We start from the raw sequence: 261370 nt of genomic DNA on the forward strand, positions 1-261370 counted from the left end.
ATTTGGACATGTTGATATGAAGTAGATTACATTTCATGTAAATCGAGACATGTTTAAGTACTAAGTTGGCTTTTTTGTATGTTGCTTCTCTAGATGGTCCTGATATGAAGATATTAGTGTCATCAGCATAAAGTACAAATTTCACCTCACTGTCTGAAAAGCAGTTTACTATATCGTTCATATACAATAGGAAGAGTAACGGCCCTAGAATTGACCCTTGTGGTACTCCAAATTTCACGTCCATTGTTTCTGATGGTACATCGTTATACATAACATACTGCTTTCTGTTAGTCAAATAGCTTTTTAGTAAGGTAAGTGCTGTGCCCCTAATACCGTAGGAATTTAATTTGCATAAAAGAATATCGTGATCAAGGGTGTCGAAGGCTTTGCTCAAGTCAATGAATATCCCTAGGACATGTTTATTGCTTGCCAGAGACTTAGTAACGGAGTCTATAGATTTGTGTAGAGCATGGGTGGTAGAATGGCCTTTTCTAAATCCAAACTGTGAGTCTGTTAGTACACCTTTAGATGTGAAGAAATTATAGAGGCGTTTATAAATGACCTTCTCGAAGATCTTTCCAAATAAAGGTAATATTGATACAGGCCGATAATTTTCAATGCATTCCTTATTGTCTTTCTTGTAAATAGGAATAACTTTACCAGTTTTAAAAATACTTGGGAATGTACCACTTTGTATACATGTGTTGTAAAGCCTAGCCAAGGTACCAGCAATGAGCTTGGCCGGTTTTTTTACAACAACAATAGGTATGTCACTCGCCTTACCATTTTGAAAATCTCTGATCACCTCTATAATTTCTTCTTCATTAGTTTCTTCCAGGTATATGGAGTCAGATACCGAATTAGACATAAACTGAGCAAATGATTCTACTGGTTCCAGAGAAATACTATTGTTTGACAGTACATTTTTATTGAGATTACTTGCAAGAGATGTAAAATATTCACAGAATTTGTTAGCAATTATTCGTCTGCAAGTAACTCTCTGGCCATCTATAACAAAATCGTCCTTACATCTAGACAAATTTTTGCCACGGAGTTCATTTATAATTTCCCAAGTCTTTTTTGAGTTCATGCTGTACTTTTCGAATTTTTGAGTATAGCACATAGCCTTTGCCATCTTTATTGAGCTCTTGAGAAACTTGTCGAATTCCTTGTAGTAGATGTGCTTGTTTGGATCCCCATCAGGTAGTTTTAATGTACAAGTCTTCTTCCATTCGAAATACAACCTAGCTTTCTTGTCGATGGAGTTAATGAGGCCCTGGGTGATCCAAGGGTTGGTTATGCTGTTACGTTTAGTGGTTCTAGGAGTTAGAAGTTTGCAAGACAAATCTATCTTTTCTTGAAATAACTGCACGAAAGAGTCAAATGTGTTACAGCTGTGGTGGAACCTATCTATATCGTTTTCTATTTCAAGACAGAGCTTCTCTAAGTTAGCATTACTATAGTCGTAGTGTATAGTAATTTTGTCTGATGAATCAGGTGTTGGCACAGAGTCAGGGGAAAGTTCAATAAGAGTGAATATAGGGTGATGGTGGGAGATCTTGTCAGATATCACACCAGAAATAAGGGATTGATCTACGACATTGGTATGGATATTGTCAATACAGGTCCTGGAACAGCCAGGCATTTGGTGAGTTGGTACTAGCCGGTTAGTAGCCACTTGGTGGTTACTAGCCGGTTAGTAGCCGGTTAGTAGCCGGCTAGTGACCGCTTTCTAAGTGCCGGCTAGTAGCCGGTTTGGAACCGGCTACTAGTAGGTCTGCTTTAGAGCTCGGCTAATAGCCGGCTAGTGACCGCTTAGTAGCCGGTTAGTAGCCACTTTGTGGTCACTAGCCGGCTAGTAGCCGGTTAGTAGCCGGCTAGTGACCACTTTTCAAGTGCCGGTTAGTAGCCGGTTGGTAATGTGAAGTTGAGGAGCTGTTATTACAAAAGTGGCTAGTAGCCGGCTAGTAGCCGGTGTTCATATGGTACTGTGCAGGGACGTTGCATAGACGTTGCATAGACGTTGCATAGACTGACCATGCAGGGAGTGTGCATAGAGTGTTCATTGTGCAGGGACGTTGCATAGACGTTGCATAGACGGTTCTTTTGTTGTTGCATGGACGTTGCATAGACGTTGCATAGACTGTCCGGAGCTAAACGACCAAGTTGCCATCTTTAAATAATCACCATAAATTAACCACACGTAAAGTTACAGGCCAATCAATGATATATCCACCATTATTAGCCCGGATTTAAATGCGTGTATCTCTGCTCATAGACATAGTAGACATTTTGTTCTTTTTGTAAAAGTTGAACTATCGCAAATCTGTAGCTGAAAAAAGTTTAATCAAAATATTGAGTATATCCACCAAATGAGAGCTTCTAGAAGTTGAAATTTTTCCCGTGACAGATTCGTTAACATAGTTTTTGAAAGTGTCCTTTTATTAACTTTTGTTTTATTATTGAGTTTTTGAAGGGTTGTTTTTATATAGGGTCATTGTGACGTTATGTGTATATTGTAGTTATGTCCATTTGAAGGTTAAGACTGGAAAAAAACTGAAGATTTTTCTGGCGTATCTTAAAGCACCTATATTCTCAATTTATCTTTTCTACTTTGAGAGGGTGCCACAAGGGGGGGTGTTGTGGGGGAGGGGGCGCCAATATGCAACGTTATGCCACTCATGTTACAGCATAATTCTTTGTACAGTAAAACCACTCTATACTGGGTCTCAGCGAAATAAGTGTATAGAAGAAAAAAAAACGTGGTATAGAGGTTCACCGGTATCTACATCCCCTAAAATTACCTGTCAAGCATCTCATTTATTCCATTAGGAGCCTTATATGCACGTATTTTGTCATCTAGTGATGGAATACAGCTCGATATGTACTCAAATCACCACCAAATGCGATATAGGCTATCATAATTTACATTTTTTGCACAAAACAAGCTCATTAAGTTTGGGGAAGAACCTCTGTTACAAAATGTCACTTAATTATTTTCAAGCATACATTTAATCTGATATTTTACTGTGCCTTACTGTTGTTTAGGTTGCTTATATTTACTTAATTTTAGACTAAATTTCATCGATAAGATCACATAGATATTCCCAAAACAATCGAATGAAAAAAGTAGATGAAAGATATTTTAATATTGTATTTGAATTACTTTACTGTGTGTGGTACCTTTAATTCTACATGTGACGTATACCTGGGTATGAAGTATTAGTACACAATAGTTTTTATTGATCTTTCACAGATCCAAATTTCAAAAATAGAGACTATTGTATCGTTTATTTTTCTTCTTGTTTGAATATTATCCTGATTATTATCCTAAATATTATCCTGATTCTAGAGTAGAATTGGTCCAAGAATAAAAATAGCCTGATTTGAATGCATACATTTTATGCTGAAAACACCAAAATCATAGACAATTCGATATCTACTTTTTTGTTACTTTTGAACCTTGAGTAAATGTTGTATTTGTTTGTTTGCAAATTCTCTCCTTTGTCAATATGTGCCACCCCTTCCCTGATATTAGAACTTTATAATTTTAATGTTTAATTCGTCATGCTTAATGCTTATCAGTGTTATTTATTTGATAATGTTACTACAATTGAGGACACAGAATGTTCTAAAGTCAGTACCGTAATATGAAAATTATGAAATTTGACACTAAATTTTTGATGAAAAAAATAATTTTAATGATGTTATAGTTATTGAATTTAACTTTAAATCAAAAAATCCAGCAAATAATAGTTTTTTTCAGCAGGCCTAAGAATTCAGTCATGTGAGTTCAGAGTAAAAATTAACATTCTGACACTTTTCAAGCTGGAGATGGAGGAGCATTGCATAAGTTTATTGTCTATAAAAGATAAACAAAATTGTCAAGATGTTGGTCACGGTATTTAAAAGGTGACTCTATGTGATATGTATTTGGATTAAAAATGATTGAATAAATAATAAATATCTAAAATAAAGATTTCTAATCTCAACGAAACAAAACGACTTCCGACTTCCAAAAAGTCGTCAAATGTAGTTCTTGCTACTGTAAAGCATCTGCTAAGCTAGTCTTTAATTCTATTCACAGACATCACAATTATGTAAAATTATTATTGACTACTAGTTATAACAACAACCAGCCATGTTAATTCTAATCATCAAGTAAATTAATTTTCTTTCCTCATGATTTCATATATAATTACAATTTGAAGGATGGATGTTGATCAAGCTACCGTAGTCATTGTTAACAAAGAGTGATATTTTAAAAATGGAATCATGTATCACTTTCGCCTTGTCTGCTATCGCCTTGTTTGCTCAGAGAGTTTCCTCGGATGACTGTGATCCTGGTTAAATCATTTCTCGCCAAGATTACTGTATGCTGATTGTACAAAGTAGATTTATTGTTAACCACTGTATTGTTACTTTTACCTGTCATGTTTTCCCGGAATTTCTTTATGAAAAATAGTTTTAAGCCAGTGCTTCTAACTACTGTTATGGCTGGATTTAGCACTGATAAAACAAGCGAGCAGAATAGTCCATTTGCGTAGAAAAAGTAGTAGGAATGGTAGGGAAAATTGCTCAGGGTTGCAATTGAGTAGATGAACTGGATTATTACTAAGATAACAGCTGCTTGAATTCCACCGGAAAGCATAAGAATTGTTACATAACCCTTGTTTTGTCTCTTTTTGTCCTTGTTTTGATGTTTCACAACTTTCATCAGCTCCATTGACCTGTACACCTCTTTCCCTGTAATCACCGCACAGATGCAGCCTGCTACAGCTATCGACATCAGAACTCCCCCAAATGCCAGCTCTGGCCAGTTGTCAATTATGCCAGTTCCTTTTTTGAATACAACGAGTTTTAGGCGATTGGTGCTGTACAGGAACCGATCCCACGTGGAGTTGTAGTAGAAATTAGCGCCACATATTACCAAAGACAGGACTGTCAGTATAACCATTGGGTAAACAATCGCATGTCTCTTTCGCATTACATGCAAGGGATATTTGATAGCGTATACCCTAGTTCCAGTCATGACAGTTGTAATTCCTACGCTCAAGAAGAGGATAACAGCAAAAAATAATGAGTAAAGTCTTTGTCCTAATGATGCCGGAACTTGGGTATGTATGAGCGCAGGACTGAGAAGTCCCCAGATAAGATAGGGACATAGACAGGTTGTTGTAAGAAAGTCCGAGACGTTGAGAATCCTGAAGAGAATGGAAGGGATTGAGATTGGGAGCGAACTGTGGAACCAGAAGAGAGCTGGGTTGAGAACTCCAGAGATAACGAAAGCTGCTATCACCAGGAAGGCGTAGAGACTGTTCACCCAGAAATCGAAGCGGGGGTCGCACATGCATTCTTCGTTTGTTATGTTGCAAAATTGACCCGTGGCAGCTGCATATGTGTAGTTGCAACCGAATATCATCACTGAGATACCTATAGGATATGTTGATTAATCGTTGGATATCTAATGACGATACCACAAACATATATTTGTTTCACTACATATTTGAAAATTATTTCATTCAAACTTCGAGAAATGAACAAACTTCAAGTTTCATGGAGCTGCAATTTTGGAATGTTATATCAATCCTCAGTGCTCTTATTAATAAACTTCAAGTTTCATGGAGCTGCAATTTTGGAATGTTATATCAATCCTCAGAGCTTAATTAATAAAATTGTTAATATCTCCGACTGATAAATACGTTCAAGGACATGATAAAGGAACTCATTTTAATATCGTTAATTGAACGGTTAATTGATGTGGATTTGTGCCAATCTATAAATTAACCATACACTCAAATGACTTCATTCATGAGCATGTATTTATTTAAATGAATTTCATTCAAACGAGTTAAAATTGATATGATATAACAATTTGTCGTAAGGAATAGGACTAACAGCAACTGTTTCCCTTTTTCCAAAACATTTGATTACAATTAAGAATAATTAAAATGCATTGTTTGCGTTGAACGACCTCATTCTTAACTTTAAAACGTCTAAAAAGCCACAAAAGGGTTTTATATAATAATAAACTTATCATCCAACTGCACAGACAGGAGCTATGTCATCCAACGGAGGAAAGATCGGTGACTTCCCGACAGATGCTATGACCCTGAACAGGTAACTAATGGTTGGGCAACTCATGTGGCAGGTGGCTTACTGAATCAAAAGTAGTAACTAATGATGTAGAAACAGCAAAGTGGCACTGAAATTGAAATTTGGAAATTTGGGTCATGATTAGTACAGACCACACCTAAACAACAGAAAGCCACTGATATTTAAATTTAGAAAATTAGGTCATGATTACAGACCACATCTGAACAAGAGAGAGACACTGATATTGAAATTTGGAAAAGTAGATCATGATTATTGATTACAAGCGCATCTGGTCCGAATGAAGCCATCATTAATTGCGTTATAGAGCCGGTGTTCATTAGGTTAATTGCCTAAATCTGTACCACATGCTCAACAATTGCCAACAGTTTATCTTACAAGCCGGAAGTTTTTGATCATATCTTATTAAATTAGATATAGAAATAGATATATTATATATAATACGTGTGTACGTCTTAAATTTAAGCAAAACAGTCACACAAGTAACTAATCAAAAACATCTGATGTTGTATGAGGGCCAAGAGCATTACTCAGTCATATTATTAATTACTAGTCATTATAAAGTCATTACAACCAGGATGCTAAAAATCTTGAGAAGACTTGACAGTCAGGTGCAAAATTGTTGCTGTTTACACCATAGCTGCAATATAAAAGAAAAGCTTTTCACTAGAATAACATCAAACATTATTTGGTATCAAGTTGACCGAAATAAACTATTACAACTTCAAATTGTGTAATCCAACAAAACCTGAAAATCAGGTACGATGACAACTACGCATTAAATAATAAAGATATTAATCGCTCATCTGAAGTGTACAAGTCTATTATAGTGTATAGAAAGATGGTGGGTAATGTGCCACGTTGGCAAAGTTCTGTCATTTATGAAGGGGAACGTTCAACATATAATTAGAAGTACCTGAAAATTGCTCCTAGACTCCGAGCTGGAAGTTATGTACAGTATGATGTCATGCTGCTCGCTTCTAAATTCGCCCACGTGACCTACAATCGCCCACGTGACCTACAAATGCTCATTATACTATAGACAGTCAGTGAGTCTGGAATAACAACCTCCTCTCTTATCAATTAGAAAGCTTTTCTGTAGAAAGAGTCAGCCAGGCTGGCAGAATATTTGGGCAGGGTAAAGGAAAGAAAACACAGCTTTCAATGCTCCGCTCATAATTACGACAAAGATATTATCTAAATTAACTAATTAATACTAAACAAAATGTTGCTAATGTAAGCGCGGCTCCAATATAAAGGTCTCTATTTTCTCTCCTTAAAAAAACAAAAGGTTAATACAAATAAACATGTAAATTATTTACCACTGCAACGGGCCTCGCAAAGGCGAAAGCACAATCAATACTTCAAAACTTCCTATACTTCAGTAGCATACTAATACGCCGTGTTTTGGTCTAGCCAATTTTACTAATGTTTTACATTTTCTCACTCCAGCTGCAGTCGCCGTCTGGTAGTGTTGAGTTTCATTGATATTTCCTTAACCTCCATAAATCATGTTCTTCCCTCATCGTAGATGTTTTGTAAATGTAATTATAACACATAGAAGTAAAATTCATTTGAATTTTAAAAGAAAACACGGCACCACTTGGTACCACTCGGCACCACTCGGCACTACACGGCACTACACGGCACTACACGGCACTACACGGCACTACACGGCACTACACGGCACCAATAAACTCCCTCTCCCCAGGTTTGTGATGGAGGAGCAGATGAAGCACCCGGGCGCATCAGGATCCCTCTCCCTGCTCCTGAGCGCACTCTGCACTGCTTGCAAGGCTACTGAGGCTGCGGTGCGTAAAGCTGGTAAGTGACAAGGTCTGACTAGGTGCTAGCTGGACGCCACGTACTGCAGTATAACCAGATGGAGTCATCAAGCTACAACAATAACAACACGTACTGCAATAACGCATCTCTTATTCGATTACGTGACGCGTTACGTGCCATCTAGCCGGGGTTTTAGCTATCTTTGTAGACGAAGTTTTTATCAAAATTAATTAATTAATTAAAAGTTCGAGGTGTTAGTTACGAGGACTCATACAATGGAGAGATAGGTGTCAAAGAATAACAAGAAAGAAAAATAGAAACTATGAAAACATTTCATACGCTAAAAGTAAAAATGTTGGAAAACTTAGCGAAGAAAATTACATTAGCCAGTAATGACCTTTAGCGTCAGCTGTCAGAGTGGTTATTGTGGTGAGCGGTTCGTTCAACAAGAAACAATTCTGTCAAAAAAATTGCATTTGACTAACAATAATTAGAAAATAATTTAGCGTATGTTTCGGAATTCGGGGTCCCGAAAAAGAAAATGTTCTCTGATTGCACAGTTACATATTTTAAAGTAAAACTGAACATTCTATATTGTAACATTGTAACAAATTTCAACTGGCAGGCTGGTAGGCAGCAGTTCACTTGTTCCCGCAATACCCAACAAACTGGGAGTGAGGTATATATTCACTGTTTATGGATTCTAAGTACATACTTCATCAACTTTCCCTTGTCAGTAAACTGACACGTGTCTCACCCTACTCTGAGAGGTATGTGGGACCGGAACTGGCACGAGGCGCTATCAACACTGGAACTGGCATGAGGCGCTATCAACACTGGAACTGGCATGAGGCGCTATCAACACTGGAACTGGCATGAGGCGCTATCAACACTGGACGGCACTGTTTACCATAATTGATTTTAATTTCCCCCGCGACATGTCCGTTCAACGTCGTCGAACGATTGCATTGGCTACTTTCCAGTCGGCAGATATTTAGTAAAAAGTTGAAGGGAAACCTGGACTCAAGTCTACCTACTCCTTAGTCTTTACACAGCAGTCAGCAACTGCTCTAAATTACTGTTTATACTTCCGAATTGCAACTTTATCTCGGATAATCCCAAATGACTGAGACTAGACGTGGTAGGGTTGTCAGGACTCTCCGACGGGAGAGGCTTGGGGTGCAAATACTGGGTTACTGAGCTAATCTATTTAAGGCACTAAAACTTGAAGGGTGGGTGGCTGTCGACCGTTCGATTGTTCTCCTAATTCATTGCAGTATTTAAAATAACCGAATTGGCCATTATATCAGGCAACGAATTTTATTGCCCAGTGACAGATTTGAATTGCCCGATAAGTAACTTGACAGTAAGAAGCCATTCTATTTGAGAAATTAATTATATTATTTTACTCGAAATCAATATTTCGAAGGACGTCTCTCCTTATTTGAATTATGTCTTGCCGCAAATAGTTCTGACGACAAGCTCAACAACTCTTAGAAATTCCAGGGGCATCATCACCCATTTATAAGTTTATTCCAATAATTCGGCAAATTATCACTTATCATCCCAAACGAATCTAGTGAAAATAACTATGAAAATTGAAACATTTATCAAGGGCAAAACGAAATGTAATGAAAACTTTGAATATTCAAAACAATGAATACCACACAATTTTAGAACGCTATGAAATTCAAAAGATAATATTCAAAAATGTTCAAAACCACATGCAATATACGTAAAACGTAATGAGTAAGTATCTAGAACAACTGAAAACCAAGGGCCCGTTCAGTGTTCACATATTATGACATCAGCTATATTGAACAATAAACTTTGCTGTTTGTCTACGTAGGAAGTCTTAACAGTTAGTATAAAAGAAAGATGAATAGAAGGTGCCACTGGTGAATAGAAGGTGCCACTGGTGAATAGAAGGTGCCACTGGAAGTTAAACAAAAGGCACAATGAGTACAAGTGCCGCTGTAAAAGTGCACTATAAACTATAAGAGTATAAGTGCAGTTCAAAAGTCACGTGTTAGTAAAGTTTTAGGAGTATTAATTTCCTTTAGGGATAGGTGCAGGTGCTATTACAAAAGAATATTAGAAGTTATGAGCTACACTAATTCGTACGGAAAGGCTGTGAACAATACAATGACATTTTGGAAGGACTAGTGGAGCTAAATGATGAATAACCTTCGCACTGATTATTATATATTTCTGGCCTATCTGAAAGAACTTTAGATAAGTTTAGTGTTCATACAAGCACGTAGATAATAGATATTATATACTAGGCTTAAAGTAGAGGTGTGACTAAAGTGCTATGAGAACAAGGCACGTTTTAAGTCTAGGGAGCTCTGAAAAACAGATTGTGAGCTTAGTCAAGCCGAAAGGGCCACGATTCAACATTATTTAGAAATATTATACTAATGGACGATTGAGGATTAATTTTATGGAACCTTGACCTCGCTTATGAATTTCTTGATTTATGAAACAACTTAAGATAACTTTTGGTTAAATAACTTGGATATATTGTCGTTAGCATGGAGGCGTGCGATATCGTCACCTACCTATATATAAATAAAAAAGGCATGTTACACAGCGTGAACTTTTAACACGTCTATCAAAGAAATCTTTGATGAGTTGAAGCCGATTTGCATTTTGCAAAGGAACATTTTATCAATTATAGATTAAAGGAAAGGTTGACAAATGAAAATTTTACAGCGTAAGAAATGTTTTAACAGAATTGATAGGATATTTATCTTGTTAAGTTAGCCAATAGCCAGGCTTGCTAGGGGAATTCTATTTTAAGATTACGTATTATATAAAGAATTAGCTAGAGCAGTATTATATAAAGCTGAAAGATTAGCTAGCGCAGCGTCATCAAGGGGAAACTATTATATGATATGAGGAATATTCTGTAGAGATTCAGCTAATTATTTAACATTTAGTCTACCAAATCTGAAGTTTTGTGCCGACTAAAATTATAGTTCAGCCTGTAGAAACTTATTGATTCGAGAAATGAGTAACAAGTCTGAGTAATAAGTCTGACTCTGGTATGTAGCCAAACGCAAATAGAGGTTCCTTAATCCTTACCGGAGCCATTCCCTGATACTCTGATACTATTAGCTTGTGACATGCCGTCTCATTATAAAGAGTATTATATATAACTATACTAGAAATCCCGTTATTGCAGGGAGGAAGGTAATAGTATTCTTTGGTAGTCAGTTTTTATCGCAAAAAATATTCGTCACAACCGAAGATACAGCCGATCGAAATGTTGCTCGCACTGAACACAACATAATTACCACAAAACCGATCAAAATGTCGCTCGCAAATCTTTGCACGTGCACGTGCGCTTTTGAACGCCGTTACAATGGTAACTATGCAACTTCCTATTTCTCATCTAATTTGCACGTGGGTGGTCGTACATACAGACAGACAGACAGAAATAATGTCTATTATAATATAGACAAGAAACCCAATGCGAGTGAATGGCCGTTTGTTTCTGGCGCTTCTCTGTCATGGGCTACAACCCACCTTAGGATAAGCAGATGATCTTGAAAGCGCGCTTATAGCAAACAGTATAATTTAATCGAAATGCACACCAAGGGTAAATAATTTGCTGAATAGTTGAGCATGCAAAAAACAGTTTCTTAGAACAATTCTCTACCGTTTAAAAGTAATTTTGAATTAAGACCACAGCATAAGCCCAATGCTTTGAGCAGAAGTTTTTTTGAGGCTGTTATTATACAATATTCTGTATTTTTAAATAGTAATTACCGAGACTTTTACGACTAATGAAATATAATATATATATTATTATATATATCCATAGACACAGTGTTTCGTCCTATTAGGACTCATCAGTATGGCTCAAATCACCAGGGTTGGTTTTTTTGCTGATGGCGGGTATCGATCCGGCAACCTTACGATTACTGGCTCGAAACCACGCCACTGAGCTACCAAGCCCCTAATGATGAGGGAATTACATAGGTACCAGAGTGCTCTACAAACTCATTACGAGTTAGGAGCTTTGCATTTAAGCTGAGCGGTAGATCTATTCATTCCCTAGAGTGCTCAAGCTTAGTAAACTAGGCGAGCATATTTATCCATAGACACAGTGTTTCGTCCTATTAGGACTCATCAGTATGGCTCAAATCACCAGGGTTGGTTTTGCTGATGGCGGGTATCGATCCGGCAACCTTACGATTACTGGCTCGAAACCACGCCACTGAGCTACCAAGCCCCTAATGATGAGGGAATTACATAGGTACCAGAGTGCTCTACAAACTCATTACGAGTTAGGAGCTTTGCATTTAAGCTGAGCGGTAGATCTATTCATTCCCTAGAGTGCTCAAGCTTAGTAAACTAGGCGAGCATATTTATCCATAGACACAGTGTTTCGTCCTATTAGGACTCATCAGTATGGCTCAAATCACCAGGGTTGGTTTTTTTGCTGATGGCGGGTATCGATCCGGCAACCTTACGATTACTGGCTCGAAACCACGCCACTGAGCTACCAAGCCCCTAATGATGAGGGAATTATTATTATATATATATATTATATTATATATAACTTATTATATATAACTTTCCCGCATTTAAGTCATTATATTTCTGAATTTGCTGCATTGTAGAACAATTTGCCGTTTTAACAGAGATTTAGGAGTTCAAGGTCGTTGGTTTTTATCGAAAAAATGGTCAAACAAGTTTGAAAATATGCAGCCGTAGGTGTTCAATAAATTTGGGACGATGCTTCATATCAGGGGCTACATCACGTCTTCAACCCAGGGGGGGCAAGGGGGCGAAGCCCCCTGCGGGGTCCAGGGGCGGAGCCTCTGGTGGGGGGGTAGGGGGCGAAGCCCCCCCCCCCCCAATAGCAGGGGTCTAGGGGCGCAGCCCCCAGTGGGGTCAAGGGGCGGAGCCCCTTGTCGGGGTGATAGTGAGGCGAAGCCCCCCGGAAAATTTTTAAGGAAATTAGACAATTATGACGCATTTTCCAGTACTTGAGGGACACGAATTTACGTTAGCAGCAACTAAAAGAAAAAGCAAATTAATGTAAGTAGTCCGAATTTAAGCTTGACAGTAAATAGGTATGTTGAAGAATAAATTTTCATGTTTTTGTAAACTTGTCCCCCAAATCCCAGGGGGGGCAGCTGCCCCCCCCCCCCGGTGATGTAGCCCATGCATATTACTAACTAATAGTATTCTTTGGTAGTCAGTTTTTATAGCATCAACAAATATCCGTCACAACCGAAGATTCAGCCGATGAAAAGGGAATTAAAATGTAGCTTGCACTGAACACAACGTAATTACCACAAAACCGATCAAAATGCCCCTCTCAAATTTTTGCACGTGAACGTGCGTGTAACAACCATAGTTACCATGGTTACTATGCAACTTCATATTTCTCATATGATTTGCAGATCACGATATGAGTAAGACTGCTTTGGGCCACTGAGAATATTGTTTCAATGAGCTACGAAAACATATTGAACGTTCAAAAATATCTTACTATAATATTTAGTTTTTAAACGGAATGATAAAGTAGTAATGCAGATCTATATATAGACCTATATATAGAGGTCTGGGGTTCATCAAGGCTGCGGACCCTTAAAAGTAGTGGGATGTACAAATGAAGTGCCATTCTACCCGATGGTGTGTAGTAACTTCATTACAATATACGATGAGAAGTCCCAGAAATGTAAATGATACCTCATGCCCTGAGCATTAATAAAATAATAAAATACCTGAATTCCTTAATAAAATCCCAAAAAGTGCCAGAAATTCGATTTTTATCTCATTATAAACCACTGCTTTCCTGTTTTACCCTTTGAAAGAGGGATGTCGAGAATGTTGATGTTTCCAAGTAAATTCAGACTTATAAAAATAAGCTCTGTATCCACTGTATGTCACTGAGTGTCATGGAGAACTATTGCTATTCGCACTCTAATAAACTAGAACGACAACAAAGTCATAACTATCTTGTGTCAAAATTTAAAGAACACCTGCTTTAAAATCTAACGAGCTTTCCGCTTTACCGTTAGTTGCACTGATGAACTTGGGATTAGGCAAATTTTAATGAAAACTAGCTACAAATTGTTATCATTACAACCGCATATTAAAAACTAGAATTGGGATAACCGATAAGTTCCCCGACGTTAACGATGGATTACAAAATGGAATTCCACGAATGCAAAACTATCCGTGTCAGTTCATTTCTATAAAACGTTTCAATTTCCAAAATAAAGGTCCTCAAAATGATCGGCGATCCTGATTCCACGAATTCAGACATAGCCGACGAGACTAGTGAATGTCGCAAGGAACCCCCTTAAGTTTACATTGACGGGACATTCTTACAATTCCTACCCGAAATTAGACTGATAAACGATAAAAGCCACGGCTATAATGTCATCGGAAATTCATGGCAAGCATTGATCGGCAGCAATTAGTGGACAATTAATCAAAATGTGGACTTGGTACGGACTGTCCTTACGATATTTTGTATAGCGATCGGAAGAAAATTGTCTGACTTAGAGGAGATAAAGTGACCTATGATCTGTTAACCATGACATCAAACATTTTCCCTGGTAATTAAGTAGCACGGCTACTAACTTTATCCCTATTTGTCAGCTCGAGTCTCTTTCTCAAAGGCTTTTATTTCTTTTAATGAAATTTTGAGTGATTACCAGTGAGGTGATCAAATATGGTTGGTAGTATAATCGAGTTTTATGTTCGAGATCACAATCGTAATTCAACTTAAATGTTAAGATGAAGATTGTTATTGTGGTGGACAGTGGTTACCTTGGTAACGAATCAAAATATTTTGTGCCGTAACAATAAACAAATATGCAAAAAATTTGTTCCATTCTAAACAAGAGGTAAAATTTTTCATTCAACAAATAGACAACATTCAGAAACCAGGTAAACGATTCGAATCCTTAAAGAGCACACAAAATTGCCAAATTCTACAAAGAAATGTTGTTTCAGAAGGTAATGATGGTTGCTTCTGATGTCCCCATGACAACGTTAACATGCAAGGTCGCAGTTACCAAATACCACATACCAAAGCAATTCTAACTGACAATACAGATCTCTTACAAATCTACATAACTGCATTTCTACAGAGCTTATAATATTAATTATCATAATATGTAAAATAGGTATTATCAACAGTGGCTTTGATCACCACCGATAAGATGTATACAGGTGTGGTGGTAGGTGATTACGGTGAGCCTAATTTTAACAGGTGCTTGGGACGAGGAAAACGAGCCCGTATTAATTATAAGACCATCAGGGTTATACTTTATAGATAGTTGTGATCAGAATTTTGAGCGATAATAAAAAGTTATCTCATTGTTCAATTATTTACTAATTATTTACTAATTATTTACTAACGCAACTAATGATTTCAAAACTAACAAGTTTGATCGAAATAACATATTACGATGATGGCATTTCCTTGTACAGTGCAATTCTTAAACTTTAATAACACCTTTGATGAGCTTGGGAGAGCCATTACATACTAACAGAAAATCAGGCTGAAAACTACTGAGAGTAAGATAATTGAAGTGTGTGATCATTACATTAATTACACTACTAACTAGCATAATTACACTACTAACTAGCATAGTTACACCACTAACTAACATAATTACACTACTAACTTATAAGTTACATACTGTTAGCTACACCTGAGGCGTAATATTAATTATTACATAAAGAAGTTATCTAATAGTACAAGACAAGGTCTAGAGTCCAGACGCTAACACAATAGTGCTAGAGGAGACAACGTTCTAGGGGAGACAAAGAGTAATATGAGATGCTAATTATTCTCCTCGTAAATTTATCCAGACCTTCAAAATTACATATAATAACATTCAAAACTAGTTTCTTATATGAGCTACAAAGTGCGCAATTACCAGAGGAAACAAAACTTAATAACTTAACCCGGGATGCTAAACGTTAAATAATTAAAGAGCTCTCCCCGTCAATTATCACTGATGAGGTGGTAAGGTTATTGTTCGGAGGCTTCAAGGGCGTCGTGTGTTGGAAACACAATTGACTATGGAAATATTTCTGATTTTTCATCATATTTGTCTAAGATTCCTGACGCAAATCTCGTCGTAGCTACTTAGAATGCGGCAAATTCTTTTTGGACGGATAATTGTTTCCCATAAAGGATTTATCAAGCAAAGTTTAATCAAGTGTTAATAGTCAATGAAAGCGGAGGACGTCCGTTCGTGCAAATTATATAATTAATATTATGCCAGTAAAGTTAAATAACAGAAACAAACAATTACAGTCGTAAGAAATTACTGCTGAACCATCACGTACCGACCCCAAACTGAAACAATCGAAACACAGTACCATCACAAACCCTGACACGGCGCATTTAAGAACTATCAGCGATAATATATACATAAAAGCATGATTAGGATTAACAAAGAAGTGGACGCTTGCTCGCTGTGCCTGTTGACGTGATCATCGACGCGTTGTCCGCTGCGAGCAAAGTTCCGTTGCCAGTATTATTAAAATAATCAGGTAACATATCGACACTGCCAATAACTAAGCTGACATGGATATATATATATTAGGATATCTAACTTTGCTAGGGTCATTAGAGTCATGGAGAGGGAGAGAGGGAATTCCGCTAGCCAATTGAATAATGATCATTATTATATATCATTGGTTATTTAGTTCACTTGTATGGTTGCATCTTTGGAGGTTTTTAAGGAAATATTCCTAACATTTTGCTTTGCGCACGTACTGGTAAGCTAATAGTTATGGCTGAAAGAGTTATCGATGAAGGGTAATTATTTAGACACAACTGCAACCTGCGTTGTGAATTTATGCCGTTTCAAAATCACACTTAATAAGTTAAATTTTCGTGTTTGGGCCGTACCATACCCCTATAATGTGTTGGTGCCAGCGAGTCCCTCCTCGAACAGACTTGGAGGATAGAGGTGCTTAGTATGTCGCTAAGTGCGGGGTGTCGTTAAGCATCTAAACCTTAGAAACCTAGAACATCGTAGAAATGTCTCAACAAGGTTTCAAGAGTCGGATTCATTAGTTGTAGTGAAGCAAAAAGCATAATATTAATGGTAACTTGTTCTAATGCCGAAATCTTTGACGCAGCATATTTTGGTGTCAAGTAGGTTTACACTTTACAATATTAAAAGCGTAGTTAAAAGTGTAGTTAAAAGTTATAGAATTCTTACTTAATAGGGTCAAGAGAAAATACTGGATACCACATTATAACGAAAATGTTTCAAAGTTCTTTATTTTAGCGATGTTTGAAAGATGTAATTTGTTGAGGATATGATGTGTGTGGCCTGGCGATTGAATATTATAGTTGGTTGTCTCATTTAACTGTTTAAGAGACCGTTCAGTTTTGGATGACTCTTTCAACTAAATTTTGAAAGTTTTAACGTTTAAGATTTGTTGTATCGGGTAATGGAACAATAAAAGGGTTACGATTATCATTCGTTTAGGAGAAAACATGACGTAGAAAATTTCCAAGATAGCAATAATTTGAAATTGAAACACGCAAATTTGAGCAGTTCTAAACAAATAAATTGTAATTAAACTTTGTAGACGTTTATTTTCTCTGATCGACTATCAATTGATTAGTGAAACAGTTATCTCATGTTAAACTTCAGTAAAGTTTAAACCTTAGATAACTGTTTCACTTGGTAGTCGATCAAGGACCCCATGTAAATTTCAAAACGTCCCACCGATTTCTTAACAGATTATCGAAGGTATATTATATATAAGGGCGGGATATGGGCTACTGAGCTACTCCCAAAAATATTTTCGTCCAAATCGGGCAATAATCAATATAGATTATAGACATGCCAAAAAACGGGCATTTTGTGATTTAGCAAAAAATTACTTATTTTTTTGCAAAATAATTTTTCAAGGTAGACACTTCTGCAAGTGGTTGTGACTTGTTCTATAATTTTCTATGGACAAAACGCAGTCATTGCATAACGAATACGGTCATAGCTAGGATTACTAGGTGTTAACTTGATGATTTTCATGAAAGTAACGAAAAACAAAATTTTAAGAAAAGTTTCATGAAAGTAACGGACCAACTTTAATCAATACTTATATTATTGAATAAAGGTATGCCGGATCGTATTAGATGACTTAAAGGTTAATAATGTTTACAACGTATATTAATCAGAATTACAACTATAGTAGTAATATTCGTATACATTATTGGGCTGAAAAAAAAAACAATAAATAAGTCTAGCATTTCCTCAGAAGAAATCAGACACAATATAGAAAAATAACAAGAAAGCAATTTAAACCGACAATTTCAGCAACACAGAACAAATAAGCTGAACTATCAAGTCAGGTTCATCACGTTGCAAAAACATTGGAGGGTTTACTAAATTCGACAACTAGTCAGTACGTAATCTGAATCAACGCCTAATTCTAATATAATATAAAATAAGTTAGTGGCATGAAATCGAGATTAACGTGTCTGCGTTGTCTGTCCGCTCTGTCTAAGTCCAGCTGGCAGGTGTGGCAGAAATGGGGGCGATTGATTAACTGATTAAAATTCATTTGTTATGGCACAACACATATTCATTACTAAGTCTTGACTTAGTATACTGATTAGTCATAAATAATACTGATTAACATAACTAACCACCACTAGCCAACGTGATGCATATTAAGTTTACATTTATCGAAAAATAGTTTGGCGGATCAGCCAACAGGACGCAAAACTTAATAATGTTTACAGTACGATCTCATCGGAATATTAGAAATAGTAACAGTAATATTTATATACTTTGCTCGGTTTTGCAATTGCAGGCTTCAACACCTGATAGACGAGGAATCTAGCTTGTTAATATAAACATGATGATATAACACTTAACTAACAGTGTGTCTTCATGGATAAGTAATGGCATCGGGCACAATGATTACGCATTTATTTTGTCTACCATTAATTTAGAGACCTCTCCGTCAAACCCAAAATAGTCATTTAATGACTATCATTACAATAATAGATGGCAAAAATATAAGGCATATGTCAAGGGCAATAATATGCTGCTTGCTCCTTTCTCAAACCGTTTTAACTTGTAAGTTGCAACATTCCAACCGCTAAACGGCTCGAAAATCACTCACACTGTTCCTGGACAACTACTAAATAGCTACTTAACCGTCCTTGACAAGGCTCCAGCAACCTAGTGACTAGACCCTAATCACTGTAATAATTGCAGGAATAGCACAGCTATACGGGATCGCTGGTGACTCCAACTCGTCCGGGGACGAACAAAAGAAGCTTGATGTCCTGGCCAACGAACTGTTTATCAACCTTCTCAAAAGCTCCTACCAGGTAAATATACATTGTGATGATATTATGTAGTTAAGCAACGGGCTGAGGACAAAAAACTTTAAAACAACAATCTATTGGAGCTACTGTACAGGTGAAGATGTGGGAGTCGGTGGAATGTAGATTGTATGGTAGGTAGCCCCTCAACAACACCTTTCTAGGGACCTTGAGGGAAGCAAGTATGTTGTTATGGAGCCTGTTTACCGGGGTAACGAGAAAAGTGAGTGCAAGAATGTGAAGGGGATGTGATACCGTTATTAGCGGTAATTACCAGACCACATATCAGTGTCATCACCTCGTTAAACCAGACGACCATGTTCCGGACACTGTTCAGGACACTGTTCCGAACACTGTTCAGGGTTCTCTCCAGGGCTACTGAAGTTCTGCAAATCATTGTAAGTGATTCGCTGAGAGCTGGCTCGTCCGGACAAGGTTTCTCAAATCCCTACAGTCACAAAGGAATAATAAAAGAGCTCTGATTAAATTTAGAACACGTACAGGTTCACAGTGGTCATCAGGAAAAAATGAAGGGCTTCAGCTTCAGGTGTTACGAAATTACAGAACGTATGAAGTGGAGATGTAACTAATAAATATTGGGAGGCGTAACAAAGGAGAAGTTGTGCCACATGAAATCTACCGGGTACGTCACGTGACATGCACACGTGACCTGACTTGCAGTTACCATGGCAATCCTGTGATGCGAGTGTGATGTGACGCGTCGTAATGTCTGTCTAGATAATATGGTGAACAATAAGCACCGACCACCGACCACACAGAACTCGAAGATAACGTTCTGTCCTCGTATCACTCTCGACCACTCTCCGCGAGAGTAATTTGAATATAATTACTGGTGGACAGCAATTCTGGCACCGCACCTAATCTCAATATTCATGGTAATGGAGGCCGGCTGTGACGCTCCTTCAAACAGAGCAATATATAACTATTATATACATAACTATTATATATATTTGAAGTTTATAATTTCAAATAATTATGAGTCTATTGTCGTCTGTAATGATGGTGCTATCCTTTATGTTGCCTGAATTTGATGAATATAATAATATTGGGTCTGAGATTATTAAATTTGTATCACCACCGCGATTGGAATTTCTGTTGTGAACTCCTCAGAATCCATGAAGGTATCTGAAATATCAGAGATAAAACAACAAATATGTTTGCAACGTTATGAAGTTCCAGCAAGTCAAGTTTTCTCGTAAAATTAGTGTTTAAAACTGGGTGTTCATAAGAAGCACACAAAATTCCAGGAAACATAATTCCAACCCGGCCCCATAGAATTTTAGTAGTTCAATTGGAACCCATAGGTTGCTTTCTCCTTTAATGAGGCAGACTTTCTAATTCTTATGGCAGGTTCAAAAGTGATTGTAACATCAGCAAGGAATCTGTGGCGCCATACCTGAATAATTTTTCAAATTATTCCCATTTTGAATGTCATAAAGCTGTTAATTTATCAGTCTCGGCACATAACTGCATTGTCGTGTGAATAAAACAAAAATATCTCAACGGACAGGTCACTGATACCTGCGAATAAAAACTCATGAAAAATGGTAAGGTATCCCCGGCAAATGAGCAAATTCGAGTTGTTGGTCTCATTTGAGGGGGGACTCCCGGAGGTATCAAGTTGTAACTATATTTATCAAATTTAGAAGGATTCCTGACAACGGGCTGCATAATTCCGGATAATTCACGAACTAACAACATGTCGAAACTTTACTGCTTCAGCCCGAATGACTAATGATGAAAGTACGGAAAATGAACCCATCACGATCCTTGAGATTCATGAAGAAGCTCCTCTAGAATTCTTTTCCAACCATCACTGAAGAACTGGAATCACAAATCTGAAAAAGATTTTACACATTTACCAAACGAGCTAAGGTGCAAAGGCCATAGTAGACCAAACGGAACAAATTATATTAGTAAGCTACATAACAGATTCCTTCAACCAATTAATATCAAGCCGTATTAAAAGCTAGTTGTCATTTTGCATTCCAACATGAATATGATTGATTTCTATGGATTTTTTATTGTAAAATACCAACAATAGCAATAGCATAATTAGATTATTTTAAAGCATGGGAAGAGTTTCTTGTTTATGGTCTCAGCTTGGTATCGAAACGGCAGATTTTCGAGATATTTTCGTGCATGTTACAATGCCTTAATATGCCGAAAAAGAGGGCTTAGATTTAAGAGAAAGCGCTCATTGCTTGTACCTATTTCATAAGTGTACTCAGTACTGTTGGTAGTTAACAAGATTGGATAATCTCGGATCTTCTCATGTAGAAATATTAACGAATAATCTCAGACAGGTTATCCAAGTTAGATATTTGCAAGTTTGAAGTCTATCAGATAGTGATAGAATTTGTAGGGCTGCCCGTTGCTGTCACTGTTCACCAACACTCAGCCACGGTTACGTCTCTCCACAATTAACAGCTACTTATTAAAAATCATGACATGTCCACACATTCATCCCATTCCCAGCTCTGTGAAAATGGCTGATATCACCATTCACCACGGTCGAAACCGTCTTGGATGCTGATTTACTTATCATATATTATTAAGAAGCTGGACAATTCTGACTGAACTGAAAATTATAACCGACATTTACTGAGTATAAAGTTTATCTCTGTCTAGCCATCGACACTGACAGAAAAAAACGACAAGGGCAGTAGAAGATACGTATCCAAAAGCACTGTTAGAACGAAAGTGCTGAAGAGGAGGTTGGTACCTGGTTATTATAAGGAAAGTTAGTGCAAGCTTCAGGGCCGATCTTCTGAACGAGTTCCGACAAGTTAAGCCTTGGAAGAGTACCAGTAAGATGCCGGTTGGGTGCTATTTGGCCTCTTTCCTGCGGCCTTACTGTTTTAAGTTCTTGGAATCTTGAGATCTAGTTGTTACTCAGAATTAGGAATACCCTCAGAAGATGCCGTTGTTCTAACAAAAATCATAATTGTATAATTAGCACGTCGGGAATTGTTTTGAAATTCCGGTTCAACAAATAAGAATACCTAGCCGCTCAAAGGTAACAATAATTATAGGTTATAATGTCCTGACAGATTCGACACAATTTCCTCTCATCTCTTCTCAAGAATATCGGGTTGCTCGGACGTCACTGTGACGTCACTGCTCTGACGTCACTGCTCTGACGTCACTGACAGTGACCCGGTCTCTTTGTTCCATGTTCTACTATCAGCATTCAGCAATTTCTGTTCCCCACGCCGCTCCGCCGCTACTTGAAACTGCTTATTCGGCTTTACTTTTAGTACTCAAGAGGAGTCTCCTGATCATACAGAGACCTTAAATAGTGTCAGCGAACGTAACTTCGACTCCAGGGTTTATTAGGTGTATTCAAGGAAAGTGTGTGCACCTCAGAGCTGCGATGTGCTGTATGATTAGGAGGATTAGAACTGTGCAGAAGGGCACTGGTTAACTTCAAATGAAATTATTAACGATAGGCGTATTTCTGCAAATCATCCAGATGGCAACGTTTTCTAGCTGCAACCGAGCGTTTACAACTGAAGTTTGCTCGATTAAGTTAATGAAAATACGAATTGAAATTAGTTAACTGGAAGGACGTTCTATTCCTAAGAATCAAAACAGACGTTATATTTTAGGAATCCTACAACCTTGCTCGATAAGCATGTCCATTGTCCATTGTCCACTGGTAAATTTACGAAAAGTTTCCAACAAGGAGAGGAGCTTCTCTCTAAAAACTTACGCCGAAATGTTCCTAATTTTTCTTTTAAATTTGGGCGTCGATAACAATTAATATAATAATTTCGACTAATAGTGAAATTTATTCGGCTAGACTAATATCCCATTGGAGCTGTCACATTGGAAATTGATGGAGTCATGGTCGCGTCATCGGTCACGTTTTGAAATATTCTCAGGGAATATCGCATAATTACACGTGAAATTATTACGACTACGAGGAAAATTATCATAATTAATGAGAGGAATTATGGAAATCATGAGAGATTCAAATGGCCGTGGCACTTGGCACGATCCAAACAACCCAGCATTGTCACATGTTAAATCACGTACACTATAACTGCTGATCGGCTTGAGCGTAGAGACGAGTTCACGGTAAAACCACAAAAGAAATAGTAACTTATTGTTACTATTAACAAGTAAGTGTAACCAAACTCAATAATAGAATTAGAATATACCTAATATAATTAGATACAATTTACGCAATTTAAAGACAATTGAGCCCTACTAAATAATTCAATGAACCAGCCCTGATTTGTAGATTAATAAGCCATAGTTTCATAATGTTAGTACTACTTAGGGTACTGCTTAGTAAGTTAAAGTAGCAAACCCAACTGCAGCCCAAACGATAGACATGATAAAAGAATATTATTATAATTTTAATGTATATATTATGTCAATTTTAATGTTACATCGATTATCGAACATAATCTGTGAGTTCTATGCTGTAATAATTATAAATGTCCAATATCCTAGCTCGCAAGAAATAACAAAGCAGGCCGAATAAAATAACATTTGCAATTTGCATACACATTTAGCTAAAAATGCACAAAATTTAAGTCAGATTGTTATTGTAATCAGCACACGCCACAACATGATGGTGCCCCTGCTGCTAAGTCTCCATTCAATCGAGATAAGAACCAGCCAAAGAACCGGTTAGATCTAATACTTCAAACCACAATTCAGGTTCTTTTATTATTAAAGTTATTATACGCTTTGCTAGATACGTCCCAGACGACAAGATCCATTGTCCATCACCTATTAAAACATAAAGTGCTGCATTGTTAATCTTATTAATTAACAAACTAAATATCCATTTAAATTAATTGCAGCCAGTGTAGGGCGCCGAGCTGGGCGCCGAGCTGCCATTATGATCAAGTAATCAACCATGCACGATATAGCCAAGACGACCTGATCCATTGTGAAATGTGCATATTTACCCATTAAAACATTTACCATCACCCATTTGCGTCTTAATGGGTATTAAGACGCAAATTTTAACTTAACAAAAATTAACATCAAACTAAGTGTCCACCCACTCTAAGGAAGAACCGTCTAGTTCTTGAGCAGGATGTATATATATAGATCCTGCTTGAGAACTAGACGGTTCTTATATAATATATAATATATAATATATCACAATGCTTAAAACTTAGTGAGAGTTTAGCAGTAATAACAACCTTTGACGACAAGAACTCCATTGTATTTGTAATTACTTTCACCCATTAAGATACCAAACGCTGCCTTAAATACGGTGCAGTATGACTGAACCCTATCAAACACAAAGTTCCAAGACCCCGAAAAAAGGAGTAAAAGAATCGGAGACCGAAACAGAAGCACAACTCAACTACCTGTCGACTAGAAGAGTGCCCAGCATAATAGCGAATTGTTACTTGTAACTCCTCTCGGCGACCTTCAGATTTCGACGAATGATTAGTCGAATAAAAGTCCTCCGTTTTATATCTTGGTACTCGTTAAGAACATGGAACGCAATTATACTTTTAAAAGTTTTGTTCTAATTACTGTAGAAAGTACCAGGTGCGCAGACGCAGTTACTGGAGACACGGTCGTAGTATTTTTATCTTTAGACAACTTTTCAGCAGACTTTAAATATGAACCGGTAGTTCCAGGAACGGAAATAGACCTGAGACTGGCACGTGTTGGAATATTGAAACCTTAGTTTTGTAACAGTAATTGTGATGCTAAACACTTTCCCAGTAGTTACCGTTAAACTGTCAACGATTCTCAGCATATTTTATCACAATTTATCGGAAATCAGGCCACAACTGGAGCATAATTATGATTTGATCTAGACACTAAATGATATTTAACTGCAGTGACTGTTGCTGTTTCGCATGAGTGGTTAAGAGACAACCATGTTATCTTGATTATCACGTGACCAAGAGACAACCATGTTATCTTGGTTATCACGTGACCAAGAGACAACCATGTTATCTTGGTTATCACGTGACCAAGAGACAACCATGTTATCTTGGTTATCACGTGACCAAGAGACAACCATGTTATCTTGGTTATCACGTGACCAAGAGACAACCATGTTATCTTGGTTATCACGTGACCAAGAGACAACCATGTTATCACGGTCATCACGGGAAAACGTGACGAAGGTTTAGTTCGTGGTGAAAAAAGCAGTGGTACTTATCGACCATTAATCTTTGTGTCTGAACTAATAATCTTAATAGTCGATTTAGTTTTCCAATGAGTGGTGGTGGTAAGCTCCAACGTGAACCGGTATAATAACTCTTCTCTCACATAATCAATAGATAACACAAGGTAGTCTTTGAATGTTTAGAAGTGGTATCCGAAATTATGGAAGTGCTAAAACTGAAAGATTGGGATTTTTCGCAGACTTGAAATTACCTAACTACCTACCTACCTATGGCACCTATGCATAATATGTTGAGATTCCACCCTACAGAGAGGAGATCTCTCTGTCATTCCTCCAGCAAAGCAGCGAGTTTGAGGGCTGATGAGTGTAGCCCCTGATGGGCGGTGTATCGGGAAGAGATAGCATGAACCGGGTAAGCTGAGATTTAAAATGCTCCCGGTCGCCGATTCAATTCAGATAGTAAAGCCTATGATTGAAATAAAATTAAAAATGACTTCCATATCAAGTAAAATTAATCATGAAATGGGTATAACTTCTCAAAATCTATTCGCAAGTTAAGAGAAAGATTCTAAAGTCGAGTTGGATAAAAGGAGCGTCACGACTCACGGTCAAAGACTTAATTTCATAGAAGAAAAAACGGCGCGTTCTACTGCAGGTGCGAGGGGCAAATTATAGCGAGTATAACATTCATAAAGTAAAATATATGATATTCCATGATGGGCCGTCTAATCAGGCCAGCATACGTCAGAAGACCAGACAAATTCAGTTAGCTTTCTTTTGAAAATAGAAATTTTCTCAGTCTGTCTAACATAGGCTGGCAATGCATTCCACAGAAGCATTGTTCTATAAAAGAAGCTGTTTCTGAAACTACCTTATAGGACCTTATTTGGACGGACATTACTTGAACGCTGGAGGCCCTAGCGTTCATCTTAATGTCCGTTCAAATAAAGTCCGTTCAATTAATGTCCGTCCAAGTTAAAGTCCGTTGAAATTTTTCCAAAAATTTTTCCATTTCGAACTTTTTGTCCAGAATATGACAACTTTGAGAACTTTATTGTGCCGTAAGTTAACGACGGAAAGATTCTCCTTGGTCTGCCGGAGGCACAGAAAACTCTACTAGTATATGATGTTTTCAAGGGTCACTTGGCGGAAAAAAGTCAACGAAATTATGGCACTCAACAACATAGTTCATGAGCTAGTCCCCGCCAACATGACAAACTTGTTCCAGCCTCTAGATATTACGGTAAATCGTGTTGCCAAGGACATTGTCCGACGTTGTTATAGTTCATATTACTGAGGGGAGGTAATGAAATTGAAACAGTGCTAGGAAAGCTCCACGTGATGTTAAGGTTAACCTAAAGTTGTCTAAGATAAAACCACTGCACGCCGAATGGCTTGTAAAAGTTAACAATGAAATGCAGGACCGGGTAGTTTGATAAAAAAAGGTTTCCACAAAGCTAGAAATCACTGATGCTTGTTTAAGCATGGACTATTTCATGCACGAAAACCCATTTAATGAAGATGATATGTGATATTAGACACTGATCATTGCATGTACACATATTTTAACATTTTTACTGCTTAATGACTGCTTTTCTTACTTACTGTATAAAAAATGGATTAAAAAATCATTTGCTGAAATTAAAAAAACGTCAAGAAATTGAAAAAAATTCGGATTTTTGATGGTTTTGAATGCCTTCGAGCGTTCATATTAATGTCCGTTCACAATTATGTCCGTTCATGTAATGTCCGTCCAAATAAGGTCCGATAAGGTATCGCAGTTGTTATATAACCATGACAACGTCATGATATAACCATGACAACATGATATAACCATGACAACATGATATAACCATGACAACATGATATAACCATGACAACATGATATAACCATGACAACATGATATAACCATGAGAATAATTAGCATGGTTACACGTTACTTAGTAGTAAATGGTTTTACAGTTACATTATTAACAGATTAGAGATTCAGTAACAGCTGGTTTAGGTTAGCACGTGCTATTCAATTAAATCTCGAAATCATTGAAAAAAATCATCTCAAACGCATTTAAAACATTCACTGGCCTACTGGAATAATTAGTAGCAATGACTAATCACTCTTTAATGAGCCCAGATGCGTAGTAAATTGGAAAATTACTCATCTAGAAAATTGAACTTTGAGTAATATTAGTGAACTTTTGAAACTGAAACAGTTAAAATGGAAAGCATTTACAGTTAGTTGCCTAGGGAACTTGTTCATTTTACAATCAGGTAAATTGTAGTGACTTTTCGTTGCCTTGATGTGGAAGCAGGCAAAATGTATTATATGGTATTACTATTATAACAGGACTAAGAAAATCAAAGCGTAACATAAACCAAAATGCCGATAATAACCTTGTCTCTACATCTTAGATTATATGCACACACTTATGCATCACTCAATAAACGTCGCATATCTCATCAATTACACTGCCAACATAGGACATTCTTTTTTATCGCCGCGATTTCAAATCAAGTTACAAATTCTACAAATTTTGAAGTGCTCAGTCTTGTTTTACTTTTCTTATCTTTACCTATTAACCATTGGAAAATAAAACTTTAAGTTATAAACCTTCATTGCATACTTTACCGGTAGAGTCTAAATTGAATAGTTTGAGATTTCCTTTACATTTTATATTTATGCATGTGCCCCACGGGGATGAATTTCTTATTACCATTGATATTATATATATTTTTTTTAGTAAACATTGGCTGGTACCACGGGCCAGTCCCCCAAAAAAAAAAAAAAAAATTAATATAGTAATACCATATTATATATACAATGATACACCAAAGGCAGTTCAGAATTACAAGGTGTCGCAGAAGATTTTAACAGGCGATTCCAAAGTATCATCCTGCAAACATTCACAATGCAAAAGTTCAAGTTGACACGGTTCAAGTTAGTTAAAATTAAAAATGGGTCACAAAATCATACATCAAAGCGTGAGAGAGAACCTTTTCTGAAAAAATCTACATACAGAATACTTGGTGCATACTTGTACTGCTGTTATTAATTTATATAAGTGTGTCGCCTCTATGTCAGTGATGTAAGACGGGGTGTGTTTAAACACAAGTGTCCGCCATGGACAAATATAGTGGAAAAATACACTGGAGAAAAGTTTTTAACTTTTATTTACCAGTACGTTAAGGTTTACTAATCATATCGTAACCTATTTTTTAAAGAATAATCATACAAACGATAATTTGTATCCTTACTTTAGGTTACTTTAGGTATTCAGCAGTAGGTAATACCAAATAATAATATCAAATGTTTGAAATTCAAATATTTTGCTAGGATCTAGAGACTGAAGACTCCAAAGATTGCCGAAAAGAAATGTACATTTTCAAAAGTAAATAACAGCAAACATAAGGCTAAATACCGCGAAAGTGCGAAGAAAAGACGCCAACAACTAATATTGTATATTGTAGTTGGACGATGGACACGAAGGGAATCAACAATATGAGGCATAAAATCTTCTTAAACTTCATCTTGGGAAGCTAAATTGTATTGTATAGTGTTGAAAATATAGAATTATTATAATAATATGGTATAATCCTCATTCAGCAGGGTGTAATATCTGTTTGGAGAACAGTTAAACATGCTTACAGTTGTACAAGTGGAACTTCTGCCATTTTCATGTCTCAATTTAGCTGATATTTCACTTATAATTATCACAACACCACTGAGTATTGTGCTCATTGTCATGACAATATACGACAATACACGACAATGTATGACACTATACGACAAGATTGACAATATGTGACAAACCTTGGGAACATGGGCACTCTCGGTCCCTGCCGACCAAGCTCTTGACCTCCGAGACGAGTGCCACATGATCTAGATGTGAATAACAAGAATAATCTATTTTATACTGCCACTTCCAGTCTCTAATAGAAAAAGAGAACGATTCTCCGAAAAACCCTTTATTAGCCCAGACATGTAGTTATGTAGAATCTGAGCCTGGAAATGCTGGCGAGACTGGCGTTCCCAGCGACCATAAAACGCAATAAGGCCGCCACCGGTCCTCCCATCTTTTTTATATCATCGTATTAATGAAGTGAAAAATAGTATTTATATCCAGCCCATCTTTTATATTATCGTCTTGAAAAATAGTGTTTATATCGAGATTCGAGCCCATATATCAGTAATCTACACCATTGTGAGCACAAATTGCAGACCTGACAAACCGGCTCTTTCATACATAATCATGAAAAGAATTTGTCAAAAATGAATAATTACTAAACTGTGTTGTTGCAGACAGCACAGGAATCCTAACAATGACACATTATTATCACTTATAAACTAATAATCAAACATTAAAAGAAATAGAAGGCTTAAAGTGGATGGATTTATTAAAATACGATTATAACCTTATTAAAGCAAAGTAAAAGCGAATTCCTCACATTCCTCCACTGGTTTAGGTGATATTAGACTACTGTACAACTAAAACTCATCCTATTTATTAGGATCAATAATATATAATATATATATAATTAATTATAAATATATAATTATTTTATATATATACATATAATTATATACATATAATTAATTATAAATCCAGAGTGAAGTAGGGACAGATGTCTGCAGCTCATTAGTACCTTGTCTAATTAAGTTTAAGTCTGCCTCTAATCTGATCTGCCTCTAATCTGATCTGCCTATAATCTGATCTGCCTCTAATCTGATCTGCCTCTAATCTGATCTGCCTATAATCTGATCTGCCTATAATCTGATCTGCCTCTAATCTGATCTGCCTCTAATCTGATCTGCCTCTAATCTGATCTGCCTCTAATCTGATCTGCCTCTAATCTGATCTGCCTCTAATCTGATCTGCCTCTAATCTGATCTGCCTCTAATCTGATCTGCCTCTAATCTGATCTGCCTCTAATCTGATCTGCCTCTAATCTGATCTGCCTCTATTCTGATCTGCCTCTAATCTGATCTGCCTATAATCTGATCTGCCTATAATCTGATCTGCCTCTAATCTGATCTGCCTCTAATCTGATCTGCCTCTAATCTGATCTGCCTCTAATCTGATCTGCCTCTAATCTGATCTGCCTCTAATCTGATCTGCCTCTAATCTGATCTGCCTCTAATCTGATCTGCCTCTAATCTGATCTGCCTCTAATCTGATCTGCCTCCAATCTGATCTGCCTCTAATCTGATCTGCCTCTAATCTGATCTGCCTCTAATCTGATCTGCCTCTAATCTGATCTGCCTCTAATCTGATCTGCCTCTAATCTGATCTGCCTCTAATCTGATCTGCCTCTAATCTGATCTGCCTCTAATCTGATCTGCCTCCAATGTGATCTGCCTCTAATCTGATCTGCCTCTAATCTGATCTGCCTCTAATCTGATCTGCCTCTAATCTGATCTGCCTCTAATCTGAGTTGCCTCTAATCTGATCTGCCTCTAATCTGATCTGCCTCTAATCTGATCTGCCTCTAATCTGATCTGCCTCTAATCTGATCTGCCTCTAATCCATCAGCCTCTAATCTGATCTGCCTATAATCTGATCTGCCTCTAATCCATCAGCGGACCGGCAACTAATTATTTATTAACCTGAAGTAACCTAAAGTAACATAAAGTAAGTAACCTGCCCAGTGCCCATCATATTTTCAGAACTACATACTAACAATATAACTAACAATTGCGCAAACTTACAACTGTTTTTTTTGTACTGAAGTACTAACGATATGCCACCTGGCTGTTAGTTTTCTTCTCGTTGACAAATTAGTATTGTTCCAAATTTCAAGGCACTGAAAGTATTGAAGTACACGTGTAACAGGTAACTGTTAACTAAGTCTATAAAAATAGCAGAATGCCGCTGTCATGTTCAGCTGATGAAGGGGGTATCAGCTGTTGGTTCAGTAGTTCTTCAATGTGATTTAGTGATTAGTCTGGCCGTAGGTTTTATGACATGACGTCAATTGCGTGATCACGTAATTTATTTATAGATTTAAAGACCATGGTAATCACACGGAATCTTAAGTTTGATGATATGACGTTATGTCTAATGAATATTAAAACCAGGGTAATCACTAATCACATGGAATCTTAAGTTTGGTGATGAAGATTAAATGAAGATTAAAACTAGGGTGATCGCATTGAACAACAACTGAAATATGTATGGAGAATTGAGATATATTTCTGAATTTATTTGGGGAATAAGTTTCCGTAAAATTTGTACCATGTGCAATAAGTAATGTAGACATTAGACATGCAATAGGGTTTTATTATAGCACAATTAAACTAATATAATCGTAGAGAATGCGGTTGTTTACAACTAAAACGGTTGTTTACACCTAAAACCAATTTTTACACCTAAAACCAATTTTTTAAAAACCGTACGTTTGAAAATGATTTGCAGACAACAGAAGTTCAGATCATTCGAACACCTGTTCCCTGTTTATTTGGGACGACACGTGACACACGACACACAACACACGACACACGACACACGACACACGACCCACGACACACGACACACGACACACGATACAGTACTAAAATAGCAGTGTAAGACCAGATCACGAGTTAGTGGCAGGCCTGTTTGCTTTGTCACAAATTACAATCTGTAATTTGGAACTGTTGGAATGTTGACATATCTTCTGACTATCCGGTTGAGTTGTTCTTATCTCTTAACTCAGAAAATATAAACAAACAGCACGTGATGGAAGTTAAGTTATGTTGGTATATATACCAACATAACTTAATATGTCTACGTTAGTCTGTTCATACTCGTTCTTCCGGCAGTGATTATAGGTTTTGAATTCAAACCAAATATCCGAACGCATACTATGTGGTTTTACTTACCAGAGCCTGCGGTAAATCGCGTATCGAATACTTGCAATCTCTGGTCATCCTGGCCACCGACTGTCTAACTTCACTGGTTGCTAGGCAGGTGCAAACAATAACAATGGCTGAGATGATTGCACTAATTGTGTTTCTCATAACAACACTCTCAAGGGGGAAGAGAACACAAGCAAAACAATCTAAAGGAGAGAAACACTGTTTAAAGAGGCGTACTAGTTCAAGAAATTAATTAAATATGAGAAATTGGAGGGTATAATGCAGAAGACCAATATAACAATAAAACAAGTATATTGATAATTGTGATTGAGTATGGTATACTTAATAGTACGGTATTTATATAATACCAGGCCAGGGGGAGCGAGGGGAGGGGCAAAAGTATACAGTATACAGACATATTCCTCGAATGAGTGATAAATGATAACAGCAACAAAGAATTACTTCAATCGGGCACTCTGTGTCTAAGAAACAAGCCCCAACGTTATGTATGTTACGTTACGTATGTATACTGACTTTTGGTTATAAAGTTAGCTACCTCGCAGTAAGACGTGAACTGTAACTTTACGTTAGTGATCCGCACCACCCTATACCCATTACCCAGTTACCAGTATGCTAAGTGTTGCTAAGTGTTGCTAAGTGTTGCTAAGTGTTGCTAAGTGTTGCTTAGTGTTGCTAAGTGTTGCTAAGTGTTGCTTAGTGTTGCTAAGTGTTGCTAAGTGTTGCTTAGTGTTGCTAAGTGTTGCTAAGTGTTGCTAAGTGTTGCTAAGTGTTGCTAAGTGTTGCTAAGTGTTGCTAAGTGTTGCTAAGTGTTACTAAGTGTTACTAAGTGTTGCTAAGTGTTGCTAAGTGTTGCTAAGTGTTGCTATCCGCACCACCCCATACCCATTACCCAGTTACCAGTATGCTAAGTGTTGCTAAGTGTTGCTAAGTGTTGCTAAGTGTTGCTAAGTGTTGCTAAGTGTTGCTAAGTGTTGCTATCCGCACCACCCCATACCCATTACCCAGTACCCAGATGAAGAAAAGATGAAGAACACATTTGACTATATTATTATAGTATTTGAAACATGTTGCGTTCTAGACAGTATAGTAGTAGTATAGTAGACAGTAGTAGACTGTATACTAGCAATGTGTTGTTTCTATACTGGTTATTCAGACAGATTCGAGATCACTTCCTCACCAAATCCACCACGAACAGGGACAAAAAGATTTCGCGATTATTTTGACAAAAATCGCGATACCGCGATTTTTAACAGACTATACATTAAACTATACATAAAATTTGTCGCAAATATTGGGAAAAATCGCGATTCCGTACATGCCGCGATTTCCTTTTGTCCCTGATCACGAAGATCCGTGGCTTAGTGGCGCAGTTCGTTAGTCGACCTCCCTTACTCGTCGCGTGATATGCTGCTCAATCGATGGCCTTAGTTATCGATCCTTCGGGTTCCTGTAAGTGCTGGTGCCGGCCATGGTTGTCCGAAGTAAAAGAAAAAGGGTGGTTTTCATAGATGACACTGCTGCCTTGCAGCTAAACAACGTAAAGTAAAGTAAAGTAAAGATCCCAGGAGAACGCGACGGTAAAGTGACCCCCCTCTTATGTAAGGATTCTACTGGACCACACCTCCTCGAGTGGGAGGAGGTGTGGTGGTCAAACACCCAACACTGTTTACACGTGTCCTGCTCGGAATAAAACTAAACCCTGGATCAATAAATTGACAACAACGTAAATCAACGAAAAAGAACACGAACGAACTTTTAAATCAGACTATTAACGTTTTGTTTGTGATTTGTTAATGTGCAGATGTGCTGATCATCTCGCTAAAACACTTTTAAACTAAGATCACCTTGCCATTAATGTGACCAGGATTGGAGCCGTGTAACGTGAGCGAATATTTCAATCACATACCGTGGTTTTTTATATAGTTTAACAAGAATTAGCACCGCTTGCACCACCATATTCATATGCTTGACTAATCATGATTCCAGCGGTAACATAATTAAACGCCAGAATAAAACGGAGAGTGCTTGCTAATCTTAGTTTTGTTTTCCACTTTCAAATACTTTGATAATATTTAACCAATCATGATTTGTCGCAGGTGACTATTCATGTTGTGTTTTGAACTCCTCAAAACACTTCAAAATGCTACTAAACACGTGATCAAATTTAAAGGTTTTTAACTCCTAATGACCCATTCGAGTTGCTCTAACTGATAATGAGAAACTAACGAGCTGATTAGTAACTAATTAGTAACTGATAATGAGAAACTAACGAGCTGATTCTAAGATATGATGGTTGGAGGGACTTGGCCCAAACTGTCGTATGTCAAATGCTGAGTTCGTACACCGTTCATTCTATGATGTCAAAAAGCGACCTAGAAACATTGATGAATGGAAAAAATGAGAGAAGAATAACATCTAACTAGTGACACACAAGCACGAGACTAATGTCAAATCAGCATTGGAGAGTAAAATACAGTATAATGCCGTTTAATGAGACACTCGTGGCTTATTAGAATAGTGAACACAGCCATTACTATTTACTTTTCATTACTAGACTACAGTTTAATGCCCAATTATCATTAGTCTGTGAGTTTAATGAGTACCAAAGCCATGAAGGGGTTGTGGTTTAGTAAAAATCATTGTTTCTGCTATTTCTTCCGGAAATGTGGATGCCTATCTTAATTAAGTGTGGATAATCCCTAGTGTAACACAAAACTTCCTTAAAATCACAAAATACTGATTTCATAACAAATAATTATGCGACCGTTCCAGAATCTACCAGAAATCCACATTTAACGGAGTTACACAAAGTTGGGATTGATTTTCAGGCTCTAGAAGATTCTCCCATCTTGAATACAGAACAGTATTATTGCAGAATGTCCCTAGAATGTGCTAGATGTTGTGTAGAGTTCATATCATTACATATTACAAATGTAATACTGTCCACTTGTGTGTAAGTGGGACACTCATTTGAACATGCTGGACATTACTAAGTCAGCTTGTTTATTAATTACAATATTGTTTGATTGTGCCGTAAAAATATATAATTGTTTTATTAAACAATTGTTTTATTATTAAATAATTGTTTTATTAAAACAATTGTTTTGTTAAAATAATTGTTTTATTAATATCAATACTGAGTACAGCCAGGCAATAGAGAAGGCCAACTGGTTGAGGTAGAGTAGCTATAAATGATGAAGATTCAGTCCCCCTGATATTTATTGACATTCAGTGTGTTAACATTGATTTAATTATTGACCCTGAAGCAGAGGGAAGGTTCTAATCTCTTAGTCTCCAGGAGATTTTCAGGCTTTTCAATAAATGATTTTGGAAACGTTAGGGGTTATGAACAACATGTGTGATGTGTATTATTATACAATATACATTCTACATGCGTCCATTAATTGTTTATTATGTTATTTATTGCTCAGTTGCCGGTTGCGCACTTGGGTTGAATAATCTAGAGGAAATTATTGATTATTAATTAAACTTGAGAATTTATCTCTGACATTTAAGTTTTAGCTGCAGATGACTTGTATTGTTTTTGGCAACTAAGATCGCTGATAATTCTATGTTTCAGACATGTGCTATGGTGTCCGAAGAGAACGAGGATATGATAGAGGTACATTTACGTTTTGGTATCACCATTTTATATCAACAAATATTTAACCGCGGTCATACCACGCACAATTGATTTTAACTTTTTGTAACTTGTTTAAACTACAATCCATTACTATACACCATTACATTACACTAATCCATTACACTAATATATCCTATTATTTCTACACCCATTAAGAGAACAGGTTGCCAATTTAGCACTAAATCAATTAGGAACAACAACAACTGATGCATTTACTGGGTAACTGACAACTGTAACCAAATGTATATTGTTCATGCAATATGCATAACATTTAATCGTGAACAAATATTGTTCGGGCAACATTTTTCTTGAATAACATCTTTTAAAATTCTAAACGATTTAAGGTACAACTGCAACGGTCATATAAGTAGAGAAGCGTAAAATTAAATAGTAGGTTCAAAACCATAAATTGACAAAATATACTGGTCGCGAAATTGTGACCAATGACCCGCCAATGATCCTAATTTATAGACGTAATTGAAGAGTCACATTTCAAGTCCTTAGTCGTCGCTTCCTGTAATTTGGGAAGTTAGGGCACTGAAAATGCATGAAATCATATAATTCTCGACTTCATTGTTGCATAAATACATTAACTGATACTGTGGCACCATTATGCAGATAATAGTCCAAGTAGTAGCCTGAAACTGAGGCGTTTCATTATTTAAATTATTGCATTATTGAGTAACACCACTTTCCTTATGAGTAGTTACAATCAGGCATCAGTTACGTCGAGAACATGAATATATAGAATCTCAATTTTGTGCGTTTCCATAGCTTCCGTGGCGCAATCGGTTAGCGCGTTCGACTGTTAATCGAAAGGTTGCTGGTTCAAGTCCAGCCGGGAGCGCGAACTTTTGTGAACTTCAGAGATTTTGATAAATTTGGCAAACATTACCGGCCAATGACGTAGATCTGCGTTTGTATTTTTCACAAAACTCGCTACTGGGTATCAATATGTTAGTGTGTAAAAATGTTTGAAATCTGCTTTTTAGAAACCTTTCAGGCTTTACATTACAAGAGAAAGAACGGTATGCCTACACAAGTTACTTATATTCCTCAAAAATGATTTAGTTAAAAGGGTTATTGATTGAAGCACATCGTGCTCTAAAAATTGTACTGATCGTGATAACACTTTTCCTACGTTGACTTTGCAATCTGCAGCTGAAGGGGCTTTGTTATGATAACGATAAATTCTTCGTGATGAGCCGATTATATTACATCCGTCATCCTGAACCAACCTATTGAGAAGTTTAGGTTTAGAATTAGCATCTTCACGGCCATCAGAGTTGGGGATTTTTCTGGAAGGGTGTGACATTTTTAAAAGATAGGCAGAGTCCTCCGAGTATTGACTACTTTGGGGAGAATATTCCATAGTCTTCCAGCTCTCGCTGCGAATGAGTTGTCGAAAGCAGAGTGTGCGATAGAATATGGTAGATATGTGTAGGATTTCATGGTCAATAATTTAATCTTAGACTCTGTGGACTTTTAACTAAACAAAGACCCGTACAAATTCGATAACCATCGGAGAATTCAGGACATTTACGTTGCCTGATCATCAGCCCACTTACTTTACGGAACGCGCGTCGCCAAATCTAATTTATGTACACGCATTGACGCTACACGCGTTTATATTTTACGCGCAGTATAGATTTAACATTTATTTGGGTGATGACGACGACGATTAGAACGACGACATCACTGATCTACTGATGACCCCACTCCCATTATTTTACAATAATGGTTAGTGTAACCGTGGTGATGACCAGATTCCCTACGACTTTATTTCGAGTTACCAACATCAGCAATGATAAGTGCCACTTCATTTTTTTGAATAATTTAAAAAACGCGGCATATTTGTCTCTGCTTCAATACAGTTAACAGTTGTCAGTGAGGCCAGGAAGTTCAACACTCACTCATCCTCTGGACACACCACTGTCCCAAAACCGAATACTCTGGTTTATACTGGTTTAAGTTCAGGCAAATGAGAGCACGTTTCCTTGATTTTTGTAGTGGATTTGTAGTGCTCTCAACCCACTCAACCCACTCCCAGTGACCACGCCCATCCCAAAATTACTGAAATCCAGGTAAAATCCAGACTGAGAATCTTTACCCCTGTAGTGTTTATATGTTCCGGGGTAGGTGGCACATGTTTTAGTGTAAAAATAGGTAATACCTGTCCAAAACCATCATAAAAATCAAGTTTCGACCTCTCAACCCACTCAGGCCACTCCCAGGGGCCATGCCCATCCCAACATTACTGAAATCCAGGTAAAATCCAGACTGAGAATCTTTACCCCCGTAGTGCATTTATGTTCCGGGGTAGGTGGAACATGTTTTTGTGGTTAAATAGTTAGTACCTGTCCCAAACCATCAGAAAAACCGAGTTTTGACCTCTTGACCCACTCAGGCCACTCCCAGGGGCCACGCCCATCCAAAAATTACTCAAATATGGGTCAAATCCAGGTAAAATCCTGTAACTTTGCAGATGGCATGCTGTAACTACTCTTTCGAGGATTCCGTCGCCAATGTTAGAAAATTCGAATATTTGAGACCACGCCCATTTAATATTAAATCACCTATAATGTTCTTTCCGGACATGCTAGACGCCCATGTATTTCAGATTACTGTAGATAATTAATTGAGGCCAATTTGAAATGACGAAGTTATCAAGCATTTTGTGTATCTCGTTAACAAAATTGATTGGGTTCCCTTGCAATTTAACGGGGTCACCTAATCACCTGAACAGGTAATCCAATCACCTGATCACATGTAATGAATAAACTCGCTATGCCTCGTATCTCGGTCATCTGAGAAGCTACAACTCTCATTTTTTCAGAACAAACGTAATTCGAATGGCTAAATACAATTCTATAAGATTTGGCTCGATCTGATTATCAAAACTATCAAATAAATGCGATAATGAACCTTCATTCGAACAAAATGAACATGAATATTCTTTGATTTAACATATTCCTCGAATGAGTGGTGATAGTAATTCATAGCAAAAAGAATACCTGGGAACACAAATCGCATACGGGGGTAAACAGGGGTGTAGGAATGATTTCCTCCATGGGGGAGGGGGGGGGGGCAGCCACAGCCTGAGATTTTTTCGACTCATTATGATCAAGGTAGCATGAAACATGAACAAAAGTAGTTTCCAGAAAAACTTTGAAATATTTTGACTTAGAAAATTTTCGGTCCGAGTCATTCTCGATACGTACCGCTGAAGGCAGAGCTCCCGTTTCCGAGCTCGTATTGCGAAGCGGAGGCCTGCCTTCAGAGATCGCATTACAAAGGGGAACCCTCGAGCCCAAAATCGTATATCAAAGGGGTCTGGTCAGGGGAATGATCAGGGTAGCATGAAACATGAAGCTAATTAAAGTTGCGCATTGTTCCTGGGCGTGGCCTTAGTGGGTGGAGAGGTCGAAACTTGATTTTATGATGGTTTGGGACAGGTACTAACTATTTAACCACCAAAACATGTTCCACCTACCCCGGAATATAAATGTACTACGGGGGTAAAGATTTTCGGTCTCGATTTTACCTGGATTTCAATAATTTTGGGATGAGCGTGGCCCCTGGGAGTGGCCCGAGTGGGTCAAGAGGTCGAACTCGGTTTTTCTGATGGTTTGGGACAAGTACTACCCATTGTGACACTAAACCATGTGCCACCTACCCCGGAACATAAAAGCACTACAGGGATAAAGATTCTCAGTCTAGATTTTACCTGGATTTGGCCCAGATTTGAGTAATTTTGGGATGGGCGTGGCCCCTGGGAGTGGCCTGAGTGGGTCAAGAGGTCGAAACTCGGTTTTTCTGATGGTTTGGGACAGATACTAACTATTTAACCACAAAAACATGTTCCACCTACCCCGGAACATAAATGCACTACGGGGGTAAAGATTTTCGGTCTTAATTTTACCTGGATTTCAGTAAGTTTGGGATGGGCGTGGCCCCTGGGAGTGGCCTGAGTGGGTTGAGAGGTCGAAACTTAATTTTTATGATGGTTTGGGACAGGTACTACCTATTTAAACACTAAAACAAGTGCCACCTATCCCGGAACACAAAAGCACTACAGGGGTAAAGATTCTCGATCTGGATTTTACCTGGATTTCAGTAATTTTGGGATTGGCATGGCCTCTGGGAGTGGCTTGAGTGGTTCAAGAGCTTACAACTTGGTCTTTGTGATGCTTTGGGATATGTACTACCTATTTAACCACCAAAACAAGTTTCAAATACTCAGCAACACAAATCCCCTTCAGGGCCCGGGGGTAAAGATTCTCATTCTGGATTTTTAGGGATTTGTCACAGATTTCAAGCTATTTGGGATGGGCGGCCTGAGTGGGGTTGGATGTGTTACTTAGATTTTCATATCTTAGTGTCTATAAAAGTATAATTCTGAGCAGTTTATTGAGACTTCTGACTTCTACCGTCGTAGATTCTACAATGATAAATATTGTAACGTACGTTTTCAGGGAATTCAGGGAAACGTCTTCTAAGGCAAATAGGAGACGCTGTGACCATATAGAGTTATAGACACCCTTGCGTCTTGACTCAAGGCAGGTGGCAGCCAGCTCAACTGTCTGGTCGTAACTCGTAAAGACATTTGAATACAGAGATGACAGTTGTCGCCATTGACATTTGTCTTTAAAAATTGCAAATTTTCATTACAGCGAAAATGATGGTACGATTTTGCATATTCGCCATTCAATCGAGAAATTAAGATAATGAAATGGAATTAAGACAGTAAAAGTTAAAACCCACAACCCATTTTATATTTCTTATGATCAGACAATTATGTGAGAGAGTCTTCTTTGACGGTACAATCTCAGAGAGCAACTTTTATATTAACGTGTTTAACATCTCACAAGAAGAGACACAATAATATGAAGTATGAGCCTAGAAAATCTTTCAATACAAGTCAGTCTTCTCATCAAAGGGATTCAGGGACTTTGAGTTAGTCCTAAGTTTGTAATCCGCCTATTTCTAGGCGCCAGGTGGTAACAATGTTGACTCTCTTGAGCTTGGGAAACTCCCACACTATAGCATTATTTCAATACTTTAACGGACTAACGGTGACAGATTAATGACAAATGATTTTGCTTTTGTTTATGAGTGGTAGTTTTAATTATGACAAATAACAGAGTTTAACGAAGATGATCAATCTTAAACATTTTTGAAATAACTGAATTCAGACCCGAAAATCTAAAAGTTCTTACTTCAACATGTAGTTATGACCAAAATGATTCTCCAACAACCATTCTAAAATGAACTTTGTTACTCTAATCCCCTCCCTCACAGGTGCCCATGTCAAAACACGGCCGATATATCGTGTGTTTTGATCCTCTGGACGGCAGTTCCAACATCGACTGCTTGGTTTCAATTGGCTCCATATTCGGGATCTACAAGAGAGATAAGGAAGGTCCTGTTTCGAAGGAAGATTGCTTGCTGCCTGGTGAGTACTAAATTATAGTTTAATTGGGGGGGGGGGGGGGGGGGGGAGGGGGCCTATGATCCCGATCAATCCGTGCGTATTCTTATTCGTATAACTTATCATGGTTGATAGTCTAGTACTTATACTAGGTGAGTGGTTGATAGTCTAGTACTTATACTAGGTGAGTGGTTGATAGTCTAGTACTTATACTAGGTGAGTGGTTGATAGTCTAGTACTTATACTAGGTGAGTGGTTGATAGTCTAGTACTTATACTAGGTGCGTGGTTGATAGTCTAGTACTTATACTAGGTGAGTGGTTGATAGTCTAGTACTTATACTAGGTGAGTGGTTGATAGTCTAGTACTTATACTAGGTGAGTGGTTGATAGTCTAGTACTTATACTAGGTGAGTGGTTGATAGTCTAGTACTAATACTAGGTGAGTGGTTGATAGTCTAGTACTTATACTAGGTGAGTGGTTGATAGTCTAGTACTTATACTAGGTGAGTGGTTGATAGTCTAGTACTTATACGAGGTGAGTGGTTGATAGTCTAGTACTAATACTAGGTGAGTGGTTGATAGTCTAGTACTTATACTAGGTGAGTGGTTGATAGTCTAGTACTTATACTAGGTGAGTGGTTGATAGTCTAGTACTTATACTAGGTGAGTGGTTGATAGTCTAGTACTTATACTAGGTGAGTGGTTGATAGTCTAGTACTTATACTAGGTGAGTGGTTGATAGTCTAGTACTTTAGGTGAGTGGTTGATAGTCTAGTACTTATACTAGGTGAGTGGTTGATAGTCTAGTACTTATACTAGGTGAGTGGTTGATAGTCTAGTACTTATACTAGGTGAGTGGTTGATAGTCTAGTACTTATACTAGGTGAGTGGTTGATAGTCTAGTACTTATACTAGGTGAGTGGTTGATAGTCTAGTACTTATACTAGGTGAGTGGTTGATAGTCTAGTACTTATACTAGGTGAGTGGTTGATAGTCTAGTACTTTAGGTGAGTGGTTGATAGTCTAGTACTTATACTAGGTGAGTGGTTGATAGTCTAGTACTTATACTAGGTGAGTGGTTGATAGTCTAGTACTTATACTAGGTGAGTGGTTGATAGTCTAGTACTTATACTAGGTGAGTGGTTGATAGTCTAGTACTTATACTAGGTGAGTGGTTGATAGTCTAGTACTTATACTAGGTGAGTGGTTGATAGTCTAGTACTTATACTAGGTGAGTGGTTGATAGTCTAGTACTTATACTAGGTGAGTGGTTGATAGTCTAGTACTTATACTAGGTGAGTGGTTGATAGTCTAGTACTTTAGGTGAGTGGTTGATAGTCTAGTACTAATACTAGGTGAGTGGTTGATAGTCTAGTACTTATACTAGGTGAGTGGTTGATAGTCTAGTACTTTAGGTGAGTGGTTGATAGTCTAGTACTTATACTAGGTGAGTGGTTGATAGTCTAGTACTTATACTAGGTGAGTGGTTGATAGTCTAGTACTTATACTAGGTGAGTGGTTGATAGTCTAGTACTTATACTAGGTGAGTGGTTGATAGTCTAGTACTTATACTAGGTGAGTGGTTGATAGTCTAGTACTTATACTAGGTGAGTGGTTGATAGTCTAGTACTTATACTAGGTGAGTGGTTGATAGTCTAGTACTTATACTAGGTGAGTGGTTGATAGTCTAGTACTTATACTAGGTGAGTGTTAACTCGGCTTGATATAAAGCCCGAGTTAGCACTGTAGTACTCATTCAAGCCAAGTAGAATCTATTTGTAGCACCTGTCGATACGTACTTGAGTATCGAATATTTGGATTAACTGGGGTCTAGACGGTAGACAGGTTATGTTAAAATCAGAGTATTTACGGATAGCACCTGCGTCACGACTTCGGCATATAAATGGCTTGTTGAAAAGCTGCAGACAGAATGACAGATGCAAATTGAGGAAAATTTAACTTTTGTTAAGACTTTTGGGTTATTTTTACTTGTTTAGATTTAGAAAGAAGACACTTCATATAAAAATAAAGGTATTTAGATATTTGTCATGTGAATGAACAATAAATTGTAGCTATTAATGTTAATGCCGCCATATACGGGCAAAATTACAATAACTTTTACACACACATCATGCTGCAATTTAAATAATCTCAAAACTTTATAGGAATGAGCATGTTGAATTTCATTAAAATAGAACCATCAACAATACAATAAATACAATAAATAATTTGTGCACAAATAAATAAGCCCAACCGAATTGACTTGTGCTTTCTGTACTAACCATCCCATGCCAATCTATGGCTGAAGTTCATTATTACCTATCTCAAACAAAAATGTCTATACCGTCTAAATGTCTTTTCATCTCGCTACGGAGTAACATCAAAATACCTAGTAGTCAGTCTGGAGGAGTCTGATCACGTGATTGATTACGTGTCCGATCACGTGTCTCGAATTCTGAGATCCTATCTGGATCTGGTCTTCCTATCTTCTTCGTCAACCTTCAGTCTGCAGTAATCCAGGGTGATTTCGTAGGTGATTTCGAGCTGTTGGCGATTATCGTAACCATGTTATTCTGGTTGAATATGCTGGTGTCTGGAAACTACTTGAGGTTGGAGGTTCTTAGCCTGTTGGCCAGGCTTGGTGGAAGAAGAAAGCGCCCGCTGCTCTTGCATGTTGTGCTGAAAATATTGTTGTCAGAAAACAGTAACCATAACCTTTGATTCTAGTTATTAAGAAACTGTTTCATTTGCTAGATTCAAAAATCTCAAAAATTCGGGGTTTATTGGGGAAAACAATCAGAAATCGGGGAAAAACTTACTTTTTGGCTGCTGTTTGTTGTGTCGCCTGGCATGTCTACCTCTGCCAGTGCCGCGACTCCGGTGTCCGGCAGCCTTGTGTCCGGATCTGTGTCCGGAGTGAACTGAGGATTCTCCTGACACATCATTTTCTTGTTCTGATTCTGAAATTTACTTCTGTTAGACAATCTCGCTGGTCACCGCATAAAACGATCGAGAATATAGCTCAGACACTCATCACGAATGACATGGTAATTGAATGACACCGAGGAAAAGCAACACCAGAATCAAGTACCTAACTCTCATCAGATAATTTAATATTCTGTAATTTACAATACTTAAAAAACACGTAAAAACACGTACCAGGCAGCGATCTAGAAGAAAGAGGGGTTTCCAACAGGTCAAATTCTTCAAGTTCAAATCTTCTGCTTTCACTTTCAATCATGTCCTGGTTTCCGGATAGTTGTGGTGAATTGTTTCTTCTCTGCATTGCCATGTTCCTGTAGTGCTCTCTCCTCTTTTGTGGTGCTCCTGAAAGGATGGTTCGGTTAAAAACGGAAATTGATTACTAATAAGCTGTTCAAGTGACTTCAGAATTTATGATTTGGAGTCAAATCATACCGAAATGGTAATATTTAAACCGGTTATGTAAATTTCTTACCTTGTGTCGACAGGATGAGGGCGAGGGTTGAAACCAAAAGTAAGATAACTGCGGTGTAAGACATGTCTTCGGATTGTTCTTGCTATCAGAGATAAAGGTTTAGAATTGGGTAAAGCTGGAACAACTAATTGAATCAAGATTGAAAATATAGATTTTAAAATCCTGTAGATTAGATAGCAGGCACGCTCTCTCAGTACTGAGATAGCCATGCAGTGTAAGAAAAAATTCATTAATGATCACTGGTCGATAGTCATTGGCTGATTTAAAAAAATATGGTGTGGCAAATTGAAATTTTTTAAAATCGAAAATCTGGGCATGAAAATTGAAGCCAGCTGCAGCTGCTGTAAAACCAAAGCGTTGATCATGTCAATATAACAGGGCTTATAAATAAGACCGGTTATTAAGCCTAGTTGCATGACGTGAAATTAAAGCGATACTAAAATCAGACGACATCCTGAATAAACGTTGGTCATGCCACCTGCTGTTAAAAGTTCATTACGAGAGAGTGCACATAAGCTGATTAGGGCCGGATATAGGGATTACCGATTGTTAATTTCATACAATTAATAGTTGATCGTGGGGGAGGAGTCGGGCAGGGCCCTGGAAAGATCATGTGCGGAGCTATCGCGTTTGATAAGGTCAGTGTGTCTTGTTTTTGGTGGTGATCTGGGTTCGTTAGTTGGGCTCGGTTTTCTGAACTTCTGTGCTAGACTACAAACTCCGCACCAAATTTGATTTATTGCAAGGTTAAGCTAAGGATTAACCCTGTTGCAAAGTGGCGAGATTAAATTAAACAGTTAAAAAGACAAATCAATGCCACAAGTTGTTTAATTATCCGTCACTCATGAGCTGAATTGTGAATTTGGAGACAAATCCAACTCATGCTTAATCGAAGCGCCCACTGAAAAGTTCTACCCCCACAAACCCCAACCCCCGCAGAGTATCAGTATCCCAACCAAATGTAAACTGCAACTGAATAATGGTGGACAAGATACTGGGTATTTATATTATATCAGGTTAATCCCCCGCTGTGACGTGTCATGATGACGGATAGTCCGGCCCCGGAATAGCAACACCTTTGATCTGGACCAGATCTCTAAATTAGAGCCGGTAGACGGTAACCTGTTGCCTTTCTGCAGTGAATGGTTCTACTTGGGGACGCTAATTTTAGGGCGGCAATTGGTGATCCAATGACGCAAACACTGTCTGTAGTGGTCCGTCAAGCATGAACATTATTTCATATCAGACTGCAGAAGTAGACGTAGCATTCTATATTTAGGATGCTGCCGATGATTTAAATTTAACAGTTCAATCATTAGACTAGTAACAAGCTCATACGTTAATGCGAATAACGTAATTATTTGAACTTATCCGCATTAATGTCATCTAATTATGATGGTAACAACGCATTAATAAGTTAATAAACTATGATGATTTATGACGGGGGAACCGAGGAACACCTCAATGATTGAGAGAACCGCTTTATTAAAGGAACGTAATGTCTGTTCACTGCTAAATGCTAATCAAACCGTACCTGGGTCGGAAATAACAAAGTCAGAGTCAAATCATCTCCTTTTTTTACCGGGCTCCGCACCGATAATATTGAGGAAAAAACACTAATTATCGCGAATTGTCCGCAGTGACAAATTGAAGATGTCTTTTCGGGGGCTTTGTTAGCTAAAATTGGCTGTTGTCTAGGTAAAAACCGCACTCACGGCACTGAGCGTGATTGAGAGTTGGCTAAGTTGGGGTCATGGGTCACCAGGGGATGTAGGGTTTGTTTAAGATTCGGCGGAGAGAGACTAGAGGCTGGCACCGACCTGTAATCAATGGGCTATTGAACAAATTCTATCCTTGAGTATGAACTAACGATGTGTCGGTCACCGGTAAGTTTTGCTGCAATTAAATGCTCAGCTCTGCAGAACACTTTAAGTCAAAACTTTTAAACAACAAGAGTTGACTTAGCCGTTAATCTGATGATCTTGTCACCAGTAAAACGAATCAAGACTTTGATAAAGTTGAAGTGCGACATTTTGAGAGTGTATATCTCAAAATTCATGACAAGACCTGTATCGTCCGAGCGCACTGTTGATGTTTGCACGGCCGACTAAAGTTACCAGGCAATGAGTTGCTTACAAACAAAGAACTCGGGCCTTTTAAAACTTTCACAACTTCGCGTGTCATTTATTGTAAAATAAGTTCCAGAACTCTTCCACCGGCCAGTCAGTTAGATAATTGTAGCCATGATCACTTTTTTCAGCCAATACAGTGCTCGAGAAAATTTGAGGACACATTTTCTCTTTGTGCATTGGCTATTCACAAAGAAAATAAATTGATTACTTAATCTGGTGGTGCATAATAAGTGCTTACCGTTGATTTCTTTGGAAGGGCGGCATTAAATCATCCTTTCTTAAAAGTTTCTGGACTAATCATGCAGTATTTCTAGAATAAGAACGGATTCTAGAAGAGAGTTAGAAGACAAGGTGGCCCAGGTCACTCCTCGAAGAGACCATGCAATCAAGGAGAAAAAAGAAGTCAAAAACTATTGATGCCAAAGACACCTATGAGTCTTGACAGTGAGTGAGTTATACATAGACCCGTTATTTATAGATAGACAGATAGACCCGTCTGAGGTCATGTAGTTGGCCCATTTGGTGATTCCTGTGACAACTGACGTCTGACAAATATAGAAAACTCTTAAACAAACTAACAATAGAACTTTAAAAACACGGTGATAATTTGTCTTTTTAATCTTCTGGCCAACAACTTTGATAAAGCAGCTATTAGAGGTGTGAAATAGTTTCATTTTAATCTAGAAAGGTGCTAAATATCAAGGCTTGGCGTAAAATCATAGGGTTATGGTTATTTTAAGAACCACTCTCTCAATCGCCTGAGTCACGCTTCGGCAAGGAAGACTAAAAATAATCGTGATGCCGGCTGATAATGGAGATTGTGTACTGCCACAGGGACCGGTTGGCCCCAACATATTAAGTTTTAACCTCTGATATTAAACTTTTTTTACCGCAATTAGTTAGACATAGTCGATTTTACCTCAGACAAACCGGGACTTGGGGCCCACGTGCTCTTATACGCATCACACTACAACTGCCGAAATGGTGCTGAATTTTTAAATCACTGTCAGTCATCTCGGTAATGTCTAGGCATTTTAACACATGCTTGAAATAGTTCTGACCGCAAAGTTAAAACACCCCTTCATCTCTATTTGTCCCAGGTTCTGACCTTCTTTCGAAATGGAAGCAGACGGGTATTCCGAAAAGGGCCACAAAAGTATAAAGCTTCAGTGTCACTAAAAGAGTTAGGATAGTCATGAAGCATAAGAAAGAGAGATAAAACTGAGGAGTCTTAAACAATGGCAAGGCAGAATCTTCAAGCTCAACTCATCAAGTCTTTGTTGCTTACGGATGAATACTCTCCGATATCTTCTAGAAGGGCACAATAGTTTCCTAGCCAAACAAAAGCAGATGCGAATGTATTTCCTATCTTGCATTTAATAATTAATACCACTTGTTGAATACGATATCTTCAAATTCCTCGAGTTGGCTTTTCTTCACCGCCTATTATCAAAGCGACTATTACTTAATATTATACTAAGGACAGATGAGAAAATTGAGATCAACTGCGATCATTTTTAATGCCCACATTTTGAACAAAAACATTGTGACTACAGACTAATGTATGAAATTTTAAAGAAATGATATGATATTGGACTAGGAGCACAAATATCTCATAAAATTTAAGCCTCCGTTATGGACGACTTTTAAAAAAATTTAGTACCGACAAGGGACAATCATTACCACTGTTATCATCCTCGAGACGACGTCTTAAAACTAAGTACCAACAATTATTCCTACTGATATCATCGACAAATATGAAACAAAAAATCGCAAACTATTGCAAATATTACAATGATATCGGAAAATAATATCGAAACATACGCCCGGAAAGTAGAAACATTTCGATCTAGTCTTGAAAATCGTCACGTTAACAATTAAAGGACAATCATTGTCAGGGAGGCCGAGGGGGTGGAGGCTGGCTGCCCCGATCTAATTCAAGACTCGGAGGCTGACAACAATTGCTTCTTGGTAATCAGCAAAAAATTAGAGACCATTGAACAAAAAAGAACAGAACACACCTGTCAGATAGATTCAGTCCTCAGATGATAGAACGACTCATATAAATAATAATAAATCAATCGATATCAAGGTTACAGTCATTGAAATGTGATCAATTCGGCAATAAGAGAGAAAGATTTTGACAAAAACTTTGTAATGCAGTCTAAAATTGGAACATCCGCGCCGTTATTATTTGGGGCCCATTTCCCTCTTTCTTTGATATAACCGATTGATATAGGGATTCTAAAGAAACATCCAAGCATTCTGAATTCTTTGACTGTCTCAATGATATGGAATATCTAAATTTTGACTGAGTTGTGAACAAAATCAGACTGTAAGTTTACTTGATAAGTCACTGTAATCGCAGTAAAATATTACAAATATTCTATCTGAATGCAAACGATCGTGGATTTAAAGCGGAAGGATTTATGCCAGTGGGAAATAAAAGGGGATATCACGTACCAGATTTTATAGAAGGTTAATAATGGGTATTTAATAAATCATTTAGTGGTTTGGTAACCGTTAATTGCGAACAAACACAGATAGTATCCAAAACTATCGAATTTATCAAGGAATGTATAATAAAATGCCAATATGATCATTCCTAGAACTTATTAATAACGGGCAATTTTAACACTCAAACATAGATAATTTAAACGGATGGTGGTAATCGACTTGATACGCTCGGCCACTACAAACTGTAGGATTAGATGATTCCAACTGCACGCGGTACCCTGGCCAAGAGAAAGATGATCACCTTTAAACTGGAGGAAATTATCAGTATCTCGGTACAATTGTTCCGTTACCGTCCGAAAGTTATTTTTTCTGTCGATACGGATACTTCCTCGAAGATATCCGGGCCAGATCACAGTTCACACATGCAATGATATGATAGTCACTACAAATATAATTTAGAAGTGTTGTCACCAGGATAAAAGTATCAGTTTAATACGTTTTTAAAACCCTGTGGTTAACGTTTCTTTGCCAAGGAAGATTCGAACCTAGACGTCATTACCAATTGAATCAGTCGGGTTCTGCCAAGTTCTGAGTACAGCCTAATTATGTTCACATAAGATAACTGTATCAAGCGCTTGTTTGTACGGGAAAGAAGTTTGGATATATCATATATTATGCTATATTAAGGTGTCATAATAGGCAATAGCTATCTTTGGATTTAAAAGTAGAAAATCGAGTGAAAATAATTAAAAGACGGTTTAGTCAAATAATTCTGATTTGAAAATGATATTTGTATCGATGATACCATTACCACATAAAAACGAACGGCCTGCAGAACTTTTGGGTTCCTCACTGCTAATTCAAGGAATGCACGGCAATACTTAGACAATATTTAGTAAACTCAACACAAGTTGAGACCTAATGACGGTATTAATAGTGGCTATAGTGGACTAATACTAATAGCAATTTCCAGTTCATACCCTCGGCCTTGAGATTGGTCGATATAAGTTCACTCTGCAATCTACATACAGGAAATTAGAAACGAATAGTGCAACTTCCACCCGAATGGTGGCTGGATATAGCATATTAAACAGTGCTGAGTAGACAGTTGTAACTGCCTAATGGCTGCTCAGCACTCCATGCTGTAAAGGAAATATGTTCACCAATTATTCTGACAGGGGAAGAATAATTGAAGTGGGCGATAGCACCGCTGAAATTGGCTGTCTGTTTTTAATTATCCACATTAACAGTCGAGCAGACTGCGGCTTAAAAGAAGACTGCGGCCCGTACTGAGATAGTCTCGCAACATGTTTGTGGTTAGCCCTAGACCAGGTTGCAAGCACTAGTGGCCAGGTCCTCAGGGCCTGGATTTATCGCTGAGCTTACTGAAATCATTGGTTTCTAAATTTTCTGAAGTGGCCGAGTTTGTTAAAAACATGGAATGTTGAATTTTATAAATTCTTGAGTTGGCAGAACCACGTTACCATCTCACCTTATAAAGTCATCAAAAGTAAAGATTATTTTCTGATTTAAGAAATGAAAATTGGAATGTATTACAAAAATAACTAAGTGAAAGTGAAATCATCTTGTCTATTCAAGATTCTACGCTAATATTTAACAATAAAGTCATCAAAAGTACAAATTATTTTCCGATTTGGTGGCTTAAGGAACAAAATTTACCATTAAAATTTCCAAGAGAAAATAAAATCACCTTATCTATTTAAAATTCTACAGAATGGCCATTTTTCTGCAGAATTAGCATAGGATTTTTTTGTGTCGTAATTTGTCGATGAAATATTTCATAAAAACGATGATAATTTAATCATAATAATTTAATAAAAATAATATGCAATATTGGCCTGTCTAACATGGCTCCACCTATAACTTATGAATATATTATAGTACCAAGCACCTAATAGTTATTGCCGGATTAAAATGCTTGGATACAAAAATTCAGAATAAAGACACTGAGTACGCCAGCTCTAAATTAATCCAATGGGAGGCAACATCTGGTAGGTCTAAGACCAGAGCTTATCAGGAAAACTAACCAGTCGCGACAACGTACGAATCTGAGCTCCCAATGAAAGTGGCGGGGTTATAAACCAACACTGTCGACTGACCTCCCCATATAAGGACGAAATATGGGGGGGACCCCGGCCAACCAACGCCCGGCGTTCAACTTGCGCCCATGTCCGGCATTTTGCAACATCTCACTGTCACAATGAGGACGCGGCCGTGCGTCAGTCCTTGACAGCCCTTAATTGTACTAATAGTAAACTCTCATTAGGGTACAGTATAGTGCAGGCGTATTTGATGATAGTGCCACCTGTAATGTAGTGATACTCGACCGTAACCTGACGCTAAGCTGTCCTTGTGGGGTGGTGGAAGCTGGGCAGTAAATCTAACGGTAACAGGGCTGCTGATGATGGGGGTATTGTGCAGACTGCAGATTACGCATGGCTGGGTAGTTGTTGAGATGGGAAACCTCCGTGGACCGTAATCGATAGACCGTTTATAATTGGTCTTTTGTCAGTGTCACTTGACATGACGTTACCATGTGCACTGAAAGACTAAACATGGTTTTTTGACTAAGATAGAGTGCAAGGGAAGTTGAACTTCAACTTCTGTGAAAATGAGGCCGTTGGAAAACATATCTAAGAGTCGACGTTTAGGAAAGGAAAAGTTGGTATTATTCACCACAGGATGCTTATTGGTCTTATACAAAGGCCTTAAATAAAGGACAAAGTTCGTAAAAAAAGTGTCAAGTCTCATCCAGCTGACGCAGCACCAAGACGTAATCTACGTACTCCACGTAATCTAGAGTTACATGAATGAATTTGAAAGATTCATGGAAAGATTTGTGGTATTGTAATTATAGTTTAACACTTTAGTGACGTCAATTTGTTTTGCTACATGAAAGCAATCCGTGAATTTCATTGGTTGCTGCTGCAAGCTGCAAGCGAATTTCTTAATCGTTTTTAGTTGTCAAAACATATTTACGTAACCACAATTAGTAGCCGAGTCTATAGTCTTTTGTTCTGGTCTATGTCAGATGGAAAACAGTGCTTATTGGACACTGGACAGCAGCAACGGAAGTGAAGATCGGCTCTTCCATCAGTACAGCTTGGTAATTTCCAGGTCATGAGCACAAACTGATAATAAGACCATATTTGTAGCCATTTTGATGGTAAGATTAAAATTACGTAAGTTATCCGGCAAAAAGTACGTAATGTCAAACGTGCGGAACTCTTTAAATGACTTAGGTTAAAATTTGGAGATGACGGACCTTTTAGAACTGAGAATCTGAGATCCCGCTCCAATATATCACCCACCATACCACCCACCCACCATGCCACTCACCCACATTCTCCACTCTCCAGACGTTACAGGGACAAAAGAAATTGCGATTATTTTGGCCAAAAATCGCGATACCGCGACAAGCCAAACAGACGACATATAAAATTTGTTGCAAAGAATGGGAAAATCGCGATCCCGCAAATGCCGTGATTTCCATTTGTCCCTGAGACGTTATGGACCTGGCTCAATTCGAAGGGGGTTACCCATTACTCTGTAGCCTTTTATTCTCATCTCTAAATTTTACATCTATGATGTAAAACAGTTGAAAAGTAAGCAGTAACACTGTACCTGGGTTGTTGTGTCAGAGTGGTTTGCCAACTTGCCATTTCATTAATTCAGCATCCGTTACCCTGGCAACTTGGTAATCTGTCGACGGAGACTCAACACACGGCTGACGTACGTTTGACACCCATTAAAAAGTGACTTAAGGCACGGTTGACGCATGGTTAAAGCACTAAAAGTACCACTATAACAATAAGTTGTTTTCAAGAAAATAGTTAAAGCAATTTTGAAAATTTCCCTGACAAGATGACAAACGTATGTGAGGGCGTTTACAGACAAACGCCGGTGTAAGATATGTTGTTAATAGGCACATACCACGAACTGTCCGTCCTATTAACGTAAAGTAACGGGTAGGTGAGAGGTGGTGCAATCTTTGACGGGGCATTGTTTGTGTTTATCATACTTGAAACACAAGGAAATATCTTTTTGATGTTGGTGTTGATTATGTGGTTGTTATTGAGAAATACACTCATATCAGCCGTCGTATAAGCTGGACCAATGGAGCTGCTCTAGTAAAGTAATTAAATTATTGAAATCTCTATTCAGTATTCACTACTAATATTTGAAGTGTGAATGTCACTTGCTTACCGTGCATCTTGAGTAGTATTTCGTCCGGGAACGAAATTAGAATGATACCTAGGTTCCAAAACTTAAAATAGAATTGTGAATACCTTTAAAAATGTCTCCACTGTCCAGTATTAACAGTTTCTCAATGGAATGTTGATTATGAATCTGTACTAGCTGGGAACAATAATGGTTAAGGAATATCTGTGCAACCTACCAGTTACCATACAAGATGTTAGATTTTAATATAATCGCGATTAATAGCTCATATCAGTTCAATCTTTTAAAAAGTTCTAAAAATATCCTGTTTATTTTTTCCTGATTTGTATCACGCCGCTGCTGAACATTTAACATGAATACAAAACACCTTATCCTAGCGGAATTTTCTTATTAGATTTTCTTGTGAAAATCTAGATTGTATGAATAGCTTTCTCAACTATTTCGGTTTTAAATGATATGAAATCTTGAATTGGACGGGAGTTCCACAATAGGTGACTTATTTTCCGATCTTTTAAAAACTCTCAAGCGAAGACAAATCCTTGTCCTTAAATAACGCCCTTTCTATTTTACCCCACCCTTCAGCTAATGACCCCATTTCTGGTCCACCCTTCTTTTAATGAAAATGGCCATCCATAACGGTCAGTATCCTCTGAAATCTCAGTTTCCTCTGAAATCAATTAAAATCTAGAACTTTTCATGCTAGCGGAGAACAATATTGCCATGGTAACGTGCGTGTACGTGTTACGGGTGACTTTTATCAAAAGGTCTTTAAATCTGTTCAGGAAAACATCAGTGCGTGAACGATAAATCACCGTGAGGGCTGAGGGGCCATGTTTTTCAAAGTTTCAGTTTATCTATTTATTACGTTTATTCACCAATTGGTATAACATTATCAAATAAACGTCTCCCCCAGGCAACAAGCTGGTAGCAGCGGGGTACTGTGTGTTTGGAACAGCGTGTATGATGGTCCTCTCAACTGGTCACGGTGTTAACGGCTTCACTCTGGATCCTTCTATTGGAGAGTTTATTCTTACTGCTTCCAACATGAGAATCCCGACTAAGGTATTTATTGAGTCTCCAGTACTGCTTACTGCTTCCAACATGAGAATCCCGACTAAGGTATTTATTGAGTCTCCAGTGGAATGATATCATATGGGATGATATAGCAAACTTTTGGATTTTGTTGATATTTTATCCTCCACTTTTAACTGTATAGCAGTGTTGAGATATCCTTTGCAATCCATCATAATTATGATAATGCTTTCACAATTCACATGTTTAAAAAACATCCCAACTCGTAGTAACATCAACAGAAACTGAATTTTATGGGGAAAAAATATCGAATTTTTAGAATTCCAGCGGATATTATTTGCTGGAATTGCACCAAGTTTCTTTCTTAAAACTGAAAAGTAGACTACTGTAACTTAAATTTAATCATGAGGCCGAGTTTTGAAAATTGACATATTGCCGATCATAGTCCGAAAGTTTCTACCCTCCATCTGTCATTTATTAGGAATGTAATTTATTAGTCCTGTCAGACAGTAAAATTTACAGTAATAATAATTTCAGTCATAATAATTTGCAGTATAATATAAAACTGTAATTGAAAGTAAAACTACAATTTTGCAGTAAATGAGTTCGACTTTTTCAACAACAAAAAACTTGTTAAACCGTTATATTATATCCCTCACGAAGGTTTCCAGATAAACTGACATATTTTGCATTTTATCCAAATTTTATGAAGTAATGTTGAAATTTGGACATGCTTTACGCATTTCTCATACCTTGCATTGTTTCTGAATATTTCAAAATAATTAAACTATCGGCAAAGTGTAAATTTGTAAACGTCAATAAAGTAATTTCATATCGGTAAAACCATCGAAACAAGAGAAGTTGCTAATTTCCAATACTCCACATTTTTCTACTTAATTGTAAAACATTTTTGCCGCGCAAACAGTAAAAATTGTTGTTAGAAGAATTCTCATTATTTTCAGAATGTTTAAGCAGTAAGTATGCTTGCACATAAGTCAGAAGCAGTTACTTGAAAACTACCAATAAACCTTTCATAATATCCAGAAATCTGTTTCTCGGAAACCATGAATTTCTTGGAAATCAGTCACGGATCAGATACACTTTAGTTCATAACTTCAATTACTGATACTCAAGTTACTTGTTTATTTGGGGATGACTTACAATATTTGTATCTAAGTGCGAAAGAATGGTTCATGGCACAGAGTGTTCCAGTCTAGACACCTTTAATTCATTAATCAAATATTTTCACACGAGAAACTGAAATATAAGTTATCATTGGTATGCATTACTTCAGATTAGTTTCCCGTTTCACCCGAGAATTTCGTCGACACTTTCTCCATAAGTTCCCAAGATAATTCATACTGGCCGAGTTAACTGATTTCATTTGCTCGACTGACGTCACGTGTTATGACGTCACGTGTTATGACGTCACGTGTTATGACGTCACGTGTTATGACGTCACGTGTTATGACGTCACTTGTTATGACGTCACGTGTTATGACGTCACGTGTTATGACGTCACGTGTTATGTAACTGACAAGTTCGTCAGTTTAACGTTACTTCGGTTTTATAAAGTCCTGGGGCGGATGTACCAAAATTGGTGGCTACATCATAGAAGAGGCCTTTAGATGAAATCAACTTCTTGATAATATGTATAATATACATATATTAAAGTCACTATTGTGATGGTACATTAGAACTGGACAGAAACCTGCTTTCGTTTTCTCATTGGGATGATGGGATTTCGATTGCACCTGGCATAAAAGTGAGCCATGAAATCTATATAAAGCCAAAACTATATGGTCAGTTTTAATAATTTAAAAAGTTTTCAGAACAAATTTCATCCTCCGAAAGAATTTCTGAATCAATAAATTGTGGGCTTATCTTCTCCGTCCCTTCTCTCCAATTCTAGATTGTCCGAATTAAATTTTTGTACCCTTATGCCTCCATTTGAGTCTCGTGTTAACTATATAAATAGGTTTATAACACGAAGATGAGAAATTCTGCAAATTTTATTTTATAGCGACTTGTAACTCGATCAGTGACTCTTACAATTTCCTGCCTGGTTTGTTCTCCCCTAGATTAAAATCCAAACTCTATGCCCGATTCAGTTGTAATCAAATCGATTAAAACTAACATCATGTACCTTATCTGCTTCACAAAACTGATTTCATGGGCGGCACTCAGCCTGTCATTCCGCCATATCTTCAATCAGTGTTTATGAACACTGAAGCCTGAGATCCCCAGGTATAAAACTGATGCAACATTATGAAATTCAATCAAGTTGATGAGCAGACGATCAACTTCAATTAGAAGCATCTTGATCGATGATCATTGATGTCTGTAAAACATAAACAGTGATAAAAGTAATCTAAAATATTGGCTATTACGCAACTTGAAAGTTGGAACGCGCACAATCGTACTCTCAAACCCTCGCTGTGTCTCAGAGAAATGATTAAACCCTCGATTATTTTCTGCTTTATGTTATTAGAATTGAGATATATCAAGTTTTATTCATAAGCCTTTCGTAAATTCCGGAAAGTATAGCTTACAATAGATAGTACAACTATTATTACAAAAGTAATTTATCATATATCCCCTTGGTAGCTCAGTTGGCAGAGCGGAGGACTGTAACGGTTTCAACCCTAGTAATCCTTAGGTCACCAGTTCAAATCTGGTTCGAGGGAACTTTTATTTTTGCCTTAAAGGATATTTAAGATCATAAGCATAAGATGTTAAGGCTGATTTGTATTACAGTTGGCATAAAAACATGTTTACGTCCGCAAAATTTAGTCCACTATTTAGTCCAAATTTTTGGCGTAAAACTTATTGACGCGAAAATTTTCGTTAAAATATTATGAGTCTAATTTCAATGTCTTTATCTCCGTGTTAGTATAGTGGTGAGTATACCCGCCTGTCACGCGGGTGACCAGGGTTCGATTCCCTGACATGGAGTTCTTTTGCATATTTTTTTCTGCATGATCATCATTCCGTTGATTACAAATGAATTACTTAGGTCAACTTTCGTTGTGAACATCTCCGTGTTAGTATAGTGGTGAGTATACCCGCCTGTCACGCGGGTGACCAGGGTTCGATTCCCTGACATGGAGTTCTTTTACATTCTTTTTTTCGCACAATAATCATCTGTTGAGACTGCGCCTAGATTACCAATGAATTGTATGAGTCAACTTTCGATTTGATCATCTCCGTGTTAGTATAGTGGTGAGTATACCCGCCTGTCACGCGGGTGACCAGGGTTCGATTCCCTGACATGGAGTTCTTTTGCATAATTTTTTTTTCTGCATGATCATCATTCCGTTGATTACGAGTGACGAATTAATTAATTAGGTCAACTTTCAATTCGGACATCTCCGTGTTAGTATAGTGGTGAGTATACCCGCCTGTCACGCGGGTGACCAGGGTTCGATTCCCTGACATGGAGTTCTTTTACATTCTTTTTTTTCCGCACAATAATCATCCGTTGAGACTTTGCCTAGATTACAAATCGATTACATGAGTCAACTTTCAAAATGGACATCTCCGTGTTAGTATAGTGGTGAGTATACCCGCCTGTCACGCGGGTGACCAGGGTTCGATTCCCTGACATGGAGTTATTTTACATTTTATTTTACAGGGCAAGATCTACTCCACCAACGAAGGAAACGCTCAATACCTGGACAGCAAACTACAGAAGTACCTGAATGACTGCAAGTTCCCAAAAGACGGTGGTAAACCGAAAGCTGCTCGGTACGTCGGGTCGATGGTTGCGGATGTGCATCGCACTATTTGCTACGGGGGGGTTTTCATGTACCCGGCCAACTCAACCGCTGCCAACGGTAAACTGAGACTACTGTACGAGTGCAATCCCATGTCTTACATTGTAGAACAGGTACGACTAATGCAGTTACTATTTCCTTTAGTTTTTATCCTGTTTTTTACAGATTTAGTATTAAATTCCATTTTTAAACAGAAACATAAGTTGTAAGCATACACAATTTCACGATTGCTTTTCAGGCTGGCGGGAAGTCCGTTACTGGGAGAGGTGACGAGAGGGTACTGGACTTGATACCCACGGGACTTCACCAGCGGTGTCCTATTTATCTAGGATCCTCCGATGACATTGATGTTATTTTGTCTTACCTCAATGAGTAAAATAATGAACTCGGTATTCTTTTAGTGTGAATTATTAAGTGTGACTTTTTCGAATCCTTGCACCATCATGTAATCCTGAAAATCATTCGGTTTGTAATTTTAATGCATTTATTAATTTAATGCTGATTATTTTTAAAGGTCTAACGAAATTTCATGTATAGATTTAGTTCTTAGACGTGTTGGTGAATTTTAGTTTTACTTGTTCAGACTTGACTTTGGAAAGTTACATGGTAAATACTAAGTGGACTGATTGTAGATACTAGATTCTAGATTGTGGTGGTGTAGCAACTAGCGCCATCAGGCACGTACAGATCCTCATATCATCAAAACGAAAACATTTAGATGTTGTGATGTCGTGCGCGAAATCGTGCTTTCCATGGAAAAGACTGCAATTTTCTGGGGAATTAAGCCGCGCACGCAAGGTTACACTCAAGTTCATAGGTGAGGCAGAAGCTGCACGGAAAATTCAAACGCTCGAATAGTCGAATTAAGTATATAGAAATAGTACTCTGCATACAATTCAAATTCTAATAAAATATGTAATAAATATTTACAAAGACAGATTAAATAAACCGCCAAAAATTGTTAAGTAACGCGCATTTAGCCCCAATCTTACCTGCTTTAAAACGCGGTCCGACATTCATATTAATTCGCCGGAGGGCTTCAATTCTCAAATATAAATATTGCATCTCATGCGACAATTACAAGATTAAAAACCTCTGTCCAAACATTAAGCAACAAAATCATATTAAAACTTATCTAAAGTTAAAAACAAATCTGTGTTCAAATCTTAACAATATTGACGAAAGTAGAGTTAGTAATCTGTTCGGAGCCTTTCACGTATAACTTGAAATAAGTCCCCGAACCTTTCGCTAACTTTCCCGGATTAATCACAACAGTATCTTGTACATTCTTCACAAAATACCTTAAATCTGAGGGTATCAACAGAATATTGGGTTTTGACTCGAAGAAAGCATGTTTGATGAAATGTGGGTAATCAATGTTTACATCTTCAGATGAAGGGTGCAGAGGGTAGAAGGTTTGTTGATGTAGCAAGTGTCCAGCTAGTCGACCCATTCTATCAGATCCGGGAGGGTGTGAGATCTGGGGATAGGAAATATTGTTAGACAGATGCTTGAAATAAGAAATTACGGACTTTGTTGTAACATTTCTTGGAAACGCTATCTTAATCTTTAATTGAGACTGAGATTTCGCCTCATGAATTAAAGAACACATTTGGACAGTTTCCAATGGACACATCATATACAATATACATTATTACACAAACCCCAATAAAATTTTAATTGACCAATAAAATTTTAATTGAATAGTTTTAATAGATAACATCACAATTATAATCTGCGTGCCCCTCGGGGATGAATATTTTAACTTATTTCAATTATATGTATATTACTTTTGAGTAAACATTGGCTGGTACTACGGACCAGTCCCCCAATCAATCAATCATTATGATGTATAATGTATATATAATACATTATAAAATATAAATCAAACAATTTCTAAACACCTCCTCGGAACTCAGATGAAACAAAACATCAGTGCTAGTCATAGCTAGAGAGACGCCGTTAACCTCCAGTACACAGGGGTCAGCAGCGAAGGTGACAGTGGGTGAGGTTATTTTCATGTCTGGTGGAGGTTGAGGGTAGACAAAGTTACAGGCTGCATCACGTTGTGAGGGTACTATTACCAACTGAGGGAAAAGAGGGGTTCGGGAGTTTATTAAACCAGATAATTAATCGATTAAATGCAATCCCCACTTATTGGAAGTATGGTAAAGGCAGTGAAGAGCCGATGTAAAACTATAATTGCGATAAAATGATCATATGTGATGTAAAAATTGTACACGTCGTTTCACTTCATTGTTAATAAATATCCATTACAAGTATTTACATTGATAATTTCCATAAGAAGTGCCGCATCAGTATTGTCGAACAAGTAATCTAACGATATTGCTAAGCAAATACTAGCAATACTATGCACTTGAACATTTATCTGAATTTACCTAGCATACACTACGTAAATTATGCACCACACACTTTTCACTTGAAATAATGTACGATATAATAAGCCACAACAACACTAAACAACTTATTGTTTTAAACACGATGTTGTATCTCAATCATTCTTACATGAGTAGAATCAGGTATGTTCTGCTGAATGTGTCTAATCTGACTCTCGAACAGCTCCTCCAACGTCATCTCCCCCACATCACACTTCTCTACTTGGGGGTGTTTGACGTCCACAAAGGGGCCCAGCAGTATCAACACGTCCGGGAGTTCTTCTTTTACTTTCTGGAATGTTGCGGCGTTGAGGAGATATATCACGTACCAAATATAGTGTAACGCAAAAGAATGTAGTATACAATGTTGGTCATGTAAGGTAATATTGAGCACCCAAACATTCCAAGATACATCATCCAGCTTGTTTCCCATACCGGTCACTTTAGAGTTTAGTATAAGATTAAAAACCTAATATTGATATATTAATGAAATTCCAATCAATCAGCCGAGGGAATATTGGAAAGAAGAACATTTGGAATCACTTAAACTGTATATAATATGTTGAACTAACAGTACAGTGATTGTGGCATTTGTCCAATTGTTAAGATTATTTAGTGATTGTGGCATTTGTCCAATTGTCAAGCTGCTAAGATCTCACAAACGAGCACCACCAAAGTTTACAAGCTGTCTTGTTATAAGGTAGATTAGGTGTAACCCAGACAGCGAGACTTGCACTTGTAAAGTGGTATACAGATACATCTAGTGCATTTTGCACCTTACAGTGACTTCTACCATTACGGGAAGTACAAGAGATGAAGTGTGCACGTGGGCACTAGCTCCCACATCATAGCACACCACGTGCACAACACGTGCACAACACGTGCATTAATTCTATTGTATTGTCAATGAAAAGGTTATCGCCCGTTGTCTGATATGGGCGATCAATTTGGGTTGGATAAGGCACTTAGGAGCACGTTCTGTGCTGCATGATCACTTTCTTTGAAATTCAGCTCTATTATATCATAATTGGTGGTACTGTGGCGCACTGGCGCAGTGGTGGTAATGTTGTGGTAATGTTGTGGTACTGTGGTGGTACTGAGCTGTGGTGGTGCCAACTACTGTGTTAGCCTATTTCGTTAGCCTAGTTACATTTAATGTCAGCATATTTCACGATACTACAGATACAGCTCAACGGGACATATATACAAAAAGCTTTTATGTCCTGGCCATGCTGTTTTGAAGCGATATCTGCTGACCCGGGTGATTGGTGAAATGTACAACTTTAGAAGTAGGCTAAAATTTTAATTTTTTGTTTTACCTTGTTTGGTCTGTAACTTCGTCATTTATTGTTCAATTATATAATCCTTTCAATGGCGTCTTGTACGGATTGTTAGTAATATTCAGTAAAAAAATCAGCCAAAAAACGTTCAAAATGACTGAAAGATCGGTATAACAGTGACAGACTGAAGTTTTCAAAACTTTCGAAATAGGAATATTTATTTTTTCGAAAGTGAGTACCATCAAAAATAATTTTTAATGTATCAAATCTTATTGTTTTTATGTATACTTTCTTAATATGAAGTTAACAGCATGGCCAGGACATTTAAAAGCTTTTTGTATATGTCCCCTTAATGTTCAGAACAAATATTTCCGATATTTGAAGTGGGGTTTCCTAGAACAATTCAATTACGATTATCTAGAATATCTAGCACAGCGAATACACAAAAAGATAAGCTCATAATTTTATTACATAATATCATAGGTGGTATTGTATAGAGTCGACTACATTAGGGTTGGGTCAAATGGACAGCTAAATTACACAAGGTTCCAAAAATGTAAAATTTAATGGTAATACATTGATGTAAAATTTATTTGAATTTTTAAATCTAAATTCAAAATCTAATTATTCGACTTCTACTGAATGTTACCGTAAGGAGATCTGCTAGGGGTTCATAAGAGAGACTGTCTTGAGAACTGTAGGGACCACAGGCTCCGAATATAGTTACAGGCTTGTCTGAAGTTATCACTTTCTTTTTTAGTGGCACAGGATCCAGAATCTTAGTTGGGATGAACTTGCGTCCTAAAATGGAATAATTCAATGACAGTTCAATATTACAAAATACATATCAAAGCAGCAACTTCCAATTAGGTTTATAATTGATTATCATCTTTTGGACTTTGGCCAGGAATGAATTTCCAGCGAACGTAATTCAACACAAACTGTGTTAAATTTGATTTATAATTATATGTATCTTGCTTGCTACTGACAATCTGTATACAGTATAGTAAAGGTATAATAAATATATACTGACAATCTGTATAGTAAAGGTATCTAGTAAAGGTATTCCTTTTAAATAGATTCCTTTATTAGATAATATTCAGCTAATAAAGTGGTTCACTTACCAGATGGGTTAGTACCCTCAAGAGCCACTATCTGCCCAGGAAAGAGCGCGTATTTGTCCAAAGCTCGCAGATCAACCGAGACTCTCTTTCCATAACTCACATCAAGGGATCCCTCCAGGACAACCGAGGATGCGTTCATTTTACCTGGTGAAATGAAATAAGGTAATGTCCCGCTCATATACGCGTGAAGAATATTGAAAATATAAGTTGCCAATGTGAGAACGGCTAGATGGATGGAACAGTTACTACAGTTACTACAGTTACTACAGTTACTACAGTTACTACAGTTACTACAGTTACTACAGTTACTACAGTTACTACAGTTACTACAGTTACTACCGCTTCGCAAGAAGGCAAGAAGTCAGGGAACACCAGTGAGCTATATTATATACAATATTATCTATATAACCTTCTAAACATAGGGTCGGGGGTCGTGTCGAAACTTGAATACGCATTAAGAGGGACATTTCCAAAGACATCGTCCAAATATAGTCAAATGAACAGTTCATTTTGTGCGTGGGTATTATTAAATCAAACTGGGGTCATTTATTTCATCATTTAAAGTATTGGTTCCCGAATGCTCCACATCGCGTCGAACAGAACCACATTGGAGGTTTCATGTTTTTTGGATAGAGGATAAGATACATACTAGAAATGATACTTTTTTCAATTTATCGGAAAACTTTGATAATATTTCATAACATGAGATATCGATATTCGATATCGCTGCCTATAGATTATATTTTTTGTGTAATTGAATTGTACGTGTGATTTCCGATCCCGAACGATAAAAACTGTTAAATCCAGCCTCAACCTTCTGAGCCATTGTCCAGAAAACCAATTAATTCTATTCAGTATTCCGGCATATCATAGCTTAGTTCACCTAGGACCCCCTAGCCTGCCGCTTAAAGTAATGATCAATGCGTTTTATAACTTACGATTGAAGAAACTTTGCGGAGCAAGATATACAAAATGTTAAAGGATTACACCGTTAAAAAAGAAAGAAAAAGATTAAAATATCACACTATATTACACTACACTACACTATATTACACTATATTACACTATAATATTACACTATAATATTACACTATATTACACTATATACCACACTAACCAGTTGAATCACAGCAGACCCTGCCCACCACTCTACACTATACTACACTATATTACACTACAATATTACACTATATTACACTATACTACACTATATTACACTAGTATATACCACACTAACCAGTTGAATCACAGCAGACCCTTCCCACCACTCTACACTATACTACACTATACTACACTATATTAAACTATATTACACTATATATTACACTAACCAGTTGAATCACAGCAGACCCTGCCCACCACTCTACACTATACTACACTATATTACACTACAATATTACACTATATTACACTATACTACACTATATTACACTATATATTACACTAACCAGTTGAATCACAGCAGACCCTGCCCACCACTCTACACTATACTACACTATATTACACTACAATATTACACTATATTACACTATACTACACTATATTACACTAGTATATACCACACTAACCAGTTGAATCACAGCAGACCCTGCCCACCACTCGACACTCCCCTTGAGAAGGTTTAGCCAGGTTCTCAAACTGAACCCCGTGGTGTGTCGCCAACATCTCACCCATAATATCCAGATGCTCGTCCAGTGACTCTGCTTTGGCTGATAGCTGAGGGAGGATTATGTGGTTTAGACAGGGCTGAGACAGGGTGGTGACCGTCACAAATCTGACAAATCATGTAAGCATTTAACGTAAGTGGCGGTTTAAAAGGAAAACGGAAGTTGGCGACGAATATTGAAGAAGCATTTAAATGTTGGACATATTAGAAGCCTATTCCATCCATGATATTTAGATGTTAAGGTCGATTGTAGACAGACACATTTAAATATGTATGTCAGACGATCATATTGCTATAACATGCTTTAATTTCATGCAGAGTGAAGACACTTTACTACCCACGAGACGAATCAAGGAACTCCTCAAAATAATACACGAGCTTTTAAAACAGCTTAACGCGAGCTTGACAGCTTCACACGAGCTTTGACACCAGGTCACTGGTTTTTAACGAAACATAGCTCTAAATATATTACCTTCTGGAACATATACTGGTATGGTTTGGTAAGAGCAGAGGAGGGGAGGGTGATCTTAACACCACCACCCTGTCCGGACCAATCCGTTACCGGATCTAATCCTCCTTCGTTAAACGTGTTCACTATATCTCCTGTAATGTATGTGTTAAATATTATGTTCACGATAATATCTCGTTTAATATTGTGCGTGTTTAAACGTGTTTCCAATGTCTTGTGTTATGTTGTAGTATGTTGTTGGTGATAAGATTGTGATACAACAGGGAGGAGAGTTGAATATGCGAGTTGAATATTAAGATTGGATTGAAAATAAGGGAGAAAATAAAGCCAACATGACAGCAATCTGCTGAATAAAGAGAGATGTAAGTTGGGTAATGAGAAAGAGTTGGTTTTAGTGACTGGTCACATTGAACACTTTTATTGTTTATTTTTTGATTGATTTCTTGCTCCTCTTTTAAAATCGTGAATTAAAGAAAGCCAAGATCGCCTGGCGTTTTATTTACGCCTTTTAAGATCTCAAGACTTCGAAAAGTTGGTAAAAAGGGTCCTTTCTTGTCCGCTTAATGATGTGTTCTATAACTCTCACAAAATAATAGGAAAACCCGCTTGGACGCTCTATACGGAAACACAATTAATCTGTTTTCTCTGTAATTAAGGAGTGGAGCACTAACGTTTTGTCCACCCTGACAAAGGGTGACCTCCAAAACAAAAGGAAAGAAAATGTATTTAAACCAGACGCAGCTGGAAGCTCTACACTTTTTACGCTGGGAACCGACAGACTCAGCATCATATCTTCACCGAGCTCCAGAGATGAAACCACTCAAGTGTTGTTTGTTGCTGGGAATGATTTCTGGTATTGTCAGCCAGTCATTCTTTGCGTTCCGACAACCGAAGAGCAAGAATCCAGCTGTTGTATCCGTGGAACAGACCAAGCGAGCCAAAGAAGGAAAATTCAACAGGCTGGCATACGGACAAGGAGAGGAACCTATTCCAGCTAAACATCAGCCGGAGGAGATAAAGAGGGACTCAGACTCTGAAGCCATACTCGACATAACAGACTTGCTGGACGACGTGCTGAAGGGATTTGCGGAGTCTCCAGAGACCTGGAACAAAGAGGAGCTGATGGGAGATCTCAGAGGACAGGTTAAGAGCAGAGGCACGAGGAACAAGGAGAGGTCTTACAATGTTTAGGGTGTGTGAGTGTGAGTCCAAAGTTTACATGGATCATGAATGTGAACACATCAGTCGCAAAAAATGGTTGTGATTAGGCCGGAAGGTTTTAACGGTTGAAAATTTATCTGTAGCATATTATTCGTATGTGCACTCATCTGGTCGAAAGACTGGTCGAAAGCCGGGTCAAGTCCAAGCCTAGAAAACTGAATTAGTTTTAGATCACCACACGCAACCCGTCCTGAAACATGGTGCACGCCTAAACTCTATGCTTTATACTTGAAAAATAAACCCAATCCAGTTTTCAAGCCTTTGAGGCTTGAAGCCTCGGCTTAACTTTCATCCAGTCGTTCGACCGATGAGCACATATTATATTATCTGGGTAATCAAAGGTGATTTCAATTTTTTATGGACATGCTCTATATGTTGAGACCTTTCGTTTGCAATTGATGTGTACGCAAACCTAGCATGATGGTTATTGGATAGGTGTGACAAAGAGACGAGAATGATTGGATTATATTGGATAGATGATAGCTATAACATTTGATTTCAATTGCAAGGGGCTTTGAGTTGTTAATTTTATTCTGATTATTCTAGACTGTCAAGTCATATTTCGACAAATCATTGGCAGCTGGAATACAAACTGCATTTCAAAATATAGTGTTTCATTTTTACTCCTCAATCTGACATCTGTGGTACCAAATGATCGGGTTCAACAAAATGGTCGGAAACCAAAACACTAGCTCAGCTACACGTGTAACTAATTAACTAAATGTGTATAAAATGTAACGCTAAACAGCGACCAACCTGAGCCCTTTCTTTGGCTGTATGTCTGAGAAGGTGAGGCGTTGATGGGAGAAAGAGAACAAGGTAGGGAACTGTTAGTTCTCGATTGCGTACGTGGGGCACGGGTAGGAGTTTTACTGACTTTCGGTACACGGAATGAACCAGGATTTTCTAGCGGCCTTTTCTGGGAATTAATGGTAATATTAAAAATGCAAATCCCTGTAGTGGAACTCTAGATAATAGTAAATATCTTACTGCTGATAAGATTTCATTTAGTGAATAACAACTTACTTATTTCAACGGTGTCTTCGCGACATTAGCAAACAGAAAATTGATTACACAGAAAATATTTTCCGAATAACTCGTATTATCACCGTACCTGTGACTGTGAGGTCCTGACGGGCGAAGATTCAGGAATGTAAGCGTCCAGGATATCATCAAACAGATCTCCGATATGGGTCGTTGCGTTCAGTTTAATGCTCTTCCTTTCTTTCTTTACAGCAGGAGACTGGTTCATTTTCGTCATCTTGAACATCTCAAACTTGCTTATTCCTTCCATGTCCAAATCTAAATTACTAGAAAGGTAGAGGTTGGAGATTTCTACAATTGATACAAATACAATAATATTGCACCCTCTTTCCGCTGCTTAAAAGAACTGGATGATGAAATTCAGGGGTTCAACTAAATTAGTCAAAAATAAGAACTAACTAAAAACTAGTCAATTTATCAAGCTATTACACTGACCAATTGTTGATGGAGAATGCCATCCACTCGTCTGCGAAATCTGACGGATTGATGGCTAAAGTGGAGCACATCCCTGTCAACTTTGTCATGACGTCATCTTCCGGCGTTTCTAGTCCAAAATTCTCTAATTCATTTTTTATTTGATCTCCAAGTTTCGACATCCTGATTACAAAAACGAAATCATTGGTTAGTAATGCTGTATGAAATTGTTAACATTATGAGCCCTTTTAAATGCCATAAAAATTGCACTGACATCATGAAATGAATATAAGATTTAAGTATATTGCGTTTTGTGAATAAAACAGGCTTTGAAAACAAAATAATTCGTAGTACTTCTTGATTAAGAAAACCAAACAACCTAACGTAGAATTAATAGAAATTAAAATTAAAATTGTACGGTGAAATAAAAAGTAATAAGTTAACTAAAAACATTGTCCAAATAATCCCCCTGTTACTCAGAAAGGCTTGAGGGTTATGATTTCATCCCCGTGTTTTGACAAAAGATGTTGACTAAGTTCCCTTTTGTTGAGTGTGGTAGTTTCACAAAATGAGCATACAAGATTTAACGTTTTGGTCGGCAAAACAAAGTAGTTTTTCGGTTGGATTATATCATCTTCTTCTTTTGGTTTGGATTCTTTTGGTTTGGATTCTTCTGGTTGTGATTCTTCTGGCTGTGATTCTTCTGGTTTTAATTCTTCTGGTTTGGGTTCTTCTGGCTCAGGTTCTGCCGGTGATTTTGGCTTCTCTGGTTTTGACTTACTACTTTTGCTTTCTTCTGGTGATGGTTTAACAACTTCTTCTACTTTTGAATTTTGCCTGGACCTTTTATTAGAATTAGAAGCTCTACCTTGACTAATATTTGAACCCCGTCTTCTCTTAGAAATAGGCTTGGTGTACCCAACATCGGTTTTCTCTACATCCGTATGCTTTGTTTCCATATGTCGATGATAATTGTGGACAGTGGCAAATGACTGATAACAAATACCACAGGCGTGCGGTCGGATTAGAAAATGTTTCCGGATGTGCTCTTTAAGACCGGCTTCATCCGAAGTGACATACTTGCAAGTCTGACAATTCCGTAGCTCAGCTTCAGTGAGATTGTGAGTGTTCTGGTAGTGTTCCACCGCAGTGCTCCTCTTCTTGTACTTCATACTGCAGATATAGCAGGTGTATGTTGCGTTAGTTCTGTCGTGGAATTTCATGTGGTTACGGTAAACATCAGGGTTAGCAGCTGGGAAGCCACAGAATTCACAGTAAGACGGTGTTCCTTCCTGTGCAGATTCAGGTACGTTGAGAGTAGAATCAGGCGAGTGATTCTTATCATCCTTCGGCTCGATAACTTCCTCTGTTTCTAGATTTGAATCTGCTTGACTTGCACTTGAACGAAGAACTAGTCCTACTGTTTCGAATAAATTTCTCGTTTGATGGCCGTCAGGTTGTTTACCCTCAGTCACTTCCATTTTTATTTGCGTTTCTTTGAATTCTTCCTTTATAGATATAATCTGCTTGATGTCTTCGGCTGGGCTATCAGTAATATCTAATTCTTTTGGCTCGCTATTTTCAGTTATATCTTTGTTTTCATCGTTCTTAGCCATTACGGTATTAATCATAATGTCTGAAGGTTGAGCGGCCGAGGCCTCACAATCGTTTACTATATCAGTTGAGTCCTTGATATCCTCATTGGCTTTTTTGTCGACATCATTGCATTTGACGGCTTCCTCATCTTCAATTAGATTTTCCAACAGTTTACTACACTCATCCTCTTTGACATTGGCATCTGTTGTTTCTTTGTTATTCTGAGGACTCAAACTGTTGGTTGCAGTATTGTTGTCACAGGTCTTCACAGTTTCAGTCTTATCTTCTTGATTATCAGACATTAGCTAAGGGTACACTTGATTCAATAGAGGCTTTTCTAGCGGCCAAGAACTAAAGTTTATTAAACAGGGTGAAAGTTTCAAATATCTAAACTCAACCTTCAAAATTGTATTTAAGCAATGGATAGTCGATATTGAGCAAAATGAATTATCTTGAGATGACAATCAGAATGTGATGAGTATGATACGGGCGAGTAACAACATTTTGGAGAATGTTTTGTCATTCGATCATGGTCATATTTAGAAGAAGCAACTTTTCTGATTCAAATAAAAGACGTTTAATAATTTATTCAAATAATGCCAAAAAAATCTGATCTGGAAAAAAAAATCAATCATCCTCAAACAATATATAAATCAACTCAACAATTTACTATTTAGCACTCCAACCAATAATAAATCAATAAATGTTTAGATATTATAAAATGTATTATAACTCTGACAGAAAAAAAATCTTTAAACTCACTGCTATATAAACGGATATTTAATATTGATTAATTAAATCAATGATTTAACGACCAATCGTAATCCTGCCAAACTATTTTGAACTGTTTAGTATCAATAAGTTCCTGTAATACTCTACCCTCATCAGTATTATTTACAAAACCGCAAACCCACTTCAACATGTCGGCATCTGATTTACCAAAGTCGGCCTTGTACCACTTCAATATCGGTGACAAAGAAACTTGGTGAGTGTCACTGTTCACTGAAAAGCCCCCCGAAGAAAGGAAACTCTTTGTAGCTTTGTTCAGTTGATTATCTAGCTTGTCAGGGGAGTAGAATCGTATCGGAGGGCATCCTTTACTAGCACAGTTCAACGCAAAATGTACCCTGGGTTCAGGACTTTCCAGAGCCACTGACAATCGTGGGTCTCCAACAGGAAATGGTTTGCTTAAATCTGCCATTCCTTTGCGATTTGCACGTAACACTCCATTTTCAATCTCATTTAGTGAGTAGTTGTGCCCGGCTATAACATAACTAACGTTTTTAAAGAACTTGTATCTTACATAATGGTTTGAAGGGGCACCTCTACTGACAATACCGTGAACCACCAATGCGTTATAAATGTTGATGAACATGGCAATCAGTGCCTGTTTAGAAATCCCTGCAAGACTCACCCGCTGCAGAGACTGGGCAGTCATCACGTACTTAGCAAACTCAACATCTGTTTTTATCCCCTCGTAGTCCACTTTGTATCCTTCTTCTGAAATGTGCCGCCCTGACAGTGACGTCATTATCCTCCGGAGATTCTCACTGATTTGAACTGCTGACTGATCACCGCAGCTTTGTGTGATCCCAGCATTCAGGGCCGACGGGAAATCAGCACCAACAACCTTAAAAAGCTGAGAACTGTCTGCAAACGGGTGCTGTGGATCAGTTACATGGACTACAAGTCCCTCTTTTACCATGTCACCTGCTGTGTTTAGAGCGTCCTGATAGGACAACATCTCTTGGCTTGTCAGCCAAGCAATAAGGTCCTTACCATGGAATGAGCAGTGGTAAACAGTAAACATCTTTCTGTGAGACGAAAGAACGCCCTGGTCGGCCAATTTTACTAGCAAACTCTCCAGTTTTATTCTGTTCCAACCAACAATTTCACCATCACAATTAGGGCTGTGTTCTGCTGGTTTGGGGGCAGTGTCTGGGACGGGTGTATTCTTCACTTGATCAATGATTGAGTCCAGCTGACCACTGGTTTCTAAGTCGATCAAATCATAATAACCACCGATGTGATGATCGTTGAAAAATATCTGAGGGACTGTGTCTCTATCAGTTAAATTCTCCATCTCAATACGACGGTCAGGGTGATTGACCAGGTCCACTTCAACATAGGGCAGCAGTAGGGACTCCAGCTTTGTTTTTATATTCATACATTCTTTACAGCCAGACTCCGAGTAGATTAGTATCTGACCTTTTAGCTCCATGTCGCTGAAAATATGTGAAGTAATCAACTTATTTAGATATTCCACCTTGGATATTTAATCAACGGTATTTTTATCTCGAGAATTTGTAAACTTGTAATGCAGTAGAACCCTGAGATATCGTCCATGTATAGTAGTGAGAACTGAGATATAATATACAGTGTACAATATTATTCAGGGAATTATCATTTTGGGTTCGATAGAACGACACTTGAACCTTAAATCAGTTTATGCAATTTGGATGAGACAGAATAATGTTGGATATCGAAACACCAGGCTTGTTATCAGGATTCTACTGATTTAATAAACTGACAAAGTTCATCTTCATGTCATGTGGAACTGTCGTGGATATTTTCAATTTCAACAGACAACCGAGCCATATTTGGGATGGTTTGAAGTGTTTGCTTCCTTCACAATTTCTTAGATGTTAAATTTGGAAAAAGAGAAAACAAAATAAGACACGCATCATTCTTTTTTACAACAAAATGTCAGTATTCTGTATTATATGAATAACAACTCTATAGATTAGATAACTGTATTATATCTGATGCAAAAAATATGCAATCTATTTCACCTGTATTAGGCTTTAATGAATTTCGCACATTTAGGAAAATCCCAGACATGTCCAAAAATTGGTATATTGACTCAAAATCATAAGAGTTAAGCTAAAAAATCAGTTCGAAACTTAAATTTGGTCAGCATAAGTAACTATTGCATCGCCAAATATTTACAGTCACGGGTTTTGTTAATTAAAACGTTGCAATCAGAACTGAAAAATAATCAGTACACTAATTATCCCACGGGTCCCGGGAAAATAATTGAGACTGTGCATCCACATTCTATGTTTGATATCTAATTACCATATTACTAGTGAAGGGTGGGCAATGACTGTCTTATGTTTTGTTAATCGATAGTTTGCATGAACAATGTGAACACTAATTTCGAGCACACGGTTTGTGTTTGAAATTTAATTAAAGACAAATTTTATTGAACAGAATTATAAAATTTTGCAACACGGTTTGTGTTTAGACTTTAATTAAAGACAAATTTTATGTCTCAACAATTTTAAAGAGCAGATGTAAATTCTCAGCCCTTCATAGTCGTAACAACTGACCCGTACGCGTAGGCCGTATCATCATCGCTTCCGAAACAAAATTAGTTTCATCAACACCCCGAACAAAATATAAGGAAAATTTACCTTCATCTGAGTCAATTCCGAATGCATGATAGTAGCATAATATGATAAACCATCGATCTACATTTAACGAATTATGCTAAACCATAAGAGTTGTCAATACACGAACCCTATCCAGTACTCAGCTTCAGTCACATCAAAATATCCACTCAAGAGAAAACCAAATTTCTCATCGAACATCCATGGGTCAGTTGATAATATATGTGGAGTATATCATATCATAACTAATCGAAAACACGTTGAGATCCGCTCAAGTGTTAGTTTATCCAACTTTCTTCTCTGACCCAACACATCAAATAACGGCAGATTTGTTTTATTTTGAAATTTAAGATTTAACATTCTCTACATGAAGTTAATAACAGTATAATATAGAATAACCCAAGGTTAACGTAAGGAAATTAAAGATTGATCGATCCACTTTCTGGGCGATGATATAATTATTGCATTATAGCAAACTTGACTGAATTGTGTCCGTTAAAATCTATGAAACTTAACAAAATAATTTTCCCGACAGGCTTTAAATTCAAACTGAATCCATTTAACGGAAAATTGAACAAGTTTCGCAAGAGTTGTTACGATAGATCGTATAAATGTTTCTGTATCAGGTACACATACACGTCACATAATATCAGAATGACAGCTTAACATTTTAATACGTTTTTATAACTTGAGTTTATAAACTGCAACATTCTTTCGATTTCAGAACAGATTTTGAAGATACAACTTAAAGCAATATCACTCGTAAAGTAGAGGAACCGACCAGGGATCCGGTTCAGCAATCAGCGAGAGCTTATTTTCTTGTTAAATAGTCCTGCTCGGTATTTTGCCCGACAGTACGGCCACCGGGTTGCTCTCTCCAGTTCGTCTGGTAAGTATGTTAATGCTGAAGGCAATCCAGTCGGTTCCTAATTACTAATTACTAATTAGTAATTAGTCGGTTCCTAATCACTACTTGAAACGCCAATACAACAATCGTTAGAGAATTTAATTTAATTCGACCCTAAACCGGTTCTATTTGTCAACACAGCTAATGCTATAGCTAGCGATGACAAAATTGACATATAACATGAACAATAAAAAGCCTTGTTCATCTTAGAACGTTAACGTTATGCAGTTTGATATATTTGTGTCCTATGATCAGATTGCAATTATCCAATTGTATTTTGAAACCAACTAAGTTCACATTGATGTATTGTACACAGTGACTACATAATCAGAATATAGACTACCTTATTGCATTAAATAGGAAAACTTTAATAGATGAAAAAGATTTAAAGATCAGAGAGATTTGATATAATATAATAAAAGGTTTTTCAGTTCGAAGACCCGCGATTTCAATTTAAATTGAATTCTGTAAGTCATTTTCATAGTTTTTTTCCCGTCCCAGCAATTGTTTGACGGTAAAAAAAACATTGATAACAATATACTGCATATAAGTTAACCTCAACACAGAGATATTAGTAGGCATAAAATGGTGAAAACTGAAAATTAAATAACTAGCAAACATCAATAAATTTAGTTTGGATTGGTTCGTTCAATATCGTTGTATCATTGGAAACGCCAAGATTTCCCCTTTGCTTTGAAGCTAAAGGAAAATCTTGCAAGATAAACATGCGTGCTATTAACGTAATCTTTACTATCAGTAACAAAAAATATTAAATTTTATTTAAAACCGCAAACACCAATCTTAAAATTGTGACCGTAACTTTGTGACCTGACGATTGGCTAAGAAAGAAGGCAGTCAATAAAACTTATTCATCATACAAAAGGAGAGCTTTCCATGATCTTTTATTGCTGACAAAACTTGAATTATATGTGTGACAGAAAGTGTTAAAATCATCCAGTCGGTCATCAATCGAATATTTGGTGTTTTAGGTTATTATTTGTAAGCCCAATTCAAAGCAATATAATATCATAATCGGTTTTATTAATATATAATACGCGAGATTCTTACAATCATTATTATCCTTCCATAGAAGTGTCAATGGCATATTGGTCATTAGATCAACTTATTAACTTAATGGCTAGGCAACTTTACCCAGATTTATTATAGAACATACTATTACATCTTATTTTTAGCCTCGAAACTCATGAACATGGTTCATGGTTTTAAAACAGGTGAAACACAGGGTAAAACCACCTTAGCTAGCCACAAAAACACTCCTTCCTAACACATTCTTACCGCAACTCGGCTACTAAAGCCCTAACAGTCGCATTACTCGCAAAAAAACAGGTATATAACATATTAATATTAACATTTAACACGATACTTTCCAGTTCAGTATGATTACATAATATGTTTTTGTTGCTGGTTATATAATAATATTATGTAAGTTACGTAGATTAGTTACGTGAGGTATAAATTCAACTAATAAAACATCATAATAGGAAACTTAAAACGGTCTACATAAAACTTCACCACTACAGCTGCTATGATCATTAAGGCATACAAATATATCAATATTACGGTCTTCGATCTTCATTTGATTGCCACGAATATCCTGGCCATTGTGTGTGCTCTACACTTTTGACTGGGTACTCCTGCATATAACCAGTCTTTCTTTGTTGGCATGTTTTCACGGTAATGGCAGATTGTGCCCATAGACATTTAGTTTAATGGATTCTGAACTTTTCGATTAATTTGACCTTTCAAGGCATGCAAAATTATCTCTTAATCCGAGCAACCAGCAACCATGCACCAGTTAGTGTTTATGCTGCCTTATGGCTCGCCTGTTCATGTTCCAAGAACACAGATCTTGCATTCAATAATTCCGAAGATCTGTTCTCACAGCCTCGGAAAGAGATGATATATCATGTCTATGAGCACGATATCTGCCATGAGATTTTAGTTTCCATTAAACATGCCATTGTTCATTCTCTGTTGTCGCGCAATCTGTGCGATAAGTCCTCCTAAACATTCGATCATAGTAGCGTTATTAACCACCACGTTGTTGTTTCCCGATGCAGCTGCTGCTCCAAGACTTGCTGCGGCAGCTCCGAGGAGTTCCAATGGGTTATTTGCACTTGCAGCTGCAGTTGCGGCTGCAGTTGCAGCTGCCGGGTTAGGTAGAGCTCCGTTGACTTGAACCTGTAAATTGTTATTGGGTTATTATGGTCAGTTCAAATATGAAATCGACTTTTCAAAACAAATCTTCAGCTGATAGCGCTTCTTGATTAATTTCATAATAAACATTATGAAATTAATCATTATTATACTACAAGGAGGGAAGAACAAACTAATAACATGGCCATGGGTCACCAGCAGCATAGCATCATACCATACCTGAGGTGCCTTTGCTTTCTCCGCGGCTGCAACTGCAGCTGCAGTGTGTTGGTGTAACTGCTGGACATGCTGGCTTGGTCCTGCACTGTTCCCCACTGTGGTAGCAACAGGTCCGAACATTCCCTGCATCAAACCATTCTCCCAGCCCGCTGCTCTAGCAGCCCAGGCGGGTGCTGCCCCAGTAAACCCAAGATAAGGGTTCGGGTTAGCTTGGGTTGTAAAGGCACAGTTAGCTGTGGCAGCCACACTTGCTGCTGCGCTAGTGATGTAAGGGTTGTGGATGGTTGCGAACTTCTTGTAGGATACGTCATTCTGTAAGCGAGCATCCTTGTCTTCTTCAACCAACCTGATTTTAGGTAAACTCTTGGTGAGGTATTTATTTTGATCATTTTTCAGTGCTTCTAGTACCCTGCTCGCTACAACTCGCTACTGTTACAACATCTATTTATACATGTATCAGGAAATGCTCAAACATAATTTTCCTGATTTCATGAAAATAGACATGGAAGGCTTATAATAAAATCAAATGTTTGTATGACTGCAAGAAACATCAATCCAATTAAACAGTACGATCATCAAAGCAACCTTATGCTAGAAGATAATAATGAAGAAAGTGTCCTTAAGGATAAATCAAGCCGTGGTTAAAAGATCTTAATGCAGCATGACGATCTGTTGTGTAATACTTACACCAAGATTTGGCGCAGTGCCTCCTGTACGTCTTCGTCCTTTCCCGACAATGTAATGAGACGTTCGTTGCCCACAATTTGTTTTAGTGGCGTTGTGGTGATCTTGGTGTCAGTGCTTTCGCGGACCCGTTTAATTACCTATAAAACATATTGTGCTGTACAGCGAAAGAAGACACTCTCGTATGATGAGTTTGCATGACTGATGAAATATTCTATGGCAAGATAGATATTTCTTCTCGTAGAAAATAACATATTAATAAATGAAGTTTTTTTGTTTTTTTTTGGAAAAAAATTAGGATGTTGAATGGACCTCAACTTTCAATGAAACATTCCTTGAATTAAGATCAGACTTTTTCAATGAATTGATTTGTTATTTCCACAACCTCTCCGTTTATAATTTGCCAACTAAGCTAATCGTCCATGTATGAAAGTTTTAAATTCAGCAGCACATTAATACAGCCAAACAAATCTTCTACCAGGTTTAGTTTGAATTTTGTGCACTTAATCAAATTTTCACTCAGATATATTTGACTGAAACCCCATCTAAACGGAAGTTAACATCCAACTCAGCTCTCACCTCTCCCTTGTTACCAATAATCTTGCTACAAGTAGAATTAGCAACAACTAGTTTCATTTGGTTTAGTCTCCATTTCGGAGGTAGATTGTGCATGTTGACATCTTGCGAGGCCCCCACAATCTTTGATTGGACCTCCCCCAGAACAGTATGCACCTGAAAATTAATCTAGTCAGCCAAGGAAATATCAAGTTCAACATAAAGAAGGGGAATGGGGTATCTGATTACTACAATTTAATGAAGGTTGTGATATACTGCCGGTAAAACCACAAATGTGGCCTGAAATAAGCACCATATCTCTTATTCTGAAATAAGCACCATATCTCTTATTCTGAAATAAGCACCATATATCTATTATTCTGAAATAAGCACCATATCTCTTATTCTGAAATAAGCACCATATCTCTTATTCTGAAATGAGCACCATATCTCTTATTCTGAAATAAGCACCATATCTCTTATTCTGAAATAAGCACCATATCTCTTATTCTGAAATGAGCACCATATCTCTTATTCTGAAATAAGCACCATATCTCTTATTCTGAAATGAGCACCATATCTCTTATTCTGAAATAAGCACCATATCTCTTATTCTGAAATAAGCACCATATCTCTTATTCACCATATCACTTATTCTCACCTGTTCCAGAGATCCGCCGATAAACAAAACGCGTTCATCTGTATTAGGGAAGTACTCGTCATTTTTGCTCATAAAAAGTTTAGGTGCAACTTCTTTGAGCTTCCTCATCTTGTCGCCTCCTTTACCAAGGAGTTTTCCGGCGATCTGAAAGAAGATTAATTATTTATTAAGATGCCAGGCCATGACAAAATAAAGTTCGTTGGTGATTCTGGGGAAAAGTAGACATGTCGTCGTCTAAATGTTGGTTTGAACATATTTCTAACTTTCTAGAGCTTTCTTAATTAATCTTAGCATAGGGGTAGATTTTATGAGTAATCCAAGTTAAGTTGCTAGTACAATAATTATAGAGCCGTAGAATATTTAAAAAATTAAAGACAGTGAGCTGCATCACAGTTCAAATCCGGTTTGTCGGTAAAAATTCTTAGTCGCGCAATTTTCTATCGGGTAAAAACTGGTTTCACTTGCAATGTAGAAGATTCTGGAAACAAATAATTGTTACGATAAGGTAATCACGTGATAGTTACAGTCTTCAGATACGTTTCGCCCGGCTTCTATTGTTGAATTAATAACATCAATTTAATTGTTCCTGACCTTGCAAGCATCACTTAAAATTCCAGTCATTTAAATTTCTACAGATCATGGCAAATTAACGACGCCAATCTAGACAGTGAAGGACAAATGAATGTTCCATTGCGGGACTAATTTGTCAGACAATGTACGGGTTATTGATAAGAGTATTCAGTGCAACACTGTCATATTGCTTGTCACACTCTTACAGTCCTCTTATAGTCTATTACTGCTATTTGTATTACAGCGCGAGAATTATGTTAAATCCAGCAGCCCACTTGGATGTGTTATTCTAAAAATGCTCCATGAATTGCACGACTTGTTTTACTCAATCAACAAGTTCAAAACAAAATCTGTCTTAAACGCTCTTCAGTAGCTCAAACTGCGAGTCACACCCTTTTTTTTCAAACTGCTTAAATTCCTTAAAAACGTGAAACATGTTCCAAACTGCTTTAAATTTCTTAAAAAGGTCAAACATTTCTAAATTCCTGCTCAGACAAAGCGTACACGTACTTGATGAGGAACAAGGCACTTCACAGAGACAGCATGATAAGAATTCCGTTTAGGAGGGGGTAGCTCCTCTTCGCTCACTGAACCCTCTCTCTTTCTCCTGTTTAGTGGAATGCTATGCTGGGAGCTGGGTGAATCTGGTGAGCCGGTCCCATTCTCTGACATCATGCTTTAAGGGGTATGTTCAGTTAGATGTTAAGACAAAATTTGTTAAAGCGATTAATGAACAAGAAATGAGTTCTGACATTTTATGTACAGAATTTTAATTATTACACCAGCTGATCTACCAACTAAAGTGCATCTTAACATTGCGTTAATTTTGAGACAATCTATATGTTTTTGTCTTCAGTCTCAGTCGCTATAACATGACGAGTGGCACGAGGGAAGTCAATTTTGTTAACGTTTGACTTATATCGTGAAATTTAGTGGAATGTTCAGGAATGTTTAGAGGAACAGCAGGAACCACGTGATGCCCATATAAGGAGCTTAACACGAGGAGGAGTGTGCATGAGACTTGTATATCCAGTGTGTAAGACGAAACGCTCACTAAACATGCAAGTTCACCGACCAGATAGATAATATGATTGTTGACTATCTTGGAGAACGGAACAAAACCAAATTAATTGGTAAATTGGAACACAAAGAATGTCGCCCTATAAAACATGTAAAAATAGGCAAAGAACAGCTGCTTTTATAAATTGCTCGGATTTCGGAAACACCTTGTGGCTAATATAAGTTGCATAAATTGCTTTGTATCCGCCCCAGTTTGTTCACTCGAAATAAATTGGATTAATTACGGTAATTGTTCGGGAGGGCACGGCACGTACCATCTAGGTCACCAACTAACACCTCATACAATAAATTACCAAACAGAGAAGCCTTTTAAAGAACCGATTATATCACAAAAAGGAGCTCTGTTATCGTCTTAACTTGATAAAGACCGAGCCAGGGAGCTTGAAAAGGTGAAACACAAGGTAAGTGCAAGCGCAACAAACAACGGGTTGTGTGACAGTTCTAGCACATAACACTGCGTATGTGCACATACCATTGTACGTATGTGGTCAGACATGGTGCATTAATTTCTTACAACAAATCAGGAACAATATTAATGGATTTAAAACTAGCCCGTAGCTCTACAAAAGTTTGTTAATCCACAAGGAACATATTAAAAGTAACATTATACTACTATACTACAAATAAATTGCAGCAACAGAGAAAGGTTGGGGTGGTGAGGTGGTAAAATTAAATAAACAGGATAGTAGCTGCTCAAGATACAAGCGGTACATCTTACCGGTAACACACACACACACACACACACACACGCAACCGGCAATACAACGGAACAACCATCAAGTTATACATACATATACACACCGCCTGTATCGACTACCCACCAGGATGTGTATTTCATATCTATTTTGGTAATGGTCTAGCGACGGTTTTAATTAAGGATATTACATTATCCTCCTGCTCTCCCGGTACATACTATAACCCGGTACATAATATAACCCGGTACATAATATAACCCGGTACATACCCGGTGGTGACAAGAGCCTGGGAGAGCGCTCTGAGGAATAAGGAATGTTCCGAGATGTTGAAAAGGAAACAAGCCGGATAACAAACATAAACCGGGAATGCGGGGAAGTGGAATTGAATCTGATTACCCTGAAACCCAATCGTATCTCGTTATTCGATTAAACATATCTGGGTCAAGGCCTGAAATGTAACACTACACGTGGTAGGTGCTATAGGAAGTGCTATAGGAAGTGCTATAGGAAGGTGCCAGGCTGAGCTGTAAATGTACATATTATAAAGGTCTAGTAACTACCAAGTGGTACTGACAACTGGAGGAACTAGCTGTAAAACACCAGTAAAGGGGCCAGTAAAAGGGCCAGTAAAGAGAGGGGCCCGGATACTATTAACACAAGTTAACAATGCAACTAGAACTCTCTCTCTACACTGGAACGAAAGCAAGGGAACCTCTCTGTTTTCACATGTGATTCCACATTCCAATCAGGTATGATACACTTAGGAATGTGAGAAAACAAACAAAACAAATGATGATCTGTGAAGAATTTCACGAGCCAGAATGTGCCCTAAGCGTGTATCCGAGTGCGCTACCCTGGCACCCAATACAGTTCAAAAGATTGATCCATTGTATACTTGTATAGTGGGACCGTTGCAAACAATAGGGAAACACCAGATATCGTATAAAATTGATTGCATGGTATGAGGTACTGGGTATTTGTTAAAATCAATACCATATTACATGCAGCATGAAGAGTAGTTCTCTAATAGGGCATAATTAATGAAGAATTATCATAAAATACCCAGACATATATATGTCTGGGTATTTTATGATAATTAATATGCATATTAATAACTACCAATATTATACAGACACATCAACATTAAACAACCAATCGGGGTAGTTTTTGTGTTCACATCAAAGCAGTTACATCCTTGTTCAATTCTAATCATGCAGCTCACTTCATGCCTGCTCTATAATAGTGCATACTGTAAACATAGCACTATTAACTATTATTTTAATAGGGGGACTATGTATTTTTAAAGCGTTTAATGGTCATATTACTGGAATTCAAAAAGCACGGCCGCTCTTGAGAGGGCTGCAGAAACATAAAGCAGCCTGCTTATCAAGGTTTTCTTTATCAGTTTCAACATACATGTATAGACGCTTTCTTAAATTAGTTGTGGAACTGTTGTAACTTGCTGTAATTTGGATCTGATTCTAGTTTGTATGCTAATCAGCGGATCTTTAAAGCCGGAATCGCAAGATCCCTGTATACAAGTTCACAACTGAAACTAGAAACAAAGGAACAACCTCATGCCTAAACTGAGATACCTGCATACCTACAGGCTACATCAGTAGGAACAGTTTGTCACGGTATCACACTTAACATCTCTACATCTTCACCCGAAATAATGTATACTTTTGTCGCCACGTGCGTGACTACATTAGCGGAGTGTAACAGCAAATTAGGGTGATATTCTGCCTCGATGAACCGGAAGTTATCGCCGCATTATATTTATGGGGCAGGGCATAAATGTCATATAGTCATATGTGTAACTCTGAAATTCGGCAGAAAAAAAAACACGTACTAACCCGTACTAATTAATTAGTGCGTGTTTGGATGCGATTTTTACGTAATAAACGGAATTGCATGAATGTAATCTGACAAACTAAATACATCAGTTGGACGGATCAATATGTGGCAGAATGTAATGTTCCAGCAAGCTCATTTAATCGGTGGAGGGGGTCAACTCTTTCCATTTATATTTTAGAAATTTTTGTGAGACCAACTTGGCGCTTTGGCGATTATCTTAAGAATTTTGCTGGTGGAAATTTGAGTTTGCGGGACAAATCTCTTGAACATTTATTTCTCTCTTCCTAACCCACATCATATCTTCTAACTCACTGTACAAACAATAAGATCATCAAATAAAGCCTCAGTTTGAGATTCTATTCATAGAGACTGGCAGCTGAGCAGATATCATGTTCCCACCTAATTACCGAGTTTAACACAATAACACAATATCACACGATACATCTAGCACAGGTACCAGTATTATATACACCTAGCACCGGTACCAGTATTATATACATCTAGCACTGGTACCAGTATTATATACATCTAGCACAGGTACACATCTAGCACAGGTACCAGTATTATATACAGCTACACACCTGACACCTAACCATATCAGACAGGAGTCAAGCACATGCAAACATATTAGAATTAGAGTTCGGAGATATAGCAATTTCAACAAAAAACTGTCTATAATTTGCACGAGTGCCGATTTAACCGTGCTCAGTGGCTTGGTCACAACCATGACCATCAACATGTACTAGAAACAAAGTGGTCACACACAGACCACAGCGCTACATAGACAGAACAACTTACAGAGCACTATCTAATACACTAATGTCTAATACACGTTGGTGGTTTCCGTCACGAATACTCTTTCTTACAGAAACCACCAACTTGTACCTTTATTTGTCACCAATCCTTATTTGAAAACTAAGTGAATCTAATACTACTGTTTGGGTTATAAAGAAATGTTTTGTCTAACGTATTTATCGTTGAAATATTTGGTGCACCGATATATCACGTTGCAATGGTATGACCTATAGAATTAATACAGACCTTCAACTATTTGAAGAATTACCATTACTGTCTTAGTGCTCCGGCGACCGGCACGAACTTAAAATGATTACAAAAAGTTTAAAGAGTCTGTATTAATAATGGACATTATTTAAAGGCCTGCACTTAAATTAGTGCCTACATTTTATTCAATATATCCACCAATCACAAGAAAGGACCACGATCAACACGAGAGAACAACACAACAGTAACTAAAAAAAACACAACGAACTAATTTCTGTGAAGTGTTGCAATTAGTGAAGCTCTCTCCAGTAACTTCAACGCAGCGAAGAGAGCGAGTGAAACAGTAAAGCACACTGATTGAGTACATGTTAAATAAATCGAGCAAATCTACAGGAAATGTACATTGTACATGTAGATATATATATACTGCTCAGCATTATAACGTCCAACAAGCCGGTTGTTGATAAAAAGTACAAATATAGTCTTCTTTTATAGAAAATGTTGCCTTGCTTCAAAGGATGCTTGACGAAAGTTAAGTAGAACAAAGCTGGATTTAAAATATCGCATCCTTACAGTTTCCTTGATAAAGGCAAAAAGTGCATGACAGCGTGATTTGACGATCTATATAAATTTACTTTTTAAATGTTCTCTCTTTTATCTTTGTCTGCCCACTCCTAGAAAGTGCAACCAGTGGCATTGTCTTATTATTTAAACTCTTATCTCGAGTAAAAATATGTTTATAAAACGAAAATACGTGCCAAACCAACTGTTAGTCGATTAATAATAATAATGAAGTTTGTCAGTGCGCTTCTTACCTTGTATCCAGCAGATAATTACACGTATTTTACGACCATCCAGATTCGAACTACCGTTTTCTAATAAATAAAAAACATCCCTATATAACACCGACCAAATTATATAACCACAAATTACAAATTACATGAAACGAGTTTCAAAGAGAAGACGAGAGAGTTTATATGAGTTTATATGCTAAACATTCTAGATGCGTTATGATTATTATTTTTATCATCAAACTTCAAACTGAGCCCACTTTTCTAAGCTCTGGCTATGAGCTCGGGATGGATTGCTTCTTTGGGGACGTCTTTGTGTACTGTACCGCTGTTGGGGATATCCCCCAGTTCTTTGATACCATCCTTGTCAATTATCTGAAATGATTGGTAAATGTTACATGTTATTACTATTAGAGTTATGTATTGACAACAAAGTGCTATCGGCAGATTTTATGTGAAATTAGGTTGCCTAGGAATCTGTCGGAAGGACGCCTAATACACAGTTTACGCACAAACATCACTCAGCACATGGCTGTCGCACGGGTATCAAGCACACATACCATAACATCCAGTGTTATGTTATGTTATGTTGAAATTGTGTTATGTTATGTTGGTAATTGCCTGTAAAAGCCGTACACTGACGTAACACAAAGTTAAGTGATTATCAATAGCTTTAAGTCCCGAAAATTGGACCCCCAGGTGATGTCAAAATCAGAAAATAAATAAATATCGCTGTCTCTCGACACCACTTTAGAGTTTAGAGACCTAGAGGGTCGCACACTTAAGATTAATAAATACGAATATTATACACCATGGTATACACCATAGTATACACCATAGTATACACCATGGTATCATTATCAATACCATTATATTACCATTACCAATTCTAAAAGTAAAGATAAAAACACGTACAACTATACACACTGTAGAAACATCGTTTCTAGTTACATGTAACTAGAAACGATGTTTCTACAAGTGTGAGCCCCTCCGAGCAGTGTATGTACTAAATTCTAGAACTAGTTCTAAAGTTTTAATGGACTTACATCATGTTTTGACACGTGACAAAGATTAGCCAATGAGCATTGCATGGCCAACTGCCAAGTCAGAGGCCATTTTAAAATGACAACGCTCTAAAAAGCAACAAATTCAAAAAATATTTAGCATTTGAATTATTGCTAAAAATACTCGAGCAAATGCACTTTGCGGTGAAATTGTGGGATTTAGCTTGTACACAGGAAATTAAAAACCACAATTCGAATAAAGCTAGAGGTTTAACATTTCAATATTCGATACACTCTAAGAAATCTGGGAGCATCATGCCAAGGTCCATAGAGCAATTATACTTATATTAGTATTGATTATATTATATCTATCTGACTTCATGTACATTGTATGTATTGTATATTGTACATTGTACATTGTACATTGTATACTCTCAGAAGTTAGTGATCCATGTACCTCCTGTCATCTGTAACCCAAGACCCCCTTTAGAAGTGTCCATCTACCCATAATCTACATAGTTTATTTTAGGATTTGTGCCAAATACAGTGCTGGTATCAACAAAGCACCAAACAGGACTATGTACACAACTACTCAACAGTTTGAACAAAATTCTGATTTATAAGAGAATAAAACAGCTAACAATTTACAGAAATAAAGCAACAAAATTATCAAAATAACAATGTGTTCTGACAACATCACGTACCTTGACAGAGAAAGCATTGAGATTAACAATAAATCGAGACTGGACTTCTCGAATACAGGTTTTGAGGAGATCAACAGCTTGATCTTTAGTCATGTCCTCTCTGTAATATCGATCCAGTGTGGACAGGATAAAGAAGGAACCGTAACCGTGTGCAGCAAACTTCTCCTGGTTAATTACTGATTAGCGCTTTGTTTGGAGCTGTCGTGGTTAAAAGTTACATTCGTGGTATAGTAACACGTAGTGGCTTTGTGTTTCAGATACAATGGTCTGAAGTTGCATTCCTTTCATTCCTTTCTCATAAATTATTGAATAGGTGCCAGAAAATTTACATTTTAGGAAAGTCAATTGTTCATGACTGACAATAGATGGTGAAAGTTTTGGCTCAATTGTACCGCTAAGCCGAGAAGGTTTCCGACTTTTAATTATAAATTCCAAAACTCAATGGTTTACCAACTTTCATTTTGGGGGCAAGAATAGCTGAATGAATCAGGAACCTCGAGTTTAATTATGATGAACAAAGACATCAGATAAATATAATGGTTCGGTAATACTCAAACCACAATATATCATTATAATTATTCCCTCCTCCAAAACCAATTATTTATAATAAACCGTTCTTTCAAACCTTTGTCATAGCTGCGAGGTAGTCCATGAAGTAAAGACTAGGAGTTCCATCGTCCTCTACACCAGCTAAAAGCAGGTTAACCATATACGGTCCACGACTACGCAGAGCCTGGGCCATCACCTGCACACATTCTCGTCATGTTTGTGTCAATAAATTAAAATATATAACAGAGAACTGATTATTTCCCAGTCACGGCAACTTCAGCACAGGTTAAGTATGTACTTGCAAGAAAAAAGACATGAGATAACAGCTGAATAATGTGTGATACCAGAGAAGTGTTGAGATAATATTTAATTTAAGGTTTAATAAATAATATATATAGATGTATAAGGGCACTGATGATTGGTATTGTTTTATACATATCATGAAACGGATCGTTTGGACGTTTGCCCGCCAATTTGATTTGTTTTAATTGTTCGAATTATAATGCTCCTGCTTAAAGTTGCAATCGAGCACTCTCTTTGGGAAACCAAACAACAACTATTTATTAGATGTATAATATCTAAATGTGGAGTAATAGATAGTCACGCTAAACTGAGAGTCTAGACCGAGGAGTAAAGTATGCAGCCAGTTCAAGTGTAATGTAACATGTTCGTGACAATTTGCCACACCATCTCAGTTACTGCGTGTTAATGACAATTATGTGGCAATGTAGATGAAGTATTTGGTGTTAGATGCGGTGTAGGCCCCTGTACCGGTGGTAAACAATGCTGGTGGGAAAAGAGAGGATATAATGGATGTACATTTGTACAAATTGGAATTGATCTACCATGTATCTAGCATGCTACTCTATGTAATCTAGATACACTTCTATTTCCATCAGTCCACGTTTAACTGAATAGGTCGTTTCCGAGAAATGTAACCATACGCGTGGTGCAAAACTTCCAGCGACCAGATTACATAGAGTTTAGTTTCTGTATAGTGTACAAGTGTGTGATAGTTTATTATTAATTTGTAAGGTAGTACCTTTCTGGAGAAGTTGGCAGCAGCATTGGGAGTGAGTTTGTAACCATGTACCATCTCGTAAAGTTTCAGATTCTTCTGGATGTACTCGGCATAGTTGGTCATGTCCCCTGCATCACCGCTAACAGCCATAATCTGAGATTAGAAACATTAAAATCTGTCTTCTGATGCAGTACTTGATTGGAAGGAAGAAATATGTAAAATTATGTCATACAATTATTAAAGCGAAATTGTTTGATAAGAATCAAATTGAGATATCAAAAACTGGTCGGCAATAAACTATCTGATCCCTTTGTAAATTTTTGTTTAAAAATATTGGCTAACTACTGGACATTTTTACTAATTTCAATGTTATTTAAAGCTTACCATTTTGTCCCCCAATTCAAACTGCTTCTGGGCATCATGTTTAATAGCAATAATACTGTGAGCAGATAAATTGTCTGAAGCTACCACCACAAAGTCTTTGCCTGTGATTCCTATTAAGCACTCCATAGCTGAATAAAGTAATATTGTTAAGATTCAAATAATCTAATAGAAATCTTATTGTGACAAAATGTTTTCTATCATTGCAACAGCAAAAACCCAAAGGTGAAGACTTGGAATTGCTGACAAGGAGGTCTTGAAAAGTGAGGTAAACTATGCTTTGGTTTTCATCTGTAAAATAAGCAAAATCCACACAACAGATTCAAGATGGAGAACATATAATATTATTAATATAAAGGTTGAATGACAAAACCACAATTGTAAAAAAACCGAATGATTTACAACTTGTTTCATTCAAATCTTACCCTCTACCCTCAGTTCCTCAATTTGATCAGCTGTCAAGGTACCATCTATCGGTTGAGCCTTCTGAGGAATATTTGCAGACAACAAGGACAGATCCTCAAGCAAGCACTTGCTCCCTGCTTTCAGTATTTTAGTTTCAGGACAGTATTATCAATTCGAGTCTAGCATGGGAAAATCTATGGTGACAAAGATTCCTGGGACATCTGAACTGGTTAATAGCAGAAGACTTCTCTTTTCATAAAGTTTATGGTTCATCAGTCTGTGAGTTTCACAAGGATTCTGTCTATCAGCTCAAGCAGGAAAGGTAAATCACTTTGGATTATTCTTCTAGTGGTATATGTTGGTCCAATCGAAAAACAGTACACCTAGTACATCAACCCTGTCAGAATTCACTGTCAATTTGAACCCCAGCAGTACTGCTCCTGAAAGATCTGAGGTACATTTTATTAACATCAAAAGAGCTGATCCAGTGATACCACAATCCAAAAAAAGATGACAAACGTTTCTCTGTACTCACGCTTTCCTTTCAGATAACCACTAACCAGTAGATTTGTTGAGCAATGTCCCACCCAATGAAACTAATAAATCAATGAAACTAATAAATCAATGTTTTAGCTCATTTTACAAAGTCAAATATTTAAAACAATTAAAATTGTATAGTGCTCAATTTGTAAATGACTAGTTGATCTTTGCTATTGGAAGTTTGTCAAGGACTGGCAGCTAGCGGGGGCAAGGAATGCACGGGCTTAGGGGCTTTTGTGCACACCAGAACACTAGCTCGGTAGATAGACCCAAACCTATGATTGATTTATTCCTTTTTGCCTTTCGTACTAATTGTAACTGTTGCCTTTCAGCTTTAACCCCTGCACCAACTACTTCAACCAATACCAATTCAAGGAACTCATTACCTTATTTTAACTAATTTACTCCCTTTTTTTTTTATCTCACACTTATTTTACTTCGGAGTATTCCAACAGCCACATTGTTACACAAGTGTAACTAGCCAATTACAGGAAGCCGAAGGATTTAATTGGGCCAGTGACGGTTAAGGTAGTGTGTACCATACTTTCTTCGCCCGAGACTTCGCTGCAATGGACAGCTTCTCATTTAACCCTCACACACGATTTCTCGAATATTCGGCTGAGTAGACCGGGGGGCTGCATAGACCACTCAGGATCTTTAGCTGAATGTCGACGACACTCACCCCACGACTAGGCAGGCAGTGGGTTTCGAACTCGCAATCTCACGATTACAAATCCGATGATTAACCAACTACGCTACCTGGCCGTTCATTGAACGACCATGAAAAGTGTGTCAAACAGTATATGGGCGATTTCACGTAAAGTAAATTACACTTTGCACAAAAATTTGGCCTTATTCTGACTCTCAAGCATTACACAAACATAACAGAATCATGATAAATTGCATGAAACATCTCCTATGTACTCCACACACAGCTATATTAAGATTTTTTCTCCAACTGCTATGGCTTTTGAGTGAGGCACGTTTGAAAATGTAAAGTAAATTACAGGGCACAAATTGACATTCCTGACCAACGTGTATTGAAATCTCATTTCGTGCCCAGGTGTGAGAGTAAACATTTAAATATTTTTCATGCACACTGGCAAATGTCTTGCCTGTACTGGAAAGGGTTTGTTTTGGTAAATGGTTAATAGCTGTGTTCTGTAGAAGCCTTTGTTCCTTGTAAAGTAAGTTACTCTTTTGTGTCAAGTAGTTTACACTGTTACACAATCCTTTGATTTTAACTGTTTAAAGCTGCCCCTTTGTCTTTAATTCGTTTGCTAAGTGTATGAACTATGTAATATATGATTAATAATGATATATCAGTTTATCATTAGCCAATTAAGGGGGCCGGGGGGCCTTCATCAAAATTTTCTCGAAATTGACTTTATAGTTGTTTCTAATAGAGGGGAGTGATATCTATCAGATGCTTTTGGTCCCATGGAAAAATATTGTTCCTAGACGAAATTATTATCGGTCAAATGTCAGCGCTTATGCGTTATTGTATTGCGCGAGCGATTTTCAATTTTTGAAAATCTTGGACCTCAAAAAATCGTCAAAAAACGAGGTCCAAGATTTTCAAAATCGAATAAAATATGTTTAAAGGCCTATCTCAAAATTCTGTCTGGCTCATCTCTTTTAAATTATATCTAGAACATATCCTGAAAGTTTCAGGGTGATTGCTAAAAACATGTAGGAGAAAATAGATTTTTAGACTCGATTTTCAGGACAGGGGTTGAAAATCGCTCGCGCAATACAATTACACATAAGTGCTGACCTTTGACCGACAATAATTTCGGCTAGGAATAATATTTTTCCATGGGACCAAAAGCATCTGATAGATATCACTCCCTTCTATCAGAAACAACTAAAAAGTCAATTTCGAGGGAATTTTGATGAAGACCCCCCGGCCCCCTTAATTGGTTGATTGATCCACTGATTGGGTCCACAGTTAGCCCAGTTATACAGAGTAGGTAGGTGGGCGTAAATGTACGAATGTTTCCCAGCTCAAAAATTTGTGTTCAAGCAGGCCACTGGATTTTCTGTAAAGTAAAGTATTATTTTCGAAAAGTCAATTTTTAACCATTTTTAACCATTTTTATAGATTTCTTTAATGAAATTCCGACCAGAACCAATCTATTATCACTTTTAAATAACTTTTATTCTGTTTGACAATCGTTACTTGTTGTGTTTTACTACTATTACTGAATAAAAAGCATATGTGTAAATTACTTGACACGTAAATTACTTGACATGTAACTTACTTGACGCTGGTATTGACATGATCTGATATCTATGGATCTAAATAAACAAGTACATTATGTCTTGACATCAGAGTTAGCTTGTTTTAGCAAGATTTCAGCAAGAAATAACATGAAATGTGGCCAGCAGAAAACTTTTTTGTTTTTTATGTATAGTAATTTACACTAAAAACAGGAGAAAGTAGAATAGCATTGCTCCGAATCTGCTTAAATTTTGAGTCCCAAATTTTGCATACAGCTTCAGTGAAGTGGTATGCACCTTTACAGATCAAGAATTAATGAATATTACAACAATCTCTTTTTAGTAAACAGCTTTTATTATAGAGTAGTTTTAGCCTGTAAAACATGACAATTTATGGGTATTTTGAAAACGCGATAACACAAAAACGAAGTGAGATATTTATAAGCGGTTTTTTGTGTCTAACAGTTTATAATCTTCTCTTTCAGACTCCAATCAAAGCTAGTGCCATAACTGAAATTTATTTTTTTCCCTCCTTGTTCATGTTTCATGAAATTGCCCATATATACATTCAATTAAATCAAGTGATGCAATTGGCAGAGCACAATCAAATTTTAAGTGTTGCAATTGGCAGAGCACAATTCATTGCTACCAATAATTTTTTCAAAAACATTTCAACAAAACACATGATCTACTCCATTATAGGGGCAGGAATGAGGTTGTATGAAACTTCTGATAGCTGAATCTCACGTTTGGTGTCCACCTTCTTTCCTCGGTACCCTCGTAGAGCAATAAGAGTTGTTCTCAACATTGCAAATCTTATCCTTTTAATCTTATGTTATGACATTGGTATATATTTAGTGAGAATATTTGTTGTGTGTGTGTGCATTAAATATTAGGAAATTACACAACATCATTGTTAAAAGGATATGGATCTTGCAGGAGAGCAAACTTTAGTACAAAAGAAACATTACTCAAATATTTATCGTAAAAGTTACATTGAAGTGTACTGAAAGATGTATTGAATTATGAATTCTCTTTACTTGCAGTTCAGAAGTAAATTCTTAGCTCCTGTGCAGCTGAAATGTACGAGAGTTCACGGCCACCAGAATATAGCCTTTATAGATTATAGAAGTTATTACCCGATTGTTGATAAAGTCATATCCTTACATTAGACACTTTTCGCGAAGGGTCAAGGACTCATTTGCTTTCTAACCAACCGTTCCGAATTGTCAATAAAACAGTTTCGTCTTGCCTCCATCAACTTCATCGAGCCTCCGTCAACTTCATCGTTCCTCCATCTGTAAATATCCACAACCAAACAAATGCACCATATTGACTGCTGTGCAAACCTTATATCGTCTTACCCAGCAAAACTGATTAATTACACATGTATTACACAATCATTTTTACGCAATTATAATAACAAATCTTTTGATTTTATTTGCAATTTGCATTTCGAAGCGAATTTAACTTTGCTTATTTTCATTATAACTCCACTATATTACAAGTTTGTCACTTTGATACGAGGCAAGCATGATGATCACGCGGCACTTCGAAGTTTCAATGGCCAATAAGTGTAGGTCATTTATTTAAAACATGTGTAATTTTTTTTTAATTCAAACAATATACGGACACGTTCATTTGAGTTTGAGGATATTGGTAAACAAAAATAATAGCGTTTTTGACGATAGTGGCTTAATTTTGACATCTATTAACCTAGCACGTTCAGAAGTTCTGAACATTAGCCACGTAGCCCATCCTCCCATATGCACCGCTCAGAAAGAAAATCTATTGTTGTTAGGCACTATAATGTTTCAAATGTCACATTTTGTGTGACTTAGTTAACTGCAGTTGTCTAATTATCATTCCTTGGTCTGAAATATAGTAAATTAGGTCAATCTAACAATTATGATACAACATTGGTTAATGGGCACGGATCGAACGGTTACAAGGCAATATTTGGGTAACTTTGTCACACTCATGATACCATACCTCTATTCTACTGTGAGGTGTCCTAAAAACCCTTTCAACTCATTATTTGATGGTTGCTCTACCAATCATAGCCCTAAAATATGTTGTTTTGAATATATAGCTAATACAGGCACTCGGTTATTGGGAAATGAGGTTAATTCTGTCACAATATATGGAATTTAAAATTTTGGGCGAATTATTTATATCTGATTTTGGTTTGAAAGGCGGGAAAATTTTATATGATGACAATGTAGTTGATGCAAGTTAAGATCAGTTGATGTTAACATTGTCACAAAAAATTATACGAAATCGTAAATAGATTAAAAACAATGATTATAGAATGAAATAGTCTCTTATAATAACTCTTATAATAACCCTTATAATAACTGATGTGGCAAAGTAAACATGTCTTGCCCCTATTTTGAAGATCTATATTCTATACCTCTATTAGAATATTGTCCAGAACATCAGAGCTTAAGTTTAACAATTTTAGGTTAAATTTGTCAAAGTCACTAAAAATGTGACAAAATTAACTTTTCATGCCCCAACAATTTCAAGATAGTGTGTAAAAATTAGCATAGGCTGCTTTATTACCTATATAAATCAATCCAAACTACAAAAAAATATATGTTAATGTGATGTCGATTACCTAACTCTTACAATAACTGATGTGACAAAGTAAACATGTCTTGCCCCTATTTTGAAGATCTTTAACTCTATTAGAATTCAACATTCTTTCATAAACGATTGGAAGAATATTGTCCAGAACATAAGAACTCAATTTAAAAAATGTAGATTAATTTGTCGAAGACATTGAAAATGTTCAACAAAATTAACTTTCCCTGCCCCAACAGTATCAAGATAGTGTGTTAAAATTGGCATAGGATTTATTACAGGTATATTAAAGTATTAATCGATCCAAACTACGAAAAATATTTTTTAATCTGATGACGATTACCTAACTCTTATAATAACTGATGTGACAAAGTAAACATGTCTTGCCCCTATTTTGAAGAACTATACCTCTATTAGAATACTATGTAACTTTATCATCAACAAAATTTCGATAAACTAGTTATTTTGCCAGCAAGGAGCTAACAGAGTTACAATAATTTTTTGTGACGAAATTACCCTATTTTTGACCATGTAGCGGTAGTTTAATTGTGACACTGTTAACATATTACCACCTGATAATGATTTATGTGACTGGTGCATGGTACTAGCAGTGTTGTTTGATCCATAGTACGTATAATATAAGGGGTTTAAGCTGGTATATCATTATTTGTTCAATTTCACACATGTTCAGAAATCATCAAGATTATGTGACAAAGTAAGCTTGGTTGTGCCTTCTGTGTTTTAATTCCTTACGACTATATGATATAATAACAATTCCCAGCACTTCCAGGCCATCAAATAAACTGACACTACTCAGCATTGCTTATCAGGGTGCCCTAAACATTCATCACATATTTTCTTTAATGTGTGACAGAGTAAACCTGAATGCACCATCTAACGAAAAAAGTCGTAAAATATGTAGGTAATGGTCATATGTACCCATCCAATCAACTGGACACTCAAAAATTTGGTCAAAAACGGCAGCAAGGGGTCCATATTTACTCCGTCACATGTTTATAGTGTGACAATGTAACCATTTCCGTGCCGGCCGTATTTAAGCGATATCTTATCACCTGATTAAGATATCGTTATGTGAAAAAGTTAGCCTGGAGGATGAGACGATTATCCTAACCATCAAGGGTTTAAGTAATTTCATAGTGTGACAAAGTCAACTACACTGTGCCTTTTAATAGGGTCACTTATATTTACCAATTTCCTCAAACTCAAATGAACGTGTCCATACACAAAATTGTCACAATGACCCTTTATAAAAACAACCCTTCAAAAAATCAATGTATTCCCTATCTCAAATATTGGGAGAAGCATTTAAAAATCACCCTTGGCCTTGTGGCTCCAAATTCAAATCTAAACTATTTATATCAACAAAGTTCTTTCTCGCACCTCTGTCTCCCCGTAGAGAAATAATTGTATTATAATAATATTAGTTGCTAGTATCGTTGCTTAAACTTTGGCAGTTTTGTACTTTTAAGTTAATTAAAACATTGTGCTTACAGCTAGGAAAGAAAAATTTTTAGGAAAGAAAAATTTTTATTAACCACAAATAATCAATACATAATGTTATATTCATAAATAAATTCAAATTTCAATTTCAAACACATATACAGTACGCCGCGCACACAGCCACAATTTAAAATTGTTCAGAAATTCGTAGGTCAGCTGTAGGCGCCGCGCACAGGATCTATTTAATTGTTAACTTACAATTACATGTCACATTTCTTAATTACTAGAGCCAAAATTTCAGAAGCAAAATAATTTAAAAGATATTTCTGTCGTTCACGCAGTACAGGCCGTGAGCACTGCGATCTAATTAATATAATAATGGAGAGATTCCAAACAACCGCGCGCTCGTTATTTATTGTGATTAAATAGAGTGCGCGCCACTGTGAACAGCAGTACCGCTCAAGCATGAATTAGTACTGAGCGGTACGCAGTTCTGCGTGAGGCGTAGACATTTGTAGCACACGTTTCATTCAACTAATCCATTAATCCATGTGACATGTACAATGTAATTATATTAAAGCAAAAATAATATTAATTTTAGTAATAATTGACGTAAACATATGTGTTTAAATAACATCTATAATCTAGCGAGTTACTAATACCGTTCGCGTTTGTTTGTATTCTTGATTATATATCTTTACACTAGCCTATATTATGATGGAGATATACATTATATAATTGCTCCAATATTCAACACTGCTAAACAACAAATACCTACTCGCCCATCGATGAAGCAGTCGCCAAAACAAAGCTCAAAGTTAAAATATCTTCGTACTTCGTTTTGGAAACTGTAGAATTCCAATAAATAATTAGTGTTTCAATCGTGTATTCGATGGGCAAGCACTCGCCACTTGAGGCCGAGACAAACGGCACCAGCTCCGCCCCGCAACCGTGATGTTATGTTATGTTGTTTAGTAATTGTACTATTTTAATTTGTTGACGATGCTGACTTTTCCAGATTTAAATGTTGTATAGCAATTCAACGATCCCGTTTTACTTCGAAGCAATTTGCACAACGCATAATAATTATGTGCACGGCGTGCGAAGCGACGACGTCCTCCAAAAACAAACAAATAATAAAAGCCAAAAACGAACTTTTTTTAATCTAGACACTTATTTTACTTCGGTGTATTCCAACAGCCACAATGTTACACAAGTGCAACCAGCCAATTACAGGAAGCCGAAGGATCTTTTTGGCCAGTGACGGTTAAGGTAGTGTGTACCATACTTTCTTCGTCCGAGACTTTGCTGCAATGTGCAGCTCCTCATTTAACCCTCACACCCGATTTCTCGAGTATTCGGCTGAGTAGACCGGGGGGCTGCATAGACCACTCATGATCCTTAGCTGAACGTCGACGACGCTCACCCCACGACCAGGCAGTCAGTGGGTTTCGAACTCGCAACCTAACGATTGTAAGACAGGCGTTCTAACCAACTGCGCTACCTGGCCGTTAAATCAATCAAATCGATAATTATTGAATTTGGGGAGGTAAGAATTTGATTGATTTAATCAATTAAAAGACAAAATAATTTATAATTGTACCCAGAGCCCTTGCAATTGCAATGGCGCGCGCCTGCCTCCCAGCGTTAATAGGAATGGTGGGCGCTTAATCCCTTTTTGTGATACAAGCGCGCCTTGCTCTATCCAGAGCCCTTGCGCTTGCAGTAGCGCGCGCCCGCCTCACGAAACAAGCGCGCCCGAAGTGGCTCAAAAGCACATGGTTAGGTGAACGCGCGCCCGCAGTGGCGCGAAAGCGCATGGTTAAATGAACACTATACAAGTAACCAAATTTATAATCAAAATAATAGTGTAAAATCTTATCAATTTTTTAATTATTTTTTAAAAGTATATTTTTTTTTCCTTTTAGTTACGTGACATGCTTATAATTATTTTATATAAGTTGACTTAAATTATCAATTCATCTCAGCTCGGCGCGGCACAGTAGCTTGCTCTAACCAGAGCCCTCTCGCTTGCAGTAGCGCGCGACTTGCTCTAACCAGAGCCCTTTCGCTTGCCCTCTCGCTTGCCCTCTCGCTTGCAGTAGCGCGCGACCGCCGGAGCGTCACGCAGTACGCGTAGACACATGGCTACGCCTCACGCAGAACTACGTACCGCTTAGTACTTCATGCTTGAGCGGTACTGCTGTTCACAGAGGCGCGCATTCAATTTAATCACAAATAACGAGCGCGCGGTTTTTGGAATTTCTCCATTATTATTATTCGATCTATTAATTAGATCGCAGTGCTCATATCACGGCCTGTACTGCGTGAACGACAGAAATATGTTTTAAATTATTTTCATGCTTCTGAAATTTTGGCTCTAGTAATTAAGAAATGCGACATGTAATTGTAAGATAACAATTAAATAGATCCTGTGCACGGCGCCTACAGCTGACCTACGAATTTCTGAACTATTGAAAATTGTGGCTGTGTGCGCGGCGTACTGTATATGTGTTTGAAATTGAAATTTGAATTTATTTATGAATATAACATTAACATTTGAACATTTAAAATATAATTTGAAAGATTACAGTAACGTTATTCAAATCTCAAACAGAAACAGTATATAACAAAGTTTTGTGTTTTGATCATATGATCGTGGATGTATAGTGATTGATTGCATAATTTTGAATTTGATTGATGGTGATTGTGAGTGAAAAGATGTTTGGAGTTCCAGCCAGTAACTCTGTCAAATGAACAGCCCATTGAAGAGCGAATGAGCGCAATTTCGCAGGAACAGCAGAGAGGGTGGCACAAAACGGCACACACGGAAAGGACGAAACAAAAAAGAAAAAACGCCGTGCGCGGTAAGCTTGCCTATGTCTGAGAGCTGGTGTTACCTGGCAAGAGGCCTCGAAGGAGGTGCCGTGGTGGAGTGTGAGGGGAAGTTCGAGAGCACGGCAGCTCTAACTGATGATGATGATTGAAGATTGAAGAAGGAGGTCGAGCGGGAAGCTCAGAAAAAGCTAAACAGGAAGGATCCAGCTGAGGTCTGACTCATGTCAGGAAGTGACGAAAAACTCACAGACAAAATCATCAGTGGCTGTCTACCCCGTACGTAGGCAGTGTGCAAGATTTCAGGCATCAGGATACACTGGAGCAGTGCAGAGCTGATTACGACCAGGGTCCTCACGGATACCCTGTCTTGGAGGTCGAGCCAATGCCCTGCGTTCGGTAATTGTGTCTACTGTGAAGTAAAGAAGCGTAAGGAAGAGCTTTACAAACACCAACGTGAAACTATTATGAATGAGGTATCCCCATCAACACAAAGGCAATTAGAACTCCTTAGTGAAAAAGGAGCATCCATTTGGTTATCCACACTCCCTCTAAAAGCATGTGGGTACGTCCTTAACAAACAAGAATTCTTTGATGCCCTCTCACTCAGATATAATCTTACACTGTCTACAGCTAACAGCAGTTCCCTATGTGTATGTGGAAATCAAAATCATATCAACCATACTCTAACCTGCAAAATCGGAGGCTACGTTTCACTCAGACACAATTCACTAAGAGATACAATAGCTGAACTCCTAACCACTGTTTGCAAAGACGTTGAAACAGAACCCCAGCTTCTCTCCGTTCCTCACACACTTGAACTATCTAATGGAACAAATAGACAGGATGGTGCAAGACTGGACATCAGTGCGAGATCGTTTTGGTCGCCGCTGGACAGGGCATTCACAGATGTAAGGGTACTTCACCCTCAAGCCCAGTCCAACAGTGACAAGAGCATCTCACAGATGTACCAATCTCACGAGAAAAGCAAAAAACGTGAGTACAATGACAGAGTCCTCAATGTTGAAAAGGCTACCTTCACGCCACTGGTGTTCAGTACTACAGGAGGAATGGCAACTGAGGCTTCACAGTTTCTAAAACATCTCGCTGAAAAGATCAGCCTAAAGAAAGGCCAACGGTATTGTGATGTGATGTCATTTGTCAGACGCAGACTGCGTTTTGATCTACTCAGAACCTGTATAATCTCTATCAGGGGGTACAGAGGTACCAGAACCCTTCCACCCACGGCAATAAGTGATTTGGACCTTAACCTGATCAACACTCTTAAACCCTTAAAGGTCATGGAGTGCTCTAGTTGGATGGGGGTCTAAACTACTTTTTGTTGTGATGTGATTTAGTGGTTTTTATATATATTATTACAAAGGGTTTTATTTTTATTTTTACCTCAGTTTCTAAATTTGTACCATTTTTACAGAATTTTATATAGGGTCATTGCTATATTATGTGTATATTGTTTGAATATTTTATTGTGTCTACTGATATAGCCTTCATACTTTCCCTACTAACAATCACTGTAACCCTATCACTCGGAAGGCCCCACGGCTCCTACATGGACGCACGGCCGGGAGCCCATGTAGGGATAAAAGTGACCGCAAGAAATTCATCACATCCGTCACAGATCCAAAGCTGGAAAAGAAAAAAAGGCGGAAAGAGAAAGGGGAAAAAAAGAAAGGAAGAAAGGAAGGACTGAAAGAGGAAGCTAGTTATCTACATTTAGACTTTCTTTGAAGTTGAGGGTTAGTCTGTAGATTTTATTAATGGTGCTGGTCGAGAGTTTGATCAAACTTACGTCCTCATCGCTGAGTTTGTCCATGCGATCGGGTTGCGAGATAAACGTGGAGGCAAGATTGAAGCTACCATTTCCGTCAATGCTGACTAGATTTCCACTGAGGCTTTGAAATCTGTCCCTTGGTACTTTCCCTAGGGGGCAGGAATGGAGCATATGATTCTCGTCTTCGATGATTAGCTGGTTGATGTTCAGCTCGCAATAGTTACAGGTCCTTTCATCAAGTGGAGTTTTGTCGTACCTCCCCCTTTCAATTCTAAGGTGATGAGAACTGGACCGAATCTGTGTGGTTGCCCTTCTGTCCTGGAAAGACCTAGCGTGGTTTAGATATGGCTCCCATCCAAATTCTTTTTTGACTTCACTGTAGAATGATAGCTTTCTAGAATCTTTCACAAGAGAACCCCAGGAATCACGGAATAGTTTTCGGAGGTTCTCTGTCATCAATTCAGGGCTGCAGGAGTCCGCGAGGAAGGTTGCGTTGAGCAACGATGATGAATTCCTGTCAGGAAGGTCGATGTTGTTAAATGACTCACAGTGGGCTACCATGCTAGCATAGGCCTAAAATCGACTTTCTTAAATTTCTTTGAAAATAAGCTTTCCTTATTGTAAAACGCTAGCCCGATTTCATGCAAGAAACCGTAATTAAAAACTTTGCAAGATGCCAAAATGGCGTCGCGTGAAAAAATAGCATTTTTCACTGTCAAGAAATTTTGCCTTTTTTAGCCAAAAATTGCCTAATATTTATTATTTCGGGCTAAAATGCCTGATCAAGGCAGTTTTTAATAATTGAAATATAGTATAGTACTTAAGAATACTCAGCCATCTAAAAAAAACTGTGTGACTTTAACATTTTCACCTGATTTTTGACCGCGCCTTTTTTATGGCGTGTATTTTAGGCAATTTTTGGGGTATTTAACGACAGAAATCGTTGTTGGTTTGCAATAGTTCGGTATAATGCATGGTATCATCAGAAAGCTTAGGCAATTCCCTATCAGATGCAATAAGAATCACTTTGGGAACTTTTGGGCAACTCTGTTTACAAAATTAAGAAACTCAAAAATTGGGTAAAATTTGCTGCATTTTTAGATAATTTATGAGCTCAATTTTGCTATTAAATTGACATATTTTAGTTATTCTCGATCTCCATGTTTGTGGCATTTTTTGCATCCTAGACCAGATGCATATGGATGAAAAATCAAAATATCACAATTATTATAGTTAAAATTGATAAAAATCCAAAAAATCGTGATTTTAAACGAAATTTTTGAAAATAACAGGAACAATTTTGGTGTTTCAGAAAATTTTGGTCATATAAATGGGCACAACTTTTGTTCTGATCAATATTTTTTCATAATTCAAAAAGATTCGAGTTCCTAAGATAGCTGTCATTCGTTTACAGTTCATAAAAGAGCTTTAAAATTGATTAAACCTGTAAAAAAACAACTTTTCCTGGGATCAGCCTCCTATTTTTGGACTACAAGATTGCTCAAAATCGGCCCAAAAATTTTTTCTGAGACATTTTCGGCCCTGTAAATGATTGGAATCGTATTTTTGTACCCAAATTACCTTAGAAACAAAGTTAGGGGCATGTGTGGTGGTCTAAAATACCCTATGCTAGCATGACCCCCACTCACAGCCCACTGTGTGACTTGATAACTGATTCGATGCCTACAAACCATGACAATTTGAGGTTAATCTGCTCAGTCATTGCAGCTTTGACCAGTTGTGTTGGGGGAAGGCTCATAACTCTTTTGAAGTATTTAGTACTCAGTTTCAACATCTCAATTATAATTGGGTATGAGCCAGTTTCTCCCCAGGCTGTAGCATTGACTGCCCTTCTGTTAATACCAAGAAGGTATTTGAGGTGACGTAGGTGCACTTGCTCCAGTTTCTGTTTTGCGATGTGGGAGACTGCATGATCAAGGTTGTGAAACTTGCTGAAGCAAGAGAGGACCTTACTGACGGTGGGTAGAACTGGGGCCCAAACTTGACAACCGTATAGTAGAATAGGCTTGACAAGGGTGTCAAATAGTTTGTTAAGGCATGATGCGTCAATGTATCTCCGGTCTATGGTGCTTCTCAAGCTAAAGTAAGCTCCAAGTCCCTTACGGTAGAGAGAGTCAGTTGCCTGCCGAAATTTCCCTGTGCTGCTTATAATGATTCCAAGATAGCAGTAGCTGGAGACCATCTCTATATCTCTGTCATGAATAGAAGGACGCCAGTTTGGAATGTCAGGTCCTTTACCGTTGAAGACCATGAATTTGGTTTTGGAGATGTTGATTTCCAGACCCCATTCGATACAGTAGTCACCAATGATCGAAAGCAACTTTTGGAGTGATTCAGGATCTAGGGCGAGGATTACTAGATCATCAGCCCACGCTAGGTGAGTCACTGAGATACCAGCGAGAGTTGGGCAGTTCACAACGGCTTCATTGAGGAGGTCAGAAAGCTTTTTAAAGTAGACTTTGAAAAACTCGGGGCTGAGTGGATGTCCTTGTTCAGTCCCTTTGAGGATCTTGAATGCTTCACTGATTTTACCATTCATCTTGATATGACCCTCTGATTTACTGTACATGTCTTTGATGATGTCGTAGTAGCCGCCATTGACGCCAATGGCGGCTGGTAAATAAAAATTTTTCTTTCCTAAAAAAAATTTTTCTTTCCTAACACAGTAGCGCATCTCGCCAATCTAGAGATCGCTGTGAGAAGCCTCATTGAGTGCGCGGCGCGGCACAGTAACGCATCGCGCTACAAGAAACCATATAATTACAAACTTTGAAAAAATTCAACTAAATACCTTTGATATTAATTTGTAATTATTCTGATCAAATTTTTGTTTGTCAAAATATAATTGGATCCTGTTCATATTACGAGCGTGTTAAATCACTCTACAGTCGATCTTCGAGATTGTTCTAAAAGGGCCCCCGACAGTTAAAACCAACTTGAATCGATGTATTTTCGGACACTGATTCCGAATCACCTCTCATGACATAGGGTTAAAATGCTCCCATGGCGAGATATTGGCGAAAAACTGTCTCGATCACGTGATATGACCGTATAAGGAAGTTAGTATAATTTCTCGTTAGGGTTAGGGTTTCAGCGTTGACATACGTTGCATGCCACTTTTCGCGCGCAAAGCGCGCGCCGCCGAAGGATACGAAACATGTATCAATTTCAGCGTATGCCTTTGTTAAGGATTGGGTTTGGGTTAGGGTTGGGATCAGATTAGAGGGTCAGGGTTTTGAATAGTCGTTCAGGGCCAGCTAGAGAACAGGTTGAAGAAGTCACGTGACAGTAGAGTGTAGAGTGATTAATTATCATCATTTATATTATGATAAGTATACTCCCAACCCGCCGCTTTGGTGTTTGGCGGGTAGTTGATTCACCTTTCACAAGTAAAAGCCACTTTGGTTTTCTTCCTGTGAGGTGTCTCAGTTACATGATAAGTATCATACAAACTTAATTTGAAACTGAAATTATTTGCAAAGTATCATTCAGCAGATTTTGCTATTTTCAAAACATAAAGTAGTGCTGACTCTGCCAAGAAAAAAAATGAACTTCGTGTTTTAATGGAAGTAAGGAGCATCGTTCTTTGAGAAGCAGAATTATTGTTATTTTTTTCGATCAGAGTAAAAACGAAAATTAATTTTGTGTCATCTGGTGAACTTTTGTAACATCTGACCAACTTTCAGTGAAGATCGATTATGGTGCTAGTCAACAAGATTGAAAAAAAAAATCTTGTGTTGCCACTGTGTTTTGTAATTTGAAAGAAATCTCTCAAATTATTATTGGTGGTTTTTCACTTTGTCTTGTTAGAAAGCTCAGTCATCAGAGTCCAGGGCTTGGAGAGTAGGAGGACTTGTAGGTGGCACTAGAAATTATGGAATTAGAACCCTAACCATAACCCCACGAATGTAATTTCTTGCCACTTCGTCAAAATTCAGTGTTTTATATTATTTTAAAAACATGCCATTAAATTGCCATTTCAGTATTTAGCGTTCCTTAGATTTTTCTGGGATTCCTCTGCGCTTCTTGGTGCACAACATAATTCATGCCACTGAGGAATCCAAGCCACGCCATCCAGGAATCCAGGAGAAATCTGTAATGATTTAACGCTCAATCTTACCAAGAGGAATGTGCTAAGGACTGCACATATATACAGAGTTCAACATTTGGTAATATGTTACAGGCTGATAGCTGGTTGGTTAAGGTTTGGACCTATTGCCCGGATGATGTGACCGGATTCCTCGCTACTGGAGACTCACACCCTAGATTGACAGTTTGATAAGCTTCAACAAACTTAGTTAAAGTAACACTGAAAAGTGAGCTACTCAAGATACAGTCCAGGTACGAAGAGGCAGTCAACCAACGCGCAGCTTTATTTTTATGATATGATATGTTTTGATTGTTATTAATAAATACCAAAATTTAAATTTGTTTTCCTAAAAATTTGTTTTCCTAGATTCCAGACTTAAGAATTAGTTGCACGTCGCGTCTGTGTCACTTCTCCTTGGTTGATTCAGTCGAATGATCAGGAAACTGTGATTGATGTAACATAAGTAGCTGTGCATTGCAGCAAAGCCTTTTTTTTTCAACAAAATTTAAGAATGCGTTTTGGTTGAAGCTGAGAACAACCTAAACAAAAAAATGCTTTATGATTCAAATAAAAATTGGATAGCAAATTACCAAGTTATGGATAATTTTATGCCCAAAGTTGGCCCTTTTTATCCATTTTTGCATTGTGATGACTTCATTGCCCCTTTATTTATTAAAGAAGTACCCTAAGTAAAAATTCAACATCTTCCATATTTCCAATACTAAACCATGAAACCTTTAGGATATTCAATATGATGGAGTGAACCGTGAAGGGAATACAAGGGAAGTTCTCTCCCGAACGTTGGGATGGCCTGAGGTGCTTATCTCCTTTTCAGTAACCCTAAGCCACTCTGTGCCGAGACACTATACTAGCTGTAGGGGGGTTAGTCCTACAAGCCAGATGGTGTTTATCACCAGCCGAAGCTGTACCAAATCACAGCTTGACCTGGCCGACTTGCATCCAGATTTGAACCCAGGCCTTCTGCTTGGGAGGCGATCGTATTACCACTACACCACCCGGCCGACACTACACTACCCGGCTGACAAATCAGGATTAGCTGTAATAATATGTTGGTTATCAAATCAGAAATGTCTTTATTAGTCATGAAAGTATTATTACATAATTCAAAATCCTGTACTTGCTTCCCATACAATACTGACATAATACTATGTGAGCCCTCCCTTCGCAATATTATTATAACTTTAATAATTAAAGAGTGATCCAAGCGAAATAACCATTTCATTCAATAGGACATGTAAGATGTGGTGTTGAATCACTGGTGATGATTTGGTGCTTCGTGTTCTCCCTTCTCCAACCTGCTTCATCCAATATTCCTGAAGGGTATCGTGGCTCAAACAGTACGTTTTTTAGTTCAAATAAAACTCTTTCAAAACGTTTTTTCAGGAATTCATTTTTTATTGACTGTAAATCAAGTGTTGAAGGTTTCTTCTTTCCCGATATTGAACGTTAAGCATTGTATGTATTTATCATATCAAATTTTGACTAGTGATATATACAAATAACTCTGTTCAAAATTGCTTAATCTACTTACAGTATTAGAAAATTGTGATGCCTAACTTTTTCTGTTTAGGCCAAAAAATTACAACTTTACTTAGTAGTTACTAACCTTACTAGAGTAGCAGAGAGGAGTTGAGTGTGCACTTCAATGTACACAATTTTTGACCACGCAGGGTCTTTCATTAGGTCATTCCAAACCAAAATCATCTAGGTACCCATTTTGTATCGGTAGTCCCAGTCCTACAGGGCGAAATTTCTAAATTGCCCTCAGGCGCAAATTTGAGATTTTTGTATCTCGGCTTCTAAAAGACTTAGAGACTTGAATATTGGCTTAAAATAACCGCAATACCCTTATTTATATACAAGTTATGAAGCAATATAAGGTTTCAAGTGCCTAGTTTTAAAGATATTCACGAAAAACTGTTTTGTGGCTCATCGCAGCTGGAATTACCGGATTATTTTTACATCTGGAGCTAGAAAGGTCGTAGAAACTTCTCCGATATTGGAAAGTAATTCGCAATGAGCACATTTATATAAGACTTATGAATCATTGTATGCTCTAAAATGCTTATTTGTAGAGATATTAGCAAAAATCGGTAATTTTGGCTTCACCAATACAAATTTGGTAATTCGTTTTGTCTTTTGTTGCAAATTTTCACGTTGCAATTTTCAAGATGCGGTTTGTGGCTATCGATGGGGCTTTATATATGCTATTGTATGGTTTTGATACAATCCTTCAGCACCTAGGACATAGGCAATAGGGGTCTCAAACCCTGAAATGTCAGGAACTGGGCAGTGGCCGAGATAAATATTTGATAATTACTTGGACTCTTGACTCACATTCATCTTTTCAACGGTTAGTTAGACATCTTAAACCAGTATTGAACGTTGAGTGAAACTTCTGATCCATTTGTAGCTCAGGTGATGTGCCCCAGAACAACACACCTGAGTGACAGTGGGCCTTATCGATCATGAGCCGCAAATCACAGTGACTTTGGGCCTCAGAGACAAGGGCATTCGTACTCTTGGCTTAAATTGGCTCTTCGTTAGTATCATCAATCAGGTTTCTAACCTCTAAATCATCTGCCTGTTCATTGTCCATCCGTCTCTTTGAGATTCATTATTACTTCAAGTTTAGTCATTTCGTTTCTGTTCAACTGTAGGCGTAATGAGGGACTTCAGTCCAGCAATAAAGTCAATTCTCTAGATTTAGCAATATTTGGTTGGTTCGCTACTTTAAGGTAATTATGTTCAGCAAGCAAGGTTGTAAGTTTTCAGCCCTACTGCCCCGAAATATTGCCCCCCCCCACCCCCCCCCCCCCCCCAGATCACTAGTAATGCTGGAGCACTAGGTAATGCACATGGGTAATGCTGATTTTTGCTGAACATAGCTCATTTAAAGTTCCTTTATCAGCAGTCTTCCCTATCATACTGGCATATAAACAGATTCACCTCCTTTATCTCTAGATATAATCTTGAACCTGGGCTCTACAGTTATCGAATGTCCACCAACCTCTTTCCCCAATTATTGTCAGCCCAGGACCTCTCTATCACCTGCAACTTTGGGTCTTAGAACTTCGGGCCCAAAGATACCTGTCCCTCAGTGACTCTGTGCCCCACATAATTCTAATTTATGACTCAATGTAAATTGTAAATGCTGAGATGGACATAAGATAACCCGTATCTATCGCTAAATTATTTACTATTATTATTGTATTGCTGTGTAAATTTAATTCTAATTCTAATTATAATTCTGTAGAGCCCAGGTTCAAGATTATATTTAGAGATTAAAGGAGGTGAATCTGTTTATATGCCAGTATGATATGGAAGACTGCTGAAAAAGGAACTTAAAAATGAGATATGCTAAGCAAAAAATCAGCATTACCATGTGCATTACTAGTGCAGAGTGCTCAGCATTACTAGTGTCTGGGGGGGGGGGGGGGGGGGGGGGGGGGGGGGGGGGGGAGGGGAATTAAATTAGAATTAGAATTAAATTTACACAGCAATACAATAAAATAGTAAATAATTAGCGATATGATACGGGTTATCTATACCATCTCAGCATTTACAATTTACATTGAGTCATAAATTAGAATTATTGGGGCACAGAGTCACTGAGGGACAGGTGTCTTTGGGCCCGAAGTTTCTAAGACCCAAAGTTGCAGGTGAATAGAGGTCCTGGGGCTGACAATTTTTGGGGGGTTTTGAGGGTGGTGGAATTCGATTACCTGTAAGTGCCACTCAAGGTGCATGATTATTTTAGACGATTATGGAGGTGAATCTGTTTATATTCCAGTATGATAGTGTAGATGCTGATATAGGAACTTTATAATGAGCTATGTTAAGATTATAATATCAGCATTACCATGTGTATTTTCCTGTGCTCCTGCTTTACTAGTGATCTGGGGGGGGGGGGTGGGGGGGGGGGGGGAGGGGGTGGGGGGGGGGCTATATTTTCGGCGGGCGGCAGTAGGGCTGAAAATTTACACCTTGTGCGTTATGCTGACATAATTACCTTTAAACGTAAGCGAAACCAACCAAATATTGCTAAATCTAGAGATATTGACTTTATTGCTGGACTGAAGGTCCCTCATTTCGCCTACAGTTGACAGAAACGAAATGGGACTAAATTACGTAATATGGAATATCTAAGAGACGGATGGACAATGAAAAGGCAATGATTTGAGGTTAGAAACCTGATTGATGATACTAACGAAGAGCCAATTTAAGCCAAGAGTACGAATGCCCTTGTCTCTGAGGCCCCAAAGTCACTGTGATTTGCGGCTCATGATCGATAAGGCCCACTGTCACTCAGGTGTGTTGTTCTGGGCACATCACCTGAGCTACAAATGGATCAGAAGTTTCACTCAACGTTCAATACTGGTTTAAGATGTCTAACTAACCGTTGAAAAGATGAATGTGAGTCAAGAGTCCAAGTAATTATCAATATTTATCTCGGCCACTGCCCAGTTCCTGACATTTCAGGGTTTGAGACCCCTATTGCCTATGTCCTAGGTGCTGAAGGATTGTATCAAAACCATACAATAGCATATATAAAGCCCCATCGATAGCCACAAACCGCATCTTGAAATTGCAACGTGAAAATTTGCAACAAAAAGACAAAACGAATTACCAAATTTGTATTGGTGAAGCCAAAATTACCGATTTTTGCTAATATCTCTACAAATAAGCATTTTAGAGCATACAATGATTCATAAGTCTTATATAAATGTGCTCATTGCGAATACTTTCCAATATCGGCGAAGTTTCTACGACCTTTCTAGCTCCAGATGTAAAATAATCCGGTAATTCCAGCTGCGATGAGCCAAAAAACAGTTTTTCGCGAATATCTTTAAAACTAGGCACTTGAGACCTTATATTGCTTCATAACTTGTATATAAATAAGGGTATTGCGGTTATTTTAAGCCAATATTCAAGTCTCTAAGTCTTTTAGAAGCCGAGATACAAAAATCCCAAATTTGCGCCTGAGGGCAATTTAGAAATTTCGCCCTGTAGGACTGGGACTACCCGATACAAAATGGGTACCTAGATGATTTTGGTTTGGAATGACCTAATGAAAGACCCTGCGTGGTCAAAAATTGTGTACATTGAAGTGCACACTCAACTCCTCTCTGCTACTAGAGTACCTGCCTCAATTTCAGCAACCAATCCGGCCTGTTACTTTGTCAGTCCTGTGAAGCAAGTTGTAGCCGAAGGTAGCTATGTCGCCCTCAACATAGCCGTTGGTAAGTACTTGCCATGTACATTTTGCTTGTAATTGTCCGTCAGATGGTGGAAATTCTTACATGTATTAAAACTTAGTGTAATCTACAAGGCGTTATTCTAGCAGTGAAAAATATTATGTACGAATATGACCGAGTCACATACAGTGGTCAAATGTGATATTATATTGTGATTATATTCTATGTGAATATAATAAACCTTGACAAAAGATGTACTCAAGATTAACGTTTTAATCAGCTCATCTTTTCTAGGTGGAGATCCGCACCCTGGATCTGACTCCATAGAATGGACTAAAATGAGTGGCGGCGCTTTACCTGCTCCAAGCAATGGCAAACTAAATGTGATCTTCAAAGGTATATTTTTCGAAGAAACTGTGTACATAACACCTTTTTTTGTTGGCACATGACTTTAACGTGATTTTTATTTTTAAAGGGTATAATTAACGGTCATTATAAACTAATTAGTGGTAGACAGTTCAAAGGCCCAAAGAAATTTCCTAGTTTGTCTACCCTACTGATTTACCGTGAAAACCACTAAATGTTTTATTTATGTACAAATTATTAAAATCTAACCCAGAACTTATCATATAGAGGGGGGGGGGGGGGGGGGGGGGTGACATGTCTCCAATGTCTCCCGCACCTTATCTTTTCGAAAAAGACAAAGACATTGGAGACATTGGAGACATTGGAGACATTGGAGACACAGCTTTTGGAGACATTGGAGACATTGGGGACATTGGGGACATTTGGGACATTGAAGACATTGGGGACATTAGGGACATAAAATGGATATTAGGGGCATTGGAGACATTGGAGACACAGCTTTTGGAGACTCCTCCTCCTCCTCCTCCTCCTCCTCCTCCTCCTCCTCCTCCTCCTCCCTCCTCCTCCTCCTCCTCCTCCTCCTCCTCCTCCTCAGTCCTCCTCAGTCGTTCTCCTCCTCCTCCTGAGTCCTCCTCCTGGAACCTTGGTCCTCCTCCTGGGTCCTCCTCCTGGGTCTTCCTCCGGACCTCCTGGGTCCTCCTCCTCCTGGGTCCTCCTCCTCCTCTTCATCCTCCTCCTTTTCCTCCTCAATCATCAAACCTCCTCAATCCTCCTCCTCATCCTTCTCGTCAGTCCTCCTCCTCCTCAGTCCTCCCCAAGTCCCCCTCCTCCTCAGTCCTCCCCCAGTCCCCCTCCTCCTATTCAGTCCTCCTCCTCCTCCTCCTCAGTTCTCCTCAGTCCTCCTCCTTCTCAGTCCTCCTCCTGAGTCCTCTTCCTGAGTCCTCCTCCTGAATCCTCCTCCTCTTCCTGAGTCCTCCTCCTAGGTCCTCCTCCTCCTCCTCCTCCTCCTCCTCAGTCCTTCTCCTCCTCCTCCTCCTCCTCCCTCTCAGTCATCCTCCTCAGCCATCCTCCTCAGCCATCCTCCTCAGCCATCCTCCTCAGCCATCCTCCTCAGCCATCCTCCTCAGCCATCCTCCTCAGCCATCCTCCTCAGCCATCCTCCTCAGCCATCCTCCTCAGCCATCATCCTCAGTACTCCTCAGTCCTCCTCCTCAGTCCTCATCCTCCTCCTCAGTCCTCCTCCTCATCCTTCTCCTTAGTCCTTCTCCTCCTCAGTCCTCCCCAGTCCCCCTCCTCCTCCTATTCACTCCTCCTCCTCCTCCTGAGTTTTCCTGAGTCCTCCTGAGTCCTCCTCCTCCTCCTGAGTCCTCCTCCTGGGTCCTCCTCCTCCTAGGTCCTCCTCCTTCTCCTCCTCAGTCCTTCTCCTCCTTCTCCTCAGTCCTCCTCCTTTTCCTCCTCAATCATCAAACCTCCTCAATCCTCCTCCTCATCCTTCTCGTCAGTCCTCCTCCTCCTCAGTCCTCCCCAAGTCCCCCTCCTCCTCAGTCCTCCCCCAGTCCCCCTCCTCCTATTCAGTCCTCCTCCTCCTCCTCCTCAGTTCTCCTCAGTCCTCCTCCTTCTCAGTCCTCCTCCTGAGTCCTCTTCCTGAGTCCTCCTCCTGAATCCTCCTCCTCTTCCTGAGTCCTCCTCCTAGGTCCTCCTCCTTCTCCTCCTCCTCCTCCTCTTCCTCCTCCTCCTTCCTCTCAGTCATCCTCCTCAGCCATCCTTCTCAGCCATCCTCCTCAGCCATCCTCCTCAGCCATCCTCCTCAGCCATCCTCCTCAGCCATCCTCCTCAGCCATCCTCCTCAGCCATCCTCCTCAGCCATCATCCTCAGTACTCCTCAGTCCTCCTCCTCAGTCCTCATCCTCCTCCTCAGTCCTCCTCCTCATCCTTCTCCTTAGTCCTTCTCCTCCTCAGTCCTCCCCAGTCCCCCTCCTCCTCCTATTCACTCCTCCTCCTCCTCCTGAGTTTTCCTGAGTCCTCCTGAGTCCTCCTCCTCCTCCTGAGTCCTCCTCCTGGGTCCTCCTCCTCCTAGGTCCTCCTCCTTCTCCTCCTCAGTCCTTCTCCTCCTTCTCCTCAGTCCTCCTCCTCCTCCCTGTCAGTCATCCTCCTCAGCCATCCTCCTCAGTCCTCCTCCTCCTCCTGGCTCCTCAGTCCTCATCCTCAGGCCTCCTCTTCAGTCCTCCTCCTCCTGGGTCCTCTTCATCCTCCTCCTCTTCCTCCTCAGTCCTCAGTCCGCCTCCTCATCCTTCTCGTCAGTCCTCCTCCTCATCAGTCCTCCCCAGTCCCCCTCCTCCTCCTCCTCCTATTCAGTCTTCCTCCTCCTCCTATTCAGTCCTCCTCCTTCTCATTCCTCCTCAGTCCTCCTCAGTCGTTCTACTCCTCCTCCTGAGTCCTCCTCCTGGGACCTTGGTCCTCCTCCTGGGTCCTCCTCCGGACCTCCTGGGTCCTCCTCCTCCTGGGTCCTCCTCCTCCTCTTCATCCTCCTCCTCTTCCTCCTCAATCATCAGTCCTCCTCAATCCTCCTCCTCATCCTTCTCATCAGTCCTCCTCCTCCTCAGTCCTCCCCAAGTCCCCCTCCTCCTCAGTCCTCCCCAGTCCCCCTCCTCCTATTCAGTCCTCCTCCTCCTCCTCAGTTCTCCTCAGTCCTCCTCCTTCTCAGTCCTCCTCCTGAGTCCTCTTCCTGATTCCTCCTCCTTCTCCTCCTCCATTTCCTGAGTCCTCCTCCTCCTAGGTCCTCCTCCTTCTCCTCCTCCTCCTCCTCAGTCCTTCTCCTCCTCCTCCTCCTCCTCCCTCTCAGTCATCCTCCTCAGTCATCCTCCTCAGCCATCCTCCTCAGCCATCCTCCTCAGCCATCCTCCTCAGCCATCCTCCTCAGCCATCCTCCTCAGCCATCATCCTCAGTACTCCTCAGTCCTCCTCCTCAGTCCTCATCCTCCTCTTCAGTCCTCCTCCTCATCCTTCTCCTTAGTCCTTCTCCTCCTCAGTCCTCCCCAGTCCCACTCCTCCTCCTATTCACTCCTCCTCCTCAGTTTTCCTGAGTCCTCCTCCTCCTCCTGGGTCCTCCTCCTCCTAGGTCCTCCTCCTTCTCCTCCTCAGTCCTTCTCCTCCTTCTCCTCAGTCCTCCTCCTCCTCCCTGTCAGTCATCCTCCTCAGCCATCCTCCTCAGTCCTCCTCCTCCTCCTGGCTCCTCAGTCCTCATCCTCAGGCCTCCTCTTCAGTCCTCCTCCTCCTGGGTCCTCTTCATCCTCCTCCTCTTCCTCCTCAGTCCTCAGTCCGCCTCCTCATCCTTCTCGTCAGTCCTCCTCCTCCTCAGTCCTCCCAAGTCCCCCTCCTCCTCCTCCTATTCAGTCTTCCTCCTCCTCCTATTCAGTCCTCCTCCTTCTCATTCCTCCTAAGTCCTCCTCCTGAGTCCTCCTCCTCTTCCTCCTGAGTCCTCCTCCTGGTTCATCCTCCTCCTAGTTCCTCCACCTTCTCCTTCTCCTCCTCAGTCCTTCTCATCCTGCTCCTCCTCCTCAGTCATCCTCTTCAGTACTCCTCCTTCTCAGTCTTCCTCAGTCCTCTTCCTGAGTTCTCCTCCTCCTCCTGAGTCCTCCTTCTGGGTCCTCCTCCTCCTAGGTCCTCCTCCTTCTCCTCCTCAGTCCTACTCCTCCTCCTCAGTCCTCTTCCTCCTCCTCCTTCCTCTCAGTCATCCTCCTCAGCCATTCTCCTCAGCCATCCTCCTCAGTCCTCATCCTCCTCCTCAGTCCTCCTCCTCCTGGGTCTTCCTCCTCTTCATCCTCCTCAGTCCTCAGTCCTCCTCCTCAACCTTCTCGTCAGTCTTCTTCATCCTCAGTCCTCCCCAGTCCCCCCTCCTCCTCCTCCTCCTATTCAGTCCTCCTCCTCCTCAGTTCTCCTCAGTCCTCTTCCTTTTCAGTCCTCCTGAGTCTTCCTCCTGAGTCCTCATCCTCCTAGGTCCTCCTCCTTCTCCTTCTCCTCAGTCCTTCTCCTCCCTCTCAGTCATCCTCCTCAGTCATCCTATTCAGCCACCCTCTTCAGTACTCCTCAGTCCTCCTCCTTCTCTGTCCTCCTCCTTCTCTGTCCTCCTCAGTCCTCTTCCTGAGTCCTCCTCCTAGGTCTTCCTCCTCATCATCCTCCTCAGTTCTCAGTCCTCCTCCTCAGTCCTCCTCCTCATCCTTCTCGTCAGTCTTCTTCATCCTCAGTCCTCCCCCAGTCCCCCTCCTCCTCCTCCTATTCAGTCCTCTTCCTCCTCAGTTCTCCTCAGTCCTCTTCCTTTTCAGTCCTCCTGAGTCCTCCTCCTCCTCTTCCTCCTGAGTCCTCCTCCTGGGTCCTCATCCTCCTAGGTCTTCCTCCTTCTCCTTCTCCTCAGTCCTTCTTCTCCTCCTCCTCCCTATCAGTCATCCTCCTCAGTCATCCTCCTCAGCCATCCTCCTCAGTACTCCTCAGTTTTCCTCCTTCTCTGTCCTCCTCAGTCCTCTTCCTGAGTCCTCCTCCTCCTCCTGAGTCCTCCTCCTGGGTCCTCCTCCTCTTGGGTCCTCCTCCTCCTAGGTCCTCCTCTCAGTCATCCTCCTCAGCCATCCTCCTCAGCCATCCTCCACAGCCATCCTCCTCAGCCATCCTCCTCAGTACTCCTCAGTCCTCCTCCTTCTCAGTCCTCCTGAGTCCTCTTCCTGAGTCCTCCTCCTGAGTCCTCATCCTCCTCCTTCTCCTCCTGAGTACTCCTCCTGGGTCATCCTCCTCCTAGATCCTCCTCCTTCTCCAATCATACATCTACGTCTCCAGTGTCTCCAATGTCTCCAATGTCTCCAAAAGCTTTGTCTCCAATGTCTCCAATGTCCCCAATGTCTCCAATGTCTCCAATGTCTCCAAAAGCTGTGTCTCCAATGTCTCCAATGTCTCCAGGACATGTCTCTGCACCCTATCTTTTCAAAAAAGACAAAAGACATTGGAGACATTGGCGACATGTCACCCCCCCCCCCTATAGATGTCAAAATTTGTAAATGTAACATGTCTCATACACATCGTATTGAAATAATAAGCATGATTTTATAATTAGCTAATTTTATAACTAATTAAATAAGGCTCATACAATTTATCAAATATATTACAGGCATAAAGGAAGTTAACGAAGGGACCTACCGAGTTTTCGTCTCAACATCAGCCGGGATAAAAATAATCGACACTGTGATAGACATCAGACCACGTTAGTCACAAATTTATCAATTTAATTTATCAAAAATACCACTTTCTCCGTATACATATAATATTCGTACTTACAAGTTACAATCTTCAGTTGCTGGAAATATCTTCACCTCTCAACATGTTTAATGTTTACACTATTTTCACCGTGTATAATATTCATCACGTATGATTGAATTTGTCACCACTTGATCCCATGATGTTTCTCAAAGTTGCGCGTGATTTAAAAGATACACTTTATATCTAGACGAGTATCAGAAGTAGTTTCCTCCTTTCACCGCCTCCCTTCTTTCACCGCCTCCCTTATCTACATTTAATAAACTGCTTCTTTTCAACACCAATCTAGAAAGGGTAGAAATTAAAGAAGGGAATGTTCATTTAAAATAGTTTAAAACTTTAAAATAGTCCATTATTATGAATTCTAGGAAGACCCTGATCTCGAGAAGCCATCAAACTAAGGCCTGGCTGAGACCGACATCCTGGAATTAATCTACTCTGAGGACTATTTATATTCTGGCTACGATAATCTGAACTATAACGAATTTCAGGGCATTTTCTGATCCACAGTTATGATTTGCTTTGTATATGCTCATTAAACTGTAGCTTTGAAATGTCTGCTTTAAAAAATCAAACGCTTCTCCAATTTGTTTACAGTACATAACAGACGACAGCGATTATCACGGTTTTGAAAAATCGAATAAATCATTGCGCCCGTCTGTATGAATTGACGGGAAACCAAACACTGAAATACACAGCGAACCGTGCCCGCAATGGACCCATAAAATCGTACATTAATGTGGTGTGAAATTGTTGAAGTTTCTCCAGACAGTGCAGCTCTGTGTCTTACATTGTCACACAGTATCACACCGTCACACTGTCACGGCATCACACTGTGTCACATTGTGTCACACATAATCACACTGTGTCACACTTTGTCACAGTGTCACACCGTGTTTATAGTCAGAACTTACCACATCATTGTTCCTAATAACATGAACCTTTTAGCCTTATCTTTCCTTTCCTTATCTTTATTAGCCCCTCCCAAAAGCTATCCTCTCTATAACTGTTCTATCACTCGTTATCAGTTACACCGAGTTTTGTAATGTTTCTTTTAGTTAAATATCTAATGGCGACAGTTGCCTAAATAACATGGTTAATGCCACAATAACCTGGTTACAGTGACAGTTACCAGGTTACAGTGACAGTTACCTGGTTACAGTTACCTGGTGACAGTTACCTGGTTACGGAGACCTTATTTTAGTGACAGTGTTCCAACTCAGGCTTCATATTTCATAACAGGATATACCTTGTCTTTTAATAAAGTTTAAACGACCTGAGCTGAGTATATAATATATAATACTGTATTGTAAGTAAACCAGTATATTGAATTACTAATACTGGCTCGTGTAGGTTACAATATGTCTTGTAAGAAGCCCAGTGCTAGTCACAGCTTGAAGCGTATCATCACTCTCAAAGCTCAATTATCAAATTACACCCACTAATTACATCATTAATTTCTCTTTTGAGACACCGAATTTGAGCTCCAGATATACTTTAGATCAAGATACAGTATTTGTACGTCTGATCTAGTTCAGTGTATTAACCACTTCACCTGTGTAGTGTGTACACTTCACACTATCATGATCACGTGATACATTTGAGGAGACTTTCCTAACACGACCTCTCTCTCTCTCTCTCTCTCTCTCTCTCTCTCTCTCTCTCTCTCTCTCTCTCTCTCTCTCTCTCTCTCTCTCTCTCTCTCTCTCTCTCTCTCTCTCTCTCTCTCTCTCTCTCTCTCTCTCTCTCTCTCTCTCTCTCTCTCTCTCTCTCTCTCTCTCTCTCTCTCTCTCTCTCTCTCTCTCTCTCTCTCTCTCTCTCTCTCTCTCTCTCTCTCTCTCTCTCTCTCTCTCTCTCTCTCTCTCTCTCTCTCTCTCTCTCTCTCTCTCTCTCTCTCTCTCTCTCTCTCTCTCTCTCTCTCTCTCTCTCTCTCTCTCTCTCTCTCTCTCTCTCTCTCTCTCTCTCTCTCTCTCTCTCTCTCTCTCTCTCTCTCTCTCTCTCTCTCTCTCTCTCTCTCTCTCTCTCTCTCTCTCTCTCTCTCTCTCTCTCTCTCTCTCTCTCTCTCTCTCTCTCTGTCTCAGCTCAGTGAACTACTGTCTGTCTACACTGTAGACCTGGCAATAAATGTTACACAGACATTATAAGTTAGAGTGGATAATGTGAGCTGTCTGCGCTGGTTTTATTGTTATATTATGTAGTATAGATAATGTAATGTAAAATGGCAGTAATACCTTCCCTTTATAAACTAACTTATATACTATAATAATTATATATTATAATATTCCCGAGTAAGGTATATATACCTTACTCGGGAATATTATAGCGGGTTAATTTATGACTGGGAAAATTAATGACCGGGAAAAATATGGCGGAATTTTCCAAAACCCACCAAGCATCAAAATGTATTACTATCAGTTTACCTTACTCGGGAACATTATAGCGGGTTAATTTATGACTGGGAAAATTAATGACCGGGAAAAATATTGCGGAATTTTCCAAAACCCACCATTTTATCCCAGTCATAATATTCCCGAGTAAGGTAGTTAGAATTTAGATAATATAATGCACTGTAAACTTACAACTAATGTTATATAATGTGGTAATTTGGTATTGGGGTATTGGTTATGGGAGTTACATAGTTATACTATGTTATGTAGTATTCGCAACGGAGAAATGGTTGCTGTAAGTATTTCTGTAATACCTGAATTCAAGTTATATTAACTTTTAGAATGTGTGTGTGTGTGATTGCTAGTTGAATTTGAACAACTATCAAAGCCGGATATTACAAAAGAAGAACAAAAGAGAGAATTATTTATGAAGGAGAACTATTGGATTGTAGGTATGGCACGCCTTTTCCCGTTAGGGAACTGGTCGAATTAGATTTAGGAAACAGAATATTATATATTACTGTATTGAATAAAAAGGAATAAAAGAGACATTCATTGTTGTTGAATGAACAAGTGAGAGAAAGGAGTAAAATCTATCGCAATGAATATTGAATAGTATTGGAATGTTGAATAGTATTGGAATCTTCATGGCTATTTTACCAACTGAAATATTCGGGATTAAGCTGAAAGTAACAAAGTTTTGAGTGACATTAAGTTGAATAAATGTCCTGTCTAGTGAGTTATGTAACACAAGGAGACCGGAAATGTCAGCAAATGTCACACCTAGGACAGATGATAGAAACCGTCACTAAGCTCACATTTACTTTGTTATTCAGAAATATGAGGAATTTCATCTTACTCACAACTAAGTTAATATCAAATTTAAGGTGATTTTCAGAGGCCTGTAAAGTTTCATCGGTGTATTTGACACTCGTCAATATTATACAACTATTTCCGTGGCATTGGTGCGGACAGTAATATTTTCTGTGAAGAAGTTATAAAATTTGAAATGTTGCCACCTAACAGTGTACTTGGTAGAACCTTGGGGGCGAGAATATAACGTCTAGTCACTGGCTACTGGCTACTGAGTAGTTTACCCAAATAACAAATGAGGAAAGGCCACGGTTATGAGTCCCAAATTGTAAGAATGACCGGCAGTAAAGTAATATACAAAATGTACACCACTTATTTACCAACCACGTGACATATATGTAAAATCCTGACAAATCTTTAGTTTGGGATTTATAAATACCGCCAAATCTTTCGTCTGTGAAGATTGTGACTACAACCATTTGGCCACTCACGGCTGAACTCTCAAATTACCTACTGAGTTTCTGTAATTAAATAACGCATGAAACTACGATAGAATGATCGAGAATTCCTCCTCCAGTTGATTATTCTTCCAGGCGGATTATTGTTGTGGTACACAGGTGGTCCCTAATCGGCACAGAGTCAAATAAACAATGAACATGTTACTCGTCTGAGTGAAATGAACATGTTACTCGTCTGAGTGAAATGAACATGTTACTATTATAATACTGGTTATTGGTTAAGACTTGTTACTATTGTGCTTGTGAGGAACTCTTACTGTAATTACACTCGCACAGCCGAGTATATAAACACGTCACGTGTGTGACGTCACACTCCCTCACGTGACGTCACACTCCCTCACGTGACGTCACACTCCCTCACGTGACGTCACACTCCCTCACGTGACGTCACACTCCCTCACGTGACGTCACACTCCCTCACGTGACGTCACACTCCCTCACGATCGAGTGTAATATACTTGTCTCGCTATAAGGAAGGTTAATCGAACAAACCACAAGAACATACTGGTAGTAGGAGGAGAAACATGTCAATTATACTGTCACGTGACTTAATACAGCTTGTTGATCAGGAGTTGGCTATTATTGTGATTTAAATTTACATGACAAAGTAAATTATAATAATTATGATTTACACCAGTCACAGAGTCACATACAATAAATCATAATATACAGTGCCTCCCTGCAAATAATTAGCATTATAACTACTATTATAATTGATATTATTATAGTTAAGCATGAGCTGCTTACAGCGAAGTAGCTGTAATTCTGATTGTGAGCAGCAGCGGAGTGGGTGCCCTATCATTTGTGGATAAAACTGGTCTCTTGGGAATATAACAAATAGTTTTGTTGACAGGAGTAATGCAGCTTGACGTAACTCAGTATGTGTTAATAAATCAGCGTTATTATAAGCTCTAACATTACGACTGTAGATGTAGTATGTTAGTGTCACGTGGTGTCGTTGTCACGTGGGCGGTGGGAGGGAGGATGGAAGTGTTATACTCACGTCTAGTCTTTCAACGCTATTATCAGGCAATAAAAATTATTAGAGAAGTTCCCAAAGTTGAAGAAGTTAGACTCCAAAAAACTTGTTTTGACTAACTTACCAACAGAAATAATAAGAAACAGAAATAATAAGAAAATAAAAACGTCTTGTGAAGGTTTAGACTAATGGATTAGACTAAAAACAGAGTGTTCCCAGCCACCTCTCTATGATGTAATGTTTGTGTCTAGACCCAATTTCAAGACTTTTAAAAGTTCCTTTTGAAGAGTTACATATATGAGAATTGAGATCCCGATTACGTTCTGCAATCAAAAAGTCACCAATCTCGCACAAAGTCACCAATTTAAGAGATTTTCTCTCGAAAAGTTCATCCATAATTTAAGCGACGCAGAAACTCTGCAACTTACCCTGCCCATTTACTGTCAAATCATTATCTCTCAGTGCAACATCTCCTGACAGCTCTAAGATCTGGTTCTCTTCCTAAAAGTTCATTTTAAATCATTTAATCATATTTATCAGAGGACCCGCCCGATTTTAAATGAGTACCCCTGACGACATGGTTCTTGGTATTTATTTACATTTAGGAAGACAATGAGCATTTAATAATTCTCAAGTATCGCTGCCAATTATCGCTCCCCGAACTCATTATATACTCATATTTGTTTCAGTCTTACCATAAAATATAGATCACACCTCTAAAGATAGCTCTGCATGATTAAAGAGTTAAGATGATATATTTATATTATCCAGTATACCTGAGCTCTGTACACAAACCTGTTTAACCAGTGACCTCACCATACCATATCAGATCCTACAGGAAATTTTTGAAATCGCTCTGACTCACACAAATTAAACTGTAATATTAGGCAAGTGACATCACAGGAGGATGATGGTAATTTGATAAGCTGGGATATATGTAGTGTGACAGAGAGGCCACCTTTCTTTACACCCGAGGCAGAGCCTGTAGGACCTACACCCGGGGTAGAGCCTGTAGGACCTACATTGCGAGACTTGTGTAGGATCTGTTTAGGTCGTAGGACTGAAAATGAGGTGCTAAGTAACTTTTTACTGTATGTAGGTTGTAAAAGGGGGGTGGGGGGAGGGGGGGGGGGGGGGGGGGGGGGCAGGGGAGGAGGCCGGTTGGGGGGGGGGGGGAGGGGAGGATTATGAGTATAATATACTGAACTCCCCGTAGTCCGGTACAGAAGGTGTAATCTGCCCCCACATTAAGGTACAATATCCGGGTAACACAACTACTAGAACAGCTGGAAGTGTTACTGATAGAGGTGCTAACTAGAGGGTAGGAGGGGGAGGAGGAGGAGGAGGAGGAGGAGGAGGAGGAGGTCTCCATTACTTGGCACACTACTCACCCCCAACCAGGGAATCACCTTCAGTACACATTTCTAGAGTGTAGGAATAATATTATTATTATTACGTATTGTCTCGTTATCACTGAGTGTAGTGCCTCTGTACCTCTACAAGTCTACACACTATAATTACCTTTATCATCTCCACACATCACGTATATTTGATACCTAAAATCTGTGGTATTATTACAGCGGTGTTGCTATGTAATTTCCGGGATGTACCAATTATAATTGATCCGGTAATAACGCCCAAATTCTTTGGGGTCAGGAGCTGTATAATGTAAAAATTAGTTTTCTGATATATCTCTTTTCCAACAGAACTACTTATAATTGTTAAGACCTAGTGTAATGTAAGGTACTTATTATTGTACTGAGCAGAAAATCTGGACCCAGATTTTCTGAAAATATTTTTAACGTGACCCGGTTTATGACCCGACAGTAATTTGACCGGTAATATGGATTTTCCGTGTAAATTGGAGCCAATAAAGCTTGTAGGCTAAGATCACAGAAAACTGGCTCCAGTTTTTGTAGTGTGTATTATATCAGTAGTGGAGTTATCATGTCAGTAATATAATTAACATTAGCCCCTTTACTTTTATACATCAATATGGCAGATGAGTGTTATTAGCTATAGCTATGTGTATTCTCAAGTCTCAACAAGGCACACGAAAGAGGGTGTCATGGTATATGTCTTGCTCGAATAGATCTTATCTTAGGTTATTAAACGATACGTTTACTGATCCTAACATTTATAAGTTAATAAATAATCAATATTTTCTGGAATCTACTGAATGAAAATAACCTCTTCGTGGTCCGTTTAAGATGCTGAGTTTTACTATTAAATGTTTAAAAGTCTAAACACAAACGTTTATGCGTAAAGAAGTTACATGTATAATCAAATCTGCCAACGCTGCAGCGTGTAGAGTTTAATTTTATAGAATGGATGGTTCGGGAAGAAATGCTTTTCTAGGGGGTTCTTTGTCAATTTAACCTCGGGAGTCGGGAACCTTCGACATGGTGGATAACATATGCGACGGTGAACTTAGTTTAACATGACTGAGATCGGATTGTTTGTTAATTACTACTAGGGTTACTTAGGAGATTTCTTTGTTGAATATGTAGAACATTTCATAAATTTGGAAGATTACACTCAGCTCAGGCTTCTGTACGCTCCTTCGAGAAAGAGAAAGAGAAAGAGAGAAAGAGGTTGTAAGGTGTACGCTGTACACAGTCTATAAGTGTAGTGTTGTTTGTGCGTATTTTTCAAATACTTAGGGCGAAAATGTGACAAAAATGTTGACGACTCAATGCAACCCTTTTAGGAGTGGCGGTGAAGACCAATAATCACAATTTTGATGATTTATCACCGGTAACTTTACTAAAAAAACCGGATTGGCGCATTAAATCAGAGTTTAATTAACATTATCACATTGTCCACTTAATATTCTAGCACGTTATTTTGTTTATAAACCTTTCCATGTTGATAAACTGTAACCATGCGTATGAATTATGAAACCGCACGATAAAAAACATATCGTCGATCGTTATTTTTGTCAACAAGAAATGCGGCCGCTTTTCTTTTGTGGATGGCCGCTCAATTTCCCGATCCGGGATGAAGTATTTTATCATATTCCATACCACCTGGGGACCCCAGTCTTTGCGGTTTATAAGCATGCAGATATGGCGGAGAGACAGGCCGAGCGCCGCCCAGTTGATATAATTCTATATTGAATTTGAAAATCGTGTATATTTCTATTTTCTATGTAACCATATGTTTATTGTTTATGCAACCTGACACGGATCTTTGCAAAATAGTAATACTAACTCAAAATAATAATACAATGCTATCAATTTGTCCCTAGCGGGATGCGTACATGGTGAAATTAACAATGTACTTGAACATTTCAGCACCGCGCGCCAACAATTGTTTAATTCAGATGATCGCGCAAAATAACTTTGCGCAGGCAGACACGTGGGCGATAACTAGACTGCCGACATGGGGGCGAGGGCACGTAACGTACGCACGCACGCACGCACGCACGGTCGCAAGCTACCATATACAAAAAAAACCTCGATCGCTAACCCTTGTCCTTGACTCTTTTGTGCCTTCGGCACTTTGAGTCATGGATCGGGAAAAAATTCCCAACTTATTAAACGTCAACCTCAAGAATTAAACCGCACGATAACTTGTAGCAGAGTGTTTTAAAACCCATATCATGAGCAGCAGCACACCCCCCTTATTTAGGATATATCATTTCAACATCTTTTAAACAACCACACTACCTGTATTGTACTCAATATTTGTGTTCTCAGCGTGTTTAGAAAACTTAAAAAAGAGCTCTGAAATTTAATAATTCCTTGCAAGTTGAACCGTGCCGTTTGTAGACGTGGGGATTGTTTAAAACTTCGGTGTGAGCTCAAGTCTTAGACGAGATGAGGTCATGTGTGCAAGCGGAAGTTGAGTTTCATGTAAAGAGGAGTTGTTCAAGTATTAAAAACGCGTGATTTTTAGTCAAGTATGTTAAATATTTACGGAAATATAATGTCGTAATGTGTAATAGTCCGAGACGAAAGGGAAACACGTTAGCTTTTTGTGTTAAAAGCGATTTCTCGACGGTTATCACCTCTCTAGATGATGCTTAAAACATTTTGACTCTATTGCATTCTTGTACTAAATGCAATGATCTACTTTATTGGGCATCTCTCTATGGGCCTGGCCAGCAGCATATTTGTGTCTTACGAGAGGGCAATTTTTCAAAATTACAGTTTCTTTATTAAAGGTCAAAGTAAATGTCAAAGGGTCAGCTGCTAACAGCAAATTGTTCGCAATTGCCGACTCATACACACATATACTCAAAAACGTTCAGTTTAGGAGTGATTAGTAAATATGTTTTTAACTACTGCATGATTTGTGAAAACTCCAACAATTTTTCATTGGCACCAATTTAGCCAAAATGTAATGAACAAAATTCAACTTTTAAATTATTCATTCCATGAAACTATGACAATATGTACTAAGAATACCGGACCTAAAATAATTCGGCACTGGATCCGGGCCAGATTGTTGCTTGACCGCTGTTGCTTTCAGACAATCTTGACCAGATTGTTGCTTGACCCCACGTTATAATTATAATTGACTTCGCTGCCTCGACCAATATTGGTCTGTAATCCCTGAATTGAGATCTGTTGGCCGGAGTTAAATTTAGCTCATAAACCATTATATTAACCATTATATTAGTAATACCGCAAAAAGAATATGGGGTCATTCTGAACCACTGCGGTATTATAGGAAATTAGCTTTTGGTGTATGGGAAATTACATTTTGGTGTATGGGAATAGTCTCTCTACGACGTTTCTGGGCTGAAAGTGAAATACAAAAATTCGAGTGACTGCGAAACCCTGTGACCGAAAACACCCGTATGGCATTTAGTCCAAAAATGCAATAGAGTCAAAATGTTTTAAATATTATAATCATATAGAGAGGTGATAACCGTCGAGAAATCGCTTTTAACACGAAAAGCTAACGAGATGGCCCTTTAGAACGGTTGGTATCCGACTTTAAGACGTCATCTTTCCGAAAGTATTTGAGACAAATTAGCAAAAATTAGAAAAATTAGCAAGCTGGACCATCTCTTCTTGATTGTTGTAAGATAACAATCATGAAATCACAGTTCACATCATGCCATGTCAAGTATTGTATTGAGGTTTTGACTCTCCGTCCACAAGAAGCTTCACAATAATAGGGATTTCTTGTCAGAGACTAGTAACTGGCTCTCTGGCGCCCTGGCCTTGGTGTACATTTATTAATTCTCATATTATTCAACTTATTAATTTCAGATTAATTTCAACTTACGCTGCTAGGGGTAGTTAAAATTGGGGCCGCGGTTTCTTATCAATACAGCTCTAATGTTTCTCGGTTTCTCTCGATATTTCTCGTCCCCATACGGTCATCTTATGTTTTAAAATGTACAGCGTTCATTTTCTTATCTCCTTTCACACTTGAGTAATCCAAATCAATTAAGATAAAAATTAAATACCTAATTTTAAGTAGGCATGATTTCAACAACCATCATACTCCCAATCCTCCATTTTAACAAGAATTTCGCCGCGGTAACACCACGCACGATCAAATTTCCCTACTGCCTACAATGTAATTGTTATACTTTATTGTTATCCCAGAGTTGTGTTTTGCGCACGTGATAATCGTGTATATTATATTAGGCGTGCAGAACTTGAAAAATTCTGCGCGCATCTGAGGTGTCGCCGTCGATCTGTATGTGGTTTGGTTGTAGATCATTTCATATTTTGCGCAATTTTGTTACGTGTTAACGATGCGTATCATCAATCATGTCACGTCATATTATTGCATCGTATGCCAACTTTAATGACTGTTATAAAATAGTCTGTATCATCTTAATTATTATCTAACATAAACTAATACATTTTGATGCTTACTCGAATACTCGACACATCTACAGCACCATCGATTATCGAGCCTTTGATTTGATATAGGATTCTTTAAAAGCATACCACAATCTTGATCTTAGTTGCTTCTTGAATATAAATGTAAAGTAACATCTTTTCTCAACTATATGTTTTCGCTTTTTACCATTAAGTGTCAATCAACTGTTAAATAATCAGCCACGAGTTTATTAGCTGATATCATAATTTAATTTGTTTTGACTTGCTGAATATTATCACTCGGTAATATATTAAGCTTGTTTCACCAAAATAACACTTATGTTGATGATTGATCCGCTCAGATGACTAATATGCTATATTAATGAATTAGAGTGAATTGTAACCCGATGGAAACCTGTGTAACAGTCGTCAAGCACCAAAATTTTGTTGCTATGGCTGTAATTAATTAACACATAACTGGCGTCGCGCGCGCAAAATAGACTCCTTTTATACACATAATTATAGGGGAGTGGTCTATATTGCGAAGGAGCAGACTTTTGTCATCATCGTAGGACCGTCGGGCCACCTCATATATCCAAACCCGATTACTTATTCCCTACGATCTTTTTGCCTTCGGCAAGAGCAGGGAAAAAAATTACAATTTGATAAATTCTCATTTTACAATCTACAGTCTCACTGACGGTGAATATAATATAAACTAACATACCACCACAATACCACACTCACACGCCATTATATCCACAATATTTGTTTGTTTGTTTGTTTATAGAACCCGTCCCAATCTCGTATCGGAAACTGACGAAACTCAATTTTGAGTGTGATACGGGTGATGAATACGGGTGGTACCTGCAAGTGTATCCACAATATAGGACCCTATTGACTGATTAACAGTAAAGCATATATTTTAGATAGGCTCTCTTTCACACGTAGACGTTTGAATTGCATACCCTACAAAATTCTGTCTAAACAAGGATTAATCATAAAAATATGGTCAGATTGAGAGCTTGTATGTGATGACTACAATTAGGAGCTTGTATGTGGTGACTCTAATTAGGAGCTTGTATGCGACGACTCTAATTAGGAGTTTGTATGCGATGACTCTAATTAGGAGCTTGTATGCGATGACTCTAATTAGGAGCTTGTATGTGATAACTCTAATTAGGAGCTTGTATGTGATAACTCTAATTAGGAGCTTGTATGTGATGACTACAATTAGGAGCTTGTATGTGATGACTCTAATTAGGAGCTTGTATGTGATGACTCTAATTAGGAGCTTGTATGTGATGACTCTAATTAGGAGTTTGTATGCGATGACTCTAATTAGGAGTTTGTATGCGATGACTCTAATTAGGAGCTTGTATGCGATGACTCTAATTAGGAGCTTGTATGTGATAACTCTAATTAGGAGCTTGTATGTGATAACTCTAATTAGGAGCTGATTGTAAACCGAGACGGTGCCTGGGTGGTTCTAATGACCACTTTTAATCTTAACAAATATATTATAAAAATAGTAATAATCCCTCACAAGCTTGTATGTGATGACTCTAATTAGGAGTTTGTATGTGATGACTCTAATTAGGAGCTTGTATGTGACGACTCTAATTAGGAGCTTGTATGTGACGACTCTAATTAGGAGCTTGTATGTGATAACTCTAATTAGGAGCTTGTATGTGATAACTCTAATTAGGAGCTTGTATGTGATGACTCTAATTAGGAGCTTGTATGTGATGACTCTAATTAGGAGCTTGTATGTGATGACTCTAATTAGGAGCTTGTATGTGATAACTCTAATTAGGAGCTTGTATGTGATAACTCTAATTAGGAGCTTGTATGTGATAACTCTAATTAGGAGCTTGTATGTGATGACTCTAATTAGGAGCTTGTATGTGATGACTCTAATTAGGAGCTTGTATGTGACGACTCTAATTAGGAGCTTGTATGTGATAACTCTAATTAGGAGCTTGTATGTGATGACTCTAATTAGGTGCTTGAATGTGATGACTCTAATTAGGTGCTCTAATTAATACATATTTCAGGTCGAATGTCGGTGGATGTGATCCCCAAAAGCAGTAACCCTCTACAAGGGACCACTAAAGAGATCCAATGCAGTGCGGGCATGATAGACTCTAAATACTCGTGGCTCCGAAACGGCCAGGAAATAGGAGATATCAATGATAGGTAAGAAATTGTACATTTTACATTGAAACTCGATTAGAAGTCAGTCTTGTAAACTGATGTATGATTTGAACGTGGAGATGATTTGGGGCCCTTGAAAAAATTCTCTTTAAAAAACATGGCACCGTAAAATCTGTTTTAAAAACAGATCTGCCATTTACATTTTATGCTATTTTTAGAAAGCTAAAAGCGTGCTTTCTTGCTTTTATCGTACCGAATCTAGAAGATGGAACTGAAGCCAAACGTCCATTATATGACTTCGTGTATAATTAGAGCTATTACAGCAGATAAAATTGATCCCAGAAATGTAGTGAAGCACTGTATAATATATCTAATATTATTCCGGTATATATCCGGATTAATAGTATAGATCTGGGAAGGTATCTCGATCTGGGAAGGTATCTCGATATTAACAAGCATTATACTTGAAGTCAAATTAAAATATTAAGTCAAATTAAAACCCGGTTTAAATTGTATCATTTAACGAAGTTCCATATTATTATAAAGGGTTCTAGGGAGAGTTGCTAGCCTGGTGAGTTTACGGGTGACTGCTTCTTTGGTAGTGTGTGAACAATCTTTATTTTGAGAAATGTCTTGGAAGATTTTTAAAATAAAACTTGTATTTTTGATTTAAGAGTATGCCATGCTTGATCTTTGCATTATTGTTTTTGATTTTTGTCCAGATTTGCGAAGAATGGCGTGAACATCTTGTTTTTAAAGCTAAAGCTATTGTTTTATATTCTTAAAAAATTCTTACTTAGATGAATATTATATATTTATTATGTAGATCGTATATTCTTGATAGACAATCAGAAACGCAGAATATAAAAGATTTCATATCTTCTACTCCCAAATACAAGGGTTCTTTTCATCTGCATTATTTCCAAATTAAAAAAGGTTTCAAATCTAATTCAGTTAGCTTTGCAACCTGGACCCAGTCGCAGTTGACAAGCAGTAAGCACAGCTGTACATGCTGATGGTGACCTCAGTGTAATTTGTTTTCAAATTTTGACATGTATACTCCAAAATACATGATAATTCTTCACTTTGACATGTTCCTGTGTAATCATGTGTTTACTGTTTGTACACACGGATAGGTAAAATTCAGTTCAAATTATGCTATTTTTCATAAATAAGTAAGTGATGAGTGAATAAGTAGATTATAAAAATTATTATTATTAATTATTATTATTAATATATTATTATATAAACCCTTTAACTTTATAAATTCTAAAATCTATGAGATATGAATCATGCCATCAAAGGCAGCTGCAAATGAGAAAATAATACACCTGGCTATCCTATCTTCCAATCAAAGTAACCCATCGTGTAAAGTTCAGTGTATCTTACACATTATTTCATGGAAACCTGTACAAGATGTGTCAGAGTAGTGTATTTATAAAAACAGTTAATGACAGCTCTCTCTCTCTCTCTCTCTCTCTCTCTCTCTCTCTCTCTCTCTCTCTCTCTCTCTCTCTCTCTCTCTCTCTCTCTCTCTCTCTCTCTCTCTCTCTCTCTCTCTCTCTCTCTCTCTCTCTCTCTCTCTCTCTCTCTCTCTCTCTCTCTCTCTCTCTCTCTCTCTCTCTCTCTCTCCTCTCTCTCTCTCTCTCTCTCTCTCTCTCTCTCTCTCTCTCTCTCTCTCTCTCTCTCTCTCTCTCTCTCTCTCTCTCTCTCTCTCTCTCTCTCTCTCTCTCTCTCTCTCTCTCTCTCCTCTCTCTCTCTCTCTCTCTCTCTCTCTCTCTCTCTCTCTCTCTCTCTCTCTCTCTCTCTCTCTCTCTCTCTCTCTCTCTCTCTCTCTCTCTCTCTCTCTCTCTCTCTCTCTCTCTCTCTCTCTCTCTCTCTCTCTCTCTCTCTCTCTCTCTCTCTCTCTCTCTCTCTCTCTCTCTCTCTCTCTCTCTCTCTCTCTCTCTCTCTCTCTCTCTCTCTCTCTCTCTCTCTCTCTCTCTCTCTCTCTCTCTCTCTCTCTCTCTCTCTCTCTCTCTCTCTCTCTCTCTCTCTCTCTCTCTCTCTCTCTCTCTCTCTCTCTCTCTCTCTCTCTCTCTCTCTCTAGGCCGTTTTGAGAAGGAAACTGTATAACAGTGCTAATAACTGTCATTAAAATACATTTCAACAGTTTTCAACATTTTCAACGGTGTTTAGTCGAATGGTGGGCGGGTTGCACTTTCTCACGAGAATAAATCTAGTTTTTAAAAAACACACACACGCTTTTTTCGCACCGCTTAGTAACTGTATTATGATATATTTATCTGTTAAATCATCGTTTAAGAAATAAGGGGTGTTACTTTTCCACTTTATAAAGTTATAATAGCAACGAGGAGGACTGTCTGTTTGTGATAATATGTATTAACTGTTTGTGATAATAATATTAACGCAGAGTTTAAAAAACTGTGCGAAAAACGGCCTTCGAAGCAACAACCCTTGATGTGTTACTCCTTGCTCCTTACGATGTCTAATACTGACAATGCTGTCCACATTATTATTTGACGGCGGAGTAGAACCATAAATATCTAAATATGTAGGGTTCTGCTCAAATTGTCTCTTATTTTAATTTACAATACGGCAAACCCGGTATCATATTATCTAATACTAGCAATTAATGTACTGTAATTACTCCCGATTGTAAGAACAAGTTTCGGATTGTTCGTTTATTATGTAAGTGTTGGTACATATTGGTTGGTGACATAGTTAACGTAGAACAATATGCCTAACAATATGTCTAACAATATGTCTTTACAGTATGTTATGTCGAGACAAAGAACTATTTACTTTCTAACAATAACAAATAGTACAGAGCTCTGAGCTCTGCTTGTCTTTGGTACATGTTACTAAACAAGTTTTCCACCGTCATGGCCATGTTTTGTGCTGGCCATGTTTTGTTCTTTCTAACCATCTTATTGTTTTCAGGTATTCGATGTTTACGCAAGCAGATAAAAGCACGCTTACAATTCAAAATATTGCTATGAGAGATGAAGGTATGCGAAAAATTCAGCAAAGAATGTAAAATATATAAAGTTTTGGTATCAAATTTAAGGAATAAGGATTTTGAGAGGGCTGAAGATCGCTGATCATTATAGGGTGATTAGTATCGGAGCACTCGATAAAATGCTCGCAGTACTCTCAGTTATTTGAAATATTTTAAACTGTTTCCGTATTATAATTTAGCTATTTAATTGGTGGCTTGATTGATGCAAATGGCCGAGAAAAGTAGTATCTGGTGAACGATTAGCCACTAGTGATCTGTCCTGTGTAATCGAGGCTGAGTTTGATGAGGTTTCGACTTACAATCCGAAAACAAGTCTCAAAACTTTCTTCAAAAAAAGTAAATGGCTTCTTTTCTTACATCGCACCAAGAAACAATACTCCGTGGCTGTCTCTAAAAAATCCAAATTCTTGACATGCTATACATACCACAGGAACGTACGAGTGTAGAGCATGGAACACGAACTCTGCTGGAAACAACACCGCGACAGTCATCGTACAGGACGCCGGTGTGTACAAATCTTCATTACACACCTTCTCACACATATTACATCATGTTACCATGTTAGAGCTACTGCAGTTCCCGTTAAAATGCCATTCTCGGCCACCAATCATTCTTTGCTTTGTAATATGTATGGGATATATTTTGGCGCCTGAGCATATCCCGCGGGAAAACTTTGCGATATAAGCGTTTTATGAGGAGTTCTCACAATCACTCCGTTATAGAAAAGAAGAGTTTCCACGGTCTTTATCGGAACTTGTTTTCATTGCAAATGAGGCGAGAGAGATAAAGCTCAGTGCTCAGACTTCTGGCGGCCGTTATCGGATTTTTAATATTTATTCAAGAATATAATGACATGTGCTATATGAGCGTACTGCTTGGTTACGCAGGAGGAAATGTAGATTGTTGGTGTTGTTGCGACTTCCCGCTGAATATATGCATGTAATCTTGTATTGAAGCTGCTCCATTGACTTTGTTTGTGTGCAAAGTTTGCCCCTGAAGTTTTAATGAAACAATGAGGTTTTTAACGTAGCGCGCGGTGACAATATTAGAATTTAAGTGACTCACACGTTTCGCGCGCACAGTTCACGCGCGTCCCTCTAACGTTAAATGTGCAAATGATCGACATCAATTGGGTAAGGTCACTACTTTGTTTTGCCTTAAAGGATTGTGTCATCACCATAAAAAGAATAAAAGACAATGACTCAATGTAGTTTAATGTTACTTGGAATATCGCCATATCGGAACAATAATTATACGAGCCTGCATGGCATGACAAATCCCATAACAAAGGGGAACAAAGACCCACACAAACCCCCCCCCCCACAACCCCCCCCCCCCCCAATTAAACCCCCCCACAAAACCCCCACAAACCCCCCCCCCCCACAAACACAGCTAATTTAACTATTTTTGCTGTTTCAGGAAACATTCCACTGGTGGACATCTCCCCCGTTAACTCGACCCTGTTTATGCAGGACTCCTTTGATGTTAAGTTCCGATGTTCCGTCCCTGATGATCCTCGGGCTCAGTTTCTGTTCTGGACCAAAGATGGCAAACAGATATACAGCGATCGTGGTGAGGAGATCTTAACAGAGCCTTTAATTTACATCAGTTATTGCACTTAACACCAGAATAATATTTAATCGCGTAACGTCCTTGAAATTATAACTATTACATGCGAAATAGCACCAATGTGCTACAAATTACAGATCAGGATATTAATGACTATTTCAGCTCGGACAAGGCTTTCGAAAGCACCATTTTAAGACTGACTAGACAGGCTCTTTATGTGGGAATATTTTTCTTTGAGCATCTAATAATGGGCGTAATCCATCAGATTCACGCCGCGAGTATGAACCGTCACGATCCAAGCTCAACATCTACAACATAAGAGTAGAAGATACGGGCAAGTACACATGTGTAGCCACGCTGCACAATGGTATCAGGGTCGAGGGATCTACATTCCTCACTGTGAAACGTGAGTTTAAATGAAGTTGCTAGTTTTACCTGTCTAAAGTTGTGCCGATATATAAAGTGAGAAGCACTTTATTTTATTTCATCTAATATTTTCTGCTGGCAATATATTTACGTAATATTATATTAATGGTATATTTCACAGCGGCAATAACAGTTGTCTGTACTGAAGCCCAGTTTCTGGACGTGGGGAGCGACACAACGATATCATGTAGTATTAGCGGGGACACCGCACCCTCCGTCTTCATGTACTGGTTAAAGGGTTCCTCTCCTATTGCTTCCTCTGGCAAGTACAGGTTAGTGTTTGCGTGTTGAGATAAGATAAGTAGATTTGGGAATTATTGTATTATTATTATTAGTTAACGGAGGCAATGAAATAAACATTTTTTGGAATCTTGAACTATTGTCGAAAAATAACGATACACGAACATATAAAGACAGAATTTCTACAGTTTTGTCCAGTTATAGTTAAATATAACTATAATTGGACAAAACTGTAGAAATATATATATCATAGTCATATATTAGTGCATATCTCCTTGAATCAGATCTGGTGATAAATATTATATTGTAAATTAAACATAGTTTTAGATGTAATAAAATATCGTAAGCAGAGATGTTGAACAAAGAGTAAACGATTCAACGGAAAGTGGACTTAAAAGCTAGTCCATTTGATTTCATGGAAGCAGAGTTAGTGAATATCTCCTTGAATCTGATCTTCAGGAAGAAGTTCCATGATGTGAGGTGTTGGAGGTCGGATGTACTCTCCGGTCTTAGATTCGTTTGACCTGAACCACCTTCGGATGGGGCTGGGATAGTTCCAGAACTTGTCCATGAACTCTGCCAGCTTTGCGTGTTTCTCAAGAGCGTTGGGGCAGAATACGTTGATGTCGTAGAGGCAAGCGTAGAGAAGGTAGTCAGCATGGACGGGTAGAGAGTTGCCCATGATGAAGGGTCCGGTGAGGATCTCTTCGATGGCCTTAGCTTTGGGTTCAAATTTGGCAAGGAATCTGGATCTGGCGTATTCAACATCGAAGTCGTTACACTCGGTGCTGTTGGGGGCAAAGCATATCTTGTTGATGAGGTAGACCATGGTGTTCATGATGGAGAAAAGGATCTTCTCGATCTCTTCACACTTGTTGAACTGTTCAGGTTCGTCGGGGATGAGGAACCATTCAGCTCCAATAGCTCGGACTACAGCGATGGTTTCAGTCATCTTGTTGTCGAGATCCATCCAGTTCTTGGAGGAATCGTCCTTGGCTTTGAGCCATTCTGGGCAGTGGTCCATGTAGTTGGCGAGTTTGGTATCACAAGCGATCTTCTGGTGTTCTTCTCCGATCTGCATACGGGAGGTGAGCATCATCTTGACAACTTTGGACTTGATGGGGACAAGAGGACCGGTGTTCACCTTTTCTGGGTTCGTGAGAGTCATGATTTGGACTAAAAGATTTGATTTGTTAGAAAATTTTGGATTAGAAATCGTATCTGAAAATCAATACTAAAAGAAATCATTTAAATTCATCGTCAATTTAATCATTATTGAATCATAACTTTAAATCCATTTCGAAGACAGTAACACAAAATGGTTTATCAAAGGTATGATCATAAATATTATTTAGTAAAATTTGAAAGGTGGACATGGTTAGAGATAATATCATATCGTAAACATAGATCTGTTGAATATTGAAAGCAAACGATTCGGCAGAAATTGGACGTCTCTTTAAAAGTTAGTCTCTTTGATTTCATGGAAGCAGAGTTAGTGAATATCTCCTTGAATCTGATCTTCAGGAAGGAGTTCCATGATGTGAGGTGTTGGAGGTCGGATGTACTCTCCGGTCTTAGATTCGTTTGACCTGAACCACCTTCGGATGGGGCTGGGATAGTTCCAGAACTTGTCCATGAACTCTGCCAGCTTTGCGTGTTTCTCAAGAGCGTTGGGGCAGAATACGTTGATGTCGTAGAGGCAAGCGTAGAGAAGGTAGTCAGCATGGACGGGTAGAGAGTTGCCCATGATGAAGGGTCCGGTGAGGATCTCTTCGATGGCCTTAGCTTTGGGTTCAAATTTGGCAAGGAATCTGGATCTGGCGTATTCAACATCGAAGTCGTTACACTCGGTGCTGTTGGGGGCAAAGCATATCTTGTTGATGAGGTAGACCATGGTGTTCATGATGGAGAAAAGGATCTTCTCGATCTCTTCACACTTGTTGAACTGTTCAGGTTCGTCGGGGATGAGGAACCATTCAGCTCCAATAGCTCGGACTACAGCGATGGTTTCAGTCATCTTGTTGTCGAGATCCATCCAGTTCTTGGAGGAATCGTCCTTGGCTTTGAGCCATTCTGGGCAGTGGTCCATGTAGTTGGCGAGTTTGGTATCACAAGCGATCTTCTGGTGTTCTTCTCCGATCTGCATACGGGAGGTGAGCATCATCTTGACAACTTTGGACTTGATGGGGACAAGAGGACCGGTGTTCACCTTTTCTGGGTTCGTGAGAGTCATGATTTGGACTTGGATAGCTAAAATATTCGATTTGTTAGAAAATGTTGGATTAGAAATCGTATTTGAAAATCAGCCGAAAATAAATAAATTTTAATCATTATCAATTTTAATGATTATTGAATCATAACTTATACTCCATGTCAAAAACAGTAACACAAAATGGTTTGTTAAAGGTATGGTCATAAATATTATACTGTAAATTTGAAAAGTAAACATAGTTCTAGATGTAATCTAATATCGTAATTATAGATGCTGAACGGGGCGGAAAATGGAGTTGAAAGAGTCTCTTTGATTTCATGGAAGCAGAGTTAGTGAATATCTCCTTGAATCTGATCTTCAGGAAGGAGTTCCATGATGTGAGGTGTTGGAGGTCGGATGTACTCTCCGGTCTTAGATTCGTTTGACCTAAACCACCTTCGGATGGGGCTGGGATAGTTCCAGAACTTGTCCATGAACTCTGCCAGCTTTGCGTGTTTCTCAAGAGCGTTGGGGCAGAATACGTTGATGTCGTAGAGGCAAGCGTAGAGAAGGTAGTCAGCATGGACGGGTAGAGAGTTGCCCATGATGAAGGGTCCGGTGAGGATCTCTTCGATGGCCTTAGCTTTGGGTTCAAATTTGGCAAGGAATCTGGATCTGGCGTATTCAACATCGAAGTCGTTACACTCGGTGCTGTTGGGGGCAAAGCATATCTTGTTGATGAGGTAGACCATGGTGTTCATGATGGAGAAAAGGATCTTCTCGATCTCTTCGCACTTCTTGAACTGTTCAGGTTCGTCGGGGATGAGGAACCATTCAGCTCCAATAGCTCGGACTACAGCGATGGTTTCAGTCATCTTGTTGTCGAGATCCATCCAGTTCTTGGAGGAATCGTCCTTGGCTTTGAGCCATTCTGGGCAGTGGTCCATGTAGTTGGCGAGTTTGGTATCACAAGCGATCTTCTGGTGTTCTTCTCCGATCTGCATACGGGAGGTGAGCATCATCTTGACAACTTTGGACTTGATGGGGACAAGAGCACCGGTGTTCACCTTTTCTGGGTTCGTGAGAGTCATGATTTGGACTTGGATAGCTAAAATATTCGATTTGTTAGAAAATGTTGGATTAGAAATCGTATTTGAAAATCAGCCGAAAATAAATAAATTTTAATCATTATCAATTTTAATGATTATTGAATCATAACTTATACTCCATGTCAAAAACAGTAACACAAAATGGTTTCTTAAAGGTATGGTCATGAATATTATACTGTAAGTTTGAAAAGTAAACATAGTTCTAGATGTAATCTAATATCGTAATTATAGATGCTGAACGGGGCGGAAAATGGAGTTGAAAGAGTCTCTTTGATTTCATGGAAGCAGAGTTAGTGAATATCTCCTTGAATCTGATCTTCAGGAAGGAGTTCCATGATGTGAGGTGTTGGAGGTCGGATGTACTCTCCGGTCTTAGATTCGTTTGACCTAAACCACCTTCGGATGGGGCTGGGATAGTTCCAGAACTTGTCCATGAACTCTGCCAGCTTTGCGTGTTTCTCAAGAGCGTTGGGGCAGAATACGTTGATGTCGTAGAGGCAAGCGTAGAGAAGGTAGTCAGCATGGACGGGTAGAGAGTTGCCCATGATGAAGGGTCCGGTGAGGATCTCTTCGATGGCCTTAGCTTTGGGTTCAAATTTGGCAAGGAATCTGGATCTGGCGTATTCAACATCGAAGTCGTTACACTCGGTGCTGTTGGGGGCAAAGCATATCTTGTTGATGAGGTAGACCATGGTGTTCATGATGGAGAAAAGGATCTTCTCGATCTCTTCGCACTTCTTGAATTGTTCAGGTTCGTCGGGGATGAGGAACCATTCAGCTCCAATAGCTCGGACTACAGCGATGGTTTCAGTCATCTTGTTGTCGAGATCCATCCAGTTCTTGGAGGAATCGTCCTTGGCTTTGAGCCATTCTGGGCAGTGGTCCATGTAGTTGGCGAGTTTGGTATCACAAGCGATCTTCTGGTGTTCTTCTCCGATCTGCATACGGGAGGTGAGCATCATCTTGACAACTTTGGACTTGATGGGGACAAGAGGACCGGTTTCCACCTTTTCTGGGTTCGTGAGAGTCATGATTTGGACTTGGATAGCTAAAATATTCGATTTGTTAGAAAATGTTGGATTAGAAATCGTATCTGAAAATCAATACTAAAAGAAATCATTTAAATTCATCGTCAATTTAATCATTATTGAATCATAACTTTAAATCCATTTCGAAGACAGTAACACAAAATGGTTTATCAAAGGTATGATCATAAATATTATTTAGTAAAATTTGAAAGGTGGACATGGTTAGAGATAATATCATATCGTAAACATAGATCTGTTGAATATTGAAAGCAAACGATTCGGCAGAAATTGGACGTCTCTTTAAAAGTTAGTCTCTTTGATTTCATGGAAGCAGAGTTAGTGAATATCTCCTTGAATCTGATCTTCAGGAAGGAGTTCCATGATGTGAGGTGTTGGAGGTCGGATGTACTCTCCGGTCTTAGATTCGTTTGACCTGAACCACCTTCGGATGGGGCTGGGATAGTTCCAGAACTTGTCCATGAACTCTGCCAGCTTTGCGTGTTTCTCAAGAGCGTTGGGGCAGAATACGTTGATGTCGTAGAGGCAAGCGTAGAGAAGGTAGTCAGCATGGACGGGTAGAGAGTTGCCCATGATGAAGGGTCCGGTGAGGATCTCTTCGATGGCCTTAGCTTTGGGTTCAAATTTGGCAAGGAATCTGGATCTGGCGTATTCAACATCGAAGTCGTTACACTCGGTGCTGTTGGGGGCAAAGCATATCTTGTTGATGAGGTAGACCATGGTGTTCATGATGGAGAAAAGGATCTTCTCGATCTCTTCGCACTTCTTGAACTGTTCAGGTTCGTCGGGGATGAGGAACCATTCAGCTCCAATAGCTCGGACTACAGCGATGGTTTCAGTCATCTTGTTGTCGAGATCCATCCAGTTCTTGGAGGAATCGTCCTTGGCTTTGAGCCATTCTGGGCAGTGGTCCATGTAGTTGGCGAGTTTGGTATCACAAGCGATCTTCTGGTGTTCTTCTCCGATCTGCATACGGGAGGTGAGCATCATCTTGACAACTTTGGACTTGATGGGGACAAGAGCACCGGTGTTCACCTTTTCTGGGTTCGTGAGAGTCATGATTGCGAATTTGATACCTACAAATTATTAATTAGAAACCAATCGAATTGTTAAAGTAGAGTCGAATTAATACCACCCGATTATTTTACACGAAAGTAGAATATATCAAAATGAAACTATACTGTACAAATAACTGTAGGCAACATGGAAGCCAGAAAGGTTAAATGAAAGTTGAGCACATTTGAAATGGTAACTCAATAGAATGATCCTCTTTAGTTGATCACTGGCTTTTATAGTAAAATTCTTGAGTAGTTCAATTAATTGTAATTGATCAAAGTATTTGATAACATTAGCAATATTTCACTATCGAGATACTTTTAATGAGATTGTTATTATTAACATCGAACTGTCAATTAATTTGCCTCTAGTCATTCTTAGGGATAGTTCTCAAATATCAGCTTATCACATAATTTGAATAATCCAATATAATATTGTCTCGAGTGGTCTTATGTAATATTTAATGATTAGGGGAGCAAAAAAGTTAATTTAATCAAAAATTTGTATTACTAATTAATCGAAAAGAAATTAACCTCATTGTAACTGTTATCCGAGTTTTTGATAATCAACGAAGCTAAAATTAATTTATCAGTCATTCGGAAATCCAGAAATATCTAGAAATGTCTAGAAACATCTAGAAACATCTAGAAACATCTAGAAATATCTAGAAACATCTAGAAACATCTAGAAACATCTAGAAATATCTAACCGAAGTACACGTACCCTTGACACTCCATCAAACATAACAATTTTCTTTCCCAGAATATCCGATGATAAGTCAAGTCTACGTATCAGCAACATTCAGGAGGAAGATGGGGGGATGTACACAGTTGTCATTCAAACCAGCTTAGGTAATAGCAACCCACAATTTGTAAATGTTTTACTTTTTCTGTTAACGTATGTTTACACGTGACCTCAGTGAATAATTTCATCTAAAAAAATGATAAAATTGTTAAGATCATTTCGTCAATTGAAAAACTAATAATCCGAATCACTAATCCAGGTACCAAACACGAGAGTTCAAGTATAACAGTTATAATGGACCCTGTTATCCTGGAGTCTCCCGCCTCCCTTACTGTAGCTACTGGGTCTGATGTGTCATTGACCTGTGTATACAGCGGCACTCCCAAACCTTACTTCTTCTGGAACAAGGATGATGAGGTGTGTATTTTAATTTTAATCGATTCTTAAAATTGTAATCGATTTTTTAGTGATTAGATTGATTTACTACTTAATCCACCTAGGTGACAACTTCGTTCAATTTTTATACATTACCAGAATCCCAAAATATTTCAAAAGTTTTGAAATATGTTGTGCAATTCTTGACTGTCCCTAAATCTGGTACCTTCCCCAGGCTGTGGAGGTAGAATCAGACGAGCGTATAACCACAGCTGAAGAGTACGTGGACAAAAACGTGAGAAGAGATATACTTTCTATAAAGCGTGTAAATAAGGTGGACGCTGGAGCGTACTATGGGTTTGCTCTGAACATGGGTAACGCTGATGCTACAGGGACTGGAGTACAGTCCGGACAAGCTGATCTCCGAGTTATAGGTAGGAACTCCAATACTTGGTTATATCATGAATTAGATATTATATAACTATAATATTTGGTTATTAACAAGAATATTAAATATTATCATGTTCAGATATTTATCAATTTTTGTTCAATTTTTCTGGTTTTTTTTTCTGGATTCTTCTTCCATGGTTGTCATTTCTCTTGAACTATAACCATTTTTATTTCGCATTCGACCCGAATGTAAAACCGATAAAACCTGAATTGTATGTTTGGTTTCTTGTTCTAGCCTAACTCCATCTCCCTCAGATCCTCCCATAATAAACGTGCCACCTAGAAACATCTCCCTGACCCAGGGTAAAAGCACCAGTATCAAGTGCGGTTACACCGGGGACCAGCCCCTAACTATAGAGTGGTTATATGAGGGCAGGGCACTTACTAACAGCGCTGATAACAGGTACACGGCTAGTTTTAATTATTAAAAGTTGTTTTGAAAAATTGTAATATTTCGTGTTTCAATGGGTGCTCAGTTTAGAGTACCACTGCAATAGTAATTTGTGTGATTAAAGTTTAGGAATAGGTTTGAAAACTTCAAAGAATCCGCGTAGGTTGGGTATTTAATTGGTTTAGTTGTAATCATACCGGAATATGATATATAATTCCCTTAAGAAGGCTTGAGTCTGAATTGATTCTATTATTAACCAATTTAGTTCCCATTAACAAATTATAGTTATGAGAATGTTCTGACGTGTTTGATAATATAACAAGGTCTCTTCTATAATTAATACTTTCAGAAAAACTATTATATTATATCGTAGACACATGTCACAAATCCCAAACATTCTTCCTAAACTCTTATTTCCCAGGATTGAACTGGACAGCGCTGCGGGCACGATTAAGTTCGCCACGATCAGGAGCTCAGATACAGGACAGTATGTGTGTAGAGTCCAGAACGAAGTTGGGGTCGTGACTGCCACAGCTAAACTTACTGTTCAGGGTATGGTTATATGTAGCCGCTAGTTAGAAAATTCACTGAGTACCTGCGAGATGATATGATATTGGAAATCAATAGGAAAGTTTTTTTATCGAATTTGATAAAGCTGCTTTTACGATTAACCTTTTTTTTAATTTGTTGTTTTTTATTTTTTTGTTTTTTTTAAATTTGTGTTTTTTAATTAATCCCTCCTAATCATCCGACAATGAATCAGTTAGTAACCTTGGAACCCCGCAGTGCCACCAGAGATAACACAAGGACCGGAGGCAGTTAACGTGTCACGTGGTAGCGCTGTGAGACTGACCTGTGTAGCGAGGATTGGTTACCCTGCCCCAACTATGAGTTGGAGGAAAAACGGGAACCTTATTGCCAGAGTTCCCATGCAAACGACCAGGTAGTGAACTTATTTCATCCTACACATTATCCTACGTCTTACCCTACATTTAATCCTACATTCCATCATACATTATATCCAAGAGTGTCTCCTACATCGTATCCTATCCAAGACAGGTGTCGGATTCAGGAAGCAGCCTGTTGATATCCGAGCAGGTCACCCCACCCTCACTATCATCTCCTCGCAACTGATACACATCTTATACCACATCATCATAAGTAAGGAACATGTAACTAACCACCACACTTAGAGTTTAACTAATTTATACCATTTATGATTCACAAATCTTTCGTAATTTTATTTTTACCTCCTCCTATTCTCATACGTTTCCTTAAATACCCTTATATCAATAGCACCTCAAATTAATTACTAGACCTCCGATGGCACATACTTTAAACGTTGTAATCATTTAACATTCGAGTGTAACATTCGAGTGTAACATTCAAGTGTAACATTCGAGTGTAACATTCGAGTGTAACATTCGAGTGTCACATTCGAGTGTCACATTCGAGTGTCACATAAACCACCTCCTCCCAGAGCACTTGAGCCAGTACACAATCGGTGAGTGATAGTGTGTGGGCCCTGGGTATGCTCTTTACTGCCCATCACATGATTTAAATTAACACGCATTCCAATGTGCACTCCCTGTACATTGATCTCTACAGATTTCAACCTATTTTTCTTCAAGCCTGAGAGGGTGTAGCAACGACCATTTTTTGTCTACTAAAATGTTGGTCAAACTGGAAATATATCAAAAATGGTACATATAAATTGGCCGAAAATGGTCGCTGCTACCCCACAACCCTGCCTTTTGTGCTGGGCTGTAGAGTTTGACGTTAAATAATTCATCTCAAAACGTATATATCTTGTCTTGGGGTGGTATGACCTTACTAAGATAATATAATCAACGAAAAGTTGTGTTGTTGATTAAATTCCTCCTTATATATTATAGTCCCTCTTAAAATGTACCACTACCTACCCGCAAATTACCTCTACCTTGTTTGAGATTTGTTTGGTTTTACGGCACGGTTATGGCATGGTGTTGTGGTGCATGCTGATCCACATTCCACTGTCTCATTCACGTGACAACCACTCATCTGCAAGCTCAATGGCTCATCACATGTCTTTTAAACAACCACGCATCCCCGCACCAATCAGCATCTCTTGGGAAAGTACCTCGTTAATGTGAACACACTCCTTATATGGGCATCACGTGACTCACATGATGCCCAAATAAGGAGAATAACGCTTCTCTGAACCACATATGTTGCAGTGATATACTGGAGATTGAGAATATCAACACAACTGATTTGTACACCTGCATAGCAAGTAACCAGGCCGGCCAGGATACTGCTGAGGCAAGAGTCGCTGTCAAAAGTAAGTTACAATTTCATGTCTCTCAATATTTGATATTTAATTTGAAATCTTTTAATCATCATGTCTATGTTACGTAATGTTTGAGTGCAAATCTTGATTATGTTATCGCATATTCTGTCAAAGTGCTTGTAAGGTTAGAACTATCTCGTACCGGCGTACTTCTTTGCTCAGAGGTTGTCATGATGTGAACAGATTACTGTAATGAGTGTAATCGGTAGAGTGAGTCATTCTCACTCATTCTGTCATGATCTAACTATTGGCCCATTACCAACGCCCTACCTCATGCGCGCTTTTATAAATTGCATGATAGTCAATATAGTGTGAACTCATTTTTCCAGTGCCCTCCGTTACCCTTGGAGGACTAAATAGATTGCACAAATGTGTTACATCATATAATACCAGATCAGGGTCACGGGATTTTGAACTAATTTATCCATGACTTCAAGTTACTTAATAGGGTTCCCTCTTCAGATCAATTAATTTCCCTTATTAGTTCGAGAACGGGGGAGGAAACGACTATTTCCCCCCGCGAACACCTGTCCAGCACTAAAACTTGCAATTACAGCTGTACCTGAGAAGCCAGGCCTGCCAATAGCTGTGGAGAAGGATAAGACAAGTATAAAACTGCAGTGGGAGCCGGGTCATGACGGATACACCCCTATTAGACAGTACACTGTTATGTACAGGTAATGTGAAGAAGAGGATGATATTATGCCTTTTGTACAGTTTTCACATTTTAAATTTCATTGATGAGTGCCAACAGATAGCGGACGTTTAAAGACACTTGTTTTTTTTTTCCAACCAAATTTAACACAAATTTAACACAAATTTAACACAAATTTAACACAAATTTAACACAAATTTAACACAAATTTAACACAAATTTAACACAAATTTAACACAAATTTAACACAAATTTAACACTAAATCCAACTTGTCCAGGCTAGAAGGAGAGGACTGGAAGACTTACCCCACCACTGCCATAACCAACGAGCTCCGTGTAACGAACCTCCAACCCTTCAAAAGTTACACCTTCAAGGTGTTCTCAGCTAACGAGATAGGGAGCAGTGCTGCTAGTATTGAGGCGAGGATATCCACTGAACAGGGCAGACCTTCTGCACCTCTCAACTTACAGGTGAACACCATGTTACTTAGTCTTGCTTACCCTGTAAACAGTCGTTTACTGCAACTGTGAAGCATTTTGCAGTTGCAACTACTCGTCTTCAATGAACATTGACCTATAATAATATCTTCTTGCTTCTCAAAAATCTTCTCAATAATCTTCTCAAAAATGAACTCTCCTACCCCAGGTCCGGGCACTGAGTTCAACAAGTGCCGAAGTATCGTGGGAGCAACCCCTAGACACCCAGGGCAGCTTGTTCGGTTACTACCTGGATTATCAGATCAGAAACTCTCCTTCCAGCGAGGTGAGATTACATTATTAGGACTATTATTAACTTTTGTAAACTGTTCACAGGCCACCATACTCTTAGACTCATGTCTCCAGGTTTAATTTAGGCTTCATTATAAAATCGTGTGTGACATTGTGTTATATATATTAAGTGATTTTCCCATAATTTCTCTGTTAGTGTTATTAACCAGTAATCTGATTTCTAGATGTAAGGAGCATGTTTTGTAACCGCCCTAGTCGACTGGTGTGGTCCCAACCAGGTGTCCTAAAACCACACCAATATGTTAAATTGTAACCACAATTTGTTGCATTCTGAGAAGAAACCGCGGAGATTTGTCGGGCTCCTCTGCTTAAGTTACCCTCCATGTATAGTATGTTACATGCTGGCCAACAAGTTGGATTTGTCATCATTAGCGTCAGTCAGTCTGTCTTCTCAGAAAGCTTAAAGTCCCGAGGCCTGGGTCTTTCACTTATTCTCCTGTATAAACTAAAATGACTAAAAAATGGCTGAGGTTAGATGTGGTTAGGAACGGAGACACCAGTGATAATTTAGGTTAGGAATAATACTGGGATTATGTCGGGCAAGGTTAACTTAACTCAACTTAACTCAACAGATGTTGGGAAAATCTTTTTCAAGGGTACAGTTTACCGCATTAAGGTATTTTTAAAAATCATTTTTGTCGGTAAGATCCTGTTTTATAATAATAATAAAGGTTAATTTAAATCTGTTCAATGTTCATTACCAATGTTTACCACTGGCGACCAGATCTTAACAGCTTAGTATGATTGAAGAGAAGTAACCACATTGTACTGAAACCTAACTCTAACATTAACATTACTATATCCTGACTCTTTTTTCCCCTTTTTTCTTATCCTGTCTCTTCTATCCTAACTCTTACTGTAGCCTCACTGCAACTCAAACCTCAGTGGGAGAAAGTGAGCACTGCATCCCGCACGTACACCTTGTCTGGTCTAGCCAAGTACACAGAGTACACTGTCAGGGTACAAGCTAGGAACACACAGGGGGCTGGTGATAGCTCTCAGATGGTCTTCTTCAAGACTCTAGAAGATAGTGAGTAACGAGTTCAGATAATCATATTTTATGAGATTAAACCACACAACTTTTCGATTTTGACACATTTTGATACAATAATATAAATATTCGACTACATTTTTCTACAATAATACGAATATTGGACACACTTTGAATATTTATTTATTTACCAATGAGTCATTAATTTAATCTATCAGTTTACCAACTACTCTCCCCCAGGCCCGGGTCCCCCTCTATCTCTCAGTGTAGGAGCGGTCAGCAGCAGCTCCCTCCGAGTTAACTGGGTACAACCCACCTTCCCTAACGGTATCATACAGCGCTACAAAGTTTACTACCAGTGTACTTCCGGAGACTGCCCTCTTAGTCACAGAACGGTAATAACTGACATAGTGCATCTTTTCTTATTAATTTATTAGTATAATTAAACCGTTGTTCTTCTTCTGCCTAAATGATTCACTTTAACACACTTTGATCCGGGATTCAATTCCACATTGATGAATCATGCTGATAAGCTGAGTATTGCTCCCCTCTAAAAGTCCCCTCTAAAACTCCCCTCTAAAAGTCCCCTCTAAAAGTCCCCTCTAAAACTCCCCTCTAAAAGTCCCCTCTAAAAGTCCCCTCTAAAACTCCCCTCCAAAACTCCCCTCTAAAGCTCCCCTCTAAAACTCCCCTCTAAAACTCCCCTCTAAAACTCCCCTCTAAAACTCCCCTCTAAAGCTCCCCTCTAAAACTCCCCTCTAAAACTCCCCTCTAAAACTCCCCTCTAAAACTCCCCTCTAAAAGTCCCCTCTAAAAGTCCCCTCCAAAACTCCCCTCTAAAACTCCCCTCTAAAACTCCCCTCTAAAACTCCCCTCTAAAAGTCCCCTCTAAAACTCCCTTCTAAAACTCCCCTCTAAAACTCCCCTCTAAAACTCCCCTCTAAAACTCCCCTCTAAAACTCCCCTCTAAAACTCCCCTCCAAAGCTCCCCTCTAAAACTCCCTTCTAAAACTCCCCTCTAAAGCTCCCCTCTAAAACTCCCCTCTAAAACTCCCCTCTAAAACTCCCCTCCAAAGCTCCCCTCTAAAACTCCCCTCTAAAACTCCCCTCTAAAACTCCCCTCTAAAACTCCCCTCTAAAACTCCCCTCTAAAACTCCCCTCTAAAACTCCCTTCTAAAACTCCCCTCTAAAACTCCCCTCCAGAACTCCCCTCCAGAACTCCCCTCTAAAACTCCCCTCTAAAACTCCCCTCTAAAACTCCCCTCTAAAACTCCCCTCCAAAGCTCCCCTCTAAAACTCCCTTCTAAAACTCCCCTCTAAAACTCCCCTCTAAAACTCCCCTCCAGAACTCCCCTCTAAAACTCCCCTCTAAAACTCCCCTCTAAAACTCCCCTCTAAAACTCCCCTCTAAAACTCCCCTCCAGAACTCCCCTCTAAAACTCCCCTCTAAAACTCCCCTCTAAAACTCCCTTCTAAAACTCCCCTCTAAAACTCCCCTCTAAAACTCCCCTCCAGAACTCCCCTCTAAAACTCCCCTCTAAAACTCCCCTCTAAAACTCCCCTCTAAAACTCCCCTCTAAAACTCCCCTCTAAAACTCCCCTCTAAAACTCCCCTCTAAAACTCCCCTCTAAAACTCCCCTCTAAAACTCCCCTCTAAAACTCCCCTCTAAAACTCCCCTCTAAAAGTCCCCTCTAAAACTCCCCTCCAAAACTCCCCTCTAAAGCTCCCCTCTAAAACTCCCCTCTAAAACTCCCCTCTAAAACTCCCCTCTAAAACTCCCCTCCAAAGCTCCCCTCTAAAACTCCCTTCTAAAACTCCCCTCTAAAACTCCCCTCTAAAACTCCCCTCCAGAACTCCCCTCTAAAACTCCCCTCTAAAACTCCCCTCTCTCAGGTTGAGACGCGGAGTGAGAACCCGACATACCTGCTGACAGATCTGTACAAGTACACAGAGTACAAACTGTACGTGACGGCTATCACCGGTGCTGGAGAGGGTCTCTCGTCTACTAACGCTGTCGGGACGTCGCTTGAAGACCGTGAGTTGGAATAAAGATATTTAATAGTTTGGTTTTTCAACTTAATTACAACAATAAAAACACTCATACTCACCAGATTCACCACTATTAATTGCATGAAATAATAGGGGGGGGGGGGGGGGGGGGGGGGGGCCAACCATATTAAAGTATATTAAAGTATTTCCCCGGGTCAAAATCGGAAAAAATCCTACATTTTAATATACTTTAATATACCTACAATTAGAAGATTTATATTCTTCGTTAAGATTTACATGATGAACTATATTTTTCACTCAGATTCGCAAGATAAGCCTGTTTTAGGACTAGTACATGAATTTCCATCCAGATTGGTCAAAAATTGGCTGAGATATGAGCTTTAAAAAGTATGCCCATATTTGGGCATACGCTTTTGCCCAAATTCGCTTTTGACCAAATTCGATAAAATTTCAATATTTTTTAATGAGACTAACTCTATGTGAAAGATATAACTCAGTGTTTGTTGAATATAGTGGATACTAAGTAAAAAGACCTCCATGAACAAAATTGGGAAAATTGCACATAATATCTCGGTTCGGAATACTAGCCAAAATGACTTCATTAAAATTGAAATAACTCCATCAGTTTTCAATATTTTTTTAAGACCTTTTTGGAATAGATTAAGAATTTCATTTCAAGCTTATTTTGGGCAACAATTTTTGAAGTAGGCCTCCAAGGAGATAGGGATATTAAAGTATATTGTAGGTATATTAAAGTATATTAAAGTATATCCCCGGGTCAAAATCGGGAAAAATCCTACATTTTAATATACTTTAATATGGTTGGCCCCCCCCCCCCCCCCCCCCCCATAATAAATCATTTAAAAATCACCACATTCCCTAATGACCCATCTCTGTGCCCTCAGGACCGGAAGCGCCCCCACAACTAGTGCACGGAACAGCAGTGAGCAGTACTAGCATCACCATCACGTGGGCACCACCTGACAGGAGGGCTCAGTGTGGTGTTATCACCAAGTACCGGATACTTTACAAGACTCTCTACGCCTCACCCGAGTCACCTATCGTGAGTCTTAACTTCAAAACAAGTTGAAACGTGTTTTAAAAAAATTACGTGTTAATTTTTAATATTTGGATTTACCCAAGTTTAAAATGTTGATCTAGTTGAACATAATGTAATGATGATATGTTAATTATGTAATTATGAAATTATCATAATTGATAATTATAATAGGTTTGTATTGAGCTTTATAACAAGGTTACTGACTATGAAAATGTTTTGTCGAATAGTAAAATGTGGAACTAACATTACTTGTATATTTATTATACTGATCAAGATGACTAAATAGTAAATATAATGAACAGTTTTCTCGTAAACATTACATTCATTCGCAAGATACGCCTCGAGTTCATAAGTTTTTGAGCCAACTACATTTACAGATCACACATCAGGGTGTTCCAGATATTGTGGTAATAATAATGAGATTCGCCAGGAGCCCATTTTACCGGCATGTCTCATGCCCTTTCTTCTAGCTCAAACATGGTCGCTAATTAGACCTCTTTTAGAGTACTCAGTACTCGCAAACATTGCATGTCATCCCATGTTATTCGTGGGGCGTGGTCCTGCAAAAATACGCAAGGGATTGAGTCTCTAAGTTTAACATAACTTAATCATGAACCGCAAAAAACTATAGAAAATATGTATTGACGTAAAACCAGAGTTACCTTGAAACCTCGCATGTTAGTCTACCTATCATTGCTTGTTGTTGCATGTTTACCTGCCAACAGGTAAAGTACCCACGTTGGCACGTTGGCATTATGCCACGTTGGCATTATGCCACGTTGACATTATGCCACGTTGGCATTATGCCACGTTGGAATTATGCCACGTTAGCATTATGCCACGTAGGCATTATGCCACGTTAGCATTATGCCACGTTGGCATTATGAGACTCACAAAATATTTTTCTTTTTTCTTCTTACTGTCTCCGTGGCGAAACTGGTGGCGATGATTTCCAGCATTTTTTGGGTACTGTCGTCTCGAATATGTTCTTATTTGAAATTTACTGTAATTTCAGAAAATTGATTGTAGTAGGGTGAGTCAGTGTGAATACAGAGTTGGCTGATTAAGCTGCTTGTATTTATCAACAAACCACAAATTCCTTATTATTACTCACGGAAGTGTAAATTTATATTAAACCGCCGGCCATTTCAGAGTGGCTCGCTGACAAGTGATTCGGTCGACAATCATCATATTTTATAGTTCTAAAATGAAAACAATTTCAAATTCACTCCACAGTAAGCTAACTAATTAGCCAGTAACAAGTTAATTACTGGCTAATTAGTTAATTAATCACCTCTCCTTGATCAGGAGGTCTCTACAATATCGGAGTACACTCTAACTAACCTCACCAAGTACACCATTTACTCGATACAGATAGAGGCAGGAACTATCAAGGTGAGTGAACTACTGGTAAACTACTGGTAAACTACTGGTAAACTACCGGTAAACTACTGGTAAAATACTGGTAAACTACTGGTAAACTACTGGTAAACTACTGGTAAAGTACTGGTAAACTACTGGTAAACTACCGGTAAACTACTGGTAAACTACTGGTAAACTACCGGTAAACTACTGGTAAACTACGGTAAACTACGGTAAACTACTGGTAAACTACTGGTAAACTACCGGTAAACTACTGGTTAGTGGTTACTAATGGTTACGGGGGGGGGGGGGGGGGGGGGGGGGGGGGGGGGGGGGGGGGGGGGGGGGGGGGTCATGACCAATGGTGAAATTTTACAATTTGGATACTCAATTCACCATGAATATCATTCATCATTTTCCCCCATTTTTCATCATTAAATTTCACTATTAAATGTCTGTCTAGATAAAAAGAAAGTTAGAGTCAGCCCTTGTAACAAATATTGTTAATGCAGTCATTATTTTTCTTACGTGTTGCAATCCGGGAGGGGCTTTTGTGTTATACTATGATAAAATTCTGTTTAAATTGACATGGCTGGAATGTTGGTATAATTTCCACTTGAGTAGCCGAATCTTTTACTTCCTGGGCTCCGATTTCTGAGTTCTGACACTGCAATTATTAATAGCTTCATACCTACTCACGGCACATATTTTCAATGATTTTATCATGACTAAAGTTACAAAATATTCTGAAGATATTGGGAAATGAAGTTACACTTACATCTGATAAAGAAAGCATTATACAATATAATTTTCAACCTTTTGTTACCGTGTGGGAGCGATTTATGCTGCTAAAAAACACTCAACCCATTTAATTACAATATTGTCACACTGGAATCACGTATCAAGTCAATAAAGTCAATCTAACGGGAATTGGGGTTACTAATGCAATGTTTAATTATGGTTACAAAAGGTTACTAATGGTTACTACTGGTCGTTAAACCTAAACTCAGTTTTGCTCTAAAGTTGCTAATGTTATGTACAACAAAGATGGTTCTTGTAAGTGCAAGTAAACTCATACATCTCCTAAACTTGTTTTTAGCAACAAAAAACAGTACAGACTGTTTTCTAACATCTTATCCATCAGGGTTACGGTCCTCCCAGTGAACCAGTCCAAGTTAGGACCGGCGAGGATATACCTGAGGGTAGGCCTGTAGACCTTGAGGTTTGTGTTTTAACTGCAATTCATGACTATCATAATGTGTAGCAAAATTTGTTCCGTTTTATGCTCGTGTGTGTAGACTGTAGATAGGTAGGGGTGACATGGATTAATCGGTTTGTTAACATTCAAAGTATCTTTAATCTTGTACAGTTTTTAAAACTTCTTTATTTACCAAATCAAATTTCATCGACTTACTTTACTCTCCCTGTGCAGACGAACGCTTTCAGTTCAACAGAGATAAACGTAGCTTGGCGAGCCCCACCCAGTTCCTCCGTACACGGCAGGATAACCGGATACAGAGTAGAGTATGGTCTTACCGGCAAGAGAAAGAAAGCCGTTACAACCGGGCCAGAAACTTTGGTTAGTTAGAATTTAGGGTATATTAGGACGCAATGAAACCGGGCCAGAAACTTTGGTTAGTTAGAATTTAGGGTGTATTAGGACGCAATGAAACTACCGGACCACGATGTATGGGGACTTGCCACCCCATGGCAACATTGAAATATATCGACTCTGTTACATCGTTTTCTCAAATTATTTGTTATATAGTAGTGTTGAAAGTATTAAAACTTTTTACAACTGTCTTATAACTATCTCATATTAACGAGCCAGTTACTGTTCAAGATAAAACTAAAATTGGTAATCTTGTTTTGCTCTTATGAGTGGGTCAATCATTTATTTTTAATTGTAGTTGACGAAATGAGAGTCTCCACTCAGTGTGTTAAAACATAATTCTTTGTCGACGTTTCGGCTACATGCCTTTGTCATAAACAGGACGTACTGAAAACTTACATAGCTCAATAAATGTAATAGATTTGTAGTGTTGTAATTAGTTTAAAAACTCATTTCGTCAACTACAATTAAAAATAAATAAAACTAAAATACTGGTATTTGAAATAGACTCAGCCTTAGGTAGTTCTTAGAAATGTTTCTTACAACTAAGCTTGTATAACAATTTCCCGGGTTACATGTTGATTATTGACAAACCAATAGTTTGAACCCAATGATCGCAGCACAAGAGATTAGAAGACTTGGATAAGGGTAAGAACTACCACATCTGTGTAAAAGTAGGTAACTCTAAAGGGTGGGGTCCTTGTTCTGATCAGGAGAGGTACACTTCACCTGACCTACCTAGTGCTCCATTTATCTTCGACTTGGAACCTGGCCAGGTATTGTGACTTTTGTTTTTTATTCTGTATTGTTTTATTATGTTATTGTTCATCTTTAGAAAATTACTACTTTTAAAGCGAAAGCATTTGACCTTTTTTATATACAAATCTTGGGAACTTAGAATTTGAAAACTACTGAGTATGTATAGATATTCAATCATAATGCCACTGCACCTTGCTTCATTCTGTGACATAATAATAACTTTGCAGAGGAACATTGAAGTGCAAAACCATATTATTATTGAAATGCAATACCTTATATTTTGACATTATAATAACTTTGCAGAGGAACATTGAAGTGCAAAACCATATTATTATTGAAATGCAATACCTTATGTTTTGACATTATGATAACTTTGCAGAGGAACATTGAAGTGCAAAACCATATTATTATTGAAATGTAATATCTTATGTTTTGACATTATAATAACTTTGCAGAGGAACATTGAAGTGCAAAACCATATCATTATTGAAATGCAATACCTTATGTTTTGACATTATAATAACTTTGCAGAGGAACATTGAAGTGCAAAACCATATTAGTATTGAAATGTAATACCTTATGTTTTGACATTATAATAACTTTGCAGAGGAACATTGAAGTGCAAAACCATATCATTATTGAAATGCAATACCTTATGTTTTGACATTATGATAACTTTGCAGAGATATATAGAAGTGCAAAACCATATCATTATTGAAATGCAATACCTTATGTTTTGACATTATAATAACTTTGCAGAGGAACATTGAAGTGCAAAACCATATTAGTATTGAAATGTAATACCTTATGTTTTGACATTATAATAACTTTGCAGAGGAACATTGAAGTGCAAAACCATATTAGTATTGAAATGTAATACCTTATGTTTTGACATTATAATAACTTTGCAGAGGAACATTGAAGTGCAAAACCATATTAGTATTGAAATGTAATACCTTATGTTTTGACATTATAATAACTTTGCAGAGGAACATTGAAGTGCAAAACCATATTAGTATTGAAATGTAATACCTTATGTTTTGACATTGTAATAACTTTGCAGAGGAACATTGAAGTGCAAAACCTTATTAGTATTGAAATGTAATACCTTATGTTTTGACATTATAATAACTTTGCAGAGGAATATCGAAGTGAGATGGCGCGAGCCTGAGCGACCTAACGGGGAAATAATAGGATACAAGATAGTCCACACTCCCCCTGGTGCTAACTTTACTGTCGGAGCTGACACTTTGTCCTATAACATACGGGGACTTGGTGAGTTTTATTTCAAAATTCAATTTTACAAATAAAAATTTCATATTTTTTTCACTGTATTAATTGGCCATGGAACTAGAGGGTAATCTGTGTTTACTCTGTCATTTTTCCGTTAAGTTCACTGATTTATCTCATCATCTGAAAATCTGAAAAGTGATCCATCCTACAAAACTTAAACTAATAAACGTTAATACCCCCAGAGCCCTGGACCCAATACCACGTGAAAGTGTCCGCCCAAACCTCTGCCGGATTTGGGAACTACTCCGAACTTCAGAACCCAGTCCGAACTTTGGAGGGTAAACCGGAGAGTTCTATCACAGACTTATCAGGGAGACCTCTGAACACTACCACTATCGAGCTTACTTGGAGGAATCCTCTCAGACCAAACGGGCAAATTACAAGTTAGTGAGACGTGTAAAAATAATAATGTATATATATATTATTTTATAGAACAAATGAAACAAAGTTCAAATGGCTTCAAGTTTCATACTACTAGCAGGAACCCGTGAAATATAACCCTAAACGGTGTTAAGACTCAAGATACTGAAATAATTATTACCTATTTAATTGGCGTTTTTGACACCACTTGGGGGTCCAAATTTTCGGCTCTAAAACCATTATTCCTCGGCCAATTTTTTATTTTTTCATGCTGATTTGGAGGATATTAAAGCATTTGACCCAGCCAAAAAAGTTTCAGTTGTATATCTTTTACGGTTTTTGCAGAAAGTTGCGTTAAAGTCGATGCCGTGGTGTCAGTAAAATGGCACAGATATATATATATATATATCGTCTCGCTTTATATATAGTAAGATAGCAATTAAACTAAAGCAATCGTCAGGAACTTAGATTAGATTAGCACCATATTATATATTATTTTATATGTGTTCTGTGTTGTTCTTGATTAGAAGTCCTTTAGATCCTAATCATAACTAAATATGAAAAAGTTCCAGACTCATGATCATAGGAATTGTTTCTGTAAAACAATTTTGCCAGATTAGTAACAATCTATTCTATAAAGTTTCCCACTCTCAGAGTACGCGTTCTCCTTCATCCCACACGACGGCGGTGAGATATACGATACACACATGGTTAACGCTGACGGTGCTCGAGTCAGTAAGGACCTCTTTAAGACCCAGTATCCGGGCCTGAAGGAGAACACACTGTACCAGGTTAAGGGTATGGCTTTTAACAGAGTCGGGGAGAGTGGCTGGTGTGAAGCCGTTTCTGTGAGAACTACTATTGGAGGTGAGTTTCTCTTTCAGTTTCACTTTCACTTTCACTTTCACTTTAACAGTTTCACTTTCGCAGTTTTACTTGAATTTTACAGACCGCGGTAAAGAGTTTCTGGAGCTTATATTTTTTGTTCTATGACAAGGTCCCAATGTCTTAAACTAGTGTATTCGCCTGCAATAATGTGATATGCAGCGGGTAATTTTACCCTTGTAATTTCTGGATTTTAAAGCACTTTCACACGTGTATTTAATATAGCATATTACGATATAACTCTGCAATTAGAATTAGCATTAGAATTTTAAACAAGTTGACACACAATACTTGACAGACCGACGGACCGACTTAGAATATCTGATCATATAATGTATTTACTTACCGTAAGTTTAACTGACACCTACTGACAGACCGACTGACACATATCTTTCCCCTTACCAACCAGCCTTCTCATCAGCACCATACGACGTGGTCGTCATGGCAACCAGCGAGTCAACTCTCTACATTTCTTGGGAAAGTCCTCAAGGTTTGTCATTTATATGTTCAATATGTCTGATACAAATTACTTAGAAATTCTGGTTTCTGTATGACTATGTGGCCCAGATAGTAAGGGGAAAAGTGGTCGATTTAAGGGTTCCGTTGGATTTGAATGTTCACAAGGATTTCTCAACGGAATATGGTAGTTAGGACCCCTACGAACATAATTAGACTTGTTGCCAATTTTGTATCTCAACAGAAACACCACTTTTACCACTTTTTACCACCTTTGTACCACTTTTCTGGTTTGCCAAATATCTTTAGTTGTGAACGTCGTAGAAGGCTGAAAATTAACCTAGAATGTTTATCTTATCAAGGAGTAAAACTTTTGTATCAAAAATTTTTACATTGGACAATCAGTTAATTGGATAATTACCAATTAGTTAATCACCAAAAAAAGTGAAAATTTTTTATTGGCTCAAAATGATTGAAATCGTTTGAAACACGGAGAAATGTAGTTTTTAGAAAAACTTCAAAAATTTTTCACTTAAAATTTTTTTTCGAGACTTCAAAAAAAAAGTTTGAAAATTTGAAAATATTTTTTTCCGCCAAAAGTGATCGAATTGCATGAAACGTGGATAAAAATGCCTTGCAGAAAAATTTCGAAGATTTTTAGATTGAGGAATACTAAAATCATCAATATTTGAAGTTGGAGTTCAGTAAATCTCGACATATTTTAGTAATTAGGAATAGCTTAGCGGAAAGGGCTAGTAAGAGATATTTACCCTCTGTAGCACACATTTTGCTATTGCACACATTTTCCGACACTTGTAAAAATTTTCGAGCATTTTCGACACTTGTAAAAATTTCACGGATTTCCGACACTTGTAAAAATTTCGAGGATTTTCGACACTTGTAAAAATTTCACGGATTTTCGATACTTGTAAAAATTTCGAGCATTTTCGACACTTGTAAAAATTTCGAGGATTTTCCGACACTTGTAAAAATTTCGAGGATTTTCGACACTTGTAAAAATTTCACGGATTTTCGACACTTGTAAAAATTTCACGGATTTTCGATACTTGTAAAAATTTCGAGCATTTTCGACACTTGTAAAAATTTCGAGGATTTTCCGACACTTGTAAAAATTTCGAGGATTTTCGACACTTGTAAAAATTTCACGGGTTTTCGATACTTGTAAAAATTTGTTATTAAAAGGATCAACATCATTATATATCTCATTTCTCTTTTTGTTAGTTTTACAATGTCAGATATTCTTATTGAAGATGAATATCACAGAGGTTTTGTTATTGGGATCATGAGATTACTTGCTGTACATAGTTATTCGGTTACCAGAGCTTTCAGATTAGAGAGTCATGTGACTATTGTTGGTGATCAGGGTCAACTGCATTATCAAGTACATTAATTGTTAGTATTGTAGGTAAATTCCATTACTTGCTAGTATTCAAGATAGAGACAAGCATTAAGTCAAGCTACGAGAGCCGTCCAGTGGACTATTGAGTCCTTAATGTACTTGACAATGCAGCGGCTTGCCTGCATCGCTCAAGGGACAAACAACATGCAATGACGTTTGTTTTCATGGTAACGGTCTGACTATATCAAGCCGGAGAACGCTGCGGGAAATCAGATTGAATCAGTTCGTTTCGCAGAAGTTTGTAATCAATCAGTTCTTGATTGATAAATCTACTCAACTCGTTCCTCCACAGGTTCTATTTTATCTTAAAAAGATGCACAGTTCGTTCTTTAGTCTTGTGATACATAGTTCGCTCTTCAGTTTGCTAATTTGATTCTAATTCAAGTTGCATGCTAACTTATCATAAATAGCAGGGGCTCGTATTATACAATAATATTTAAACGTAAATTCTAGCTTAACAGAACAACAACAGATCGTTATTCTAGATGTTCTTATTTTTCTCTATTTAAAATTAACAAATTTCAGTTGTGCTACAGTGACACGGACAGTTTTCTATACCACATACAAGAAGGCGATTTGACTGAAAAATTTTCGAGAATATACTCAACTTTCATGGACTTCTCAAACTACCCTGTGAATCATTGTCTCTATTCCATTCAGAATAAACTCACCCCGGGCAGGTATTATCAGTCACTAAATCAAATTAAAAATCAATGTATGATAAATTAGGGATGAAGGCAATCGAATTTAACACTTTCACATTTTCAGATTCAAGGACGAAATGGCAGGTGTCGAAATCCATCAGTTTGCCGGGTGTAGAGCCAAATGCTACTCTATGTTACAGATGAAGAACAGAAAATGGGAGCCGCGGGAGTGAAGAGAAATATGTAAAAGAGACTGAAGCATGTCGATTTTGTAACATGAGTCCATGTACTTGAAATAAAAATAATACATTTATAAAGTATATTTAATAAAGATATAAAAATAAAGAATCTGAAAGATATTCGAAAGCTCTGCTAAATCACTGGTAGTCTGACTATCACGCTGTGCAGTATGAGTCGAATTATATTTTAATAAAGATATAAAATAAAGAATCTGAAAGATATTCGAAAGCTCTGCTAAATCACTGGTAGTCTGACTATCACGCTGTGCAGTATGAGTCGAATTATATTTTAATAAAGATATAAAAATAAAGAATCTGAAAGATATTCGAAAGCTCTGCTAAATCACTGGTAGTCTGACTATCACGCTGTGCAGTATGAGTCGAATTATATTTTAATAAAGATATAAAAATAAAGAATCTGAAAGATATTCGAAAGCTCTGCTAAATCACTGGTAGCTTGACTATCACGCTGTGCGGTATGAGTCGAATTATATTTAATACAGATATAAAAATAAGAATCTGAAAGTTATGAGAAAGCTCTGCTAAATCACTGGTAGCTTGACTATCACGCTGTGCGGTATGAGTCGAATTATATTTAATACAGAATAAAAAATAAGAATTTGAAAGTTATGAGAAAGCTCTGCTAAATCACTGGTAGCTTGCCTATCACGCTGTGCGGTATGAGTCGAATTATATTTTAATAAAGATATAAAAATAAAGAATCTGAAAGATATTCGAAAGCTCTGCTAAATCACTGGTAGTCTGACTATCACGCTGTGCGGTATGAGTCGAATTATATTTTAATAAAGATATAAAAATAAAGAATCTGAAAGTTATGAGAAAGCTCTGCTAAATCACTAGTAGCTTGACTATCACGCTGTGCGGTATGAGTCGAATTATATTTAATACAGATATAAAAATAAGAATTTGAAAGTTATGAGAAAGCTCTGCTAAATCACTGGTAGCTTGACTATCACGCTGTGCGGTAATGAGTCGAATTATATTTAATACAGATATAAAATAAGAATTTGAAAGTTATGAGAAAGCTCTGCTAAATCACTGGTAGCTTGCCTATCACGCTGTGCGTTATGAGTCGAATTATCTTTTAATAAGATATAAAATAAAGAATCTGAAGATATTCGAAAGCTCTGCTAAATCACTGGTAGTCTGACTATCACGCTGTGCGGTATGAGTCGAATTATATTTTAATAAAGATATAAAACATAAAAGAATCTGAAGTTATGAGAAAGCTCTGCTAAATCACTGGTAGCTTGACTATCACGCTGTGCGGTATGAGTCGAATACTATTTAATATAGAATAAAAATAAGAATTTGAAAGTTATGAGAAAGCTCTGCTAAATCACTGGTAGTCTGACTATCACGCTGTGCAGTATGAGTCGAATTATATTTTAATAAAGATATAAAAATAAGAATCTGAAAGATATTCGAAGCTCTGCTAAATCACTGGTAGTCTGACTATCACACTGTGCAGTATGAGTCGAATTATATTTTAATAAAGATATAAAAATAAGAATCTGAAAGATATTCGAAAGCTCTGCTAAATCACTGGTAGCTTGCCTATCACGCTGTGCGGTATGCGTCGAATTATATTTTAATACAGATATAAAAATAAGAATCTGAAAGTTATGAGAAAGCTCTGCTAAATCACTGATAGTTTGACTATCACACTGTGCAATATGAGTCGAATTATATTTTAATAAAGATATAAAAATAAAGAATCTGAAAGTTATGAGAAAGCTCTGCTAAATCACTGGTAGCTTGCCTATCACGCTGTGCAGTATGAGTCGAATTATATTTAATAAAGATATAAAAATAAGAATCTGAAAGTTATGAGAAAGCTCTGCCTAAATCACTGATAGTTTGACTATCACACTGTGCAATATGAGTCGAATTATATTTTAATAAAGATATAAAAATAAAGAATCTGAAAGATATTCGAAAGCTCTGCTAAATCACTGGTAGTCTGACTATCACGCTGTGCAGTATGAGTCGAATTATATTTTAATAAAAGATATAAAAATAAAGAATCTGAAAGATATTCGAAAGCTCTGCTAAATCACTGGTAGTCTGACTATCACGCTGTGCCAGTATGAGTCGAATTATATTTTAATAAAGATATAAAAATAAAGAATCTGAAAGATATTCGAAAGCTCTGCTAAAACACCTGGTAGCCTGACTATCACGCTGTGCAGTATGAGTTGAATTATATTTTAATAAAGATATGAAAAATAAGAATCTGAAAGATATTCGAAAGCTCTGCTAAATCACTGGTAGCCTGACTATCACACTGTGCAGCATGAGTCAAATTATATTTAATACAGAATGATACGAAGCTATGAAGAGCAAACAGTCAATCATCATCTTATTGCAATTTACAAGCAGACGGTCCCATCCGCTCTATCGTGTTTGTGTTTCCAATGCCCCCAATGGATGTGGACCGGATTTGTAGTTTAAGGCTACAAATCTGACTATCTCATGATACGGCTGGGCATTGTTTGTGTGAGATAATGGTAAGATCGCTTGTAAGCAAAGGGTTCAGCAAGGCGGGGATTCCCGCTAAATATAACCAAAATAAGAGAGTATTCTCTCTAATCCAAAAATTGAAAAAATGACTGTTTTGCAATTCATACTGCTTCAATGTTATTATCATCACTGATAATTATAATAATGAAACCCACTAGTACTGAAAGATAAAGGATTAAATTAGGTGGGAATTCCCACTATTTAATGTAATAGGAGAGCACTCTCTTCGTTTACTTTTTTTCTCTAGTTATACTACTGTTTGAATTTACTTGTTATTCTATTTTAATTTTAAATATTATCTTATTACACATTTTGCTACTATCTTTTCTTGCTATCTATTTTTAAATGGTTAACCATACTTTTTTCTTTTTTTATTCTTGGGGAAAATTTGCCCTTCCTCAGCTGGTCGTTACTTTATTTTTCTAATATTCTTATCATTTTAAACTTTGATCAGCTGCAGGGGGTGAATTTGCGTCAATGGTTCTGTAATATGAACCAGTTTTCACAGAAAAAAGAACCGCCCGTAGGTGGTGAATAGCCACATCCTTCACGAGGTGACCCCGTTCTCTGCATTTTATTTTACTCTACTTTTTGACTTATATTTTTATTTTCCAATGCAGAGGTTACTAAATACGGCGGATCGGTTATAAAATACTTAGTACTATATAAAGGCTTAAAAACAGACCTCTTATCTCCAAAACTATTAGCATGAGCGAACTGACTTTTAATGTAACACGAGCCTTGAATGACTCTGTCATTGAATTTAAGGTTAGAGCCCCTGAAACACAGTTCAACGGAACCCCCCGAAGAAGGGTTGGAGGTGCTCTTGGGGGGTGTTGACACGATAATAGAGCACTCCATACAACGACGGAACTGTTTCAAGTTCCATGTCACTTTGGACGGAGTATTTCAGGTATTTGATTTGCTACTAACAATCTGTTAAAATAGTGATAAGGAAACTTTCAAATCAAAAAGAAGTGGTTTAACAAGAAAAAATATAGATAAATAGAAGTTAATATATTTCATTTACAGAAACATAAAAACGGTGAAGAGCAGACATTTGGTTTCAAGACACGAACAACTGTGTGCCTGAGATCATCAAATAAGGATGAGATGATCAATGAAGTTCGAAATAAACTCTTGAACTCATACGAGTCTTTTCAAGGAATGGGTGGTAAAGTTTTCTAATTTTTATCTCATTAACCTCCAACTACCTTGACCCTAATTAAACCAAGTTGAGTTACGTTAAAATTGCAGATACAAAGATTACTACAATTAATCTCAACAGGTAGCGGTTGGATATGGAGACGATGGCCAATGGTTACAGTGCTGGTCATAAAGTACAACCCTGTATCAGGATGATTGATTGAGTGATTGATTAAAGGTCTATATAGGGATCACTCTAATGTTGAAAATTGTTGTTTTATATCTTACTAATTTCAATTTAAACTTTAAAAATTTTTCCCAATATTTTAAAACCCCAAAATCAATAACAAGGGTGTTTTTAAAAAAAATTTTTTTTTAAAAAAAAAACCCCCGGGGTGGGTTTTTTTGGGGTTTGGGAATTAGGGGACGTGTTTAAAAATGTAATTAACCATGTTATTTTAAATTTTAAAAATAACTTTTTTAAAATTCTCTTAAATTCTAGAAGGGCGATTTCCCTTGCCAATTTCCCAAATTTTAAAAAAAGAGAAAAAATGTTCTGTTGAACAAAGGGGAATAAAATAAAAAATTTCCCTTTTATGGTATTGTGGTGCTTTAAAAAAGACCTGATAAAAACCCAAACCCGGCCCCTTTTTCTAAAGCGTTATGTCAGAAAGGGATACCCCGGGGTATATATAATTTTAAAACGTTATAACATATGAAAACCACCCCTGCCCGAAATTTATTTAGGGGAATTTTCCTGGGCCCTTAGTGAAAAATGAAAATAATACTTGTACCCAGGAAATTTAAAGCCCAAAAAGGGTTTTGGGGGACATCCCCCTGTTTGGGGAAAAAAACCCTGAAGTCCCTTTACCATTAAAAAAGCAATTTTTCCAAATTACACTTTCAAAATTTTTTTTTAAATTTATCTTTTTTTCTTATATCAATTTACGTTTTTTCAGGTAAAATCCTTTAAATGTTTTGGGTTTACAGTGGGGTTGACCCAAAAAAACAACTTTTTCCCCTTTTACACGAGGGAATTTTAAAGTTTAAGGGGGTAGACATTGACCCATTTGACAGAAAGAAAAAAAACACATTATTTTCTTTATAAACTATCAACATTTTTGAGTTTAGTCACGAAATACGGGGGAAAAGAATGTTGACTTGTGAAAGATTTTTAGAAGGTTCACACCCAAACTTTTTTTTGAAAAGCATGAACTTTTCTTTTAAAGACGGGGGAAAGAAACCCTTGTCTTCATGCTGAGACCCTGTTTTGAAATTAAAAAAACTTTCAATAAAAAATTTTCCCGTCCGTGGCCCATGTATGCCGATTTTGGGCCCTTTATCAGACAGCATAAAACGAGAGCCCCGGGTTTTCAAAAAGTCAAACATCGTGAACAGAAACAACAGGGTTCCCCAAAACATGTTTGTGTCCCCTCATGATTTCTTTGTAGACCATTGAAAGTTATATGGGAGGTAAAGGGACGCAGCCGCAAAGTTTGTAGACTTTTTTGATAAATGAGTGTTACGACTTTGAGGATAAAAACTCAACGGGGTAAAAACGATGGAGTTCCCCAGACGAAAAACTGGTGAAATTTAAAAAAGCAACCAACTGCTAAAAACTGTAAAAAAAGGGTTTAAAATTTGGAGCGATTTAAACAACCCTTTGTTTTTCGCGATCATTTGTCAATTTCGGGGTTGAAAAGTTAACTTTTTCCTATTGATTAATACAAACGAAAAACAATTGAAATATAAATCAAAAATTTGATTATCACAAATTAAATCTTTTTCAGGTCTTTTTTGGTGCCGTCATTTTTCAAGTTTTTTGAAGGCTTTTTCAACAAAAGAGGTTTTTTTGTCAACTTTCAAAAGGGGAAAGGGGGTTACGACAATCTTTTTTCTTTTAAAAACAGCTTTAGCTAAAGCCCAAGAAAAACAGGTACCATAGAGGTTATTCCCAAATACTGCTGGGGGGAAAATATCCCCAGATTAAGCCCCAAAAGATTAAAGGCCCAAAGATTAAAATGAGCCCCCTCTTTTTGGGGGGGGCAGTCTAGAAAAATTCTGAAAAAGTTTGGAAACAGAGGGGTTTGGGGGGTTTAATCTAATGCAACGAATTCCCCGTTGATCAATTTCGATGTGGGTTGAAAAAAGTTAATTCCCCCTACTTTTAAATGGGGGGGTTTTGGGACAGATTCGGGACCCAAATTTCCTGGTAAACCGGTTTTTTTCAACAAATCCCCGATGTAAGATTTGTTGACGAAGATTATGACACCTTTTAAAAATTTTGAAAATTCTTCAATATAACACATTGGGGGAACTTCCGATTTGTATTGAGGTGAAACTTTAAATTAAAATTTTTAAATTGCTCAAATTTTAAAAGGGCCTTCATCTTTTGCGATTTTTACTCAAGAAATCGCAGGGGGTTTTGATATGTAACCTTAAATTCCCCCCCCTTCTAGAATTTTGAAAAGCTTCGAGTTGAATGATATTTTTCCTTTCCCTAATCAAAATTTCATGCTTCGGGAGTGGATTTTTTTGATACTAGTGTGTCTTTGGGGACTACAGCGGTTGGGTCTTGAAATGTTTGTTAGACCGCGTTTTTAAAAAGTTCACCCAAGCTACTCTTTTTTGAGCTATGTTGATCTACGAATGTTGAGTTAGAATTTTTTGGAAAAGATTGAAACATGTTGAATTCTTTAAAAAATTTTTAAATTTTCCAAATGTAGGGGGTAGATTATTTTTCATTTTTTTTTCATTAATAAAAATACGAAACCTTTTGAACCCCACTTGAATTTGATTAAGGATTTTTCAGGAAGGAGGAGGTTTGCAGAACGTTTTAAAAAACGTCTGCCCAGTACCACAGGGGTCTACAAAGTTATAACGTTTCAAATGCCTCAGTCACCCGTTTTTCTACACAGATTTTTTAAAAACCCTTGGGTGGGGGGTTTTTTTTTTTTTTAAAAAAAATTAACTGGAATTTTGGAAACTAAATTTAAGTGTAAACCCATTTTAAATTTTTACATTTTTTTAAACCCCTTTATCTGGTTTTTGTTCCCAATGGATTGAAAAAGGAAAGGGGTGAAAAGGGATGGTTGGGGTTTAAGGTCGGGCACCATCTTTAAACCCTTACACCATGCTTTCAATTTTTTTTTTCCCTCTGCAGGTATTGCATCCCAATGAAGCTCCCCCAACAAAGTTTTAAATGGTTGACTGAGAAAGAGAAAATCCTCTTGGTTGCCAAAAAAAGGACTTTAAAGGGTGTTTACGGGGAAATAAATTTTGGGGTTTAAAGCAAAGAGTTTACTTCTTTTTTCCCAAGATTTATAGTGTAAGTTTCTGACTTTTTTAAAATTTATTCAAAATTTTTTACAGGTTGACTTAGAATACCCTGATACTTCTTCGGTCCCCCGAGATTACCCCTTGGCTCGGAGGGGTTACCCTATAAAAAGGAAAAGGCTGAGTGAGGGAAAAGGCAGTTTTTTGTGATTTCAAAATATCATAAAAAACCCCGCCCGACTCACGCAAACTGTCTTAAAAAAACGATTATGTAACCCCTGTCAAGAATTGTGTTTTACACACAGCAAAAACTTGTTCTCAAAAAGTTTACATGGGTTGTGACTTTTACCCAATCTTCTTGGTTGGTAAAATATAAAAAAAAAAAATATATGAAGAGGATTGAACCCCAAAAACCCAATTTTGGGGAAGGTTTTTTAAAAATTTTGTTTTAAACAGGTGTTTATTGACAGAATAAAACGGTTTATTTTTACAAATTTTTCGGGAAAAAAACGCGAATTTTTAAAAAAATTTTTTTTGGCAAATCGTTTAATTTCAGTGCCCTTTAAAAAAGCCCTGTGAGAACTTTTAGAAAATATCGAAAGTTTGATTTGGGCAACAACTAAAAAAGAAGGGTAAAACCCCTCTCTAAAGATTTTGAACTAAAGGGTCTGCTGTCTTTTGTATCCAAAAATTCGTCATTTTTGAGTAAAAACAACCTTGAGAAAACCTTTTAAAAAACCTCTTTATGAAGGCCCAGGGTGGGGGATGTTAAAAACCCATTTTTTTTTAAAACGGGGGTCGCTCTTAAATTTTTACTTTAATTTACTCATTTTTTAAAAAAAACAAATTTATAGACAAATATTTGAAAACTTGCTCAATTTTCCCAGGTGATTTTGGAACTTCCCAAAAAACCCCACATTTTCCCCAATTTCCCATTATAAAGTTAGGGCCCCTCTGTTCCCGGGAAAAAATTGAGGGTTAGTTTACAAAAATTCTAATTTAAAAGAACAACAACAGCCTTTTTTTTTGGTGTTTTATTTTTCTTAATTAAAATTAAAAAAATTTCAGTTGTGCTACATTTGACACGGCAGTTTTCTATATCATATACAAAAAGGCGATTTGACTGAAAATTGTCGAGAATATTTTAAAAACTTTAGGGACTTCTCAAACTACCTGTGAATATTTCTTATTCCATTCGAAAAAACCCTCCCCCCGGGCAGGTATTATCAACCCTTTAATTTCAAAAAAAAATCAATGTATGAAAAATTAGGGTTGAAGGTGCCGTTTTTAAAACTCTTTCACATTTTCAGTTTAAAAGGACGAATGGAGGTTTTGCAAAAAACCATCATTTTGCTGGGGTAGAGCCAAATGTATTATAGTTCCAAAAGAAAAAACAGAAAATGGGGTGCGGGAGTGAAGAAAAAATATGAAAAGGGGACTGAAGCATGTCGTTTTGTAAAAAAACAATCGCAATTCCATTTTTAAGAAACTTATCAGAACCCCTTATTATCAAAAAATATGGGAAATTTTTATGAGACAATCAGAGAGAATGCTCAAGTTTTGTAGATTTTAAAGGGGAGGGTTGTTTTAGGAAATTTAAATTTGACAAAATTTCCCCATATGGGTAAAATTTGGATATGTTGATTGACTTTTTATTTGTTTGTATTTTTTTTTATTTTTAAAGGTTATACAAAATAAAAGTTTTTTTCCCGGGGGGTTTTAAAAAATTTTTTAAAAAAAAAAAAAAAATTTAAAATAAATTTTAAAAAAAAAAAAAACAATTTCAATAAATTAAAATACCCAACAAAATCAAAAAAACCCCCAAAAAAAAATTTAAAGTTTTCAAAAAAATTTTTTTTATAGAAACTTTCCCCTTTGGGCAAAATATCGGGCCATTGTGTGACAAAAACAGTTTGCTTCTGGAAACCCCCCGGCCCCGGATCTGAAACCCTTAACCCCCCTTTCCCATTTTTAACTAAGTTTTTGGTAGATTTTTTTGAAAAAATTTTTGGTTAGCGTTGAAGGTTTACACATGTTATTTTAAATTTCTCCAAATATTTCTTTCCATTTTTTGTGGGGGGAAAACAGTATGATAGGGCCCAGGTTGTTGGGTTTTGGGGGCCCATACCGTAGGGTTTCCCTTTTATAACCCCATTTAGATCTCGTTTTTTTTCATAGGGGGTTTTACAAGGAAAGTGGTTGAATTCTTTGTTGATAAACATACAGCGGGATTTCTTTGCGAAAAACCGCTGGTAAAGTTTTTTTTCCCTTTTTTTTCTGTAGTGATGAAGCATTCATGATTTGAAACTTTCCCTGTAATTCGCAAAAAAAAGAAATAAATTTGAGAAATTTCACCTCCCCTTTTAGTTTGCTTTCTTTATTTTAAACCCTTTAGCCTGGGAAATGCAATGTCGTTTAAACTGTTGATGTTTTCCCCCAAAGTACAATGTTTGAGGGGGAGCTTTTTAAAGGAAAATTTTTTTAAGATTACAGTAAAGGCAGCATTTTTTTAGGGTTTGGAAAATATGAGGAAGCTTGGCGAAAAAAAATTTTTTAAAAATTGGCAAGGAACCTAAAACTTTGCCTCTGGCTTTTTTTAAAATGGTTTGAATCTATCCAATAGTGATAGGATGGTGTTGGTGGAGAATTTCATTTTTTTTTTTCCATCTTGGGCAACAGGACAATCTGCTAATGTCCATGAAACGTTTTCTTATCCATTTTCGGTGAGGAAGCCCAAACCCAGTCAACATTATCGTTTAAATTTTCATTTTAAAAAGAAATTTAAAAAAATGTTTTAATGGAAAGACCCCCCTCTTTATAGAGGTTTAAAATTTTCAAAAAAATTTTTTTTCGCTTGGGGTTAAAAATTTCGGTCAAAATACTTGTAACCAGAAATAAAATCTGCCAAGATTCTCAGGGATGAGGTTTTTAACCAAATTTCACATTAAAGTATGGTATTTTCATCGTGAAGGCATTTCTTGGTCTTGGTTTAAATTTTACAAAACCCGGGAAAAAAAACCCCTTTTTAATTTGGGAAAATTTCTATCTTAGATAGTAGCTTTTTTTTTTTAAAAATATCTCTAGAGGAAAATTTTGGTGCAATTTTTTTTTTTTCGTTCTACACTCTTGTTTAGGACATCAACAGTTAAGAACGCTCATATTCTCATTAAGTCTTAACTTCCCTCAATTTTAGAAAAAAAGTTAGACTTTAGTGTAATAGGGTTAGGAAAATTTTGAAAATTTCACTCCATTTGAAGGTTGAAGGATTTTTTTCCAAGATTTTATGCCTCCTCTTTTTGATTCAAGGGAAAAACTTTAGAGCATATCAAAAAAAATTACCCAAAAGGGTTTTTATTTTTTTATTGTTTCAATTTGGGCAGAACCCAAATTTTTAGGACATTCTTTAATCTCATTAAAAATAGGTGACAGGAAAAAAAACAGGCTGTTGTAGTTCATTTTTGGAAATGTCTAAAATGATTTTTTTAAATTATTTGACTTTCCATAAATTTTAAAACCAAAACCGGAAAATTTTGGGAAAGTTTATTGTTTTTTTGCCGCCCCCAAAAACAGTAAGTTTTTCCCCCGGTTCAAAAATAGATTTACGTTTTTTTGGGGACCCAAAAAAATGAGACTTTGATTTTCACCCTTTAAAGTAAAAATTTAAACTTGTGGGTTTAAGTTTTAAAAAAAAGGGAAAATTTAAACAAAAAATAAGGGTTGAGATGAAATGGGAAAACTACTTGGGATTCCCCTTTTTCCGGGGTTTTTAAATTTTAGTTTGGACACATGTTTATTTAGCCTAATTAGAAGCATTGTAAACTGTTAAGGTATCTCTGGCTAACTTGATGGGTCCTTTTATAATTGTGAGGGGGTTAATAAAAAACCCCCCTTATTTTTAAGAAAATTTTTTTTATTTGATGGTTTAGGGGGGTTTTTTAGTGGTCCCCCCAAACGGCGTTGTTCATTTGTTACCCGTCTCGCGTGGTTGACAAATTTGGGAGAATCCCCAAAAGACAAATAAGTAGTAGATTTGCAGTTTTCGGTAAATTTTTTTGGGGAAAATTTTTTTTAATTAATTCCAAAAAAATTTTTTGGGGGGTTATTGATTAATTTTGAATTTGGGAAAAAATTTCCCCCCATTGTTGTTTCCCAAATTTAAAAACGCTTTTGTGGGGGACTACTAAATTTTTCTTTATCTTTACAAACTTGAAGTTGTTCTGAGAGGGAAATTTTTTTTTTTTTTGCTTTTCGTTCGAAATTTTCCCCCTTGGGCCTTTTTATGGCATCATTCAAATTTTGTAGTAGCTTGAATTTCGACTCTGATCTTACCAACTCTTTCTCGTATTCAGCCTTTTATTTTTATTACCAAAGTCACGGGAATTTATTTTCTATAAATTTTCTTTTAGAGGGAAACTTTTTCTTTTTCGTGTTCTTTTTTAAATCTGTGATCTTTTTTGACTATGTTTTCAAATTGGGGTTTTTTTGAAACTAAAAATCTTCATTTCAATTTCTTGTTTGTCAAAAACTATCAAAATTTTTCAACCACTGTTGACCATCATTTAGATTGTTTCCCTCATTGCATAGTGTCAAATACCTGAAGTCCCTTTTTCTCCCTTTTCCATCATCATCAAAACTATCGACAATTTTCAGTTAAGTGCTTGTCCCTGTATGTTTGTGGAGTAGGATAAGTTTTTATTTCCTTTTGTCTTAGGTTTCTCTTTAGGATGATTTGTTTAGTTACTGGTGGAAATCCCGTTTTTTTGCATTGGGTGAGAGGGGTTATAATCTAGTCGTTTATTCGAAAATTTATGAACCCTGTGAGTGGTTAACCAACATGAGTTTCGGTTTTTGGATGGCAAGGCTTTTGTGTTTATACAATGTGCGTTTGTTGGGTTAAAATTTCCCCCATTTTTCCATTGTAAACCCCATTTTAAAATTACGTGAACTCGGGTATTTTTTAAAACAAAAAAAAATATAAAGTAAAACAGAAAAATGGGAAATTTTAAAGACTTTTTTTGAAGACCCCACCCTTTCCCGGGTCCTTTATGGAAAGAAAAGTTTTACAAAAAGCTTAGGGAAAAAAAGGGGCATTTGTAAGTCCCAGAAATGTGACAAAAATTTTTAAAAGCAAAAGACAGTACACACTACCCAAAACCCCCTAAGAAACCTGGTTTATATGCGAATTTGGGGCCAAGGGAAATTGGGTTTCTTGTATCAGTTTTGATTTAGTTGGGCCCCTCGGTTTCTCAACACCAAAAGTTTGGTTTAAAAGGATTGTTACTATAATCGATTTTTTAGCCCAAAAAAACAGGGCTCTTTAAAAGGAAAAAAAAGACAGCAAAATTTTGTTGTAGCTGTTATGGAACCGTTCTTAGTCAGAAAAACCCCCACAAAAATGCAAATTTGATCAAGGAACAGGAAAATTTTACAAAAAAAATTTTTGGTTTTTTAAAAGATTTACGTTTTAAAAAATCCGTGTTTATTTGTGATTTAAAAAAGGGGCTATTTTGAGCGGTTCAATAGAAAATTTAAAAAAAGCGAATGTTTAAGTATTTTAGTTTTAAGGGTACTCAGTTGGAACGATGTTTTACAAGATCTATTTAAAGGATACAATTTAGAGTAAAATTTGATCCATAAAGCACATCCCATGAAGTTTAAAATTGCAAAAGAAGCATTAGTTCGAAAAATATTATTCCCTAAAGTGATAAAGAAAAGTAAGTTTATGAAAAAGCACTTCAAAGTGGGGGATCCGGTAAGGATAACAAGGCAAAAAAGAACATTTCAGAAAGGTTATGAACAATTATGGAGTCACGAAGTGTTTAACAATAAGTCAAATCAAAGACACCTTATCCTATCACATATGAGTTGAAGGACTATAAAAGGTAAAGAGATTAAGGGTTCATTTTACACTAGTGAAATACAATTGGTGGATAAATCTAACAGCATTTATCAAATTGAAAAAGTTTTAGATAAGCGTACAGGACGAGGTCAGACCGAATATCTTGTCAAGTGGCAAGGTTATCCAGACGATGCCAAACACTGGGGTACCTCAATTCGATCTCTTCAGTTTGTGATGCCGATTAAGTTTCTAGCCTCCCACAACTGTATAATATTTGGACAACAAGAGCTGGAAAGACTCATTTCATATTGGAAGTTATCAGACAAATACTAGTACACCCCTGGCCTAAACGGATCTTTTCACATGTACAAATAGAGCAGAGTTTTATGAAAACTTGGAATGATGAAGAAAATGTGCGAAACATTTATCAAAGGACTTAATTTGATAAAAAGATACTTCTGAAACCTAGTATGTTGGTTGTTGATGATTTAATTCTTAGTGATAACAAGGAAATGGCAGAATGTTTCATTTTAGGGTCCATCACAAATCAATATTTACATTCTATATAACACAAAACCTATTCCCAAAATGTCCCTTGTTTAGACTCATGAGTTCTAACAGTCACTATTTTGTTCTCTTTCATAGTCAACGTCCATTTTAGACAAATTAACACATTGGCAAGACAAATGTTTTGTGGTGATGATTTGAAGCGTGTCACTAACGCCTTTAAAAGAACATCAAAACAGGAGAGAGGGTTCATTCTACTTAGTCTTGCACCCAAGTCTACCACAGGAGCTAACCTGTTATAACAGATTTTTGGGAATGGTTACCAAGCATTTATCTCTAAAGCAGGCAGATATGTTGAATAAACATCGATACATACTGGAGAAGTTAGCTGCTAGTAATATGAAAACCGTAAAATCATCTTGAAAAATTCACCTCCAGAACTTTTCAAAGTTCTTGGAATCGTGTTCAATCTTTTAGCAAATAAAAAACTGGATCTAGATAACAAAAACATCAAACTTTGAAAGAAGCATAGACGTTGAATTCGATCGACAAGTGGTTTAAAAGGAGCGGGTATGAAACAGAAACTAGTTGCACAACGTGGCGGAGCATTAGCTACTATATTAAGCACAGTTTTACCAATACTTGGAGGAATACTACAATCAATTTTCTAACATGTCTCGATATATTATATCACCATCTCACTGTAAAGATATGCATATGCTTTTACCATCAGAGGGGATCTCGGAACAATCAAAACTATTGAACTACCAAAAGGGAATCTTCCCGGATTTTAACTATAATGAGCTATTAATTAAACTTTCAAAAGCAGATGTACAACGATCCAAAGAGGACTGATTTTGATAGATATAAACCGATTTAATATCAAATATGATGATTTTGTCAATGATTGTTGTACTGGTGATTTAAAACACATTACGAACCCTATTTTCTGTCATCTTAGAGATTTTGGAATAACATTTTAACTATAAAAGGAGGAGTTTCAATTGCTTTTAGCAAAATGGATAACATTCACAATATCATTGTTGTTGGTGGTTATGAAGGCAATCAAATCGAAATTTGTAACTCGGGTTAACCCCGTTAAAATAAAAAAGAAGGCGAAATTGCAGTTACATCGATTTTTCATGGTCAAGTGTTCAATATTAGTGATGATAACAACAAGATTCACTTTTACAATACAGTTAACGTGACGAAATGTTTACACCCATGGAAGTGCACACACTGATAACATATGGTGGAACTTGATATTGAATTGAAGACAGTTACAATACCACCAGGGTTTTTCCATTCAATTCATGCTATATGTCTTGCAATAGAAGAAGAGATATCTAGTGTAATAAAACCAAAGAAATACAAACCTTTCACTGTATCACTTGATAAGCAAAGACAAATTGTCCCGGGTTTGGTTTTGGTAATCTTATTATAAAAGAAAAAGAAAAAAAATTCCCCCTTTGGGGGGTTGTAGGTTTTTGAAACTTTTTTTGTATAGCACTTTCACTCTTCAGAAAACCTCCGTTTTTTAAAGGGGAATTTACTCCCGCATTTATCAACATTTAAAAAAATTTTCGAAAATTTACATTAATGGAAAAAAAATCTGAATTTTTTTGTGATTCCCAAAAAAAACAAATTCCCGGATGGGAATTTTTTTTTCAAAACTTATCCATTTTTTTGTTTGTTTTAAAAGAAAGGAATTTTCAAAATCTTTTCGAGTAAGAGATATTAAAGGGAAATTCTTGAATTTCAATCCCAGTTTTTAAGACAATTCTACCCCTGAGGGGTTTCGTCCTTCTACATATATAAAGGGAAAAAATTGAGAGAAGGAAAATTAAATGGAGGAATTTAATCTTGCTATCTGAAAAAGTGACCATACCTGGGTGTGTTTGTCCCGCAAGGTGGGTTTCCGATTTGGACGATAAATTTACGGTTTAGGGGGGAAAGGGGTTTGGGAAAATTTTCGGGGTTTTTAAAAATTTTTTTAAAAAACCCCCCCCTCGTGGAAGGCTATAAAAAACGTAGCTAAAAACAGCCCAAAAACCCAAATTTCAAACGTTTGGGTAAAGAAAATAAAAATTTAAATTTTTGGGGGGTTTGGGGCAAAACAGGGGAGCCAAAAAAATTTTTTAAAAGTTTAGCTAAAACTTTTGGGGCAAAAAAAGGGGGAAAAAAAGTTTTAAAAAGTTTAGCTAAAAATCAAGTGACCCCATTAAAAAATCACTCCAAAAAAGTAAAAAAAATGGCGAAATTTGTAAACTCTAGTGACAATGTTCATTTCTCTCCTTCTAAGGTGGGCACATACACAAGTTTCGATTCCCAAAAGAAAAATTACGGTTTGAAGTGTGGCCCGTAACCAAAAATTTTTTCAACCCGGGGGCCCATAAATTTCAACATTTCCACCCAAAACCAAAAAAGGGTTTTAAGGATTTAAATAGTTACCAAGGTGGGAAAGCTTAAAATTTTTCAAAAAGGTCGAGATAAAAGCACACGAGCAAAAAAATGTTTCTGTAGTTAAAAAATATTGAAAAAAAGTCTATGGGGGTGAAGTTTCGGGTAAAGGAATCGATTGAGGGTTTGTCAAAGTATGCGGAAAGTTTTGCTTACCAGAGTTTTTTTGAATCAGACCTAAGCCCTTTTTTGGGGGGTCCCAAAAAAATGATGGGTATTTGTTTACAACGAAGGGGTTCCTGATGGATGGGAAAGGGGTAACAAAAAACTGAGGGAAAAACTAAAAAACTTTTTTGGGGGTGGGGTTTAAATTTATTGAAAAAATAACTTTATGGGTTTATCTTGAATTTTGTTGGGTTTGAGTCTCTTAAAGGGGGGGATTGCTGCCCAAAAAGGGGTTATGCGTTTGATAGGAAAAACCCAAAGGATTTCGATTATAGGGGCGAAAAAGTTAGAGGTTTTTAAGAAAGGAAATTCGATTAGATGGTGTGTTTGAAATAGAAATATCAGAAAATTTCCCCCCTGTCACAAGTGGGGTTTTTTTTGGGGTTTAACTCAAACAAAATCCCGTGCCCGTAAAAGAAGTACTCTTTTTAATAGAGGAAAAAAAATGTTACTCTAAACACCAAATTTCATGTTTCCCTTGTTAAACAACAAAAAGTTTCCCCCAAAAATGAATTTGAGAATTTTGGGCTAACTCAAAATACTTTACGATTTTTTTGCTTTTGTGCCCAAACAGATAATGGTTTTTGTTTGGTTATTGAAGATTGTTTTTTTTAACATTTCCCTTTCTATGGTAAGGGATGAAATTTTTGAAATGATGAGGAGGGGGACTTTTAAAAAAAATCCTATTCAAAATTTATTTCTAGACTGAAATTTATAGTAAGGGCCGGTAAAGCAAACATCGGGATAGTTAGGGAAAAAATGATTTTTTGCAAACTTATTCTTCCTCCTTTTTGCATTTTTTATGTTGCAAGGAGTCGTGACTTTTATGGACTTTGCCCCCAAATTTCCTTTTTTTTTTGATACCTTACAAAAATTTCCCAAATTTTCCCTGATGGTGTTCCCGTTTTTTGCTGAACCTTTAGAAGTTGGTAGTATCAGAAAAAAAATTTGGGGAGAAAAACTTCCAATTCAAAAAAATTTTTGGTTTAGTATTTTACGACAAAATTTTCCGATTTGGGGGAAAAAATACCCAAGGTCAGGGTTTTTAAAAGGAACAAAATTTCATTTTTAAAAATTTATGACTGCAATAAACTTCGGTGCTGATAGATTTAGTTTTAAAAGGGTCGTCATCTGAATCTTCAAGAGGGGGGCAAATACCCGCATTGAAATTTGGGTTCGGAAAAAGAGACCTTTTCCCGAAAATCTCATTCTAATTTTTTATGCTGTCTTTGAAGGGCCCAAAAACAAATAGAAATTCCCATCGTATTTTTACGATCATTGAATAAGGGTTGAACCTTTACCCCAAGAACTTTGATTTTTCTTTTTTAAAAAAGCGTTTTCTAGCAAAAAATTTTATTGGTTTCTTCCCCCTTTTTGTTTTCCCTACAACTTCCAAACCCTATTATGTTTCTTTCCAAAACTGAGGAGCATGTGAAAATGGGAACATTGGGGGTGCTTGGGCTGCAAAAGATGAAAAACAATATGTTCTTTGTTCATTTGGACGTCGCCCGACCACAAAAATTACCTAATATTATAAGGATATTGTAAAAAAATTTAAATTTTTTAGATTTTTCAAACCCATAGGTTCAAGGGGGGAATAGAAAGCATTGGTTATTTTTTCATTTTTTTTTATTAGGGGTTTTAAAAATTTTTGGGGTTTGGTTTTTAAAGATTTTTTTAAAAGGATACTACAAAATTTTGAAAAAAAAAGATTCTGTAGGGTTTTAATTTTGGTTTTTTTTCAATCAAATTTTAATAAATTTGTTTTAAATTTTTACAAATGAAAAAAGTTTATAAAGACATAAAAAAAACCAATAAAAAATTTCCCAATAATTGATAAAAAAATACCCTCGAGAAAATTTCCCTTTGGAGCAATCCCTCCGAAGACCCAGTATTTTTTGTCCAAATTTTTAAATTTTCAAGTTTTGGTAAAAAAAAGTTATTTGGGGGAAAAAAACCCGGGGCAAAAAGGTTTGTTTTACTTCACTGAAAAAACTTGTTTGAACCGCCTGTTTGAAAACTTCTTTTTTGTTTTAGAAACGTTTTGCATTTTGGGTTTTATCCTTTCTTGTGTTTTCCTAGGTATCATCGACTCCTCGGATCCCAATTTTCCAATTTTTTTTGAGTATCAAAAACCCCCCCAGTGAGTTAAGGGATATTGGACCCAAAAATCAACGTGGATGAAACCATGTTAACCCCGGGATAGGGGTACCCCTCCTTTGTTTGGGAAAATTCCCTTTACTTCTTCTCCCCCCTTTGAAGGGGAATCGCGGGACTGGTTTTAGTTCTTCCCGGTTTCTTTAAATGTTCGGTATCCCAAAAAATTGAACCTTAATCAATCTTGTCTTGAAGGGGATATTCTTGGTCGTTTAAGGAGTGTATCCCTTTTTTATTTGGATTAATTTTCCAAAAACAATCCCTAAATTGTTGAAAAGGCCCCTGGGTTTTAAACGTAAACCCAAATTCGTACAAAAAAAAGAGCTTCTACATTTTCCCAAATCGATTTTTAAAAGGGAGTCACTGGGCCTTGAATTCATGAAACTTAAAACCCCTTGCCCTAACAGGGACTGTTTTCATTTGCCTTTTGGGGTAACATCTGTAAGTTAAAATCTTTGTATTGCTTGCAAAAACCCATATTTTATGGATAATTTTGTAATTTTTTTAACCCCTTATTGAGCGATTCCCCAAAAAATTTAAAAATAGGGGAAATACTCTTTTTCGGGAAAAGGGGAAATGTCAAACATAGTTATAAAAATTTGGTTCTTTGATAGTATGAAAAACTCAGAGTGAGCTCCCTTAGAAATTCTGTGGTGAGTTGGGCAAAGAACTCTTGGAATATTTTTGTGCTGGTTGCTCTTTAATCGGTAAGGTTGGAAAACTTGGGTTTTTTATAAACATGCCTCCCCTTTAATCAAAAAAAACTCTGGATACTCTGAAAAGTGCCCCCCATCTCCAAACCCCGTTTAGTTTAACGGGTGGTTTTTTGAGGGTTGTTCCTGGGTGATACGGGGGGGGTTGGTTTTTAAAGCTTGGTGGGGGGGATGGTAAGGGAAATATTTTTTTTTGGGGTTTTTTGTGTGGGTTTTGAATTTGTCTGTTTTTGAAGAAATATTAAAATTTCCCCGATAAATTTAAATTTTGAAAATTTGCCGAACAATTTACTCTTTGGGTTTTGAGTATTTATAAGAGAAAAATGACATTAACCAAGGGCCTATAACCCATACTTCCAGGAAAGTTTACGAGATTTAACTCCCTTTAAAACCCTTTGGGGGCAAAGGGCCGTCTTCCCAGGATCGGTGAGTAAATCCAAGTTGAAAACTGAGCCGAGTCATGATTGCATCTGTATGGGTACAAAGGATGACATATCAAAACCTGTTGATCGAACAAAGGAATTATATAGTTTTGATGAGTTGCACTTGAAATATCTTATCGATCAAATTGGAGAGATTAAAATTGTTGTTGATTCTGTTGACCTAAGAGACATTGGAAACTCAGAAATTCTGATGGTGAGTTGACATAGAACTCTTGGAAATATTGTGAGCTGGTCTGCATCTTCAATCAGTCAAGGTTGGAACTCTAAGTTCTTATATATCATGCCTCCCTTCCAATCAAAAACTTTCTATTCATCCATCTGTATTGGCCCAACACCTCGATCGTTTCTGCAACAGCATTAGAACATTGTGGTGCATGTAGGTGTTGGCTTTTAGTGTTATGATTGTACTTTGTAACACAGTATGGGTAGATGGGTTCATTTCCAAATATTTCCGTTTGCTTAAATCGGACAGACTTCTTAGTTTTTTTAGTTGATGTCTTTTTCAGTATTGATGTTCCTGGATACCATGTCTGTGGAAGTTCTATATCAAGCAAAAAGTATTCACTCCTATTATCAGCACATTTATGAAGGGTGGGTGCTTCTTTTCCTTGCATGTGTAAGAACAATCGCTTTTCAAACTTTTTGCGACGACGTTCACAAATTGTTAGAACCTCATAACCATAACAGAGTTTTTGCTCTTTCAGCTTTGTGCGCAGATCTTCAATTGATAAATCACGGATCTCTTGCATATTAGCTCATATCATTCACCTCTATAATATGGTTGCTTGCTGTTAACCACCCTACTACAACATAATTTTTACCTACTTTTAAATTGGGTACTCGATTAAAAACAAGAGTGTTTTCAAAAATCCTTGCTCTTAAAATTCTATTCTCTTTAAGATAGAGTAACTCTAATCTGAAAGCTCTGGTAACCGAATAACTATGTACAGCAAGTAATCTCATGATCCCAATAACAAAACCTCTGTGATATTCATCTTCAATAAGAATATCTGACATTGTAAAACTAACAAAAAGAGAAATGAGATATATAATGATGTTGATCCTTTTAATAACAAATTTTTACAAGTGATGAAATTGCTCGAAATTTTTACAAGTGTCGAAAATCCGTGAAATTTTTACAAGTGTTGAAAATGCTCGAAATTTTTACAAGTATCGAAAACCCGTGAAATTTTTACAAGTGTCGAAAATCCTCGAAATTTTTACAAGTGTCGGAAAATCCTCGAAATTTTTACAAGTGTCGAAAATGCTCGAAATTTTTACAAGTATCGAAAATCCGTGAAATTTTTACAAGTGTCGAAAATCCGTGAAATTTTTACAAGTGTCGGAAAATGTGTGCAATAGCAAAATGTGTGCTACAGAGGGTAACTATCTCTTACTAGGGCTGGACCTGAAAAAGGTTAACCACACAATATTAGAGTTTCGTAACTAATTACAATACAGCTTTATCAAATTCCACATAAAGAAACAGCACAAAAGGACCATTTAAGATCGAACCGATTTTACCTGCTGTACTATCATTTTATTGATTTCAATGATCAAAACCTCTGTCAATCTTGCCAATCTATACCGGGTATCTGAATGTACCGGACCTCTTATTTACCTCTATATAATTAGACCCAGTTGTGCAAGAAATGCGATTTCTCACAGGGGTTTCTTTAAACTGTGCACTTTTTGTCACTCTCGCAACTCGCAAGAGGCCTGGTATTATAGGGGGGGGGGGGGGGTATAGGAAGCGAGTGTAAATATACCTTCCATCATCCATTGCATTGTGGCTTTTTTGTATTGTGAATGCGCATGCCGCTTCGTTTGCTATGCCATATACCTCGAATAACCCCCATATGTCATTGCCAGGGTCGGGATAGAGCTGGAGATAGCATTGAAAAGTTGCTAGAAATAGCTAGATTTAGAGTAAACTGGTGGTAGCTGGGTGGTGCTAGCATGGATGTAGCAGAACGTAGCTACACGGGGTTTCATTGGAGTTGGTTATTTTAATGGCCAAAGAGTGCCGGAACTAAAGTTACTTAAGATTGCAGTTTAGGGGCAGTGTAAACCACGGTGTAGTCAGGGACACAGAGCTACAGTGCAGGAGTACTGCAATAGAACAGTGCAAGTGATACAGTCTGCAACAGTAAAACGCCGACGAAGCTAGACTTAGAGTGAACTGATGGAAGCTGGGTGGTGCTAAAATGGAGGTAGCAGAACGTACTACATGATGAAAACAGGAAAACTAAGGCTGGTTGAGACCTAAAAAGATGTGAATCTGTCCTGATAGATCCAGTGAAGAGCGAGTAGCGAAGAGTTTGATCACTTACCTAAAGCTCTAAACAAGAAGAGGGCTAAAGAGACTCACTTTGATCAATAAATCCGGTACGGCAAGGTCTATAGCCTTGATAAGAAGATACCATGAAGTAATTCATGCAGAAAAGTCGATTTATATAAAGGGTTTCGTTGGATCTAAAAAGGGTGGGTCAGTCTCTCTGTTTTCATAAGATTCTGATGAAATGCTGTTAAGCTCAGGACGGTGATCTTAATAGGTCGGATAGCTGTATCTGGTTGCTTCCAGCCCACCCTTGTCGCTTGAAAATAAGTTCTCACCCCACCTCTTCCAAAAATACAGTTACCAGAGCAGGAAACTCTTCTTCCTCCTCTTCTTTCAACACAAACACAATCAGGTTCCAGCTACTCTCCTCCTCTGCAGCCACAATCTTATCTCCTTCTTCGGAGTTTTACTGTTGCAGACTGTATCACTTTCACTGTTATTTTACAGTACTCCTGCACTGTAGCTCTGTGTCCCTGACTACACCGTGGTTTACACTGCCCCTAAACTGCAATCTTAAGTAACTTTAGTTCCGGCACTCTTTGGCCATTAAAATAACCAACTCCAATGAAACCCCGTGTAGCTACGTTCTGCTACATCCATGCTAGCACCACCCAGCTACCACCAGTTTACTCTAAATCTAGCTATTTCTAGCAACTTTTCAATGCTATCTCCAGCTCTATCCCGACCCTGGCAATGACATATGGGGTTATTCCCCCCCCCCCCCCCCCCCCCCCCCCCTTATAATACCAGGCCTCTTGCGAGTTGCGAGAGTGACAAAAAGTGCACAGTTTAAAGAAACCCCTGTGAGAAATCGCATTTCTTGCACAACTGGGTCTAATTATAGAGGTAAATAAGAGGTCCGGTACATTCAGATACCCGGTATAGATTGGCAAGATTGACAGAGGTTTTGATCATTGAAATCAATAAAATGATAGTACAGCAGGTAAAATCGGTTCGATCTTAAATGGTCCTTTTGTGATGTTTCTTTATGTGGAATTTGATAAAGCTGTATTGTAATTAGTTATGAAACTCTAATATTGTGTGGTTAACCTTTTTCAGGTCCAGCCCTTTCCGCTAAGCTATTCCTAATTACTAAAATATGTCGAGATTTACTGAACTCCAACTTCAAATATTGATGATTTTAGTATTCCCCAATCTAAAAATCTTCGAATTTTTTCTGCAAAGCATTTTTATCCACGTTTCATGCAATTCGATCACTTTTGGCGGAAAAAAAATATTTTCAAATTTTCAAACTTTTTTTTTGAAGTCTCGAAAAAAAATTTTAAGTGAAAAATTTTTGAAGTTTTTCTAAAAACTACATTTCTCCGTGTTTCAAACGATTTCAATCATTTTGAGCCAATAAAAAATTTTCACTTTTTTTGGTGATTAACTAATTGGTAATTATCCAATTAGCTGATTGTCCAATGTAAAAATTTTTGATACAAAAGTTTTACTCCTTGATAAGATAAACATTCTAGGTTAATTTTCAGCCTTCTATGATGTTCACAACTAAAGATATTTGGCAAACCAGAAAGGTGGTACAAAGGTGGTAAAAAGTGGTAAAAGTGGTGTTTCTGTTGAGATACAAAATTGGCAACAAGTCTAATTATGTTCGTAGGGGTCCTAACTACCATATTCCGTTGAGAAATCCTTGTGAACATTCGAATCCAACGGAATGCCACTTTTCCCCTTACTAAGAATCCAAAACTTGATTATTTTGGTTTACACTGTCAATATTAAACATTTTTAGAAGTTCTTACGCTCACGCCTTCATTATTATAATAGACACCAACCACGATTGGTTAAAGTAAAAACCTTTAAGATCATGCATAACTTAAGAACGCAATACTAATTTTAAACATTCCAGGAATAGAAGTCGAGAAAGATTACGTTTACGTACTAGAGACGACAGGGTCTCTGAAAGGAAGGGACGAGTTGGTTAACGAACACGAGATAACAGACAAATCCACCTTCGGAGTGGTGGAAGGAGCTGTCGCTGGCACTCAGTACTCTGTCAGGGTACGAGGAATTCAAAGCGTTTCCAATAATCTTCCGTTTTTTTTCTTTTGTTCTTATCGGTTTTCTTCTAATAAGTATTTCTTGTTGTACCTGTGTCATGGTTCTCAGTACTCATATCGATCGTTGGAAGATGATTTATAGGTCTTCTCGGTAAATTCGTTGAAGAAGTATGTTTGTATCACAGTGTTTTGTTCAGGTGCGAGTCAGGCTAACTGTAAGTTGTAAAACCTGCTAGGCTAAACAACACCATGTTTTACAGGTGTTGTATCACCTGCTGAACAACACCTTGTTTGTAACACCTGCTAACCAACACCATGTTTGTAACACCTGCTAAACAACACCATGTTTGTAACACCTGCTAAACAACACCATGTTTGTAACACCTGCTAAACAACACCATGTTTGTAACACCTGCTAAACAACGCAATGTTTAGCAGCACCTAAACAACACCATGTTTGCAACGCCTGCTAAACAATACCATGTTTGTAACACCTGCTAAACAACGCAATGTTTAGCAGCACCTAAACAACACCATGTTTGTAACACCTGCTAAACAACACCATGTTTGTAACACCTGCTAAACAACGCAATGTTTAGCAGCACCTAAACAACACCATGTTTGTAACACCTGCTAAACAATACCATGTTTGTAACACCTGCTAAACAATACCATGTTTGTAACACCTGCTAAACAATACCATGATTGTAACACCTGCTAAACAACACCATGTTTGTAACACCTGCTAAACAACACCATGTTTGTAACACCTGCTAAACAACACCATGTTTGTAACACCTGCTAAACAACACCATGTTTGTAACACCTGCTAAACAACACCATGTTTGTAACACCTGCTAAACAACACCATGTTTGTAACACCTGCTAAACAATACCATGTTTGTAACACCTGCTAAACAATACCATGTTTGTAACACCTGCTAAACAACACCATGTTTGTAACACCTGCTAAACAATACCATGTTTGTAACACCCGCTAAACAATACCATGTTTGTAACACCTGCTAAACAACACCATGTCTGTAACACCTGCTAAACAACACCCCGTGTGTTCAGGTACGAGCCAGGCTAACAGGAGGAGAAGGACCCTGGTCAGACCCTGCCACACTAACCCTCTCTGACACTATAGAGCCTCTTATTGACACCTCCTCTGTAGCTCCTAACACTTCAGTTCCTGGAGCTCTCCTTCTCAATCTAGCTGAGATCATACCTGAGGTGTTCCAACGTCCTGGCATTAGGTGGGTTTTGTTTACATTTCATCGATCTAACCTCACTTTAACCGTTCTTATTTGTTTAAGTCAGTTTGTGTCCAGTATAAAGGACCTGCAAACAAAGCTTGCGTGCATTTTCTCGCTAACGAGATAATTTGTGACAATTCAATGTGAACCTGTTCTGCAATCTGCGTACCCAAGCTAAAAGAGATTTCTTCAATTCCATCACCACAAACTTGAACAGGGTGAGTGTGGTACTGCTCACATTAGACAACAAGACGGAGAGAAAGAGACGCTCCACAAAGAACGTCATCTTCACAACTGACAATCTGACTGAGGAACCTGTTCAGATTGAAGATGATCGTCTCAGTAGTGGCGGAAACTTCTCGTTACAGTAAGTCCATTCATTTATATTAGGGGATATATTATTATTTATTCAGAAAGCCATCCTAGTATATTATTTTTGATTCTCCTTTTCAAAAACAGTTCCTATTGTTATTCATAACCTTTTTTAGCGTTTGTCGTCATGACCATAAAAAGTATCCTATTTGTGTCAGCATTTCCTTCACTTGTTCTTCTTTCGCTTTTAAAATTGGAACACATTATTTTTCAGATTCCTGGTTCTGAAAGATGACGAAATTCTGTACACCTCCCCTCCAACCCCCTCCTTCTCCGTGAAACCGGTAGAAGGAAACATAATAGAAAAATCAACAGACGGACCAAAGAAAGTCAGTCCAATGCTGTTAGTCCTGTTTGGAGTGATCCCCATAGTTTTGATATTGATTATAGTTACGATAGTGTGCATTGTACGAAGACAAAGAATGAGGAGACATAATATGAGCAGTATCTCAAAGAAGTCGGAGTATGAACCAATGCTGACAACACAGGTAAGAAGGCGTCCTTGTTTTGTTTTTAAATATTTCTTGGTTATTTTATCTGTTAAATTTTAACTGTTCCAGAATTTCTCTGAGTTGTGAACGAGCTATATTACTTACAACAGCTAATAACTTCTTTACACAACGTATCCTGACACTTTCAGTTACCAATGGAGAAGTGTGAGCCGTACTACACCGCCTCCTGCCATCCCCCTCTCTCTATATCTAACCTTCCTAATGTGTACGAAACCCTGGCTTCTAACGACTTCGAGGGTAATTTACCACTCAGTTAAATAGTTTCTTGTTATCAATCATGTACTTATTAAGTTATTATTAGTTAAGTTAGTTAATTAAGTTATTATTAGTTATCAATCATGTTCCGTATTCCCTTTATTTTCTGATTAGTGAATAAAGCAACAGATGTAAGTCGACAGTCATATCAATTTGAACATGCTCGGCTTATAAAGATGTATCATACAAATGTATTGTAACCATTCCCAGGATTGATAAAGGAGTTTGAAAGTATTGACATGTGCTCAATGTACACGTACAATCACGGAAATGCCCCTGAAAACGCAATGAAGAACCGAGTCAGTGACATCCTGCCCTACGATTACAATCGTGTAAAACTAGAATCAGGCCCCGGTAGCGACTACATAAACGCCAGCTACATCGACGGGTACGCACAAAAACGTGCGTACATCGCAACTCAGGGTCCCATCGCGGAAGCGTTTGTAGCCTTCTGGAGGATGGTTTGGGAGCAGAGGACAGCGACGATAGTGATGGTAACAAGGTTGGTTGAGGACCAGCATATCCTGAAGTGTCATCAGTATTGGCCGAGCAGAGGCACACAGCAGAGGTTTGGGGAGCTCACTATCTCAGCCCTGGATGAGGTGTCCTTGCCAGACTTTACTGTTAGAAAGTTTTCTCTTCAGCAACAATCTCAACTCCGAGAGGTAAGTTTAGTAAATCTTCGTTTCTCATTTTTCTTCTTTTTTCCTCCTCATTTTTCTTCTTGCATCGTTATTCACGCGCTATTGGCTGTCTGCAATCAGCTTCAAATCAAACTATAAATATTTCTGCTGCTAAACTAATCTACAGTTGATGACTCCTCATGTTGCTCAGGTAATACAGTTCCAGTTCACAGCGTGGCCTGACCACGGTGTACCTACCTACGCCACTGCTACATTAGCCTTCCTTCGTAAAGTTCAGCTCACAAATCCTGATAACGCCGGTTAGTTTACTGATTTAATTTTCTCCGATTTAGTCCCAACTTTTTAATGAATAACTGGTGGCAGAATGACTTTTGTTAACTTGGGGTAACTTTTTAATTTTTCTTTTTATAATGCGTTTGATCAATTCTAATATTTTCAAGACAAAAATTTATTTAATCAATCATCTTTAAAATATTATTATTTCTATTTTCTATTATTTTCTATTTTCTAAAATATTATTATTTCTATTTTCTCAATAAGCATTTATAAAAAATCAGCAAAGCGTGTAATGATAGAACTACAAAGCTCAGGAAACAATGAAGAATGGCCACCTTTTCTATTACATAATTTACCCGGGCTACGTAAATCGACAAGATCAGGCACTCAACAAATCAACTACCGAGAATTACCTAAGGAATAAATAAAACTAGACGGTTAGCACACTAGTCACTATCAAAAATATGCCACATTTTTCACTGCCCATCCACTGTCATATTGATAGCGTCATATTGATAGCGCTAGCAGGTGCTGATAAGACATGGGCTCAGTTATGTTTATTTGTTTTAACTTCAAACAAGAGCACTATACTGATACAGAGCACTATACTATCGACTCTGCACTGCCCACTAATCTTTAATCCGACACAAGTAGCTTATAAAACAGTGCGTGTGATCATCTGCCGTATCAAATCAAATTATTTGTCACTATGTTAATAAATCATGATATGCAAGTTTTAATCTTTAAAGTTTTGGTTTTTTTAATGAATAAACGTAAAAGGTTACATCATAATTTTCAATTCTCATATTCGCGTATATACGGCCAGGTAGCGCAGTTGGTTAGAACGCCTGTCTTACAATCGTTAGGTTGCGAGTTCGAAACCCACTGACTGCCTGGTCGTGGGGTGAGCGTCGTCGACGTTCAGCTAAGGATCATGAGTGGTCTATGCAGCCCCCCGGTCTACTCAGCCGAATACTCGAGAAATCGGGTGTGAGGGTTAAATGAGGAGCTGCACATTGCAGCAAAGTCTCGGACGAAGAAAGTATGGTACACACTACCTTAACCGTCACTGGCCAAAAAGATCCTTCGGCTTCCTGTAATTGGCTGGTTGCACTTGTGTAACATTGTGGCTGTTGGAATACACCGAAGTAAAATAAGTGTCTAGATAAAAAAAAATAAATAAAATTATATTGTTATGTATCATATGATTTTGTAAACATTGGCCGGTGTACCAAAAACCGGTCCCAAAAAAAATTAAAATTTTTTCTTAAAAGATAATTTTAAAATTTTATACTTTTGTAAGGAAAGTAATATTTTTCAATTGAGCAGTTTCGGACACCATGCACTTGACTGTGAAGGCATATGCTTATTTGTTATTGGCCAAGTTGACTATTTATCATTTCATATTCCATCGTAACGGTAACAAGACATCTGTGACTGTCCGACAGCGACATCTGTCCGACAGCACTATTTTCTTGTGTTTGAAGTGATATCTCAAATTTGGCACATAGAAACTCAGTTTCAAGAAAATCGCACGATAGGATCCGACATAAACTATTGTCCGAATAACCTATTATATTATATCTGAGTCGGACAGATGTCGCTGTCGGACAGATGTCGCCCAATCCATCGTAACAGCTTATCGCAGCACTACAATCTCTGATAAATCCATGATAACACTCAATAATACCCGCTGTTCTCAATATATTACACAAAACGGACCCCTCAGGGTGTCAACGTTGCCCTATCAACCTTGGAAATGTAGCGGTAGCCCTACTGTATAGTTTACTAAACTCGAATAATGCAGCTATCTGATTGGGTATAATAGGAGCATCACGTATTCTGGTAATTGTAGTGCCAGAAATAAACACCTGATATTAGCAGTTCCTTTTACCGTACGATAAGCTCGCTATCTTGCATTATCTTATATTTATCTGTAGCCGTTGTTGCGATAAGCCACTGCTTGAATACGTTTGTCGACCAATAGAATTACCGGAAAGACCCCCACGTGACAGCTCTGTTTTGTCATTGGAGTGTAGGTAGCACATTATCAGTATCGCAGTGGCTTTCAAATTTGTTCGTTGCCCTAATCTCTTGTGCTGCTAATTCTAAATAATTTGCTTTCGTTTAAATCTCAACAATTAACAAACGTATAGATTTTTTAATATACACTCAGTTTGTTTTATAAACTTATAAAGACGATTAATTTTGGCGAAGGCTTCACCGTCTTTAATTGATCGCAACCAGTCTTTAATTTTGCTGGTAGAAGTAAGGTCAGTGTATGAAATGTGCTTTATTACATCTGATCTATTTTTAGACTTGTTGTGGCGTCTTCAATTTTTCAATTTTGAAGTCTTGCCGTTTTTAATTTTTGTTCATTTGAAGGCTCCGTCTTTATCAAGGGCGTCTTTAAAAAACAAACTGAGTGTAGTCCTCACATTTATATTTCATTTCCCGTTTATATTTAATTTTCCTGTATACATTTCCCTTTTATATTTAATTTTCCCGTTTATATTCAATTTTTCTGTTTACATTTCCCGTCGTACAGTTCTCATAATAATTGATTAGAAGTTAGCAAGAGGCCAGTGAGTCATGAGTGCCGAAACGTCGATTATTTGTATTTAATTTTCACCATTTATTATTTGCCTTATTTCACTTTGTCTGTCGAGAGCCGTTATGCTCCCTACTAAACACTATCTAATGCATTATAAAATACAAATTACATACTTCATAATATTATGCACTAGTCCAATTTCAAAATCTGCACTGGATATCTTACACATCCACTCAGGATATAATTAATACACTAAACACTTAGCATTTAATATTGAAATAAAATATCGGTACTTATTGGCGTGAACAGAATTATCAATCAATGTATAAATACTAAATAATTTATTTAGATACGGTCATAATGATAAAGAAGGTTATAGACAACATAGCTGGTGGTATTGACGATAATAAAGTTAAACTAGTTAGAACCAGTAATGTATAATCGCACCAGTTTAAACAACCCAATGTGAAAGGTGTCTGTTGTAACGCATTATCTAATACAACAAAACACTCTGCATTAACAGTACTACCCATGTACTGGATAATCATTCCAATTATTCTAAATATCATAGCAAAACTCATACATCCTCTTGCTAATGTTGCTGGAATGTAAAGTAAATATGCAAACAAACTGCCTACTTTCTCCTTAATTAACTTAAAATCATTAAAACCTGACTTTAATATCCCTATAACCGGTAAAATATAAATTAGTGCAGTCACAACGTCCTTGGCTACCAGAAACCAAGGAGGGTTATTTATAATAAATTTATCTACATAAAAGTATTCTAATATTAACTCAGGTGCATCTTCTAACAATAATTTAACAGATACAGCTGCCAATGTATATCTCACCACATTGTTGTGGTCCTTCCTCTCATTCTCGTTATACCGCACAACACCAATATAACAGAAAGCAACTATTATACTTTTAATAGCACCTAAACATGCAAATCCTAATATACTATTATTAACATGAGTATTTCTGTAAATTAAGGGATCTATTAACTCACCACGCTCTAGTTTATAAAAATAATACGTGTCAAACAAAACGTCCACCATATCCCAGAATATTTTAAATATTGGTAAAATAATAAGTTGTGAAATTAAAAGTATATGTGCACAACTTAATGGTAAAGTTATACATCCGAGGATCTGCCTACGTATTTTCAATCCTTTAACATCACCTTTTGTTACTTTTATCTCCTTAATACTTATTATTTCCTCTTTAAATAAATTAGCTACTTCACCGTTAATGTAAAACTTACTGTATTGTTTTGATTCCTTCTTTTTAAGTATAATTATTTCCTCTTTCAATAAATTATCTTCTATATCTTTGTAATCTGTCTCTTTTTTGTTTAAAAACTTCACTTTAAGTTCTGTCACAAGTAACTCTCCTTTAATCTTCCCATACTTAGCACTCCCTAAATGTTTCTTAGCGTACAATAGACGAGTGTTAGACCTGTACGTGTCCTTAATAGCTGTCCAGGGGTTGATATAACCTAATTTAATTCTAATAACAAGATACAACACAAACATTACCACAGTGAATAGGACAGGTACTATCATAGCAAATATTGCTCCTGTCTCACTCATACGTGGTGTCCACGCAACCGTAACATTGCAGAGCGTGTTGCCAGCTACTGTTACACATGTTCCGTTCTTTGTTGTGTTACCTGAGGGGTAAAACAATTATCAGTTTATTATATTAAACAATCTAATGTACTGTTATTATTATTTTATTTTTTTAATTTTTTTAATTTGATTTAATTTTATTCATTTATTTTTTTCATTTTAAAAAATTTTATAATTAAAAATTTTTTCATTTTTTTTCATTTTTTTTTCATTTTTTAGGATGCCCCTTTCAAAACTGATGGTGCTCGTGAGTGTCAGTACTCAGTATTTGTCGCCCACCAAGCTCTAGCATCGCTATTTATTAACCAGTGGCATCCACTAATTATTATTATTATGTTAACAAGAATGCATTTCTGACTATAAAGTATTAGTTATGTAGTAGACACGAAAATCGTATTAAATCTACTACCGTGGCAGTCTAAGATTATTGCTCCCGTCACATTGTAGAACCTGGCCGTACATTCCCCGCATTTATCAACTTCACATCGAGCATCGGGATTGTTTCTACATTTTGCTGTGAGACAAGGGTCCGAGATACAAGTCACTGCGGGAACATCCTCAGAACAGCCGTCACGTGGTTCACGGGTTTGAGCACCTGAGGGTGTGGTCTGTTTAAATCTCTGTTTTATTATTGTTCAATAAAGTTTTACAACATGTGTATATTACATGTGGTACAATGCTGTACCCTTCAGAAATTAGATAAAGCGTTTCACAATTAGTAAAGGAGGGCGGATAATGTACATTAATGATTAACTTAGAACTGAGTCATCCGAACTAAATATTTCGAACAATAAATAAATCCTAAATCTCACGAGGACTTACAGACTGGGCAGCATTGATCCTGAGTTTTGATCAGTTTATCTGGTTCACATTCAGTGGTCTCGTCACATGCCAATCTGTCGCATTCAACGTTGTTTCTTCCTGTCAAAACAACAGGTTCACAAACCAGTAATTATGTAACATTTTAATCTGATCCATAAGTACAGACAAATCTGTCTAAAAATGGATTTGCTGACACAAGAATTTGTAATGTTTTCTTTTGTTCCATTCGATGCCCTTTATGGCTGACTAAATTTTCCTAACTTTTCCTAACTTTTCCACGTGTGTTAAGGCCACTTTTTACCACTTTTCTTGTTTGTCCAATATCTTTAGTTGTGGACATCGTAAAAGGTTGCAGATAAATCGAGGGTGTTTATCTTATCAATGAGAAAATATTTTGTTAAACAATTTTCAGACAATCCGCTAATTAGCTAAATTTTAAATTTGTTTATTGGCTCAAAATGATCGAAATCGCTTTAAACGCAGAGAAAAGTAGCTTTTAGAAAAACTTTGAAAGTTTTTCACTTACAAAATTTTCGAGACTCGAAAAATGTGACGCGAAAATTGTTTAACACGTTTTTTTCATTGATAAGATAAACAACCTCGATTTATCTGCAACTTTCTACGATGTCCACAACTAAAGATATTGGAAAAACAAGGAAGGTGGTAAAAAGTGGACTTAGCACACGTGGAAAATTTGGAATGTTGGTCAGCCAAAAATTCTGTGAAGTAGGGTTTGCATTATCTGTCCAACATATTTTATCGAGACAATCGATAACTTTTTAGAAATTATCGAGATATTATCGGTTATCGGCGATAATTTGGTCATCAAATTTGAGCTCATAGTATGTAGTAAGTACAATTCGGATTTCGAGTGTGAAGTGGTATCGAGCTTTAAAAAAACTATGTAAGAAATACTATATATAAAGCGAGACGATATATTACATTATCTGTTCCCATTTTACTGATGACACCATCTCATCAACTTTAACACAACTTTCCGCAAAAACTGTAAGAGATATACCATTGAAACCTTTTTTACTAGGTCAAATGCTTTTATTGCGTTTTGACCAGTATGAAGAAATTAAAAATTGGGCTAAGGAATAAGAACTTTAGGTCCCGAAATTTTGACCCCCACGTGGTGTAAAAATCACTAATTTATGATGTGATGAATCTTACAATTGGAATTAGTCATGATCCAATGGAAATATGAAAACGATGTACTTCGAGGCGACCCGCTTTTTTTTCACAAGCGGGTCGCCTCGAAGTACATCGTTTTCATGCTTCCATGACCCGGCTCATAATATAAGTTAGATCCTTACCTATCTTGGCAGCAATGCACGTACAAAGTATACATGAATCCTCGTACCAGGTTTCCCCAACACCGTATTGTCTCCCTGTTTTGTTTTCACAAAATCCTGCGGAATATTATTTTATTGAGGCACTCGGACTGGTGATAATTTCTGCATCAACTTAAAAGCTGGAATTACAAATTGCAGATGCATGTTATAAACATCTTATATTATGTAGGTACTTGATGATTATAAACTAAAAATAGCTTTTCTTGAAAAGAGACGAAATTAAGCGACCCGAATTTATTTTGATCTGAAACAGCCTGCACTAGACATTTTACCACTATTGAATTGTCTTACCTTTATCACTGTACATAGATCCACTGGAAGCTAGACAGAGAAATGTAATAACGACAGTCAATGTCGCGATGTTGAAGATGTTCATGGTAGATGTTCAGATCAACCTAATAATATATCAAATTTATCATATATCGTTTGTTATAGGAATAATCGAGTATCTGGCCAGAAAGCTACACAATGTTTTGAGTAAAGAAGCTAAGGTTTGTATTATACGATATTAAGCACAGATCTGTCTGTAAAAAGGGATTCCAAAGGGGAAATGGTAAAAATGGCCAAAAACCTCATAACGTAAAATATGAACGCTCCTGAACAACCAAAGAGCAACTGATAAGATATGATTATTCTGACTCTGGTCAGTCTTAAATACAGTCTGATATAGGTTATCTCACAGCACTAAGGTATGATGATGTGATTCTCCTGAAGCTGTGATCTTCAATATAGTGTGGATCATCACCAGAGAAATTTGGTGTCCTTTAACTCAAAATTTGCACCATCTGGATTATCAAAATGGAATCACTACTACTCAACACACATATTCCACCAAAAATAGCATGCATTTAGAAAATATTGCTATGATTTGACGACAAGATTCTATTCCATCTCTATGTTTCATCAAAGGATTACTTTGGCGCTCTGGTCGGAATATATAACATATTTTGTATCGAGGTAAACGATTCTGGAAATCAAACTTGTTAATCAAACTTGTAAATTAAACTTGTAAACATAACACTAAACTAACACGAAACATGTGTCCAGGACCAGTGGTAGTGCACTGCAGTGCCGGGGTAGGAAGAACAGGCACGTTTATAGTGGTGGACACCATGTTACGGAGGATTGCACATGAGAGAGATGTTGATGTGTACGGCTGTGTTAGTCTTCTGAGGAGCCAGCGTATGCAGATGGTCCAGACTTGGGTACGTTTGTTTTTCAGGAGGATTATTTTGTTAATGTGGGGATTTGTTTTATCGTGGGTAGTGTTACTATGGTGTTAAAGGGGTCAACTTAATGATGGCAATATTAAGTAATCATGTGTTTTTGAAATTACTGTTGAATTATTGAAAATTAATAAAGTTCACTATTTTTGACAACATTGATCTGGGCATTCTGGGGTCCGACTTATTAACTGACAAGAGTTAACAAGCAATACCCTGTTAACAGGAGCAATACAAGTTTATCTACACGGCGCTACTTGAAGCAATACACTGTGGTAACACTGAAATGAGACCCTCAGATATCACTAACCGGTTAGAATCAATGAGTGTTATAGACTCGGAGAACAATAGCTCTGGAATGGAGATTGAGTTCAAGGTTGGTACAGTCAAACTTATAGTTGGAATGTTATTCAGATTTTAATTGGAATATATACAAGTATATGGAGTTCTGAGTTCCTCTATGATCACAGCCCCAGCGAATTCTTTTCAAGACATATAATTTCCAATATTGATTAATTTGATACTTTATTACTAAACTAATATCTATTTTCCTTGACAGAGGCTAACCATACACTACAAGTACAGTCCCAATCTGTTTACTAGTGCTAACCTACCTGTTAATCACTGCAAAAACAGGTAAAACTTTATTGGAAATGTTCAGCTTTTGCGTTCTAACATTAGTCGGTATTACGTTGTTTGACTCTTTATTTCCATTATAAACAGTGACGTAATCCTTAATATAGGACTGGTCTACTCTTAGTTAGCCATAGTGATATATATTTTGGTTCAAGTTTAACATCAATTTCTCACCCACTTCAAACAATCTGTATTAATTAAATGACACTTTCCACTTCTAGGTACGCGAACGTATTGCCATTTGAGAGCACCAGAGTTCGGCTGCAACCTGTTGCTGGTAGAGACGGCAGTGACTACATTAACGGCAGTTATATTACCGGCTACCAGAGCAGGTATAACTTAGTGCAGTTTATTTTTTGTTCGAACATCGTTAAGTTTTCGTTGTGAGTTATGCAAATCAAAAATGTAAATGATAAAATAAAACTTATAGTACATGAATACAATTACAACGTATTAAAATTCTTAATTCTTCTCCCCCTTCTCTTAAACTTCTTCTCCCCCCCCCCCTCAAACCTCTTCTCCCCCCCCCCCCCCTTAAACCTCTCCTCCCCCTCTCTTAAACCTCTTCTCCCCCCCCCCCTTAAACCTCTCCTCCCCCCCCCCCTTAAACCTCTTCTCCCCCTTCTCTTAAACCTCTTCTCCCCCCCCCCTCAAACCTCTTCTCCCCCCCCCCCCCCCTTAAACCTCTCCTCCCCCTCTCTTAAACCTCTTCTCCCCCCCCCCCCTTAAACCTCTCCTCCCCCCCCCTTAAACCTCTTTTCTTCCCCCCCCCCCCCCTTAAACCTCTTCTCCCCTCACCCCCCTTAAACCTCTTCTCCCCCCCCCCCCTTAAACCTCTCCTCCCCCTTCTCTTAAACCTCTTCTCCCCCCCCCCCCCCCTTAAACCTCTCCTCCCCCTTCTCTTAAACCTCTTCTCCCCCCCCCCTTAAACCTCTCCTCCCCCTTCTCTTAAACCTCTTCTCCCTCACCAGGAACGCCTACATAGCAACACAAGGTCCTCTAGAAGAGACTGTCCTGGACTTCTGGAGAATGATGTGGGAACAGAATGTTAACACCATAGTTATGTTGACACAGGTTGTGGAATGTGGACGTCCTGGTCTCTCCAAGTGCCACGAGTACTGGCCTTCTGATAAACCCCTTGTTCTTTCCAGGTAAATCGGAAATTTAACCTGTTAAATTATAAAATATAATCCATGACACATTGAATGTTTGGTCATACGCGTTCTTTGCAAGATTTATTGACAGTGTACTCTAGTATATCACGGTTTACGATACTCTTTCATTGTACGGAAATCTAATATTCACAATTATAACAGTACCCTAACACTGTAGTAAACGTAGTACTCTAAAACTAAAACTCCATAATTTCAGCATGTTCATAATCTCGCACCGACAAACGAGCGAGACCCACAGCTTCACGCGCCGAGAACTAGTCCTAACAAACACGTCAACCTCTGAAGAGAGAGTGATCCAGCAATACCACTTCGACACGTGGCCCGAGCAAGGCCTCCCTGCTACCAGTGCTATCCTGGGTTTGGTTTTCCAGGTCCAGAATAACCAACGTGTTCAGGAACATGCCCCGGTTGTCGTTCATTGCAGGTTTGTTATTGTTTGTCTGTTAGTACTCTATTACTTGTTTGTTTCTACAGAACTTTTAGGCTCGTCAGAACACTGATAAATACGATAAAAATTGTGAGAATATGTGTCTGAGTTTACTTTAATTCAAACTGTAAACTTTCAGTGCTGGAGGTGGAAGAACAGGTGTTTTTATTGCCATCTCAACAGCTATCGAACGTTACCAACAGGAAAAACTAATCGATATCTTCGACCTCGTTAAAAACCTCCGTAACCAACGACCTGCCATGGTAAGACACGTAACTTACTAGTTACTGACTTAGACAAGTGGCTTAAACAGTTGAATTAGGCAGTTAGAGTGCTAGATTTTATTTTTGAAACATTATATTGAAAGCTATATAATTTGTATTATAATCCATATTCCATGGTGATATTTTAAATGTTAATCCAAGAATTTAACTTTAACAAGAAAACAAATCCATGGCTATATTATATACGATTATTTCTGCAGAATAATATTAACTCCCTAATCGTAACCCTGTGTTCTCGCAGGTTCAGACCCTAGAACAGTACAGGTTTATCTACCAAGTTATGGCTGAGTTTGTTGAGAGCCAGGTTGATAATCTAGGTTACTATTGACTAGCACGCCCCAGGTACACAAATTACAGTTTTAAATAAGCTATATAAGTTCAGTTATTTTTTAATCAACAAATGCTTATGATGTTTAACTGTTTAAGCTTATCATATATATTATATAATCACCGCTAAGTTCAAAATATTTTGTTACTTTAGCCATGAAAAATGGTGTAAAATGGTGAAATTTTACAATTTGGATACTCAATTCACCTTAAAAATCATTCTCCATTTTCCCCCATTGTTCACCATTAAATTTCACCATTAAATTGATCAGTGGCGTAACGTTGCCTGTTGGCGCCCCCCCCCCCCCCCCCCCCCCCGCTGAAAAAGCGCCCCCTATTGGCGCCCCCTCCCCTTTTGGCGCCCCTCCCTAAAATTTAACAAATTAGATGATTTTAGAGGATACGCTGGTAAATTCTCTAAAAAAGTGTGTTTCTAGACGCACAGTTTTGCTAGTACCGTAGTTAAGTTTTTCTAAATTGTCCCAAATTCGGCGGGGCCCTTCGTTACGCCACTGAAATTGATGTCTGTCTAGATAAAAAGTAAGTTGGAGTCAGCCCATGTAACAAATATTGTTAGTGCAGTCATTATTTTTCTTACGTTGCAATCTGGGAGGGGCTCTACTGCTCTTATCTCAAAGTACGCTACAGTTTTTGTGATCAAATTCTGTTTTAATTCTATGGCAGGAATGTTGGTATAATTTCCACTTGAGTAGCTAAATCCTTTCAACTTCCTGGGCTCCGATTTCTCAGTTCTGACACTACAATTATTAATAGCTTCATACCTACTCACGGCACATATCTTCAGTGATTTTATCATGCCATGGCTTAAGTTACAAAATATTCTGAAGATATTGGGAAATGAAGTTACACGTACATCTAATAAAGATAACACTATACAATATAATTTACAACCTTTTGTTACCGTGTGGAAGCGATTTATGCTGTTAAAAAACACTCAGCCCATTTAATTGCAATACTGGTTACTGTAACTTGTAAGGGATCACGTATAGAGTCAATAAAGTCAATCTAACGGGAGTTCTGCACACAGTTGATTAATTAGCCGATTTTTCTTTTCAGTGACGAGTGCACTGATGATGATCAAGAAGGTGCCCCAGAAATAGTCCCCCCACCCCGTTCCGCCACCCTCAACCGACCCCACTCCTTCGACACCTCACGTGACTACTCAGTAGCACGTGAAACACCCGTGACGCGCGATACGTCACGTGATACGTCACGTGAATCTCTTGCCACACGTGCAGGTATCATTGCGCGTCACGCTTCCCATGGTGATCATTTATTAGCTGATGCCCGTCGCACGGGGACCCTAGACTCGGTGCCCTCTGTTGCGCAGAGCGAGCCAATACCGAGACATGTCAATGACATTTATGAGAACTTGCTTCCGCTCAGGTAGCACTGATTTTATAACCTTTTTTTTCTTGCATGTCAAACTGCGAATGTAAATCAAATTTTTGAGGCTGAGACATTTTTCTAACTCAAAATATCGCCCACTTAAGATAGTATGATGAATTAATATTATGATGAAGGTTGGGTATTTTTTAATCCAATATTTTACTTTAAACATTGGGTATTATTGTCGCTGAAGATTTTCCCCCATTTTTTTCAACTTCAAGCATATTAAGAAATTTTATTATTTTCTTTGTCATGATTGTTTGGTACTGACCTTTTGCATGGTATCGAAACATATCGCAGTATTTTTAAGCCATATGAAAGTGAATGGTGCCATATAAAGTAACGTTTTTTCGCCAATTTTTATCTTACATATTTATAATTTGATAAAAAGCCAATTTATGATAAGATCAGCATAATTTTGTTATTGAATTAAATTTATGCTATTTGATGACATACTTTCCCTGTATGATATCGTTTCAAAACTGTGACCATATTTTCGAGTCCCTTACTCACTGCAAACGCATGCCTTCTAGCCAATTAAACTGTCTAATTTGATTTTTAAGGATTGATGAAGAATTTGCTATGTTCCAATATTTGAATGATGAATCTGAAATTAGTTGGAGTAATTTACTCCTATGGATATGATGAGTATATTGAATTGGGTGGTCAAATATCAGTAATTTTGGAACAAATCTTCGGTTCGTGATTTAGGCTGAGATTCGTATGTGATTGTATTTATACAAAACTTTAAATTATTGGCGAAATAATCTCAATGATATGAATGATAAAACTGCTTTTAATTTGCCTTAAAACGCTTATCATATTTAAAGTTCGGTAGACTAAGCTCAAATTTGATGTATAAATATAATAGTTGATGACTCGAGAATAGGTGTTTAGTTTCTTTACTTGTTCGATCTGGGTTCAATTTTGAATGACACTCGATTTTATCTCAACAAAAAGCACACTCCTCGATTGTTAACGGGTGTTACTCGTAAAATATTTGTTTCAAATATTAAGACCGTCGACGAGTCCAACTTTAAACTCAGCGCGCGTCTTGGTAGGTTATAAACCAACACACAACAACTCAATTGCTCGTAATAAACTTTTCAAAACTTCATCAATCTGAGTCAAATATGTTGAAATGTATTTTGAATCAGTACAAATAATAAATATTACATCGCGCTACAAGTGTGCCAGGTAACTGGGCGCCATTATCAACTATAGGCATAGCGAGCCCATGCCGATCTATCCCGCTTCAAATAACACCAGTTATTTATTGACGATCGCGATGTCAATTCTTCGCAGCTCGGTGAGGCCCAGTAGCGCATTTCGCCGCGCCGAATTATGCGAGAACTGAGAAGCATTATTGGATGCGCGGCGCAGTATCGCGCGCGCTACAACACGTACACCCGTCGCGTACCGTGTATACTTTGATTGGCTAAACCTAATTCCTTGACCCTAACCTCAAACCTATAGTTGTCATACGTTGTATGACCCGCCGCGCACGAAGTGCGCGGCTCCCCCTGTATCGTCACCAAAGTGAAACGACCGTGGGGGTCGCAACGTGATACAAACCTATAGTTAGACTGCACTGGGATGGGCCCATTTTTATCATTCATTGTTTCTCTTACTTGGCGCGGCGCTCATCCTGTCATTCAGCCTGCCAGTCTACCTAATCTTTCAATCTTTGCTACACGTTGTATTCCTCTCGTGCACGCCGGCCATTTGCATTATAATACACCTTGAAGGACTTCGCCGCGCCGCGCAAACTGGCATTTCTGCTTCGCAGAGCAACGATCTGAAAGGGTTGACATTGTCAATAAAAATACTCCTCCCACAAGTTTTTAATTTTATACACTCAACACTAGATCGGAGGACTTCGCCGCTTCGACACGCAAATTCAAACTAGCATTATTGCTTCGCATCGTCGATCGTTGCTCTGCTTCGCATGGACAATGGAGCAACGATCTCGATGGGTTGACATCGTCAATCAAACACTAAAGAGCTAAATGCATAAATTTTAAATTTAACCTTGACGAAAGTATATAGTTGATTAAAAAAAATAAGTAATGATAATACTTACTAATTGCTAATAGTAATCAAATGAGTTAGTCTGGCAAAACAAATTGTTGTTTTAATTTAGCTTATCAAAAATACAACTTCAACGCATGTAGTAGAGGCTCTTACGGGCATCGTCTGCTCGATACGCTAGGGACCCCAGATACACCTTACTAGACGTATTTTTGACCGTAGAATCGATTAAAAGTGGTTTTAAGATGATTGGACTGACCTTTTGGGGGTAAAATAGCAAAAAACCGATTTTTGGGCAAAAAATATGCCAAAAAACCATGTTTTTTGATATTTTGAACAAGTTAATTTTGTTGGCATGTCGGCAAAACTTGCATGGAGATAGCTAAAACACAGCCGCACAAGATGATATAAAAATTTGAAAAATCTCTCTATTTTTTTGGGGGTAAAAATCCAAAAAAGTGGTAAAAATTTGACTTTTTTTGCTTGAAGTTTGAATAATTTTTTGCAGTTGTATTAAATCAACCCAAAAATAGTCACATCGTGTTTGCCTAAATTTTTCCTTTCCGAGAAGTACCCACTATATATACTTTATCGAAGTTTGAATATTGTCACTCCGCAAGCGTTTTTGCCAAATTTTCGACGCGCACTACGCGCAAAAGCATTTAGTTGTTATCAATTGGCACCCGCGCGTTCATCATAAATTTCAAACAGCTATAACTCAGCGAGATTATGTCCGTTCTAGCTCATATTTTCACACTAAATAGAAAATAATGTGATCTTATTGCTGACAAAATATGAATATAATTGCTCTATTTGCCTTAGAGTAATAGACTGTCAAAGTTTAAAACGCGCATTGGTATAGCACGTGACTAATAAGGCCAAATTTATACTTCTTAACATATTATCGATCCTTAGACATCATACTATTGTGTCCAATTAGCGGTTAGGTCTCTAAAATCGTAGCAGAAAAACGTCTTTTTGCCCGTAAGAGCCTCTACTAATGGCCTAAAATGACAATTATACAACATACTTATTTTCTTCAATTCATAAAGTTATTTATTTTATCACCATCAGACAGTATCAAGAACTAAAGCCAAAGGGCATTGCAAAGGATGCATTGCAAAGGTTTCTAAAATGTCTTGCCATGTACATTGTGCGCATTTCACCCACTTCTCTCCCTCGATAAGAAGCAAGTCATAGACCAGCAAGGAGGGTCGTAAGACCTGGGTGAGAGACAACATTTCAGTATTAAGGGAGTAGTCTTTCTCGCTCTCTCCCCTGCTGAGCAGTGAGCTGATCTTCGTTGCAAACAAAACGTCTCCTGATGGAAGCAAACACCACCCTGATCCTAGACTTCAGGAACTCCCGGAAGCTGGTGAGACTGGCTGTGTAGATGTAGAAGTTAGCAGTGGTGTTCAGATACAATATGAACATTGCAAACCTAATATATGCGATGTAAGAGGTGGAAGTAGACTGTGGCTGGCTTTTTGGACGTTCCGAAAAGTTAACAGCTAACGGGACAGTTGCTATGGCATAAACTACCACAGTAAGAAGGACCGTTCTGATCCCCTGCCATTGGAGACCTCCAGCTCTTCTATCAGCAATTTTCTTTGCCAGGAGTAGTACCATAACGCTGCTCACTGTGATGATCCCTGTAGTGATGAGTCCGACTCCTCCCATAACTACTCCAAAGACATAATCAATCTTGGACTTATGAAGTGCATAGTCGCAATTGTAGCTCACGTAGCTGAAGTAAGTACCCTTTTCGGCAGTCAAGAGCACTCCAAAACAGGACATGCATGAAAACATGACCAGGGTCGTCAGATGGCCTGTTCTCTTTGAATAATGAACTGCTCTCAGTGGATATTTCACGATCAGGAACTTGGCAAATGTAAGGGCACCGATGAGAAGAGCGATTGTTCCCCCAAAGCTGCAAGACATTAAGAATCCTGCAGAGCAAAGGAAGTCACCAAGGACCCAGCCATTGGCAACAAGTGAAACTGCACCAGGCAGGACTCTAACGATGGAGCAAACCAAATCAGCGACAGCGATGTACTGGATAAATACCACCATTATCTTGTGGAGCTTTATAGCGTTGTACCTCATGGATCCGATAAGGATTAGGGTGTCTCCTATCAGGGATGATAGGAAAATGAAGGACGTGTATGCACTGAGAACATACCTTTCAGCTTTGTCATGAATTCCAAATCTTGTGTAATTTTCGTACTTCATTTCTTCTTTAAGTCTTACTTCAAAGTAACCACTGACACGGAGAGGATCACAATTGAGAAATACAGGATGAAAAATACAGGATGAAAAATACAGGGTGTTCGATTTTTGTTTTAAATTTTAGATGAGCGATTATCTAACGGACTTGGACTTCTAGTAGTATGTAGTATGTAGTACGTAGGTACATGACTACACTTTACTGTATAGTATACAGGCGCTTCCAGAAAACTCCCTTCCCGAATCCCGATACTCCTGAAACTCGAGAATTTTTTTTGCAGTCGCTTTGGTAAATGCAACCTGCTGAACAACTTCCGATGAGTCTTAATTCCTGGAAAAATAGTAAAGGGGGCATAATAGTATAGGAGGTGTAAGGGCAACGGTCATGCTTGCCAGCACTGTGATTATTGTATGGCTTCGTATGCACCCTCTTCGCCGTGGGGCAGTGTCTGACAAGAAAAGTAAGACTTTTTATTTAATAAATGTATACTAATTCCAAAAAATAAATCATTACACTAACAGCATTGATTTTAAAACACATACTTCGAAATAGAACCGATACTGTTTTTTCATTATTATAACTTTTTTTCAACTAACAATACTCATTGAACATACCTCACTTTCTTCGTCGCAAAAAAGCAAGGTACGGGTCAAGAGAAATCACTCGTAAAAAGAAATTATAACCAGAAGGGACTGTTATATTGTGTAAGCATCATAATAGATGGGAGAAAATTCAATGCTTATACAGTATACCTTACAAGACATATTTATGGCGGCCTAATTTGCGACGACCGAAATTTTGGCGGTCCGAAAATATGGCGAAATTGAACAAAAACCGTCAAATTTCGGACGTCACAGAAAATAAGGGTATTTTTCATCATTTTTTGTGACAGTAAGCAGTAAGGAAATTTCTGAAATTCGGTAAAATCATGTTCAAACTTAGTCTGTATTAAGACTGTAAGACTTTCATGTTAGCACATACATGTATTTTAATGCAAATTTAAACTGTATTGCTTGACATTCAATTCGTCATTGGTGTGGTGATAATTTGTCCCAAGATGCCAGAATATATTTATTTATTTTACTTGATATTACTTTTTAGAAACAAAATAAAGCAGTGAATGCACAGTCATTGAAATAAGCTAAAAGATAATGCGACGGATTCTATTACGACGACCGAAATTTTGGCGGTCCGAAAATATGGCGAAATTTTCGGAAAACCGCCACATTTCGTACGTTATAAATATGTCTTGTAAGGGGGGGGGGGGGGGGGGGGTACCAATGGCATAGAATGGAGAAGAATGGCATAAAAATCATCAAATGGCATAGAAATTTCATGGCATAAATGGAAATTTTGTTTGGCCAATTCTCCATTTATGCCAATTTATGCCATTATTTAGGTCTTCATATTTGACCTTTAGGATGACTTTAAATTCGCAAATATTATTAGTACTTGAATAAGAGACATGTTTCATGCTTTATAACGCTTGGAATGATCGTTAAAGTCAAAGATTCATATGACAAATAACTAAATAAAGAAAATAGAAATGTATTATATCAAATATATACCAAATATATACCAAACATTTCACTATTCAAGAAAAGCAAATTGTGAGATGTTCAAAATGTACAGAATACAAACATTGACAACACAACGATTTTGAATGTCATCAAGGAACAATGCATCTGATGTATTTGTCTTCGACGAGTAGCCAAACATTAGGAGATCCATTGATTAGGCTATGTTCCTGGCAGTAGTACTTCATCAGGCATGACTTAAAAGAAATAAATCTAACCACTCCTGTTGCAAAGTCCTGCTGAGATTTGAAGACTTTAAGAGTTTCTGTACTGCCAGCTTTCAAAACTGTTGAACATCCGCATTCAGGTTGATTGTATATGCGAACATCAGAAGACACTCCAAACGCGTTCCCCTTGAATCTTGAAAGACGAGATTTTGTTGATAAAGTGCTTCTTCCTCCATTGAGCGTGAGTGTCTCAAAAGACCGGAAGGATAGTGTTCCATATTTATCTGTTGATATCGTTTCTCCATCATCACAATCATCAACTCCAGGTTCTACCTTATAAGCTAAGTCGTCCTCATCCTCGAGGCATCCAGCTTCATCATCTACAGCTTCCCAAGAAAGTTCTTGGCCATGGACGATTGGCTTCCCACTCCGTTCTTCAGGATCTGCGACTGCGGCGAACACAGGGAAATTGTATCTTTTCCCTTCTCGAATGCAGTCCCTCGATGCCCTGTCCAGCGTTTTTCCCAACTTGCCTAGGCTTATCATACCACCAGTCCATTTCACTCGTTCTGCTTTCTGGCCTGTAGATTTAACCTTTTTGAGGTGAACTGTAGGATGCAAAACTGTACTTCCACGTGCATGTGCAATTGCAGATGTGTCTTCATGTAATGATAAAGCACTGTACACATTATTTCTCTCCATTCCATGGGCCATAGTTATCGCATCCATATTTCTTGAGCGACCAGATGAAAAAGAAACCCGAATAAATGCAAACAGCTGCTCATTCTGATCACTTCCAAGGTAATAAGTGACGATTTCAGCATTAGGGAATTGCTTCTTCAGCAGAGTTAAATACAAAACAAGACCGTCACAAGTACATATAAGATCAAGGTACGTCTGATTCGTTATGCTGACAGCTGAGTAAGTATTCTCTTTCCAAGTAACGAAAAATGTTTTTCTCAAACAGTTCCATTTTTATTATACTTTATAGTTTAGAGTCTAATTTGGCATGATATCAGATCATGTGATATTACATGGCCCCAGGGAGAGCATTGCCAGAGCAATTGGCCAGAGAGCTACATAGAAGTAAGGGGCCTACTCTAGCCAACAGCTCTAATACATTTCCTTCCTCAACTTCATTTTCTTCATCTAACTGCTGCTGCTGCTCAGCAACTACTTGATAGCTGGCACAGTGACAATTGTCTGCGTAGTGTATCTGTTGGCCTCAATTTTGCCTCAAGGAGGGAAGGTAGCCTCAATCCAACCTCACATAAGTTTCGATAAAGTCTCAATAACCTTCGGGCTACAATTACAAGTTTTATAGTGGGTCTATAACATGTTTCCGTACATTAAAGTTTAAACTTAAAATGCGGTCGAATCATTTATTAGCCTCATTTTGGCCTCCTACAAGAAGACTCTGCGATTTCTGAAATGTTGAGCTTGAAGAGGATGAATAAATTTTTATTGTTGACACATTAGATAGTCACAATACCGAACATGCTCGAAAATATACACAAAAGTATACTTGTTAGCCTCATTTCACCCTCTCAAAAGGTGGTTAGCCTCATTTTCACCTCGAATATTTAAAGCTTAGATCTCGATCAAGTATAATCACTATGGATTATACTTGCAACTTGGATATCATGGACGTAACATGAGAAAGTTCTTTTTTGAAAGTGGTGAGGCTAATTTGTTAGCCTCAATTGTCCCTCGCAGTTAAATCACTCCTACTGAGTCTAGTGAGTGAGCTAGGAGGTCGCCGAACATCTCATTTTAAAGCCGTATCGATTTTCTATACGCATACCAAAAATCAAATGCGTAACTAAAACAGAAATGAAATTACAGAAGTTTTAAATTTTTTGTCAAAAAACGAACTTTTAGGGGTGTTTCTAATGACCAGGGTCAGTACATCAAATAGAGATAAAGGTGGACAGAACTAGTGGGGTGCAGACTATTCGTTATTAAATTCTTAGTTCAAAGTTTTAAAATTTCATATTTCGAATGGCATAGAATGGAGAAGAATGGCATAAAAATCATCAAATGGCATAGAAATTTCATGGCATAAATGGAAATTTTGTTTGGCCAATTCTCCATTATGCCATTTATGCCATTGGTACCCCCCCCCCCCTTGTAAGGTACGTCACGCAAATTATCACGACTTTAAGTCAAATGCTGAACATCTGACAGTTTAGGGAAAGTTTGGGGTAATGATCCTAATTGATGACGTGATATGTGAACGGCTTGGCATAAATATCATTATAACGATATCTAACTGAAACTAATTCTAAAATACACATATATCGCTTGAAAAACATCACAAAGCGACATCAATTTAACTATTTAAATAAACTGCTATTTTCCGACACGTTTCTCAATCTTAAAATATCTGTTGAGGCAGTCTAAGAAGTTGTAGGGGGATATCATATGACAGGTGGGAAGAGATATGATCTCAGTGAGATGGACGGGCCATGGTGGGTACCCGGCCAGCGTGGTGTGGATTCCAAACTTCATCATTAGATCGGGGTGGTCGTTACGAAACACCTGCGGAATTGAAGTATATTATATATAGGTTGAGTAAAGAGGGAATGTTTTTGTAACACCTAAATCAGAAAATAAAGACAGTCGGTTTTTGTATTGACTGCATTTTAAATACTCTATCTTAAACAAAAGGATGCTGCGAATCGGCTGGAATCGAACCTTGTGATAATTTTGGTAGTTTACTTTGGTGACCTCTTTTACCACTCCATTCAGCAGATCTTGGGCTATATCTCGAGCTGAAATTTTAGTTTTATATTATACTAGAAAACCCGTGGTCATAGGGAGGAAGCTAATAGTATTATTTGAAATAAATCACATACAGAAATATTCATTCCAACAGAAGATACAGCCGATTTAAATGTAAACAATTTAAACACAACGTAATTTCCACAAAACCGATCAAAATGACGTTAAAACAATCATTGCACGTGCAAGTGCACTTTTAACACCGTTACCATGGTTGCTATGCAACTTCCTATTTCTCGTCGGATTTGCACGTGGGCGGTCGTACATACATACAGACAAAAATAATTCTCTGAATTATAAGTAAGATTTAAGCCTATAATAATAGTGCGAATGATATTCCTCGGGTATACCCATCCATTCTGTATCAAATCACGATCAAATTCCTGAAAAGAACAGCAACTTTACTGTACCATACCTGCATAAACAAGGTCAGTTCTACCGTTTTCAACACTGACAAACTGTATCCTCGGTGAAGGCTGGTTCTTGGGCGAGTTTCTACAGTTTTTAGTAAAATCAGAGTAGTACTCCCGGAGCTCCTTGTCAATATCTAACTTCTTGGAACGTAGTCTGCCGTAGTAGTCGTACAGAGAGATCGTAGTAACGCCTGTAAGTATAGTAACTTATAGAGATGTTGTTTTTTAGTCGTATTAAGTTCAGGTTAGGTGGATCTTGATGAGAGTATGAATTTTGTAGTTAAATGGTGGTAGAATGTAGGCACTAGGCACATTTCTAAACTTCTACGCCCACCAAAATAGAAAGTTCACAAAAATTTCACAAATAAAAGGAAATTCAACTTCAAGCTTTCCTCACCCAAGCAAATGCACCAAACTATCGGTTTAACGATATCCTCCACTGGGGTGTCCTCCTCTAAGAACATGAGAGAGACGTGGCCGGGTATTTTCCCCAGGTTTTTCGTCTGGTTGAGGAAGATATCCGCATTCCACTTATTCACCCTCCACCACCTGTAAACCGAATAATTAACGGTGAATTTCGAATCTAAAAGTATTTTCGAACATTTTTATAGATGCGTTTTAAATTCGATTGCATTGACCGCAAAAGTGCCAGTATCGGAATTCACCAAATTAATCATTTGTCGAGATTCGAGAAGGACTACAAATTACCACAAATATCTGGGAACCGATTAAAGGTACGTAGGAACTAACTATTGACAACTCAAAAGTCGTCGCAGTAACGAAAAGTGTGGGCTAAGTAAAAGCCCATTAAAAATACTAACCTTAACAAGTTGATGAAACACTGAGCAACCACTTGCAGTTGACAGTAAGTGTGTAAAAATAGGTGGATAACAAACAGAAACCCCTCGAACATCATGATGCTAGCTGTGTGGTAATAACAGGTTAGAAATTTAAAATAATGGACAGAATAAACAATGTAAAACATTAAATGGGTCAGCTAACGAAATTACGTGGCAATACAACAAGCATGCTCGCTGAAATGAACAATACGACGTGTTTTAGCGCGCGAGGCGCGCTAATTTCCCCCACAGCGCATACGCCATTAAACAAAATAATAGCGCGTGGGCGGTCGGGTAGACGCCAAAATTAACGGTCCGGCGGTTGATGAGCACGAAACCAGAATATATGCAGATATTGTAATCGTTTAATCACGATCAAGCACAGCTGTTACGTTTACAGTGTAAACGTTGGATAATGATATTTCTGTTTGATCGTGTTTTATCGAAATCGTTCGTAATATCGATGCAGGTACGATGTTTAAAATGGATATGTGGGATGAGTGTACAGCAAGTTTGATAGGATTACTATTTTCTTGAAGAAAGCAGAGTTTGTTTCACGATATGAATTTAGAACTTAAGCACATATGCATGAATAAAATGTGAATAGTATAGTAGAATGCAAAAATCGGAAACCAAATAAGTTAGAGAATTCTAATATCACGTGATCATGTAAACCCAAACCTGCACTTGCATCATGTAAATTGTAAACCCAAACAATCGCTGTTAGCAAAATACCATTTCCAAAACAACTGTCTTTAAAACCAAAACACGATTTTAAACAAAACTTGAACACTCATAATGTCCAGTAAACCTGCATCTGACTGCAAATGATGAAATAATGGAGATGAAATGTGATTAGACTCAAATTATTACTAGCATTAAATAGATATCCTCAAATTGGCAACGAATCAATTAGTGATGGTAGCACGGAAATTAACTTATCTGGCAACATATCATGTTAGTCAAGTTCTGTTTGGAAGAAAGTTTCAACGTTTCATGTTCACAAAGTACATATTCAACAATACTCTAAAGTCTATAGTGTATTACAAATAATTAAACAACATAAAAATGTATCGTGAGACACATTGAAACGTTGGTACTTCCTATCAACAAATCAATATCGTTTTATATAGCATTCCTAAAAAGCAACGTTCCAATCTGAAAACTTCCCAAGTCAATCAGCTATGCGGTTTGAAACCTAAATGAAAAATCTGGCCTTAAAAATTAAATCCATAACAAAATAAGAAAATATTAAATGACGACTACGACACAAATCACGTGACCTCAAACGACTCTGTGAGGATCCCAACAAAACTTGTGACCATCATTTAACCGCGCCATCTGCTGCATATCATCACTGTCTAAAATAAAGCTCGAATATTCCAAGTTTTCAATTACTCGCTCAGGTTTTGTAGTCCGGGGAATACAAATGGCGCCTCTCTGTAAAGCCCACTGAACTAAAACATTGGATGGTAACACATGGTGCTTTTCAGCTATTGCGACAATAGTTTTATCTGATAACAAGTCTCCCTGCCCGAATGGTGAGTAGCCCATGAACTTTATACCGTGTTCCTGGCAAAACTCCAAAACATCAAGTTCTTGATATCTAGGATGAAATTCGTTCTGAAGAACAGTTGGTTTGATGCTACAATAATTTATAAGCTCTTTAAGATGATATACAGTGTAATTAGAGACTCCGATATGTTTTATTTTACCCTTAACCTGATAATCTTCCAGAACTTTCCAGGACTCCTTCCGAATAACTTTAATTTGTGGGTCGTCTGATTTCATCTTGCTAACCCCAGGCCAGTGTATTAACATCACATCAACATATCCCCCGAAACACTCCAAAGTCTTCTCCACGGCTGCTTCCGCTTTTTCCGTTCCCTGATTCTTAGGGTCAAGTTTACTGACAATAGTTATATCAGATCGGGTTAGAGAGAAGTCAGGAAGGAGACTAATCAGAGATTGACTGATGAGCTCCTCATTTCGGTAGCACTGAGCAGTATCGAAGAGTCTAATACCGATTGAGAGAGCTGAATGTAGGACATCACGGATAACAGTCCCACTCTTTAGTTGGAAGGTTCCAATGCCTACTGTTGGTAAATGTGGGGTAGAATCGTGTGTTCTCATATTGCTAAAACACAGTTTAATTATAAATAGAAATATAAAGGGAGGGACCCGCGAGGGGGGGGGGGGGGGACTTGGGCTACATAATATCTTTACAATTGAGGCTCGAGCAGTGTCTAACGATGCCGAACAATGAGTGTTAAAAGTAGCAAATTATATTATCTGTGTTGAGGTATGAAAAAAGTCTTAATACGTCACAACTTAGTAACTTCAGTTGTATTGAAACTTAAATGATAATCAAATTAACGACATAATTTTTCTTTAGAATCAATTATCAACTAGGCAGGGGGGGGGGGGGGGCCAGTGTTTTTCTGGTTCCAATCCCCCCCCCCCCGCCGGCCCCATCCCTTCTACGTAACAGATTCAAATAGTGTGCCTCTAGTCAGCGCCCAACCAAATGGGATGTTGTTTAACTTCTTTTTATCTGCCATAGTTTCTCATTAAAACGTTTTGTGTTTAGATTAAGTAATGAGTAATTTAACGTTCATTGTTGTTGTCATTTTTACTGCAGTGCTATCGCAGACATCTTCAAGCAAGTGCAATCTTAAAAAGAAAGCAATCCAAAAGAAGATAAAGCAGTACCGAGGCAAATGTCTGAAGAAAGGATTCAAATCATCTATTAGTTGCGAGATGGAAAAAGGAAAATTGAGCAAGAAGGCCACGAAGAAATGTCACAAGCTTGAGGGAACTTTGAAAAAGTGTGACTACTCCTGCCAGCCCCCAATTGATGGAGGTTGGACTGACTACAGAGAATGGACCGCGATAGTTTGCTCAAGGAAATGTGGGGGAGGAAATAAAATAAGGAGACGATCTTGCAGTAACCCTGCCCCAACGTTTGGTGGAGCTGATTGTGAAGGAAAAGCTGAGGAATCCCAAAAATGTAACACTGAAAAATTTCCAGGTAGGATATTAATTTGTTCGATGCTTTTAAATGTGTTCTACAAATGGCGACTCAGTTTCCATATGATAAGCTCTACTCAATTATCATTGTTCATATAATAATCATTGTTCATATAGTAAGAAATAGTATATTTTATGGGGATTAAATCGTAAATTTCTATATTTTAGTTCAAGGAATCTTTGTTTAATTTTATCAGTTATCAATATCGGTACCAAATTATCGAAATAAACCGATGATCATGACAATTTCGACCCAATTATTGCTGATAAACTTATCGAGATATTATCTCGTTGCATAAACTAGGCTGGACTGATTATGGAGCATGGTCATCATGTCAGGGAGGGTCTCAAACAAGGAGAAGATCCTGCACAATGTCTGGTGAAGCTGATTGTGAAGGAAATGCTGATGAATCCCGAAAATGCGCAGGTAGGATATAAATTTGTTCGATGAGGACACTTTCATGTTGTTAGTGTGAATTTGTTATATTAAGAAGCTCCCATTGGTCTCTGATATGGGGTGGTCCGGTCAGAGATCCTCATTTAGAAATCCTCATTTAGAAAATCTCTAACGTGAAGCCCTAGAATAGTTTTTTTGCAATCTCCTTACCCCTCCAATTTAACATCTAGCAAGAAAATGAAATTATTTCGAACAGATGGTAAACAACGTTGATACCTGCCACAAAAATTAAAGTTGTCACAACTCACAAGTAACAACTGGTTGTTACAGTTGCAACTGGCTAGGACATATTGTTTATATAGGTTTATCTTCTGTAATGTTTATCACCGCCATACCCACCTGGTGGGTTTAACCAAGTCAGTCTAACTGCTATAGTTATAGGACAAATATAGAGCAGAGGTTATTTCTCGACTTTACTATCTTTTGTGAGTAATGGACAAATTATCATTAATTGTTGTTGAGAGTATCACGGCAGTACTACTAGGGCTGGCAGCTTTCAAACTCAGGTAGGATTGTTTTAGTATTTCAAAGTAAATCCTACAATTTGACAACTTATGAGCTGCATGTTCTTTGCACTAGTAAAATAGATTGGCACATAGTACTCCTAATATACATATTACATGTATACTACATAAATTAATGATTATATTATCTCTTCCCTCCGAATCAGTTAACGGTGGTTGGAGCGGTTTTACAGCATGGTCACAATGTTCAAACACGTGTGGTCGTGGAGTCCAGGGGAGGTCCAGATCATGTACCAACCCAACACCAGTTAACGAAGGAAGACAATGTTCAGGGTCAAGGGAACAGACACAGCAATGTTATGAAACAAGTAGCTGTGGTAAGTAATTGTGTGCTAAGTTATCTGGAGCTTCATCCCACTAATTATTAATGTTGATAAAGTTGCTCTCTAGTCTGAATGATGTAGTTTTGTTACTTTCAACTTTTCAAAAGAAACATTCCATAAACAATAAATTAACTCTTGATAGGGATCAAAAACATGTTCACCTTGTTAGTTGTTACTCAATTTGCTCAAAATATACTGAACAGTTCCATCCTGAATAAAAACATTAAAAACAATATTTTATAACAATGTTTTAATGATAAATGATAACATGAAAACAAAATTAGCTATCATCTTTACAAAACTGCGACTACTATACAGGTGCTCATGGTCTGAAGATATGTTTCCGGGAGTCCGAAGGTAGCAGTCAATGTCAAGGTAATAGAAACACCTGCAGTGGATGGACAGCAGGTAATTAAGTAATTACTCTAATTACCTGGTAATTAAGTAATAACCTGGTAATTAGAGTTTTAAATTCTGATAGACCTCAACATTTTTATGGACTGGCATTGAGCTTATTATTATAACTAATAAATCAGTATTTTTTCATAAGGTTAACCATGATAAAAAAATCAACATGGAAGATGCAATCTGGGTAATTTGGACAACTTTTTATTTACAGGATTTAGAGATGACACAGATGGTCGTGGAGGAGGCTGTCAATACCATTGGTCAATAGAAAAGCATATGCCTGCAAAGAACAGGGAGTACAGGGTTTGCTTTAGGGAGACTGAAGGTTCCAGCCAATGTCAAGGTAATGTCAATATGTAAGGTTTGTTAAATTACTCAAGGCTCTCAATGTCAAAGTTTGTATTTGTTTTCCTTAATCTACTAATATGAAGACATTGTAAATTTGAATCTTGGTAAAATTGAGCATCTTTTTAATGAGTGGTCTTTATTAACACATGAATTAACCAGCTAATTTACACTGCAACATAGTGAAGTGTTGTTAGACATTCAGAGTTGTCCTGGAGTACTAGAGTCAAAGTAAAGTAAAGTATTAACTTATCATCATAAAAATCACAGGATCAAGAACCACATGTACTGGTTGGAGCAGCAGTTGCCCACACTTTTCAGCACCATTCCATGACGACACCGATAACAGAGGTGGGGGATGTAACTACAGCTGGAAAGTTGAAGAGCAGGCCAGTGCAAACAATATCCCACAAATCTGTAGGGTATGTTTTAGAGAGACTGAAGGTTCCAGCCAATGCCAGGTATTGTCAATATGCAAGATCTGTTAAATTACTCTTAATCACAGCAACTGGACTGAGCAATGTACCTGAAATAGGTCCTCAAACCATCTAATGGTATACTAAATTTAAGCATTTCCAGAGGTCTTGACATCACAAATTTAGTTCAACCGTAGCACCCCAATAATAATCTGTATCATGAACAGGGCAGCAGAGCCACGTGCAGTGGCTATTCTAATGGGGCCTGGACAGCAGGGTTCAGAGACGACACTGATGATAGAAGCGGGGGTTGTGCTTACTCTTGGAAACTTGAGTGTGAAAACATATGGTAAAGACAGTTAAAAGACAGTTCAGCCTGTAACAAATCGTTTAGTAAATGAGCATCTAAGGGATGGAAGTAAAATTGTGAATCGGTGCCTTCATTTTTTATTTCTTGCAAGAAATAAAAACATGTTCCTAGGTTTTTGCATGTACAAAGACAAAATAAGGTTTTAGTTAAATACAGAGAGATAATATTCCAAATATTTGTCCACAATGTCTGAACTGATATAAGATTAGATTAGATTAGATTAGATTAAGAATAATGACATAAACATCATCACTAGTTTTAAACATTCTTTCTGATTTCCTCATTATCAGAACTGTGAACATTTCACAGCCTTCGTCATTAAAAACAAACAAATTCTATAACTAATATAATTGTCATAATCTATTTACATATAAAAAAGTTTAAAAAGTTAAAAACCGTTAATTTAAAAATAATATAAGAGTGCATAGTTTTGATAATTACATACTTTACGTTTGTTGTTTTCTTGAAAAATTGTTGTTTTCTTGATACTAATTCGTAATATTTGTCCATCATTTCTGAACTGATAAAGAAGTGCATCATCTTAATAATTCCACACAAAGTCTCGCTTGAATGACTTGAATGTACATTTTTGTTAGGTATATTTTAATGTCGAAACGTGTAATAAATGTTAGAATTTATTTAATATATTTATTTAGCATACAAATAATAATAAATGTTTTTAAAAACTTGTTTCGCTGAAATGCACCGTGAATTTAAAAAATTTTAAATAGTATTTATCTTAAATAGTATTCAAACAATATACATATAACATATAATATCAGCAATGCAATGACCCTATATAAATTTAAACCGTCTACCACGGTGAATCGGTAAATTCATCACGATGCAACGTAACCCACTGGCTGCACCTCCACGAGTTATGTTGGGCTTACCGCTTACTGATCAACTTTCAGGATTTAAGGAAAAGCTGAGCGATTATATTGAATGATCAAAACGGAGCATTCAGCAAAAGGTAACTTCGAAAATATTTAAAATATGAACTCAGCTCATTGAATATTTCGGAATCGCCACAACCCCTTTAAAAATTTTGATTCTCTAATTCCGCCAAATATTACATCTCTAATAATGTTACCGTAAATAATCTATAAAGCAATTCAGTTTCAACCAATCATGATAAAGCATGATGCAGATTAAAAGTATGTTAATGTAGAGTCAACTTTTAGGGGATAAAACATATAATAAAACAATGGGAATTAGAATAGATGAAAACTTTACATCATATCAATGATGAATATGAGGCTACACAATAAAATGGTTATTTATAAAATAACACACCGGAACAATATTCAAATTGATATGAGGCAAAAGGAGTTTTAAAATGTAACAATTACATAAACAATAAAACTTTTAATGCAATTGTGAAAATATGACAGTATATTTGCTTCAGCGCTTGAATTTCATGATATGGTGTAAATTGGCGAAATTATGCGCGGCACACCTAAAATGTTAATTTAATTTAAAATAGTTGTGGCCAGGCCATAGTTGTATAATTAAATACATACAATTTTTTTTCATAAACTACACCATACACTGTATACATTAAAATTGTCCCCACCCAATGCACCATTGCATCAAAAATAAAACACGCTCAAAATTAAAAATTTTTAACTGTTTTGTATTTTAAAATTTTTATCCAGGAATTTAAAAGGAATTTAATAAATTTTAACGGGTGATACTCGTAAATTATTTGTTCCATATATAGGACCGTCGACGAGTCCAACTCGGCGCGCGTCCTGGTAGGTTGTAAACCTACAATTAAAGCGTGGTGCTAGTTACTTTTTCTAATGACGGCGCCGAGCCTAAAAAAATTCAAAATGAATTCGAAAATAAAATAAAAATTTTAAATCAGAAGTGAAAGTTATTATAAAAATATTTCATCAACTTACTGTATTCTAAATGTTTAAATTTCATATAAAAATAGTTTATAATGCCTTGTTTCACATTGTAGCCCTGCATGCCGCGCACGAGTGTGCGGCTTCGTCATTCGTGGCTTTCATCACAAAACCATTTCGTGCAATGACTTGTAGGTTTACAATCTATCAGGACGCGCGCCGAGTTGGACTCGTCGACGGTCCTAATTATATGGAACAGATATTTTACGAGTAGACAACGGTTATTTCGATAAGGGGGGACAGAGGGCCCAAGTTGCGATATAAACCAGACAATATTGAAGATTTAGATTTAAATATTGAGCCCTTTGGCTAGAGAATACTTTCTTGAATATTTTCGATAGTTTTTAATATTGGTAATGTTAATGAATTGTAATTGATTGATATGTAATATTTAGGCCCGTGGCCAGTTATTTTACGAGTATCACCCGTTAAGCAATGACAAGAGGTTATGACGTGATACAAGTAATTCCACGTTGGCATAAGAAAAATTTTAGTTGCGCACGTTCTGAGACTAGAAATGGGACAGTACTTTGACTAAAGACGGCTGGCAAAAGAAACCAGTTGCCTGTAAGAGCTTTACTAGTACCCCAAATACTGTTTATAAAGCACCACCCCAAGCTTGCTATCAGCTGGGCACAAACGTATAAATTGTTTCAGGATTTTCACAACAAATCAGCTTGTTCATACTACTGAATATTTGATATTGCTTATTAGGATGTAAAAGTTTTAATACATAATATATAATATAATACACGTCAAAAAGTTAAATGTCTAGTATTTGTGTTTGTTATTATTTATAATTCGATTGAAATATTTGCTTAAAACACTACTACATGTTGTAAACAACAAAATATTTACAAAACAAAACGACATGGACACAAAAAGGAGAATAACTATAAGAAATAAATCAAGCGTTACATTTCAGCCATGCAAATTTACATTGACATATTTTGATATACTAAATGATAAATGGTACTGCAATATAAGTTGCTTAATGTTTGGCCGGATGACAACTAACTAAAAAATAAAAATAAACTTGATTACATAATTATTAATTCGGCTGAACCAACACATAGCAAGATCCACATTAACGTTGGGGCCGTCAAAAGTATAGTACTATGTTTACAGTACGCTACAATCTAGATGTACTACAACAGAAGATTCTTGATCTTTTGGCAGGGTCCCTCCTTATTTAATACTTAATCACATGTCTGATCACTCGGCTGAGTTGACCGAAGAGACATTACACAGATGTGTTATTTCGCCATAGTGTGCAGTAATTGTACATTTTCTAGTAGAGCTGTTTGAAATAACTTTTTGTTCTACTCTAATAGGTCGATAAAGGCACATGTTAAATTATTTTAGGCTATTAGTTTTCAAGGATTTTTGGGCAACATTTAAGATAATAATCTTTTTTTTGCGTTTCACTGTGTCTGCCAACAAAATTGTAGTGTAGGTCGGAAAAGGAGGCTCTATCCTGGGACACCAACATTTTTTGTGTTGGCACCCGGGAGAAAGCTACCTTATTCTTTGTATTTTGTCTCAAGTACTAGAGCATCTTTTTCTTCTCTTTTTTACTGTCTCTACTTTTATGTTGCCCAGATTGTTTGGTATGACTGTATTGGATTTTCAGATATAATCTTTATCATCAGTTACTGTTCTGCAGTAAACTTCTTCAATCAATTTTTATTGTATATTGGAAACTTCAGATTGTTTGTATATTTGGAGTCTATAGAATTTCTATGGATTTTTTAAGGAATTTTTATTGAGTTTTTATAGAATTTTTAATATATCAGGGAATTTCATTTTTATAAACCTGATTTTTTTTTTTTTGTTAGGCTGTTGAGTTTCATACTGCGATTTCTTGTAGTCATTATCCTTTCCTCTAGTCCTCTGTTAGAAAACCTGCTAACCCTTCTTGGATATCTGCTTGTTAGGTGCATCTGCCTTATATATTTAGTCACGTTATATTTTACAGTTTTTATCGCCTGTTTTCTGAACTGTTTCTTGTTCCACCTCCGTCTAAGGCAAAGATGCACACTCTCGTTAATTTAAGTATCATTTACAGCTGTGCATAAGGGTTAAATTTAAATTATTTAACCTTTTGGTGCTGTATAAAAATAACATTAATTTATTATTATTATTATTATGTTGACAGTCGTGGCCCCCAGGAAATATGGCCTAGTACATGATTCTAGTAGAATTAAAAAAAAACATAAAAATATTCATTAATTAAACCCAAGAACAGAATTCTGAATTTTTCATTAGTTCTTGAAATATGGGGCTAACTTTCTTAAAAAGTGTGATTTGTAATAAAACAAATATTTAATTAAACAAATATTTATTTTTACGGCACAATCAAACAATATCAATAATAAATAAATCAGGGGAGGTTTGAAGAGGTTTCAAGTGCCGAAGGCCACTGCTTATCTTTAGGATTTGAGAGTGACCTGTGCTTGAAACCCCCTCAACCATCCACTATGTCAATATACTTATTATACAAATATAGAAAAATATAATTATCTAAGCTAAAATTGCTTATTGGTCTAGTTTGGTGACATAGGAGAGCCCAGTTGAGTTTTAGTTTAGGTTTATGTTTTAAATCATAGTTTGAAAGGTTAGCCATGTTTCATGGCAGAGAGAGTAATCCTGGACCAGGCAAAAGTCCTGCTCACATTGGGAGGTTCGCTAAGTTTCTCGATGTAATTTGACTTACATGACCCTAAATAACATAATTGACTCGGGTACACTTTTTCACCAGTGGGGCATTTCTCAGAATCACGCCCTTTTTGACCGCACCCATATCGCGACCCCCACTATAAATTATCTCGGCTTCTGATTGAGATACAGACCTCAGCTATGAACCAAAATGTGCCTAAGATGCATGTTTATGTTAGTGCTATAAAGATACTTAAGGCCTAAGAGACTTAGTTTTTGAGAAATCGCCAAAAATCTGATTTTACTATACTAGCAGTCTCGAGAGTAACAATTATCACACTTATTTCAAGATATCTCCGCTTCTGATTAAGCTAAGCGCTCATCTTGGGCATTAAAATGGTCAGAATCATCATATCTAGCACTGCCATGGGGTTCAAAAAGGGTCATTGTAAGCCTCCAGCGTAATGGTCCTAAGTCTCTGCCCCATGCAGTGCCTGTCAGCATCAGCTAACAGAATAGCCCTAACATAACGATCAAGCCACAAATTAGGTTCTATAATGATTTAATATTGTTGAATAAAGAGATTTGAATATAATATTTGTTTTATTCTGATTGAGTGGGGTAGAGCATGGTTTTAAAGTCTTCAGACTTCAGGTTGTTGAGTTATTAGTTCAGATCCCATTTTTATGCTCTCGCGAGTAGCGATTGATGCACTTATTTCAAGATATCTCAGCTTCTGATTGGAGCTAAGCGTTCATCTTGGGCATTGAAATGGTCAGAATCAATATATTGAGTGGGGTAGAGCATGGTTTCAAAGTCTTCAGACTTCAGGTTGTTGAATTATTAGGTTATAACATATTTTACACTCTTGCGAGTGGTGATTGACACACTTATTACGAAATATCGCAGCTTCTGATTGAAGCTAAGTGCTTATCATGGGCATTGAAATGGTCAGTATGATCATATTAAGTGGGGTAAAGCATGTTCCTAGTGCTAGAGGTTTTAGTGATATTTTACTGATATTTCTTGGCAAACAACTTTTTCCTGGCGATTAATTACAGTTCATTTAACAAATATTTCCACCATTGCAGTGACCATTCTTGCAAGAGCATAAAAATAGGGTTTAACCTAATAATTTAATAACCTGAAGTCTAAAGACTTTAAAACCATGCTCGATGCTACTTAATTTGATAACTTTTACTATTTTAATGCCCATGATGAACGCTTATCTCCACAGCTCCACTCAGAAGTTGAGATATCTTGACATAAGTGCATCAATCGCTATTCGCGAGAGCGTAAAAATGGGATCTGACCCAATAACTCAACAACCTGAAGTCTGAAGACTTTGAAACCATGCTCTACCTAACTCAATATGATGATTCTGACCATTTTAATGCCCAAGATGAGCGCTAAGCTCCTATCAGAAGCGGAGATATCTTGAAATAAGTGCATCAATCGCTACTCGCAAGAGCATAAAAATGGGATCTGACCTAATAACTCAACAACCTGAAGTCTGAAGACTTTGAAACCATGCTCTACCCCACTCAATTTATTGATTCTGACCATTTCAATGCCCAAGATGAACACTTAGCTCCAATCAGAAGCTGAGATATCTTGAAATAAGTGCATCAATCGCTACTCGCGAGAGCATAAAAATGGGATCTGAACTAATAACTGAACAACCTGAAGTCTGAAGACTTTGAAACCATGCTCTACCTCACTTAATATGATGATTCTGACCATTTCAGTGCCCAAGATGAGCGTTAATCTCCAATCAGAAGCTGATATATCTTGAAATAAGTGCATCAATCGCTACTCGCGAGAGCGTAAAAATGGGATTTGACCTAATAACTCAACAACCTGAAGTCTGAAGACTTTGAAACCATGCTCTACCCCACTCAATCTGATGATTCTGACCATTTCAATGCCCAAGATGAGCGCTAAACTTCAATCAGAAGCTGAGATATCTTGAAATAAGTGCATCAATCGCTACTCGCGAGAGCGTTAAAATGGGACCTGACCTAATAACTCAACAACCTGAAGTCTGAAGACTTTAAAACCATGCTCTACCCCACTCAATATGATGATTCTGACCATTTTAATGCCCAAGATGATATGGGTGCGGTCAAAAAGGGCGTGATTCTGAGAAATGCCCCACTGGTGAAAAAGTGTACCCGAGTCAATTATGTTATTTAGGGTCATACAAGTCGAATTACATCGAGAAACTTAGCGAACCTCCCAATGTGAGCAGGACTTTTGCCTGGTCCAGGATTAGAGATATCATGTGTGCAGAGCCGTACCGGATGTAGAATTTGAGATATAATATAGATTAATTACCATATATTAGGGTCACCTCGATTTTGGAGGGATAGCAAGTGCTTTTTAAGGTTAGATTTAATAGATCATTCAAAATTTTCGTAGAGGTGTACAAAAAGTTCTGTTGGGAGAACAGAATGATGAATTTCGAGAGTGGCCAGTCTTTTCTAAAAGTTGAAGTTTATCCTATTTCAGGAGAGCCATTTTTAGTTTCAGTTTTACTAATAATTACAGGTAAACCTCAAAATTTGACACGCAATATCGGAACACAAGGTCAGATTTTGATGCGGTTTTTAAAACTTCATCTCCAACAGTATTTTCACATGTGTGAAAAACGAAAAATATATGTTTACCCCCCCCCCCCTCCCCCCTCTTATCTGGCCTCAATAATAAAATTGTGTCCTCTTTAAAAAATTGTGTTTTACATGTATTACAAGATATGAATTTGACGATTTTGCATTGTAATATATGCAATATATTGTTCAACTGAACTAATAGTAACTTGTTATTGAATAGAATGTTACGCTTGACACGGATATGCCCTACCACTGCGATGTTACATCGAACACTGACTGCTAGCAAGCTGTCAACTACCTCTCACACAGGACAAGAGTATTCTCCCGAAGATCCAAGAAATGCTCGATACCTTGGAGGAAAGAAAAAGGAAGTGAACCCAAACTTTGCTATCAAAATGGTCGGTGAGGAACCAATTGCTGTGACAGGAAGCAGCCATACATGGTGTTGTGGTGGTCTTGGAGCTTTGGGCCACCCTAAAGTCTTCATTAATCTCGACAAGGGTATTACCAAATCATGCGGATATTGCGGGAAACAGTTTAAAGCTCACTGATAGTAAAGAATGTACTGAGATGATTTTAAATAGACTAATTTGTGCTATTGTCAGCAAGACTTTTATGATATTTTTAGGCTACATCATGTCATGAAAAGAAGGTTATTCGGGATTATTGGGGGTTATAGATGGAAATGTTTTGTACAATGCGTAATTTACTAAGATTCTGGTTTCTGATATTAGTTTAAACTGTAATTGGAGTTATGAAATTGGATTTAAACATTAATAATGTTAAGTTCAACTGGCCAACATCATTTGTGTTCAAGAAATAAAATGTAAATTACATTTAAAATTTCACTTCATTATTTGTTTACATATTTTAGTTAATTTATTTTGAGCAACATAAATTACCATTTCTTATTATTACTTATTAAGTTATGTTCTAGGATGATGACAAATCTGTGTGGATGATCTATCACATATCAAGGAACTACCAAACTTATTTTAATTTCATCAACTACCTTCCAAGTCTACTAAAAATGTTTAAATGAGATTTGCCCCACCTAAAAGTGCACCTCCAGAAGCGAGAAAATTTTCAAAAGATGTCGAGTAAGTTTTCAATTATTTCCAGTATAAAGATTTTTCTGATTCAATAATTAGTTCTAATCACATCAATGGCCATATATTTAACATTGTGATCCCATACATCTAGATTGCTGTGAATGCAAACGCAGCTCTAAGACCAAGGCTAATAGTAATAATGATTGACAGACAAATGCTACGTGCTCCCAATAATTACCATGTTTAATTACATCCTTCACACATTCTCCTCTTCAGAAGAGAGCTGCAAGAAGACTACAACATATCGGGATGGGTTATAAAGCCAGTGCAACCTGATATAACCCTGCTCCGGGAGTGCCTTAACACTGCTCCAAGACGATGCAGTAAGTTCCATTTTAGGGACCAGCTATTTGGAGACCACAAATTTAATTGGTGCCACAGCTCGATATGGAAATTAGATAGTAAAATTGTTACAGAGTAATGTTGAAACTGTTCAGAAAAGTGGGATAATGTACATTTTATGTTTCTGTGTGTTAACTAACGTTTAAGCGGGGGGGGGGGGGGGGATCATATGGTCCTGATCCCCCCGGTTTAAGCACCGCTACAAACACTGCCGGCCGGAGTATTTAAAAGTGTTTGAAAACATCTAACATGAAAGTGAATGCTTAAGTCATCATATTCTATGGATTCTTAATAGAGTTATAGGCATTTTAAGCCTTAAATCTGCCATGTTTGGCCCTCTTTTACGATGAATTTTACTAAGTCGTTTAGGCCACATTTCATACCTTAAAACTCAAAACTGAGAGAAATCCTGTTCCAAAAAGTTGGATATGATCATCAGCTACACTCACAAGAATTTTTAAAGCGATATCTTATGACCTGGGTGAATGGTAAAATATACAACTTTGATTTTTACAAAAATTTCAATTTTGCTTCTTTCGACCTTGTTTGGTCTGTAACTTCGTCATCTATATTTTAATTATAAAATCCTTTGAAGGACTTCTTGTACGGAGTGTAAGTAATGTTCAGTAAAAAAATCAGCCAAAAAACGTTAAAAACGACTGAAATATCGGTATAACAGTGACAGACTTCTCAAAATTTTCAAAATTTTCGAAAAAGAAAATATTTATTTTTTCGAAAGTGCGGTTCCTCAAAAATAATTTTTAATGTATCAAATCTTATTGTTTTAATGTATACTTTCTTAATATGAAGTTACAGCCTGTTCGGGACATAAAAGCTTTTTGTATATGTCCCCTTAATAGATGTGAATACTCATAATAACTGAAAAGAAAATCTTTAAACCTAATGTATTTATAGATTATTGGCATAGGATCAACTTTTGTGGCCTATAACGGTTGAACTTCAAACGCTCAGCATTTCATTCTGATTGTTCATTCCATCAAAACGAATGACCAAGGATCTATTTTCGGTTTTCTCACGTCCTAAAATCTAAATCAACATGTATAGTTATTAGTTAAGTATAGAAATATCAAACATAATGCATTTTCCATTTCTCCTTACTAACGAACTGGTGTCTTTACGGGGCCGACATGTTAAGATATTATTTTATGTTTCTTTAGCATGCACTTCTGCCGTGCGCCACTGAGAACCACATCTGCTTAACGATAAGTCCCAGGTATGTGGCTAGATAATACTTCATGAGCTCTGTGGACAGGAGGGTCGCTCAATATTCCCTTTACTACACTACATAACTACAATCCGTGATTAGGCCACGTGACAGACAAGCTGTCCTCTTGATTGTTATCTTCCGACACCTCCGCAGGTGTTGTTGTCGCGCTGGTTTAATCACGTGGGCTGGAATTAATAGAGTTGAGCAAGATTTTGTGGTAGACCAGAACTCCCAATGTTTAGTTTCTAGAGTTGAGTTTGGAGTTGTTATATCTGACAGGTTTACTTGTTCATTCCTTTGCTTATGATGCGTAAGTTAATTTTGTTTAATTACGTTTATCTTCTTGCCAAGCAGTCGTGTTGAGGTAAGTATCTATTGTCTAATTTATGAAATCATTGTTATGACTATTGACTAGATCATTGTATCGTAATTAAGAACTGCGGTAATCGAGTCTTATCGCTTTAAATTGCAATGTGTCATCATTATACAGCTTTCGTATGAAAAGTCACCTGATAGGATTTTAAAGTTACATTCTTAACCAATTGCACTGATGAATCATAGTTGTGAATTATACACATCGGAATCACAGCATAAGTGGACGTGTACGGTGTATGCTGACCTGTAATGGCGACTAGGGTTCTATTCCCGTCGTAGATTAACTTACTGTGATGCGAACCGACCAGTAAACTAGTAAACAATGTTGAAACAGTAAACCAGTAAACAATGTTGAAACAGTATACCAGTAAACAATGTTGAAACAGTATACCAGTAAACAATGTTGAAACAGTAAACCAGTAAACAATGTTGAAACAGTAAACCAGTAAACAATGTTGAAACAGTAAACCAGTAAACAATGTTGAAACAGTAAACCAGTAAACAATGTTGAAACAGTAAACTAGTAAACAATGTTGAAACAGTATACCAGTAAACAATGTTGAAACAGTAAACCAGTAAACAATGTTGAAACAGTATACCAGTAAACAATGTTGAAACAGTATACCAGTAAACAATGTTGAAACAGTATACCAGTAAACAATGTTGAAACAGTAAACAGTATAGCTTCAAACACGATCCCCCTACTGCTAGCCTAAATTCTGTTGTGCGCCTTAAAAACATGAAGTTCTTTAGCAGTACTTTCGTACTGTCTAGGGTTATATATAATATAGAATATATATATGTAAATTTGTCAGTAGGTTTCTACTTACAATTGTCAGGTTTACATTTAATTATAAATTATTTTATAAATCATTTAATAACATGGTCCCACCTTGTCAACCTAACGTGCTATTCTTAAAAACATTTTGATTAGAAGTCAAGCTGGTCTGAATATAACTAAACTTTTAAACATAAATTAATTCAATAATGTTATAATTATAAATTATGGAGACTCAAAAAACGGTTTAATACAATCTGAGTCCATATAGTATATTATATATGTATTATATATGTATAATATATAATGTATAATGAGCTCTCCTTTGAATTAACATAATCTGATCTGATTTCTAATGCTGCCTGCTTGGTAGTATTGAGAAAGTTTTAACATTTCTGTCGGTCACGTGACCAACAAGTCTCCCCCAGGTTCAGCCACAGAACGTACGAGCTGTGGACAATTGATCGTTAACTTTGGGAGAGTCAGTTCCAGTCATCTCAAGCTAAAGTGCTCGCTTACTGAAGGTAATTTTAAACTTTAGCAGCCCACAATCATAATCGTTTTAAATTTGTAAGAAGATTGAGTATTTTATTTGACACAAAGGAACCCCCCTGATAGAATTACAATTGTGTCCTGTTTGCGGTACTTTAAAAGAAGAAAGTTTAATAGTTCGTTGTAACGGAATGCCGATTGTAACTAAGTAGTAATGAAATCAAAACATGAAATTGAATATTTGAATGCCAAGACCCATTAAGAATTAAGATGTGCTTTATTTAGTATGTCGTGGGAACTTGGCGTGAAACAAATTTGTTGAGTTAAAATGTTTGCGTTTCTAAGAGCTTACCTTGCGATCTGAGTAAGTGTGTTGTGGTCGCATTGTGTCGCATTGTGGTCGCATTGTGTCGCATTAATAATTAGTTGTGGTTGCGCAGTACTGCTGTGTCTTGTTGCCGATATAATAACTTACCTTCTTGTGAAATATTCAGCAGCTTGCAGTACTTTTATTGCGTGTGGGTGTGTTATAAATAATTTTTATCAGTAATATGATGCATCGATTTGATGTTAATTCTCATTTTTATTTTAAGTGATATTTTGTTGTCGATCATGCGAGACCGAGCAAGCAGGCTTTAAGAAATAGTCGTTGCAACATATTTATATATCTCTGAACATCCCGCCTTCGTTTTTATCTTTTATTGAGTGGTTCGTTTGCATTTTGTTGAAAATGTTTTGAACTGTGTGTAAATCGGAGTACATCTTTTTGTAAAGAACACTCTGGATCAGTTTCCTCTCCTAAGTCTTAGGAGCTGAGACAATTAGATAAAATAATAATCCCGCAACTTCTATATTAAGGATATATTGAATAGTCACGTAAATCATCGAGTGCTCGTTTTCAACAATTGACACGGTTTTTTTCACTTTTTTTTGCCAAAGACAGTACATGGTAGCTCAGAATTAATGCGACTTCAAGATTTTCCTCATTAAAGCACCATACACAGCTACAGTAATAAGACACGTTAGCGACATGAGACCATCCCAATATCTTGTCTCTTTGCTTTAATTCCTCCCGACCTATGTATTCAAACACTCCCCTCTCCCTGATAGGAAGCATCAAGAACCGGACACGGAGTAAAGACTCTGGAGTAGACGGACTCACGGACAGTGGCGTGGACAACATGATAGACAGCAAGACGAGACCGTTTGAGGAGGATGAGGACGAGTTCTCTGACATTAGCGAAAGCAACGACGGCAGTATGGATAATGAGGTTATTAGCTAATTGAAATATGGTTTAAGTGGGGAGGCAGTGCAGTCTAGACCCACTTTTATTCGTTTATCTAGTTGTTATGTTAGTATGGCATTGTTAAAGTGTCGTAGAGTAACTCTTGAACTGTTGGCATTCCAGGCATTTGTTGATCGTGTAACTCTTCTTTTTCGCATGATCTGTAGCTGTTTCTTTAAATTTCAGTTTTCGATAAAATTAAATAATAAATTAAATAATAAATTAAATAATAAATAGTCCTGGTTTTAGCAAGACTCCGAGTTAGCACGGCTGATGGTGAGTGAGCCGGAACTAAGTGAACAGGATTCAGGTGGGGACACCATGCAACACGAGCTCGATAGTGCTCCTTCTGGTATGTGAATTTTCACTGTTCTATTATAAATAAATTCTAGCATTTATAACACGCTTTGATGGTAAAAATGTACCCTAGAAAGATATTTTGAATAACATGAATAGAGAGATCATTGTCGTATTTTTGGAAAGGTTTAAAATCAAGTTTCTGCATTAGATACATTTATGTTGGCGATAATTGTAATTTTTGTTATGCAAAGACTTTCTTCATTCATCAAACTTGCATGACTAACACAGAATGTAAATAAAGCAGTCATTTCGCCTCGCTATCCGATATTCCTAGATCGAATAAGCATCAAAGTTGTAGTAGAATGACTACTCACAACTTGAAATTGTTTGAATTCCAAACAACTCACAATCCTGAAGATACCGTTCAGGCGTTCATGGTCAGATTATCTTAGATACCTAGATAGTGTGTCCCTGCTGTGTTATATTTACAGCCAGTATTGGTAGACCTCCTATATATAAACAAATTACCCAGAGCAAACCAGGTAATGTTTGGTCTCGATAACTGATCTCCATGGCAACCACAACTACAAATACTGGTAATCACCTCCAGTAAACGTCCACTTATTTGTTCCCTGTCCGATATTTAACAACTTAGTTACTTGGTATATCATACAAAAAGTGGTGAGCTCGCCTACAAAGAGCAATTGAATCATTATCTCGTGATTAGCCCGATGTTACGCTTGAAGCCTAACAATAAGTGACCGGCCAGGGATTGTTTATAACAAAGGTCAGGGATTGTTTATATGAGTGCGGTGTGTGTGGCCAGTTTTCTGTCTCCAAGCCAAGCCTTTGTTGTAGATTCAATCAGGTGGGAGACGTAAAGTTAAGCAGGTGGAAGACGTAAATTGAAGCAATTGAAGGCAATATCTTCCTGTTATAAAATTACCGTAACTAAGACATCCGGAGTCACAACATTCAACCACTGAAGATTCAGCTGTTCAATAAGCTATTTAAAAACCGCAACCGTAAGTCTAGAGTGGATATGATTTATTATAACATTGACAATTTTATTAAACAATTTAACCTAAGGAAATTATTTCAGAGGAACAAACTAAGTTGTCCCAGAGCGAACTTGCATCCAGTCTTAAATCTTACGTGGAACGAAGCTCAGTTCTATCTCGTAATAAGGTAATTACCAATTAATTAATTGTTATTAATAATAGTCAGTGAAGTTTTAACTCTGTTTCGTTTATGATAAAACACCCAAATTGCGATTGCACTGTTGAGGAAATTAATGTTACACACGTAACATGGTTAGTGCACAATGCACATGTAACCGATTTTTGCGACTTGATAATTAAAAGATATCTAGCGCATACTATAAGTATACTGTATATCATAATAAAATGTACATCCTACATGAAATTTCAAACCTAAATTTGAGAAAATATTGTTGTCTGGAGAAGACATTGTAAAAATCGGTTAACAGCCTCCACAACTACCAAAATTGTTATTAACATTTGCATTTTAGATGTTTGACAAAAATTACTATACTACTGATACAATCTTTCAGTTTATTATTTAACAGTTACATAACTCCAAACTTGAATATATTTTTTATTCCAACGTCTCAAATTTCTGGTATTCGCAGACATTCTTGTGTACCATTTAACGTGAATAATGATTCAGACTGTAAGTTCAGTTCTTCAGTCGAGCATCGAATTATCTCACATTATATTTGATGCTTTAGTTGCCATAGAAACTGCAAGTTCTGGAATATTTTGTCGATTTAAATTCTATTACAATTCTTTACTTCTCTTCAACTTCCCCCATTAGATAATTCCTTCCACATCTTGAGAGTATGCTGTATTCAAAATTGTGCATTCAAAATTCCACTTTTATCACATGATTGATGTGACTTTCATTAATAAAAGGGTTCATAAATTCGCGTGTAATGAAATTTCTTCATTAGTTTATTGATTATACCTGGTGAACTCGTCTACTGTAATGATTGAGGAATAGTGATATTTTACTCTAATTAGAGTTGTGGATACACATAGAGCAATTGAAGCAATGTTACTGATAATGATTAAAAAATACTAATGTACCGACCATCGTTATTGTTTTAAATCACTTTCAGTATCATGAAACGATCCATTTGCCTACCAATTTCGATTGTTACAATATTAAAACTCTCATTTATCCTGCATGTCAGTTGAACACTCTCTGGGAAATTAGAACACAACTCATTGGTAGATTTACATCTACTCATTGGTAGATGAGTTGGTAGATCTACATTGGTAGATGTACACTTATAAAATAGTTACACACATTTTGCCTTAAGCGCCCCTTAAGTGTGTGCTTACCGTCGCGTGGCAAATTAAATAATTACTACCAAGTAAACATACACACATGCAATAACATAGTGTAATGTTTTCAGAGAAGAGCGAAGGGTGACGTAGAGAAAGTGGAGAGAGAGCACCAACTACCAAACCCTGTCACACCCGACATACCGGGTAAAATACTTACTTATTGGCCATATTTCATTATTAATTTCCTACTATTTGCTTATCTTGTAACCATTTGACCCAATATTTTGTTTGGGCATAAAAATGGCCACTTTACATCAACTCTTTTGTAAGTCAGCTCAAAAGAAAACACATTGCTGCAACGATTCGATTACTACAGCTCCGGAACTGTTTCATGAAGGTTTTATATGCATACTATATTTTCATTAATCGAGGGAGGGAGGGCCGCTCTGAGGCTGTGGTATATAACCATGTAGTGGGGGAGGTTGAAACATGCACGGTAAATCCGGCTTGTCGTGTGGGATATTATGTAAACGTGTACACACTTACTGGGAGTTGTAGTGTTATTCTGTAGAATATGTGTTGGTTTAACTGTAAATTGCTAGTAATAATCGCTACATTGTTCATTTTAGTGCAGTTGTCATGTTCCTGGATTATTGATGGCTAAGGAAAAGTAGATAATCTTTCCGGAATAATTGCTATGTTACCAACAAAGTTGTGCAAAGGTTCTTCATGAAAACATATTATATGTATATGAAAACATATATATATTATTATTATAATAATAATATATATATAATTCGAACAATTGAACCAAATCAAATTGGCGGGCAAACGATCCGTTTCATGATATGTATAAAACAATACCAATAATCAGTGCCCTGATATATACATATATATCTAATATAATATTTTACGAAAATGGATACATGCTAAAAAAATGTTTATACAATATACATATTACATAATAGTTGAAAGCACCGAAGATGAGATTAAAACGGGCTTTGGAACGTCCTACATAATCGATGGAAATCTGGCTACAGAGAACAGAAAGATTGCAAACGGCTCCAATATGTTCATATCCTCTGTTGCTCGCAAACTTAGTCGCAAAGTTCCATCCTCAAAACCCAAATCATCAAAACCCAAAACTACTGAGATAGGCAATGGAGCCGTCGAGTTCAGAAATTTCTTAAAAGGTAAAACCGTGGTCAATAGCATTTCTTCAAGGCAGCCGTGACCAGCAAGATATAACTTTTATCATTAAACAAATACTGAAAGTGAAAAAAGCGAGTGATTATATACTTGTTCTTGTCCTAAAAATGAGTTTGCCCTAGATCAATTAAAGATTCTTGAAATAGTTCCCAAATGATGGGTGCCTTGCCAAGAATCTCGAAAATGTGCCCATCACTTTTATCTAAAAAAAGGGGACTCACGATATCTTGATAATTCAGATCTCGCTGGTTTTGTTAAAAGTAAAGTGAAGCAAATTTTGCTAGCCAACCTAGCATCACGTGACCACCTAGCATCACGTGACCACCTAGCATCACGTGACCACCTAGCATCACGTGACCACCTAGCATCACGTGACCACCTAGCATCACGTGACCACCTAGCATCACGTGACCACCTAGCATCACGTGACCACCTAGCATCACGTGACCAACCTAGCATCACGTGACCACCTAGCATCACGTGACCACCTAGCATCACGTGACCACCTAGCATCATGTGACCACCTAGCATCACGTGACCACTAGCATCACGTGACCACCTAGCATCACGTGACCACCTAGCATCACGTGACCACCTAGCATCACGTGACCACCTAGCATCACGTGACCACCTAGCATCACGTGACCACCTAGCATCACGTGACCAACCTAGCATCACGTGACCACCTAGCATCACGTGACCACCTAGCATCACGTGACCACCTAGCATCACGTGACCACCTAGCATCATGTGACCACCTAGCATCACGTGACCACCTAGCATCACGTGACCACCTAGCATCACGTGACCACCTAGCATCAGAAACCTCCAACCCACAACTTGTAATTATGGGGGGGGGGCCAACCATATTAAAGTATATTAAAGTATATCCCCGGGTCAAAATCGGAAAAAATCCTACATTTTAATATACTTTAATATACCTACAATTAGAAGATTTATATTCTTCGTTAAGATTTACATGATGAACTATATTTTTCACTCAGATTCGCAAGATAAGCCTGTTTTAGGACTAGTACATGAATTTCCATCCAGATTGGTCAAAAATTGGCTGAGCTATGAGCTTTAAAAAATATGCCCATATTTGGGCATACGCTTTTGTCCAAATTCGTTTTTGCCCAAATTCGATAAAATTTCAATATTTTTTAATGAGACTAACTCTATGTGAAAGATATAACTCAGTGTTTGTTGGATATAGTGGATACTAAGTAAAAAGACCTCCATGAACAAAATTGGGAAAATTGCACATAATATCTCGGTTCAGAATACTAGCCAAAATGACTTCATTAAAATTGAAATAACTCCATCAGTTTTCAATATTTTTTCAAGAACTTTTTGGAATCGATTAAGGATTGCATTTCAAGCTTATTTTGGGCAACAATTTTTAATGTAGGCCTCCAAGGAGATAGGGATATATTAAAGTATATTAAAGTATATTAAAGTATATTAAAGTATATCCCCGGGTCAAAATCGGGAAAAATCCTACATTTTAATATACTTTAATATGGTTGGCCCCCCCCCAATTATAATTAATTAATCGCCTGCACCCTATCTCTCTTCTACTCAGATAATTACAGTTAAAAGATGCTCTGAACAGCATCTCTACTAAGCATAACTAATTAAATATTGCACCTTCTTTGATTATGTGCATTCTGCACGTTTTAGTCACCCTTACCGGTGAAACTTTTCATCTTAGGAATGAACTCATCTTTTGAAGCATTAATTTATTCATTTGGAATGTTCATTTTTTCTTATACAGATTTGTTTACTGATCTCCGTTGAATAATAAAATGAGTAGGAATAATGCTTTAATTGAATAAATTTGTTATATTTCTAATCAGCTGTGTCGGCAGATTCATTACATTATACCTTTTCTAGGTTCTAGGTTCTAGGCTGGGAATTGGGATGGATTCGATTAAATTAAATTAATATTTTGTTTGGATCCTCAGAGGTGACAGTGCCGCCCAAACAGCAGCTCTGGTCTCGGTCCAGAAAGTTAGAGCGACACAGCACATCACCTTCCATCTGCTCTTATAATGAAGTTGTAAGTTTTCTTACAATTATTATTTATAATTATTTTCTGTTTATATCTTAAATCTGAATAAAATGTGATGGAGGTACGTTCAGTGTTTTCTAAAAATGTTGCCAAATATTTTATTGAAATTTAGTCACTCATTTCCTGACTATATCCTCCTCAGTGTGCCCAACTTTACGATGGCAAGAAGAGTCCAGACCAGTTCTTGAATAGTACATTCGACAATGTGGTATGTCCTTTTGTTCTCAGTAAATTTTTCGATAAATCTAGGTAATTACCATCTTCTGTTTTTCCTTTCATTATCTAATTTAAATACCTATTATATGAATACAAATCCCCTAATTCAGTTGCCAAACAACCGACCACCCTACCGAAACGACAAACGGCGCTCCAGCAACTGCAGCTTCAAATCTTCCTGCTCAATACCATCCTTCTCAACTCCTAACCAAGCACTACTCCTCATCGGCATGAAGCCGTCCAGTAAACCCCAACAAGAACTCAATAAAAACAATTTAGGACGTCCCCCAATCAGAAAGCCAGGCATGCAGAAACCTCCTATCATGAACAAGACCCGTGGTCTTGTCAGCAATAAAAACCACCACGTGCTGCAATTACCAGAGTTAGGTGTAAACGGCTCAGGCGATCTAGTCATCAGAAAGAAGCAGATTATTTCGGGTTAATGTCTTATCCCTTTTTCAACTTAAAAACTTAAATTAATAGATTTGTTATAATAAGTTATTAATATTAATTTCTGATATTGAAAGTATTAAGATATTAATTTGATTTTTCGGATGATTTTTTCACTAAAAACATAACGTGTCTATGATTTTGAAGGTCATGAATCAATAACTGTAGTTACTAATACATAATGATATAAATGTTCAATGCGCTACTAAATATAAGAAGTAAAGTGTTTGATAAAGATTTTATATTGTAAAATTTGTAATAATGTAATATATCATGTTAATACCACCCCACACACTCACTAATTATGTATATGAATATTATGGACAACCTATGAATTTTCGTTTTCTTTTTTCAGATACATTCAATGAACGTCTTTTCCTTGTGACTATATATATTCTGATTAAAGCAAAATTGTTGATGGTAATTGTGCAAGCGTATTAGATAATTTGTTAGGTTCAGTACACGAGTCTTTAAATTGGTTAATAGTAAATAGTTCCGTTCGTAGTGAAATCGTAAAAACTTAGCTGCGGTGGTTCAGAGACGGTTTAGGAACTGTATTAAGACTCCATTAAACGTAGGCCGCCAATACTCGGTTGTATGTAAATGTACTCGCGCGCGACGCGACCGGCGTATCGCGCACGTACGTATACACAGTATGCATTACTTTTATTTCAAATCGTGTTCTGGTTAATTAATCTATTGTTTTTGAATGATTTAATTTACCAGTTAAATCGCCTATGATATCAGCTACCAAACATGTATAGTTTAGTGGCTGACCATGCTTTACTGCTCCTTCATAATGATGAAATTGCTAGGTAACAGCTTGATCCGTACGAATAGACCACGTTGCACGTGCATGATTGCTTTGTGCATTGTCAATCTAGAAAAAGTTACAGAAATTTTTCTCCTGACCTAAAAAATCTACCTATCTAAAGATGATTCTTTCATTGTTAGACAGACGATCTCGATACGAGATAACCCAAGTGGAGGAAATCAGGATAGAACCTGATTTCATGAGAAGAGCTCCATCGCTGGACTCTTGTTCCGATGAAGATGATAACCTGCCCGTCAATTTTGACACACACAAGATCGCTGACAACGGTCGAGGTGTGTTTTGGATTGAAGAAATCAACGAGGTTGAAGGCCTATCTTCATTTATTCTTCCTGGGAGTATCGAGGATGACCCGAATGAGATCGATTGGAGTGATTCCTTCAATTACACCGAAGGGACCAAAGTTGAACAGCCCTTCAACTTACTTCCTAACGGGAAGCGAAAGAAAATCGTTCGGACTAAAGTAAAGAACATGTTTAGGAACAAATCTTACCGTCGACGAGCAGCGTATGCATTCGACAGTAAATCGACATCACTCGGTGATGAGCTTGCTGCATCCTTGGATAAATTGAAGATGTTCATGAAGAACTCTATTGAAAGTCTCCGACGATCAGAACCATCGTGGCGTCGTGGACCCTGGACCAACTTTGACGACGTGTTCAGTCATGGAGGCCGAGGGAACAACTTTATTCCTTTCATGAATCTAACTCCTGCCACTCGATGGTAAAGAAGATAACGAGGAATAAAAGATAAGGACTAAAGATCACGAAAATGGACTGAAATGAAAAACGGAACCTGAAACCACTACAAATGTGCTTTTATAACCACGTACCGGATTTTACTACTACAATACCGATTTTACAACTACAAATCGGATTTTAGAAAACCTTTTAAAGACTTAAGCAACCACAATATAGATGTCTAAGTCATTTTATTTTAGTCGGCCTTATGCCACAGTGGGGGGAGCAAGATAGAAAAATTACTTGCTCTTCGTGCCAGCCTCGTAGCTCTGCTAGATCATGTCGTGTGACAGGGTCTAAAAGAACTAGAGGTCCCACTGCCGCGGATCTGATCTGGCTGATGATCCTGGAGAGCGGTCATCTCCATTAATTGTTTTATTAATTAACCAATGACATAATATTAGTGTGTCAACCAGTCGCGAATAAAGTTGCATGTTTTTATTTTTTAATTCTGTAAAGTATGTTATACTCCAAACCTTATCTATACTCCAAACCTTATCTCCAAACCTTATCTATATGTATAATTTTTGCTCTAGAGCAAAAATTCTGATTCAGAAGAATCTTGTTAAATGTCGTCTCCGTCAATCACTGCAACTTAATATGTAACAGGTTTAAATTCAAAATCTAAATTTTCCTTACCTATTATACTATATATATACTCTTAGTCCATCAATAATAGTAATACCCATCTCTTTATGCAGCTGCAAGTTATTTCGGAAGATCAAGAATATGCACAAATAAGAAAAACAGTGTCAATAGGGTATTATGTCCAGTCAGATAACATAAAAGTTCACTTACAATGAAGGGAAACAATACTAAATAGGGCACGGGAAGAAAATCATTCGACCATGCGGATTGGAATCATCTTGTTTGCATGATATTAATTATTTTCCCGTTTCTTTTGTTATCGAGCGATCATAAATATCAAAACATGAACGCGGGGTAAGTCCGAACTTCTTCTTGAATCTTGAGATCACTGGGGCCTGTAGTTTTGAAGCCATCGGTCACTGAAGTTGCTCTTGGGGTCAACGTCTGGAGCGCAGTGTAAGGTTTATCTGGATATCAATAACGGTTGCCCTGCTAATCTAGTATCGCTACAAATCTAAACCCGTGCGATAGTCGTCGAAAGTCTTGTCAGTATCTTTGTGATTTCCATCAGTCTTATCACTTATGTTGTGAGCTTCTTGACGTTAACTTCTTCATTGATCATGAGATATATTTTACGCATTCATAACATTTAATATCGGTCAGTGTTGTCCAGCGTAAACTCTTGATGACCCGAAAAAGAAATATCCTAAAGCGACTCCCAATAAAGTTGCTATGCAGAAGTACACGTTATACGACATAAATATCACCATTAATATGAACATGATGAACATTTCCAGGGTGTAGATTACCGTCAAAACACTGTGTACACACAACTTCTCGAAGCAGCTGAAATAAAATCCATTTCATGAAATAGGTATAGATAGAAAAAATTGCAGAAAAGGGAGCAGTGCAATAAACGGTAAATAATTTATTGTACTCTATTGTACTTCCTTGCTTCCTTGAAACTTCATAGAAATTAGAAACTCACCTTCTGTCTTCTCCTCTTTGTAAAATGGGCTTATTCTCCTCCAAGTGCTCGTTTGTTCTCGCTTCTAAAATTAGACAGGACCGAAAACTCTGAAGCATTTCGTAAACAACCCCCAGGGCTATGATGCCGAATATCGCTAACCAAAACTCTGAAAAATGTGGCGTTTAAAACACATGTATGTCAAATATTGCTTGTGTAAAGACTTTGCCTATGGGCCTGTGGTATATCAAGATGAAGTACTGGAGTTAAAATACTTAATACTGATAACATGGTAATCTCCTGAATGTCAGGTGTTTGAAAATGTTTTCCAATATAATTTAAAATGCTTGCCCGTGTTTGTGTCTATTTCCCAAGTTTTGAATAATAGTGTTGATTTTTTACTCGTGTAGAAATACATCTGCGAATAATAACCATGATTATCGTGGCTCTTATAAAACAATTCTTACACGAACTGAAAAAAAGCGGGCTTATTGACTAAAAGTAGGGTTGCAGAAAAGAAGAGGCCCCTATTACAAGATACCCAGTATATAAAGGTACGGAATAGAAAGGTGCATTAATTATACATCAATGCAATACAATGTTGTAATGTTACACAATCAGATCTTACATCGTGTTGCTGCTCAGGATGTCCGTCATGTATCCACTTCATAACAGCTTCTCTGGTAACCTCCTCCACTCCACCATGTTCTGCAGATCGGGCTTCTTCATTGTGGGCCGGCACCACACCCGTGTCTTCTATATTGGCTAATTCTGGGGTTCTTATGACTGACACGGTGTCCTGACATAACTTGTCAACTCATGCTCGGGTTTCACTGGTACGTAGCAGTTAATTTAGTGAGAAGAGATTGATTTCAGCTGTCAAACTCATTTCGTAGGATAGTGTATATTGTATATATCGAGACGATATCGTCTCGAGAATAATAAAAAAAACTACTACCAGTACCAGTAACCAATAACCATCACAACATTTCCTCTACTTGTATCATCAGTTTAAAATGCAGCGTTAAATTGCGATGCAACCAAATAAGAGGCAGAATAATGATATATCAATCAGTCAACAAACAAATTTAAACTGAAGCAGATAACAAGAGCATGACAAAATATGAAAAGTGCTGAAATTTAATGTCCTCTCAACCATGGTCGGTGATCCAAGTACACGGCTTATAAATATAACACTTCAAGAAAACAACAATTTGCAATGTACATTAAAATTATGCGACTACGTAATAAATAATGTTCCGATCATTGTACATTGTACAATATTCATATTATACTCTAAGATAGCCTCATGGAAGTGAAAGTGGGTACCCCTCGTACTCAGTCCGTTTCTTGGTACACCATGTATTTGTTCATTATTGTGTATTATTACATATTGATATTGTACAATGTACAATGATCGGAACATTATTTATCAGTCGCATAATTTTAATGAACCTGGGGCAAAATTCGAAGTGTTCCCGTTTATTGCAACAAGGAAAAGACTCTTATCAGGACAATAAGGAACATTTTCAACGTTTCAATGTAACAACATCGTATTATGTATTAATGATCTAGAAAATTGTTATCAAAAATTCGCTTTTCAGTATTCGTTTTAAGTAAAGGCTATTTTGGGAGTTTATCCCCCACAAGAACAATATTTCAGTGATGCGTGATCCTAATTCCTAAAGTCCTAATGCATGCAAATTGAAATTTGAGATACAATGTGTACGACAAGTGGTCTCCTAACTTTAATTTCGAAAGGACGCAGGACATTGTTGATGGATACAATACACCAACATCAATTTGATTCACTTAGGAGTTAGGACCCCTATTTTTATTTTACCCTGTATAATATGTTCAGAATTAATGAAAAGTTGAACGTTTGAACTGATGTGTAAAGATCTACAGTGCATCAAAGAAAAAATAATTATAATTCAAAAACATTTAACAGCAATTATATAAAGTAATTAAAGGCTAGCGAGTACCAATGACAATATATTTAATGACTAATTAAACCTCAAAACTTCAAAAAAACTCTAAATCTTGATAAACACTACGATCAATAAACCTGGTACAAACAAAGAAACAATCCGCACAGTGCGGTGTGTGTGCACTATGGAGTAATAATACATTGACCTGTGTGCGGTTACATCTCTATTATAGTTAGAGTGCTAAATAAGTGTGCAAATAATGTATATTCCTACCATCTGGAGACTTTTTGTTTAAGTTCTTTTTATATGACGAGGACCTTATAGTTATTATCTTTTTATCAAACGGACGTTTACAAAATACCAGGAAACAGAACACGGAACATTAATCGATGAACTGCTGCCAGATACCGAGCAACAAATATTTACGGGTATGATTTCTACAATATTGTACTAAAATACTATGCTGATATACGACAACTCAAATATAACAAAGCAGAATAGTGCGAACCTTGAGCATAAAAGTAAACAAAACAACTTTGATCCAGTTGTCACTTACCTAAAGCTAAGACCTCAAGATATGAAGAAGATAGAGACTGTCCAGTAAAACACGCACATGTTCGTAATTATACCTTATCAATATATTTAACAAAAACAAACACTGAGTTCTAATGTAAAGGGACGGTCCACTAATTGAGGTAAGAATTAACACTATCTTTCATTGGTTATTATATTTAAAAATTCCTTGCACACTGTTCAATTTGTTGAGATCTTCTGATATAATTGTAGAAAATATAAAATATCTAGACCAGTCCTGACAAGAGATTTGAGTCAAATACATTGCACAGCTGCTACCGTGACTATTCTGTACTAGGTCTATGGCTATTATACAATGACATATTATTCTTGAGGCTGTAAAGTAACCGTCCTGTAAGTACTCTCTATAAATTACATTTCATATCAAACAGTCAGTGTAATACGTGATCGAGTACACTTGACACTATATATTTATCAGCTTCTACATTTTGTTGACACGTATTTCTTTTAAGAAAGTCACATTTTTATCAATTCACTTTAGTTTTATTTGGTTCTTAAATTAAGCAAATATCTGTCAAGTACAAACACAGCTGTTGCCGTCACTTTACTTTACAATGACGGTACAATCTTGGTACTATTGAGTAACCGTCCTGAAAAGTGCTTTCTCATTACGTTACCATATCAACCAGGTGTTGTCCTAAACTGTACACTCTAGTTAAATTTAGCTATCACATAAGTCACTATATCCCTTTATCAGTACATTGTACTGCAGAGGTCGCCTTGAACCAGATGTTAATAATGTCGATAGACAACTGATGTAATTGTACGTGAACGTGTACACTATTCATTTAACGACTTCTGCTGTGTGATGAATGTATTTAGTTGAATAAAATAATAATATAACTAGGGGGTGCACCATAAAATAAACTTGCTCGGATTTTAAAAATTTTTGTACCATTGTTTTCTAGAGACTGTGAGAATTTTCACAATACCAAATTTGTCATACCTTTTTTGGAAAGATCAGTGAGTTTCGCCTAGGTACCATATTTGATGGTGCGCGGCTTTAGGAGCAAAATTAGCTGTAAAAGTCGCGTAATTTGACCAAATTTGACTAAATTCGTTGATTTTTGTCGTATTATTTGGATTTATCTTCAGTTCCTTGAATGAGATCATTCTGAAAATTGGCGACGACCTTCCAACAGGGCTTTCGCAACTGTCCGAAAAATTTGGTGGATATCGGAGTTGATATAGTGATCAAAATGGGGCAAAATACGCTGCTTTTAGCTGTAACATAATGTCTGATGGTTGGATATGCTTTAAACTTTTCGGACACTTTCCTTGTAAGTCTATGAGTAAGCTTACCAATTTTTGTTGCAATCAGAGGTCGGGAAAAATACTTAATATCTATGTGTTTGAAGAAAATTGTGCTGGCCGAAATTAGCGCTAAAAAACCATCCTACAGTCGGCACGCGCGGCTCACTGTCGATGGCGCACTACCTAATATAACCACATTGGAGAACAACTCCGACTGGGATTCGAACTTGTAACCTCCGGCTAAAATGTGGCAGATTAGTCAATTGTGCTAAAGCTAAATGTACCCCACTTTTTGGGGTAAATACAGCTCGAAAAACTCCCCTTACACTACTGTCCTAGCCTGGCAGCTCATTGCGCGGCGCGTCGCAACGAGCTTCGTTGTTCGTCGACGTGCGACGAACAACGAGAAAAATTGCGTGGCGCGTCGGGTGGCACATCTTAACGGGTGATACGCGTATAAATTTCGATCGCTGACGTACAGCAAGCAGCACAGCTGCGAGTGGCGTCAGCTAGTAGGACTAGGATTTCATTCTACAAGGTACATCGCGTTCACCTAGCTAACCAGGTGCTTTCGCGCCGCTGCGGGCGCGCTTGTTCCACAAGTCGTTTCCGCCTCCGGCGGTCGCGCTACTGCAAGCGAGAGGGCTATAGTTAGAGCAACACATCGCGCCACAAGCCAAATATTTATCAACATCTTGACTAGCTACGCGGTCCTTTTCCGCATGTGCTCGCGCTGTGCTCAAAAATTGACGTCGTCATTGCAGACACCAGTCGAACTTGCTTAGGACTATTAAATTTGATTTAGGTAGTAGGAACATTCCATTTGTAAATACAGACGATTTGTACACTTTAGCCTCTGATAGAGCGGGATGGGAGAAATTGATATAGCTTGGCCTTGTGTATCAGTATTTCTTTTTTTCTGGCTACTTATCAGATCTTTAAGATGTTCATTTATGTTCTATTTTTTATTTGGATAATTTTATATAATATAAATACCCAAATAACAAAAGTTAAGCAGATACTACTACTAGGCAGTTGGGAAAGATTTTGTAAAACTTTCGTTGAATTCGGCACATTTTAAACATTTTCAAATTCTGGAAAATTTCGGCACCCAAATATTTTCCTAATTTACTAAATCTAATCGAGCACAGTTTGAAACAAATGGTACAAAACTTAAACATGTGACCAAATTATTTAAATAATAAAAACTTATAAATAGGAGGTGTATGGTGGCCCAGACCTTACCTGAGCTGGGGACCTCAGGCTATTATGTTCATAAACATAGATTCGGCGGAATGACAGGCTGAGCGCGGCCCAGTAACCCAGACCCGCCATCGTTTTAAAATTGATTCGAAAAAACTGCAGATCTAGATGTCAAATCATTTTCCATTTTAACATTGAATTTGAATTTCATGGCTCAAACTTGTAGCGCGATGCGTTACTGTGCCGCGCCGAGCTGCCATGAATTGACATCGTCAATTAAGGCTCAAACCCGCCATCGTTTTAAAATTTAAAACTTTTCCACGTGTCTTAAAACCACATTTTGCCACTTTTACCACTTTTTACCTTTCTTGTTTGTCGAATATCTTTAGTTTTGAACATCGTAAAAGCTTGCAGATGAATCGAGGGTGTTCATCTTATCAGGAGGACAAATTTTCGTTAGACATTCAGTTAATTGGATAATTATCAATTAGCTAATTAGCAAAATTTGAAAAATGTATTGGCTAAAAATGATCGGAATAGCTTAAAACACGGAGAAAAGTAGTTTTTTGAAAAACTTTCATTTTTTTTGAAACTTTCGAAAATTCAAAATATTATTTTTTTTGCCAAAAGTAATCAAATTGCATGAAACGTGGAGAAAAATGCTTTTCAAAAAACTTAGTGAATTTTTCGTTTCAAGAATACTTAAATCACCAATATTTTAATAAGATTTTAATTCTCCTGTTTGCCTCTCGGTTCCGGTCTGAAAAAAAGGAAGATTGATTGATATCTGACCGAGGGTCACGAAATCCTCTCCGAACCTCCACGTGGTGTGGCCTGGTTGGCACTAACGGGTGGTGTGCTCTCTTGTTGAGTACAAAGGTTGGGACTTGCCAACTCAAAGTTCCCATAGGAACCAGGAAGTCAACACTAACAGCTACCAAGCACCAGGAAATTTCTCTTTCAGATATCAGGTTACAAGATAGTACACACACAAACGACGATACGTTAGACACAGATACATAGCTCTAAGAGCTATTAAATCACCAGGAAATTCTCTTTCAGCTTTCAGGTCCCATCGAAGTCACCCACCACAGAGATAGGGATTCCAATTCGCTCATCCTGACTACAAGGACACACTGATAATGAGTAGTCTTGGCACTTCTCCCTCCAGTAACCACTTTTCAGGTCTTTTCAGTTAAGACAGCTAATGCGTTAGGGCTGACACACGCTAGACACAGGCTCGTGATAAGACAGTGTTAGGGATGTCAACTCTGACTACGAGGACACACTGATAGCGAGAATTCCTGGCACTTCTTCCTCCAGTAACCACTTTTCAGGGGACCGGGTTAGCTTTGCCACACTCTTCATTGAAATGTGACTGGACGCTCTACAATCATCTAGTAGCCAGCAGTGTTTGACTGACACCCCTACTGCAACTGGTTCTATTCAGTTCTACAGCGGAAGTTCTCAACACTCGAAAACAGTTCATCTCGGACATCCTGCAGAGATGCTTTTTCACAGCCTGCCCCATTACACGGGGAACCCTTAGATCTACAGTACCCTGGTGGACAGTATAGCTCACTAAAGCATAGTGGACCTCTTTAGTTCTGAGACGCAAAGCTAACCGGACCAGGAATAAACATCAATGCAATGCTTAGGGGATGCAAATAGGACATACAACGTTTAACGATTTACTCTAATTTTTGATTCATTTTTTAGCTCGACGATACATGGTATCATTTCAGGACAGATATTCCTTCTTCGGGTTCATTGAGGAAATCGTACCCGCTATTTGCGTTATACAATGGCAAGTATCTGGACTAATGATAACTTAGGATCTCAGATTCCCAGGCTGCATTTAAAGCGCTTAACAGCACCAGTTTTAACTCCAGGTTCGTTCTGAACATCTCAGACCAACTCAACTCACTAGGTATTCTCATCGAGTAGAACTTCGTTCCAGGACATTAAGGAGTATACGGTAAAGAACTAGCGGACGAATTCGCAAGGGACGATCAATCCAACAACATCCCCATAGGACCAGAACCCTTCCTCCCAATTAGGCCACACTCAGTGACAAAGGAACATTCCACTTGAGATGTTCCTCCACAAATATAAATACAGGAACTAAAATTTTTCTGGAACTCACATCAGATGGCTTACATGGCCCTTTCAGGATAGGTCACAGCCCACTAGTTTATTTTCAGAACGTGGCAAACAACGTCAACTTCGAGACGCAAGATTGTGAACACTTTTCAGGAGAAGCAGAAACATCCCAGCACCTCCTCTGCAAGTGCATCCAGATCATGACGTTCAGAATGAGGATAATTGGTAAACTCTACCTTAAAAACAGTAAACTACAATCATATCTTCAAATTTGTGGAACAGTCGACAAGACTGGATAGGGAAAAACCCTTTTGGGTAACCTCCTAGGATTCTTCACTAGGAACTTTCGCTAAATCCCATACTAGGAACTCAACCTAGGCCCATCTCCGCATAGAGACATATCTCCCAGGCTTTGACCTTACTCGGAAGTCCCTTGTCTGCCCGCAGAAGTACTACAACGGAAGTGGGTTTGCTCTGAGACAGGTAGTGACAGCTTCAAGACTCCAGGGGTCTGTTGCATTGATATTTATTATTTTATGATTTCGTATATACTTTGGGAGTCCTGGCGTGCAGCTAGCAGGAGTTGCATTCTGTGGGCACGGTGAGAAGGCCTCCATCTTTTAGTAAGAGGCCAGAAACCGTTGACCAGAACAGAGAGAGAGAGAGAGAGATATCTGACCGATTCCAGTCCTACAGCCAAATCTCTAGATAGGTACTCGGTTCCTGAGTTCCTAGTTGTATGTGATTATATCAAATGTGGTCAATATACAGCTAAGCGTACGCTATAATATAGATCTATAAAACGGAGTACAGGTTACTATCATGGCACCACGACGCGAAAGCCCCTCGTTTCTCTGCAAAGTCTCTTTCATTCTGCTAACTGTGTACATGATAAAGTGTCTAAAGTGACTCTATTTCAATCTGAATGTATTTACTCCAGCTAGTATAGTAGCGGGGTGTAGTTGAGTGTGCACTACTACGTATACGATGTACAGAGTTGGGTGTACAGAATTGGGTTAAATAGATCATTAACAGTGACTTTTACTTAATGCTATATTATAATTTAATTAAAACTCGAATTGGGAGTTTTACTATAGTGAAACGACCGTGGGGGTCACCACGTGATACAACGAATTTATACCTATTTTGTCATTTTTAGACCTCTTATTCAAGGCCAATCTCTCCCAACTAAATTAGGTTCGGTAGTTAAGTATGATTGGAAGGTTCTGACAAATTTTTAGCATGATTCATGTTCAGGAACCGAAGATATGACAAAATAATACGACAAAAATCAACGAATTTGGTCAAATTACGCGACTTTTACACCTAATTTTGCTCCAAAAGCCGCGCACCATCAAATATGGCACCAAGGAGAAACTCACTGATCATTCCAAAAAGGTATAATAAATTTGGTACTGTGAAAATTCTCACAGTCTCTAGAAAACGATGGTACAAAAATTTTGAAAATCCGAGCAAGTTTATTTTTATCGTGCACCGCCTATATATATTCAGGGATAGACGCTTTGCCAGTCAATTATAGGCTATATTTAGGTGTCAGTAGATTCAGAAGCTTTAAAGATACAGCCATTTCCGATTTCGGACCACAGGTCTTGAAGATAATTGTTTAGACTTTAGTTTACATTATGTTAAAAAGTAATTTAACGTCATCATCACCACTTGATGACGTCATCAAGTTAACCATTTTTAAAACTTGATTTTTCACAACTTTTAAAACTTGATTTTTCAAATCGATTTTACGCCATTAAGGAGTAATTTTATTCAAAATTTGAGGACATTTTCACCTTAGATAATTGTTTAAGCATTCTGAAAATCTATAATGAGGTCTGATCGTCATCTTCTTACAGCGTTCGATGATCTACCGAAAAGTTTTTCTAGCGTGCTCCTCAGGCTTGTCCGCCGTGGCTGAATGGATCGGCGGCGGCGTTTCACTAAAATTACACCGGCGGCGGCGGCGTACGCCGGCGTGAGCCGTGAAATCAAGGCCAATTAAATTGAGGTCTATGAAATATGAATATGATCATGTACTTAATTTGGGTAATTAAATTTAGACTTAACTTCAACAAATGATGTTGGTATATTGTTATGGTATTATCTGCTATCAAATAAAAGTTGAGACAAATTGATACAATTATTTTATCTAAGGTAAAATACATAAACAATAAATTATTGCTGAAATCAATGGATCTCTCAATCTTTTTTGTTAGAAACAAAATCATAGTTTTTAGAACAAAACTCGTAACATGTTACGAGTACAATTTCACTGTGAATTGTGAATGCATATAAACATAGGCAGACTTAAAACTGCAGAGTGTAGATTGCTAATTGTACATTAGAAAATAATAGATCAGTACAATTTAACTTAAGGAGCATGAAATTTTCGATGTAACGCGTCGCGTTACATCGAGTCACACGTGGGCGTCAGATGAGAGCTAGCTGCTAGTAACTGTAGTTCGGATTATTCCAATATACGGTATAATCAATATTGTTAAGTTAGCTAAAGGTGTGTATCATGTGTGTGTTGCCCCTAGCCGCTAATCGCTATCAGTAACACTAATATCTTCAAATGAAGACAGAATCATATTGAAGCCAGAAAATGCACGCCGTACGCCGATGTACGCCGGGGTGTATCGGCGGCGTTCGGCGTGGCAAAATCACCCGGCGGCGGCGGCGTTCGGCGGCGGCGGACAAGCCTGCTGTGTTTCATTAGTAACGGTACAGTTAGCTTCGTCCTCTCCGTTAACACAGTCTTTATTTCCATCACATATTATGTATGGTGTTATGTACTTTACTAATCCTGGTGTATACTTATCGTCGCAATACATACCATATCTATATCCGTTACAGGTAGCCTCGTCCTCACAGTCGTAATAATCACAAACATCATTACAGATTTTGCTGGACACTACCTTTTTCCCACTCGGCATAGTTATTAGTTCGCTGCATCCCTCCTCATCTAATTCTGTATTAGCACAGTCATGTTCACCGTTACAAATAATTTCATTATAATCTACTGAGTTCACGATGTCCCTCGAAAGGTTACAGATAAATCCTCCACAAAGCATGTTGCCATTTCTTACGTCAATATTATTTACAGTGACACTGGCATCATCACAAGCCTGATAATAGTGCGGATCATCGGAACATAAAGCTGTCACTTCTTTCCAGTTGTTCGTCGAATAATACTCCTCTGTGTTGTGGCACTTATAGAGTGTGTATTTATCGTTCCTCTGGTTCGTACATACCTGTTTCAAGAATCCTCTGTCTTCTTGAAAACTGCACAATTCTGCAAAGTATTTTCATGAGCAATGTGCAATAAACTAAGCTTTTTATTCATTTACTTAAAACAAAAATAACTATCTTTAAACTGATATAGGTCGATTTTAATTTTTACACGTAATGATATAACTACTCAACTATATATAAGTAATAATTACCTTCGGACCATGACAAAGGATCTGTCATTCTGAATGAGCTTGTGGTAGTATAAATCGATGTCGCTGTATCTGATTTACCAAGTTTCAACAGGATCAGTAATATTGCAAGTTTCATAGCTGCATAGATAATATGTTAATTAAGATGGGATTTAAAGGTGTTTGTAAATTTGTTCAAACACCGTTTATGGCCACAACTGTTTATGGCTACTACCGACTCAAGTACACACAAAGCAACCTTAGACAGATAGAATCACACACTCATCACCCCCAGTATTTCCAAACACTCACACACTTCAACACAACAAACATTTGGCTCCAGACCGCCGCCGCCTAAAAGTAACACGGTGCACATCCCTGCCTCTCACCTTACGACACCCTCACAAACTTTGACATACCAGCTCCCACATTCCATTTACCTCTTCTCATCATCCACCCCAAAGAAAGACAACACAGCTAAGACAGTCATCAACCTCTCCGGACAGACTCTTTCCACAGCAGAAAGCGACGTACTCTCTTTTGGCCTGAAATTCGTCCCGACACCCACATCAGATCCCACCCTTGAACTAACTCCCCTTATTCAAAATGTCATCAAACAGCTTGGTGAAGGGACGGAAGCTCCCGCCACCTATCAGGTTACCTCTGTGTTATAATCCAAATTTTACAAACGACGTGACATGACCCATGACAAATTGACTCCCCAACAACGTACAGCTCTCAAATCATTAAAATTTAATAATTATCTGAATTGAAATTTCTTCCTGCTGATAAGGGAAACCCCATTGAGGTGTTAACCCACTAACAATACATAAAAAAAGTTAACGGTCACTTGACCTCAGGTAGTTATACCCTTTTGAACAAACACCCCACACAATCTGTTACCTCCAAACTGTATAAACTTATAAAGTACTCAAGAAACTCCACAACGACAAGAAGATCACGACAGACCACCTCAAAAAGATGCGGAACCTCCACCCTAGATGGCCGGACAACCTAAGATCCATAAACCTGGCGCACCTATCCGTCCCGTAGTTAGCTTTTTCAAAATTCCCCTGCAAGCGCTCCACAAAGTCCTTGCTACATTCCTCAAACCCCTATGCCTCAAAGACTCCTCAGACTTCAAACACCGTCTCGACTCATTTCTTAATCCCCCTTACTCATATCACACCTCCCTAGATGTCCAATCCCCTTACACCTCCTGTGACATGCACCTGGCCCTTAAAACAATCATCTAGTCTTACGAACAGAATCCTACTCTCCTTCCCTCTTACCTCACCACCACCACCATAAGTTCCTCATCAACTTTTGCCTCGATGCAACTCCTACCTCCAATTTAATGGCTACCAATACGAAGGTGGCACCATGGGTTCCCCTTTATCGTTGAAATACGCCTTGCCGAGATAGAGCCATTAGCCCTCTCCTCGTGTCTTGAGTGTCCTGACCCCCTAATTATATCTACTCCCACTTCGTTGACGATGGCCTCGGATCCTTCAGAGACAGACAACACGCAGAATCCTTCCTCACCTTCCTCAACTTCTTCACCGAAGACCTCAAATTCAGCCAAGAACACGAAAAAGAAGAATCTCTAGGCTGCCAAGTTTCAACAAAATAATTAATATCGCAAGTTTTTTTTCTTCTATCAGTTGTGACGGAATTGTAATGAAAAAAATCCATATATAATTATTTATGATATGTTTGATTTCTTGTTATTGTATGTCATTCAAATTTGGTAGACGGCCCCAACGTTAATGTGGCTCTTGCTATGTGTTGGTTCAGCCGAATTAATTATTATGTAATCAAGTTTTTTTTTTCTCTTTTAGTTAGTTGTCATCCGGCCAAACATTAAGCAACTTATATTGCAGTACCATTTATCAATTAGTATGTCAAAATATGTCATTGTAATTTTGCATGGCTGAAATGTAACGCTTGATTTATATATATAATAATTAATTGAATTTTCAAAAAAAATAGTGACCACAGATTTAATGACAGCTGAAACCGTCCTCAATGGCCGGTGCTTGATTCTTTGACTGAAGATATTTCGACCTACGAGTGGCATTTGGATTTCTCTCTGATGAACAAAAGCAAACGAACTGGTCCATTAAGTGAGCCAGGGAAGATAGTAGGAGTGTGGAATTGGAGAGCCTTGCTCACGAGATTTGTCTAATTGCTATTGTTCTATTTCACTCCAATTCCTTGTAGCCCCTCTTTACCCATTGTTTTATAAACGATTAAGTGATTAAAGGGGAAGAATCTTTGCGTGTACCCCGAGCAAGGTGTGTGGCATTGCAACTAGGTAACTTACTTGAGACGGCACTCTGCAGTATGTAACTTAATGTTGAACTCAAAGCCATGAAAGGTTACTATTGTTATGTGATGCAGATTGCAGGGTGTAAGCAATGGCGGAACGACCGCCCCCAATAAAATGCCTTTTAAAGATTTTACAAACGTATTCTCTAAAAATCAGGATATTAGAACAATTTAAGAGGAGAGGGGCGGCAGAATTTAGCGACATGGGCGGCCCACAGATACGTTTCGTCACTGAGTATAAGGATTATAATGTTTATCCACTAAGAGCAATCTAGAAAGCTTGAAGGTAATGTACTATGAAAATGCTATCCTGACGATGATCACCTTTTATTTGGAAATAGTTTTATACCTTACAAGCGTTGCCAAGCACTGCATATTGCACTTCATATAATACTAATAGTCGAATAACACGAATCAGTTAATTTTTAGCAAACAATACACTGGTTGGTATGTTGTGCAAGCATTGCTGTAGTATCTTCTGCTGGACAGAATCCCGTTGAAAATATTTATATTGACTTTAAAATGGCTCTTCCTGATCCAGTTTCAACCTTAAATTAGGCACAACTTACTTACTTTTGGAAACTGTCATCAAACTTGTATGGTTGACCTCCAGCTGGACGTTTTTGAAATGACAAATAATTAAGGATATCCATAATTAAGGATATCCATAATTAAGGATATCCATAATTAAGGATATCCATGCAGGAACTTCAAAATCTTCTGCAGGAACCTCAGAATCTTCTGCAGGAACTTCAGAATCTTCTGCTCGAACTTCAGAATCTTCTGCTCGAACTTCAAAATCTTCTGCTCGAACTTCAGAATCTTCTGCTCGATGCTGTTGAAAATATTGAAATTCGCCCTGAAATGGCTCTTCCAGATCTTGTCTTAACCTTAAATTGGGCACAATTACAACTTACTAGCGACTTTTGAAATTAAACTGTCATTATTATACCTGTATGGTTGATTTCAAGCTGGCTGTTTTTGAAATTATAAATAATTGAGGGTAGTATTCAGATAGGCCGACCCCTGTTCGTGAACAGGTGTCCGTGAACAGGTGTTCGCGAACAACTTATGGCATGATGGCTACCAGATCATATGACTGCATAATAATCACCATTTAAACTCTCATCACGCAGGAAGTTTGATGCCGAAGATGCAGGTATTTATGTAGCTTCCATCTACATTGAGAAGGATGGAGAAAGCTTCAAATGTGAGGTCGAGGTCAAGCTTGTCCTTCTAGGTAAGATCAGGCTGTTTTCAAACACAAGGATTTATTTTCTTGTCGCAGATTTCCGGATATTTGAATAACGAGGAATCTCGACTATTTTCAGATTTTTTTTCTTTTCTTTAATGATAATTACTTTCGATTGATGTCGTTCAATACTATCAATATTTTAATAGTTCTCGCTAATATTTGCTATTGGTGGTTCAACACTATATAATCAACTAAACTTGCTTTTCCTGATTCTGATACAAAACTACTTGTTCCTGATTCTATAAAGAACATTGATTACCAAAAGTACGTTTCCTCTCTGTAATCCAGGACGGAAAAGATTAAAAAACTTACTTTTTAACATATTTTTTCTTTTTCAGAGGGATCTGTGAAACTGAACATTGCCAATGCTAAACAACTGTCTAAAAAGCAGAAGTCTGGACAACCTCTGGCTATCAAGTGTGACGTTGATATTGACAACGTAAGTTTACTGTTTAACGATGTAAAATTGTCAAATGTCTCGACTACTTTGTTATGGTAGATTTTGATATCGACAAGGCCCAATGACTCAATGACAAAACTAATTTTGGAGGCCTAGTTTTTGGAGAGCACGAGTAAGTATAGTAGGTCAATTGTGAGCCGGCGGTACTTCGCCGATAGTAATGCAACAGTAAGTGTGATTAGGGTGAGACTCCCAGGATCCTCGTATTTTCGTCATTGGTCGTGGACAAGGAATACACGTCGAGAGGCTTCAAGCAGAGTGCAGACCAGCGTTTAGTTGAATCGCGTATTTGAAACTCAGGTATTGATCATTATACCACGAAAGCTAACATTTTATATATTCTCAGCTGAAACTGAAAGACCCTAAGAGTCCAAATAACATTAACTGGTACAGAGTAACTGATGACGGTGATGAACTTCTTGATGATAGTGATACTATCAGTATCGAACGAGGAAAAGGTTATTTTTTTGGATACTTTATCCTTTAATCATATTATCTTGAATAATAATATTTTGTAAAATATTGTAATGTTAGTCTAAAAATCGATTGCCAAAAGTTAATTTTTTATATATTATACTGTTTTTAATCTGGGTTTATTCTGACATACCACCCATAATTCAATGCAATAAGTAACAGGACTATAAATCTTTACCTAAATAATTAGTACAATTAATGTAATTATTAGTGTATAAATCTTAACCTGTGTTTATTTCAGGAACCTACCAAATGATCCTCAAGAACCCGAGCCCCGAAGACAGCGGCACCTACAGATGTGAGTTTGATCAACAAGGAGTGGACACATCTACAGACGTCACTATTGAGTTCAAGTAGATTACTCGCAAGATTGCAGGGCACATGTATAAGGACATGTACAGGTTTTTTATTATGGAAATAGATTTTTATGGAAATGGACTGAACTGATTTTTAAATTTTTAGTAAGTTGATATTTGATTTGAGACTTGACTACGATCTGAAGTGATATTTTTGTTGTACAATTTTTATCACTCCTGCATTCAAAACATATTGTTTTATTTTTTGTTATGTATAAAAAATAAAAACAAGAAATAACTTAAATTAGAGATTCATCCAATTCATCTGGAAAGCAGAAATATTTGGCCGCCCCAAGAAAGAGGGACACTGTTTATACTTCAAAGTGTAAGCCCGGGAAGGAACACTACCAGAAAAGCAGGAAGGAACACTATTTACTATAATAATAGTATATTATCGAGATGTTGTGTGTTGTATTTGTCCACAAAAATACCATTACTACTACCAAATCAAATGATGGAATAGTTCGCTGTTTATTAGTCTCATGATTGGAATACTGATAGTTGGATAATATCCGGTTGGAAGAGACAAGGACAAATGAAGCAGCCTACATTCCTAACTTCCTGTTTCATTTGTCCTTGTCTCTTCCAACCGGATATTATCCAACTAACAACTCCGAGCTAGACTTACCACTCCAGTCGCCGTGTTACCAGGGGACCCCAGGCTAATAGCGTTATTATACAGGGTGGGCCAAAAGTCAGTGTGCAAACGTTGGGTCTTATACCTCCGCTGTACCTGTACATGGTTGTAGAATATTTTGCTTGACAGTATCCTATGGTTGACCTCCAGCTAACCGTTTTTGAAATTAAAGATAATTGAGGATCTCCAGGGGCTGTAGGATCTTCTGCTTGACAGAATCCCGTTGAAAATATTTGAATTCACTTTGAAATAGCTCTTCCTGATCCAGTTTCAACCATAAATTAGACACAAAGCTCATTTGCAGAAATAAAATGTTATACGACAAAGCATTAAAACGTGTGGGGTTAGCACTTATCCATGCTAATATTGGAGCCCAATTATTCAATGATAATCTGAACTGTTCTCACCAGTCACCACTGCACAATTGTAATTTTTATTTTTTAACCAATCTAACGCGTTTGTCAATACGTCACATAATTATTTTAAACAACAGTTAAAAGTCGTGCTTTTATTAATGTTCTAGATACTAAAATATCAGCATAATTCAATAATAAATGTGGGGGAGTGTTATAAAGTTGTTGTACTCTATAAGTGTATATTCACCTACAAGCATAACTGCTTGGCGTGATGAGGTACATCTTTGATTGGTCGAAGGTCTTTCAACAACACAGCATCATCACTTTCATAGTAGTCCCCGGCTTATGACGGGTTCATAGCGGTATTAAACATGTTTTTCTGGGCCCAAACATTCTACGCTCCTACTATGCTATTACTGGTCTCTTGACTAACTCCCAATCATCTGTCCATATGGTATTGTTTCTGGACAAATAGATGGTATACGATGCCCTCAGGCTGATCTCAGCGATCTTCATGCAGGCCTTCTTCTTCTCTTTGTTGTTTACGTTCAGGTGGTTCATAAAGGTTGGGAGGCTATAGTTGTAAATGCCTCGAGCTCCCACTTCTACTGTCTGGAGCTTGCAAGCCCATCCGTTGGCTTCTATTAATCTAAAATAACATAGCATTATAATCAATATTTTGATTCAGATGCATAAATTTTCCGTTATGTAGACAATATGTTTTTATTGTCTTCTTTTTTTTTGTTTTCATTTTTTTTGTTTTATATTCATAATATATTAATATATTACATAATAACGATACTAGTGTCTAGTAATATCTTATTCAAAATCAACCTTGCGATCTACGGTCTTCCAATTAGTTATACAACAAAGTTTGTGGAATTTGTATGATAGTAAACAGGATTAAACAGGATTAAACAGGATTAAACATAAATTTGTCAATGAGAGCCCTAACACTCACGTCTTGACTATACATCAATATAATAGAAATAAATAAATAAATAATGTGCAGGGGACTTTACAGCTGGACTTCAGCAGATCCTTTTTAGTGACTTCCTTCTTCGGGAAACGCCTGTTGTTTGCTCTCACCAAGAACCTCGCTGTCTCTCTTATGAGGCTGGCATCTGTGAATAGCCCCTCTAAGTTAGCGAAAAGACAGGTTTTGGCTCTCTGACTAAAGCGGTGTCGGTAGTCTTCATACAGGGAGCAGGTCCAAAGGACGTGTACCTCATCTTCGATGATGGGGTCGAAGAATGGCATTTCTGCGAAATTTTCGAGCATGTCCATGTCCTCTGTTGAGCAAGCTTTACATATCCGAGGTACGATCTGGTTTCTTTTGTGGGTTCCATGACGTCCTGTCTCAATATTGAAATTGTGTGAGCTTGATCTGAATTGAGCCAGCTTTTTGGATTGATAGTATGAATAAGTTATTACGTAAACCACTCATAATTTAACATTACTATCATCACTTTACTATAATTACAGATAAGTTTGTAAAGATAAGTGATAGAAGCTATATCATATCAATATCAGCGTATAATGTACTTAGTATACTTAATGTTATTAATGTACTTAGTATACTTAATGTACTTAATGTTATTAATGTACTTAGTATACTTAATGTACTTAATGTACTTAATGTACTTAATGTACTTAATGTACTTAATGTACTTAATGCACTTAATGTACTTAATCTACTTAATGTACTTAATGTACTTAATGTACTTAATGTACTTAATGTACTTAATGTACTTAATGTACTTAATGTACTTAATGTACTTAATGTACTTAATGTACTTAATGTACTTAATGTACTTAATGTACTTAATGTACTTAATGTACTTAATGTACTTAATGTACTTAATGTACTTAATGTACTTAATGTACTTAATGTACTTAATGTACTTAATGTACTTAATGTACTTAATGTACTTAATGTACTTAATGTACTTAATGTACTTAATGTACTTAATGTACTTAATGTACTTAATGTACTTAATGTACTTAATGTACTTTACAAATATCAATTTTCACGTTGACAACGTAGTCCTGTTAAACTGACTCCCCTTCATAATTGTATCCCATGTTTTATTTGCCCCTTCTTTCATTGCTCATCTACTTTTGCTGCATATTATTTAAGTCGTTCATTTCTGGCGTTATCATCTAACGTGATCGTTTTTATACTGCTTTATCTCTCGAAATGCCGTCAGAAGCTCTCTTCTTTGTCTCAGCTAATCATTTCTTTGTTTATCTCGTACTTCAGTCATCTCTGCTGTGCCTGGAACTTCTCCGTCTTGTACTGCCACACAATCCATCTCAATGGTCTCAACTGGTGATGATCGTTGTAATCTTAGCCTTAACTCTCGGTAAATTCTTGAACCAGTGATTAGGGTTCCGAGTCTTTGGATAGGTAAGCTTATAAGGTTTGTTACAGTTTTATCATAGATTAGTGGGTTTATGACGGAGTTGATCGGTAAAACAATCATGGAAAACAGGCCATACCATGGTGTTGCATCTAGAACCTCAAGGGAATGTAGAACACATATCACTATGAAGGGTACCCAGCAAAGGAAATCTGTAGTGATAATGATGGCGATTCTTAAGTTCATTTTCCTATTGCGTTGTGAAATCTGTTGGTTCCCTCCTGACTGTGTCAAACTTTTAGAAGATTTGCGAGATATGATGCCAATGATCAAGTATGAGGCTGTAATGAAAAAGAAGCACAAAAAGTTCAGGGCAAGAATTGCCCATACCAAGTGCCTCTGCGGATCATTTTCTTTGACAAAATATTTGAAGAGGCAAACACCATCGTTTCCATAGAAATCCACCTTTTGGATGTTTTTTGTGTAGTCTTCATAACCATTATCGTGAGAATACATCTCGGACATCATTTTGTTGATCATACGCCAGCTTAGTGTTGTTTCCTTCATTCTACCAAAGTATCCTTGAAAGACGGCAAATAGTGTCTGCTTGTTCATTGTTCCAATAAATACCTTTATCTCTTCTGCATACTTCACTCCATTGACAAAGAAATCCTCGAATTTGGAAATAATTGGGATTACAGCAATGACAATGGACGCCAACGTCATCATTAAAACACCTCCTGCAACTTGGAGTGATTTTACCAATGTAACTTCTCCCGGAATTCTCATGGAGTTGTGTATTCCGTAAATTCGGGTGAGGCTCAATGCACACATAGCAAAAAGCGAGACTTGAGATCCTATGGTGCTAAGAACTCCAATAGTTGAACATTGGATGCTGGTAATCCATCCGATCTGTTGGGTACAATATTCTTCCTTGAAGATTACACCATCATAAATTGATATGACCAATAAGTAGATACCAACAAAAAGGTCTCCAAACGATATCATCATGATGAGGGACTTATTAAACAGAGCTACGGTAGTTCTACAGTTCTTTAAGGTTCCAGTATTTTTGGATATGATGATAAAATTAGCCAGGACGGCTAGAAATCCTATAATCCATGATGAAAATTTGAGAGCATTCCCTTCTAGAATTTCTCTAGAACACTGATTATTGCATTCGTCTGTTAAATCCAGGCAGTCAAATGATCCGTCACATTTCTTTGTCACCGGTATGTAGCTACCGTTACATTTGAAATTGTTTGTGCAGCTGTCTTCATCCGAACCATCCCCGCAATCATCGATGAGATTGCATACTTGGGAATAATCAATGCAAGTGATATTATTGTCACAGACGAAATATCTATTCGTATAAATATTTCCATATGATTTCGTGACAAATGTTAGGAATTCGTTATTGGCTATCGTCCCTATTCTTTTATGATATTGTCCTGGACACGCCTCATATCTAGGAATATTTCTCAGTGGACAGGAAGAGTTGACACACTTTTCTGCACAACTAGTGTACAAATATTGTTCTCCAAACATGTGGTTACAATTTTGAGTAACATTTGGCATTATAACCGTTGTATTGGTTCCTCCGTAAACGTTTTCATTTGAAAATATAAACGTGCTAATCGTGAAGCAATGATTTTTGAAGTTTTGAGTGTTTCTTATCCCCTTTATGCAGTATGATAAATGCTTTATCAGGCTTTTGTCAGTTGTTAAAACAGTTGTGGACAGTTTCGGTTGTTTGCGGGACTCAGAGCAGATCTTGTTTTCATTTCCACATGTTTCAACTCCATCACATAGTTTACTGAATTCCACATATCCAGGATCTCCCCATGGACAAAGGTACACATTTTCACACGACGTGTCTTTGCTGATAACATATCTTAATGATTTGGTGCTCCCACAAGTAGGCCAACTGTCATCTTCGTCGATTTCACTCAAACAGTCCTTAAACCCATCTCTTAACCAAGCTAGAGGTATTGGGAGTTCCCCTTTCTGGCCGCCACGTCTTTCACACTTTACCAGTGTCATGGTGATGCAGATACGATCAGTTTCATCACTTTTATCATTGCAGTCTGGTTGACCATCACACATTAAGTGCCTGTGAACAGTACACTGACTAGAGGTTTGTATGCACTGGTTCTCAAAGTTATCGTCACATATTGCCTTTTTACCAAAGCAGATCATATATTTTGATACAGAGGACAAGTATCCGTTAACGAAACATCTTACCCCTACTTTGGCGGGATCTGTACAGTTTGTGTGAAATGAAGCATAATCACTGCTGCTGCAGTAATCGCCACGAAAATGACCCATTAACTGGTAATTTAACACTGCACATCTTGTAAAGTTGTGTACTGGTACTGCACGTCCAGTATTCCAATGTTCACAAGTATACTGTGTTTCATTAGTAACGGTACACTTAGCTTCGTCCTCTCCGTTAACACAGTCTTTATTTCCATCACATATTATGTATGGTGGTATGTACTTTACTATTCCTGGTGTATACTTATCGTCACAATACATACCATATCTATATCCGTTACAGGTAGCCTCGTCCTCACAGTAGTAATAATCACAATCATCATTACAGATTTTGCTGGACGCTACCTTTGACCCACTCGGCATAGTTATCAGTTCGCTGCATCCCTCCTCATCTAATTCTGTATTAGCACAGTCATGTTCACCGTTACAAATAAATTCATTATAATGTACTGAGTTCTTGATGTCCCACGATCTTTTACATAGAAATCCTCCACAAAGCATGTTGCCATTTATTACGTCAATATTATTTACAGTGACACTGGCATCACCACAAGCCTGATAATAGTGAGGATCATCTGAACATAAAGCTGTCACTTCTTTCCAGTAGTTCGTCCAATAATACTCCTCTGTGTTGTGGCACTTATAGGGCGTGTATTGATCGTTCCTCTGGTTCGTACATACCTGTTTCAAGAATCCTCTGTATTCTTGAAAACTGCACAATTCTGCAAAGTATTTTTATGAGCAATGTGCAATAAGCTATGCTTTTTATTCATTTGCTTAAAACAAAAATTACTATCTTTAAACTGATATAGGTCGATTTTAATTTTTACACGTAATGATATAACTACTCAACTATATATAAGTAATAATTACCTTCGGACCATGACCAAGGATCTGTCATTCCTAATGAGCTTGTGGTAGTGGTAATCGATGTCGCCGTATCTGATTTACCAAGTTTCAACAGGATCAGTAATATTGCAAGTTTCATAGCTGCATAGATAATATGTTAATTAAGATGGGATTTAAAGGTGTTTGTAAATTTGTTCAGACACCGTTTATGGCCACAACCGTTTATGGCCACTACCGCCTCAAGTACGCACAAAGTAAGAGAATATACAACCTCAGACAGATAGAATCACACATCACCCCCCAGTATTTCCAAACACCTTAAGGGGGGGGGGGGGGGGGGGGGGGGGGGGGGGGGGGGGGGGGGGGGGGGGGGGGGGGGGGGGCCAATGGGTATTTTTTGTGATACTTGATTTCGAGATAGCATGGTTGACCAACAAACTAGGACCAGTGACAGAACTTTTGAGGGGGTCCCGGACCCCATCCGCCAAACGGTGCGCGCAGGGCAGCCACGCCCATATTTGGTCCAAATTAGGCCCAATTTAGCCAAATACCCTGAACATGCCCAAAACCCAGCTTTATGGTGCTCTACTTGTAGCTAGTGGTCTCCTGAACTTGTATATGAAATTTCATCAAGATTGGACAAAAAATGACTTAGTTTTGAGCCAAAAACCATATTCCCATATTTGGGCATACGCACCAAATTTGGTAGATTTCGTCCCATAAGTTAGTCAAATATCAATTTTTTGAATAATACTTACTTTTTATGAAAGGTAAGCCTAAACTACATATTCTCTGTAAGTTATAGCTTTATATCTGTTTAAATGTGGATACTAAGGCGAAAAAATAGGGACTACGGGTGGAAGATGAATAATTAAAATTCCAACAGCATCTTTTGCCCTTAATTATGCTGATTCCGGGAAGCATTCTCTTTACGCCCTCATCATACTGTAGAATGAGATATCGTTCATTTAAAATCGGGTAATTATAGGCCTATCAAGGATTGCAGCCCAATTAAGAGCTGATCAATAACAGCTACTTGTGCCTGTAACAGCTACTACTGTGCCATATAGGGGATAACTGACATTCGGTCCTATCACGTGACCACTAATCCTAACACGTTACCTTGATTCGTAAACCCTCGGGCACGCGATCACATTCGTAAGGTGTCGTATACCGACTAGGATATTTTGTGACGTCACCAGAGCTCAAGCTATTTGATCAGGCCTTATATGTAATAATATAGTGTATCACGTGTAATTGGATCCAATTAGAGGAGCTGCGCAATTATTGCAGCATTGATGACGCCACCAGCAGCAGCAGCCAGCATCTCGATCTGGTATCACCTTCTGAAACCCAGCAGGCAGCTGGGCCAGAGATTTTGAAATAGAAGGATTTTTTGTTTATGAAAATTTGACCAAAACCCATAATCATGGGTAGAGTGGACCGCTGCCAGTGTCTCTCTTTCCCAAACAAAAGGAAATGATATTAATTTGATTGACCGTTCTCAAATGCAAAATGATACCGAGAATGAAATCGGTCGCTCGCTTTTCCCATTCATTCACGGCTTACAATCAATCACATGTTGTAAAAATTCCTTTGGGTTGCGTTCGGGTCGATATACCTAGTATTTCGGGATAAGGGTGGTACTGGTAGTTAGTGAATTAGCTGAAGTTTATTGATTCTTTATTGCTGAGTACAGCTGCCTTCGGGTAGTTCTTCTTAATCTATTACAATTGTAAATTAATGGGAAAAGCGAGCGACCGATTTCATTCTCGGTATCATTTTGCATTTGAGAACGGTCAATCAAATTAATATCATTTCCTTTTGTTTGGGAAAGAGAGACACTGGCAGCGGTCCACTCTACCCATGATTATGGGTTTTGGTCAAATATCATCTCTTTTTGATTATAATGTCAGGGTACTTTATAAAGTCGAAATATAAACTGATGTCTTCATTAATAAGGAGGAAGTTTCAACGATTTCGAAATTTTTCCTTTAAAAACATTTCCTTGTGTTTAGGTAAGCATATCGGTCTATCACTGACTGAACATAAAACATTATAATCATTCAAGTTGCCATTAAATTCATATATAATGACATTGAACTGTCGTGGTAAAGCAGAAATTGTTCGAAATCACGAATGAGCAAAATTCTCACCGTTCGCACGTGCAAACTTTGAGCGGTTGTTGCGTGCGCATCCAATACTGAAGCGCCGTAAATTTTTGCATAGCGGTATTTTATATATAGTTTGATAAGAGTGCAAAGTTTCAAAAGATTTCAAATAGAACTTGGATCACAGCGGGACTCCAAAGTTGATAAAAATCGTGAAAACACCAATTTTCAGTGATTTTAGCAATTTTTAATCAATTTGGGCGTGTCCCCACGTGTGCAACTTTTCGATTTTCAACTTTAAAACTAGCCTAATGCACAATTTATACCTATAGAAAGCATAACTGAGCTCCACAACCCAAGGGATAGCCCAACACCAGAGAATACTAAATCGCAAAATTGACGTTTTTATAAAATAATTTTTCAAAAAAGCACTAACTTCAAAGGCAAATATCTTTATGAAGGAGTAAGATAAGAAAACTTTCCGGTAGATTTTCAGAATGCCTATACAATTATCTAAGGTAAAAATTTCCTCAGATGTTGAAAAAAATTACTTTTAAATGGTGTAAAATCAATTTTAAAAGTTATTACTTTGTCGAAAATCAAGTTTTAAAAACGGTTAACTTGATGACGTCATCAAGGGGTGTTTATGACGTCAAATAATTTTTTTATACAATATAAACTAAAGTGTAAACAATTATTTTCAAGATCTGTGGTCGGAAATGGCTGTATCTTTTATACTTTTGAATCTATGGACATTTAAATTTAGGATACAATTGACTACATTTGACTGTCAAAGCGTCTATCCCTGAATATGTATATATCACGACAATCTGTCGTAAAACAGGGGTTCTAAGAAACCCATTTCCCGATGCTCCTGAAACCTGAAACTTTTTTTGCAGTCGATTTGGTCAACGTCTAGACGCCCTGAAAAATTTCAGATCTTTAACTCAATTTTAACATGGTTTTTAAGGCACCTGAATATGGCGATTTTGGGTTTTTTACCGAATTTCGTATAACAGTGCTGGCGAGTATTTTATGCAAATTTCTTAAAAATCTCAACATAACTATTTTTTATTCCTGTCATCTTTGACATCAAATTAGAATGTTTTCAACTAAAAATAAATCTGCTGAACGACTTCCGATGAGTCTTAATGCCTGAAAAACTCCTGCCGGAGGCGGCGGCCTTTGGCCGCCGCCTCCGGCCGGAGTGCACGCTTCGCGTGCACGAAAGAGGCGTGTAACGTGTACCAAAGGGGGTATAATAGTAAAGGGGGTATGATAGTAAAGGGGGTACATAGTATACCCACAATAAATGCAACGGTCGTGCTTGCCAGCACTGTGATCGAAGCGAAAATCATGTAACCCTATGTTTCCGAGGACGCCGAACACGATAAAACTGGTTATAATGATCATACTCAAGGTCAAATTGCTTTAAAATGCACTTGAATGAATTATAAGGGGGGGGGGGGGGGGGGGGATCCAAAAAGGGCAGGACATTGGCGAACATTAGCGGACAAAAGTGGACAGCAAGATTTTGCTAATGTGGCGGGTGATGAATTTTTTCATTAAAAGTCACATTTTATTTGGTTCATCCTGTAGATCCTGTTTTAAAGGTATATTGGGGTACGAAGTGAGTTGCGAGGACTGTTGTACTTGGATACAATTACAAGATCTAGACCTATCAGAAATGCAATGGTGGCATTTTTTATAGAAATGACTATGGGCTTCGAGACAATACCAGCTGAAATTAAAACAGGCAGGCAAAAATTCTTTGATTCTTTGATCCTCATCAAAATTGTTATGGTTTAAAAAGACGAGAGGAAAAGAACGGAATACGAGGTCAGAAGAAATAACTTTCACTACTGGGTAACAATATAAGACCAGACTAAGAAGTCACTTACTGGTCTGTGTGTGGGTATTTATAGACATGCCGCCCTGGAGCGAATCAGAATGCAGGATCGATATCACGTGACCATGGGCAAGCCAATACTTGTAGTACGAACAATGTTGGCTTTGTTTAGGGTTAGGGTTAGGTACTACATAGGTTATTTTGAACAAAAGGTGTTAAATTTCCTAAAAGGAATAAGAACGATCATGCCCAACCTGTCCGTGAGATTTAAACGTGATTATATAACAGATGCTGATAATAATAGATACAGAAATTATTTGTATTGTTCTGGAAAGCCAATCAAATTCAAAAGTCATAATGTGTTCAAAGCTATCTATTATTGTAAAATTTGTTGACCATCAATAATTTTGACCCTGGACTCCGTGTCTGGCTTGTCTGGCTTGTTGATTAAATTACTGTATCGGACATTAAATATTTAGATAGTATTTTAACTGAGCATTTTTTTAGCATCGCGAAGAGCAGGCTGCAGCAAAAGTAAAAGCAAACCCGAAGTACTTTTATAGATATAATGCCAAGAAGTTTTCAAAGAAGAAAAGCCATACTTCATTCACATATTGAACTTAGCGATCTTGATTATAAGTATCTAACAATGCAATATGTATATTATTATATAGATTTTAATTCCAAGTGGTGGTAGAATAATTGAAAATGTAGCACTGTAAATGCGTCAGCTATTCAACTTAAAACAACTTAATCAAATTGATGAAATTCAAGTGTATTTTGAAGCAATTTACCCCGATACTATGAGATTTTTTGTTGTTATAACACGACTTGTTCAATTCAAGCCCGTTCAATACCTGAGGTGCGGACCACAGGCTTCGTTATTTACAATAACGGAGATTTATAGGCAGAGATAGCGGTGGCAGCCGTTACCTGGGGAGCCCAGGCTGTAATATTCACAAACATTAAAGCTGCGGCGGAATGACAAGCTGGGATGAGCGCGGCCCAGCAATACCAGCCGTTAAGCCGCTCAGCTTATCGTATTACAATTGATAGCATCATTTAAATTTTAATTACGTTTTAAAGCAATTTACACGAGAGAATGATAATTATAACCAGTTTAATCTTGTTCAGCGTCCTCCAAAACATGGGATTATAAGGGGCTCTTACTAAATCGCTCGCCCAAAAATTTCACGTGACTTTGGTTTTTTTGGTTTTGCAGCCGTACAAAACGGTTTTACATAAACCCTAATCCCAACCCTAACCCTAACCATAACCCCGAAGCTATCCATAATCTTAACCACAACCCTAACCTTAACCCGAGCCCTAAATAATCGAATTCACGTTTTACTAGCCTGTCACGTGACCAAAACGGTTTTTTGCCCATAACTCTCGATCCAGGGAAGCATTTTAACCCTACGTCATGGGGGGTGATTCGGAATCAGCGTCCAAAAATACACCGATCTAGATCACTTTCATGCCTAAAGGGCCTTTTCACAAGAATTTTCTTAAAATTTGGGCGAGCGATTTAGTAGAAGCGATTATAAGGTTTTCGCTTCATCAATAAAAAATCCTTC

At 37.6% G+C, this 261370-nt stretch overlaps 14 protein-coding genes, 2 long non-coding RNA genes and 7 other non-coding genes across 27 annotated transcripts; 13 read left to right on the top strand and 10 right to left on the bottom strand.

The window, feature by feature from the left end:
- The first annotated feature begins 6056 nt into the window (after positions 1-6056).
- LOC134820347 (uncharacterized) lies at positions 6057-58928 on the top strand. Its single transcript, XM_063830654.1, has 8 exons — positions 6057-6120; positions 7826-7938; positions 19131-19246; positions 35814-35855; positions 41178-41331; positions 54471-54619; positions 58224-58478; positions 58604-58928. The coding sequence occupies exons 1-8, from the start codon at positions 6062-6064 to the stop codon at positions 58739-58741; spliced, it is 1026 nt and encodes a 341-aa protein (XP_063686724.1). The 5' UTR covers positions 6057-6061; the 3' UTR covers positions 58742-58928.
- Trnan-guu (transfer RNA asparagine (anticodon GUU)) lies at positions 36650-36723 on the top strand. Its single transcript has one exon. It is a non-coding gene; the product is annotated as a tRNA-Asn (tRNA).
- Positions 43329-44843, bottom strand: LOC134821133 (uncharacterized). Its single transcript, XM_063831798.1, has 4 exons — positions 44766-44843; positions 44468-44635; positions 44128-44268; positions 43329-43987 (listed from the first exon to the last, which is right to left on the bottom strand). The coding sequence occupies exons 1-4, from the start codon at positions 44827-44829 to the stop codon at positions 43929-43931; spliced, it is 432 nt and encodes a 143-aa protein (XP_063687868.1). The 5' UTR covers positions 44830-44843; the 3' UTR covers positions 43329-43928.
- On the top strand, positions 57187-57276 carry Trnay-gua (transfer RNA tyrosine (anticodon GUA)). The gene is given in 2 exon segments: positions 57187-57223; positions 57241-57276. It is a non-coding gene; the product is annotated as a tRNA-Tyr (tRNA).
- Trnad-guc (transfer RNA aspartic acid (anticodon GUC)) lies at positions 57473-57544 on the top strand. The gene has a single exon. It is a non-coding gene; the product is annotated as a tRNA-Asp (tRNA).
- Trnad-guc (transfer RNA aspartic acid (anticodon GUC)) lies at positions 57628-57699 on the top strand. Its single transcript has one exon. It is a non-coding gene; the product is annotated as a tRNA-Asp (tRNA).
- Positions 57795-57866, top strand: Trnad-guc (transfer RNA aspartic acid (anticodon GUC)). Its single transcript has one exon. It is a non-coding gene; the product is annotated as a tRNA-Asp (tRNA).
- Trnad-guc (transfer RNA aspartic acid (anticodon GUC)) lies at positions 57960-58031 on the top strand. Its single transcript has one exon. It is a non-coding gene; the product is annotated as a tRNA-Asp (tRNA).
- Positions 58129-58200, top strand: Trnad-guc (transfer RNA aspartic acid (anticodon GUC)). Its single transcript has one exon. It is a non-coding gene; the product is annotated as a tRNA-Asp (tRNA).
- A 250-nt stretch (positions 58929-59178) lies between the features above and the next one.
- LOC134821466 (DNA polymerase alpha subunit B-like) lies at positions 59179-68351 on the bottom strand. The gene is made up of 10 exons (XM_063832218.1): positions 68001-68351; positions 67636-67831; positions 67278-67440; positions 65304-65434; positions 64734-64881; positions 63166-63309; positions 62691-62842; positions 60892-61053; positions 60270-60452; positions 59179-59845 (listed from the first exon to the last, which is right to left on the bottom strand). The coding sequence occupies exons 1-10, from the start codon at positions 68159-68161 to the stop codon at positions 59525-59527; spliced, it is 1761 nt and encodes a 586-aa protein (XP_063688288.1). The 5' UTR covers positions 68162-68351; the 3' UTR covers positions 59179-59524.
- Positions 68352-68455: 104 nt separating this feature from the next.
- On the bottom strand, positions 68456-69877 carry LOC134821426 (zinc finger and BTB domain-containing protein 41-like). Its single transcript, XM_063832168.1, has one exon. It carries the CDS (start codon positions 69875-69877, stop codon positions 68456-68458), a length of 1422 nt encoding a protein of 473 aa, XP_063688238.1.
- Positions 69878-69909: 32 nt separating this feature from the next.
- Positions 69910-71865, bottom strand: LOC134821467 (uncharacterized). Its single transcript, XM_063832219.1, has one exon. It carries the CDS (start codon positions 71794-71796, stop codon positions 70375-70377), a length of 1422 nt encoding a protein of 473 aa, XP_063688289.1. The 5' UTR covers positions 71797-71865; the 3' UTR covers positions 69910-70374.
- A 2319-nt stretch (positions 71866-74184) lies between these two features.
- LOC134821468 (insulin-like growth factor 2 mRNA-binding protein 3) lies at positions 74185-79413 on the bottom strand. Its single transcript, XM_063832220.1, has 6 exons — positions 79252-79413; positions 78172-78315; positions 77535-77687; positions 76959-77095; positions 76272-76617; positions 74185-76076 (listed from the first exon to the last, which is right to left on the bottom strand). Exons 1-6 carry the CDS (start codon positions 79411-79413, stop codon positions 75834-75836), a joined length of 1185 nt encoding a protein of 394 aa, XP_063688290.1. The 3' UTR covers positions 74185-75833.
- A 4319-nt stretch (positions 79414-83732) lies between these two features.
- LOC134821196 (proteasome subunit beta type-2-like) lies at positions 83733-151167 on the bottom strand. 3 transcript variants are annotated; one of them, XM_063831879.1, is made up of 6 exons: positions 151133-151167; positions 87829-87951; positions 87466-87597; positions 86500-86619; positions 85875-86039; positions 83733-84541 (listed from the first exon to the last, which is right to left on the bottom strand). In XM_063831879.1, the coding sequence occupies exons 1-6, from the start codon at positions 151133-151135 to the stop codon at positions 84431-84433; spliced, it is 654 nt and encodes a 217-aa protein (XP_063687949.1). In that variant the 5' UTR covers positions 151136-151167; the 3' UTR covers positions 83733-84430. The 3 variants fall into 3 exon arrangements, with proteins under 3 accessions (XP_063687949.1, XP_063687947.1, XP_063687948.1); XM_063831877.1 differs by lacking the exon at positions 151133-151167 and adding an exon at positions 150870-150900 and having other exon boundaries at positions 87829-87956; XM_063831878.1 differs by lacking the exon at positions 151133-151167 and adding an exon at positions 116780-116789 and having other exon boundaries at positions 87829-87958.
- Positions 105033-196450, top strand: LOC134821194 (receptor-type tyrosine-protein phosphatase F-like). Of its 2 annotated transcripts, XM_063831875.1 has the most exons (49): positions 105033-105136; positions 108959-109042; positions 109292-109393; positions 114516-114608; positions 127205-127346; positions 130248-130315; positions 130757-130831; positions 131746-131898; positions 132161-132301; positions 132443-132593; positions 138726-138814; positions 138967-139124; positions 139318-139516; positions 139788-139935; positions 140345-140475; positions 140710-140866; positions 141404-141427; positions 142140-142243; positions 142809-142929; positions 143186-143378; positions 143554-143670; positions 144582-144726; positions 144928-145082; positions 146584-146725; positions 147606-147763; positions 149069-149155; positions 150267-150344; positions 150555-150701; positions 151355-151510; positions 152633-152768; positions 152969-153169; positions 153801-154013; positions 154453-154521; positions 180249-180400; positions 181477-181658; positions 181876-182025; positions 182245-182518; positions 182671-182779; positions 183008-183462; positions 183632-183740; positions 191130-191287; positions 191532-191681; positions 191865-191941; positions 192163-192273; positions 192913-193092; positions 193313-193540; positions 193683-193806; positions 194069-194169; positions 195232-196450. In XM_063831875.1, the coding sequence occupies exons 1-48, from the start codon at positions 105061-105063 to the stop codon at positions 194153-194155; spliced, it is 6759 nt and encodes a 2252-aa protein (XP_063687945.1). In that variant the 5' UTR covers positions 105033-105060; the 3' UTR covers positions 194156-194169; positions 195232-196450. The 2 variants fall into 2 exon arrangements, with proteins under 2 accessions (XP_063687945.1, XP_063687946.1); XM_063831876.1 differs by lacking the exon at positions 141404-141427.
- A 2393-nt stretch (positions 196451-198843) lies between these two features.
- Positions 198844-199701, bottom strand: LOC134821427 (melatonin receptor type 1A-like). The gene has a single exon (XM_063832169.1). The coding sequence runs from the start codon at positions 199699-199701 to the stop codon at positions 198844-198846; it is 858 nt and encodes a 285-aa protein (XP_063688239.1).
- Positions 199702-200298: 597 nt separating this feature from the next.
- Positions 200299-205683, bottom strand: LOC134820629 (dehydrodolichyl diphosphate synthase complex subunit Nus1-like). Its single transcript, XM_063831130.1, has 6 exons — positions 205585-205683; positions 205161-205312; positions 204766-204954; positions 204264-204340; positions 203706-204107; positions 200299-200574 (listed from the first exon to the last, which is right to left on the bottom strand). Exons 1-5 carry the CDS (start codon positions 205677-205679, stop codon positions 203919-203921), a joined length of 702 nt encoding a protein of 233 aa, XP_063687200.1. The 5' UTR covers positions 205680-205683; the 3' UTR covers positions 200299-200574; positions 203706-203918.
- Positions 205684-206886: 1203 nt separating this feature from the next.
- On the bottom strand, positions 206887-207735 carry LOC134821428 (glyoxal reductase-like). Its single transcript, XM_063832170.1, has one exon. The coding sequence runs from the start codon at positions 207733-207735 to the stop codon at positions 206887-206889; it is 849 nt and encodes a 282-aa protein (XP_063688240.1).
- A 490-nt stretch (positions 207736-208225) lies between these two features.
- LOC134821465 (uncharacterized) lies at positions 208226-210330 on the top strand. The gene is made up of 4 exons (XR_010161012.1): positions 208226-208633; positions 208937-209059; positions 209760-209930; positions 210255-210330. It is a non-coding gene; the product is annotated as an uncharacterized LOC134821465 (long non-coding RNA).
- Positions 210331-210575: 245 nt separating this feature from the next.
- On the top strand, positions 210576-211527 carry LOC134820350 (uncharacterized). The gene is made up of 3 exons (XR_010160874.1): positions 210576-210687; positions 210960-211150; positions 211333-211527. It is a non-coding gene; the product is annotated as an uncharacterized LOC134820350 (long non-coding RNA).
- An 8066-nt stretch (positions 211528-219593) lies between these two features.
- On the top strand, positions 219594-231197 carry LOC134820731 (uncharacterized). 2 transcript variants are annotated; one of them, XM_063831308.1, is made up of 11 exons: positions 219594-219758; positions 219987-220093; positions 222922-223017; positions 224096-224256; positions 224521-224623; positions 225674-225759; positions 227012-227087; positions 227852-228076; positions 230060-230154; positions 230309-230374; positions 230493-231197. In XM_063831308.1, exons 1-11 carry the CDS (start codon positions 219697-219699, stop codon positions 230823-230825), a joined length of 1410 nt encoding a protein of 469 aa, XP_063687378.1. In that variant the 5' UTR covers positions 219594-219696; the 3' UTR covers positions 230826-231197. The 2 variants fall into 2 exon arrangements, with proteins under 2 accessions (XP_063687378.1, XP_063687379.1); XM_063831309.1 differs by lacking the exon at positions 227852-228076.
- Positions 231198-233219: 2022 nt separating this feature from the next.
- LOC134821156 (uncharacterized) lies at positions 233220-234842 on the bottom strand. Its single transcript, XM_063831827.1, has 4 exons — positions 234588-234842; positions 234311-234377; positions 233981-234128; positions 233220-233838 (listed from the first exon to the last, which is right to left on the bottom strand). The coding sequence occupies exons 1-4, from the start codon at positions 234627-234629 to the stop codon at positions 233652-233654; spliced, it is 444 nt and encodes a 147-aa protein (XP_063687897.1). The 5' UTR covers positions 234630-234842; the 3' UTR covers positions 233220-233651.
- Positions 234843-244086: 9244 nt separating this feature from the next.
- On the top strand, positions 244087-249442 carry LOC134821429 (uncharacterized). Its single transcript, XM_063832171.1, has 5 exons — positions 244087-244100; positions 247943-248046; positions 248400-248500; positions 248868-248979; positions 249237-249442. Exons 1-5 carry the CDS (start codon positions 244087-244089, stop codon positions 249350-249352), a joined length of 447 nt encoding a protein of 148 aa, XP_063688241.1. The 3' UTR covers positions 249353-249442.
- Positions 249443-261370: the final 11928 nt, after the last annotated feature.

The sequence above is a fragment of the Bolinopsis microptera genome, chromosome 9 (assembly GCF_026151205.1).
Source record: "Bolinopsis microptera isolate Bmic1 chromosome 9, MBARI_Bmic_1.0, whole genome shotgun sequence".
NCBI classification, from domain to species: domain Eukaryota; kingdom Metazoa; phylum Ctenophora; class Tentaculata; order Lobata; family Bolinopsidae; genus Bolinopsis; species Bolinopsis microptera.

What these genes read in the sequence shown, in the direction of transcription:
- LOC134821467 (XM_063832219.1), bottom strand. Translation starts at nt 71,796, where the DNA reads ATGGAGCTAAAAGGTCAGATACTAATCTACTCGGAGTCTGGCTGTAAA.
- LOC134821194 (XM_063831875.1), top strand. Translation starts at nt 105,061, where the DNA reads ATGATTTGGTGCTTCGTGTTCTCCCTTCTCCAACCTGCTTCATCCAAT. An exon ending in ACTAAATGTGATCTTCAAAG is followed by an intron (nt 109,394 to 114,515) that starts GTATATTTTTCG and finishes AATATATTACAG; the next exon opens with GCATAAAGGAAGTTAACGAA. An exon ending in CTGCACCTCTCAACTTACAG is followed by an intron (nt 143,379 to 143,553) that starts GTGAACACCATG and finishes CTCCTACCCCAG; the next exon opens with GTCCGGGCACTGAGTTCAAC.
- LOC134821428 (XM_063832170.1), bottom strand. Translation starts at nt 207,735, where the DNA reads ATGAGAACACACGATTCTACCCCACATTTACCAACAGTAGGCATTGGA.
- LOC134820731 (XM_063831308.1), top strand. Translation starts at nt 219,697, where the DNA reads ATGAGATTTGCCCCACCTAAAAGTGCACCTCCAGAAGCGAGAAAATTT. An exon ending in ACGGCAGTATGGATAATGAG is followed by an intron (nt 224,257 to 224,520) that starts GTTATTAGCTAA and finishes TCCTGGTTTTAG; the next exon opens with CAAGACTCCGAGTTAGCACG. An exon ending in GTTCAGAAATTTCTTAAAAG is followed by an intron (nt 228,077 to 230,059) that starts GTAAAACCGTGG and finishes TTGGATCCTCAG; the next exon opens with AGGTGACAGTGCCGCCCAAA.
- LOC134821133 (XM_063831798.1), bottom strand. Translation starts at nt 44,829, where the DNA reads ATGTCTTACACCGCAGTTATCTTACTTTTGGTTTCAACCCTCGCCCTC. An exon ending in CCTCATCCTGTCGACACAAG is followed by an intron (nt 44,636 to 44,765) that starts GTAAGAAATTTA and finishes CCATCCTTTCAG; the next exon opens with GAGCACCACAAAAGAGGAGA. An exon ending in CAACAAACAGCAGCCAAAAA is followed by an intron (nt 43,988 to 44,127) that starts GTAAGTTTTTCC and finishes CAATATTTTCAG; the next exon opens with CACAACATGCAAGAGCAGCG.
- LOC134821196 (XM_063831879.1), bottom strand. An exon ending in ACCTCGCAGCTATGACAAAG is followed by an intron (nt 86,040 to 86,499) that starts GTTTGAAAGAAC and finishes GTAATTAACCAG; the next exon opens with GAGAAGTTTGCTGCACACGG. An exon ending in TCAATGCTTTCTCTGTCAAG is followed by an intron (nt 84,542 to 85,874) that starts GTACGTGATGTT and finishes CAATCATTTCAG; the next exon opens with ATAATTGACAAGGATGGTAT.
- LOC134820347 (XM_063830654.1), top strand. Translation starts at nt 6,062, where the DNA reads ATGTCATCCAACGGAGGAAAGATCGGTGACTTCCCGACAGATGCTATG. An exon ending in AGAACGAGGATATGATAGAG is followed by an intron (nt 35,856 to 41,177) that starts GTACATTTACGT and finishes CCTCCCTCACAG; the next exon opens with GTGCCCATGTCAAAACACGG. An exon ending in ACATGAGAATCCCGACTAAG is followed by an intron (nt 54,620 to 58,223) that starts GTATTTATTGAG and finishes TTTATTTTACAG; the next exon opens with GGCAAGATCTACTCCACCAA.
- LOC134821427 (XM_063832169.1), bottom strand. Translation starts at nt 199,701, where the DNA reads ATGAGGTACAACGCTATAAAGCTCCACAAGATAATGGTGGTATTTATC.
- LOC134821156 (XM_063831827.1), bottom strand. Translation starts at nt 234,629, where the DNA reads ATGAAGTGGATACATGACGGACATCCTGAGCAGCAACACGAT. An exon ending in ATCCTGAGCAGCAACACGAT is followed by an intron (nt 234,378 to 234,587) that starts GTAAGATCTGAT and finishes TATTATTCGCAG; the next exon opens with ATGTATTTCTACACGAGTAA. An exon ending in CAAAGAGGAGAAGACAGAAG is followed by an intron (nt 233,839 to 233,980) that starts GTGAGTTTCTAA and finishes ATTTTATTTCAG; the next exon opens with CTGCTTCGAGAAGTTGTGTG.
- LOC134821466 (XM_063832218.1), bottom strand. Translation starts at nt 68,161, where the DNA reads ATGTCGAAACTTGGAGATCAAATAAAAAATGAATTAGAGAATTTTGGA. An exon ending in GCATTCTCCATCAACAATTG is followed by an intron (nt 67,832 to 68,000) that starts GTCAGTGTAATA and finishes CTACCTTTCTAG; the next exon opens with TAATTTAGATTTGGACATGG. An exon ending in TGAGGGTACTAACCCATCTG is followed by an intron (nt 62,843 to 63,165) that starts GTAAGTGAACCA and finishes ATTCCATTTTAG; the next exon opens with GACGCAAGTTCATCCCAACT.
- LOC134821468 (XM_063832220.1), bottom strand. Translation starts at nt 79,413, where the DNA reads ATGTCAGAGAATGGGACCGGCTCACCAGATTCACCCAGCTCCCAGCAT. An exon ending in AGTGCCTTGTTCCTCATCAA is followed by an intron (nt 78,316 to 79,251) that starts GTACGTGTACGC and finishes ATCTTCTTTCAG; the next exon opens with ATCGCCGGAAAACTCCTTGG. An exon ending in TTATTGGTAACAAGGGAGAG is followed by an intron (nt 77,096 to 77,534) that starts GTGAGAGCTGAG and finishes TATGTTTTATAG; the next exon opens with GTAATTAAACGGGTCCGCGA.
- LOC134821426 (XM_063832168.1), bottom strand. Translation starts at nt 69,877, where the DNA reads ATGTCTGATAATCAAGAAGATAAGACTGAAACTGTGAAGACCTGTGAC.
- LOC134820629 (XM_063831130.1), bottom strand. Translation starts at nt 205,679, where the DNA reads ATGATGTTCGAGGGGTTTCTGTTTGTTATCCACCTATTTTTACACACT. An exon ending in TGTTTCATCAACTTGTTAAG is followed by an intron (nt 205,313 to 205,584) that starts GTTAGTATTTTT and finishes TTCGGTTTACAG; the next exon opens with GTGGTGGAGGGTGAATAAGT. An exon ending in AGTTTGGTGCATTTGCTTGG is followed by an intron (nt 204,955 to 205,160) that starts GTGAGGAAAGCT and finishes CTATACTTACAG; the next exon opens with GCGTTACTACGATCTCTCTG.
- LOC134821429 (XM_063832171.1), top strand. An exon ending in GGTCAAGCTTGTCCTTCTAG is followed by an intron (nt 248,047 to 248,399) that starts GTAAGATCAGGC and finishes TTTCTTTTTCAG; the next exon opens with AGGGATCTGTGAAACTGAAC. An exon ending in CAGTATCGAACGAGGAAAAG is followed by an intron (nt 248,980 to 249,236) that starts GTTATTTTTTTG and finishes TGTTTATTTCAG; the next exon opens with GAACCTACCAAATGATCCTC.